Source organism: Polychytrium aggregatum, assembly GCF_025602895.1.
Source record: "Polychytrium aggregatum strain JEL109 chromosome Unknown BJ171scaffold_20, whole genome shotgun sequence".
NCBI lineage: Eukaryota > Fungi > Chytridiomycota > Chytridiomycetes > Polychytriales > Polychytrium > Polychytrium aggregatum.
This window is the reverse complement of record NW_026516222.1, coordinates 210,941-456,623: the sequence shown is the minus strand read 5'-3', so window position 1 is coordinate 456,623 and position 245,683 is coordinate 210,941. Positions and strand designations below refer to the sequence as shown.

General features: G+C 56.6%; 56 protein-coding genes across 56 annotated transcripts; 27 read left to right on the top strand and 29 right to left on the bottom strand.

The window, feature by feature from the left end:
• Positions 1-3,630: 3,630 nt before the first annotated feature.
• Positions 3,631-6,478, top strand: BJ171DRAFT_599408 (uncharacterized protein). The gene is made up of 7 exons (XM_053114931.1): positions 3,631-4,075; positions 4,186-4,287; positions 4,405-4,509; positions 4,677-4,811; positions 4,943-5,154; positions 5,477-5,564; positions 5,724-6,478. Exons 1-7 carry the CDS (start codon positions 3,902-3,904, stop codon positions 6,381-6,383), a joined length of 1,476 nt encoding a protein of 491 aa, XP_052966321.1. The 5' UTR covers positions 3,631-3,901; the 3' UTR covers positions 6,384-6,478.
• Positions 6,479-7,046: 568 nt separating this feature from the next.
• On the top strand, positions 7,047-9,734 carry BJ171DRAFT_506679 (uncharacterized protein). The gene is made up of 5 exons (XM_053111150.1): positions 7,047-7,489; positions 7,527-7,529; positions 7,928-8,068; positions 8,356-8,733; positions 8,908-9,734. The coding sequence occupies exons 1-5, from the start codon at positions 7,252-7,254 to the stop codon at positions 9,444-9,446; spliced, it is 1,299 nt and encodes a 432-aa protein (XP_052966320.1). The 5' UTR covers positions 7,047-7,251; the 3' UTR covers positions 9,447-9,734.
• Positions 9,735-10,520: 786 nt separating this feature from the next.
• BJ171DRAFT_506676 (small nuclear ribonucleoprotein F) lies at positions 10,521-11,492 on the bottom strand. Its single transcript, XM_053111149.1, has 4 exons — positions 11,453-11,492; positions 11,136-11,261; positions 10,868-10,932; positions 10,521-10,637 (listed from the first exon to the last, which is right to left on the bottom strand). Exons 1-4 carry the CDS (start codon positions 11,456-11,458, stop codon positions 10,592-10,594), a joined length of 243 nt encoding a protein of 80 aa, XP_052966319.1. The 5' UTR covers positions 11,459-11,492; the 3' UTR covers positions 10,521-10,591.
• Positions 11,493-11,907: 415 nt separating this feature from the next.
• On the bottom strand, positions 11,908-13,742 carry BJ171DRAFT_506675 (uncharacterized protein). The gene is made up of 2 exons (XM_053111148.1): positions 13,424-13,742; positions 11,908-13,257 (listed from the first exon to the last, which is right to left on the bottom strand). Exons 1-2 carry the CDS (start codon positions 13,653-13,655, stop codon positions 12,023-12,025), a joined length of 1,467 nt encoding a protein of 488 aa, XP_052966318.1. The 5' UTR covers positions 13,656-13,742; the 3' UTR covers positions 11,908-12,022.
• Positions 13,743-14,578: 836 nt separating this feature from the next.
• On the bottom strand, positions 14,579-17,260 carry BJ171DRAFT_506673 (uncharacterized protein). The gene is made up of 5 exons (XM_053111147.1): positions 16,818-17,260; positions 16,778-16,780; positions 16,245-16,385; positions 15,580-15,957; positions 14,579-15,405 (listed from the first exon to the last, which is right to left on the bottom strand). Exons 1-5 carry the CDS (start codon positions 17,053-17,055, stop codon positions 14,867-14,869), a joined length of 1,299 nt encoding a protein of 432 aa, XP_052966317.1. The 5' UTR covers positions 17,056-17,260; the 3' UTR covers positions 14,579-14,866.
• A 3,052-nt stretch (positions 17,261-20,312) lies between these two features.
• Positions 20,313-21,818, bottom strand: BJ171DRAFT_475214 (uncharacterized protein; the record flags this gene model as incomplete). The annotated part of the gene is made up of 6 exons (XM_053108772.1): positions 20,313-20,441; positions 20,537-20,658; positions 20,716-20,762; positions 20,862-21,179; positions 21,216-21,228; positions 21,338-21,818. The coding sequence occupies 6 exons, from the start codon at positions 21,816-21,818 to the stop codon at positions 20,313-20,315; spliced, it is 1,110 nt and encodes a 369-aa protein (XP_052966316.1).
• A 960-nt stretch (positions 21,819-22,778) lies between these two features.
• Positions 22,779-28,735, bottom strand: BJ171DRAFT_442683 (sulfate transporter family-domain-containing protein). Its single transcript, XM_053108100.1, has 16 exons — positions 28,386-28,735; positions 28,184-28,242; positions 27,401-27,979; positions 27,104-27,192; positions 26,513-26,790; positions 25,889-26,254; positions 25,742-25,801; positions 25,600-25,610; positions 25,382-25,485; positions 25,150-25,287; positions 24,903-25,015; positions 24,667-24,746; positions 24,339-24,457; positions 24,144-24,172; positions 23,230-24,023; positions 22,779-23,064 (listed from the first exon to the last, which is right to left on the bottom strand). The coding sequence occupies exons 1-16, from the start codon at positions 28,534-28,536 to the stop codon at positions 22,933-22,935; spliced, it is 3,102 nt and encodes a 1,033-aa protein (XP_052966315.1). The 5' UTR covers positions 28,537-28,735; the 3' UTR covers positions 22,779-22,932.
• An 801-nt stretch (positions 28,736-29,536) lies between these two features.
• On the top strand, positions 29,537-37,007 carry BJ171DRAFT_506662 (uncharacterized protein). The gene is made up of 16 exons (XM_053111146.1): positions 29,537-29,810; positions 30,046-30,221; positions 30,334-30,508; positions 30,644-30,726; positions 30,936-31,010; positions 31,139-31,258; positions 31,455-31,580; positions 31,710-31,844; positions 31,997-32,321; positions 32,482-32,660; positions 32,797-32,959; positions 33,094-33,514; positions 33,755-35,250; positions 35,542-35,717; positions 35,940-36,066; positions 36,260-37,007. Exons 1-16 carry the CDS (start codon positions 29,792-29,794, stop codon positions 36,607-36,609), a joined length of 4,146 nt encoding a protein of 1,381 aa, XP_052966314.1. The 5' UTR covers positions 29,537-29,791; the 3' UTR covers positions 36,610-37,007.
• Positions 37,008-37,357: 350 nt separating this feature from the next.
• BJ171DRAFT_121475 (kinase-like domain-containing protein) lies at positions 37,358-39,926 on the bottom strand. The gene is made up of 8 exons (XM_053105560.1): positions 39,812-39,926; positions 39,649-39,716; positions 39,227-39,463; positions 38,927-39,050; positions 38,791-38,819; positions 38,655-38,695; positions 38,390-38,519; positions 37,358-38,211 (listed from the first exon to the last, which is right to left on the bottom strand). Exons 1-8 carry the CDS (start codon positions 39,852-39,854, stop codon positions 37,492-37,494), a joined length of 1,392 nt encoding a protein of 463 aa, XP_052966313.1. The 5' UTR covers positions 39,855-39,926; the 3' UTR covers positions 37,358-37,491.
• A 3,673-nt stretch (positions 39,927-43,599) lies between these two features.
• BJ171DRAFT_459594 (dynein heavy chain and region D6 of dynein motor-domain-containing protein) lies at positions 43,600-59,830 on the top strand (the record flags this gene model as incomplete). The annotated part of the gene is made up of 15 exons (XM_053108420.1): positions 43,600-43,953; positions 44,131-44,250; positions 44,333-44,591; positions 44,695-45,140; positions 45,341-45,598; positions 45,705-45,926; positions 46,068-46,342; positions 46,503-46,760; positions 46,961-47,156; positions 47,320-47,787; positions 47,902-48,033; positions 48,170-48,358; positions 48,539-48,988; positions 49,230-49,412; positions 49,531-59,830. 15 exons carry the CDS (start codon positions 43,600-43,602, stop codon positions 59,719-59,721), a joined length of 14,001 nt encoding a protein of 4,666 aa, XP_052966312.1. The 3' UTR covers positions 59,722-59,830.
• A 262-nt stretch (positions 59,831-60,092) lies between these two features.
• On the top strand, positions 60,093-65,417 carry BJ171DRAFT_506650 (Vps16, N-terminal region-domain-containing protein). The gene is made up of 21 exons (XM_053111145.1): positions 60,093-60,186; positions 60,349-60,434; positions 60,624-60,727; positions 60,977-61,105; positions 61,204-61,333; positions 61,446-61,573; positions 61,640-61,803; positions 61,909-61,983; positions 62,073-62,167; positions 62,285-62,361; positions 62,560-62,685; positions 62,857-62,984; positions 63,065-63,197; positions 63,308-63,445; positions 63,595-63,703; positions 63,841-64,040; positions 64,198-64,278; positions 64,398-64,567; positions 64,726-64,786; positions 64,927-65,007; positions 65,135-65,417. Exons 1-21 carry the CDS (start codon positions 60,137-60,139, stop codon positions 65,198-65,200), a joined length of 2,331 nt encoding a protein of 776 aa, XP_052966311.1. The 5' UTR covers positions 60,093-60,136; the 3' UTR covers positions 65,201-65,417.
• Positions 65,418-65,564: 147 nt separating this feature from the next.
• Positions 65,565-68,764, top strand: BJ171DRAFT_506648 (putative cop9 signalosome complex subunit). The gene is made up of 8 exons (XM_053111144.1): positions 65,565-65,812; positions 66,145-66,431; positions 66,676-66,810; positions 66,986-67,189; positions 67,293-67,493; positions 67,739-67,957; positions 68,085-68,214; positions 68,408-68,764. Exons 1-8 carry the CDS (start codon positions 65,662-65,664, stop codon positions 68,434-68,436), a joined length of 1,356 nt encoding a protein of 451 aa, XP_052966310.1. The 5' UTR covers positions 65,565-65,661; the 3' UTR covers positions 68,437-68,764.
• Positions 68,765-73,099, bottom strand: BJ171DRAFT_599398 (uncharacterized protein). The gene is made up of 9 exons (XM_053114930.1): positions 72,938-73,099; positions 72,309-72,688; positions 71,834-72,167; positions 71,406-71,657; positions 71,126-71,276; positions 70,823-71,006; positions 70,549-70,677; positions 70,104-70,409; positions 68,765-69,977 (listed from the first exon to the last, which is right to left on the bottom strand). The coding sequence occupies exons 1-9, from the start codon at positions 73,029-73,031 to the stop codon at positions 69,165-69,167; spliced, it is 2,643 nt and encodes an 880-aa protein (XP_052966309.1). The 5' UTR covers positions 73,032-73,099; the 3' UTR covers positions 68,765-69,164.
• Positions 73,100-73,894: 795 nt separating this feature from the next.
• Positions 73,895-76,486, bottom strand: BJ171DRAFT_506645 (uncharacterized protein). Its single transcript, XM_053111143.1, has 8 exons — positions 76,456-76,486; positions 76,118-76,311; positions 75,906-76,076; positions 75,680-75,784; positions 75,378-75,512; positions 75,035-75,246; positions 74,721-74,808; positions 73,895-74,561 (listed from the first exon to the last, which is right to left on the bottom strand). Exons 2-8 carry the CDS (start codon positions 76,289-76,291, stop codon positions 73,902-73,904), a joined length of 1,545 nt encoding a protein of 514 aa, XP_052966308.1. The 5' UTR covers positions 76,292-76,311; positions 76,456-76,486; the 3' UTR covers positions 73,895-73,901.
• Positions 76,487-80,729: 4,243 nt separating this feature from the next.
• On the top strand, positions 80,730-82,138 carry BJ171DRAFT_506615 (uncharacterized protein). Its single transcript, XM_053111142.1, has one exon. The coding sequence runs from the start codon at positions 80,979-80,981 to the stop codon at positions 82,044-82,046; it is 1,068 nt and encodes a 355-aa protein (XP_052966307.1). The 5' UTR covers positions 80,730-80,978; the 3' UTR covers positions 82,047-82,138.
• Positions 82,139-82,509: 371 nt separating this feature from the next.
• BJ171DRAFT_582203 (hTAFII28-like protein conserved region-domain-containing protein) lies at positions 82,510-83,824 on the top strand (the record flags this gene model as incomplete). The annotated part of the gene is made up of 4 exons (XM_053114157.1): positions 82,510-83,048; positions 83,149-83,242; positions 83,341-83,437; positions 83,691-83,824. 4 exons carry the CDS (start codon positions 82,510-82,512, stop codon positions 83,822-83,824), a joined length of 864 nt encoding a protein of 287 aa, XP_052966306.1.
• A 934-nt stretch (positions 83,825-84,758) lies between these two features.
• Positions 84,759-86,012, top strand: BJ171DRAFT_506610 (uncharacterized protein). Its single transcript, XM_053111141.1, has one exon. It carries the CDS (start codon positions 84,914-84,916, stop codon positions 85,871-85,873), a length of 960 nt encoding a protein of 319 aa, XP_052966305.1. The 5' UTR covers positions 84,759-84,913; the 3' UTR covers positions 85,874-86,012.
• BJ171DRAFT_506609 (uncharacterized protein) lies at positions 85,819-87,807 on the bottom strand. Its single transcript, XM_053111140.1, has 2 exons — positions 86,103-87,807; positions 85,819-85,899 (listed from the first exon to the last, which is right to left on the bottom strand). The coding sequence occupies exon 1, from the start codon at positions 87,763-87,765 to the stop codon at positions 86,224-86,226; it is 1,542 nt and encodes a 513-aa protein (XP_052966304.1). The 5' UTR covers positions 87,766-87,807; the 3' UTR covers positions 85,819-85,899; positions 86,103-86,223.
• Positions 87,808-88,507: 700 nt separating this feature from the next.
• Positions 88,508-91,322, bottom strand: BJ171DRAFT_121249 (Septin-domain-containing protein). The gene is made up of 7 exons (XM_053105559.1): positions 91,147-91,322; positions 90,311-90,442; positions 89,891-90,107; positions 89,524-89,728; positions 89,178-89,329; positions 88,844-89,063; positions 88,508-88,733 (listed from the first exon to the last, which is right to left on the bottom strand). Exons 1-7 carry the CDS (start codon positions 91,256-91,258, stop codon positions 88,626-88,628), a joined length of 1,146 nt encoding a protein of 381 aa, XP_052966303.1. The 5' UTR covers positions 91,259-91,322; the 3' UTR covers positions 88,508-88,625.
• A 1,037-nt stretch (positions 91,323-92,359) lies between these two features.
• On the top strand, positions 92,360-94,722 carry BJ171DRAFT_506605 (14-3-3 protein). Its single transcript, XM_053111139.1, has 7 exons — positions 92,360-92,570; positions 92,852-92,911; positions 93,066-93,085; positions 93,215-93,226; positions 93,425-93,699; positions 93,793-94,133; positions 94,269-94,722. The coding sequence occupies exons 1-7, from the start codon at positions 92,555-92,557 to the stop codon at positions 94,325-94,327; spliced, it is 783 nt and encodes a 260-aa protein (XP_052966302.1). The 5' UTR covers positions 92,360-92,554; the 3' UTR covers positions 94,328-94,722.
• Positions 94,723-96,027: 1,305 nt separating this feature from the next.
• On the top strand, positions 96,028-97,828 carry BJ171DRAFT_621218 (vitamin-D-receptor interacting mediator subunit 4-domain-containing protein; the record flags this gene model as incomplete). Its single annotated transcript, XM_053115431.1, has 5 exons — positions 96,028-96,095; positions 96,224-96,399; positions 96,626-96,799; positions 96,945-97,151; positions 97,328-97,828. The coding sequence occupies 5 exons, from the start codon at positions 96,028-96,030 to the stop codon at positions 97,465-97,467; spliced, it is 765 nt and encodes a 254-aa protein (XP_052966301.1). The 3' UTR covers positions 97,468-97,828.
• Positions 97,829-98,391: 563 nt separating this feature from the next.
• BJ171DRAFT_475200 (uncharacterized protein) lies at positions 98,392-99,402 on the bottom strand (the record flags this gene model as incomplete). The annotated part of the gene is made up of 1 exon (XM_053108771.1): positions 98,392-99,402. One exon carries the CDS (start codon positions 99,400-99,402, stop codon positions 98,392-98,394), a length of 1,011 nt encoding a protein of 336 aa, XP_052966300.1.
• A 548-nt stretch (positions 99,403-99,950) lies between these two features.
• Positions 99,951-100,490, bottom strand: BJ171DRAFT_424367 (uncharacterized protein; the record flags this gene model as incomplete). The annotated part of the gene is made up of 1 exon (XM_053107664.1): positions 99,951-100,490. The coding sequence occupies one exon, from the start codon at positions 100,488-100,490 to the stop codon at positions 99,951-99,953; it is 540 nt and encodes a 179-aa protein (XP_052966299.1).
• A 1,309-nt stretch (positions 100,491-101,799) lies between these two features.
• Positions 101,800-111,919, top strand: BJ171DRAFT_582196 (uncharacterized protein; the record flags this gene model as incomplete). Its single annotated transcript, XM_053114156.1, has 21 exons — positions 101,800-102,453; positions 102,922-103,218; positions 104,874-104,967; positions 105,144-105,207; positions 105,325-105,345; positions 105,481-105,527; positions 105,665-105,807; positions 105,993-106,031; positions 106,119-106,530; positions 106,647-107,278; positions 107,474-107,551; positions 107,792-107,831; positions 107,912-108,096; positions 108,299-108,579; positions 108,683-109,071; positions 109,320-109,543; positions 109,666-110,137; positions 110,355-110,752; positions 111,030-111,151; positions 111,348-111,357; positions 111,539-111,919. 21 exons carry the CDS (start codon positions 101,800-101,802, stop codon positions 111,917-111,919), a joined length of 4,983 nt encoding a protein of 1,660 aa, XP_052966298.1.
• A 164-nt stretch (positions 111,920-112,083) lies between these two features.
• On the bottom strand, positions 112,084-113,283 carry BJ171DRAFT_424473 (uncharacterized protein; the record flags this gene model as incomplete). The annotated part of the gene is made up of 6 exons (XM_053107671.1): positions 112,084-112,131; positions 112,281-112,512; positions 112,605-112,674; positions 112,740-112,785; positions 112,883-113,053; positions 113,221-113,283. Coding segments are annotated over 6 exons (630 nt in total), but the record flags the coding sequence as incomplete, so codon positions are not given.
• BJ171DRAFT_121123 (uncharacterized protein) lies at positions 113,262-113,957 on the bottom strand. Its single transcript, XM_053105558.1, has 2 exons — positions 113,585-113,957; positions 113,262-113,514 (listed from the first exon to the last, which is right to left on the bottom strand). The coding sequence occupies exons 1-2, from the start codon at positions 113,814-113,816 to the stop codon at positions 113,342-113,344; spliced, it is 405 nt and encodes a 134-aa protein (XP_052966296.1). The 5' UTR covers positions 113,817-113,957; the 3' UTR covers positions 113,262-113,341.
• Positions 113,958-114,128: 171 nt separating this feature from the next.
• Positions 114,129-115,347, bottom strand: BJ171DRAFT_506592 (uncharacterized protein). Its single transcript, XM_053111138.1, has 4 exons — positions 115,162-115,347; positions 114,867-114,957; positions 114,367-114,488; positions 114,129-114,223 (listed from the first exon to the last, which is right to left on the bottom strand). The coding sequence occupies exons 1-4, from the start codon at positions 115,289-115,291 to the stop codon at positions 114,183-114,185; spliced, it is 384 nt and encodes a 127-aa protein (XP_052966295.1). The 5' UTR covers positions 115,292-115,347; the 3' UTR covers positions 114,129-114,182.
• A 148-nt stretch (positions 115,348-115,495) lies between these two features.
• Positions 115,496-118,618, top strand: BJ171DRAFT_599386 (uncharacterized protein; the record flags this gene model as incomplete). Its single annotated transcript, XM_053114929.1, has 9 exons — positions 115,496-116,398; positions 116,516-116,575; positions 116,697-116,869; positions 116,993-117,005; positions 117,069-117,147; positions 117,322-117,474; positions 117,601-117,777; positions 117,868-118,196; positions 118,285-118,618. Exons 1-9 carry the CDS (start codon positions 115,989-115,991, stop codon positions 118,616-118,618), a joined length of 1,728 nt encoding a protein of 575 aa, XP_052966294.1. The 5' UTR covers positions 115,496-115,988.
• Positions 118,619-119,042: 424 nt separating this feature from the next.
• On the bottom strand, positions 119,043-125,536 carry BJ171DRAFT_582192 (uncharacterized protein; the record flags this gene model as incomplete). The annotated part of the gene is made up of 11 exons (XM_053114155.1): positions 119,043-119,411; positions 119,535-119,683; positions 119,868-119,997; positions 120,244-120,578; positions 120,782-121,273; positions 121,461-122,109; positions 122,242-122,361; positions 122,513-122,659; positions 122,855-123,029; positions 124,963-125,112; positions 125,430-125,536. 11 exons carry the CDS (start codon positions 125,534-125,536, stop codon positions 119,043-119,045), a joined length of 2,823 nt encoding a protein of 940 aa, XP_052966293.1.
• A 2,824-nt stretch (positions 125,537-128,360) lies between these two features.
• On the top strand, positions 128,361-131,579 carry BJ171DRAFT_121004 (uncharacterized protein). Its single transcript, XM_053105556.1, has 10 exons — positions 128,361-128,733; positions 128,851-129,009; positions 129,197-129,315; positions 129,458-129,535; positions 129,735-129,963; positions 130,076-130,177; positions 130,263-130,430; positions 130,565-130,749; positions 130,904-131,014; positions 131,196-131,579. Exons 1-10 carry the CDS (start codon positions 128,427-128,429, stop codon positions 131,391-131,393), a joined length of 1,656 nt encoding a protein of 551 aa, XP_052966292.1. The 5' UTR covers positions 128,361-128,426; the 3' UTR covers positions 131,394-131,579.
• Positions 131,580-131,918: 339 nt separating this feature from the next.
• On the bottom strand, positions 131,919-134,077 carry BJ171DRAFT_121009 (uncharacterized protein). The gene is made up of 3 exons (XM_053105557.1): positions 133,809-134,077; positions 133,594-133,689; positions 131,919-133,390 (listed from the first exon to the last, which is right to left on the bottom strand). Exons 1-3 carry the CDS (start codon positions 133,908-133,910, stop codon positions 132,089-132,091), a joined length of 1,500 nt encoding a protein of 499 aa, XP_052966291.1. The 5' UTR covers positions 133,911-134,077; the 3' UTR covers positions 131,919-132,088.
• Positions 134,078-140,860: 6,783 nt separating this feature from the next.
• On the bottom strand, positions 140,861-143,011 carry BJ171DRAFT_424461 (mitochondrial carrier domain-containing protein; the record flags this gene model as incomplete). Its single annotated transcript, XM_053107669.1, has 6 exons — positions 140,861-141,624; positions 141,867-141,886; positions 141,962-142,064; positions 142,194-142,355; positions 142,539-142,596; positions 142,700-143,011. 6 exons carry the CDS (start codon positions 143,009-143,011, stop codon positions 140,861-140,863), a joined length of 1,419 nt encoding a protein of 472 aa, XP_052966290.1.
• A 1,022-nt stretch (positions 143,012-144,033) lies between these two features.
• Positions 144,034-146,391, bottom strand: BJ171DRAFT_506545 (WD40-repeat-containing domain protein). The gene is made up of 7 exons (XM_053111137.1): positions 146,037-146,391; positions 145,737-145,874; positions 145,228-145,555; positions 145,026-145,063; positions 144,744-144,860; positions 144,440-144,560; positions 144,034-144,254 (listed from the first exon to the last, which is right to left on the bottom strand). Exons 1-7 carry the CDS (start codon positions 146,283-146,285, stop codon positions 144,106-144,108), a joined length of 1,140 nt encoding a protein of 379 aa, XP_052966289.1. The 5' UTR covers positions 146,286-146,391; the 3' UTR covers positions 144,034-144,105.
• Positions 146,392-147,251: 860 nt separating this feature from the next.
• BJ171DRAFT_120919 (uncharacterized protein) lies at positions 147,252-149,704 on the bottom strand. The gene is made up of 3 exons (XM_053105555.1): positions 149,374-149,704; positions 149,081-149,150; positions 147,252-148,860 (listed from the first exon to the last, which is right to left on the bottom strand). The coding sequence occupies exons 1-3, from the start codon at positions 149,614-149,616 to the stop codon at positions 147,263-147,265; spliced, it is 1,911 nt and encodes a 636-aa protein (XP_052966288.1). The 5' UTR covers positions 149,617-149,704; the 3' UTR covers positions 147,252-147,262.
• A 1,099-nt stretch (positions 149,705-150,803) lies between these two features.
• Positions 150,804-153,282, bottom strand: BJ171DRAFT_506537 (ketopantoate hydroxymethyltransferase-domain-containing protein). The gene is made up of 6 exons (XM_053111136.1): positions 153,120-153,282; positions 152,666-152,847; positions 152,322-152,515; positions 151,824-152,117; positions 151,388-151,593; positions 150,804-151,240 (listed from the first exon to the last, which is right to left on the bottom strand). The coding sequence occupies exons 2-6, from the start codon at positions 152,805-152,807 to the stop codon at positions 151,024-151,026; spliced, it is 1,053 nt and encodes a 350-aa protein (XP_052966287.1). The 5' UTR covers positions 152,808-152,847; positions 153,120-153,282; the 3' UTR covers positions 150,804-151,023.
• Positions 153,283-154,867: 1,585 nt separating this feature from the next.
• BJ171DRAFT_424497 (uncharacterized protein) lies at positions 154,868-155,260 on the bottom strand (the record flags this gene model as incomplete). Its single annotated transcript, XM_053107673.1, has 1 exon — positions 154,868-155,260. The coding sequence occupies one exon, from the start codon at positions 155,258-155,260 to the stop codon at positions 154,868-154,870; it is 393 nt and encodes a 130-aa protein (XP_052966286.1).
• A 5,382-nt stretch (positions 155,261-160,642) lies between these two features.
• Positions 160,643-161,965, bottom strand: BJ171DRAFT_582183 (uncharacterized protein; the record flags this gene model as incomplete). Its single annotated transcript, XM_053114154.1, has 4 exons — positions 160,643-160,884; positions 161,278-161,502; positions 161,672-161,683; positions 161,917-161,965. The coding sequence occupies 4 exons, from the start codon at positions 161,963-161,965 to the stop codon at positions 160,643-160,645; spliced, it is 528 nt and encodes a 175-aa protein (XP_052966285.1).
• BJ171DRAFT_120861 (uncharacterized protein) lies at positions 161,906-163,338 on the top strand. The gene is made up of 2 exons (XM_053105554.1): positions 161,906-162,178; positions 162,971-163,338. The coding sequence occupies exons 1-2, from the start codon at positions 162,058-162,060 to the stop codon at positions 163,264-163,266; spliced, it is 417 nt and encodes a 138-aa protein (XP_052966284.1). The 5' UTR covers positions 161,906-162,057; the 3' UTR covers positions 163,267-163,338.
• A 2,409-nt stretch (positions 163,339-165,747) lies between these two features.
• Positions 165,748-168,900, bottom strand: BJ171DRAFT_424417 (chitin synthase; the record flags this gene model as incomplete). Its single annotated transcript, XM_053107667.1, has 4 exons — positions 165,748-166,110; positions 166,382-167,212; positions 167,553-168,680; positions 168,847-168,900. The coding sequence occupies 4 exons, from the start codon at positions 168,898-168,900 to the stop codon at positions 165,748-165,750; spliced, it is 2,376 nt and encodes a 791-aa protein (XP_052966283.1).
• Positions 168,901-169,907: 1,007 nt separating this feature from the next.
• On the bottom strand, positions 169,908-171,521 carry BJ171DRAFT_506524 (vacuolar protein sorting 55). Its single transcript, XM_053111135.1, has 6 exons — positions 171,363-171,521; positions 170,841-170,945; positions 170,692-170,747; positions 170,512-170,543; positions 170,351-170,420; positions 169,908-170,184 (listed from the first exon to the last, which is right to left on the bottom strand). Exons 1-6 carry the CDS (start codon positions 171,446-171,448, stop codon positions 170,150-170,152), a joined length of 384 nt encoding a protein of 127 aa, XP_052966282.1. The 5' UTR covers positions 171,449-171,521; the 3' UTR covers positions 169,908-170,149.
• A 216-nt stretch (positions 171,522-171,737) lies between these two features.
• On the top strand, positions 171,738-175,089 carry BJ171DRAFT_506522 (P-loop containing nucleoside triphosphate hydrolase protein). Its single transcript, XM_053111134.1, has 9 exons — positions 171,738-171,830; positions 171,990-172,103; positions 172,222-172,304; positions 172,477-172,828; positions 172,964-173,131; positions 173,221-173,541; positions 173,798-173,919; positions 174,066-174,379; positions 174,491-175,089. Exons 1-9 carry the CDS (start codon positions 171,818-171,820, stop codon positions 174,939-174,941), a joined length of 1,938 nt encoding a protein of 645 aa, XP_052966281.1. The 5' UTR covers positions 171,738-171,817; the 3' UTR covers positions 174,942-175,089.
• A 175-nt stretch (positions 175,090-175,264) lies between these two features.
• Positions 175,265-177,628, top strand: BJ171DRAFT_506521 (uncharacterized protein). The gene is made up of 6 exons (XM_053111133.1): positions 175,265-175,427; positions 175,770-175,917; positions 176,272-176,371; positions 176,526-176,684; positions 176,919-176,985; positions 177,164-177,628. Exons 1-6 carry the CDS (start codon positions 175,412-175,414, stop codon positions 177,442-177,444), a joined length of 771 nt encoding a protein of 256 aa, XP_052966280.1. The 5' UTR covers positions 175,265-175,411; the 3' UTR covers positions 177,445-177,628.
• Positions 177,629-177,831: 203 nt separating this feature from the next.
• Positions 177,832-182,505, top strand: BJ171DRAFT_582179 (WD40-repeat-containing domain protein; the record flags this gene model as incomplete). The annotated part of the gene is made up of 19 exons (XM_053114153.1): positions 177,832-177,888; positions 178,061-178,238; positions 178,411-178,570; positions 178,659-178,762; positions 178,915-179,044; positions 179,165-179,304; positions 179,398-179,566; positions 179,719-179,810; positions 179,939-179,997; positions 180,095-180,251; positions 180,460-180,606; positions 180,703-180,752; positions 180,970-181,065; positions 181,222-181,315; positions 181,379-181,599; positions 181,787-181,866; positions 181,988-182,057; positions 182,201-182,263; positions 182,368-182,505. The coding sequence occupies 19 exons, from the start codon at positions 177,832-177,834 to the stop codon at positions 182,503-182,505; spliced, it is 2,205 nt and encodes a 734-aa protein (XP_052966279.1).
• A 90-nt stretch (positions 182,506-182,595) lies between these two features.
• BJ171DRAFT_120661 (uncharacterized protein) lies at positions 182,596-183,768 on the bottom strand. The gene is made up of 3 exons (XM_053105553.1): positions 183,541-183,768; positions 183,181-183,420; positions 182,596-183,070 (listed from the first exon to the last, which is right to left on the bottom strand). Exons 1-3 carry the CDS (start codon positions 183,730-183,732, stop codon positions 182,894-182,896), a joined length of 609 nt encoding a protein of 202 aa, XP_052966278.1. The 5' UTR covers positions 183,733-183,768; the 3' UTR covers positions 182,596-182,893.
• BJ171DRAFT_120660 (clasp N terminal-domain-containing protein) lies at positions 183,769-188,838 on the bottom strand. Its single transcript, XM_053105552.1, has 10 exons — positions 188,634-188,838; positions 188,378-188,454; positions 187,773-188,141; positions 187,442-187,584; positions 187,001-187,265; positions 186,728-186,922; positions 186,119-186,579; positions 184,696-185,959; positions 184,176-184,521; positions 183,769-183,959 (listed from the first exon to the last, which is right to left on the bottom strand). The coding sequence occupies exons 1-10, from the start codon at positions 188,680-188,682 to the stop codon at positions 183,862-183,864; spliced, it is 3,267 nt and encodes a 1,088-aa protein (XP_052966277.1). The 5' UTR covers positions 188,683-188,838; the 3' UTR covers positions 183,769-183,861.
• A 198-nt stretch (positions 188,839-189,036) lies between these two features.
• On the top strand, positions 189,037-190,066 carry BJ171DRAFT_506517 (B-cell receptor-associated protein 31-like-domain-containing protein). Its single transcript, XM_053111132.1, has 3 exons — positions 189,037-189,158; positions 189,271-189,452; positions 189,590-190,066. Exons 1-3 carry the CDS (start codon positions 189,061-189,063, stop codon positions 189,886-189,888), a joined length of 579 nt encoding a protein of 192 aa, XP_052966276.1. The 5' UTR covers positions 189,037-189,060; the 3' UTR covers positions 189,889-190,066.
• A 257-nt stretch (positions 190,067-190,323) lies between these two features.
• BJ171DRAFT_459553 (uncharacterized protein) lies at positions 190,324-192,168 on the top strand. Its single transcript, XM_053108419.1, has 2 exons — positions 190,324-190,419; positions 190,562-192,168. The coding sequence occupies exon 2, from the start codon at positions 190,668-190,670 to the stop codon at positions 191,994-191,996; it is 1,329 nt and encodes a 442-aa protein (XP_052966275.1). The 5' UTR covers positions 190,324-190,419; positions 190,562-190,667; the 3' UTR covers positions 191,997-192,168.
• A 643-nt stretch (positions 192,169-192,811) lies between these two features.
• On the top strand, positions 192,812-193,846 carry BJ171DRAFT_120611 (uncharacterized protein). The gene has a single exon (XM_053105551.1). The coding sequence runs from the start codon at positions 192,870-192,872 to the stop codon at positions 193,521-193,523; it is 654 nt and encodes a 217-aa protein (XP_052966274.1). The 5' UTR covers positions 192,812-192,869; the 3' UTR covers positions 193,524-193,846.
• Positions 193,847-195,166: 1,320 nt separating this feature from the next.
• On the top strand, positions 195,167-197,737 carry BJ171DRAFT_120582 (uncharacterized protein). The gene is made up of 5 exons (XM_053105550.1): positions 195,167-195,267; positions 195,515-195,569; positions 195,727-196,175; positions 196,272-196,392; positions 196,618-197,737. The coding sequence occupies exons 1-5, from the start codon at positions 195,258-195,260 to the stop codon at positions 197,621-197,623; spliced, it is 1,641 nt and encodes a 546-aa protein (XP_052966273.1). The 5' UTR covers positions 195,167-195,257; the 3' UTR covers positions 197,624-197,737.
• A 213-nt stretch (positions 197,738-197,950) lies between these two features.
• BJ171DRAFT_599370 (dynein heavy chain and region D6 of dynein motor-domain-containing protein) lies at positions 197,951-211,110 on the bottom strand (the record flags this gene model as incomplete). Its single annotated transcript, XM_053114928.1, has 9 exons — positions 197,951-198,202; positions 198,307-198,512; positions 198,650-203,603; positions 203,748-204,087; positions 204,223-204,350; positions 204,495-208,685; positions 208,894-208,934; positions 209,094-210,360; positions 210,529-211,110. The coding sequence occupies 9 exons, from the start codon at positions 211,108-211,110 to the stop codon at positions 197,951-197,953; spliced, it is 11,961 nt and encodes a 3,986-aa protein (XP_052966272.1).
• Positions 211,111-217,453: 6,343 nt separating this feature from the next.
• Positions 217,454-218,899, top strand: BJ171DRAFT_506451 (uncharacterized protein). Its single transcript, XM_053111131.1, has one exon. It carries the CDS (start codon positions 217,913-217,915, stop codon positions 218,609-218,611), a length of 699 nt encoding a protein of 232 aa, XP_052966271.1. The 5' UTR covers positions 217,454-217,912; the 3' UTR covers positions 218,612-218,899.
• A 198-nt stretch (positions 218,900-219,097) lies between these two features.
• BJ171DRAFT_506448 (uncharacterized protein) lies at positions 219,098-220,725 on the bottom strand. The gene has a single exon (XM_053111130.1). It carries the CDS (start codon positions 220,546-220,548, stop codon positions 219,328-219,330), a length of 1,221 nt encoding a protein of 406 aa, XP_052966270.1. The 5' UTR covers positions 220,549-220,725; the 3' UTR covers positions 219,098-219,327.
• Positions 220,726-220,894: 169 nt separating this feature from the next.
• Positions 220,895-222,736, top strand: BJ171DRAFT_506446 (uncharacterized protein). Its single transcript, XM_053111129.1, has 7 exons — positions 220,895-220,958; positions 221,063-221,182; positions 221,358-221,513; positions 221,629-221,792; positions 221,955-222,060; positions 222,153-222,224; positions 222,443-222,736. Exons 1-7 carry the CDS (start codon positions 220,956-220,958, stop codon positions 222,653-222,655), a joined length of 834 nt encoding a protein of 277 aa, XP_052966269.1. The 5' UTR covers positions 220,895-220,955; the 3' UTR covers positions 222,656-222,736.
• A 414-nt stretch (positions 222,737-223,150) lies between these two features.
• BJ171DRAFT_120458 (uncharacterized protein) lies at positions 223,151-225,979 on the top strand. The gene is made up of 7 exons (XM_053105548.1): positions 223,151-223,306; positions 223,424-223,559; positions 223,740-224,273; positions 224,411-224,576; positions 224,668-224,783; positions 224,925-225,085; positions 225,231-225,979. The coding sequence occupies exons 1-7, from the start codon at positions 223,252-223,254 to the stop codon at positions 225,764-225,766; spliced, it is 1,704 nt and encodes a 567-aa protein (XP_052966268.1). The 5' UTR covers positions 223,151-223,251; the 3' UTR covers positions 225,767-225,979.
• On the top strand, positions 225,966-227,201 carry BJ171DRAFT_120440 (uncharacterized protein). Its single transcript, XM_053105547.1, has 4 exons — positions 225,966-226,602; positions 226,728-226,790; positions 226,898-226,993; positions 227,190-227,201. The coding sequence occupies exons 1-3, from the start codon at positions 226,164-226,166 to the stop codon at positions 226,903-226,905; spliced, it is 510 nt and encodes a 169-aa protein (XP_052966267.1). The 5' UTR covers positions 225,966-226,163; the 3' UTR covers positions 226,906-226,993; positions 227,190-227,201.
• On the top strand, positions 227,013-230,275 carry BJ171DRAFT_120480 (uncharacterized protein). The gene is made up of 2 exons (XM_053105549.1): positions 227,013-228,247; positions 228,452-230,275. Exons 1-2 carry the CDS (start codon positions 227,185-227,187, stop codon positions 230,059-230,061), a joined length of 2,673 nt encoding a protein of 890 aa, XP_052966266.1. The 5' UTR covers positions 227,013-227,184; the 3' UTR covers positions 230,062-230,275.
• Positions 230,276-245,683: the final 15,408 nt, after the last annotated feature.

The window sequence follows — 245,683 nt, the reverse complement described above, 5'->3', positions numbered from 1 at the left end:
CACTGTCCGGCAGCTGGGATTCTTGCAGCTCCTGACAAAGTGGGAATTCGCAACACTGGGCGCATCGAGTCCTTCCAACCGAACTGGCTCCAGGCACTTGGAGCACACTTGCGAGGTGTTGAACTCGTTCGTCGAGGCCACCCTGACGCTTCCATGATGGTGATTGGGACGGCGTCGGTGGTGCTCGAATTGCTCAAAGTACTGAGCAAACCGCTGCCTCCGAGGGCTGGATGCATAGCCCTTGCCTTGTCGCCATGACGCATTGCCAAAGGCGATCACCACATCGGTCCGTATCGGGGCGTGCTTCAGGACGGCCTTGCACATCTTGTCGACCGCCACTTGGCGCCTCTTGTGGCCCGTGAAGCGATGGTGACGGGCCTTCTTGCCAAGGTGGAAATTGAGCTGCACTCGCAGCTCCGGTCGCAGGACATGGGTGAGATGGATCTTGAAGGCCTCCGAGGACGACACCTTGGGCGAGGGGGTGGTCGACATCCAGGTCTCGATGCTGAGTCGATACTTCATGATATTGTGCCACTTGGTGTTGGACGTATGGCCACACATGTGCTGGTAGTGGCCATTGGAGAATGAGACCACCTCGTCTTGGTGGCCCGGTGCTTGGATGACCGCCGTGAAGATGGAGCCGACTCCAGGATCGATGCCAATCCAAGTGGTCTTGTCGGGGTCTGGGTTGCCGATGTGGGCCTGGATGCGCTGCTCGGCAGTCGGAGGAGGCTCGATGGTCTCGGTGTGATCGGTTCGAGGCACAAACTTGACGAGGCCGATGGTGCATCCAATGCCATCGGTGCTGATCTCGTAGTTGAACAGCTTCTTGTCCCTGACCCGCTCTTGGAAGAGGGAACTACGCAGCTTGAAGCAACTGCGCCAGAGACGATCCTGGTTGTTGATACCGTCCTCACCTTCTTCCTTGAGCATGTCCCGGGTGAGGCCGAGACGATGTTCGGAGTCAAGGAGATCCCAGAGAGTGGCCGTGTCGATCTTGACATACTTGGCCTTGGTGGTGCACAGAGGAACCATCGTGCACACGGCCGGAGGAGTGTCAAGAGTGAGCTGCTTGAGGCCCCACTTGAGTCTGGATGCCAGCTTGTTGATCTTGGCCTTGGTGGTGCCGAGCTCAGACTTGGCCGTGGTGAACCTCTTGTCGTCGGAGGGAATGCCTTGGGTAGTGAGGCTGTCCAGCTTGGCCTGGCGCTGCAGCTCGGTGACTCGGAGGGCGGGCATGTCACAGTCGATCCACTTGTGGACATTGTCGACCATCTTGTCTCGGGCGAGGATTCCCACATGGTGTGAGAGGCGATGGAGGGCCCGGAAGCGGTCCTGGTCGTTGCTGTACCGAAACTCGTCCAGGACGTGGCCAAAGTCTGGATAGAGGAACTCGAGATCGGCCTTGGGTGGAGTCTGCCCTGGTTTCTCGAAGAGCTCGAGACAGGCCTCGATGGCTTCGTGCTTGTGCTTGTTGGCTGGGAAGACGGCAGCGCAGAAACGGCGAAGGAGTCGCCAGTAGGCCAGGTCGAGGTGGGTGGTGCAGTTGGTGGCATAGGCATTGACAGCCAGTGTGAGAAGCTGACTGTGAGCACCATCAGGCAGACGAGGGGCCGGAGGCAGGTCTGCGTGCCGAGTGGTCTGGTAGTCGCGAAAAGAAGCGACCAGATGCTCGTTGTACTGCTCGATGTCCCCGGTCGGGGAGAGGGCACCGTCCTGGACGATCTTGAAGCATTGGCGGATGAAAGCAGGGGTGGCCCTGGAGATGACAGGGATGGGAATATCCTGCTCGATGCACCGGAGGATGTGCAGGTTGAGCAGCCTGGATGCCTCGAACTGGATCTGGGTCATGGCCTCGACGGTGGCCTGGATCTTGTCGCGGAGAGCGGGATTGAGACAACAGCCATCCATCGTCTGCTTGAAGCAGCCGAATTGAGGGGCGGATGACCTTCCATCCACGAGTGGGACGACAGAACTCTTGAGGGGCCGGTATTTGGGACACTTGCTAGTGTTGCTTCGCTCGTGATCGGTGCCATCGCACTGGCGACATCGCTTGCCGGTACTCGAGGAAGTAGATGGACCAGGCTCGGTGGGATCGACATCCATTGGATCTGCAGAAGCAGTGGTGGTGAGCGACGGAGCAACAGACGACCAAGCATGCGTGAGATCAGAATACGAACCAGAGACAGGCTCCGACTGTGACTTGGCTTTCTTGGGCCTGGGTGGCCGAGGCTGGCCATCACCGGTACCCTTACGCTTCGGAGGCATGGGGGCAGAGGATGCTGGATGCCTGCCAGTGGTACTGGTCAGAACAGAGACTTCTCTTTATCGTACAATGGCGCAATGATCAGATCAAGGCGAGATGAGGGAAGAAAGCAGCAGGACGAAGGTGTGGCATTTATACCCGAGAGCAGGAACCCGTCTGCGCGGGCTGGTTGGGGAAGTGACCCTGTTCAAAAATCGCCGAGAGGTTCAAGCCAGGGATTTGAGCGTGAAAATGGCGGCTTGATTGGAGGGAACTCAACCCCAGAAGCGCATCGCTCGCTCAATCAGCCGTGGGAAGACATCTGGAAGCACCCTCCGCACGGCGGACTCGAACAGGGTCACCATCCCGACCCTGAATGTCGGGTGAGGCAGGTGGGCGAGGACCACTGACCATCCTCGGCGCTCGATGCAGTCCAGGACAGCCATTGTCTTGTGCATGCTGACATTGTCCATTACAATCACAGAGTCATCTGGGAAGGCCGCTCGCTCAAAGAACTCGACCATCGAGTGTGTCTTGAATGATGTGGGGATGTACATGCGATGCAGCACACCAGAGTGGTTGATGGCAAATGCAGCCGAGACAGACTTGTGTTTCATGTGATTGCGCTGGCGAAGCGGAGCACCCTTCGGTGAGTATCCGTAGAGAGGGAAAATGGATTTCCTGATCCCTGTCTCGTCGACAAAAACGAATCGCCGCGGGTCAATGGAGCGGGCCTGGTCCCTGAACTGTGCCACTCGCTCATCCAGTCGCTTGGACTTGTAGAGGTGTGTTGCCCTCTTGTGTGAGAGACCTGCTCGGTGGATGGCAGTGTGGCAGAGTGAGAGTGATACTTTCCTCTGGAGGATGGACTCGAGCTTGCATCGCAACACAGGACCAGTCTGGAACGGGTCCTGTTCAATCAGGGTGCGAATGACTGGACATGCCTGCTCAAAGAAAGTGGATCTGCGAGCTGGGACCCGGGATGGGTCATCCAGCTTGCATCCTCGGTGCCATCGATGGATGGTGCTCTTGGATACACTGAATATGGAGGCGACCTTACGCAGGCTATGGATGAGGGCGTAGCATCGCAATGCGGCGGTGCGAAAGTCGGATGTGTGGCGAATGGTCATGGCCAGCGCGCGATAACATTGGGTAACAAAATATTCGATGAATGGTCAAAAACTCGGGTGTCCCGTTTTTTATTGGATTGCCTGTAATATTTGTCCCTGGGGATGGTGTTGCTGTTGCTTCGGCGCCAATGCGCCGCAGAGCCCAGAATGCCGATTGCTGCCGGTGTCCCAGCATCTCCACATCAGACGCCCGAGTGCCCACCGAATCACTGGTGCTCTGTCTCGTATCTTTCATGACAGTACTCGGAAGCAGAACAGAGACTGTGACTCGAGATAGCCACGATTGTACCGCAGCATCCAGCTAGCCCTTGCGTATCACCATCGTGGCACAAAGATTCGCACACCGCCCCCACCTGTCCCAGCATCGTGCGGCAATGCCAGCCACCCTCTCCTGTCGAACCGAGTCGCTCCTGCGAGCGAAAACCGTCTCAGCGAGCCAAGCCCGCAGCTGAACCAGGTCGTCCTTCATCACCCTTCACCACCCTTCGCCCTTCACCACCCTTCGCCCCTTCACTGCCAATCAAGCATGTCCACTCCGCTCGTTGTCATCTATGCCTTTGGCTCGGCCGGCGATGTTATGCCGATGCTCGCTCTTGGCCGTGCGCTGCACACCCAGTGCGGTTACCGTGTGCGAATCGTTGCCCCCGCCAAGTGGGAGGAGAAGGTGTGCAAAGAAGGATTGGAGTACTTCGACCTCAAGGTGAGTGCGATTGCCTGCTCGTCTCGTCTGATCGTTGTCAGGCCGAAGGAATCGCGGCAGTCGCAGTTGATTCGCTCCTGATGTCGTTGTTCGACTTCCTCCTCTCCCAGAACGACCCAGTCAAGCTCAACAGTGAAGGGTTCGGTGTCGAGGGGGCCGACCAGCTTCTCAAGCTCCGTGGGACCACTAAGGGAATCATGCCTCTCATCCAGGTAAGAGCCAATGCACTGGCACACGCATAATGGGACATGAGCCTGTGTCTTGCATTTTGCACCTTGCATCAAACTAATCAACACCGCACAATCCCGTCCTCAACGATGGCTGGAAAGATGTGCGTCCCTGTTCTCAAGTTCTTCTTCAAGACCGCCGACGAACATCTCAAAGGAGTCGATCTGGCTATTTTGACAAACGTTGCTCTGCAGCTTCGAGAGGACGTGAGTTTCAGTTTGGCAGCGCCATCTGGCTGTGATCGTTGCTGCCAACACCATTAGAACAGCCACACGCTGCTCTCGTGATGCGAGCGATGGCAATGCACCGGCGTCGCTGCTCCAGCCCTGCCAGCCCTGCCAGCCCTGACCCTGTCCATTGATGTCATATACAGTGCGAAAAGCGAGGTATCCCGACTGTGGCTTGCTACCTCCAGCCTAGCCAGGCCACGAAGGACTACCCACCCCCTGTTCTTGGATTGGAGTATCAGCCAGACAACGACAAGGCGAGACGCAGCAATCTCATGACCGTAAGTCGGTCTGACACCCGAGCCGCGGCATGCTTGTCATCTGCCAGGGACGCCTGTCACAGAGCCGACTGTCACAGAGCCGAATGATGACCCACAAAGTAACGCTTTGTATCTCTGGCTGCCCGCACCAGTGGTTGTCCCTTGGGATCCGCTCCCTCTGGATCTTCAATCCGATCCTTCAAGAGAGACGACGAGCACTGGGACTCCGCCGCGGATTCTTGCCTTCGTACATCACTGCCATCTATGATATCATTCAACTGATGATCAGGGAGGCTCGTGCGCGGGCTGCCATGCCGTTTATTTGCACTTTCAGCCCAGCACTGGTTCCCATCGCCTCCGATTTGTGAGTACCGGGACAGCAGCACGATGTCGATAGTGGTTGTGGTTGTGGTAGTGGTAGTGGTAGTGGTTGTGGTTGTGGTTGTGGTTGTGGTTGTGGTTGTGGTTGTGGTTGTGGTTGTGGTTGTGGTTGTGGTTGTGGTAGTGGTTGTGGTTGTGGTTGTGGTTGTGGTTGTGGTTGTGGTTGTGGTTGTGGTTGTGGTTGTGGTTGTGGTTGTGGTTGTGGTTGTGGTTGTGGTTGTGGTTGTGGTTGTGGTTGTGGTTGTGGTTGTGACGGCACGCCAACGATGATACTCACCCTCGCTGCTGTGTGTTTCGATCAATAGCAAGCCCACCATGGATTTCGTCCAGTCTGGTCCTCTCCAGCTGGAAGCAGATCAGTACGCCGAACCATTCTCCGCTCCCGTTGAGCTGGTAAGCAGTCGCCTCGATCAATCCGTCCTCGGTGTCGCTTGGTGGCTTCGTCCGTCTCGAGCACATTGAGCCTGTCCGTCTTGAGCACACGCGGCCACACATGCCAAGTCGTCTGCCACCACAGCCGGTCACTGATCCAACACACCCCTCGATCTCCAGGACGAGTTCCTTGCCTCCGGAAAGATCGTCTATTTTGGATACGGCTCGCTCCAGAAGCTCGGCCCAACCTCCACCAAGGAGATCGACCACATGACCATCTGGCTCACGGCCATCCAAGAGCTGGAGTCGCAGGGTGTGAAGTTGAGAGCCGTCTTTGCATTCTCATGGGGCCCCGACGATGTATCCGCCGACCCGACCAACACAAAGTACCATGCACTCCGAGAGCAACTGGATACCATGATCCAACAGAAGAAGGTCTACCGCCTCGTCGGATCGTTCCCGCACACCTACCTGTTCCCAAGGTGCCATGTGGCAGTCCACCACGGCGGCGCCGGAACAACTCAGACGGCAGCAAAGTACCGGCTCCCGGCTATCATCGTGCCGCATGTCGTTGACCAACCCTTCATGGCCTCGGTCGCCAAGTACCGAGGCATCGCCAATGTGATCGATCTGGACGACTTTTCGACCTCAACGCTGGTCGGAGCGCTGAAGGACATCCTGGTGGACCGGGCCGAGTATTTCAAGAAGAACTGCGACCGCATCGGCGACGAGATGGCCAAGGAGAACCCCATCGGCGATGCTGTTGCACTGGTCCAGAGAACGCTCCAGAAGGCTCGCTCTGCCACGTCCGACGCAAGTTCTGAGAACACCGCCGTTTGACCAGGATTACTGTTGGGACTATGCTTTGGTTGTGTCGGTGGTCAGGGAGTCAACTGTACCGAGTCGGCAAAATAGAATATAATTGTGCCACGACAGATCGGATAAACGCAAATAGAACGGAGAGGCGAGACGGCCGTGCGACATTTGGGCCGTGCGGCACTCAGGCCTTGGGACACTTGGACCGTGCGACTCTTGGACCGATGCACGCACCCAAACGAGGATGGACAAGGCCGAGTGTCGCTGGGCAGAGCCGAACGGGCCGCTGTTTGCCCGAGGCCCATGGCAGAGCAAGGCCGTCTGCCTTGAGGCCCATGGCAGACCAGACACAGCCGGAAGGTTGTCGCATGCCATCCCAGCACACGAACGAGGAGGTCTTGTCCAAGACAGCAATACTCTGCTAGTGGTGTTGCGCACTGTGCTTTGGTCGATCTCGGGACCGTGGTGGGTTGGAGAGCAACAAGAAACAATCCCGTTGTCGCAATCCACGTCCCACACGGCCCGGCGCCACGGACAGCTCGTATCGCTGCCTTCGAGTCGACACTTGCCTCTGGATGTGCACTTGTCTCTGGGTGTACACTTGCCTGCTTGTCTGTGATCTGGCTGAGGACCCGCTTGTCTGTGATCTGCTTGTCGTTGATCTGCTTGTCTTTGATCTGCTTGCGGCTGTCGGATGTGCCTCCGTCTCGCCCCTCGCCCCGGTCCATACACCCCGACTCACTGTCACACCGTCTCGCCGGCGGCCACAGGAGCCAACGCATGGCCCCTCGGTCTGGGTTGGATATAATCCCGTTGTCCGCGTTTCGCCTTCGCCTTCACACCCGCCTCATCTCCACACCCGCCCCATCTCCACGCCCACCATCTGCTCACCATGCTCGCGGGCTTCTCGACGTCAACGCTGCTGATCCTGGCTGCGACGACCGCTCTCGCGGGAGCCTCCACATGCACCCCGGATATAGCCATGTCTCGGATCTCGCTCCCGCTGCAAGACAACGCTTCTGTGATGATCACGCCGTCGGTCGACAACAGCAACTTCACCGTCGTTGCGATGCCGTTCAACTCCAGCGCCTCCACGCACCCCGGCATGCCGCCCGTGGCCAACTACTGGTATGTGTGCTGTCGTTCGCAGCGACGGCTGGCGACTCGTCTGATCGATCGATCGGCGCGGGGGTTTGCTGCCGACTCGTCTGACCGATCTGTCAACTTGTCAATCTGTCGATTCGATCACTTCGTCCTCCAATCGGTCACATCCCATCGTCCATATCTCATCCTCCATCATCCATATCCATCGCCCATCCCGATCAGGTTCTTTTCGCTGGTAAGTCTGTGGCCCGACCCAGATCGCCCTCCAACGGCGCACCGGGAGTCGTTTCCGTCTCCGTCTCCGTCTCCGTCTCCGTCTCCGTCTCCGTCTCCGTCTCCACTTTCCGCCTGCGCTTGCGCTTGCGTGTCGCATTCCCGGTCTCCTCGGCCGCCGATTGAGCCTGCGAACCGGCATCCTCGTCCGGGACGGGTGCGCGATTGTTGACGCTGCTCTGTCCGCTATGTTTCGCAGGGATGCCGAGACTTGTCCATGTACGACACCTTCCAGTCCGACGTCATCATCGACCCTGGCGTCGACTTTACCATCGTCTTCACTCAAAACTCGGTCGATTGCAAATACCCACAGGGTGTCTCTGCCAGCGCAGGTGCGCAAGCCATGATGTTGTGATGTTGTGATGTTGTGATGGTGGGATGGTGGGATGGTGGGATGGTGGGATGGTGGGATGGTGGGATGGTGTGGTGCCGTTCATGGTGATTCGGCGGAGCTCCATGCCAGCCGCTTGGCCTGCAGTCTTCTGGCTGCGACTCGACAGCTGGTCTCTTGGCGGGCCACCGCCGTGCACTCATCCTTCTCTCGCTGACCCACATCATTCCTCGCGCTTCACCGTTCGTATCTCCCACTCTCCCGCCGCATCCGATGGTCGGCCTTCAGAGTCTCAATACCACTCCCTTTACGACTTTCTGGTCCCAAGCGGCCAGCGCCAAACATTGGTGATCCCTCTCAGCGCATTCTCCACCAACTGGCTCAACGGCAGCTTTGACTTTCAGCACACCGCCGGCATGACCTTCATCAACCAGGCCGTCGGCAGTCACGTCACCATGATCTCACCGACGCTGAAGGGCAAATGCACAAACGACACACCGACGCCGAGTCTTGCGCCTGGACCTGGACCTGGACCTGCACCGCAGCCATCGTCTGGTCCCAACATCCCAGCGATTGTTGGCGGTGTCGTCGGTGCACTGGTCGTGGCTTTTGTGGCAGCGCTGTATGTCATCCATCGACGCCGCGAGGCTGGGAAGAACGCTGCAGGTGAATATTGGCTGCATCGCGGTGGCGGGTCAACAGGCCGCATGCACAAGCCATAAGCTGCTCCATGCCGTGGCGTGCTCTCAGCACCATGCCTTGCATCATATCCTGCATCGCTCCTTGCATCGCTCCTTGTGCTGACCCGACTGTTCATCGTTGCATCGTTGCTGTCGACAGAACGAGAAAGGCTGGCTGTGGCTCGTTCGCCGTCGCCCTCCCGGGACGCAACCGACGGACGCCGCGACCGCAATGGCGGCTTTGACGAAGGAAGACCCAACGTTGCCTCCACCGACAGCATCCTGTCATCAGGCATTGGCGCCGCCACCATTCAATCGACGACCCTGTCCACGACCACAGCCACGACCGCAACCACACTGGCCCTCTCGGCACCGGACTTGGCCGCAGCATCGGGCACATACGTCGGCACCGCCCTGGACACCGGTCTCGCCCCGCCATCGTACGACTCGATTGTCGACTTTAGTCAACCAGCGCCGGTCAGCTCCTCGAGAGTCAGCACGCCAACACAGAAGCAGTACCTCGTCGTGTCCTCGCACAAGTCGCTCGACGACAGCGAGCTGAGTGTCGGCGTGAAAGAAATCGTCGTGGTGCTGGCATCGATCGACAACAACTGGGCTCTGGCCGAGGCACTTGGCGGACGACGAGGCCGCCTTCCATGGTCCTGCGTCCAAGAAATGGACACGGCGGACCTCGTGTGATGGAGCCATCATCGCCGTGGTGCGACTGCATGCTGTGATAGACGGGTTGAGCCATGCACATTGCATTGTGTGGTTGACTGGGCCGAGTCGACCGGGCCATGGCAACTGTGTCATACCGACTGCGTCATGCCAACTGCATGGTGCCATGAACTGACGGCGGCTTGCGGCATGATGGTCTGTGCAGTATTTTGACTCGCCTGATAGAAACAGACATTGACCCAGGACGTGCTGGGCAGGTCGCTCGGCAGGTCGCTCGGCAGGTCGCTCGGCAGGTCGCTCGGCAGGTCGTTCGAATACAGTTCCACTGTCGAACAATCTCTCACTCACTCCTGCTGTCTTTGGCTGCGTGTGAGTGTCTGGTGGCAGGTGGGAGAGTGCGGCATTGCAAGTGCAGGTCCATCGTGGTCGCTGTGTCGGGAGTATCAATCATTGCCATCTTGATACAGCCGTTGTTGCCGATGGCTGTGCTGGTGGCATGCTCATGTTGCATTCCTTGAGGCTGCATTTCATCGATCGCACACTCCATCTTCACGAGCACCCTAACGAGCACTTCACAAGCACCCTAACGAGCGTCTTTCGCACCATAACCATGGCAACGTTGCTGTCATCGGCATCTGGCGTTGTCATGGCTCCATCCGTGTCTGTCGGTAACCCACTTCCCTATCTATCGGGATTCCCATTGCTGCGGGATGGGCTCTGCCTGACCAGAAGTGTGGGGGAGCGTCTCGCCAATACTCCAAATGGTCACCTCACCATTGAGGTATGGCACCCCGATTCCCATGACTCTGCTTGACCTGCCGGCCTGACGCGGTCGTCTCCGAGGTACATACCTCCGTCAGCTCCCTGCTTTCTCCAGTCTCGGGGTGAGCACTTTTGTCTTCCATTTCGTGAGCATCCGCCTGCTGTGCCGACGCTATCGAATCGGAGGACCATGACGAGTTACTCTTGCCTCTGTTAGCTGCTCAGAGGACCCATTCCATGGCTCCCTCGAAGCACTTCCGAACACCCTTCATGCCTAGGCATACCAATATCCGTGACCCGCCCCTCTTCCGACGCCAAGGAGCCACAAGGATGTTGTTGGGATTGCGGTCGTTTATTGGATGGGATTGGTAAGGGCCAAAAAAACGATATCAGGATCAGTGCTTTCATTCCTCTTCGTCTATCGCACGGATGTATAGTACGTTGTTGCATCTGTGCGAACGACGAATAAAAGCAGTCAGGAAGGTGGTCAGTTTGAGGGTTTACCCGAGGTCACGGCGCTGGCATCCCACTGGCACACAGTCATTTTCCAGATCGAGAGTGACAGCGGCGACCCAGGTCATCATTCCGAGCTGCGATGCCCTCGGCTGGGTTTGCCCACTTCATGCCTGTCCGATCCAGCGATCGAGAGCAAGCCCCCCATCGGACCAGCAAACACAAACCTGATCAAAACTTCTCCCAAAACGCCCGTCTGGACTCCGTCGACATATTCCTCAGACTTGGCCAGCTGGCGATGGGTGCAGATACCAGCCAGAGTTAGTACAACACCCCAAGAGAGGCACCCGAGGGATCACCCCTTTCCTGCCAAATGCCCCTATCGTCATCGCTGCTGATTTTATCGCCACCGGTATAAGCAGAGTGAAGCCAGCATAAACTCTTTGGCAGCACCAGCAGCGTCGGGTGCTTCAAAGACTCCCTTGCTTGCCGCACCTGGATGTTCATGTATGAGTCGACGGATACGAGGTATCCCTTGTATTCCTGTCCCCATTTCAGCTTGATCATGACGGGCTTTCCGGTCAGGCCCATCAAAAAGGGCTTGGGGTTGACGGGGACAAACTGCAGAGATCAACGAGCGGGTCGATGCACGGATGTGTGCGTCCAACAGATCGGTCAGTGGCTCGGCTCTGTGACCGAAGCTCGGGGTGCTTGCGGGTGATCAAGGCAGTCTCGAGGCAAGCCTGGGTGGCCACAGGCACAGCTCCGGGAAGACTTCAGCCTCGCTCACGGCGCGAGGATAGGGCACTCACCGACATGCTCGGCGTTGGTTGCGTGAGGGCAGATTGGAGGCGAGGCCGGACGGAAAGCTGGGGATTCTGGCCGCCTGCTTTCACCCAGATCTCGCCTTTTTCGAGCGGAGCGTCACGTGGATTGCCAGCCCGAATCAGCGAGCACCATGCCAACACCTCCATCGTGATATACGACGGATACCGCCCGAATGGCCCGATCGCCCGAGCTGGAGCCAAGGCGGTCATGTATCGAAGATGGGCCTTGTCGGCATCGATAGACTCTCGTTGGGACCCGCACATGCACATGCACACGCACATGCACACGCACCGCAGACCAGGCCAGCGGCAACGAGCAACCATAGTTCCCAGCCAGACCGATGCAGGATCCAGTCTGCTCAAACTATACCAGCCAGAGTGTCGACGGCCTGGATGGAGTCTCTCTCGCAAATCGTCGACCTTGCGCAGGGAGCAGATCGTGGTATGGACGAAGGTGTATATGGGTTCCAGAACCAGACAAGTACCAGCTTCGAGAGCATGATATCCTGCTGCATTTTACGAGCACATTTCTTTCATCAAGGCGCCTGCTGCTCGTCAGCTCGCGATGGGACCCAAGCACTCCCATGGGACTCGGCCTGGAACTTGATCCTTGACGACCATCACCCACCGTTCATCGATCGAGCAAGCTACCCGCACGACGTCGCCTTTCTTGAGTGAGACCTCCGAGTCGTGCGCGGGGTTGTAATCCTTCTTGGCGACGAGTAATTCCTCGTGCACGCCAACCGGCGAGGAGGCTGTGACCCGCTGCGGTGCGGTTGCTTCGGAGATGTTCTGGTGTCCAAGCCACCCATCGATCTGGGCGTCAGCAGGGTAGGGCTCGAAACTGGAGGGTGGGTGCAGGGATGTTGGTGCGAGTGGGTCATGCAAGTCCAGCGGCAGCCAAGCCCGCTCTCGATCCAAGGCAGTAGTGATCTCGGTGAGTGCAGCATGAGCGCTTTCATCGTGCGACTGCTTGCTGTCACTTGGTCGAGGAGATGAAAGTAAGTTGGAGTCGGCCGAATCCCTCGCAAAGCTGAAATTAAAGCGATCAACGCCAGGCTCGCCCACTGACGGGGTTGCTTGTGTGTGGTATGGCAGCGGTGGGGCTCCGGAATTGACTGCGGGTGTAAACCTTGACCCATAGAGGTTGGCAGCGACCGAGGCTGGGACGATATCGGGTCCACTCGGGTGTATCGAGAGCACTGAAAGACCAAGCGGATCCGCCAGAGCTGCTGGGCTCGGAGGAGACTGCGCCGGCATGGGCTCGGCATCGACAACTCTGGAACTCGGGTCGAGCACTTGCGCAAACGCAGCTGGCGGAAAGGTGATGATGGGACATTGATGGAGCGAAGCCATGACGAGCGCTGCAGGGAGGCCAGGCGACGTCGGGTGCCTCATGGACTCCCGCATCCGCGGTCGACCTGACGATATCGCCTCGGCCAGGGAGGTGCCTGCTTGCGGCTCTTTCGATGCAGAGTCAGCCGAGAAGCCGGGTTGAGAAGATGAGGTTAGGCCGGAGTTGGGCTGAATGCCAGAGGAGGGAGCGATGGCTTGGATGGTATGAAGTGGAATGGGCCCGACATCGGTGTTATCATTGCTCGAAGGTATGAGGTGGCTGTAAGGTGCTTTTGGATCGATATATAGGGGGATATCGGCGGGCGCTGCTGCGTTGGCGATGATGGAAGGGCGCGAGGAGCATGATGCGCTTGGGCTGAGCGAGGAGTTGGTGGGGAGAGCATCGAATGGGGCGCTGTTGGCTGGATGAGTCAAGTTGAGTTGCGAACCATGGCCTGGACAGTCAAGGCAGGATGAGCAACGCAAACACCGAGGAGGGCAACGAGTGAGTGACAAGTGAAACATGAAGGCCGCCGATGTGCGGTCGCTGGTGTGGGCTGTGAAGCAAATCGGGATGCGGTGGAGAACAGGGCAAGATGCAAACCGATAGCGAGTGCGTACCTTGAGCATCCGGGAGTTTGTTGGAAGGCTCTCGGAAGAACAGATGCACCGACAGCAGAAAGATGCCCACGCCAAGGACGAGGCCGCCGATAATGACACCAGCCAACGTGAACCAGAAGTCCGCATCGAGCTCATTGGTAGACCGGCGGGCCAGAAAGTGTTCGGCGGTGGCAGCTGCGAACAGAGTGTGTGGGGAGGCGAGCTCTGGGCGATGCGGTAGCCGAGAGGACATCGCAGGATGGATGCGAGGGGCAGATGCCGAGAGGGAGTGTGCAGGAAGGGAACGATTCCGGAAGAAAGGGGGTTGAAGAGATGATGGGGAAAAGCAGTGCATCGACCAGGCAGGGAGCGACCAGAGGATCAGCGGGCCGTGTGTCCCACAGATACAAGTGGTGGGGCGTCGGCGAGGCGCAATGGGAACATGGGGCCGCTGGTCTTTGCTGCAACACGGGTGCGACCGATATCGGCAGCACTGCTGCCAACACTGACAAAGCAGCGGATAGAGATGGATCGATATCGACAAAGTTACGAAGATATGGCCGATCGATCCAGAAGCGATAGTTCCGCCAGTGGCGATCGACCGAGCCCCGTTAGAGCGGGGGAGCTGCCGATCGAGTCCTCCTTGCACGGCATCTATCAATAGAATCCAGATTGGATGAGGGGACTACATGAGCGACAGTCGCTGGTTGATATGTCGCGAGCCGCCCGCTGAGCCATGCAGGAGAGGAACAAAACTGATGTGCCCCCCGGACTGAGGCCCTTGGGGTTTGGAGTGATCCGTCGATGAATAGGTTACCAACAGACACGGATGGAGCCATGACAACGCCAGATGCCGATGACAGCAACGTTGCCATGGTTATGGTGCGAAAGACGCTCGTTAGGGTGCTTGTGAAGTGCTCGTTAGGGTGCTCGTGAAGATGGAGTGTGCGATCGATGAAATGCAGCCTCAAGGAATGCAGCATGAGCATGCCACCAGCACAGCCATCGGCAACAACGGCTGTATCAAGATGGCAATGATTGATACTCCCGACACAGCGACCACGATGGACCTGCACTTGCAATGCCGCACTCTCCCACCTGCCACCAGACACTCACACGCAGCCAAAGACAGCAGGAGTGAGTGAGAGATTGTTCGACAGTGGAACTGTATTCGAACGACCTGCCGAGCGACCTGCCGAGCGACCTGCCGAGCGACCTGCCGAGCGACCTGCCCAGCACGTCCTGGGTCAATGTCTGTTTCTATCAGGCGAGTCAAAATACTGCACAGACCATCATGCCGCAAGCCGCCGTCAGTTCATGGCACCATGCAGTTGGCATGACGCAGTCGGTATGACACAGTTGCCATGGCCCGGTCGACTCGGCCCAGTCAACCACACAATGCAATGTGCATGGCTCAACCCGTCTATCACAGCATGCAGTCGCACCACGGCGATGATGGCTCCATCACACGAGGTCCGCCGTGTCCATTTCTTGGACGCAGGACCATGGAAGGCGGCCTCGTCGTCCGCCAAGTGCCTCGGCCAGAGCCCAGTTGTTGTCGATCGATGCCAGCACCACGACGATTTCTTTCACGCCGACACTCAGCTCGCTGTCGTCGAGCGACTTGTGCGAGGACACGACGAGGTACTGCTTCTGTGTTGGCGTGCTGACTCTCGAGGAGCTGACCGGCGCTGGTTGACTAAAGTCGACAATCGAGTCGTACGATGGCGGGGCGAGACCGGTGTCCAGGGCGGTGCCGACGTATGTGCCCGATGCTGCGGCCAAGTCCGGTGCCGAGAGGGCCAGTGTGGTTGCGGTCGTGGCTGTGGTCGTGGACAGGGTCGTCGATTGAATGGTGGCGGCGCCAATGCCTGATGACAGGATGCTGTCGGTGGAGGCAACGTTGGGTCTTCCTTCGTCAAAGCCGCCATTGCGGTCGCGGCGTCCGTCGGTTGCGTCCCGGGAGGGCGACGGCGAACGAGCCACAGCCAGCCTTTCTCGTTCTGTCGACAGCAACGATGCAACGATGAACAGTCGGGTCAGCACAAGGAGCGATGCAAGGAGCGATGCAGGATATGATGCAAGGCATGGTGCTGAGAGCACGCCACGGCATGGAGCAGCTTATGGCTTGTGCATGCGGCCTGTTGACCCGCCACCGCGATGCAGCCAATATTCACCTGCAGCGTTCTTCCCAGCCTCGCGGCGTCGATGGATGACATACAGCGCTGCCACAAAAGCCACGACCAGTGCACCGACGACACCGCCAACAATCGCTGGGATGTTGGGACCAGACGATGGCTGCGGTGCAGGTCCAGGTCCAGGTCCAGGCGCAAGACTCGGCGTCGGTGTGTCGTTTGTGCATTTGCCCTTCAGCGTCGGTGAGATCATGGTGACGTGACTGCCGACGGCCTGGTTGATGAAGGTCATGCCGGCGGTGTGCTGAAAGTCAAAGCTGCCGTTGAGCCAGTTGGTGGAGAATGCGCTGAGAGGGATCACCAATGTTTGGCGCTGGCCGCTTGGGACCAGAAAGTCGTAAAGGGAGTGGTATTGAGACTCTGAAGGCCGACCATCGGATGCGGCGGGAGAGTGGGAGATACGAACGGTGAAGCGCGAGGAATGATGTGGGTCAGCGAGAGAAGGATGAGTGCACGGCGGTGGCCCGCCAAGAGACCAGCTGTCGAGTCGCAGCCAGAAGACTGCAGGCCAAGCGGCTGGCATGGAGCTCCGCCGAATCACCATGAACGGCACCACACCATCCCACCATCCCACCATCCCACCATCCCACCATCCCACCATCCCACCATCCCACCATCACAACATCACAACATCATGGCTTGCGCACCTGCGCTGGCAGAGACACCCTGTGGGTATTTGCAATCGACCGAGTTTTGAGTGAAGACGATGGTAAAGTCGACGCCAGGGTCGATGATGACGTCGGACTGGAAGGTGTCGTACATGGACAAGTCTCGGCATCCCTGCGAAACATAGCGGACAGAGCAGCGTCAACAATCGCGCACCCATCCCGGACGAGGATGCCGGTTCGCAGGCTCAATCGGCGGCCGAGGAGACCGGGAATGCGACACGCAAGCGCAAGCGCAGGCGGAAAGTGGAGACGGAGACGGAGACGGAGACGGAGACGGAGACGGAGACGGAAACGACTCCCGGTGCGCCGTTGGAGGGCGATCTGGGTCGGGCCACAGACTTACCAGCGAAAAGAACCTGATCGGGATGGGCGATGGATATGGATGATGGAGGATGAGATATGGACGATGGGATGTGACCGATTGGAGGACGAAGTGATCGAATCGACAGATTGACAAGTTGACAGATCGGTCAGACGAGTCGGCAGCAAACCCCCGCGCCGATCGATCGATCAGACGAGTCGCCAGCCGTCGCTGCGAACGACAGCACACATACCAGTAGTTGGCCACGGGCGGCATGCCGGGGTGCGTGGAGGCGCTGGAGTTGAACGGCATCGCAACGACGGTGAAGTTGCTGTTGTCGACCGACGGCGTGATCATCACAGAAGCGTTGTCTTGCAGCGGGAGCGAGATCCGAGACATGGCTATATCCGGGGTGCATGTGGAGGCTCCCGCGAGAGCGGTCGTCGCAGCCAGGATCAGCAGCGTTGACGTCGAGAAGCCCGCGAGCATGGTGAGCAGATGGTGGGCGTGGAGATGGGGCGGGTGTGGAGATGAGGCGGGTGTGAAGGCGAAGGCGAAACGCGGACAACGGGATTATATCCAACCCAGACCGAGGGGCCATGCGTTGGCTCCTGTGGCCGCCGGCGAGACGGTGTGACAGTGAGTCGGGGTGTATGGACCGGGGCGAGGGGCGAGACGGAGGCACATCCGACAGCCGCAAGCAGATCAAAGACAAGCAGATCAACGACAAGCAGATCACAGACAAGCGGGTCCTCAGCCAGATCACAGACAAGCAGGCAAGTGTACACCCAGAGACAAGTGCACATCCAGAGGCAAGTGTCGACTCGAAGGCAGCGATACGAGCTGTCCGTGGCGCCGGGCCGTGTGGGACGTGGATTGCGACAACGGGATTGTTTCTTGTTGCTCTCCAACCCACCACGGTCCCGAGATCGACCAAAGCACAGTGCGCAACACCACTAGCAGAGTATTGCTGTCTTGGACAAGACCTCCTCGTTCGTGTGCTGGGATGGCATGCGACAACCTTCCGGCTGTGTCTGGTCTGCCATGGGCCTCAAGGCAGACGGCCTTGCTCTGCCATGGGCCTCGGGCAAACAGCGGCCCGTTCGGCTCTGCCCAGCGACACTCGGCCTTGTCCATCCTCGTTTGGGTGCGTGCATCGGTCCAAGAGTCGCACGGTCCAAGTGTCCCAAGGCCTGAGTGCCGCACGGCCCAAATGTCGCACGGCCGTCTCGTCTCTCCGTTTATCCAGTTTCCCTGGACAATATGGACCACGATCGTTGATATGGGGTGTTGAGACTGAAATGGGAGATCTCAACACGGGGATGGGTGGTGTCGGTTCGATGGTATTGATAGGGTCTGATTTACAGCGGCTCGCTCGTCATCATCGTGCTCACCGCATCCTCCGAGATCAATAGCCGCATCCAAACGCTGCCCCACGTCGTCATGCACGGCCTCAGCACCAACTTCAGCGCTCTCTTGATGGCTATCCAACATGGTCGGAATGGCTTGGAGGCGGCGTTGCGTTCGCGTTCGACATCGCCGCTTCGATGACCCATTCAACTTTATCGTCGCAGATCAGACGAGGTGCATATGTGGGCCAGCTCCAAGGCCAGCATCCACCTTGACAGCTCATACAAGTTGTCATCATGCAAATGCTTGGCGAACAACACTGAAGACAGCTCGTCGCTTTTCATCACTGAGGAATCCAAGTTCCTCGGCGCCATCTCTGTCATCAACGGCTTACCGATGGATCGGCAGATCCTGTGGTTATGACGCCGCCCGAATGGCAACCTGGCGAATTGCAAACAGGCTCCTCCCTCGCAACACCAACAATGTCACAGCTGCGGATCTGCATGGCCTCCATCGGACCGACGATAGAGTATGCCTTGCCCTTCGACATGCACAACGTCACGGCAGCCGAGAGGCTGGTCGTGGCCATCGTGTCGAGCGAGTTCGATTCCGTATTTGCTTCCGTTTGCGTTGAAAACTCCCTATGATTTATTAGACACTTCGATCGATCATAAGCAATGGACCATAAAGGCCAGCCTTTTCTGATAGCGGCGGGCCGTCAGAGCCAGCGAAGAACGGGCTGTCGAACTCGAGTTGCCGCCTTTGCCCAGCTTCCACAAAACGGATATATCCGGTCAATCTGGCGTTCCTGGGGCGCTGACGTCCAACTCTAGATGAAGGAGATATCGGTTTCAAGTTGGAATGTCCTGTATATTCTTTGAGAATGAGTCAACAGACCCTGCAAATCAAAAGCCTGTGTCGCAGCGATCGTCATCCAGTTCGCCTAGTAGATAAATGGCCTCTGAGCCGGGGTGATCGCAGACTCGCTTTCAAACTGCCAGTCTTCATCATCCAGCGAATGAACAAGCTTCCGCAGCTCGGACATGATCTCCTCATGGCTCTCTGTCAGCGGGCGGATGAACTCTGTGTGAGTAGGAGCTCCGTGTCGGGATAGCGATCGGCACAGCCGAGGGGAGTGGGCGCCAGGGGGAGATCATCGACAATGCAAATCCGTGACGATTTCTACCCAACTGCAAACTCCCGGCTCGGATGCGGTGCTGGCGCTCACTCTTTTTGTCTGTTTCGCTCTGGGCTGGCTGTGCTGCTGGCGCTTCGCCAGGGGCGGTCGTCGCCGACGGGTGATCGCCATGAGAGCCAGGAGACATCGAACTCTCTGTCGGCGTTGCAGAAAGAGATCGGATTAGAGTGCTGAATGCATATTCGGACGGATGGTTGGTCGGAACCCTGTTGCGGGGCATTGGCAGGTTTGTCTTGGCCGGACCGGACGGGCGGCGAGGGCGATGAGACCAACGACGGCAAGCGGCCTGTCAGTCTTTGATACCTGGGCGTTGATCAGCACAACGCGTGATGGAGGATGGGTGTTTGAGACGATCTGCATACCACTGCCTTGCAGCTTGCATCCAAGGAATCCTTCTTGCTCCGAGCCGTCATTATGAATAGTGTCGATTGGCCCCTCATTGCTGTGACGGACTCGTGATGAGACGCCGACCACAGAGATATTGGAATCATGAGTGGAGCCCGTGCGACAGACACCCAGAGAGGATTTGACGTACTTGATCCTATGATACGATTCAATTACTACGAGTTTGATTCACAGATACGGTGTCCCATTGTGCTTTCAGCACGCCGCGCAGCTCAGCGAGTTGATGATAAGCACATTAATCCATCGATCCCCACACCAATGCAGCCAACCGATCATACAATCGGTCCAGAAAGAAACGGGGCCGTCACTTTCTGGCTTCAGATGTCTGAAACCCGCTGACTGGCTGTAGGCCCAGCGGGCAAGCCATGCGATTGTTTCCCGTCCTGGTTGGCAATCTCTTTGTTTTCGTCGGTTTGGAAAGTGGAGTCTTGAATACACTCGGTCGAGCCCCTGTGTCGATGTGGGAGTGTGGTGCATTCACCCGATGCGGGAGTGTCGTGTATTCACTCAACCCTCTTGACAACCCCATGGCTCCTCGATATCAAGGTACTCGGGTGAGCACGCTGTTTGGCCATGGGAGCAGTTGGTGGGTGTGTATTCAGGTTCCAGCAAGCAGCATCGGCCCTGGCTAAGGACAGGGTGTCCCGTTTCATTTTGGGAACGCTATAGGTTCCCACAACCAACAAACTCACAAGATGAACAGGTGAAGCGTCCGCAATTGACAGCAACGGATAAGCAGATGCGCACGGATAGAGATAAGGACATAGAAGCAAGCTGAGCAGCGCATCTTTGATCACATCGAATATCGAGGAGGGCGGCTTTCGCTCGACTGAGTACGTTCGATATTGCCGAGAGTGTCCTCTATGGCTCGAAGCTTGGTCACCGGAGCAAATCCGAAAGCCAGAGTCTCGTTGTTTTGCGACTAGATCATAATGTAGGTTCCGCCAAAGCGTCAGAGGGCCCTGAATGTGCACGCCAAATCGTCGCTGTATCGATAGATCTGCATAGCTCACTCACCATTGCCCATCCACTTGGTAGCACTTGGAACACAGTAACACCTTGTCCAATCGTGAATGAAAGTTCTCCGGCGCCAGGGTAGCCGTCGTGGTTCTGGATCGCGATGAACTGAGTTGTCGGTCCTGTGGTTGGAGTCACTGGTCTTCCGGCAACATGACCTACGCGGGATGAGATTGAACTATTCTGGGCGCTGTAGCCCTTGCCGCTACTGCTGCTACTGCTGTGGCTTTGATGACCTTGGTAGCTTATATAGCTGGCGTGAGGATCACCGCTATACGAGGGCTTGATTTGTTGGGAAGCGCCTGTGCCATCCGGGAGAACATACGGTACTTGCGGGGAATCGGATATGTTCTTCGAATAGTACGATGACAGCATCGCAGCAGGGATAATCGACCCACCATCGGGATACAGCGCATATGAAGGCGAGGCCATGGCCGCGGGCACAACAGGCGACGTATGGATATTGACCGATATGGGTCTTGTCGCGGACGTCTTTGGAGAGCTCGCGGAGGGAGCTTCCACCCGCTCTTCCGGGATTTGAGCAAGAGTCGAGGAGGACAGACGGGTCCTGGGTGGCGGAAGATATTGATCAAGAGGTGGAGACTCTCGATCCACGATTACACGAGTATCGGAGCGTTGCTTCCTGCGCTTGTGGTAGGCCATAGTGCCAACCACACACAAAGCAAAACACACTGAAGGAATATAATCAAGGAGAAAAGACATGGGTCAATCACTCTGACCGGCGCAAGGCAATGCAACGCAATGATCATGAAAGAGCAATACGATGGACTGATGACCTACCTGCGCCAACGGCAGAAACAATTATAAGCGTGATATTAAGGGGAAACCCGGAATTACTGGGAGCTTCTGACGGCAGTGGTGGCAAGGCAGCGGAACTGGGAGTAACGACCTGATTTGGGCCGAAGGGGAGACTGCCGTTCGGGAAGACAGTTGGGACGGAGGTCTTGTTGGCCAGAAAATAGAGCTGGTAGGAGGTCGAGCCGGTATCGGCAAAGCAGTCGGTCGGACTCTTGGCCAAGGCATTGGGCAGAATGCTGGCATCGAGCTCGCACTGGTTGCAGTTGGCATCGAGACAGCCAAAGGGCTGAATGAAGGTGCTATTACCGTTCCGGAGAAGGATCGAGTACGCATAGAAGCCGGGGCCGATCATAGTGCAGGTGGTGAAGACGGGACTGCGACACACCGAGCTGACGGTGGTGCAGGTGGCGTCGAGGTAGTTAGGCTGGTACATGAGGCTGTCGGTGTTGAAGGACGGATCCATGGTGCTGAGAGAGAAAACAACGGCCAGTCCGATTTGTTGCGGTGGCATGGGATGGTGGCATGGGTTGGTGGTATGGGATGGTGGACGAACGACGAAAGAGGGGAAAAAAAGACGGAAAACAAGCATCGCATCGAGTTGGTGAGATTCGAGGCCGAAGGGCTCTGTCACCATCGCATCACTTGCAGCGACGTCCCCGTTTTGCATACCAAATGATCAGCTTACCCCGGCGCCTGGTAGTTGAATCCGGAAGGAGCGAGAGTCAACTGACCACTGGAGCATTTCGATGCTGTGGGTGACAACGTGGATGTTGAGTTCCGGCAGGCGATGGTACAGGCAGGATCGGAACATGCCCGGTTGGTTACGATGGACTGGGAGGAATCGAGGGAATAGTAGTGGAATGTTCGATCCCCATCGACCGAGCCGCATCGCTCAAGAGGCTGGACCAAGTCGCCAAGCTGGGCGACCAGGGTCGAAGGCAAACCGCCAGAGCTCTGGCACACGGGAAGCGTCGAATTGAGCGTCGAATTGTATGAGATGAACCAGTTCGACATGGGGCCAACACCAACGCGGAGAAGGAGAAAGTATAGCACGGAGATGAACCCAATGGGGTATCTTTGGAGATTTGGGAATTCTCCCGGAGAGTTTGGAGAGGTGAGCCGGACACTACAGGCGACCCCCAAATGTCAGCGCGATATACGGCTTGCAGACTTGATGACCCGAGGATTGCTCGGCATCGGTTAAATCACCACCGACGGCAGTCGGCCCGAGAACCCCCGCGCAACATGGTACGAAGCCCGTGGTCACTGCTGAGTGCAACAAGTACTGTCCATACAACGTGAAGCGGAGCGCCCTGTGATGGCCAAAGTGACATCGACGTCACCGGGAGTTGCTGCCACAATGCTCGCTTGGAAACGGCAGTTGTGCCAGTCCAGTTAGCCATCCAACTGTGGCTGGATGGTCTTGCAAAAAGCCAATGGATCCGATCGATTTTATTTCTTGAGCATGCTGGGCTCTGAAGGAGGAGCGGGGAACCGCAACGTCACGTTTCTTCCTCAGCAACTCTAGATGGCCAAGCAAATGTCCAGCCTTCCCTCTCTCCTCTGTCTCTCCAGCTCTAGTCCCGTGCAAAGTGGGCCAGGGTGTTGTGCAGACGGACCGAGTCAAAGGCCAGGGCAATACGAGTGATGAAGATCAGCATCTTGCGGGGGTGCTGGTCACAGAGCTTGTCGAAGGTGTCCTTGTCGAGCTGCATGGAGTGCGGGCAGAGGGATTGCCTGGTCAGTGCGGATCCCGCTGATTCGGGGGCTCGCCAACATCGTGACATTGCAGCATCCCTTGCGTACGTGTACATGCACGGAAGGAATCGCCAGATCCCTCCAATTCCAAGTGTCGCCGAGCCCGCTCGACTCACCTTCCAAATGACCGAGTCATCGTCGGCAACCAGTCTGTACATACGGCGCTGGCCCGAGAACATCTCGAGCTCGCCAACCATCGAGCCGGCCAGGAGCGTCTCGACAACCTTGGAGTGCTCAGCTTCCTCCGAGCCAATGACCATCAGGAGCGTACCAGACTCGATGACATACAGCTCGCGCGCATCTTGGTTTGGATGCCAGAGGACGTGGCCCTTGGGAATCTGGATCTGCTCGAAATACTCGGTGAGCGAGATCAGCTCGTCCACATCGGCTTCCTCAAAAACTTCCGAGAACGCTTGCATCAGGATCGAGATGGGCGAGGTCTTGCCGCCAGCGTACCGGTGCTGCTGCACCTGGTTCTCAAGGGCGAGAGAGGCGGCCAGCTGGGCCTGTCGTCCGCGCACTGAAAGCACAGGCGACAGCGTCTGGTCGCGCTCCTTCTTCTTCTCGGGAATGTCCACCTTGGAGGAGGTGCGCGCGTGGCTCTTGCGGTAAAAGGTTTGCAGAAGCTGGTTTTCGCACCACTCGAGCGACTCGTTGAGGGTCTCAAAGTTATGCACAAACGACTCGCCGTTCTCGTCCGTGTCGAACAGCCCGCTCTTGGAGACCTCGCGCGTACTTTCGGCGCCGAGGCTGGCAAAGACCAGATGCGTGTGGTACTCGCGGAAGATCCTGCGGATCCGCAGGAACGACTCCATGGCGCTGTAGTCCATGCCGTTGATCAGGGAAAAGTCCAAGATGACAAAGCGGATGCGCGTGATCTCGTGGATCAGCTCGCAGATGTAGGCATCCACTGTTGAGGTAAACAGATTGAGTTGGTTGTGCTATCGTTAGTTTGACATCCATCAACGGACGGCGGTAGCGCGGGCAGATGCTGCGTGGTGACATGTGGCTCTGGCTTTCTTGCACTTACGCTGGTTGACCGTGCCGAAAAACATGAATCTAGATGTGGTCGATGTATGGTGATATGTCGATGTCAGTTGCTTAGACGACCGCTGGGTTTGGGGCAAACAAAACAGCCACACGCTCGATACTGTCATATCACTGCATCTGATCACAAGCAAATAGAACACTGTTCGGCTGGCGCAACAAATGGATTTGAACATACCCTTGCAGCTTGATGATGTGGATCTGATCGCCAACATTGTCCAGGAACTGGCGCTGCCGATAGAGTCTGTGAACGGTCGAACGTAGTTCCATGCCGGTGTAGTTTGCTCGGATGACCGACTGACACAACGAGGGCAGCCGAGGTCAGTATTGTATCGGCGGGAACGAGAACGGAGCGCAGCTATCGCAGAGCTTGAAGATGGTCGGGCAGTCCGTCCTTGGGTACCGCACGATACAATGCACGACACACGATTCACGATATACAATTGCGATGGGAGTTCGAAGAGCACTGGCGAAAGGCTGTGAATGAGTTCGCGGTCGCGCCTTACCTTTCTGCTGTACATGACCACAAAGAAGACACAGGCAAGAATGATGCCGACAATGATACCCTCGGTGAAGCCAAAGACACCTGGTGTCCCGAACGGAATTAGTGTGTTGTTTCAATGTCGGTCGAGGACGTGGGTACCTCGACGCAGGATGATGGCACCCCCCCCTCTCTCCGTCATCGCGGCTTTGACTGTTGTGCACGCAGACGCATGGCCGATGGATTTGCACGGTCGCTCACCCATGGTCACGACGATGGTGATAATTGTGAAGTATTCGAGCGGATGGATACCGACGTTCCAGGTGTCGATGATGCTCTCTTTCATCAGATCGATTCCCAGATGGAAGATGAGACTGACAAGACGACGTCGCGATGCCAGAGCAAAACGGATCAATATGTGATGCAGTGCGGTGTTTGTGCAAAATCGCAGTCACAATGCCCAAGCTCGAGGATGGTGCATGAGCAAAGCTGCTCGAGATTCACTTACGCTCCAACGACCAAGGTGGGGACTATGCTGATGACGGCACTGCCTGCAAACCACACAATGGACGTGCCAACTGCGAGCAAGAATCCGCCAATGACGGAACCGCCACCGGAGCGGATATAGAGGACCGAGTTGGAGTAGCTGTTGTTGTTTCGGAACAAGGGAATTGCGGGTCGTTAGCGAGGCAAGGCAAGGCAGGGCCAGTGCAGCGAACGCTGTGGACAACGACACCTACACGAGATAGTTTTGAATGGTTCCAAAGAAACTCGACACAATGTTGCTGATACCATGCCCGACAATCTCATGATTGATATCGAATTCTTGGTGAGTCGAGACGGCCTGAACGCGCAGCGAGGGGGAGACGTAAGCGATCCGACAGAGAACAACAGATTGCTTTCGTTTCAATCACCGACAATGCACCATGCAACTGTGCGCAGCAAGCCATGGACTCACCAGGGCCGGAACTGATATCGATGTGTTGCCCGAGTAGCAGAGATGCGTGGTAAGGAGTTAAATAGGCTCGAGGTCGTTTCGGGTGTGTAAGCAGCGGACACAAGCAAGCGATCGCGTTATCCAACGCACACACAGTCCATACCATTGATCGGCACGTGGAGGATGCCAAAGAACGTGAGCGCGAGCATGGTCGGGAAGGTTCCTGTGAGGAGGGAGACGACCACGGTCAACACAGGCCCGCCTACATCTCAGAGCTGGCATGTCCTGCACCTTTCGGTTTATCCCTTACCTGGAATGGCACTCCAATGCACAGCACCCAGGTCAAAGTAGGTCCAAAAGGTGTAGAAAGGAACCTGCTTGCCCTCTGGTAGATCAAAGAGCCATCGCGCCTTGCGCAGATCGTCGAGCTTGAGGCCAAAAATCCACACAAAGATGTAAAACACAATCGGAACGACCACATAGAACGTAGGGACAAAGAGCGGGTGGTGGATGAAGCGCTGCAGGAACTTGAGGAAGAGCGCCAGGCCCAAGCTCGAGGCCCACAGCACCAGGAGGTGGGGCTGAAAGATCGCATGGAGGTACTCCAAGACGTGCTCCGATGTCACGCCAGTGGTGACTTCAATTCCGGTCTTGATCAAGAAAAAGCCGATTCCGCCTGGGAAGAGTTACCCGATTCAATAATCGCGTGGTTCACATCCGGCAAATGTCAATTGCAATCCGTGGAGCAGCCAGCCTCACTCATCGGACAATAGGCGTAGTGGATCAAACAATAGGCATCATCCATCGACCGGAGGACATTGTCCATCAACTGGGGGCCCGATGGATCAAACGGCGATGTGCCTCCACGAAAATAACATGATATCTCATACACGAGGACGTGCACCAGCGAGCGAGGCTTGCGCTTGGCACCTACCAATGCATCCGACCAGAATGTGTCGCGGGAAGAACTGGATGATGTTTCCCAGCTTGAGGACACCGATCAACAAGAAGATCAGCCCGGTCAGCAGCGTGCTGATCGAGTAGGTGATCATGATGGTTGCCAGGATCGAGTGGTCATCCATGCCCCTCATCTCTCCTTCGATGATCTTGCATATGATGTGGAGGAAGGGCATGACTTCGATCATCATGCTGCCGTTGACGCCCTTGAATGCCGAGCCACCAAAGGTGTAGACCAGCTGGGCAATCACAGTGCTGAGGTTGATGCGCCGGGTTGTCGGCAAGAGAGACGAAGCGAGAGTGATGGGCCGACCGGCGGGCTGTCAGCCATGCAGTTGTAGTCGCGGCAGACGGCAATGCGGGCAGTCGAGGGGCGCTGCCAGGTCTGCGCGACATTTTGCACGAGCAGTCGCTGACAATTGCTTCGGTGGATCCTTCGTGGATCGTAGATTCCTGCCATGATCTCACGCTGTGACCCCGGTGTCGACACTGACGACCGAACATGTGCAGCCATCGCTTGTTCGGTCAGGTCCCGACAGGGCACGCCACCGGTGCGGCCCGAGCTTACCTGGCGAAATACATGGATATACCGCTTTGAGGGGCCGACTCGGGGATGTGCTTATCGCCTGATGGGAAGATGATAATGCCGTAGGACATCTGGGAAGCAGCGCAGCCAATAGGGGGGGTATGACTTTAGAATCGCCGGTGCGTAAAGACAGTGTGGGGCGGAGCTCGTCCTCGCCCACCCCACCTGTGGTCTGGGAGGCAGTTGCTCGGCGCCGAAACGGACAAAGCCCAGAGGAATAGCCAAAAGCAAGAGGGGCTGGGAAGGTGGCAGGGCTGGCGACCGAGGGACACAACTTACTGCATCCAGAAGGTTGAGAATGACACCAAGGACAACAGCAGGGAGGGCCTGGCCAATGCTGGAGACCAGCATCCAAAAGTCCTCACGACGCGGTGGGTTTCGTTTCAGGTGTTTCCAATACTCGACGAGGGGCCAGCGCGAGGGCTCGCCGTAGTCCTCGTCAAAGGATCGTCGTCGTCTAAAGTCGCCGCTCTGGTGGCTTGGGGTCAGCAGCGGGCGGCGCTCAAACTCGAACGAGTGGTCCTCGCTCTGGATGATGGAGTCGTCGTCGTCTTCCAGCTCCTGGCACGGGCTGCTTCTGGATTTGACGCCAAGCGACGAGCTCGAGGTCTCGATGGTCAAGTCCGGCCGATGGCGGACGCTTTCATCGATCTCGTCCTTGAACAGCACCGTCCTTGCCATGGCCGAGAGCTGCGAGGGACGCTGGCTCTCGCCCTCAAACGACTGCTTGCTGAGACGGAGGGGGCTGTATATTGCCGACGAGGGACGGTCGGAAGTCGTGGCGACAGCGGGCTCGCTGGGCTCGTTGTCTTCGGGGAGCACCATGCTCAACTCCCTCAGGGTCCATCCGACGGTTTGCTGTCCGGCGCGAGATGCGGGAGATGCAATGCGTCACAGGAGCGTGAGGCTGGTGTCGAGGGCGAACATGGGAGCGTCACAGTAAAGCTGGACGAGCGCACATGCCAAGCCAAGGCCGGGGTCGCTTCCAGCGGCCAAGCAACAAGAAATGTGTGGGGCAAGGCTGCTCCCCTCCCCCTGGTATGCGTTGCTGGCACGACTTACCTCTCGCACTTCCTTGGCCGAGGCCGTAACAAACGACTCGGTGTGCTGGAACTCAGCGGCTGTGAAGTCCGCCGATGCGACGAGGGCATGGTGAGACGGCGGTAGATGGGACAGAGCACAAAAAATGAGCCGTTGGCTTGGACAGCCGGAGCTCCCCCGGACAACCACCCACCCAGCAACGAGACCGCAGACCAATACGTACGCAGCACGTTCTCTGTTATGGAGAGCGAGGAGTAGTGTGACCGTGACTTTGGTCGATGAACGGAGGTCACACGCTTCAGGGACTTTGCCGGCGAGCTGGAGGTGGCATCGTCGATTTCGATGGAGGTTGTTGGGGCGGGGCCGTCATCCATGGCGGTGGAGCGGGAGAAGGGGAGCCGGCGAGGAATATATGGACGGTGAGTGGACAGACGATGGCTCGGGACGATGCTGGGTGTGCTGGGTGTCGCCGATGGGGCCGATGTAGTCGATGGTGTTGTCTGCGCCGACGCCGCGGATGTCTTCCTTGGATGTCGCGGGTGTCGTCAGTGTTGTCGGCGACGGGGAAGCGCTTGGGAGACGCCCTTTCTCGCGGCCGATGGCGCGAGCGGGACTGTTTGTGTGGCGAGGCGTCACGTGTGCTTATCGTGGCTGCGCAGTACCGGGGCGGATGCCCTCGATCCGGCTCGATCCGCTCGATCCGCTCGATCCGCAAGCCGCGCCATGCCAGCCGCACTCGTGCCAGCCACGCCCGTGCCAGCCACAGCCCTGAGATGCGTCCTTCCCAAGACTCGGTGCTCGCCCCAGCACACCGGCCGGTGCTGGCTCTCTTCCACCGACCTGCCCGGCATGTCTGGAGCAGCCGCTCGGCAGTGGCAGCCGAATAGCCATCGGCGTCGGGAGTGCTGCCCGGACAGCCTCAAGCGCAGACCTGCCGGTCCTGCCCTGGCGATACGAGACCTCAGTTCCAGCCTGCTCGCGGCGCCGGCGGATTACCCCTCATCCAGGGGGCGACGTTGCCAGAGACAGATTTCGGTGAGGGGGTGCTCGGCGTGTCTTGCGTCTGGGGCACCACACGGCGAGTGTCGGTGTCGTCTGTGCAGCTACAGCCTGTGGGCAGGCTGGGCACGGCTCGACGCAAACCCGACGGCGCCGCTGTGCCAACGACGAAGGGGGAGGTGCTGCAACCTTCGACGGGCTGGCGACCTGAGCGGGAACATCGGTAGCAGCAGGAGGGTGTGCAGGTTGCCTGGAAGCCGTCGCGGCCTGCGAACACCTGGGCGGTGGTGGGCCGATCACCAACGAGACCGGCGGGGCCACAATGCCGCTCCGTTTTGGGCTGTCGGGCTCTGCCTCCCGCACGCTGTCGCTGTTGTGCTGCACCGCTTCGGCATCTGCATCTGCATCTGCATTTGCGTCTGCATTTGCGTCTGCGTCTGCGTCCGTCCCCAGAGCCGGCAACACTACACAACACCACCACCGACGCAGTGCCCAGGCCCATCTCGCAGCAGCGCTTCGTGGCCACCTGCCCTCTGCCGATCACTGCCGATCGATCCTGCTTGCTCTCGCCGCGGCCCTGGCTTCACCTTGGCCCTCGATAGCGCCTGCTCGCCCCCAGCGCTTTCCCCGATGGACGGTGCCGCTTTAGGTAAATCGGCCACCGGGCTGCTTGGAGAGTGCAGTCGGCAGTGCTTCACCCTGGGCCGGTTCCGACTGTCCCTCTGTCGGTGGCAGGCCCGGCGTCCAGGGTCTCTCTTAACACTTGTGTGCTCGCTCGCATTCCACATCCACCACCACCACACCGCATCGACACCAACGTTGCCGGGATTCCGATGCCGATTCCGATGCCCACGCCCACGCCGACTCGTCTGTCCGCCGCACAGAGCTCCGAGCCGAGATTCTCTTTCTGATAGGCACATATCTCAGCTCGGGGCCGCTCCAGGCGACCTTTCGGTCCTTTGTCGACGAGGTTGACCGGCTGCAGACCCCGGACTCTCCTCTGCTCCCGACCCGGACAGACTGGACCGGCGAGCACCATCTGCAGACCTTTGACGAGTTGGTATGCCTGCTTATTCGGTGCGCCCGGTCTGGCTTGGCCGCCGAACAACCATCCGGCTGTTCCTGGGCTGCGTGCTCCATCCGGCGCTGACCATTCGCTCCGTCCGATCCAGCGCGAGAAATATGCACATCTCGGCAGCATCCATCTCGAGGCCCTGCTCGCCAAGTTCCTCGATAACAATGCGGCAATCCCGTCTCGCTCGCTGCTCGGCGTTGGATCGCATGTTTTTGCCAGCTCGAAACCGAGCGTTGCGTCGAGGGATGGTGCCCTGACACGATCCTCCAACGGTATGGAATCGGCTTAGTGGAGCCCAGCCCGGATTACCCCTCGTCGGACTCCACATCCAGTTCTGCTCGGTGGTCTTCGCAGATGGCAACTGGCGCTGATTTCGGTTCTCTTGTTCAATTTGCGCTGGCTGGCAGTGCTGCGCTGGGTCAACTGTCGCCAACACCGTCCGTCGATCAGCACGGGCTCGTGTCCGATCCATGTCCATCGTCTGCATCGGGTATGCAAGGTCTACTGCATGACTGATGCCGGGTGGAATGGCTCGCTCCTGCTCGAGCAAATCCAGATCAGCCGCTGACTCTACATTCGTCGTCCGGTCGCCTCTGGATCTCGACATGAACCTGGATCGCCGCTCCTCATCAATTCACTGGGCCACTGTGCTGCTTTCGTCTGGCTGCTGCTTGGGCTCTGTTTTGCCGATCCGAACAGCTCCGTTCGATTTGCGGCCACACGGGGGCTATATTCTGCCTCGCCTTTGACCAAACTGGAACCCGGTTCGTGACGGTAGGCAGTTCTCGATCGCGGATGGCTTCCGTCCGCCATCGGTTGCTCTCGGTGTATCAAGCATCTTAAGCAATCGCGCTGTTCGTAACAACCCTGTCGATATTTGTCCATCCTTCGGCGATTCACAGGGCGGCGATGATAACTTGGTCAAGATCTGGTGCTCCAAATCAGGCTGGCTGATCCGCTCGCTCCGGGGCCATCTTCCCATCGGCTTTACCATCACAGCAACTAATCCCAACGAACCTAGTGTCAGTGTGGTGCTGCTGGGTATCTGAGTCGCACGCCTTTCTGGGCCAAAGAGCGAGTCTCACCAAGTCCGAGCAGAACAGAGCAGAACAGAGCAGAACAGAGCAGAACAGAGCAGAACAGAGCAGAACAGAGCAGAACAGAGCAGAGTTGTCACTAATGCGCATCTCGCCTCGCGCGCCGCTCGCTTCACCACAGGTCGAGATCGGTGTCATCATCGACGTAGCCATCAGCAACGACAACAAGCTACTATTATCGGCTGGATCCGATAAGTACATTCGCATCTGGGATTTCTACACTTTCCAGCCCATGGGCTGCTTCAAGGTGCGTTAGCACCAGCTGCTCGGACGGATCTGGCGTTTGCGGACATGGAGCCTGCAATGGCTCTGATTTTAGCCAAATCATCGTGCCGCTGATCGTGGCTAACAACGGAGGATTGACTGTTCTTGCCAGGTTGAAAAGGGCATCACAACCATAGCAATATCACCAAGCCCAGTTCGGTCCAACTATTGCATCGCCGCCACTTGTGAGGACGGCAAGTCGCGGGTCTGGCGCTGGGATGCCGCACGCAAGTCATTCGTCACAAAGGTATGTCCGCCATCAAGTAATGCGCTTTTGCCCAACAGCAGTTTTTGCAGTTCTGTGAAGTATCCCATGGCCCCACCGTCATCCATCATGTCACGATCCTGACTTTCGTCGTGTGCGCTTCATTGTCTTGTTGGTTCGCCTCGTCGACCAAGCCCGAGGTCCTTGACTGCGGCTCGACTCTTCGAGATGTCGTCAAAGCATCGGCCTTCAACGCCACTGGAACGCTCTTCGTGACTGGCGGGGATGACGGTTTCATCTACTCGTTTGCGCTCACCCCACCCGAGTGGCATTCAGCTTTGTCAGATGCCCGGACTGAAATGACGCCCAAGCTTATCAGCCAGCTGGATGATCACCAAGGAAAAATCACCGACCTGCGGTCCAGTCCAGACGGCAGATATTTTCTGTCGACAAGCCGAGACGGGACGTTGCGCAAGTGGAGCTTTGACCCCTCGCGCAAGACATGGAAGAATCTCTGCTGTAGGTCTACCCTCATCCTCATCCTCATCCTCATCCTCATCCTCATCCTCACCCTCACCCTCACCCTCACCCTCACCCTCATCCTCATCCTCATCTCCATTCGACTGTGGCTCCATTTCCTTTGTCTCATTTGCTCATCTGATCCCTTGCCTGTATTTAGTCAGCGTAAAGGACTTTCGGATCGATCTGAGCCGATTGCCGGGCCACAACCCAAACTTCCGGACCCCTTCGTCCGCCGACGACGATCCAGAGCCTATGCATTCGCCAACCATCGACACATGTGTTTGGACGGCCGATAACAGACTCATCGCCGCTTCGGTCACCAAGGGTGTTATCCTGGTAAGTTCGTTCAGAGAGCGACGCATGGTATCTAGTGCTAATCATCCGGGCCAGCAAACCGCATGCAAATACATTCATCCCTCCAGCCTCTCTGCCGAGCTGACCTCTGCACTCATCCAAACTGCTTCTTGTTTAGATATGGGACTCCGTTACGGCCCGGCAAATTCGGTGCCTCTATGGCCACTCGGACCAGGTGTATGCCCTCGAAGCCCATCCGCGGCACCCTGACTTGCTTCTGAGCGGAGGATACGACGGTCGCGTCATTCTTTGGGATATCCGAACCGGCAGCGCAATCAGTGGTGAGTCGGCCCATCCCGTTCGTGCTCCTGCCTCCATTTTCATCGGCGCAGCGCATAGTTTAGAGCACGATTCACGGCCGTGTTCCTCTGTAAATGACCAACGGCCTTCATCGATGGTCTGTGATATAATTCAGTGTTTGAAGAGAAGCACAAGATCCTGGCGGCGCAGTTCTCACCCGATGGAACCAAGATCATAGCCAGCGACGACAACGGCGTGGTATATATCTATGGGGCCAGCACCGACTCCAAGGCCATGTCCAATGCCCCGTTCTACCAGTTTTTCTCGAATGAATCGAACGGCGTCACGATCGACGAGAGCGGCACCATCATGGATGTCGAAAACCTTCGCCCCGCACACCATTTCGATGAAAATGTGGTGGTCAGCAGTGACATGATGGTCCCCTATCCTCAGTACGAGCGGTATCGCATGCTACTGCAACAGCGGTCCCGCTATGCCGACGACGAGCTGATGGAGTCGCACCGACAGGAGCTCTTGCTGCTACTACAGCAGGAGCAGGCCCTGTGGGTCCAAGCAGACGTGGCTGCGTCGCCCATGTAAGTTCCAGCAAGTCTCAGACAACGGCGTTCATGGATCTGCCGTCTATCTCTATCTCTCTCCCTCTTGCGCATATGAACTCGTTGCCCAAGAGTCTAGCAATATTGCTCTCGCATTGCCTCCAGAATTGATCTTTTGGATTAGCGGTGTTATTGCACTTTGATCTGTGTTAACATTAACACCTGTGCCTTTTCATTGTTTTCCCTCCCTCCGGGACACGATTCTCTCATTCTCTCCAGCCCAACGGTTGTCAACAAAAAGAAGCGATACAAGCACAGAAAGATATTCGACTCGGACGACGACGTTGATGTTCTCAACGAAGTCATCACGCCCTGGGGTCGGGCGCACTCGAGCGGTGACGAGTACAGCATGCAGGAGGACGAGGTCGAGGAAGAAAGCGACGATGACGAGATCGCCGTTGAGGAGCGCGCCCAAGTGTCATCGGATGACATGCAGTCATTTGTCGTCAGCGATGACGATGTGGAGGGCGAGGCGCCACCTCCAAGGCCAGTCACCACCAAGCGACAGCGCAAGCGTAAGTACCGCCAAAGAGCAAAGTCAAGCGCATCCGGGGAGAGCGATTTCAGCATGACCGAGGATCGGCACGTCGGGGGTTCGTCCCAAGACAGTGGAAGACATCGCAAGAAGCGTCAGGCGGTCAAGCGACGTGAAAAGAAGGTCATTCGCGACGATACCTCGGAGGAGGATGAGGAGGAGGAAGAAGATTTGCAGTCAAGTCTGCAATCGGCCGACGAGGTAGAGACCAAGCCTGATCCTGGCGAATGGGATGGTACCTTTACCGATGCAAACGATGCTCCAGCCAAACCCAAGGGCCGACTGAAGCGTCGGCCGCGCAAGCGGCGCAAGGATCACAGCGCCAGTTACAACGAGGATCTAAGCGACGACCTGTTTGAATCATCGGACGACGACCCCGGAGCGGGCCCATCAAAGCTCCCTTCCACTGTGGCGCCATCATGGCCGTTGTCGTCAGCCGCAGCGTCGTCAGCAGGAGCAGCGATTGAATCTCAAGCCGATTTGACGGAAGAATCAAAGGTGATCGTCGCCAAGAGCTCGTCAAACAGCCCGTCGCCATGGGTCTCAACGACCGAGCGCACGTTCACGTATCTTCCGCAGATGGGTGATCTGGTCGTTTATTTCAAGGAGGGGCACAAGGCCTTCCTGGACTCGCTTCAGGAGAGCTATCCCGAATCGCATATCAAGCGATACCGATCATGCTATCGAAAGGATGGCGACGATGTCATATTCGGCCGCATCTGTGCTTTGCGCTTCGTCAAGGACGGCCAGATCACCTCATGCGATTTGAACCTCCAGGTCCATCGCCTGGAGACCGGCTCTGATGCAGGTCCTTCCGGACCACACCGCGGTGCTCCCAGGCTCGTGCCTGCATCCGCAAAGCCCTTCAAGATCAAATATTTCGAGTACGATACGCCAAGTTTTCTGATTCTCTACGAAGAGTTCGCCTTTGCCATGAGCCGGCCGCCGTTCACGGTCCGGACCACCGTCTATGCTACCTATCCCGACCGCGACTACGAGGGCACTGTCACCAAGATTGCATCTCGACCAAGCCCCTGGCAAAAGTACAGCGTCAAGTACAGCGACTCGGACTCAGCTGCGGCCTCCTCCGCCGCCGGAAACGTCGAGGAGCTGAGCCCGTGGGAGCTAAGACGGCCGGGCGAAAGCCGCTACGAGATTCAGGAGTGTCTTCCGGTCCAATGTAAGTAGCATCCGGAATCACGGGCAAGATGTCCAACCGAATGGCTCCCGTCGGCTGTTTGAGGAGACCTTGGTACTATGGAGCTTCTTGCCTGCCCGATTAATGTCAGGCATAGCCAAGCGTCTGGATGCGCGAGTGGGGTGAGGGGAGGTGCAGCATCTCGGTCTGTCACAGCGAGCGATCCAAAACAGAACTGTTGCTGTTGGGCTGCTTGATATCGATTTGTCAGATATCGCATTTGGATTGTGATCCCATAGCCGCAACTGACCGACATACCCTGTGCCTCCCCAGGCGTCTCGCAACTGGCTCAAGCTGTGGACGAGTTCATGCAGGAAGACCGAATCGAGCCCTTTGCGCAGCGAGTTGACTATGACGCCTATCCCAACTACCTGCAGGAGATTCCCTATCCCGTCTATCTCGAAATGGTGCACGAGCGGCTCTGCAATAACTACTATCGTCGGATAGAGGTGCGTTTGTTTGAGTCCTGGCTGAAGCAGAGCGAGAACAAGAGGTGGCAGAAGGAAGGGCAAGCCATTTGCCAGTCCCGAGATGCCATGCTTCGATCCAGAAGGGGCGATAGCACTCGAACCTAGTCGATACCATGGCCGATAATTGCGTGCTTTAGGGATCCTGCATGGAAACGACCCGCCTGACCGAGCCTGACATGGCTTTCGCCTTCACTGCTCCAGGCTTTGGAGTGGGATTTGAATGTGATGCTTGCCAACGCGCTCCATTTCAACTTGCCTGGGAGCGACATCTACAATGACGCCAAGGAGCTTATTCCCTTTATGATTGATAAGCTGCGAGAAGTTTATGGTAATGCTTGCCTTGCTTGGGATCAACCTCCGCCTGGAACGGTGGAGGAAGGGCCTAGATCTGCCAATGTCGTTTGCTTCCAGCACTGTGGAGTTGGCCTTGGCGGTCCACATCTCGATACTGCTCCCTGCGGTAGGCTGCCGCGGACACATCATTCCCTTCTCTGGATTTACCTCCCCTCTTCCATGCACAGACGTCGCCACCGATGGCGGCCAAGGGCTCGCTCAGCTGTCGCCGGATTCGACAGTTGACGACGGAAGGCATTTGAAGATCGTGCACAAGCCACCGGCGCGCACAAGTGGTTCCTCGAGCTCTGGCTCGATGTCAGTGCCTCCACGCTCCTTGTCGAAGACGTCATTGCGACAGTCCACTCGCAGCAAGACTTTTGACGACGACGAATACGAAAACCCAGGCTCGGAGAGTTCCGACGGAGACGAAGATGGGGCAGGCAACGACAACTACGACGATGACGATGGCGATAATGGGATAGATGATGGCAGCGACTTGGATGCGGAGGGCATCACCGATGAGGAGCTTTACTGAGGCCCGGGGTGGGTGGATGCTGGTACCGTCGATATCTGCGCCTCCCGAAATTGCCATCACTGCCGGCCTATTCGTGAATGTATGACGACCTGGATGCCCAAGGAGCAGTTTTGTAGTCGCTCCTCCCCCCCCCCTCGTTGGAATGGATATGCCCGTTCATCAGTCTGTTGCTCGGTGAGCTTGTTTCCTAGCCCTTTAACCTCAGGAAAGCTCTGGATACGGCAGGCTGGTGGACAGCACAAATCGTGTCCTGTAGGATCTGGCTTGTGGCGCACTCCATCGGTTCCTGAAGCACTGTTGGGCCATGAATCAACCCGACTCATGAATGTCCGAGTGGATAGCCCTGCCGCCTCGTGTATGTCCTCGGGCTGCTGTTGAAGACAATAATAAACGGCCCATGTGTGTGTTTCTTTGCGTGTTCTTTTCGTTCATGGGCATGACCAAAGTTGAGGGCGAATGATAAAACCAAGCAAAATGACAAAAACTGGACGAGGAGACAACAATCAAACCGTGAATAAGAGGAAAGGGAGGAGCATATTGCGACACGACTCTGCTCCGACCCAACGACAGCGAGGCAAATTTCATAGCAGAAAGTGAGAACATTTGATAGAGCATCGAATTAATGGATGGCGAGAGACTCGGGCGATCGGAGACTGGAAGGGGCCCAGTGGCATCCGAACATGAGCGATGGGTGGTCAAAACGACAATGTGCAACGAAGATGATAAGCCGCATCGACCGAGACGACAGAGCAAACGAGAGAAGCTTTGCCAGGTAGACTCTGTCTCAAGAGCGTGTCAAAGAGCCTGGGCGAGGCGAGGTATGGTGTGGTTGGAGCGGGAGGAGGAGTGCGCCTCCACAGCTTTGCACCGCTCACCATCGCCTCACAGGTTTGGAGGTGGATTGTTCAAATAGCCACTCCAGTTTCGTCCGCCCATATTGACGATGATCGAGGACGGGCTGCTGAGCGTCTCGTTTCGGTAGTTTGAGCCGGATCCGAGCCTTCCCGAACTGACGGGTGTCATAAGCGGGGAGTCAGTCTGTCCCATCGAAGGGCGTTCGATCGGCGACGACAGCCCTGCATACTGGACATGGACCTGTTGCTTCATCCGAACGAGCTCCCTCAGCTCGCGCTCGATTTCGTCCTCGAGGGCTTCTCGATATGGGCTTGGGGACATGCTCTGCCCGCTCGAAGGATCACGCTGGATGCCGGTCATCATATCCAAAGGCTGCTCCGGAGGCGGGCTCAAGGGCGACCTCGGCTTGGACTGCCGCAGAAGCTCTTCATAGCGGCGCGTGGCAGCACTCTTTTGAACATCGGGCCGGGGCGACGGTACATATTTGGGGAACGACTGGATGGAGGCAGCAAAGGACAGCCTGTTGTCCACTCCGGACGAGAAGCTGGACACTGGCCTGGGAAAGTTGATCATCGAGTTGGCGCGGTAGAAGGGCGAGAGGGGCTCTTCGCTCCGGTGAGAGGCGGCTGAGCTGCGGCGACTGAGGGGCTTTCGGCTCACGATCCAGGCATGGTTGATCAACATGGCTGCGGTTGGGCGCCGTTGTGGGTTGTACTGCAAACAGAGCGAGAGAAAGTTGGAGAGATCCTGCAGATTGTGCGAGAGTAAGGCCGAAGCGGATGAGTCAGAGCCACATTTAAAGCAAGCATATCAAAATAGCAACAACAGCAGAAACAGCAGGAGCAGAGCCACCAGCTGCTGAAGTGGCGATAGCGACAAGTGTCTGTGGGCGGTCGATATGACAAACGTCGAATTGGCCATTTACCCCTGAGATATCCTCTGGGATTGGAATGCTGAGGTCGTTGGTCATGGCGCGATACAAGACGGAACAGATCGGCATCTCGTGGTTGGGCGGCTTGCCGGTCAGCAGCTCGATGATTGTGCATCCAAGACTCCTACAGAGCACCACGGAGTTCCAATGTCAGAGCAAGAACGCGCGCCTCGACTCTCAGCGCCAAAAGCGCCACAAGATCAGTGCAACTGCAAGTGCGCAACAGCAGTGGCATTCAGCAGCGTCTTTGAACCAGTACCAGATGTCCGACGACTTGGTCACGCCTTGTTGCAGGATGACCTGGGTATGAAGCGGCAGGGCGGCAGTCGCGTGGGTCAACGACAGATGCACAGCGAGCAAGCTTGGTTGGTGAGAGAACAACGTCGAATACATACCTCGGGTGCCATCCAATGAGGGGTTCCAACTATATGGCAGCACAGAAAGCAATGTCAACATGCTGAATCTAGTGCAGCTACATGCCGGGGATGTAAATCAAAGAGGGACATTGCGTACGGATGGGAATCCACATACCGATTTCGTTCTTGGGCACCGATGCATCCGTGCTGATGGCTTCCGGGATCGGCGCAAGTTGCTTGGAGACGCCAAAGTCTGTAAGCTTGACGACACCGTCCTTGGTGATGAGGATGTTGGCAGCCTGTGAACCCAGTCCGCAAGTCAGTATCGGTGATAATGAAGCACACGGTTCGGACTGAGCGCGCATGGTAGACACAAGGCAAAGATCGCTGGGAAAGATGCGAAACAAGCACAACGCCGACGGGGGAGGCGGAAGCACTTTCTCACTGCCCTGCCCGACCCAGTGGAGATACCAACCTTCAGATCGCAGTGGACGACGTTCTTTTCATGGAGGTAGATGAGTCCCTGCAGGATCTGCATGGTATAGATGCAGACGAGATTCTCCTTGAACTTGCCGTGTGTCTTGAGCAGCTTCAAGAGCGAGCCATTATCAACGAGCTCGAGAGCAATGTTGATGTGGTCTTCGGTATTGAGATAGCCATAGTATGTGACGATGTTGGTGTGCATCAAGTGGCTCAGAAGCGTGACTTCCTCCTGCGTGGCGGAAGGCAGACAGAATCAGACACATGAGAATGCACGAGCGCCGAGTTGCTCCAATCTGTAGGATATCTCTGAATCAATCGTCGCTGACACGGCCACGGGATATCCCCGAGTGCCTCAGGCAGGGCCGGACACAAGGTGCCAGTGTACGGCCCTCTCGGGTGGTCTGGTGGGCCTACCATCAGCATCGTAATGCGATCCTGGGGCAGGTTTCGCATCGAAATGCGCTTGATGGCCACGGCGCAGCCTGGAAACGATGTTCAACAGACGGCAAGTGATTAGACGAACATACACAAGCACGGCTCGCGTCGTTGCACCGAAGATGACGGCCCATGTCCTTACCGTCGGTCGTATTCAGAGCCCTGTGTATGGTCGGCAGCACCATCGAGATCGACGGCCGTGAGAATCAGCACTGCACGGACAACTGGCACCAACAAACTCCAACCGGGAGTCTAACAACTCCTTTAAAGCTGAATCAAGTGCAGCGAAAGCTATCTCGGGATCACCGCGCATGCGGAACCCACCTGTAAACTTCACCAAACCGACCCTTTCCGATACGCTCTCCAAGGCTCTGTAGATGAACGACACAGTGAGCATTCAGCTACAGCGTGGACCATGATGTGATGCGGTACTGGACAAACAGAGCAGCAGCAGTCGAGTCCTACAATTGCGCCAATCTTGGTATCGAGGACTGTGTTTGATACCGAGGGCTCGTCAAGGAGCAGCTCGGCGCCTTGGTGGATGGAGCCGGATGCTCTGGACTCGGCGGGCAATGAGGCAGAGCCGCTGGAGGGCTCCTTTCCCTTGCTGGAGGCTCCGCTGCGAGCTGATGATGGTTCCGGATCGTGGAGCGAATCGACTTTGGCAGGCTGGTCGTCGGACTCGATCGCCATGGGGTAGTCTGTCGCTCGAATGTTGCTCATGGCGACTCGTTTCTTGAGCCGCTCCAGTCCACGACTCTTGGTCTTTAGCTTGGATGATGAAGCAGGTCCGTTTGGACGGTCGGGGTCTCTGGCAGAGCCGGAGCCGGAGCCGGAGCCAGAGCCAGAGCCGGAGCCAGAACCAGAGACCCTGCTGTTGGCTTCGGGCCGAGTCTGTTCAGGACGGACGGCATCGAGGTGACTTTGCTGCGAGCCCTTGCGTTTCTCGGCCTCATAGCTCTTGATCATGGCCATAAGATCCTCGGCATCGGGAAGGCGAGGCTCGAGGTGCTCCGCCTCGGGTGAGGGCACCCCCTCGACACTACAGGTCTTTTGGGGATCGAGCAGACCCATCGGGCCAGGGTCGCGAGTGGAGGGCCTATCACTATCCAGTAGTGGCTCGGCCGGGCGAGCATCCTCGGCGTAGAGATTGCGGAAGGAGGGCGGTACGACAACTTCCTCGTCGGTGTCGTCAGCGGCATCTCGGCCGCTGAGGGGCATGTCCGACTGGTGAGAGAGCTCAAGGCTGGTGGATGAGATGTAGTCAGACTCGACGTATCGGGTGCGCGGGGGCTTAATGCCTTCGAGCTGGATGTCAGAGAAGAAATTAGAACGGACAGGGTTGACTCTTGATGGCGGTTGGGAGACTGGGATAGGTTCTGGGGCCGCTTGTTCGTCCCTGCGGACAGGAAGAGCGTCTTCAGCACGGCGGGAACTCACTTGGGAGATGCTAAACAGGGCGCTTTGATCGACGATGCGTGCGCTTGCGGAGGAAAGTGGTGGATCGACGCCGATGGCATCGAATGAGGTGATGGCTGGTTTCCGCATAGCAGGCGCGTCTTTAGCAACGGCCTCGGCCTTCATTAGAAGCGGAGGCAGCTTGCGTGCCGGCTTTGAGCGGATAGGAGGTAGAGCGCCCTTGCCTTTGGTTGAGGTGCAGCGCTGGAGGGCAAGCAAGGTCAGGACGACCTAGGGGAGACAGAACAGGGAGCCGGACTCGTCAGGAGCATGTCCGAAATGATGGGGCACGCATCGCCTGCCGCCGAATCCTCAACAGCGCATCATGAGATGGCAGGATATGCACGTCATGAAGGAAAGCGACAAAGCTGGCCTGTGATGCCGGAGCGATAATGTACATTGTGGATAGTTCTGCTGCTGTGTAGGTCTCTGGGATCAAACAGCTCCGAGTCCGGAACACCGAGAGCCCTGGCGCCCTGCAGGAACAGTGCAACGTTGTCGGTCTGCTCGGGAAGATTGGGAGACGCCGGGTTAGATGGATGCGAAGGAAGCGACAAGCTGATTCGGAAGCGGCACTTGCCTTGGGCTGCGATGGACCGGCTTGGGACACATTGCTGGCAATGAGCGAGAATATCCCAGGCGAGAGAATGCTAAGCAGCCTGGCGATTACATCCGCCGATCAACGACAACGAGTGATGTGGGTTGCAGACAGGATCAGCGGGTGGTGTAAGTTGCAGAAAGGATAGCAGGAATGCAGTGGCGATATTGCGAAGGCCGGAGCTGCCGAGGACGACGGCGGCGGCGATGTCACAGCGAGCGAGGGATGTATTGCGAGCAGCGACAGCGGCGGTCGATGTCGTCAATGCGGGTGAGCCCGGAGTCTCCGATCGATGTTTGCGGTTGGCGCAGGAACAAAAGACTTTACGCACCGACACAGAATAGAGCCATCCTGAAGCAGCTGGCGAAGCTCGTAGGGATCTCGCGGCAGAGTCTGGCGATCATTCAGGGCCATCTCCAGGAAGGTTGTGGCAGCATCCAGGTCGCTATCGATCTGATTTGTGACCGAATGAGTCGGGTGGCGAAACAGCAGCAGCAGCAGTCATAGCGACAGTGGTGGCGATGATAAGCAAGGAAATAGCAGTAAGTGGCGGATGATCACAGCAGACAGGATCATGGATTCGACGCTGGGATGATAGCCGAGCCAGGAGACAGATCCTGCGGAGATCGGCCAGGAGCCCTGCGGAGATGCGGAGGAGACGAATACAATGCAGTCCGCACCTGATCGGCGCCCATGGGATCGCTGAGGGCAAATGCGGAGCTGTGGGGTGCGGAGGACATGTCTAGAACGGCGGGTCTATGAGATCGAGGGAGATCGTAGATCGGTGCTGGGCTTGGATTAACTTGGCAAAGGTCAGACGGGCTGCGAAGGAGGGAGGGAGCCCAAGAGCCAGCGGGCAGCTTTTTGGTCTGTCCATGAGCGGGGGGGGGAGTCCTGGACGCTGCTTGGAGTGTGGGAGCGGTCTCGGACAGGCGGACGAGGCTGGTTCAGATGGGACGCCACTCCGACGGTGTCCGGCCGGTGGTAGTTGCTGTGGCCAATGCGGCAGCCGCGATAGCTGCGAGTGTTGATATTGCGATTTCAGTTGTTCTGATTGTAGTTGTTTTGATTGTGGTTGCGATGGATGCCCTGTCATGTTTCATGTTTCATGTTTTATGTTTCATGTTTCATATTTCATGTTTCATGTTTCGTGGATCGCCATTCCCCATCACACTGGCAATCTGATGCACCCACCCTCCTGTCGCAATCCACACCCACTTCCGTTTCTATCTCGCATCCTCTCTGGGTCCGCATTTGCGACGCATATGCATCGCAGATGCTGTCCTCCGGCCTCCCATATGCTGCCTTCCGCCCCGTGCGCCGCTCTCCGGACATGCTCAAGCCGCCACCGACCGCGGCCAATCAGCATGATGTGTCCACGTGGTCTCGGCGTGGCGCTGCTGGACATGCGGCCGTGGGAATGCAGCCGTTTCCCACACTCGCGCGGGCATTCCCGTCCGCTTGCCATCAGGGCGCTCTCCCATCTGCTCCCGTTGAAGCTGCCCGTAGAGCACCAGCTGCCACACCCGTTCTTGTGACCCCTCAGCAACTACCGCGCCGCAGTATTCGCTTCGTGCCCCTTCGTGCTGCTTCAGCTTTCAGCCCGGCGACCACTCCACGCAGCAATCCAGCCTCGTTCTGCTCCAGGGCAGCAACCTGCGACTGCTGGATCTGAGCAGAGTCCACACCTGCGTATCACATATATTCACGCGTCGTCATACGCACGCGCACATTCTCCCATCTCTCTCAAAGCTCTTCCAATTGCCGAGTGCATCTCCGAGCCAGAGAGCCCCCCTCCAGGACCATTTGTGCCTCTTCGTGCACATTGAACACGCCTTGTTCCTGGCCAGCCCAGCCCCTCGCGTCTGCCGTGCATGTCGCGTCCCCGAACCGCTGGCGCCGCGACAGGCGCTCCTGCTGAGCCCGCCTATGTCCCGGCACCCATGCCAGCAGATCCGCTGCACGATGATCGAATCGTGTGGATCAGGAAGCAGGTCGAATCCGGCCTCATGGCCGAGTCGACATCCGCCGGCTTGCAGTCTCCGTCCGAATGGTTCCTCGATTGCCTGGAGCGCGACAACCGCGTTCACCTCCAAGCACTCATGGACTATCTCGAGTCCCACACGAACCAGTCCGCGCTCGTGTTCTGGAACGAAGTCTCACAAATCCGGATCGAAGTCAAGCCTGTCGAGTTGCCCGTCGAGAGTACCACAAATGCCGACGAGGTGGTCGACTTGACCACCGAGCCCACTCCCGCCGAAGTCACCGAGTTGTCTGCAGCCAGCGCGCCAGCAGGTGATCAGCCAGGCGAGAGCCCGAAGCCTGCCGAGGAGAAGACCGCCGGCGATGGCCCAGGTAGGTGCCACGGTGTTTCATCACACGGGGCTTGAACTTATATTCCAAAGCTGCCCGAAACGTTCTCGCCCACTCAGCTTGTTTCGCCCCGCTTCGCAGCTACCGACCAGACACCAAAGGAAGCTGCAGCCGAGGCTCTGGCTCCAGACGCTCCACAACTTTCTGTCGCTGTACGTTGATCATCAAAGCTACAGATGACCTTGCATTCTGTACGTCGCGCATTTCCCGCTGCTGACACGTCGCTCGGTGTAGGAGGCCCAGCCCGAGGAGGCTTCTGGTCCAGCAAACGCTGAAGGAGCCGAAGCAGAAGGCGGTACGGCCCAGCCCGGGCCAGAGGCTCCACCAGCCGCCGCTGCCCCAGCCGCCCCACCTCAGCCCTGCTTCGTGATGAAGGACGTCCACAAACTTCACATGTATGTGCAGAGCGTCCCAGAAAAAGTCTCTGAGGTCAACCTGATCTTCTTTCTCCGCAACAAAGCCGGGCCGATCCCCATGCCCAAAAGCGCCGAAGGTAGGTTGCCGAAGCCTGGCCAGCGCTTCCCGCTTTGCGGAACCACATCTTGTGGAGCAGAGCGGTACCTTGACGTGCATTCACACACTCCACCGCTTTCCAGATGCCGCGATCCATCTGCCTCAGTGGCTAGACGTCGGTTACTTCTCTGGCCATACCCTCATCATGCTCGAGCAGCTACTCTCAGAGGTTTACTTGCCGATCCTGAGTGTCCCCGACTTTGATGACGAAATTTACGATAGCCAAGCAGCCGTCACGGAGACGACCGAAGGCGCTTTCTCTACTGCCAAGGCTCCAACCAACATGACCTCCGAGTTTGTCGTGGCCATGCAGAAGTTCACCAGCCAAATCACCCACACCGCCCAGCAGGTCGCCGGTGAGACCCGCCTTAACATTCCAGACGACCTGAATTTGGTTGCCATCGCCGACATCGACACTTCAGCCAAAGACGTGCTGGTCGTGCGGAAGCTCGAGATGCTGGCCGAAGAGTGGATTGAGACCATCATCGGCGCGCTTGCCAAGGAAACTAAGAAAGTCCCGAACGGAAATGTGGGTGCTGCGATATGCCTGTACATCGACAGCTATGTGTCTGGCTTGGGTCCTCGTCACTTGCAGATCCGAAAATTCATTGCAGATGACACTTCTGGATCCTTGTGCATTGCCATATCCAACCGATTCTACGAGCGACGTGGTGTTTGTTGACAAAAGTGTTGATGTCCAGCTCAATCTGACTCTCTATCCTACGCCAGGGTCCATTGTCCGAGATTGAGTTTTGGCGCGACCGCAATGCATCTCTGTCGACCCTCTACGAACAGCTCAATCTGCCAATCGTCCACTCGATGGTCAAGATCCTGCACAAAGCACAGGTTCCATGCTGCTCGTCGCTCGAGTTTCAACTCGGGGAGTTGAACAAGTTCTATACTGAGGCCAAGGACAATGTCAAGTTCCTCAGCACCCTGGAGCGGCATTTCAAGAACATCATCACAGGCAGTCTCATCAGCGTTCAGGTAAGATGTTTGGTGTCGGTCGGCGCAAGTGCGGCGTTTGGTTCCCTCACTCGCTTGCGAGTATTTTCAGTAACAACAAGCGCTATCCTCCGTTTACGATCCACAGGACTCGCTCCCATCGCTCATGAACGCCATTCGGATGGTTTGGATCATCTCTCGGCACTACAACAGGGACGAACGCATGGTTCCGCTCATGAGCCGCATTGCGTGGGAGCTCGCCAACAAGGTCGAGAACATTGTCAACATCAAAACTATCCTCCGTGAACCTCCTGTCAGCGCAAAGAAGAAGATCATGGACGCAAAGAACCTTCTCGAGAGCTGGAGCAAGGTAATCTCCAATATGATGCTTGGGGGTGGAAGGGGGGGAGCGACGAGGGAGGCCCCAGTCTTGTCGCTCCTTCGAATCTGAGCGTGAGATTGATCGTCTCTTTGGTCACGTACACGCAACACTCTGCTTCGCTGCGCCCAGACCTACTTCCAAGTCCGCGAGCGAATCGAGCAGTCCGGCCGTGATCAACGCTGGGAGTTTGACCGCAAGAAGCTCTTTGAGCAGACCAACTATATTGCCCTCAAGTGCTCGGATCTGTTCGAGATTGCCGAGGTCATGGAGCAGTTTTACAGCATCTTTGGGCCTGAACTGAAGGCCGTCACGGGCGATCCCCAACAGATCGACGAAGTGATCAAGCGCGTCGAAGCCTTGATCGTGCCCTTTGAGCAGATTCCGTTTGATCAGTTTTCCAAAAAGTAAGGGGGCAAGGACCACGGGCTGGCGATCGCATCAGCACCACGAATCAGCCTAGACTGTATAAAACCGCAGTAGCTCGTTGCGGCAGCCACATTCTGCCTTATTTTCCATGGCCAGTGTCCTATTACTCATCCACTCGCTGTGTCTGGGCCCACCCAGATATCAAAGCTCCTGGGACTCTCTCATGTCGCGATTCCGTGAACAGATTGTGCAGATCGAGGACATGGCCAAGCAGTTTATCGACGCCTCATTCAAGAAGCTTCGCTCTGCGGAGGGTGCGTTTGATTTGCTGCAAAACATCAAGAACATCAAATCCCGCGAGTCTATCAATAACCAGCTTATGGGCAAGTGGTATGAGATTCTGGACCAGTACGCCCGCGAGGTCGATATCATCGAGGAGATCTTTACAAACAACAAGTGAGTACCTTGAGCATGTGCACGCCGAATTTCACAGAATCAAACGACGCAAAGATACAAGTATCTGTGGTCTGTTGGTGATGCAGAAGAGTGTTGCCGGAACGTGCTCTTGAGTTGTATGGAAGGAGAGCAGGACAGCCAAATCTGTCACTAATCACATCTGCACACTGAATATCTCCACGGCGAATCAACCCACAAAGAAACAATCCACCGTGTACAAAGAACCAACCAAAAATTGCAGGTGCCATCGCGTGGTCGCGCTCGCTATTCTACAGGATCAAAAAGACTATCGTGCGATTCCAATCGCTACAGGAGATGCTGGCGAGCGAGCAGGGACGAGCAGTCACCCGAAAGTATCTCACGGCTGCAAAAGCCATGCGCGAGTACGAGCAAACGGTATGACAGCGAGTTTTCTCACGTCCTTGGTCTGCGATGTGCTGCATATGCAATGGACGTTAGGCAGTGACAGCAATCCTGTATGCAGCATCAGGGTCGAGCGGATCTTTGCGGGGTACAACGCCAGATACTGTTTGAGCTCATCGACGCTTTTACATCACAGCTCTACTACCAGTGGTGCTCCTCCGTCGATGCTAGCTCCATCATGTACCTCAAGTCGCATATCCTGACCAAGGACGGAGCAGCGCAGCCAGCCACTGTTGTCGTCACCACGACTACTCCCGGAACACCGGACGCCTCAGCCGACAAGCCATTCGAGAAAGTCCTCGTAAACTTCCGGCCGGAACTAAAGGAGATCATCAAGGAAACCAAGTATCTTGAACTGATGGGGTTCTCCATCCCCGAGTCCGCACTGAACGTGGCGCTGCAAGAGGAAAAGTACTACACCTATGTCGAAAACCTCAACGCCATGCTCAATAGCTACAACGGCGTCGTCGTTCTACTGGACGAAGCCGAGAGAAAGCTGCTGCAGGTGCAGATGGTCGAGTTGAAGCGCGTCATGAAACCGGGCTTTACACGCCTCAACTGGAACTCCCTCGGAATCCCAGATTTTATCCAGAGGTGTAACCAGGTGGGCTGAATCTGCGTGGCTGTGTAGCACGGCTGGTGCCATTGTCTGGCTCAACGGTCATCCCATACACTCAGGCACTAACATCTGGTGGCTACACCCATCCTGAATTCCCAGGAAATCAACAAGTTCTCATCCATGGTGAACCAGATCCGCAAAAACTCGGCCAATATCGCACGCTCGGTCGACCAGATCGCACAGTCAATGTTGGTCGAATTGCCCACATCGAGCGACATTGTTGATGCCCATGTTAGTTGACATTCTCGGATCACGCCGCTTGAGCGAGTTGGTTTTGCTTGCGCTGCTTTATCCAAGACACGAGGCCACCGATGTGCGCTGGCACACTTGACCGTTCTGACATCGCCGCGAATGGCCACTCTATCAGGAGTTCTTTGACTACATCAACAAGCATCGAGTGAACACTCTGGAGGGCATGACCATGAAATATCGCAGCATCGGTCCGCTTCTCATCAAGATGGAGTCGCTCGTCGCTGGCACCAACACAGGCAAGAGCAAGGTGCTCAAGGACTACTACTACTATTGGGAAAAGCGGGTGTTCTCCGCGCTCAACTTTGTAAGTCGCTGAGCCCGTATTGTACTATACTCACTGGCCGCCACATCAGGAAGTTGATGGCACATCCCGACTTGAGCGCTGGAATCCGTCTCGTCATCGTGGCTGGGCCGGGCTGTGTCTTTGACGTTGATGGCAACAATAGCAACGATAGCATCACTAACTTCTCCGATTGGTCCTCAGATGGTCGTGAACAATCTACAGTATCTGGAAAGCCTCATGGGCCAAGTGACCAGCCGAAAGACCAAGCCTGGTCCGACGCCGTTCCGAATCCCGCCACAGCGGTCCGCTCCGCTCTTCAAGGTCTTTGCATCGCTCTCGGCTCCCGAGATTGTGATCGCACCGCTCGCTGCTGAGATTTACAAGATGATTATAAAGTTTGCGCGATCAGTAATCGACTCGACCAAGCAGTTTCATCGCTGGCAGAACGGCACCTGCCACATCACGCCGCCTCAGAAAATCAGCGAAGACGAAGAGCCGATGGTCTTTAGCTTCCATTCCGACGTGGTTTGCAACCAAAAAATCATAGCCTTGGTCTCGCAGCTCAACACCACCGTCACAAGGACCTTTGGAGAGCTTTCCGGCTACCTCGACACATGGCGCAAGTACCGCCCGCTGTGGAAAGTGGACAAGGTGCGTGCCGATGTAGCAGAGGCATTGGCAGTTCGACGACTTGTTTGGGGGCCCTGATACCCGATCAAGATCGTCCCTGTTGTATCGTCGGCGCCGGCGGAGCTCTGTGATCCTGTGCTCGCGGCTCCACGTGCGTTTTGTGAGCGGAGGTCTGAGCGGACCATTGTAGCCTCTGGTCAAGGGAAGGGACCGGTTGTCTTGGGTGAATATGGGCTCACCACTTGGCTTCGGAACCTCCTAGGTTATCACGCTGGAAAAGTTTGCCCAGAAAAAGCCCACAATCATCAACTATGACGAAAAGTTGGCGTTCTACTCCAAACTCGCTGTCGATGTCGAGAATCAGGTCACCGTCAAAGACATTGGATTTATTCGGGTCATTTCACTGCCACTTCAAGCGGCGATTCATAGCGAGGCCACCAGCTGGGTAGTATCTATAGGTGAGTGTGTCTCGGTTGCTGCCGCGCATTTGCCCGGGCACTCCAGCACGCTGATCATCAGACTGACAGCGTTGGTGTGCGGTGGCGACATTGCCCAAAGGCAAGCATCTCAATATCAAAACAAAGGAAGGACTCACCGAGCTCACCGAGAGGATGCAAAAGTACCACGAAGATCTCCAGCGAACACCCACCACCCTCGACGACCTGACCTTTGTCCTCAACGTGATCGCCGAGATCCGCGGCGCAACAGAGGAAGTCGAAGTCAAATACCAGGACGTCATTGAAGGCTATCGGATCTTCCGAATGTACAACATTGAGATTTCGGAGGACGAGATTGCGATGGCCAACGAGCTGCCGGTCAAGTGGGCCGAGATGCTTGAGACCGCGCGCCGCGTTGACGACTCGCTGATCCCGGTCAAGGCAAAGTTCACCGACACGACCCAGAACCAGGTCAAAGAGTTCAAGGCCGAGCTCAAGCGTGCGCGCGAGGAGTTCACCGTCAACGGCCCCGGCGCCATGGACCTCGACATGGATCACGGTCTCGAGTTGCTGAAGCAGTCCAAGGAAATGGTCGCTGGCTTTCTAGCCAAGCGCGAGCACCTGGTCAAGGCCGAGAAGCTGTTCAACCTGATCATCACCTCGTACCCAGAGCTGTTTGAGATCGAGAGCGAAATCAAGGAGCTCGACAAGATCTACGAGCTCTACACCGAGGTCAAGGACGCCATCAACGGATGGTCGACGACGCTGTGGTCGAACCTCGACATCAACGTCCTCAACAAGGGTGTCGAGACGTTCTCGTCGAGGCTCAAGAAGATGCCCAAGGAGCTCAAGCAACTACCGCCTTACAACGTCGTTGCCGAAAAGATCGTCACCTTCAAGGACTCGATCCCACTCTTTGCCGACCTCAAAAACGAGGCCCTTCGCGACCGCCACTGGAAGCGTTTGATGGAGATCACCGGCAAAAGCTTTGACATGAACCCCGAGATCTTTACCCTCGAGAAGCTCTTCTCAATGAACTTGCACGAACACTCCGAGGCCATCGGCGAGATTGTGTCCGGGGCTATGAAGGAGCTCAGTATCGAAAACGGCATCCGTGACATTGAAAACACCTGGCGCAACACAAAATTTGTTGTCGTCAAGTACACCAAGGGCACCGAGGATCGCGGCTTCATCCTTGGCGCCGTCGATGAAATCACGACTGCCCTGGACGACAACGCCATGTCGCTCCAGTCGATGGGAGCCTCTCGCTTCGTAACGGCCTTCTTGCCTTCGGTGCAGCAGTGGGAGAAGATCCTGTCGCACATTGGCGAAGTCATCGACGTCTGGATGATTGTCCAGCGCAAATGGATGTATCTCGAGTCGATCTTTATAGGCTCGGGCGATATTCGCCAGCAGCTTCCGGAGGAGGCAGCCAGGTTCGACCGCATCGACAAGACCTTTAAGAAGCTCATGAGCGACACGGCCAAGCACACCTCCGTCATGGAGGCATGTAACGCCGAGGGTCGCCTTCAGCTCCTGCAAAACCTGTCGAACGAGCTCGAATCGTGCCAAAAGTCTCTCTCGGACTATCTCGAGTCAAAGCGAAACGCCTTCCCGCGGTTCTTCTTCATCTCGGACGAAGAGCTGCTGTCGATCCTGGGAAGTCACGACCCCAAAAACGTGCAGGAGCACATCATCAAGATGTTCGACAACATCCTGCGCCTGACCTTTGGAACGGGCAAGAACGAAAAGGCAGTCATCGGCATGTCGTCGTCCGAGGGCGAGTGCCTCGAGTTCAGGCGCGTCGTGCCCATCGAGGGCCGCGTCGAGGAGTGGATGCTTGCCGTCGAGTCTGAGATGAAAAAAACCAATCGCACGCTGCACAAGGAAGCCATCTTCCACTACGTCGACATGGAGCGCCTTCCCTGGATCCTGGCTTACCAGGGCATGGTGGCCCTTGCTGGCTCGCAAGTGTGGTGGACATGGGAAGTCGAGGATGTCTTCCGCAAGATCCGACTCGGCAACAAGCTGGCGATGAAGAAGTATTCAAAGTCACTCGCTGAGCAAATGGAGGAACTTGTTGTCAAAGTGCGTTCCGACCTGAGCTCGAACGATCGAAAGAAACTCAACTCCCAGATCATTATCGATGTTCACGCTCGCGACATTGTCGACCGCTTTGTGCGCGACTCGATCACAGACGAGGGAGAGTTCGAGTGGGAGTCGCAGCTGCGGTTCTATTGGGACAGACAGACAGACGAATTGATCGTGCGCCAGTGTAACGGCGTCTTTGACTATGGATACGAGTACATGGGGCTCAACGGCCGACTGGTGATCACTCCGTTGACAGACCGATGCTATCTAACGCTCACACAAGCACTTTCGATGAAGCTCGGAGGGGCCCCAGCTGGCCCGGCTGGAACCGGCAAGACAGAGACCGTCAAGGATCTGGCCAAGGCAATGGGGCTGCTGTGCATGGTCACCAACTGCGGTGACGGCATGGACTACCGCGCCATGGGGCAGAATTTTGCTGGGCTCGTGCAAACAGGCGCCTGGGGATGTTTTGACGAGTTCAACCGAATCGAGCTGGCTGTGCTCTCTGTGATCTCGGCACAGATCAAGACCATCCAGAACGCCCTCGTCGCTGGCCTGAAGCGTTTTCAGTTCGAGGGCAACGAGATCTCGCTCGACAAAAAAACAGGCATCTTCATCACCATGAATCCTGGCTATGCCGGCCGCACCGAGCTTCCCGACAACCTCAAAGCGCTCTTCAGGCCCGTTGTCATGGCCGTTCCAGATCTCGAGCTCATCTGTGAGATCATGCTCTTTTCGGAAGGCTTCACCTTGGCCAAGAGTCTGGCCAAGAAAATGGTGGTTCTGTACAAGCTTGCAAAGGGGCAGCTTTCCAAGCAGCACCACTACGACTTTGGACTACGAGCGCTCAAGTCCGTGCTTGTCATGGCGGGCTCGCTCAAGCGCGGGTCCCCGGACCTCAATGAAGACGTTGTGCTCATGCGGGCCCTGCGCGATATGAATCTCCCAAAGTTTGTCTTTGAAGACGTGCCACTCTTCCTCGGTCTCATCACTGACCTGTTTCCAGGTCTCGATTGCCCACGTGTCCGCTATCCGAGCTTCAACGATGCCGTCGAGGAAATCCTTCGCGACTCTGGATACATCCTGGTCCCTGAGCAGGTCGACAAGGTCGTGCAGCTGTACGAAACCATGCTCACCCGCCACACCTCGATGGTGGTCGGCCCGGCCGGCGGCGGAAAGACCGTGGTGATCGACACACTTGCCAAGGCCCAGACCAAGCTGGGACTCCCCACCAAGCTGTACATCCTCAACCCCAAAGCCGTTACCGTCGCAGAGCTGTACGGTGTGTTGGACCAGACCACGCGCGACTGGACCGACGGTCTGCTCTCCAACATCTTCAGAGAGACCAACAAACCCACCGATCGCAAGGAACGCAAGTACATTGTCTTTGATGGCGACGTTGATGCCGTCTGGGTCGAAAACATGAACTCGGTCATGGACGACAACAAGCTGCTGACACTGCCCAACGGCGAGCGCATCCGCTTGCAGAAGCATGTAGCACTGCTTTTTGAGGTTGGTGACCTTCAATACGCCAGCCCGGCCACGGTCTCGAGATGCGGCATGGTTTACATGGACCCAAAGAACCTGGGCTACCGACCGTATTACCAAAAGTGGCTGGCCAGCCGTCCAACCAAGGTCGAATGCCTCATGAAGTTCTTCAATAAGTATGTGCCATCGCTGGTTGAGTATGTGCTGGAGGGCACCTTCCAGGGCTTCATGGGCGATCCTCTCAAGCGCGTGATACCCGTCACCGGCCTCAACACCGTGATGCAGCTGTGCTCCATCCTCGAGATGCAGCTGACAGACCCAAAGCAGCTCGCTCAGGAAGCCATTGTCGAGGGTGTCTTTATCCAGTCCCTCATATGGTCGGTTGGCGCCAGCTTGCTCGAAGACGACCGCATCAAGTTCTCGGATGCCGTCAAGAAGCTCTCGGAGCTCCCGCTGGTGCACACGGCCGCGGCGGTGGTACTCGGACAGCTGCCCGGTAACGACAAATCTTTGTACGACTACCACTTTGATGCCTCTGAGCTGCAGTGGGTGCCCTGGAACAACTACGTGCCTGCATACGAGCACAGCCGATCATGCTCATTCCACGAGATTCTGGTGCCCACGCTCGACACCGTGCGCCACACCTGGCTGCTGGAGAAGCTCATTGGCATCAAGAAGCCAGTATTGCTTGTTGGTGAGGTGGGCACCTCCAAGACAGTGACGGTCCAGAACTATCTGCGAGTTCTGCCCTCGGACAAGAACCTGATTCTCAACATAAGCTTCTCGTCGCGCACAACCTCGCTTGATGTGCAGCGTAACTTGGAGGTCAATGTCGAGAAGCGCACCAAGGACACGTACGGCCCAGCGGCGGGCAAGAGACTGATTGTGTTCATAGACGATCTCAACATGCCCGCCAAGGACACCTACGGCACACAGCAGCCCATTGCGCTGCTCAAGCTGCTGATCGAGCGCGGCGGACTCTATGACCGCGGAAAGGAGCTGAACTGGAAGTATCTCAAAGACGTGCAGTGTCTCGGATCCATGGGCACCCCAGGTGGCGGCCGCAACGACATCGACCCCCGCTTTGCCTCGCTGTTCTCGGTCTTCAACATCACATTCCCCAAGGACGCATCGCTCATCCGCATCTACTCGGGCATCATCCAGGGGCATACAGCGCCGTTCTCGGACGACGTGCGTCGCGCTGCGGACAAGCTGACGGCACTCACCCTGAAGATCTTTGCCGAGATATCCAAGACACTGATGCCAACGCCATCAAAGTTCCACTATATCTTCAACCTGCGCGACATCTCGCGTGTGTACGAAGGGCTGTGTCAGTCGACTCCGGACCACTTTCAAACCTCCAAGCAATTTGTCCGCCTTTGGCGCAACGAGTCCCTTAGAGTCTTCCACGACCGCCTCGTAACCGATGCAGACAAGGACTACGTCAACAAGCTGCTCAATCGCCAGATCCTCGACAACTTTGAAGCAGACGAGGAATACGTCACCCGCAATCCGTCTCTCTTTGGAGACTTTCGCTATGCGCTGCAGGAAGAGTCCGTCCGGCTGTACGAAGATCTCCTCGACTTTGCCGCCATCCGATCGATCTTCCAGGAGATCCTGGAGGAGTACAACGACAAGTTCAACAAGATGAACCTGGTGCTCTTCGACGATGCGCTCGATCATTTGACGCGAATCCACCGTGTGATTCGCATGAAGCGCGGTCACTGTCTACTCGTTGGCGTAGGCGGTTCGGGTAAGCAATCGCTGACCCGCCTGGCCGCCTTTGCAGCTGGATATGGCGTCTACGAGATCACCCTGACTCGGGGGTACAGCGAAGTCGAGTTCCGGGAGAGCCTCAAAATCCTCTATTCGATGCTTGGCTCGGGAAAAAAGACCGTGTTCATGTTTACCGATGCCCACGTCGTCCAAGAGGGCTTTCTGGAACTCATCAACAACATGCTCACCAGTGGAATGGTGCCGGCCCTCTATGAAGACGAGGAGAAAGACGCTATTCTGGGCGGAATCCGTGATGAGGTTGCTCGCCTTGGGATGGTGCAGAACCGCGAAAACATGTGGCAGTACTTTGTCGGAAAGTGCTGGGACAACCTACATGTGGTTTTGTGCATGTCGCCGCAAGGCGACAAGCTGCGCGAGCGATGTCGCTCGTTCCCGGGTCTCGTCAACAACACCGTCATCGATTGGTTTCCTCCATGGCCCGAGCAAGCGCTGTTCTCTGTAGCCGACGCCTTCCTGAAGGAAGGTCTGATCCCCAGCGAGCAGCGCCCGCAAATCGTTGCCCACATGGTTGGCGTCCATCTCTCCGTGGGCGACATTAGCATCGAGTTTCTTCAAAAGTACAGGCGGGCCAACTATGTCACACCAAAGAACTATCTTGACTACATCAGCACTTACAACCGTTTGCTGGAAGAAAACCGTGAGCTCAACGGCAAGCTGTGCGCCCGCCTGGAGTCTGGACTGGGCAAGCTGGAGGAATCCTCGCGGCAGCTCGATGTCCTGAACGAGCAGCTGGCTGAACAGAACATTGCCGTCAAGAACAAGACTGAGGCATGCAACCAGCTACTCGAAGTCATCACAACCAACACGCGCCAGGCTGAGGAGAAGAAGGGGCTTGCCCAGAAGAAGGAGAGCGAGCTCGATGCCCAGAACATCCAGATTGCCAAGGACAAGGAAGAAGCCGAGGCGGCGCTTTCCGAGGCGCTGCCGGCGCTTGAGCAGGCTCGATTGGCCTTGGCCAACCTGTCGTCGTCGGAAATCACAGAGATTCGGTCGTTTGCCAAGCCACCCAAAGAGGTGCAGAAGGTGTGCGAGTGCATTTGCGTCATCAAGGGAATCAAGGATGTCTCGTGGAAGAGTGCCAAGACAATGATGTCGCAAACCGACTTCAAATCGTCGCTCAGCTCGCTCGACGTAGATAACATCTCCAGCGGGCAGATCAAGGCCGTCAAAAGCATCTTGCGCGAGCTGGATGTGACCATAACTCGCATGCAGGAGATTTCTTCCGCCGGTGCGGGTCTCCTGACATTTGTGCTCGCCGTGGTCGGATACTGCAACGTCGCCAAGCAAATCCAGCCCAAGCGCGCGGCGGTAGCGACGCTGGAGCGCAACCTACAGCTCTCCAAGAATGAGTTCGACAAGATCACAAAGGAACTCAAGCGGCTCAACGACGAGCTGTCGACTCTGCAGCAGCAGTTCCACAAGGCAAAGTCGGAGCAGCTGGAACTGAAGGAGATGGCGGAGGTCATGGAGCGACGCCTGCTCGCAGCTGACAAACTCATATCCGGCCTGGGCTCGGAGCGAGTGCGCTGGGGCAACGACCTGGCCGTTCTCAAAGACCAGCGGATCCAGCTGCTGGGCGACTGTCTGCTGATCTCGGGGTTTGTCAGCTACACAGGAGCCTTCAATTGGGAGCTTCGCAACGAGCTCGTTTACAAACGATGGGTCAGCGACCTCACCAACCGAGCTGTGCCGCTCAGTGCGACCTTTCGAGTGGAGCGGCTTCTGGTCACGGAGGTGGAAATGTCGAAATGGGCATCGGAGGGCCTGCCGGCGGACGAGCTGTCGATCCAGAATGGCATCTTGACAACCAAGGCGTCGCGCTTCCCCCTCTGCATTGACCCCCAGCAGCAAGCCGTGACTTGGATCAAGAAACGAGAGGCCACCAACAATCTCAAGGTGTCATCCTTCAACGACCCGGACTTTTTGAAGCACCTGGAGATGGCCATAACCTACGGCTTCCCGTTCTTGTTTGAAGACGTGGACGAATACATCGATCCCGTTATCGACAACATTCTCGAGAAAAACATCAAGGTGGCGGGCTCGCGGCGCTTCATTGTCCTGGGCGACAAGGAAGTCGACTTTGACCCAGGATTCAGGCTCTATCTCACCTCGCGCCTTGCCAATCCCACGTACACGCCCAAGGTCTTTGGGTCGGCGATTGTGATCAACTACAGCGTCACTTTCAAGGGCCTGAGCGACCAGTTGCTCAACGTCGTCGTTGGTCATGAACGCAAGGAGCTCGAAGAGCAGCGTGAGCGCCTCATTATCGAGATGAGTCAGAACAAGAGTCTGCTGAAGGACCTCGAGGACACGTTGCTTCGAGAGCTCGCTTCGTCGACTGGCCTCATGCTTGACAATGTCGAATTGATCCGCACCTTGGAAGAGACCAAGTCCAAGGCAACCGAAATCGGACAGAAGCTTGTGCTTGCCAACCAGACCTCTGCAGAGGTCGAAGCTTCCCGCGATGCCTATCGACCAGCCGCAAAGTGCGGTGCGGTGCTCTTCTTTGTTCTTGCAGAGCTGTCGACCATCAATCCCATGTACCAGTACTCGCTCTCAGCGTTCCTCGAGGTCTTTGTGGGCTCGCTTCACAAGAGCAAGCCCGACGCACTGCTCTCTAAGCGACTCAACAAGATCATGGACACGCTCAAGTACGCGGTATACAACTACGCATGCACGGGTTTGTTTGAAAAGCACAAGCTCATGTTTTCCTTTCAGATGACCATCAAGCTCATGGAGCACGAGGGCCAGGTCGATCTTACGGAGCTCAACTTCTTCCTCAAGGGAGATATATCCCTTGAGCAGCCGTCGATTCCCAAGCCTTTCATCTGGATCACCGACCAGGGCTGGAAGGACCTGCTAAAGCTCTCGGTCATCCATCCAAACTTTGGCTCCCTCGTGACGCATGTGCAGGGCAACGAAGCGGAGTGGCACACTTGGGCCAAGCTCGAGGCGCCCGAAGTTGCGTCGTTCCCGATGGGATACTCGGAGCGCCTGACCTCGTTCCAGCAGCTCTGTCTCCTGCGCTGCTTCCGGATTGACCGGGTCTACAATGCCGTCACCAGCTTTGTGATCAAAAACATTGGCGAAAAGTACGTGATGCCGCCCGTGGTCAACTTCCAGAACATCTTTGACCAGTCATCGCCCACCAGCCCCGTGGTGTTCATCCTCAGTCCGGGCGCCGACCCGCAGAGTGACCTTCAGAAACTGGCAGAGAATCTCGGATTTGGCGGCAACAGGCTCAAGTTCTTGTCGCTTGGACAGGGACAAGCCCCGATAGCGCTGCAGCTGCTGGAGACTGCCGTCGCCAGAGGACAGTGGCTGATGCTGCAGAACTGCCACCTGCTCGTTGGTTGGCTTCGCCATCTGGAGAAAGTTCTCGAGAAGATCGAAAAGCCACACAAGGATTTCCGGCTGTGGCTCACCACCGAGCCCACCCCGCAGTTCCCGATCGGCATCCTCCAAAAGTCGCTCAAGGTCGTGACGGAGCCACCAAACGGCCTCAAACTCAACATCCGCAGCAACTACTTCAAGCTGACCGACGAGGTGATGGAGGACTGCTCGCACGAAATGTTCAAGCCGCTGATCTACGTGCAGGCATTCTTCCATGCCGTCGTGCAGGAGCGAGGCAAATACGGAAAGATTGGCTGGAACGTCAAGTACGACTTTAACGAATCCGATTTCCGTGTCAGCCTGACGATCCTCCGGACCTACCTTGACAAAACTGCGGGACAAAAGGACGGCAAAATCCCTTGGACAACACTGCGGTATTTGATTGGCGAGACCATCTACGGTGGGCGAGTCACGGACGACTACGACCGCCGCGTGTTGATGACCTATCTGGACGAGTACATGGGCGATTTTTTGTTCGACTCGTTCCAGCCGTTCTACTTTTTCAAGAGCCCGAGCGTCGAGTACAAAATCCCCGAGATCGGCACGCGCGAACAGTACATTGCATACATCGAGAGCTTGCCCCTCAACAATGCCCCAGATGTGTTCGGGCTCCACCCCGACGCTGAGATCGGCTACTTGACGACGGCCGTGAAGGACATGTGGAGCCAGCTCATCTCGCTGCAGCCCCGGTCCTCGGACGGAGTCGGGGGCATCAGTCGCGAAGAGTTCATATCAAACATTGCCTCGGATATCCAGAGTAGGCTGCCCACGACATACGACGTCCCGAGAATTTACAAGTCCATCGGCGTCCCTTCACCGACGCAGATTGTGCTGCTGCAGGAATTGGAGCGCTGGAACATCCTCGTCGAATGCATGGCAAGCACGCTAAAGGACCTGAGACGAGCGCTGAAAGGCGAGATTGGAATGAGCGCCAAGCTGGATGATCTGGCCAATGCCCTCTACAACGGTGCCCTGCCGAGCGCCTGGCGCAAACTGGCTCCCCAGACCGAGAAAGGTCTGGGCGGATGGATGCAATTCTTCGAGAGGCGCTTTCAGCAATACTCGTCGTGGATCAAGAACGGCGAGCCTGCCGTTGTATGGCTTTCGGGGCTCCATGTCCCTGAGGCGTTCATCACGGCCCTCGTTCAGGCAACCTGTCGCAAGAACGGCTGGCCACTGGATCGTTCGACGCTCTACACACAGGTGACAGCGTTTGTGAATCCTTCGGAGGTGAATGAGCGGCCATCATCGGGTTGCTATGTGACCGGACTGTACCTCGAAGGCGCCGGATGGGACCTCAAGTCCGGCTCGCTCGTTCGGCTCGAATCTGGCGGCCGCTTGCTCCAGGAACTTCCGATTCTGCGGATTATCCCAATCGAGATGCATCGACTCAAGCTTGTCAACACCTTCCGGACGCCCGTTTACACCACTCAGCAGCGACGCAATGCCAGCGGCATCGGCTGGGTTTTCGACGCCGATTTGAGCACCAACGAGCACATTAGCCACTGGGTGCTGCAGGGAGTGTGCCTGGTGCTGAATACAGATTAGCTGGTCTTTGGTTGGTGTGTCAGGACGGCTAGAGAGTGCTTCGACTGTCTGGTGGCAGCACAATTCTTTGAAGAAACATGAACATGCGATTTGATAAGCACTCAATGCCGGCGGGCACTTGCCTTCGTATCATTCGGTGCACCACCATTTCTGTCATCGCTCTTTATTTTCCAGCAGCACCTGGCCATCTGCGATCCAGAAATCGTGGACGTCGCAGACAGCCATGTCGCAGGAATCCGCTTATGGGCGGTGCGGATGGGAAATCGACAGTCGATGTTCCTACATTGTCCACGTGATCGGACAGGGAGGGCGCGTGACCGCAGGGCCGACACCTTTGCCGACCAGCGCCAACACCAGCAGCACCAGGCTCTCCCTCCTCGGCCCTGGTCATCCGATAAACGAGCACACCGGCACGATGGCAACTCCAACCACAGACTGGACGCTGCTGCACGGCTGCTTTTACCTGTACGGAGCGTCCATATTCATGCTCGACCTCACAGTAATCCCCTCGCTTGTCGCCGCCGCCGCCACCGCCATTGACGGTGGCTTGGATCAGCCTGCTCATCCCGGATGGCTCGCACGCAATATTTACACTCGCCGCCTCCATCGGCATGTCCAACTCTCCAGGAAGCAGGAAATATACACACTATTCTGGAGCGAAGTCGATATCGAAAACAGCATCATCGCCGCCGCTCCGTTCGGAGGCCCCCTCGGTACGGATTTTGCTGCCCGAGCCGACCCATGTCCTTTGCGACGGGCTCCTTGGGGCTCGTCCAATCCCTCGTTGCTTGCCGGCCAAGAACGAGCATGCAGAATCGATCTATCCATTGAATTGAGCACAGAACAGCGTCGATACAAGAGGCTGAATGTTTCCATCCCTTTCTGATCGTCCCTTCCCGCAGCTGTGATACGAAACGATACCAAGTTGCATGAGCTCAGGACGAAATCAACCAAGCCAACTCTGTCGATTTACACCTCCTCGGGAGAGCTCTTGTCCCGCATTGAGGTCAGCAGCAATCGAGCATTGAGCAGGCACATCGCCGGAAACCGTCCTGCCCCGTCTCGCTGAGGCGCCTTGGTTACCGCCCTTGCGGTAGCAGATTTGAACCCACCTCTACTGGATGCCGCATGCTGGATGTCGCATGCTGGACGCTGAGCTCTCGCATATCAAGCTCGTCAGCAACCCGTTCAATGCCGGTGAGACTCCTGGCTTCTGTGTCTCCAACTCATCCACCCGCACCATCATCATCTCTAGTGGGAAAACAGGAACCGGATTGTGGGCATGGGATGGACAGCACAGGAGCGCCTCGTATGCGTCCTGGAGAACGGATTCGTCCGGATCTACGATCTCTTTGGCGAAGTCACTCAGCTCTCGCTGGGACAGGTACGGAGCTGCACCCGCAGAGTCGTATAGTCGAAGACGTGGCTGTAGAGAAGGCACGACCATGGATCCCATTGCTAACGACCTATCTTTGACCACAGGACTCCAAGGAATACGGGGTACTGGAATGCCAGGTCTGGGACAGTGGCTTGATGGCGCTGACCGGAAACCTCAAGTTTGTCTTTATCGCGGATCTGGCAGACTCCCATCCAAAGGAACTAGCGGATGCAGGTTGGTGCATGTGCCGAGCAGCACCGGCTCTGTCTCTGGTCGGTTTTTGGTCTGACTCTTCTCGCTCTCTTGACGACTGCACCCAATGACGCCTCCTGCCGGTTTGCCCCAGGCCTGACCCAGGTACCGCACGCTTGGATTGTGCTCGACCCCAAGTTGACCCTCAGCGGGCACCCCGAAGTCATCATGGCCGTTGGCTCCAGCATCGTGACGCTCGACGGAATCAAGTCGCAGCAACAGGTGGGACCATGACTCTGCCGATCTATATCATGACACCTCTCTGACTCGGCCGGTCGACTTGCTCAGCTCCTCCAGCAGGGCCCATTCAACAGAATCGCAGCGGCACCAAACGGCAAATTCCTTGCTCTCTTTTCAAGCACCGGATCGCTGTTGGTGCTTACATCCGACTTTGAAAAGAAGCTGGCCGAGTTCTCCACTGGAACCGAAGACGCTCCGCTCCAAATGGCCTGGTAAGAACGAAGATTCGCACCCTGACAGTGAACCAAGACACGAACTATCTGCCGAGCAATCCCCCCCCCCAGAGCTGATCTGTGTAATCTTCTCTGGCATATCAGGTGTGGCACAGATACGGTCGTTGTACATTGGAAAGACACCCTGCTGATGTTGGGTCCATTCGCAGACTGGATCAAGTAAGTGCTCAGTACCTGCGTCGGCTTGCGCTCTGGCTGTTCTGCCGCTAGCCCCTCAACTAGTCCATCGGATGCTCTGATACTCACAGATACAACTACGAGGGAGTGATCCACGTTGTCACGGAAATTGACGGAGTTCGAATCCTGAGCCATGACAAGTGTGAAATGCTGATGAAAGTTCCCGGTAAGTTGGGATACTCCTGCGCTGCGGCCAGTAGCATCGGCGTTAGTCGATCCGGTCTATTCTGCTCTACGACGCGGAGTATTCAATTCATTGACTCCACCGCCCTTGGGTCTCTAGTCGATTTGGAGAATGTCTTCAAAATCGGCTCGGTGGCGCCGAGCGCGATTCTCTACGATGCCTATGACCACTTCCAGGTGAGTCCGCACGCATGCAAGCACCCTCATCTATCGAAGCATACCATCGGCGAGTCCGATTCACCACTCGAGCCTTCACTTTGCATCGGTGTGCTGGATCCGTTACTTTGTTGGTGTTGTGCATCTGGCTCGGCCTGAGAGACTTTGCCCTGGTCCTAATCTGACTGTCCCGGCATTTCCCCGCATGCTTGCGTGTAGCGCAAAAGCTCCAAGGCAGATGAAAACATTCGGAATATCAAGGGTGAACTGGACGAGGCCGTCACCGGTTGCATCAAGGCTGCCGGTCACGAATGGAACACAGAGCGACAGAAGCAGCTGATGAAGGTCCAAAGTGCCCCTGTTTTTGAGACAATGCACGGTTGATGCGTGTCGCCATGCCACCATATTCGAGGGCAAGAACTGGCGTTGCTGCGGCCATATTTCTATTGAGATGCGCTCGTTTGGTCGACATTGCCTCGCCGCGCTTACGAACATCGGCTTCAATGGTATTCACAGGCCGCGTCCTTCGGCAAGGCCTTCCTCGATACGTATGACCCTGAGCCGTTTGTGACAATGGCCAAAACCCTCCGGCTTCTCAACGAACTTCGTCATCCGGACAAGGGTATTCCCATCACCTTTGCCCAGTAAGTTTCGCCTGGGACTGCAGCAGCCAAGGTCATTATCTGACTTACCTGCCGCTTGGCACATCGATTCGACCTGTTAGGCTCTCTGCGATTGGCCTGGACGGTATTCTGGATCGCCTCGTCAATCGCAGGCTTTACTTGCTGGCTATCAAGATCAGTGAGATCTTTGAGATCAGCGCCGATCGCGTTCTGATCCACTGGGCCTGTGCCAAGGTAAAGCCCTATATTTACTCCATCGAGGCCATGAAGCACGCGCGCCACGCTGGGCGAAGGGCGATCGTCCCAAACTTATCGCTATCGTTACATCGCACCATGATATGCAGATCAAAGACTCAAACGAGGGCGATGACTACCTGGCCCGAGTGATTGTCGAAAAGCTGTCGATTCAGAGCCCGAACATCTCGTTCACTGAGATTGCGCAGACAGCGTTTGACGCCGGCCGATCCTCGCTTGCCACTCGCGTGAGTTTCTCTACAAGACTGCAGAGCTCCCCCACTCACTCGCTCGATTTGCAGCCCGGGATGCAAAGATGACACTGGTCTTGAAATGGAGCTGACGCTGCGTCGCTACGGGTCACCTGTATGCATTATCGATCCTATGAATTGGAAAGCTCCTGGAACATGAGCCACATGCCAGCTCCCAGATCCCATTGCTGATAAGCATGAACGTCGACGACGTAGCACTCGACAAAGCTGTCGCAAGCGGGGATAGCAACCTCGGTAGGTAGATCAGTGTGGACGAGGGCCGTGCATCGCAAAGGTCGGCAATGTACAGTAGCTGGCAAGCCCCGTTGGGCAGTGGTGCCACTTGCGATGTCAGCTTTACTCATGGGTTTACCCTATCCTCATGCTGGCAGTGTACAATGTCATGCTCCACCTAAAACGGACGCTGCCGACAGCCGAGTTTTTCCGCCTGATTGGAACGCATCCACTCAGTGCGAATCTATTTGAAAAGTATGCCAAAGTCACTAGTCCCGAGCTTCTGAAGGACTATTACTACCAGGCCGACAATCTCGGCGGAAGTGTCAACTTGATGATCGCCGAGTCCCAGGCACTGGTGAGGCTGGCGCTCGCAGTCCATCGCACATCCTGCATTGAAGGCGGGTTCCTCGTGCTCGATGCATGCGATATGCTCTCGGGTATTGCTATGACACCCGTGACGACACACACCAAGACGGGAAGGCTAATGCTGCTCTGGTGCACTGGCACACCAGGACTCTACCCAACGTCTGGCGGTTCTAAGCTCTGCTGCTGAAATTAGCAATGGAAACAAGAGCCTCCATTTCGCCAACCAGGTCCGGAGTGCTCGAGATTGAGTGCATCGATTGTCGGAAGTCCCGGAAGGGACCAAGGTTTCATCAGCCCTTACAGCGAGCCGGGTACTGACTTTTGAGATTTATGTTGCGTTTGACAGTCCATCCACGATGAAATCACCCTCGCCAATCTGCAAAAGAAGCTCGAAGCCGAGACGCGCCAGAACTTTTTGAATCTCACCGTCAGTGAAACGATTTTCAAGTGTCTCCTTCTCGAGCTGGGCTCCGCTGCAACCTCGATCAAGTCTGAGCTCAAGGTCCCGGAGAAACGGTGGGTTCTTGATCCATGATTGCCACCAACCTGTACGGGGGGTTATGAACCTGGGCACGAAAGCTGAACTACCAGAGTTGAACAGCCGCGATATTGACCTACCACCTCTACCGCTACCACTATCACCGATTCCCCCCCCCACGATGCCATGATTCCAGATTCCAGTGGCTCAGTATCAAGGCACTGATCCAGACTCAGCGCTGGGATCAGCTAGGAAAGGTAGACATGTGTGCCAACTGGCAAGAACCAGAAACTACCCCGAGTCTGGGTCTGAGCTTGAGCTCGGATAGATCTTTCCGCCGACCTGGAAGGCTCCACTAACACACAATGCCCATGGTGTCTGACCCTACTCGCAACAGTATCTCATGACATGCCCGAAGAACGTGGCCATGTCGGCAATCACCTACGCACTAAACAACGGCTTCCGTGAGCCCGCCCAGGCAAGTAATCGTCATTCGCCAGAGCACTCTGCGCCGCATTTGACTCAGCGCGAGCTCGGTCTTCTCTTTGAAATCTCGAGTGGCTGCATGTTGGGGTACTGACTTCATTTTGCTGCCCACCCTGCAGAGGCTCGTGGCGAATCTCGTAGCCAGCGGAAGCATTTCCGAGAAAGATGCAAGAATGTTTGCATAGCTCTGTTGCCGAGCCACTGCAAGCCAGCGTCAATCGCGTGCCCCACGATGCTTGGCTTCGTACGCCGATTCCACAGTTGCTACCGTAGCCTTCAATGGCCAGTCGGCCGGGAAAGCAGTTCCAAATACAGGCCGTCGATCTCTGTCGGTGGCGGTCGACTTGTGTGCTTTCGTCATGGCGGTCCATGTTCGGCGCTGTGGTGTTCATGTGCCCACCCAAATTGGTCGAGCGAGTCACGGGACAGGCAGTTGTCGTCACGTGCCATCCTCTCTGCGAGAGCGTTCTCTCCCGGTCTCGCTTGCTCGCTGCGTCGCTGGCTTCGTTGAGACCCTGGACATTGCAGGCTCTGCGCCGCTGGACAACCAGGCCATCTTTCCGCCAGAGAGCGCACCCCGTCTCCTGTGCTCCTCGCCCACAGCAGCCACACAGCCGAGGCCACCTGCATCTCCGCTCCAGCACCGATGGACATTGACGTCAACCCTGAAAGCGAGCTCGTCATCCTTGGCGGCCCCTCGCAATCTTCCAACGATGCAAACAAGAAAAAAAAGATCCACAAGGTCATGGTCGACAACCCATCGTTGGACCTGGAGACCTACATCTCCAACTACGCCGGTAAGGGGCATCTGGGATTTGCTTCTGCTTCTGCCTCTGTCTCTGTTTTCACCGTCTTCACTCTGCTTTTGGTGACGCTGGGTCCCGTACATGTCCGACTGGGTACACTGGGCACACTCTGGCGCTTGAGCTCGATGGACATACTCTGGGCCTCCAGTCGTGCTTGGGGCGAAAGTGGATTCTGTGCCAAGCGAGAGTGAGAGAGGGGCCCAATCGACGCCTCGAGCTGTCGATTTTCTATATCGCTCGACAAGCTGGTAGGCCTCCCCGCGGCCACGATCGCCGGCACGTTCCTGACTGCTCGACCCCTGGCCCTCCGCGCTTGCCTGCAGGACATGCCAAGATCAACCGGCTTCTGTATATCGCCGAGCGATGCCCTTCTCTCCAACTGGACGCATACCGATATGCGCTGGATGAACTGAAGACATCATTGAATACCGCCCGATATTACAACGTCTGTCTGAGCCTGAACGAAGCGCTGGTCCTCCGCGGCGAGGCTATCGCAGCCATCGACTCTGACTGGATCGCCGCAACTGCCCAAGCGGTCAAGGAAAAGACCGAGCGACTCGATGCGGAGCTGCGTGGATACAAGATCAACTTGATCAAAGAGAGCATTAGGGTAAGCATGTTGTCTGGTCGGCTAATGAATTCGTTGGCTGCCCTGAATCAAACCCCCACCGGCGATGCGGCGCCGGGTAGGCTTGAGCAGAGCATTTGTGGACCGAGCAGGCCGCACGATCCGCATGCCGATGCGTCGTTTTTATGGTCGTGACTTCGCAATGTTGGGTATCCGATGTTATGGTAGCCTTCCCACGGTGCGGCGATCATCGAAATTAACCATCCTCGTTGTCGATCCGTCCCAGATGGGCTACAGCGACCTTGGAAGCCATCTGTATGAATGTGGCGACCTTGTCGGGGCTCTACGCAACTACAACAAGACCCGAGACTACTGCACCACGGCCAAGCACATCATCGAGATGTGCATGAACGTCATCAAGGTGGGAGATCGCTGCTGAGTATCAGCCGCTCATGCATGCAGCGCTATCGTGTTTCGCGCCATGAGCTGTGGTTGCCAAACAGTTGGATGCTGGAGCCAAAGATTCTGTCATCCCCAAGCTTCCAGACGACCAGCAGCCCCCCCCCCCGACTCTAATCCGGCTTGACTTGACCTAGGTGTGCATTGAATTAGGAAGCTATAGCCACATCCCGTCGTATATTGCCAAGGCAGAGGCTGTGCCGGACATTCCCGAGAAAACAGCTGCTGCCGGTCTGTTCAAGTGCGCCTCTGGACTAGTTAGCCTCGATCTTGGAAACTTCAAGCGCGCGGCCAAGAGCTTCCTCGAGATCACCTTTGATCCCAGCGGAAGCTATACCACAGTATGTCGCCTCTCCCCAGCATCCATGCCCCGTGGCTGGTACGTCGTATAGCTAGCGTCCCGGCAGTTCCCCTATGAGCTCTGATCCAGTCCATTACCTCCAGCTACTTTCGCCCAACGACGTTGCAATTTATGGCGGTCTCTGCGCGCTGGCTTCGTTTGATCGAACCGAGCTCCGGGTGCATGTGTTCGAAAACACAAGCTTCAAGCATTTCCTGGAGCTCGAGCCTCAAGTGCAGGAACTGCTGACGAGCTTCTTCAATTCCAAGTACACCTCCTGCCTGGAGCTGCTTGGAAAGATGAAGGTGAGCAATGAGCTTGTGGGTCTGGCGACCCGGCCGGCTGCAGTAGCGGTGCAAAGTAGCTGCAGAGCCACCCACGCCGCCCCCAAATCGATGGATCCCAAATCGGTGGATCTCGCCTCCATTCGCCTGCGGCAAATATCCAGTGTCTGGGCCAATTCCTTGGCACGGCATTTGATCTGGCACAGGTCATAGCTATCCAGGGTTACTGATATTCGTGTGTCAACGACGACTCCCAACCCATGCAGAACGATTTTCTCCTCGACATCAACCTGTCGATTCATGTAGACACCCTCTACAGCAACATCCGCAAGAAGGCCCTTGCCCAGTACTTCACCCCCTTCTCGTCCGTGGACATGAAAAAGATGGCGACAGCGTTCAACACTTCTGTGGCCGAACTCGAGCGCGAGATTGTTGGGCTTATCACCGAGAAGCAAATCCAGGCCAGAGTCGACAGCCACAACAAGGTCAGCGCTCGGTTTTGTCGTGTGGCTGGGAAGCAGCTACTTTCGCGACGCAGACCTAAGAACAATCAGGATGGGAGCACATAGTTCTAATCGATGCAGGGCACATCTAACGGGGGCGGGGTAATAGGTCCTCCGACTCAAGTCGAACAACCAGCGCTCGGCCATTTTTTCCAAATCACTCAAAATGGGCGAGAGCTACAAGCGCGAGGTTTCACTTGCAATCGCGCGACTGAAGCTCATTCGTGCCGATATGATTGGTGAGCATCTGTTACGACACACCAGAGCGACTGCGTGCTATGACCCACAAGAATGCATCGATCCTGGCAGTGCTCGATAGAGGAGGATCCGTCATCGGTGGCGGTGGGCGGTTCGCTAACCACGATCATGTACTTTCCTCTATGGCTCGCAACTTGCACCCTGTCATCGATGAATTTGCGACACCGGTCTCAGTGAGGCCCGAGGAAGAAATTCCGATTTGATACGATATCAGCCAGAGAGATGGGCCTCTCCAAGTGGCACGGCAAGGGTTAGCAGCCAACTGCTGACCGTTTGATGGCTGCTCAACGGCCGTTTGTTCTGCAGAGAGCGTGTTGGGACTGCGTCCGCTCACAAATGTTGATAGGGAAACGGCTCCGACTAAAGTGCCAGCGGACACGGCCCATCCAGGAACATCGATAATATCAAATCAATTGCTGCCTCGGCATAAGCGAGCGATGGGGAGCACCCCATTCCATGGGCGTTTGTGCTGATAGTGACATTGAACTTGCGCACCCGGAAGGGACGCGACACCAACCCGGAACAGCGACCCAGGCATCACAGACGGGACGAATAGGTTTATTCAACGACCAGGGCGATTGGTTGTCACTGGCTTCAATTGAGAGTCCCCTTCACTCTTTTTTGCACGCAATAGATCGCAAAACAAACAAGGCAAGCAAGTGGCAGTCCCCCGCTCTTGTACTCGACCGTAAACCCGAAGAAATAACAACCGAGAAAGAGGGATGCGATGGAAAGCCCAAGGCGGTGGCTGGGAAAGTATACGTAGCAGATGGATGGCAGCCCGCGGGCGTGGGCGTGAATGCCACACGTCCCCCAGAACAAGTGTGCTGCGAAAGCTCCTGGTCAGAGACGCTCCGGCCTCTCGGCCGGCTAAAGCAACGGCTTCGAGATCTGAAGACCCGGGGCTGCCAGGAGAAAGCGTCTCCGTGGCTTAGTTGTCGCTGTCATCGTTATCACCATCATCATCGCCGTCGTCGCCGTCGGCGTCACCATCCTCGCTGTCGGCAATCTCGGCAGCCTTGGCAGCAATCTTTTCTTCCTTCAGCTTCTCTTGGTCAAGGAACTTCTTGTATTGCGCCTCGCGCTCCTTCATGAGCTTGCCGAATCTGGAGTTCTCCTTGAACCACTCCTTCACGAAATCTTCGGCGCGGTCGTAGACGCTCTGCCAGTAAGCCTGCTCCTGTTTGTCCAGGGTTCCGCGGCTGTATTTATAGCCTTGAACAGCCAGAAAGACGGTGTTTTCGATACCCGTGCCGACATCGGTGATGATGTTCCTGCCGCGTCGAATCTGGCTTCGAACGAATTGACTCTGCATCCACTTGCGCACATGTGGGGCGAGATTACGGCGGTAATTCTTGCGGAGACTTCGGAGGTAGGGCTTCGAAAGCTTATCAACCTGTGTCTGGAGCGGTTGCAACGCGCGGCTGGAAAGGCCAAGCCCGGAAGCGGCGTTGACGACGGGCTCGAGGTACATTTCGTAGGCTTCTTCGCAATAAGGCTCCCAAACATGGACATGGAAGTCCTGGAGGGCTTTGGAGACCTCGGGCTCTTTGGTGACGACCACGTAGGGACAGTACAGGGTTTCGGAGAGCGTGGGATCGGCGCCACGTTGGTAGGGGCAACCGTTCAAGGCAGCGTAAACAACGGATATGGAGTAAAGGATAAAAAGCCAGCTGAAAAGCTTGTGAATGATTCTAGAGAGCGTCCATGGCTGAGGAGGGCTCGGAAGCGCAGATCGAAGTCTCTAAATGTCGGCAACAAGAGTAATCAAAGTCCAGATGTTAGCAATTGAACTCAAGGATGGATAGGGATCGGTGGATGGAGATTCCAGGACAGGCAAGCCGAAAACAGCACCGCTGCGACAACCCACCTTGGCTGAACGAATGAGCTCGCTCGAGTCTTTCGAAGGGGAAGCCTGGGCTGCACGGATCAGCTTTCCCAGGAAGGACTTTGTGTCGGTCTTCTTTATGAGGCTCCAGAGCGGCTTCTTGGAGAGTGGAGACCATCCACCCTTTTGCTCATAGATAAAGTTGAGTAGACGAGTTGACGCAATAGGATGCTTGGCCACCAGCTCCTCAAAGACTTGGAATACCTTGGGGAAGCCATCGCTCTTGCGACCACCCCGAACAAAGTCGTTGTTGGCTTTAACGAGCATGAGGGTCAAGGTTCGTGCGAACTGATATGACGACGAGTGGCTGAATTAGTATCGCAGCTTGGCAGTGTCAGCGAGTTGAGACGATACAAGGTATGTCGGCAGCGTGGAAGGAAAGGGAAGGAAAGGCACTCTGACGCAGTGACATGAGTGGCTGACTCACATAATTTTGCGCATCTTGATCAACGGACGAGTCCAACTTGACCAAGGTCTCTGTGAACCACACGGACGGCGAGACGTCGACCCGGATGTTGGGCTCCTTGAGTCGAGGATTCGTCACAAACAAGGCCATCTGCAAACATGCGATGGATTACAATAATCAGCACTCTGGCAATCACCGCGCATCATCTGACGCCGTTATCAGCTCGACTTTTGTCGCGGCACGTTTACGCAGCTTGTGTCTGCAGAAGCGTCATTCTGGCGGATTGAAATCATACCTGGATATAGGCAGAGAATTTACCAAGAGCGTTGACCAGGAACTCGGCACGTTCCTCAGGCAATGAGCCATAGGCCGGAACACTTTTGGTGATCTCGATCAAACCCAGAGACTCAAAGACCTCACGCGGAAGCACAAGCGGTCCTCCAGGGAGAGGTATTCCCCAATCGTCCAAGATGTCGATGCTGGAGCGGGGGTTGGGAGCACTGGTTAATCAGCAAAATCACAACCGCCAGGTGCACATCGGCTTTGCGAGGTGCCGCTAGATAAGGCGCAGATCATGGCATCGAGGCCGACAACACACCCTTTCTGATAAACGAGGCTGAGAAAGTCGATGGAGCCCTCGAGCACAGTCTTGGCAAGGCTGTTTGTCTCGGCAACGGACACACAATAGTCCTTGTCCTCGGGGTAGACGCTTTCGCCCGTGAGCTGGGGATAGATATACTTGAAGAAGCCTGGGAAGGGGCAAGAAGGGGAGGAAGCTGATCAGTCGCAGAAGTAGTCGGGAACGCTGCATGCGAATATGTGGATCGCACACAGTCACCGACAGCTGCAAAGGCAGTGCATCAACACGGCAGACTCACATTCGATCGATCTGGGATTGAGGGCACGCTTGTTCTGAACCCAGACATTCTGGGCCGCCAAGATCCACAAGAGCGTGTTGCCAATAGGCGGGTAGGACGCGAACTTGTTTCGGTAGTCGTGGAACAGAGTCTCCACGACGCTTCGTCCGTCCGCAAAGGGAGCAAACATGACGTTGTGATGGAGTAGGATCAAGTTCTGCATGACGATTTGGTAGCCAAGACCGGCGCTGTTCAAGGCCGATACACGAGCAGCTGTCCGGACAGAGGGATAGGGCATATGGATTGCTCAGTGTCGCAAACAAGAAAGTGGCGATGCTGGCGGAGAACAGAAGGCGAGGCGAAGGCCGAGCCAAAGGTGGGTTGGTACCCGTAAAGCCCCACCAACGATGGCCACATTATCGGGCAACTGCAAAGTCCCAGTTGCTCACCTTGGATCTGGAACTCGACAATCTGCTTAGCGATCAGATAGACTGTTTTGACAAGTCCAGGATCGTTCTCCGTGGGGAAGCACTTGAGAAGCTCCTCATCAGTGATCTTCTTGAGCGAGAACGGATAGAAGTTGTATGGATACTGCCAGAAGCCTGTTTTTTCGCTGTTGATCAGGCTGAAGGACTTGTGGCCCATGATGCCGACCTTGATGTTCTTGTCGGCAATCTGGGCATCGAGGAACTTGCAGTACTCAAGCAACAGCTCGGGTTTCTTTTTGCTGCGAATCTCTGCGGTCACGGCGCAGAGCTTTTCAGTAGTCCTGGGCACATCGATCTGAGCCGGGTCACGATGGGAGATATTAGTCTGGATACACAACACACACATGCGGTTCGATTGTTGTGGGGGGGGGCATCAATCGCAGCGTCTCACAGCGGTGTGGCCATGACCAAAAGATCGAGAATGCCCTCCACATACATATACAATGTCGGTAAGCTTGTTAAACTTCTTTTTGACACCAGCAGCAGCCGGACCGGGAGCGGGAGTAGGGCCAGGAGCAGGGCCAGGCGCAGGGCCAGGGGCTACAGCGGGGCCAACGAGGGGCTGTGGGTCTTCCTGATCGGAGCCGGTGGACGACTGTTTGGCAGGAGGCTCGGCAGATGGCTTGGACTTTGGCTTTGGTGGTGCTTCCGTCTTTTGCTTGGATGGCGACTTGGTTTGCTTTTGGACAGCAGGTTTGTTTGTGTTGGACGACGCCAGCACCGACTGGGCTGGCTTGGGCTCCTTCGGGTCCTTGGGGAACGGCGCATCATTCTCGAGGGCGTCGAACATCGATGTGGTCTTTAGAGACGACACCGCTGCATCGAGTCGCAAGGGAGTGAGAAGAAAAGGCCGGAGAAAGGCCGGTAAGTCCTGGAGTCGGAGAGGAGTCCAAGTGCACTGAGTGGCCAGAGCCAGCAAGCGAGAGAGAGTACAGAAAATATGGAGTATAGAGGACCGTCATCGACGGTAGGCTGGCTGAACAAATCCTTTGGACAATGACGCCGGGCAGGTCGATCGCCAGGGCGGGGCGCTGACAATAGAGTACAGCTGCACATGAAACCCACCAGACGAGTCCGAATCGTGGGCGGGCTTCTGGGGAGAGCGCTTGGACTGCGACTTTTTCGGAGATTTTGTGACGGTTTCCCACTTTTCAGACATGGCATGTGGCGGGTGGCAGACGGAAGGGGAGGGGGGAGGTGCGATCAGCCCGTTGGCACGATGGCAGAGGAGATCGCGGGCAAAGAACGGACGCCGACCGCCGAGCAGAAAAACAGGGGTGCGGCAGCCAGGGTGTGGCTGGATCCGACGTGGCTGCCCGGGGTTGTGGCGGTTACACGGGCCTTTGAGCCGCACCCACAGGAACAGTGGGCGAGGACAGCTGGGCGGCACCAACACAGGCAGGCGCTGGCCAATGGCTGCAAAGCAGGATTCGCAACTGGATTCGCAGCCGGGCCTGCTGGTGTGGAAGCGTCTCTGTGGACCGGCGGCTTGAGCACAGACACACCAGCCCTCTCCTTGCTCCTGTGGCACCCGCCTGCCTGTTTTGGCAGGGCCTGTGCGCGCCTCGGCTCTGGGAGCTTGTGGCGCGGGAGGCCTGGCATCGTCACGGGTCAGCAAACGAAACGGGGCGCCCTGTGTTTGGAGCTGTCTGGAGGTGGAACAAATGATGTGAAATGGCCATCATCACGAAAGGAGAATGTGGAGATCGGAGAGCGACCCGTGGCCTCTACTTGGAAGCAGCCAAAGTGATCTGTTTATATCTTATGGCTGAGCTTGACGCAAGCTTATCACATACTACACGCTCATGGAAGCGGATGTGGTGTCCCGTTTTTCTGAATACAGTGTAGGCACAGGCATCAAAACTACATGTTCAATTGAAATGAGGCAATGTTCTCTTCGTTTCTGAGAACGGAGTAGAGTAGATTCGATTCTGCCACGATGTCGCTGGCTAGGAACTTGGGGTGATATCCCCTGGTCGAAAATTTGTGGGGGCTGGAGAAAAAAAACGGCCCGAGTCGATGATCCTGGTCAAACGGCGGTGTTCTCAGAACTTGCGTCGGACGTGGCAGAGCGAGCCTTCTGGAGCGTTCTCTGGACCAGTGCAACAGCATCGCCGATGGGATTCTCCTTGGCCATCTCGTCGCCGATGCGGTCGCAGTTCTTCTTGAAATACTCGGCCCGGTCCACCAGGATGTCCTTCAGCGCTCCGACCAGCGTTGAGGTCGAAAAGTCGTCCAGATCGATCACATTGGCGATGCCTCGGTACTTGGCGACCGAGGCCATGAAGGGTTGGTCAACGACATGCGGCACGATGATAGCCGGGAGCCGGTACTTTGCTGCCGTCTGAGTTGTTCCGGCGCCGCCGTGGTGGACTGCCACATGGCACCTTGGGAACAGGTAGGTGTGCGGGAACGATCCGACGAGGCGGTAGACCTTCTTCTGTTGGATCATGGCATCCAGTTGCTCTCGGAGTGCATGGTACTTTGTGTTGGTCGGGTCGGCGGATACATCGTCGGGGCCCCACGAGAATGCAAAGACGGCTCTCAACTTCACACCCTGCGACTCCAGCTCTTGGATGGCCGTGAGCCAGATGGTCATGTGGTCGATCTCCTTGGTGGAGGTTGGGCCGAGCTTCTGGAGCGAGCCGTATCCAAAATAGACGATCTTTCCGGAGGCAAGGAACTCGTCCTGGAGATCGAGGGGTGTGTTGGATCAGTGACCGGCTGTGGTGGCAGACGACTTGGCATGTGTGGCCGCGTGTGCTCAAGACGGACAGGCTCAATGTGCTCGAGACGGACGAAGCCACCAAGCGACACCGAGGACGGATTGATCGAGGCGACTGCTTACCAGCTCAACGGGAGCGGAGAATGGTTCGGCGTACTGATCTGCTTCCAGCTGGAGAGGACCAGACTGGACGAAATCCATGGTGGGCTTGCTATTGATCGAAACACACAGCAGCGAGGGTGAGTATCATCGTTGGCGTGCCGTCACAACCACAACCACAACCACAACCACAACCACTACCACAACCACAACCACAACCACAACCACAACCACAACCACAACCACAACCACAACCACAACCACAACCACAACCACAACCACTACCACAACCACAACCACAACCACTATCGACATCGTGCTGCTGTCCCGGTACTCACAAATCGGAGGCGATGGGAACCAGTGCTGGGCTGAAAGTGCAAATAAACGGCATGGCAGCCCGCGCACGAGCCTCCCTGATCATCAGTTGAATGATATCATAGATGGCAGTGATGTACGAAGGCAAGAATCCGCGGCGGAGTCCCAGTGCTCGTCGTCTCTCTTGAAGGATCGGATTGAAGATCCAGAGGGAGCGGATCCCAAGGGACAACCACTGGTGCGGGCAGCCAGAGATACAAAGCGTTACTCTGTGGGTCATCATTCGGCTCTGTGACAGTCGGCTCTGTGACAGGCGTCCCTGGCAGATGACAAGCATGCCGCGGCTCGGGTGTCAGACCGACTTACGGTCATGAGATTGCTGCGTCTCGCCTTGTCGTTGTCTGGCTGATACTCCAATCCAAGAACAGGGGGTGGGTAGTCCTTCGTGGCCTGGCTAGGCTGGAGATAGCAAGCCACAGTCGGGATACCTCGCTTTTCGCACTGTATATGACATCAATGGACAGGGTCAGGGCTGGCAGGGCTGGCAGGGCTGGAGCAGCGACTCCGGTGCATTGCCATCGCTCGCATCACGAGAGCAGCGTGTGGCTGTTCTGATGGTGTTGGCAGCAACGATCACAGCCAGATGGCGCTGCCAAACTGAAACTCACGTCCTCTCGAAGCTGCAGAGCAGCGTTTGTCAAAATAGCCAGATCGACTCCTTTGAGATGTTCGTCGGCGGTCTTGAAGAGGAATTTGAGAACAGGGATCAGCGCCTGTCGCACCAGCCATCGTTGAGGACGGGATTGTGCGGTGTTGATTAGTTTGATGCAAGGTGCAAAATGCAAGACACAGGCTCATGTCCCATTATGCGTGTGCCAGTGCATTGGCTCTTACCCGCATGAGAGGCATGATTCCCTGAATGGTTTTACGGTGCGTGACGAACCGGCCAACTTCTTTTGGATCAAACGTGGTGGTGCTTTTCGATATGGGATCGTTCTGGGAGAGGAGGAAGTCGAACAACGACATCAGGAACGAATCAACTGCGACTGCCGCGATTCCTTCGGCCTGACAACGATCAGACGAGACGAGCAGGCAATCGCACTCACCTTGAGGTCGAAGTACTCCAATCCTTCTTTGCACACCTTCTCCTCCCACTTGGCGGGGGCAACGATTCGCACACGGTAACCGCACTGGGTGTGCAGCGCACGGCCAAGAGCGAGCATCGGCATAACATCGCCGGCCGAGCCAAAGGCATAGATGGCAACGAGCGGAGTGGGCATGCTTGGTTGTCGATGAAGGGTGGTGAAGGGCTACTCGGTTCAATTGCGGGCTTGGCTCGCTGAGATGGTAATTGAGGAGAGAGGCAAGTGCTGCCGGTTGATATACCCAGCGACAGCTCTCGGCTTGCCTCGGAAGTGTGGGTGGTGGCGAAAATGACCTGGGTGGTGGATGGCATTGCCGCACGATACTGGGACTGGGTGGGGGGAGCAACCTGGCTGTCGAGATCGAATCCGAACCCCCATCCAGAAGGCACAAATCGATCGGATGGGCATTCGCGCCAGAATCAATCACTGCACAAGCCGCCACCCATGTGACTCAGACCCTTGTGTCATGAACTGGCACGGTCCCTCACCGCCGCTGCCTTGGGTGGATCGGCATTGCTTCTGCTGGATCGGCATCATTTGTTATTATTATTATTCTCCGTCGCTTCAGCGCCTCAAATCGCAACTTTGCTTCTCAAAGGACATCGCCCCTGCTCCCCGAAGCGCCATATCGAATGCTTTCCCCAATTCTGGAGCCTGCGCATCCGATATATCCAACATGCCGCCCCAGCAACAGCGATATACAAACCATGACCGTCGGGTGGAGGCTGATTGTGGAGACGACCGAGCAGCCCAATGTGGACAACGGCTGGCATGTTGGCGGCGTACTCAACCAGGGCGAAATGCCCGTTTCCAGGGCACCCAAAACGAAGCGAGTGTCGTTGTTCCGACCATGTCCAAACAGCGTGTCCAAGGAGATCAACCAGATGCACTACACTTTATTCAGAAAAAAACGGGACAATATAGCCGTTTCCATGAACATGTAGTATGTGCTGTGCTTGCGTCAAGCAAAGCCACAAGAAATAAAACAGATCACTTTGGCAGCCTCCGAGTGAAGACCGCCGGTCGCTCTCCGATCTCCACAATCGACCTGCATACTGTGATCATGTTGCGCGCCGCATTGACGTCGCGATTCCACACTGTCCGGCAGCTGGGATTCTTGCAGCTCCTGACAAAGTGGGAATTCGCAACACTGGGCGCTTTCAGATCCCCCAGCCGAACTGGCTCCAGGCACTTGGAGCACACCTGTGAGGTGTTGAACTCGTTCGTCGAGACTACCTTGACGCTTCCATGATGGTGATTGGGACGGCGTCGGTGGTGCTCGAACTGCTCAAAGTACTGAGCAAATCGCTGCCTCCGAGGGCTGGATGCATAGCCCTTGCCTTGACGCCATGACGCATTGCCAAAGGCGATCACCACATCGGTCCGTTTCGGGGCGTGCTTCAGGACGGCCTTGCACATCCTGTCGACGGCCACTTGGCGCCTCTTGTGGCCCGTGAAGCGATGGTGACGAGCCTTCTTGCCAAGGTGGAAGTCGAGCTGCACTCGCAGCTCCGGTCGCAGGACATGGGCGAGATGGACCTTGAAGGCCTTCGAGGACTGCACCTTGGGCGAGGGGGTGGTCGACATCCAGGTCTCGATGCTGAGTCGATACTTCATGGTGTTGTGCCACTTGGTGTTGGACGTATGGCCACACATGTGCTGATAGTGACCATTGGAGAACGAGACCACCTCGTCTTGGTGGCCCGGTGCTTGGATGACCGCCGTGAAGATGGAGCCGACTCCAGGATCGATGCCAATCCAAGTGGTGCGTTCGGGGTCTGAGCTGCCGATGTGGGCCTGGATGCGCTGCTCGGCAGTCGGAGGAGGCTCGGAGGTCTCGGTGCGATCGGTTCGAGGCACAAACTTGACGAGGCCGATGGTGCATCCAATGCCATCGGTGCTGATCTCGTAGTTGAACAGCTTCTTGTTCACGTCCCGCTCTTGGAAGAGGGAACTACGCAGCTTGAAGCAGCTGCGCCAGAGACGATCCTAGTTGTTGACACCGTCCTCACCTTCTTCCTTGAGCTTGTCCCTGGTGAGGCCAAGGCGCTTCTTTGGACCCAGGAGATTCCAAAGAGTGACCGTGTCGATCTTGACATACTTGGCCTTGGTGGTGCACAGAGGAACCATCGTGCACACGGCCGGAGGAGTGTCGACGGCGAGTTGCTTGAGTGCCCACTTGAGTCTGGATGCCAGCTTGTTGATCTTGGCCTTGGTGGTGCCGAGCTCCGACTTGGCCTTGGTGAACCTCTTGTTGTCGGAGGGAATGCCTTGGGTAGTGAGCTCGTCCAGCTTGGCCTGGCGCTGCAGCTCGGTGACTCGGAGGGCGGGCATGTCACAGTCGATCCACTTGTGGACATTGTCGACCATCTTGTCCCGGGCGAGGATTCCCACATGGTGTGAGAGGCGATGGAGGGCCCGGAAGCGGTCCTGGTCGTTGCTGTACCGAAACTCGTCCAGGACGTGGCCAAAGTCTGGATAGAGGAACTCGAGATCGGCCTTGGGTGGAGTCTGCCCTGGTTTCTCGAAGAGCTCGAGACAGGCCTCGATGGCGTCGTGCTTGTGCTTGTTGGCTGGGAAGACGGCAGCGCAGAAGCGGCGAAGGAGTCGCCAGTAGGCCAGGTCGAGGTGGGTGGTGCAGTTGGTGGCATAGGCATTGACAGCCAGGGTGAGAAGCTGACTGTGAGCACCATCAGGCAGACGAGGGGCCGGAGGCAGGTCTGCGTGCCGAGTGGTCTGGTAGTCGCGAAAGGAAGCGACCAGATGCTCGTTGTATTTCTCATTGTCCCCGGTCGGCGAGAGGGCACCGTCCTGGACGATCTTGAAGCATTGGCGGATGAAAGCAGGGGTGGACTTGGAGATGACGGGGACGGGAAGATCCTGCTCGATGCACCGGAGGATGTGCAGGTTGAGCAGCCTGGATGCCTCGAACTGGATCTGGGTCATGGCCTCGACGGTGGCCTGGATCTTGTCGCGGAGAGCGGGATTGAGACAACAGCCATCCATCGTCTGCTTGAAGCAGCTGAACTGAGGGGCGGATGACCTTCCATCCACGAGTGGGACGACAGAACTCTTGAGGGGCCGGTATTTGGGACACTTGCTAGTGTTGCAGCGTTCGTGATCGGTGCCATCGCACTTGGGACATCGCTTGCCGGTACTCGAGGAAGTAGATGGACCAGGCTCGGTGGGATCGACATCCATTGGATCTGCAGAAGCAGTGGTGGTGAGCGACGGAGCAACAGACGACCAAGCATGCGTGGGATCAGAATACGAACCAGAGACAGGCTCCGACTGTGACTTGGCTTTCTTGGGCCTGGGTGGCCGAGGCTGGCCATCACCGGTACCCTTACGCTTCGGAGGCATGGGGGCAGAGGATGCTGGATGCCTGCCAGTGGTACTGGTCAGAGCAGAGACTTTTTTTTATCGTACAATAGCGCGATGATCAGATCAAGGCGAGATGAGGGAAGAAAGCAGCAGGACGAAGGTGTGGCATTTATACCCGAGAGCAGGAGCCCGTCTTGCGGGCTGGTTGGGGAAGTGACCCTGTTCAAAAATCGCCGAGAGGTTCAAGCCAGGGATGTGAACGCGAAAATGGCGGCTTGATTGGGGGACTAAACCCCAAATCGGTGGGGACTCAACCCCAAAGAAGTTCTCGATGGGATTGAAGTCGGGCGAGGCAGGTGGGGTGAAGATCACTGACCATCCTCGGCGATCGATGCAGCACACCAGAGTGGTTGATGGCAAATGCAGCCGAGACGGACTTGTGTTTCATGTGATTGCGCTGGCGAAGCGGAGCACCCTTCGGTGAGTATCCGTAAAGAGGAAAAATGGATTTCCTGATCCCTGTCTCGTCGACAAAAACGAATCGTCGTGGGTCGATGGAGCGGGCCTGGTCCCTGAACTGTGCCACTCGCTCATCCAGTCGCTTGGACTTGTAGAGGTGTGTTGCCCTCTTGTGTGAGAGACCTGCTCGGTGGATGGCAGTGTGGCAGAGTGAGAGTGATACTTTCCTCTGGAGGATGGACTCGAGCTTGCATCGCAACACAGGACCAGTCTGGAACGGGTCCTGTTCAATCAGGGTGCGAATGACTGGACATGCCTGCTCGAAGAAAGTGGATCTGCGAGCTGTGACTCGGTTGGCTTGTGTCCTCGGTGCCATCGATGGATGGTGCTCTTGGATACACTGAATATGGAGGCAACCTTACGCAGGCTATGGATGAGGGCGTAGCATCGCAATGCGGCGGTGCGAAAGTCGGATGTGTGGCGAATGGTCATGGCCAGCGCGCGATAACATTGGGTAACAAAATATTCGACGAATGGTCAAAAACCCGGGTGTCCCGTTTTTTATTGGATTGCCTGTAAAGACTGCCCCCGAACAAACAAAGCCACTCGATCTCCAACCGAGACCGGAAACGATCGTATGGCTTTGACCATGCGGCCTGCAGATCGCTGCGCTGAAGGCAGTGGCTGATGCGAAGGGCACCCAGGGACACTACTGTCCCGTTTTGTTCTCGCAAGCCGTTCGCACGGACAGCGCGGAACGAGGATTGGCCAGAATTCGTCTTGGGCGACCTCTGGGTTCTTGGACTGTCGATGCTTTCACTTTCGGCGTCGCACCCACACCAGCTCGATTCGCAGCGACGACTAGCTGTGCGAATGCTTCCTGCCCTCATGACTTTGCTCTGGCCACATTCAAACCCCGGCCCCTGGACTACTCCAGCCAAACGAGCGGCATCGGCAGCATCATCCGACTCGTACATCTATTGTGTCATACCTGAATCAAGCAACGCTTATTGACGCAGCCTTGCCTCGCCATCCCGTCATGGCCCAGCCAGTGCCCCCTTTCCTCCAAGCATACATGGCCATCGTCTCTGCCCTAAATGCGCTTGGCAACGTCCCGGCCATCCAAGAACAGCAGCGCGGTATTCTCCAGGGCATCCGCGACCAAGTCCGGTCGGGTCAAGTTGCCCTCTCTCGGCTCGACTCGGCTGTTTCGGATGAGTCTCGTCTCCTCCGTCGCTTGCAGCGCCTTTCCTTCACCAAACTCCAGACCCTTTTGGCCGGCACTCGGGGCAGCCTCATCGAGGAGTCGCAAAAGTCGAAATTCAGGCTCGAGCAGCAATACCAACAACGCCAAGAGCAGCTCGAGGTTCTGCGGGCGATGCTCCAGTCGGCGACAGTCGAGGCTGCCGAACTTGATGCCGAACGGGCTCGCTTCGATTCGCTCGTTATGGATCTACTGGCTCTGCTGGACAGCCATTTTGCGCCGCCCACGCCCGATCATCCCGAAAACCAAGCCATTCTCCAAGAGCTGGACCTGATTGAATCCGAGATGGCAAAGACGCGGGACCACTTGCCACAGATCCGCAACTCTGCCCATATGATGAGTGAAGCGACTCGTAACTTGCGCCAAGCCCTGCGGTCGCTCAAGGTCGCTCTGCACCCCGAAGAAATCGATCGTTACTTCCGAAACCAGATCCTGGTGCTTAACAGGATCGAGTTCTCCAACCGGAGCCGGGACCACATCGATGTCGCCAACGCCCTTCTCGGGAGCCTTGCCGAGACACTTCCGGCAGAAGCTGGGGTCGAGGCCGGGGAGCTCATCCTCTTTGGGCCCCTCGACGTGAATCTCTCCAGCTTCAAGGCGTCCAAGCTTCAGGCACTCGAGGCCCAGCAGGTGGCACTGGCAGACATGGCCGAAAACCTCGCCAGGCTTGAGTCCCAACTGTGGTGTCGGGTAGACCGGCTGCAGAACCAGCTGGCGGCTCTGAGCTCACAAGAGAGAAGCGCCAGAGCTCGGCTCGTGCGCTATCGCCTCTCGAATCTGTCCTACGAATATGAGAGTCTGGCTGGGAGATTGGTGATTCTCGAGGTGCCGATAGAACCCTGAGCTCGACACTCTACACATGAGCTAACGGGAGGTCTTCGCTATACCTCATGAGAGCGTAGTATGCGTCAAACAAAGCCATATGCAGCGAAAAACGATCACCTCGGCAGCTTCCGAGCGAGCAAAGGTCGCTCTCTGGCCTCCACAATCGGGCTGCGCGATGAGATCATGTTGTGCGTCGCATTGGCATCGCGATTCCACACTCTCCAGCAGCTGGGTCTCAAGTGCCGCAGTGCAGCGATAGATGGGTGTATTCAGCGCCTAGAAACAAACGGACAATCGCTGGCACGGCGCATCACCTCAAGTGGACCGCCTGGAGTGCTGCAAGCGAGTCCGTGAGAACCAGCAGCCGCCGGTCAGATCCTCGATGCGCGGGCGATCCAGGCGCTTGACTTGCTCAAGCTCGCGTTTCCCGTCAGCATCAACCTTCGGCTCTGCCGTCCCCTCCTATCCAGCCGCACTCGCCATGGATCTCCCGGTGTCGACGCCTCCGACCAAAAAGCCCCGGAAATCTACATCCTCGAAGGACCCTTCGGGCACGCCGAAGCCACCCACAAAGCTGGGTCGGCCCCGCAAATCTGATCTGGCGGCCGCTTCTTCGTCGACAACCTCCGGTCCGTCGCTGGCCGTCCCCGGCAGCGGATCGGCCGCCTCTGCCTCGTCGCTGCCCTCGACTCCCTTCACACCCAAGGGTATCCAAAAGCCCAAGACAACCAAGCCCAAGCGCCAGTCGAGTGTTTTGTCGGCACAGGAGGAGCAGGACAACAAGTCCGAGCCCCCGGATGATCTCCAGCCTCCGCCAGCATCCTCTCATCTCGATTCACAGCCGCCGGCCGCATCGACATCGGGGCTTGCACTACCAAACGCAGACGGATCGACCCCTCAGCCCCTCGCTCCTGGGGCTTCTCAGGAAGATGAGAAGAAGGACGATGTTATTGATGATGAGGAAGACTATGAAGATATTTTGGTTCTGCCATCTGTCGCCAAGAACGCCGATGCGATGAAGTATGGCCCCCATCATCATCGTCCTCCTCCTGTGATCTCTTTGCGAATTGCTCTGCTCCTGCAAGCTTATTGGATCACTGCTCACTTCTGGGAACCACAGGTCGCTCCTCGATAGCTTTGCTCTCAATCCCGAGGAGCTCGACCGATACGAGGTCTATAGACGATCGGTCATCAACAAATCAACGTGCAGAAAGGTAGGCATATTTATCCAGATCACCCTTCTACGTAGCCACACCCAATAGGTCCAAAGAACGATCCCCGTCCTGACGGGCTCTGCTTTTGCCCTTCACAGTTCATCCAGAACATCATCGGCCACCCCCCACAACAAAGCGTCTTGACAATTGTGCAAGGAGCCGGAAAGCTCTTTGTCGGCGAGCTGGTCGAGCTAGGTAAGAAGGCTTTATCTGTGGCAACACCGGTGGAAACGATGGTGCAGCGATCGCTGTCGCTCAGGCTGCATGTCCAGCTCTGGCTTGTCGAGGGCGGTCGCTGTTTTGCTTCCAGCGCTTCCAGCGCTGCCAGCACAAAAAACGCTTCACTCCAAAGAGGCACCCTGGCGACGACAAATCGTTTGATCCATGGTGTTCTCTATCGACCTGTTCTGTTGGCCAACATTCACAATTGCTGGTTTCTCAATCACAGCAAAGGACGTCATGGAAGAGTGGGGCGAAGAAGGCGCCATCACCCCTGCCCAGCTGCGAGAGGCATTTCGCCGATACCGACAGCAGGGCGATCGAATGAAGGCCGTGGGGTATCAGGAAAAGCTGCTGCTGTAACGGCCAGGCTCAGAAGGAAGCGCAGGACTCGTTGATCGCACTGACTCCAGATCCCCAACAGCATCCACAATGAAGCGAGGTCGTAGATATCGCGCGAGCGAACTCCTGCTTTGGCTCACTCAGCAACGTGTCGGCGTTCAAGTTTGGGGTTTCAACGGCGTTCTCGTTGATGTCTAGTCTATATTCTACTAGGCTTCAGAGGAATCATCAAAGGAATAGTATTCAGGCTGGAGCTGCGGTAGCATCCGGTTTGCGATCAGGCAGTTTTGGGCCGCCCTACCGCTTGAACGCTCTCACAATGCGGATCAAAGTGTTTGCATGGTTCTGCTATCTCCTTCCAAACACTTGGTCACAGGGGTTTGCGGGGAGCACCTCACTTTGGATCATTACGTTTGTAACGCCGAGGGATCCGTGCGCAAAAGTCGATTTCGTCGTTGATGAGACCCAGCGGGTGATGGAGACACAATGGCATTGTTGCTCTAGCTATTGCGCTGCCTTGGTCATGCGACAGAGTTTCTGGGCTCAGTCCCGGCATCATAAACTTTTCTTTGCTTGATTCTGTTCCAGCCGACCCTGGATTCGCATGGGAACATTGCACTTCAGGGCGCATATGGGTAGTCTGCACAACATCCGCTTACAGAACGACTAGATGGCGTCGGGTTGATCGAGCGAGTGTTGGTGTCGATATTGAAGGAGCCAGCAGAGCAAGCGGAGGCGCTTGATATGAACAGACACTTGAGCTCTGGCAGCAGGCTGGTCGATAGCAGTGCGCACATCGTCAAATCGACCACTCTGTTCTCGCCCGGCATCGATCGACTGATGGTCCGAGGAGTGCAGACCTGGCTTGAATCTCGTGATCAACAGGCCCCATGAACCCATGAGCCCATGAGCCTGGGTGGCGCTGTGGTGCGAGGTGCGAGGTTTCGATGGGCCCATTTGGCGTGGCTCTCCGATGGGTGTGTTTGGATCCACACACAATCCCCCGCTCGCTGCTGGCATCTTCTGTCCAAATCTCTGTTCAGTCGGCGGTCGCCCATCATTCCTCTCCTCCGTCTTGGCCCCCGAGCCGATCTCGCCCTTCTTGCGGACATGCTCCTCACGACACTTTCCAAAACCCTTGCAGTTCTGGCCACCGGCGCTGCCGGTCTGGCGCTCTCGGTCTACCTGATGCCCAGCGCATGGAAACGCAACCTCTTGGTTCGGGTCCTCAAGCTCGGCCCGCTGCCCGACCGAAAACTGCCCTGGTCCCGCAAAATCTTCCCCCACGGCGAGCTCGAGCAGCTTGCAGACAACCTCTGGGGACTCTCGGGCAGCCTGCCGCCCGACGGCCCACGCCTGCCTCGACGAATGATTATCTACCGCCTGCCCAAGACGGATCGGCTCTGGATCCACTCCCCGATCTGCTGCACCGACAAGGTCCTTGGGCAGATCACGGCTCTCGGCAAGGTGACCTTCATCGTGGTTCCCAATCCAATGCACCGGCTGGATGCGTTTGTCTATGCAGAGCGCTTCCCTGAAGCCAGGGTGATCTGTCCGCGCGAATTCAAGGTTGCTGCCGAGCAAGCTGTTCGAGTGGATGCCTTTGTCGAGGATCTGTTCCCGCCGGCTGTCAGCGGGGGCTCGTCCGAGCCGAACGGACTGTCGGAATCAGATCCGCCTATCCGCTACGTCGCCCCCAAGGGCTTCTACCAAGATATCAGCGAGCTTGGATATCTCCTTCGCCTGGAGAACGAGCAGCACCACGCCCTTGTGTACTGCGACACTTTCTTCAACATCGATCCAGAGGAGGAGCCGTGCCTGGTCTGGATCGGCACTGCGTGCGGTTTCGGCTGCACTGCCATCGGTCGATTCATTGCCGTTGAGTCTGGCCCGCAAGCCCGCGACTGGGTTGCCAAAGATCTGGTCTCTATCGTCCAACAGTACCGAGTTCGCAGCATCTCGATGGCGCACGGCAAGGAGCTGAAAGGCTCGGTCGAGGATGTGGTCAGGGCGCTGATCGATGCTGCCGAGACGTTCGTCAAGGCTAGAGAAGTCAAGAAGCAAGTCTGAGCCACAGCCCACTGCACCGGCATCTGGTCCGTATGATGCTCGTAAATCCACACGGCACTGTGCCGATTGCTGCGAGCGGTCATGAGATCCACGTTTGCTCTTGCGACACCCATTCAATACACAGTTCTTGTCGGCATCACTCATCGCTGGAGCCACGGCCGTCAGTGTTGTGGCAGAGGTGTTGGAGTATTCAACTGACTCTATGAAACCGACAAACCCAACGAGACAGATGGACTCTATAAGATAGACTCCATGGGAGATGATTGACCCACTTGGCCAAGTGTATGATATGATCCGACGACGGCGTGCTTGTGAAGCATGTATTCAGGATGCACATGTGCCAAATAGGATCATGCTCGGGTTAATTCGCCGAGACGCTCGAGACTGGAGGTGGCTGCAGGGTGTCCCTGTTCGGCAGCTTTACGAAGCCAAAAGATCGCAGTGTCCTTGTGTTTGGGGACGCCCAAGCCATATTGCAAGCATCGACCGAGTTCGTACTGTCCATACCGATTGCCTTGACAGGCAGATTTGATATACCACTCGACTCTTTTGGCCTCGTCGTTCCTGCCATCGTCATTTTCGTTTTCACCTTCGTCTTCGTCTTGATCTCTGCCTTCACCATCGTAGCAGCAACCCGACATCCACTGAGCATACGAGTTGCCGTTCTCGGCGGATTCGTTGAACCATTCAATGGCCTCCGTCAATTCTCGCCTTCTCCCCAACCCGGTCACGTAGCAGTGTCCTATCCAAAACTGGCTCTCGCTATGGCCTTTTTGGGCGAGCTGCTCAAAGATAGCCGCTCCCGATGACGGGTCCTCTGTGGTTCCGAATCCATGGAAGTGACATAGGGCCATGAGATGTTCGCAAAGGCAGTCCCTATCGGATCCCATTTCACATAGCTGATAGAACTTCAAGGCAGCGGGCGAGTCAGAGGAGCTACGATTCCAGATAGGGCCAGCGTCTCCAGCCAGGCACCCTTCTTCTCCCAGGGGGAATGCATTCGATCGATTATCTTGGATGATCCTGACGCCTTTCTGTTTGTCTCGCACGGTACCACGGCCAAGATAGTGCATCCACCCGACCATGAGGGTTGCGATGGGCTTGAGGACCGGGTCGGTGGATTGGTTGCTGACCTCCCGCCATCGGCGGAAGGCATCTACGTCGCTCTTTTCGACGCCGTGGCCGATGAACGAGAACCAGGCTTGCAGGAACACGATGTGGAGTCGGCCGTCTTCACTGCCTTGATCTGCGGCCTTGGAATACCACTCGATGGCTGTGTCAAAGTTTCGACCGACGCCTTCCCTGTTCTCGTAGCAGCGACCAAAGGCAATTTGGGCCCGAGGCATTCCACGGGTTGCAAGACCTCGATACAGTTCCAGGGCCTTGGCGTAGTTCGCACGGACTCCGAAGCCGTTGCGATAGGACTCGGCCAGGTGGAACTGGGCCATTGGATGGCAAGCATTGCTGGCCTGCTCCAGGCGTCGAAAAGCTTGCTGGAGGGCGTTTTCTCGCTCCAGCTCATCCATAAAACGCCGTCGATCGGTTTCAGTTTGGATGATCCGAGCAAGGAAATACGAGGCGACAGCGTTCCCTCGGTCCGCAAGAGCAACAAGCCAGGCTCGATCGGCTGAGCCTGACTCCTCGTAGCGCAGCGAGAGTGCGATCTTTTCACTGGGTGTGAGGTCGACCTTCAGCTGTCCGTCTGGATCGCACAGATTTGCCCGCTGGCACCAGCGGAGGAAGCGGGGCACCTTGGGGCTCAAAAGATGCCAGGCGCAATCGTGGGCTTTGAGCAGGGTGTCGATGGTGTCATGGTCGAGTGCAAACTGGAAGGCGTCGTTGAAACAGACGATGGTGAATATGTCCTGAAGAGGGGAGATGACAGAGGCCATGGCGAACGATTGCAGTCGCTGGAGAAGGGAAGGGGACGGCGTCCCGCTTCGTTTTCGCCGGTGAAAACTCGGGCGCCTCGAATCGGCGTTTGAGTGGCTGGCCCGACACACACTGTATTCAGGGGGAAATGGGACACATAGAGCAGATCGCTTTGGCAGCCTCCGAGTGAAGACCACCGGTCGCAGTGCAGCGATGCGGAAATCGAGGGTGCTTTGTTTGGCCATGAATGCAATGAGTGGGTGGGTGTATTCAGGCCACAGAAAAAACCCTGTCACGACTCAACGGGGTGTCCCATTTCATTTTGGAAACGCTGTAAGCAAATGGGACATATGTGCTTGACTCGATTTCGGTGATACCATGGCTTATTCTGAATCTATTGGCTCATACATCCATGCAGCGAAAACCGACAAAAGAACCTCCTTGCCGCTCCATCCGGTTTCTCATCCGCCCCTCAATGCTTTTGAATCACTGGCGATGGCGGAGGCGATGATGCTCAGAAAAACCAAAACGAAGCGCACAAAGGGGGATCGAAGGTCTGTTCTACACGGATTAGTATTTGATTTGCGTTCTGCCTTTCCTCCCCAGAAGTATGAAATCGAGAAAGGTGTGGCGAGTAACGTGTAAGTAAGATGGACGAGAAAGAGAGGAAAAGAAAAAAGAAGCGAAGAGGAGCAAAAGGAAGGTGCGAAGAGGACGAGAAATAACCAAGTAACAAAAAACGCAGTATGGAAGGTCGAAAGGCGTGAGGAGGAAGGGGAGGCGGCGACAAACAGAGGCGGAGAGGAATGGAGGAGTTTGGTGTGTCGGGACACGGCGCGGTTGGAGCGTGCTTGCGGATCCACGGTCTTCAGTACGGCTTTTATTTCTTGCGCAGGGCAAGGACCTCCTCGTACTCGTCCTCCAGCTGTTTTACAGCACGGTGCTGCTGTTCGAGGTCCTGGTTGAGGCGATCGCGCTCGGCAATGAGCTGGGAGAGAAAACGAGGCCACGTGTGAGTGCAAAGACAGAATCGTTGGCTGGCAGAGGATGCAGTCGGTCCGTGCCTGGCTAGCAAGACGGCGTGGCGGTGAAACGTACCCTCTGCTCCCACTGTCTGAAGCGAGCCTCCTCCAGACGGACTTGCTCGGTGAATCGCTTGCGGAGGGCATCTTCCTCCTCCTTCATCTTGGTGTCCATCACCTTTCGGGCGCGGGCGCTGGGGTCGTCGTCGGATCGTCCCTCGGCGGTGAGCTTGGTCGATCGGAAGTTCTCAAAGTGAGTCTCCTCGGTGGAAGAGATCAGATCGTGCATGTGGGTGCTGATGGTTGGCAGGATAACAATGGCGTCAGTTGGGCGGAAGCAGGTCGCCGATGAATCGTCCGTTGGGGGAAACGCGGGTACCGTCGAGATGCACCAGATTGACGATGCTTACCGGATCAGAAGGTTGCGGAGCTTCTTGAAATCGCAGTGGCTCTCGTTCTCAACCTCGGCGGCACCCCACAGGTACTGGCGACCGGGACCAACGCTTCCATCGGCGTAGGTAACCTCAGTCTCGGAACCAATAACCGAGAAGGGCGAGGCAGCCTGCACAACGGGGATGGTGGGCAAGGAAGCAATGATACGGGATCAGCTTTGGCCATAGCTGTCTTGGGTCGAAGCTTGCGTGTGCGGCTGGTGAGTGCGACCGAGGCAGCAAATACATCGCCAGAATGCCAAGCCAGCGTCTGGGTGGATGACTGCTGCAGCTGGTCCATGGATCGGACTTCAGGCGGACTTACCATGATGGCCTTGGTGGCAGCGTCATCGTCATCATGAGGAGTGGCCTGGAAGATCTGGATGCCATGGTGGCTGATGCAGTCGCGAATGCGATCCTTGAAGGCCTGCATGTCCGAAGGGGTGAGGGTGTCGGCCTTGGCAATGACGGGGATGAGGTTGACACGGGTGCTGAGCTGCTTCATGACCTCAATATCGAGGGGCTTGAGGCTGTTGGTGAATCAGAGAGGTCAGCTCCAAATGATGGATGGTTCGGTTGAGAAATCCTCGACGAGCCAGATTGTCAGAGTCGGCTCTCCCAAGGTCCAGCAACAATCGGATCTCGTATCCCACACATTGAGGATTCGAGGAAGCGGCGAAAAAGCGACGTACGTGTGGCCGGTGGGCTGGATAAAGTACAAGCAGGCGTGGACACGGAGATCGTCCGAGTTCTTGCGCTCGGGACGAGACTCGTGCTTCATGTAGCCGTGGTGCTGGTCGTCGATGAAGTTGACAATGGGAGCCCAGCAGTCGCGGTTGTTGACGTAGTCGCCAAAGCCAGGGGTGTCGATGACAGTCAGCTGGACGTTGAAGCCCTTCTCCTCGATTTCTGATGACATGTACAGTGTCGGATGAGTAGGCAAGAACGAAGCCAAGGCACAACCAAGAGGTGCTGAAGCCTTGGGGGAGGACGGCCGAAAATCACAGCATCCACAAAGTCATGGTGTGATTTGCAGTACACGACGACCGAGACGCCCTGGTTGGTAGCGAGGCTTTGGATGCAGCTGCGATCCATGAGATGCAGGAGCTTACCGGCGCGAGTGATTTCAATCTCGACGGTGTTGTTGATCTGCTTGGCAAAGCGATGCTCAGGCTTCTTGTAGTCCTTCAGGATGGTGGTGAAGAGAGTGTTGATGAAGGTGGTCTTACCGAGACCAGACTCGCCTGTCGACCAAGAGAAGAGGATCGGGTGAGTTCTCTGGAAGATCAAATCCACCAAAGCGGGAGTGTGGAAGCAGTGGGCAGATTGAGAGGAGGAAGGGGTTGACCAAGGAGCAACAAAGGAAAGACGCCCAAAGTAGTAGAGATGCCCGCTCCAGAACATTGACTGGTTGGCTCGACGGGTCGATGGGTCGATGGGTCTCTGGATGATGCCACTTTGCCGGGGGGTATCCGGGTGAGAGGTAAGGGGTCAAACACCACCCGTCGACAGTGTTCGTGTCTGTCTTGAAGGTGGAATGATGGCTATAGCGATGCACCGATGATGTGTCTGAATGTCACTCCTATCGGACAAATGGTCGAAAGCCCACAATGCAACTTTGGCCCGACGATGCATTGGGTAGGTCGATGGCAGGAGCATAGTGCTGAGCGGGGTCTTCCCAGCACGAGGGCTCAGGCGTCCCTGTCCAGAAACGGTGCGAGGAGTCGATGTGATGCCACAATCGTTGACTTTGGGGATCGGGTTGCCTCCATCGGGTCGGCGTCATCGAGGGCTCGGAAACCACAGGAAGGGAGAACGCTCGAGTAGAGGGGCCTCATCATCTCTTCGAGGGAGTATCCGAGGACCGGCACTGCTCGGCGAGCTGTGGAAGATGAAGCCCGCAGGACAGAGGGACAAAAGTCGGTGCAGGCAGGAGGCCGAGCATTACCCAAAACCATGATGGTGAAGCGGGCACCCTTTCTCGACACAATCTTGTGTCGCTGGTTGGGCAGGTTGGCAATGCCGATGTGGCTGGGGGCGGCGACAGCAGGGGCAGGCATGTTTGGAGCAGACAGACTGAGAGGCAGAGACAAGTCGACCCGATGCAGATGGGCAGATGTGGGGGCAAAGACGAGGCGGGGAAGCAGCGGCAATGGCAAGACGAGCCCGGGAAGGCGAGCCCGCGAAGGCGAGAGAGAACACGGGGGCGAGCGAGAGGGCGTGCCGAGGACGGCGCCGCAGCACAGAAAACCACACAGACTGTGCGCAAGCGAGGACGGCGTGCGGGCGAGATGCAGGCGAGGAGGTACTCGGCAGCCGGCTGTGGCGACTCACAGGGACAGTGCGGTGCGCGCGGCAGCCAAAACAGGACGGCGCGGGCAAAGGCCGTGTCCCGGTCGTGCGACAGGCCCGCCGGATTTGGAACGACGCCGTCGCACGGCGCCGTGGGCGCGCCGTCTGCGCTTGGCTCGAGCCGCCGGCTGGATCCGCGGGGTGGATCGACGGCGAATGCACGCGCCGCGCTGACGTCAGCACCACAGCGCCGCCAAGCCACACGGCCTCGCCGAGGGGCGAGAGCAGGCGAGGGCAGGCGAGGGCAGGCGAGGCCAACAATGGGCGAAACCCCGCTGCCCGACTCATATTTCCATATTGGGGGGGACGGGGCGACAAGGCGGTGGCGGCCGCCTCGGTTGCTCTCGCTGGCGCGCATTGTCGGTGGGAGAGGCGTGGGCCGCGTGTCCGCCCGGAGGGATGTGTATGGGCTCAGCCTCAATGGGGGGGTGAGAGAGCAGGCGCTCCATCCGATTGTGTGCTGCCGGCCTCGCCTGCATCAGAGGCATGCGGCCGGATGTCGCTGGGCTGCTGCCGGATGTCGCTGGGTGTCGCTGGCCCGCCTCTCGCCCGGCGGCTCTTCGCGGCTCGCCCTGCCTCGGACGGTCACGGGGGCGCAGTGTGTGTGTGTGTCGATGCTACGCCGTCGCCTGAGTGGTCGGTCCTGTGTCGCCCGATAATGGCCGCCGCCGCCACAGACGGCGCAACAGCGACAACTCACCGACAGCTCACCGACAGCTCACCGACAGCTCACGCCCACACACACACGCCCGTCGCCCTGATTGCGCCGCCCTCGTTCTCTTCGCTTCTGCGGGCGGCCTCGCCCTCGGCCTCGCTCTCGCTCTCGCTCCTCGCCGCCCTGTCTCTTCAACCCCCTCGTTTGGCCCTGGCCGACCCTGGCCAAAAGGCCAGAGATTCTGCGTTTTTGTCCTCTTTTCCCTGCACCCGAGGCATCTCGACTCTTCGCCCCACTCCCACACACCGCTCTGCTCACCCGTCCCCCTATCCATCCCCACCTCTGAACAATGGCCGCTGAGAAAGGTACTTTCGATCCGCCGTGTTCTTGCCGCCTGGCTCTGGCCGTTGCGTGTCTGTCAGCTCCCGAGCCGCCTCCGGCCGGTTGCTGGCGACGATGGAGGGAGACGACCGGGTCTCTACGCGCTTTTCTCGGGTGGCCCTTGGCCAGGCCATCGTCGTCCCAGCCAAACCTCCCGTACACACCGAGGCTCAATTGGCGCCGCTGCTCCCCAAGTCACAGACCATGTCGTCGCAAACCCTGCGCTAACCACCGCTGCCCTGCTCCCCGTATCTCGCACCTCCAGGAGCACGCGAAGACCAGGTCTACATGGCCAAGCTCGCTGAACAGGCCGAGCGCTACGATGGTTTGTCTCAGCCTCTCCAGCACGCCCCTCCTGCATCCGCGATCTCGCTGCTGCTTCGCACCGGACTTGCTGCATACGCCAGCCACTGACACTGATCGTCTCTCTTTGCTCTCTCCGCGACCTGCTCTGTGCTTCCTCTGCTTTCTCCGTGCAGAAATGGTCTCTTACATGAAGGCAAGTATCGACGTAGTGACCCTTCCTCCGCCTCGGCTCGTCGGGAGGTCGCGCATCTCTCGCTCTGGGCGCAGCATTTGAATTTGGCTTGGAGCTAACGTAGCCTCGTTCGTCCATTTGTCTCAATAGGAAGTCGCCAAGGTAGTGTAGCGACAGGGGGGTTTTTTTTCTCTCGGCTGGCGTGTTGCGCCTTGTGCTGCTCGGCGTCTCTGTGGTCGAGCCCGCACCGACTCGGCCGCGGTGCCGGGGCCTCGATCCGCTTCCCCAGCTCCAACAGACACCCACATGCCCCGCCCAGCTGACACCCCTCGCCGTGTTTGCCTGTCTCGATGCGTCCAGCTCGGCGTCGAGCTCACTGTTGAGGAGCGAAACCTGCTCTCTGTCGCCTACAAGAACGTTATCGGTGCCCGCCGTGCCTCCTGGCGAATTGTTTCCTCCATTGAGCAGAAGGAGGAGAGCAAGGGCAACGAGTACCAGGTCAAGAAGATCAAGGAGTACCGCAACAAGATTGAGGCTGAGCTCAACAATGTCTGCACCGACATCCTTGACGTCCTCGACCAGCACCTCATCCCCTCTGCCGAGGCCGGCGAGTCCAAGGTCTTCTACTACAAGATGTAGGTGTTTGTTTGCCGCATCTATCGATCACGTCTGCTGCCGAGAGGGAACTGTCCGATACTAACCCGCCCCCCCGTCTCTGACGCCTGCAGGAAGGGTGACTACCACCGCTACCTCGCCGAGTTCGCCACCGGTGACAAGCGCAAGGAGGCCGCCAACTGCGCCCACGATGCCTACAAGTCCGCCACCGACATTGCCCAGACCGAGCTGGCCCCCACCCACCCCATCCGCCTCGGCCTTGCCCTCAACTTCTCGGTCTTCTACTACGAGATCCTGAACTCACCCGACCGTGCCTGCCATCTTGCCAAGCTCGCCTTCGACGACGCCATTGCCGAGCTTGACACTCTCAGCGAAGAGTCATACAAGGACTCGACTCTCATCATGCAGCTCCTGCGTGATAACCTCACTCTCTGGACCTCGGATCTCCAGGATGGTAATTGATGCACCCTCTGCCCCCCCCCCGATCCGCAGTGCGCGCCAGACATGCTGCCGCGCTCGATTTATCTGCGAGGCGGCCCTCTCGCTGACGCCTCTCCCATTTCCCCCCCCCTCGATTCTCTCCCCTCAGGTGATGGTGCCGACAAGGCCGACGAGGCCAAAGAAGGCGATGCCGATGAGGCGAAGTAAGGCAAGCAATCAACACAAAAGGATCATAAAATAAAAGAAAAGATGGAGTTCCAATAAAACGGATTGTATAAACTTTTAGCCCATTTTTTTCTCGCATCACTTTCCCTCTATCCTTTGATGTTTTCTCTCACCCCTTGCCTCACCTCAACCATCTTGCGCTTTCTGGATTGCTTCAACCTCTTTGATATTCCCTCCTCCTCTCCCCATCTTCCTTTCCTTGCTTTTCGACACAACTTCAGTCTCTTGATGGCCTTCGCACCCTTCCTCAAGCTCTTCAGCACTTTTCTCCCGCTACCAAACCCTCCCGAAGGCCGTCTCAGCTCTGTTTGAATCTTGTACTTGCTCTTGTGGTTTCGTGAAGAGTTTGCAATACACCGATTTTGAGCTCTCATGAACGACATTGCCCCCCTCACGCTTTGCACTGCTGCTCCTCCGACCCAGCGCCAAAGTCGCTCCAGAAACCTGCCGTCATTCAGTCTCTTGTCCCCATCACCTCGACTCATCGGGCGATCGTCTTCGGCTCGGGTGCCATTGTTGGATCACCGCCCTGGTCGCTGCATGCGCTGGCGATGATCGGCCGTCATGGTGACGCTCTTGGGCTGGTTGGATCCTTCACGGCGCTTTGCTTTCTGCCTTGCCCTGCTTCCAAGGCGGCGACGCGGTTGGTGGTGGCGGCGGCCCAGCACCAGCGAGGCGAGACACCCTCCCTCGCCCATCTCTCTCCTCTCTCTCTCTCGGGAGTGAAAAAAACACAAGCCACACCCTGGCCACGCACATGACGACAGGGGGTCCTGCGCAGCACTTGCCATGCCACCCCTGCCCCACCCAGGCTCCGAAACGGCCAGGTCCCAGATTGCGTCCGGGGCCGGCCATATCTCCGGGCAGCGACGTTTGCGGATGGTTTCGGCGGACAGACATGGTGGTCGGCTGGCACTCTGCGACCGGCATAGCAGGGCTCCAGTGGCATCGCCATATTCGTCGTGCAGCGGCAGCGGGGGGGGGAGAAGGAGAGATGCAAGGGGGGGGGGACTCCCTCTGGGATGGCGGGTTTCTTGCATATCCCTCTCCAATTGCGCGAGGACATACCTGGGATGCCACAGAACAGAACAGAATCAGCGTATCAGCAGAGTCCATCCCATTAGCACGAGCACCGATCAAAGCCGTTCAGCCTGATCGGTCAGCACCACTGAAATCCACACAACCCATCCGTGTGAAGGCATCCCATTTCACTGAGTTTGCTGTATCTGCACAGGGGGCAGCCTGCCGTATCGGATCGGAGTGGACGCTGCCGGCTGGTTCTGGTTTCGATTGGTTGCGTGGTCCTGTGCAATCAGAGGGAGTTGGCCGTCATTTCCAAAGCTCAAGTACCACAAGCACGATGTAGCAGCGAGCTCGATAGCATCTAGAGTCGATATTCTTTCGACCGGATACCATCGATCGACCAGGATCGGCACTTATAAGCATCATGGCTCTGTGCGGTCCCGATAAGCGCCCCTCCACACCAACAATATGCAGCAGATACACTTCCCAGCACGGGAGCATGTCGGGGAAGCAGCGGCCGCAGTGCAACCCAAATCCAACCCCAACCCGCGCCAGGCCGCCATCTGGTCTGCTCCTGACCTGGATCTGCAATCTCAGCGGCATCCTGCACACTCATCCAATACACGCAATCCGTTTCCACACACACTCGCCGCCATACCATGTCTGCGGACCAGCCGCTGGCCGACCAAGCATGGGAGAGCATATCTCCCCGGATCAAGGCAAACAGGTATCATTGGCGCTCTCTCGAGCCGTCCTGAACAATCTTGAATCGCCTCGATTCTTCTCTCCCATCTTCCTCACTTCATCTCTCCCCCCCCCTTGAATCCACCCCCCCCCATCTCGATCCGGGAACAGCTACTTTCCCGAGTATACCCGGCTGATCCGGCAGCTCTTCGAGTCGCTACAGACTTTGCAGCAGTCCAAGGCCACCGGCGCATTGGTCCAGGGCTCTGACCCAGCCGCCGAGGCCAAGCGGCTCATCGCCAAGATTATCGACCTTGATCGGAAAATCCAAAAGTTTGCTGATGAACGTAAGAGGGACTTGCCACTCCTTCCTTCCTCTGTGGTGATCAGCCCGTTGGCCGTATCGATGCGATGGATCGACCTGTTAGCCGGATCGATGCGATGGATCAACCTGTTGGTTGGCCGGCTTGGTGGACTTTCACCCCCTTCCTGAGGGCAGTCCTCTCCGTGTCAAGCGCAGTTGAAGCCGATATTGGTACTATCTTACACTCTGTCGCTCGTTCCCATATCCAGTGGAGCAGCATCAGTCCAACCAGAGAAAGATTGACGATCTGCAGGCCCGAATCAAGCAGCATACCCATGGCATCCTGAATCTCGTCCAAAGCCTGCGCAAGGCTGAAGCCTCGATTGAGCTGACCCTCAGTCAATCCAGGGAACGCATCGAATCGTTGAAGCAGTCGCAGACCAGTGCGTTTTATCCAGCTCTTCAGAGGCATTCACACCATTGCGGACGGCATCATTGTCGTTATCTCTTTCTTGCTCCGCGACATTGCTTTCCACTCACTGCTTTCCGCTCATCGCTTCCCACTCATTGCTTCATCTCAACTGCCAGACAATGTCGACTACCGCGATGTGATCGCCTATGCTCGGCGGGTAGCGCCGTACACTGCAGCCCCGCACAAGTTCAACCCGCAGAATCCAGATCCAACCATTCCGTTTAGTGCGCCTGTCCCGCAAGAGACTCTGATACGAGCGAGCCTGCTCTTCCCAAAGAACCTGGAGGCTTACCTTGCCGAGACCATGGCCGTGACCCAACATCGTGAGTCAGGACGTCTTGGGAGTCGACAGGCCCGCATGTCCACAAGGACCATCATGAGGAGGATAGAATCGAGATGGATAGCCTCTCGTAGCTCGTCCATTCCGTTTCGTTCTGCTCTCCTCCTCCCCCCCCTCCTGCACCTAACTAACTGCCGTTCCAATCGACCCAACCAACAGAGCGGGAAGAAATCCAGCACGAAGTCGATGCCATGGAGACCGACATTCTCGACCATATCCGCACTCGCGAGCAGGTCACCCAAGGCGACTCGTCGGAGGTCCAAGCGGCCGATGTTGATGTCCTCGATCTTGATCTGTAGCATATCCCCGAATCCGGAAAGAAGAGCTTCCTCCGTTGCTGTCTTTTTCTTGCTTCTTCCGTTCATCCCGCTCTCTGCGTTCATAATCGAATGGTCTCCATTGGATTCCAGGACAGCAAACCGATCCTCGCTCGTAGCCATTGGCCGTGCGCCTGGGATGCCATGTCCTCGATGGGGGATCGAGTGCTGGCGGGGTCAACGCCAATGCCCTTCGGTGATGGGCATCTCTCGAAGAGAAACTCGGAAAATCCAAGAAAAAGATGGAGTTTTATTGAATTTTTGTTGTTGTTGTTGTTTCGCTCTTTGGAAGAGCCGTATGAGGCGCAGGGACAACCAAACGGGAGCAGGAGATGGTGAAGAGACGACACAAGAGCAGGGATGAGCAACAAAGCAGGGACAACAGCAAAACATAGGGCAATTCAACGGAGGTGGCGGCGACGAGGGAGAGGATGCTGTTTGATAAAGAAAAGCCAGGACCACAAATACAGAACCGTTGTGGTAGTAGAAATCCAAGAAATAAGCAAGTGTCCAGATGGAGATAAGTGTGCATCAGGGAAAAGCGGAACGGGCCTGTGGTATCCATGCGTATCTGGGCATCATCGGGAACGGGCTATGATACGTCGGCTGGAGCGGCAGGAATGAGGTGCTTGGCAGACCATATAAAAGTCTATCCCGGAAAGGATATTGGAGCCGCTAGTCGAGGGGGGGGGGCCAGATCGCGAGAGGGCTTTGGGTATGGGGTCGTCGAGGTTCATCGATTAATGGGTTGGTACTTGCGCTCATCGGTGTGCGCGTGGATCTGCCTCTTGGGAGGGACTTTTCAGCGAGAGCCCTCCGCTCGGTCCAGGCTGAGAGAGGGAGAGAGAGAGGGAGAAAGGGAGAGAGGGAGATAGTAATTGCATCCGTTTGCAATAGGTGGGTCTACTATACCCTCCAGAGATTCCGCCGATATCGTCCTTGGCAGATGTACCGTGCCTCGAGAACTCGCATGGCGCTCTGAAGCGCCAGTTCGCTCGGAGCCTCAGTGTCGACCGGGTCGCTGGGTGCTGCCTCTGTGCTCGTCTCCAGCCCGTCCGTCTTGAGGCCCCACCCAAACGAGTGCGAATATTCGCTGTTCCAGCCGCGGATGAGAGTGCCGCCGCACCAAAAGACGAGCAGCACGAGCAGCATGAGGTCGTAGAATTGCTCGGACTGCGACTGCGAGATCCACAGGCGCCATCGACGCAGGTCCGTGATGAAGCGGTGCAGATGAAGGCCTGTGATGGAGGGAGGTGTTCGAGCGGGTGCTCCGTATGAGGGGTCGGTTGAGTTGGGCGGGACAGGAATGCTGGCCGTGCTGGCCGTGCTGACTGCAGCTGCAGGCATATCGTGGCGATGGCTGCATCGATTTTCATGGCTGTTGAGGGTGCAGTCCCCAGAGTCGTCGCAGTCGTCGCAGTCGTCGCAGCTGTTGCAGTTGTTGGAGCCGTAGCAGTCGCGGCTGTCGTGGATCGATTGGGTGTTGTCGCTGTCTCGAAGCGCACGGGCGCTGTCGCTTTGAGGGAGGCGAGGCCAAGGCGCCTGGAGGGGGCGATGCGATGGAGACGGATATTGTGCAGGGAATCCCGAAGGTGACTGTTGGAGATGACGATGGGAAGCCAGCGAGATGGGCTGTGGCCACAGTTGGCTGCTGTTGAAGGCCAGGGGACACGATTCGAACAGTTCGAGAGGATCGGCGGCCTGTATTGAGGCTGATGGGAGCCGATGCTCAACCGCTGGTAACGCTGCGAGGAGAGTTGGGCCTTTCCATTTTGACGGCAAAGGCATCGACGGGGCGGAAGGGCTGGATGCAAGTGGCGGATGGGATAGACTCGGAGCTGGACAAGTGGTTGTGCTGGCTGCGAGTGGGATTCGGGAGCCCATGCTCAGCAGGATGATGAGGCCGCTGGGTTTCATAACGGGCCAGTGGACATGCGGAGGCAACAGCGGGTTGTTTGTGGTCTGGGCGAGCGCAGATACGATGAGGAAGAAAGACAACGAGCAGGAGCGCAGGAATCAAGGGTCTGACGAAGCGGAGCCAAGCCAGGGACAGACGGTTGTATTCAGCAAGTGGGCAATGAGGGTCGACTGCAGGCAGACAGGTGTCTGGCGAGGGTACGGAGAGAGATGCCGATGGAGGTGCGGATGTGGATGCTGGTGGAAGTGCTGATGGAGGGAGAGTTGTGCTGCTGACCCGCTTCGACTCATCTGCGCGGACGAGGCCAATCGCGGGCAAGGGGACGTGGAGGCAGCACCAAGGGCCTTGGCGGCGGGGAGAGCGAGGACGGCTCTGGACAGCAGGGTCGATGGAAACAGAAATGCGGCGATCGACATAGTCCGAACGCTGGCGGTGGACCGCAGCCTGCAGTGCCCAGGGCGATCGATCAACGCATTGACGATCACGGCATTGATCATCGCATTGACGATTACGGCATCGATTATTGCATCGCCTATTGCATCGACATTCACTGCTGCGACCCGGACTCGGCGTATCGCTTCAGATCGTTTGCACAGTCCTGGAAGCGGGCCTGGAGCCGATCCCCATGCACGTATTGAACGAGGTAGGCAAGCGGGCCTTGATAGGTCTCCCAGGTGAGGTATCGACATCCGCCGGCGCCGTCGTCCTCGACGAGCTGGACCCGCTCGGCAGTCTGGAGCAGCGACGAGCCGAAATGGCTTCGCCAACAGACCCGGTGCGAGTCCAGGCAGGTCACCTCGAGCCCAGCGATGCGCATCTTGTTCCAGAAGCTCGACGGGATAGACGGCTCCATGTTGACGAGGAAATCCAGCCGTGCGCCAACGGCCAAGACCAAGCCGGAGCCGTCCGAGACAGGCGACTGGACAATAGTGACCTCTGGAACAAACGAGTTCCAGCAGACGTAGTTGGCAGTGTCGAGCAGGATGGCAAAGACGGTCTGAGCCGGACAGGCGATGCGTGCTTCGGCCTGGACGGTGAAGAGGCCGCCCTTGGGGATCGAAGGTGTCGGCACGACAGGAGACGACATGGGATGAGGGCGGCGAAGACGATATGGATTGGCGAGACCGGGGGAGAGATTGGTGCGGTGTCTGTGGGGCGTCTTCATGGACAGCCCAGACAGCGGCAAGGCAGGGCCGCTGTGTCGGTCGAGTGCATCCACATCCTACGACGGGACACCCTGGTTATCGACCATTGATGATATATTTTGCTACTCAATAACCATCGCGCGCTGGCCATGGTCATTCGCCGGTGTGTCCAAGAGCACCATTCGCCGGTGTGTCCAAGAGCACCATTCACCGCTGACACTCCGAGACCAGTGTGCATGCCGATTGTGGAGACCGGAGAGCGACCGGTGGTGTTCACTCGGAGGTGATCTGATTGTTGCATATAGATTATCTGGATGCATGCCATCACAGACTCCGCTGACATATGGGTTATGGGCAAGTATTCCATTTCCCCCTGTACAATCAGCATGCGAGATGGGTGCTCGGCACAATCGCCCTGCATCGGCAGCAGCAAGGGGCTGTGGACTTTGCCATCCTGCAGTCCCTCTTCTCTATGCCGATATACTTTCAATACTGCAATGTCGTACCTACAATAAGCCGATGAAATTATCAGGGGAGGCTGTGTGGGAGGAGAGGCAACCACAATTTCTCCAGCATCAGTTTGGCCCCGCATGCGAGATGGGGTCCTTCCACCGTTGCTGCCCTCGATCATCACACCACCCCCAATCACAACCAGACCTCGGCCATGAAGCGTTTGTCGAGCCGGCTCTCTTCTGGCGCCAACCCGAGTCGCTGCATGGTATTCCTTTGGCTTCTAGTCCATCAGCCATCCTCGCCCACCTCGCCTCCCCTGTGTTGTCCTCTTTGCTCAGCGTCAACCACTGCCTCCCTGTTGCTCCCTCCGCCGCGAACGATGGGATGTGCTTCGTCGGTTGCTCGGGCTGCTCCAGCGCCGGCTTCGTCCCTCCTGTTGACCCAGAACGGCAGCTCACTCACCCTCACATCCGGACTCTGCCGTCCCGATCGACAATTCGCGTCTCGCTGCATCAAGGAGGGCCGTCGCTGGCGATCATCGTGGGAAAAACTTGCCGCGACATTCGAGGAATTGGTTTCGACGGCGCTGACATGGGCTTATGTAGGCAGCCGCAGTATCGGAGCGAGACGGGAAGGCCTGCATGTTCCTTCGCAAACTCTCTGCCACTGCGTGTCCTGTTCGCCCATTGATGTGTCTTGCGTCGTCGTTTCTGGCAGGAGGAACGTGATCAAGGGCTCATTGACGCATTCAAGTCCATGTCCCTGTTATCCACCAACGTCCAGACGGCCTCTGCTCCCATGCTCAAGGTCTTTGACATCTACCTTGACGAACTGGCCGTATTCCGCCTCGCATTTTTGGAAGTTTGCACACGAGCCAGGAACGAAGCCCGAGCAAAGAAGGCATACAAGAAAGCCCTGAGCGGCCGCAATGCTTCGCAAGTGGTCCCGGCCGAGACCAATACAAAACTCGATGACGGCGAGGACGAGCGCGAGAGCCTGATTCCATTGCTGGATCACTCGACCTCGAGAATCTCTGGCCTCAAGAAGGCATGGGATGACGCATGTCTGCTGGCCGGCCTCGAAGCCGAAAAATCCATCCATCAGAAACAGGGACCGGCGCTGCTGCTCCTGACGACGCTCTGCGAAAGTCGCACCGAGATGTGGGAAAAGCTCGCCCATATCTTTTCCAAGACCGCAGCAGTGCTCGAGGACTACACCTCCGCGCAGCTGCCGCCGGATTACGTCTCGACCTTGGGCGAAAATTCACTCGAGCTGCTATCGTCCGAAGGAGCGGCCGAGGTCTCGTTGTCGGGACCAAGCCAGCCCCGATTCAAGGCCCTGAGCAAGCTCCCACCCGTCGTGAGCCGACTCCTGGAGCTGTGGAATGAGTGCCTCGAATCAGAATTCCGCCATACCGAGCATCTGCTTGGGTGGTGGGGCTCGGAGTGGGAGGTGGGTTGTGTGTCTCGTTTGCTGAATATGCTTGGCCGGGCTTGCATGGCCAACTGCTCTGCATTCTTCCCGCATCGCATGGCCGTCTATATCCCACGACACCGGCCTGGGAACCTTGGCTCACAACATCGCCCTTGCTGTGTCCTCAATCTTTCACACACCGATCCCGCACTGAATCCCACGCAGCTCTTCCAAGCATCAAAGCGACCTTCATGTTCCTCACCAACTTCGAGTACTGCCCTTGCTAGCGCAGGCCTGGCGCTTCCACCCGCGAGCCCAGCTCTAAATCCGGACATCCTCCCACTATACCTTCGGATCTTGCTGAGCTGGCACGGCCATTCAAAGCAGCTTGCGCACCAGTTCGGGATAGAGGAGTCGCCAACATCACCCCACCCCATCACTCAGCTCTGCCAGTCAAAGTCTCGGATTCACTCCTGCCTTGGTCGGATCGCCATGACGCTCCTTCAGGTCCACACCCGAGAGCTCTCGGTCACTCATCATTTCCGGGCACTTTCGGTCGTCGGTGCCTCTGCAACAAAGGCGTCTCGCCGCATCCACCCGTCGACAAATGCTCCAGCAACGGCCCCAGTCGTCACCAGCAAGCGACAGCTCGCACTGGCCAAGAAGCTTCACGACCTCGACCGTGCCCGCTACCGGCTTCAGCGCACTGTCAACGACAACCGCATCTTCCGAAGAAATGCGCTGCCCCAGGCCATACTTGCATATTTGAGGGAGATGGGGGACTACTCTCGCCGGCTCGCAAAAGTATACACCGAGATGAAACAGCAGATACTCGAGTGCACCACTTCAGGCACACGGCATGGCGAAATTCCTGGGCGACCCAACAACGCTGAGTGCCCGGGCCACACTCCAACAACGAGTGGAAGCGGACAACCCAATACCCAGTTCGCTCAACCCAGCAACAACCAGGGTCGTGTGGAAAACAGTGCGACACTTCCGTACCGCTCGGACAGCCCTATCTTCGGGTCGGTCGCATCGCCGTTGGCCGGTGTCGGTCATCTGCTGTCCTTCCGCACCGGGTTCACACAGCCCCCTGCAGCCTGTTCCATGCCGTCGCCACAAAGCCCTGCGAACCAGAGCCATCGAGCAACACAGGTGGCCTCTGGTCGATCACCAATGGAAGCCCGACCTGTTCGCCCTGTGCAAAGTTGCTCGCCTCTGCTCGTGCCGAGCCCGACGGTACCGTCGCCACCACCACCTCCTCCTCCTCCAGTGAATCCTCACTACCGAAACGAGGATATCCTCCTTCCCTTTGCCAACTCCCCGCCCCGCATTCCTGCAGACCCATGCGCAGATACAGCGAGCCAAGGCGAGCAGACGGGCTTGGTGCCATCATCCCCGGCCTCTCTGGCACCGAGCCCACCACCAACGGCGCCCCCGCTGCCGCCATACGCTCGAAAGATCAAACCGCCGCCACCACCGCCGCCATTACCCCTGCTGCCCCGAATCGGTCGAGGAGCCGTGCCGGACGAACTCCCTTGTCCCGCTTATCTCACACACAGCTCTCCTAGTTTACTTGCCATCAAATCTTCCTCGGACCAGCTCCTGCCACGGCCTCCGGTCTCGCCAATGATCCACTCTCCTCGCTCCTACAGGTCGCGGGATCAGTTTATCAGCGCACAAGACTATGGCGTATCTCGCTGAACAAATGCGACTCGAGAGAAGGAGTCTGCCTTCCTTTGTCGCGAATCAGATCCGAGCATTGCTCCATATTGGATACTGGGTTGTTTCAGCATTCGAAAAGTCAAGCAGAGCAGACCGCTCTCACTTTCGAATGTTACTGTTTTTTGGCGGTGGGGTTGGGTGGGAATACATACACAGATACAACGGATATCCATCTCATGGCGACAGGGCAAGGGATAGATACCCAAGACAGGAAGCGGTCTCATGGCTGGGATCATGCGGCCTGCAGACCATCGGGCTTCAGGCTCGTGATTTGCAGCAGAGGGAACTGACACTGTCCCACGACTATGCTGCGCCTGAGGCAGTAACCAATGTATCATTCTTGTCCACAGTCGATCCTCGAGAGTATACCTGTTCCGAAGAGGTGGTGCACAAAGTCGAGGAGTGCTGCAAACAGTGTTGTTTGAAAAGTATGACGCAAGCTCGCTGGCGAATCAGAGGGACTCGACACACCGCTGGAGGCTGTCCCTCTCTGATCCGCACAAACTACTCGCTCCTGGTGTAGTCTTGCTTGGGGTGATGTCATGCCCACTCAATCAGTCCGGAAGGCCACCCCCTATCGGCTTCTCAGAGGCAGTGTGAGTGGAATCGAAGGCGGCCGGTCTGATAGCAGCTCGAGTATCTGGCAATCGGCTCCAGAGCCGTCATCGGGATCGTTTTCCCTCCTTCGCGGAGAATTATTCCGTTGCTGTCGTCCCCTCCTTTCGTCTTCTCAGAAAGCGACATCTACCAGCGCTCCCACACCCAGCACCCGTATCAGCGCCGAGGGCTACTCTGTTCGATATGCGAAAGCGCTCGTCGTTTCGCAACGTGACCTTTGATTTGGTCTATCTTCTCACAACAGGTGCAACGATGGCGAGTCGATTCAGTTGCCAGACAAACGGAGAATAATCGCAGGGTGTCGAGAGAGGAGCGAGACCAAATCTCAGAGCCGCCTTGCTGATGCCATCGTTTGGGGTCATTCTTCCTCTCCCGCCCGTGCTCAGATAATCGCATCATCGAAAATCTACTGGGATGCGGCTTTCTCTTTGACGCGATCCAGAATCTGGGGTGAGTCTGGCAGTACTAGCCACGGCGGCTCGGTGACGATGCATCTCGAATTCATTCTCACCGCTTGGATATCCGAGCCTTCGCACAAAGTTGACCGGAAATTATCTCTATCGTCAGATTTATCTTTCATCCGTCAATGTAGGGACATTAGATTGTGCTGCACTCATGCAATGCGCAAGCCATGCGCCCGCTGCGTTGGTCATCTACTTTTGCTTCGCCGTGTGTCTCGCACCAGGGCTTGGCCAGTGCTCTGATGTCTTTACCGATATGTAGTCCATGGAACCAACCTGCGTTGCAAACAGTCCTGCATTACTTTTTGAGTAAGCAAATCGGGTTTGTCCAGAGTGGGATGGTTTGGGATGGTTTGAAGCTCAGGAGAGCGCAACATCAAAGGACGAGCAAACATCGTTGCTGACTCGGCCCATCCCACCGACATTTCATCGCACCACGCACGCAGTTCCATTCGACTTGGAGGCTCTCTATTGGACATGCGTGGCTATATCCGTTTGGTTTGCCATCAACATTTTTGTGTTGATGTACCAGATTCGCAGCCCAACAGGCATCTCTTCTCACTTGGTCCTGGCTATCACCCGATATCAGGTACGTTGATATCTCTGCGCAACGAAGCGCAATGCTGTTTTGGGTACTCTGCACAGGATGTGGCTCGTTATCAAGCATATTGAGCGCGCGCCGGCACGAGGCGGTGATCTCGAGTGCATGTCAATCTGGTATAGAGCGCACAGCGATCGCTCATCCTGGCTGTCCTGTCGCCACGTCTTCTCCAGCTCGGCTTCCTCGCAACCGTTTTGTTCTTTCCCGTGGCGGTACGTTCAGAGCCACTCGATCGGACTGCAGCTGCTTGACCTGCACATAAAACGAGGCTGATGTGTCCATAAATCGCTTGGCTTCAGGAGCATCTGTTCGAGCCGTACTATCGCATCATATCGGCCTTTGTCAGCTACTCGGCTGCAAATAACAACGCTACTTTGCCCGAGCACACTGTGATCGACCCCTACCTCATTGTGCAGGTCGCTACCTCGACCGTGTGCTTGATTCTCTTCTTGACACCCATCTTCGTGACGCTCTCCGTGCTGTTCTCGGCGCGTGAGAATCCCTCGCTGAGCTTCTGTGCTCGAAATGCGCCTCGAGTCGACTTCTCCGAGGTCATCATTCGAACATTCATCTCGCTGGCGTTCTCCATCGTCCCCACCTGGGCCGCGACATGTGTCCTTCTCTTGGGCAATCTCTCGATCCTGTTCATGATCATTATCTATCCGCCATACTCATCGCTTGTCAGCAACATCGGAAAGACGATAGTCACCGGTAGGCCGGTCTGGGCTTTGGCAGATGCCAGAGTGCGAGGGAATAGGCGCGAGGATGACACAGGTCTCGGTCGCACTGAAAATGAACATGAATGCCCAACTCGTACTTGTGCACAGGCTCCCACGTCTATGGATCCCTGGCGTCGGCCATCGTTGCCTGGTCAAACACATCGGCTCCTTCCACGGCCATCTTCTGGATCATAGCGACAATGCCTTTTGCTGGGCTTCTTAGCGCGCAGTTGTTGCGTGTGCGCCTGCTCTATCTAGTTCCAGACAACCTCGACACGCTGACTGCGCTACTCAAAAACAAGGATACCGAAGATGAAGTTTGCGACGAAGTCGGATGTACCAAGCGTCTGAGACAAACTCTCAGGGCCGCGGTTGCGAGCTACTGGACCCCACTGGGCCTGGAGCTCGCCACCAGGATTCTTCTCATTGTCACGGCAAAGGAGAGAGAGCCGAGCAAGAACGACAGTCTCGAGTCACTCTCTGGAACGTTTGAGAGCCGAGGCTCAAAGTACCTCCGTCGAATCCTGCGCGAGCACAGCCTCCGCTTCTTCAAATTCCAGGGCATCGAGCTCCTTGGATCGGATGAAGCTAAAGTGCTTGCAGCACACATGCTGTTGATGGGAATAAAGCGGTTTCCAAAGAGCGCGTGGCTGATGTCGAGGCTCTCGCTGCTACTCACGTTCGAGACAGAGGCTCTGTCGGGCCACTTTACCATGCCTACAGCGCACATGGCCAAGGATGTAAGTATTTCTGGCTCTTGGCGCAATCGACCCCGACCAACACAAGGCCGTCCACCATGTCGTTCGCATGTCGCCCCGGTCACTCTAACCAAACTACACCCGTTCCATCAATTGTGCTGCTCAAACCACTGTGTCCACCACAATATCTATGCACGCTCCAAACTTTGTGAACTTTCTACGACTCAAATGCTCCAGTTGGTTCAGCAGGCGCTGCTCATGGAGCCAACGGCTGACACTGAGTTTTGCCTGTTCTTTCTCTTCAAAAAATGGTATGTAGCGTCGGCGATCATGATGGATTGTCCTCGCGCTTGATAGCGCACTGTTCCCGCACTTGACCATGCACATGACTCCGCGTTGTCCTCGAGATGGCTGACAACTCATTTCACATGGGCCGACACTGTGTAGGGAGGTGAGAGGACGATTCAGCCACAATCCAGCGCCCTGTTTCGGCTCATCTATTGGCAGGGATGCGCAACTCTAAACTGATCCGCTATACTTATAAACCACGCCCAGTACGACCAAGCCACGCTCTCCGAGTCCGAGGGTGTCAAAGGTTGGTGGACTCGAGCCTCAGATGGTCGCATTTGCAACGATTACTCACCATCCACGTGGCTGTACATATGCGCTCCATAGATATCATCCAGGCTGTTCAGTTCCGACACGACATGTCCTCCGCCAAGCACCACGAAGAGAAAGCTGTGAAGAATGCTCTAATGTTCTGGCAGCAGGTCCAGCGACAAAACTACGACCTACGAATGCTTATGAGTATCCTGGACAATGTGGAGACACACGAAGAGGCAGCTCGAGGATACTACAAGGTGGGAGCGAAACCATAAGCCATAAGCCATGAACCATAAGCCATAAGCCATAAGCCATGAACCATAAGCCATACGCCATAAGCCAGGAGCCATGAGTCATACGCCATAAGCCAGGAGCCATGAGTCGTATCTAGCGTAGCTATCGTACAAAGCGTTCGCCCGCTTGTCAACGCGGCTGCTCATACCCTATCTCCCCATCCAGCGCCTCACGCAGGCATTTCCACAGTCCATCAAGGTGCTGAAGGCATTTTCAAACTTCTTGCGCCACGTGAGCTTCGAGCCAGCGCTCGCTGCCAAGGTCGAAAGCCATGCAGAGTTCCTCGAGGCCTCACAGCAAAGGAAGCGCCGTATGAAGCATGAGTCGATTCAGTCCAAATCTTTCAACGCTCAGCAGTCGGTCGCGTCCCCGGCCAGCACCGTGAACAGCACATTCAGCCTGACCGAGAGCAAAGCCGACGTGGACTTTGACTACCTTAGCCACATGTGGGTGGAATCGATTGACGCTAGTGCGACGCCATGCATCCATCGACCGCAGCCCCCCATACGGCGATACGATAGCGGCTTACCGGTGCTGGTGCTTTTGCAGGTTTTCGATTGGCCAAGGCAGTGGAAATACAAACCAGGCGGCAGCTCGCATTATCAACGGCCTCCGTATCTCGGTGTACAGCTCGCTGGTTTTTCTGTTCATGTGCAGCATTGCCATGTTTGCGGTGGCATTTCCGATCTTTGTCAACACCGTCGTCAACCAAAAGGTGGCGTTTATGGAGAGCCTTGGACTGCGCTCGCTTGCCCAAGAAGCGGTGTACTGGGCCAGGGGTCTCGAGTGGATCCAACAGTACCCCGCCATGTTTCCACACAGCATATCGTTCACCAGGAGTCAGTTGATTGAGATATCCTCAAACATATCCTCGTCGGCGACTGCATTCCTCAAGGATACGTCGCTCAGCTCTGCAGCGATCGATGCTGCCTGGAACAGTAAGTAGCGTGTGTGACCTGCTGCCCCAAAGGATGGTCGATTCCTGGCAGGAGCCAGTGATATGCTCCGTAACGTGGACTGTGCTATTGCAAACTTGAAAACGGCTATCAAAAAACGCCGTGCCAATGACCTTGATGAATAGTCTTTGCCCTGCCCGTGGCGGAATAGCCGCGTGCACCGCAATGGCATTCTCTTGCAAGATCCCTGACCCAAACAACCCACATTCTCAACGTTTTTCCGCGATCAGCACCCAATCTCGGCATCGTCAACTACTCCCCGGGACTGGGCTTTACAGGCCAGGTCGTCAATTCGAACCTCCGCGAAGCCATCTTTCTGTATTCAGAATCGCTATACAACATTGCCACGTACAATCAAACTCCCGTCAATGTCCTTCCGTACTGGAAGTTTGTGATCCAGAATGGACCAATGACTGTGTTTTATGGACTGCTAAACGTCGCGAACGCCTACCAGGTAGCCGATTGAACCGTGTGCTGCATGACGACACGGCTTGATGCGCTCATTCAGGATTACGGCTGCACAATCGGCGAAAACCCACCGCACCCTCTCACCATTGATGTGCTTCACATATGTAGTCGGAAATGCAGAGCGATAGCAACAACAAGCGCTTCTACCTTGCCATCATCAGCGCCATCGCTTGCGGAGCCGTGCCGCTGCTTCTCTGTCTCTTCATCTTTGTGCCGTTCTTCTACAAAGTGAGCCGCGACTTTCGCATCTCGAGCGAGCTGTTCTTCAGAGTGCCCGACTCAGTCATCGACCACATTATACAAAAGCTCAAGAACAAGGAGATTTCCAAAAAAGGTCGGTTTTCCACAGCGATCGTCAAGCGAGAGTCCAAGACCGCGGTAAATTACCAGACGAGAGAGAGCCTCAAGGCCTTCGAAAAGCAGATGCCTCTTCGCCTGAAGGCCGTCGGGATCTCCTATGTCGCGTCGCTCTTGACTTTTGCAATCATCACGGGGATCTCGCTGTATCTGTTGTCGCTGGCAAACAGCACTCTGGTCCAGCTTGCTGTGGAAGAGCGATATGCGACCATCCGTTCTGGCTGTAAGTCATGTTGTGTGTAACTTTCCACCGCCTTACCCATTCCGCTCATCGAGTCGATGTCAGTGTCGGTGCCGAGTACTTGAGGCACCTTTGTCAAGCACTCGTTTGGTCATTATACAAGCCAAGGGAGCGAGTGACAGAGCGATGAACTAACCTGCCTCGGCCCAATGACTAATCCGATCATAACGCTGGGTTCATTTGACTTCGTCTGTCTTAGACGCATGGCTTTTGCTCTCGCAGTCGCAGGAGCTAATGAGAAACGACACCAACTCCCTCAACTACCCAAGCACTGTTCAGCTCATGAAAATGGTTGCCGAGGAGCTTTTCTTCATCAATGAGGGTCTCCAGACTGGAAACGCCTCGTTAGGACTGAGCGGCTTCAAGGGACGGATCCCTGCGCTGGATGATCTGGAGTACAACAGCAAATGCCTGGGTCCGATCGAGGCGTGCGGATCCCTGGACTACTTGCTGCAGTTCGCATCAACTTTGGCAATCTTGATCACGCAAGAGCCGCCGCGAGTGAATGGGATCAACACGACATTGTCGCCCGTATATATCCAGCTGCAGGCCCTCATGGACAGTCCAGACGGCATCCTGCTTTCGGATCTGGATCAGGTATACAAGGCCTTGGGGCAGTCTGTTCGCAGAGGTTGTGGACATGCACTTTCTCATGGTGTCTGCATGGCGGCCGAGTTGCTCGGCTTTGATCTGCGTGGCTGGATGGCTGCACGCTCCGCGATATCAATCGCTGTCTCTATGGATATATCGCCGCAGCGACGGCTGTTTGTCCTCATCTAATTTGACAGATGTTACATTCATGGAGTGTCTTTGCGATGAACGTGCTTATTGAATCCTGCCTTGATGGTCCGTCTCTGGCCACCCATCCGAACAGGCGGCCACCATTCTGAGCGACAACATCACGCCGGTCATAGAATTCGCATACGCCTTCTGCAACGCCTCATTCGGCATTTCAACGGTATTTTTCTTATTCATGACGTTTTACCTCATGCCCAAGTATCTGAGAAATCTCGAGGCCAGTGCCAAGCGAGCCAGGCAAGTGGCTGCGAGTCGGAAATGCGCTGTACATGAGCTAAGCAGCTGTTGGGACCGAGAGCACTGATCATCGGGTCTTTGACCCCAATTTCTTGGAACGCTTGGGGTCCGCACTGATCCATTTTATAATGCACCGATTTATTTCGCGCACCCGCAGGCGAATGCTGGTAGGTCGCTGGGATATGGCCAAAAGCATATGTGCCAGCAGCGCTTTCGTTGTTCCATCGGCATCCATGCTTGTGTTTCTTCTGTGCCTGCACAGGCTGCTGTGACTGTTGGCGTTGACAGCATGCTGCCACTGCGATTATTTCGTATGAGTAACTGCTTTGGCCTGGCTGCATCCACCAGTTCATGATTCCGCCCAAGGCACTTATCAGCATCCCGGAGATAGCAGACTATCTCGAAGCAGGCCGTGCCGACAAAGGCGATGAGAACGCACAGGAGCTTGCAAACCTCGACCTGGCCGAGGAGCAAAGCGAGCAAAAGGCCGATGATGCCGAGTCGCCGGAGAAGGAACGGCAAGGGTCCAACGAGGCAATCAATGCTCCCAGCATTACCCCAGTAGCGAGACGGGCCGTGTTCCACGATATCGGCGCCATCGATGCCTTCAGCGATAGCATCGAGAAGCAATCGGATAGCGCGGACAACAGATCGGGCGATTTGGTTCCAAGTCGACTCCGAATCAACGAGAGTCCCAGCCCTGCACGCTCAGGGCTGAGCAACCCGTAGCCAGCGTCACCTCAGCGAAGGTGAAGTGCAGTGCAATACTGGACCATCTTGTCTCGAGATTGACTCTATTGACTCGGCCCACTTTGCATCCAGATGGGAATCCGGCCATGAACATGCCTCAAGGAGAGAAATCTGTCTAACATGGAGCAAAGCTTGTTCGGCAGCTATCTCTGTTTGCGGTGCTGCTTCATGTTTTCGTTTGCCCCCAGAAGCTGGCATCGAGGCGATTGGATAGACAGCACATATGAGTGCTTAGCGTTAGCATGTGTGGGTGCGTGGTGTCGACAGCGGGTGCTTTGACGATGCGACATGTGGATGGAATAAGCACGGCGATGGCCAAGTGAATCAGAGCTGGGCTCACCGTTGTGGCCAGATCAGTGATTTCGATCGGAAACGCTCGCATGAGCGGCATAAAGTTGAAGATGAAGGGCAAGACGACATCCTGGCTGCGGTTCGACTCCAGGACGGACACGATTGTGCGGGCGACATCTTGGGACTCCAGAACTGGAAAGAGCTGGGAGAGTCGGTACTGAACGCCGCTGAAGAGGGCTGTGTTGACCAGTCCGGGGTAGATGCATGATGTCCGAACGTTGCTGAGACGAGAGAGCCGTGTGTGCTGTCAGAGAGAGTGCGAGCCCAACAGCATCCGATACTGGCATGGCCGAGCAGGCAACTGGAGACTCACGTTTTGGATAGCTCTTGTCGAAGCGACTCGTGCATTCCGATGAGTCCAAACTTGGTCGCTGTGTAGTCAGCTGCAGCAAATGGATGGCATGAGGTCGCAATCCAGTGTATCGCAGCAGGCGAGGTCGTATCTTACTCAGTTGACTGACACCTTTCATGCCCAAGGTCGAGGAGATCGTGATCTGGGATTGGAGTCGGATGGGTGGAATGTGAGCACCGAGGCCAAGAGACTCGATACAGCAACTTGCGGGGTGTGTCGAGAACGGGGCGGCAGATTACCAAGTGGCCTCGGTTGCGAGCAAGCATCTCGGGCAGGAAGCATTTGGCGATCCAGAAGTGTCCCGCTAGATTGCAGTTGATGGATCGTTGAACTTCCTCTGGCGTCAAGTCGATGAGCGTCTTGCCATTGACGATGCCCACACAATTGATTACCATCGTCGGGGAGCCCACCTGCAGGCCCGAGAGCGGTCAGGGCGGATCCACTATCGACTCGTTTGTCGCCGTGCATATCACGCTCGGCGGGCAAGATTCAAACGGCGAGTGGAGAACTGCGTTCGAGCTCGGAGCTGGATCCTTCTGTCGGGATTGCAGTCCAGAATCTCAATCGAGATCCGTACCTCGCTCGCGATCGTTGCTGCCACTCTCGAGACGGCGTCGAAGGTTGAGACATCGCACTGGTACAGCTTCAGACGGCCGTTTTCCACAGCGCCTGTACCGCAATGGATCGATCGGCCAGAGTCAGCAGCGACTGAAATGAACCCACAACGATGGTGCGCAACGATAGCCTATGGAGCATCGCAGACCTTGGTGCTCGGGGAGAATGGTGCTCAGATCGATATCGATAACGACGATGGACCGAGGCGAAAGAGTTTTGAGTGATTGCAGCAGCGAGCGACCAATCCCGCTATTGCCTGCAACATGAGATGGTTCATGTCAGCAGCCGCGACCCAGCAATGCGATGCGATGCGATGCGATGCGTGCCTCCTACGATCAGGACAATCTCTTCGTTCCAGTTGATCGGGGCGCCCTGGTGCAGTCGTCGCCAGAGGCCAAGGCCAGAATAGAGCAGACCAAAGCAGCAGCCGACGACAGCGAGCAACGCCGTGGCAAACGGAGCAAGCAGCCAGACGGCTGCGAGCCAGAAGAGCGGGCTCATAACGGGATGCGTAGCCGCTGACCCAATCAGCTCGATCGCATCGTGAACAAAAGGCATCCTGGGCCTGGTCGACAGGGTATTCTCGGTCGAGCTGCAACAGCAGCTTGGTGGATGGAGGGCAAAGCCGCGAAAGCAGCCCCGAGAAGACCGGCTGTCGGTTTGCCTCCAGCCCTCGATCGGCTCTCTGCAAGAGTACGGTGCGGTCGGCCCGTTCATCGAGCACACACGGATACTCGTGGACCATGCAGTCCCACTGAGCATAGGGTGCTCCTCGTCAGCGTCTGCTTTCTTACTGATCCAGACTCCGGTGCAGCTGCATTGAACGGAAATCTATCGTGAACGTGACAATGCCGACACTTTGTACCATGAGTGCTATTCAAGCGGCAGATCGCCTTTAGTTTGCCCTTTATTGTCGATGCATATTTAGTTGGGGTAGTTGAGGAACATCCACGCCAGCGAAACGGCTGGTGGAGAGCGACGCAGAACCCGGGGAGCAATCGAATTAGAACGTCATCTTGCCCTTGGCATTGCGCATTCGGCAACTGTGCTGTGCCTCACATGCCAAAGGGTAGCAGAACAACGCATGGCTTCGCCGGGCGATACTTACGGGTGATGATCAGAGTGGGGAAGACGCCGGGCGAGGAGATGGGGGCGGTGCCGTACACAAAGATCTCGGAAGCGAAGCTGCCCAGAGCGACGACGAACGTCAACATGCAGATTTCGTAGAGGCTGGAGCGACCAGAAACAACAATTAGTTGCACGAGAACAACATGCCAGACGGCCCCGGTCGCATCCGGTTCGGTCCGAGAGGGGCAGGACAAACATCCGATTGCAGATCGTTGGATGGGAGATCGGGAAGGCGAGGGCCCATTCGGGTCGTTTGGTATCATATCAACGGAGTTATCGATCGGAGAGTCGGACCAATGTTGAGTTTGGGGTCGAGCGGGTGTTGCAACGAGGGTGATGGTCAGTGTTTGCCGATGAGCACGTTGGAGCACAGCTCCTTCGGTGCTGAACGCAACACGCAATTGCGGCTCGGCCGCGGGAGCTCATCCAAAGCACGATAGCAGGTGCTGTCTGCCGCAACTGGCACACGATCGGGCTTACGGGCGGTTGTCGAGGTTGTAGGCGGTGTAGATGCGGACGATGGCCGAAACCAGAGTCCAGAGCCCCATCATTCGGGACATGAGTGGGGTAACTGGCGATGTGAGAACGCACACAGCATCGGCATTAGGGGCTGTTAACGGACTGGATCATAATCATGCAAAGCGCACTGCTATTCCATGCAAGCACCCGCCGGACTCCAGATAGGCGAGCAGCAGATGTCCCTGTCGGTCGCTGCAGCGAGGCAGGCCAAGAAACAACCAGCAAGACAGCCAGGGGAAATCAGCGAGCCGCCCACCTTCGTTCGCCTTGCGAGCGTAGATCTTGGGGGTCAGTCTCATGGATGGGACAAAGCATTGGACGGCATTGTAGGCGGCCATCACTCCGATGAACAGGAGCCATCGGCCAAGTCCGAGCTGCGGAATCATGATTTCTGGGGGCTGCAGGCCGAGGGACGGTGGTGGATTTGGGGGCTGGATGGCGGTCGAAGCGGAAACCCAGTGGCTGGTGGCGATGTGCCGCCAAAAGACCGGTGTGCCCGTGGCAGCAGGCCGCCTGCTTCCGGCACAGAACACAGTCACGTGTGTGTGGCATGGGTCCTGGTACCGCGCCACAGCACGTGTCAGCGATGGACGCGTTGCCAGCAGCGCCGGTTCTGCCAAGCCAGGTACGACGATGCGCCGGTTCTGGTGCAGGCCGATGCCGATGTGTCCGGAAGTGTCAGCCAAGCTTCGCCAAGACCAGGCCAGGCCAGACCAGACAAGCGGTGCCGGGCCGAGCTGAGCCGAAGATAGCCTGCCACTTCCGGGCATGCCGGTCTGGAGCTGGCTGGTGCACATGGAGCCAACCGGTCCCGTGGGCCTGTGGGGCGAATTTGCTTTTGTCGGGCATGCCCGGCGCCGCCCCCGATTCCCACCAGCCTCCGCCCCATTTCGGCCTGCTCTTCGCATGGACGGGGAAAGAAAAAGGACGGCAGTACAAAGCGCCATGGTGCAGAAGCGCAGGGCAGCGAGCGTGGCTGTGGCCCGGGGATGACTACCCATTACGAATGGGGACGCCACGCAGCACATTATAAAGTCTCGATCGGCCCTGGCGAGACCTTGGCATTCCGCAATCCCCGAAAAAATGACCCTCAGAAGCCTTGCTTGCTGTCTCGCGGAGCCGGTCGAGCCCCAGCGCACCTTCAGCATCGACCGGCTGGCTCCTGCGTCCTTGAACAGGGCCAGGACGGCAGTCGAGTTGGTCCAGCCGAAATTTGCACCGCCAATGGACCCATTTGGGGCCTGGCTGCATCCGCTCGAGGTCTTGGTGAAGACTGCGCGAGAAGAGCCCGATACCCTTGCCCTCCTGACCAACGAGAACAGCATCACAGAACGATACAGCTACCTGCAAGTGTGGCAGAAGGCGTATTCTATAGCCCAAGGTCTCAAGGCACTCCCAGGCTGGGGCGATGAGGGCCACGAAGTCGTTGGGACATTTTGCGAGACAGAAGCGCACTGGGCATTGTACATGTTTGCTCTCTGGATCCTCGGCAAGTAAGTGGGCATGGGCGCGGAACCTGCACGGCACCGAGATCGGTGGACAGCCCAAATGGTGCGAGCCCGCCAGCATTCCTTCGAGCCTGTCCCTGCTCACCGTCTCCTATTCTCCAGGAAGGTCTTCAATTTCGGGCTCAACACGCCCGCGTCGGTTCGACGGGACATCAGCCAGCGGTATGTCGATCGGATGCACTGCTATGTCGTCATGGTTGAACTCAGCCGCTTGCACCCCCACGATCCAAGATGGGGGCTGTCGACAGGCCATGCTCACGAGACTCGCCATTACCACTCATAGGCTTGGTATTAGGTATATCCTCTACCACTACACCCGACCCGGCCACACTGAGGGCGTCAAGGCTATCGACGCCGGGGTTTACCCGTTGTTGGGCGAGGTTCCAGATCCATCGCTCGAGTTGTGCGAGCCATTGAACGAGTTTGTCGCATATCTGTGCACTCTGGACATCAGTGGTGAGTCTCAATGCACTTGAGCCGAGCTTGTCAAGCAACCAGTGGAATGGCGCCGGGTGGACCTGGTACACACTGTGCTGGGTCTATGACAAAGTATCTAATCGCTCAAATGGCACCATGCAGATACTCCCAAGATGTAAGTCAAGAGCACTGGAGCTCTATCGGCCTTGCCAGCACACTCACCTGTCGTGACCTGCAGGTTCAAATATTCGCACTTGCACTCGCATCTCATTCGAACAAAGCTGGGACTGAAGTACGTCAAGATGGGAATGACCATGGTGAGTTGCTGGAAGCCAGGCAGCGGCGAGTTATCAGTCAGGTTCCGTCGGGCACTCGGTCGGGCGCTCAGTCAGCTGGTACCTTTGCAAGGCAATGCTCGAATGCAATCAACCAAACGGCAGAATGGGCGTTGCACGCTGACATTGGATGCGATCCACTGTTGCTTCGCACAGCCGCCATCCTTTCCATCAGCAACCGCATTGATGTTCATGGTGGCCTTCGGCACCAAAGGATCGCTGTGGTTCCCAAAGCCAGCATCCAGTCCGATGCAGAGGGCGATGAACACGATTCGTCTCCTCGAGGAAGGTCTCGAGTTTTACTTTGCGGTGCGTTTTGCTTCTCGTGGCTGTCAAACGGCAGCTTGCGGATGGATGATTATCCGAGCGACGGCCACTATATGACCAAAAACTCATGTTCGTTGACCATTCATGTGCTGCTCGCCGCCGCTGCAGACATCGTCGTCCGCCATGACTGTCTTCAAGAAAACACTCTCCATCAATCCTGCTACCAAGTGGGGAACAGCTCGCCGGATCGTCATCGGCCTTGAAATAGTGCCTCCGTCGCTTGTCTACCAGGCCCGACAGCTGTGTCCCAATGCTGAGATCCGCTGCATCTATGCTTCGATTGAGGTATGTGAGACTGCACGGGCTGTGCAGTGTGCCTATGTGCTGCCGACGTGGCCTGAATTAACGATTTGCCCGTCGTGCCATTATCCCAAGACGCTCTTAATCGATGCCGTCGCCTACTTTGCCTTGATTCCCTCCAATACCACCCCCGGCAAGTTGGTCTATACCCTCAACAGGCCCAACATTCGCTGTCTTCTCTGTGACGAGGAGGGCAATGTCCTCGAACCATCCAAGACCAGGGTGGGCATCCTAATGCTGGCCGTCGACAAGGACCATCCCATCAAGAACCACCCCGATTTCATCAACGCCGATCCCGACAACAAGCTGGCCTCGTTTGGCTTCCTCCCCGATGGCTCGCCTCGAGTCTGCACCATGGACTGGGTCGAGCTGGTGGGCGAGAGGGAGTTTACTGTCGTTGGAAGGTGAGCTTGTGAGCCGAGCAGCGGATGTCTGATCGATGGCAGATTCGCTTCCACCCTCCGGATACTCATCACTTCACCTGCCCGCCAGATTCGACCAGAGGGTCAGGATCAACGACGCCTATGTCGATTTTAACGCTCTCGAGGAGCTCGTGAACCAGCACCTCGGTGACTTTGTTGCCGACTGTGCGTTTGTCCAGACCTCCGAGAAGATCGTGATGCTGTACATTCCCAGAGCCGGAACCGACCTCTATGCCATCCCTGCCGAGATCCAGCAGATGGCCGAGAACCTGATCACTCTCAAGAACGCCGTCAAGCTGTCGATTCACGACTGTCTCGAGCTCGACTGCATTCCAATCAACGACTCGGGCAAGCGGGATCTCAAAAAGCTCAGGCGCATCGCCGAGCGTGCGGACCGACTGTAACATGTTCGTCAAGCACCCGCTTCTTGGCACCACGACAGTCCTGTCTTCCGCATTGCCAAGAAGATCTCTCGCTTTGGCAGCCGGATCCTTGACACGAAGCATCCGGTTTCTCGACCTCCGAGTCTGTGCGAAGCAGCATCTGCGTCTGCTGGCCATCAATAATATGATACGATGCCATGTGTAGGTATGCTGTGATGCATCAGATAATAGGGGGAGAACACGAATCGGTACAGTCCCGCTTCGTTTCGAACGGGCTGTATTGCAGAGCAGTATTTGACAGGATCCAAAAATCGAATAAAAGAAACATAATGCAGTATCAAGTATGTATGTGCACAGGCAGGAACAGCATGCGACCGAGACAAGCTTTCAGCGAAGCCGGCTCGAGCGGGAGGAAGGGTATGGCTCGATCATGTAGGTATGCCTCTCATTTCTGACCCAGCGGAGATGGCCCTGCGGAACCCATGCCGACGCCCGGGTCTCCCTCGATGAGTCCGGAGAGAACTGCGGGGGCTGGTCGCGGTGAGTTTCGGGGTGAGGAGCCCGAAGGGTTCAACAGCGGCGCCGGAGAGGCGCGTGCTTGTGGGTTTGGGTGAGGAAGTGGAATTGACGATGGCACAGGCACTCCCAGGACCGACGACATGCTGGCCTGGGACTGGATTCCTTCTTGAAGAGCCTGCTGCTGTTGCTGCTGCTGTTGAAGTTGAAGCTGCTGGAGCTGTTGCATCTGCAGTTGGGGATGCTGGGAGATAAAGTGCTGAGAAAAGTTCTGCTGTGGGCGCAGTAGCATCGGGTGCTACAATGATGGTGTATGCAGCGTCAGCAGCGTAGGCATGTGAGACAACACAGCTTCACTATGCAGGCGAGCTCATCACCCGAGCGCGCTGTCTTATGGACAGTCCTCGGCAACACAACATACCACGGGCTGCTTGGCTTGTTGCAGCGCAAAATGGGCGGCAGCATTCATGGCAGTCTCGCCAGGGCGCGAGATGGGCTGCTGGAGATGTGCCTGGACCATCGGGTTCATGGACGGAATCAAGTTGGCGTACTGCATCATCATCCCGGCACCTAGGTGGCAGAAAACACGTCGATTTGTACCAAGGATGAGGCGTGGTGAGAAATCACACGAATATGGCCAGCAGATACAGCTCGAAGCTCACCGCTCCCATCCAATAGACTCTCTTGCTCATGTCCGTGCAAGCTATCGCAGCGCGCTGGCCGGGGGCGACCCACAACCCGCGCCGTGGCCTACCTTGCATGGGATTTGCGGAGTAGGACATGTGCGGGCGCATGGCCATTGTACGCAGCATTTGCTGTGACAAGATCGAGTTGGCTGTAACCGCTGTCGGGATTTGTGGCGACTGCGGCTGAGAAGTGACCAGCTGGGCAGCAGCAACAATTGGGGTCGATAAGCGGGCTTGGACAGCGGCATCCTCGCCGGTCGGAAGACCGGGGGAATGGTTTGTCTGTTGCAGGGTCGCTACTGCAGCGGCAGCTGAAGGGACGCCTATTGGTAGAGGAACAGGCTGCGGCTGTGGTGAGGACTGCGCCGCATCCAGCATCTGGGTTGTGGCTGCAACACCGCTGGCTCCAGGGGCGGGTCCGTTGCTTCCAGGGGGTGGCCGTACCACCCCGGCATTGGGAATCGGCCCTTGGGCTGCAGGCGACCTTGGAGGCATATGCGCAGGAATCATCGGTCGCACTGCATATCCGTACGGCGAGTGTGGAAGGGTCGCGGGGACCCCGGGAGGGGGTCGGGCAATGGCGTGGTGGGGCGGACGAACATTCTGGAGCGAGTGCGCTTGAGCCGCGGCGGCAGCAGCGGCGGCAGCATGCCTCTCCATCTTGAGCTCACGGTCGCGCTTATCCTTCATCTCGCTCAGTGTTTTGGGGCTGAGCGGCCGGCATCCATGGTCCATCACGGCCTGCGTATGGGTCTCATGAACAGTCTTGCGGATGTTGACTGAGAGGGAGGGGAGGTGAGGGTGTTTGGGAGAAGGTGTCAGCGGAGTGCCACGACAGCAGTAGCAGAAATCAACGACATGGCTTTCGGTTGCAATCTATTTGGCAGGGTGCAGAGGACATGCCAAATCACCACGCACTCATCAGCACCTCACTCGAAACATGCGCCAGGCGAAACACAGATGCACAGACAACAGGCCGTACCATTGGTTGACTTTGAGGCCAGCTCCTTGCGCTTCTTCTCCGCACTCAACTCGTGGATGTGCTCAAAGATCAATATATGCTTCTTCATCCTCCTCCGGGCTTCAGCGCGCTTCTTGGAGGTCATCAAGGCCATAGACTTGACGATGGCCGAGTACCCGGACGACGAGCCGAGACCGGGAGGCTCCAGCGCGCCTTTGGACGATGACGCTGTCACAGATGACGCTGAAGTGTGGTCGCTAGCCAGAGCAAGCGACTTGTATCGCTGGTAGCAGTCCCACGGCGTTCTGGGCTCCTTCATGCATGCCGGCCCGTTCTGCAGGACGTCGCTCATGATCAGCCAATTGAACTGGAAGATTGGTGCATACAGAAGGAGCTGCTCGTCCTCGACGGCGTTCCAGTTGAGAGGCCGTCGACTGTTTTCGCTGGCGGGTGCCGGCGAAGATGGAGGTGGCACATCTCGAGCATCCGTCCGTTTCGGCGAGCCAAAGAGCGCTGAATGAAGAGCCGAACATTAGTATCAATCCTTAACAGCGCACTGCCCTCTCCTGGCATCATTTCCGGAACAATGCGGAAAAGCAACAGTCCAGGCCATGGGCTACGGCTGTGTGGCTCAGCGAGGGCAGTTCACGATCAACGTATAGCGTTGAACAGGGGGGAGGATCGGGACCAGGCGACTTACGAGATTCCAAGATTGATTCGTGTGTATGGATATCTTGAGGCAAAAGCAAGGAAGGGGGTGCGGTCTCTGCCGAAGATGCAAAGGAACCCGCAACGCTCTTCTCATTTTTGTGATACTGATCGATCGCTGAGACAGCCAGGCTTTGTGTGAAGAGCGCCGATACAGGAACGATGCGATCTTCGTAGTAGCCGTCGGGACGGTATTCCCTGTCGCTTTGGCCATCCTTCGACGAACTAAAGCCCCAGAGCGGCATCGGAACGACTTTGGGTTTCGAGGAGCCGGCTTTGCTTTCGATATAGAGATCCAGGGCCTCGGACGAGAACTCGGGTCCGAGGGGATAGATGAGCGACTCAGGGTCCAGCAAAACGCTTGGAACAACCGAGTTTTCCCCGTTTTCATCCGCGTGGAGGATACCGGTGCCGCGATTGGCAGAGGTCGTTGTGGCGACCACTTTATCGTCATCCGGCCGGTACAACGGCTGCTCAGAGGAAGCACCGTAATCGCGAGATGCATATGCAGAAGACTCCTCGGTCTCGCTCTTGACTGCTGATAGCATATTCGATGGACCAACGGCGTCGGCCGATACGAATTGATCAAATACCGAGCTTTCTTCGAGTCTTGTTTCAGTTATAGCGGGCGGAGGGCGAGCCTGGCAGTCCAGAATATCGTCGCAAAAGGAAAGTTGGTCAGGGAGAGCCGCGGTGCGTACATGGCCCATGTCATCGCAAGCCTGATTCGATAGTCAGCGGAGGTGCGACAGCCAGCCCATCATAAAGCTTACTTTGATGCACAGGGCCGATCGGTCGCTTGACCCATGCCACTCCATGATCCACAGAGACAACTGGCGGGCAGCGGCGATCTTCCATTTGCGTTCTTGTCGAAAGTCTTCCCGAAGCCATTTCTGCCAAGCAACAGCCACAAACCAGAAGCCGAGGTGAGAATCACTGCTTGCAAGAGTGCAGTACCCCAGCCAACAGAAAAGCACCTCCATATCTTCAGAGGCATCGGGATCAGGAAACTCTTTCGATTTCAGAATACGCAGCAACACTTACGGCCTCGTCCAGGAGGTGGTCCCATTGGACCTTAGCACGTGGTGGCGGAGCCTGGGGCTTGAGCTGCTTGAAGCTCCACTCGTTTGTACTCTTGAGCTGCTCTATCCGCTGAAGCGTCTTGAGCTGCTTGGCCTCATCGCGTGCAAACTAGTTGACCGAGAGAAGAGACAGCACGGTAAGTATAAGAGTACCCGCGGGTGCCGCGGTCGGATGCAGTATAAGGGATGGGCCAAACCAATCGAATTCATAGGCAGAGGGGCTGAAAAATGATCAGGCCAAATGCAATGCCATGCCGACTCATCCGTGCACACTACGAGCACCCCGCTGGCGGAATACACCCACCATCCAATCGTTCGTCGTCAGAGCCACTGGCGCATTTTGCAGCAGCGGCGTAAGTTGGGTTGCAGCGACCTTCAGCTGCCATGCATAAAAGTCGTATCCTTTCGTTTCGGAGTCGGCGGACTTGGAAGCAGTTTGACGATCGTCCGGCACAGACCGCCTGGCATCAGCAGTGGCTCTAGGGACGAACCGGATTGATGTGACCCGGGGCTCGGGAGCTGCGGGGTAAGACGGTAGTGGCGATGATGTGCTTGGTGGAGCGGCCGCTGGTCCCACAGGTTTGTTTGTCGGAGTGGGCTGAGGAGATGCAAGTTTAGCATCTGCAGCCGCTGGGAGAGTATGGATTGGCGGCTTGGCTGCTTCACTGACGGACGACACATCCTTCGCCAAAGTTGGTGCCAACTGCGTCGGCTGTACCGCAACGGGTGCTGGCCTTGTGGATGTAGACACTGATGCCGATCCAACGGAGCCCCCCGGCGCAGGCTCGGGAGCAACGGCTACTGCCGCTTCTCTCCTTTCGGACGCAACCGCAGGCGCAGAGGCAATATGGATATGCGTGGTCTGTTCGCCTGTGACTGTCGCGGAAACAGTGGTCAAAGTCGTCGCTGAAGCGCTTGGTGTCGAAGGGGCATCGGAAGGTATAGCAGGCACCTGTGCAATGGTGGCTGCTGGCGTGACTGCTGCTCGGCTGGGAATGCCACCGTGCGAGGGAGTCGGCGCGCTGGCCTTTGAAGGGCTTTGAGGAAGCGCTGCCAGTGGTGAAGCAGCAGGCTCGGAGACTGTTTTGGTCCGCTCGGCTTGGAGCTATGGACGCATCGACAGAGCAACCGGTGCGTAATCAGTGGGCCGAGAAAAGGCAGCAACACAGCTGTGCCAACACCGTGAGTGAGCCCGAGGGACGATGCGGACACTTACGCTCGCTGCCGGGGGTCCGCTGGATATCGAGAGACGCCGACGCTTCTCATCCGTGGCGCTGGGCTCCGCTGTCGGTCGTTTTTGCGGAACAATCCCAGCGGTGCTGGGCGTCTCTGCAGAGTCCGCCGCTTGGTGTGGATGGTGCGAGGCTGGCTCCATCGCAGCTAAGGTTGGAGGTGCCTCTGTATCCGGTCTTGGAATGGGGGCTGCCGACCTTGGCTCCGAGACTGACGACAGCCCCTGGGATTGCGCAGCAGTCTCGATGGAATGAGGGGCTGATGCCATGTCTGCAACATGGTTTTGTGGCTTGGTCGTTTCTTCATGTATTGTCGCCGCAGTTCCATCCGATTCCAGTAGATTTGTGGGCTTCTCTGAACGTGCCGTAGCCGAGTCCGGGCCAGGTGTCGGTGCCTTGGTCTGCGATTCAGCAACATGGCTCTTTGATCGAGCGAGGGAGGATACCGCGGCCATGATGATCTGCGAGGAATCAGACTGGAGCGACTGGGGACGCTTGGGAGCCTGTGCTAGCTGTTGTCCGGACACCAGAGTCGGTGTTTGTGTCGGTCGCGGGTGTGAGAGCGGAGACTGGGCTGATGCAGTTGTCTGGATGGGAGGTTGCTGTGGAAGTGCAATGGACGGGGATAGCTGAGGCTGAGGTGCGGAAATTATTCCCGGGGCAGTTGCCGATGTGGGGATCGACGACACTGGTGAAGGGGTCGCTGATGTCATTGGAACAGGGTGAGAGGATGACGCTGATAGCCCGGTCATGGCTACAGACAGAGCGGGTCTCTGCGAACCAGATGATGGTATCTTGTGTTGACGATCCCCAAAGGCGCTCTTCGAGTGGGTGGTGGAGTCGTGCGATGAACCCGAGATAGTGTGGCTGGGTTGTTGGTGGTCCTGGGATACGGGTGGTTTGGATGCAACACGACATTTGTCAATGGGATACTCGGGCAGTAACAGTATCCCAGCAGAGCAACTGGTGCGAGATACCAAGCTGAGTGGAGGGAGAGAACCAACCTGCGCTTTTCTGGCGATCCGTAAGACGAGGGATACAGGTGCGAACCATCTGAGTTAGAGCAGGTTATTGGCGAGTAGCAGGCACATGCCCGATCCTCGGTTTGCGCAGATTCACAGCCTTGGCACAAATCACATCCGAGCCAAGGCCCTCCACAAGCTCCGAAACCGACACCAACCTCTCGCTGTCGAGCGACATCTTGAAGTCGTTGAATAGCCTCTCATCTATCGAGAAGTTGAGGGTGAAGGGACTCATCTCGCGGTTTCTCACGATGGCATCGCGAACAAACAGCTCGCGAAGGAGATCCTCGCGTCGTGTTGCACTCATCCTACGTGCAAGGCCGGTGTGGACAATATGGTTTGAAGGCAGCCCATGCAGCCATGATTCGGGAGTGGACGGACATGGCCATGTATGTGGATCGATGGACGGGCGGAGTTCGCAAGACGCGAGTTGAAGCGAGGGCAAAGGGGAAAGCGAGACCGGCGGATTCGCGATGAATCGTTGGGTTGAAAGCAGAATCAGCACCCGTGGTGGATCGCAAGCGGCACCAAGGCGAGCGTTGCGATGCCAAACGAGTTAGCAAGCGCTTCTAAGAAAGCGAGCCTCTGTCGGGGAGAGGTTGCTACAGCGCGACAGGGAACATACATGAACTTCTCTTCCTCAAGTTTCAGAGCTTGGTTGCGCAGGTGGAGAATGAGCTGGGGCGGTACAGCAGGCGAGGATGCGGGGGCCGAGTGAGTCACCGAGGTCATGCCAGGATCACCCATGGTCCCATTGTTGTTGGCCACCATCAAGCGCTGCCGGTCCGGAACAGCGGAGGGATGTTGGCGGATCGAGGAAGCCAGCAAGTTCCTCAGATGGAGCGAATTTGAATCGAGAGTCGAGGATGGGGTACGCAACGAGCCGTCGATGTGGGCGGGAGCAGGCGCCTGGGATCTGTCGACAAAGGAAAGGTGGCGAGAGGACATGAATCAGCGAGCTGCTGGGACGTTGCGATCGCGCTTTCGGACTCTGGCATCCAGGAAATGCATGGATCGGCAGCGATGCCGGCAGATTGGGCGAGTGGCCAGGAGGAGCCAGGATAGAGCCAGCGGAGACAGGACGAAGAGGAGGGTGGTGGGAAGGAGCGACGATGATGCAGACAAAGACGGAGACAGAAGCCGAGAATGGTCTCAAGTCGAAACAGACGCGGAGCGAGAGAGATGTTGCTGGATCGAAGCAGGCGGACAGCAGCGGCAATCGGACCGGACACGATGCCCACGCAAAGGAAGCCACGACGAGGAGAAACAGATGCGAGACAGCTGCGCTGGTGTGAATAGTGATGGGGGTCGCTGGTGGTTGGAGGGGGTTTGGCGAGGCCAGAGGGAGTGGGAGAGGCGGTCGAGGCGACAAGACAGGATCTCGAAAGGGTGTGCCGGACGAGATTCCGGGACATTTGCAAGACAAGACGAGCAGCAGCAGCAGCGGGAGTTGTCGGCCAGAGGCGTACTTTGCAGAGCCAGACGGAAGCAACAGACTCGTGGACGCAGATTGCAGGCCAGAGCGCAAAGGGTCGCCGGGATCGACAGGCCGATCGATCGATCAATTGACAAAACGAAGGACGAGGGCGGTCCGGCGAGGAAGTGCCATTGCCGAGGGCGTGTGCTGTGCTGTTGTGCTGTTGTGCTGTTGTGCTGTTGTGGTGTTGTGCTGTTGTGCTGTTGTGCTGTTGTGCTGTTGTGCTGTTGTGCTGTTGTGCTGTTGTGCTGTTGTGGTGTTGTTGTGTGTACTCACAGACTAAATCGCACCGCCGCGTCGCACCGTTGTCGCACTAACGTCGCACGCCCCTCCGCACCGCTGCACGCGCTTCACAGAAACTGTTGCTCCAATGTCGCAGAGTGTGTCGTGCGCAGTCGTGCTCAATGAAGCGATTTCATTGTTGCCGCGCGCAGCCCAGCGATTTCGCACCATCAAATTTTTCCGGCCCCTCGCGGCTGCTCATCTCGGTCACCCGAAAGTCACGTTGTATGTAGCGCAGCAAAAGTTGGAATCCAGCCATGGTCGGTTGACGGCATTTGGTATCGTCTTGAGCCAATTGACGGTGGTGGTGGGCGATTGATGTGGAGGAATGACCAATTGTATCATTGTTGGAAGCTCCACTCCGATTGCGGACAAGAGCCACCACCATCTGAATCTCTCTGGTTGGAAACCTAGTCAAGCGTGGCTGTGTGTCAGCGAGATGACATGATCGTTTGGCTATCGGGCAAGACTCACCTTGACAAGATGTCTTCCCACGACTGATTGAGCGAGCGATGCGTTTCTGGATCTGAATCAAGGACGCCACTGCGCAGTATCTCTGCCAGCCCAAAATGCGCTGGTTTTGAGGAGATTCTTTCTTCCCCAAGGGCAGAACCAGCCATCGTCGCTATTTTCTCGCCAGATGGCTCCCAAGCGAAGGACATCACCCAGGCGACCAAGTGGATCCAGAGCACCCACAAGATCCTTGGTCTGCAGAAATGGATGAGCACCACACCGAGCCCCAAGATCCCTGGGTTGGCTCCCTTCCTGCAATACATTCGCCATGTGTTCGATGGAGACATGCTGGACAAACAGCTGTACTTCAGCCTGACCCGGCGACGGCGATTCAAGCGACTCGATCTCCACAGCAAGCGACAGCGCACCGTCCACGAGATGTGCAAGCAAGTCATCGACCAGGCACCAAAGGAGACCGAAGTGGTGATTGCCTTTGGGGATGCATCCTGGAAACAGGGGAAGGGATATGCATCCAGTCCCAGGAGACTCAGGTTTGCCAAGTACTTTGAGCAGTTCCACCACCACCAGAGACGACCACCAGACCGATCCGTCTCCAAGATCCATGTGTGCTCGGTGAACGAGTTCAACACATCCCAGGTGTGCTCACATTTTCGGGAAGCCAAGCGACTCGAGTCACCCGAGTATCTTGATGTCGAGAAGCCACATTTTGTACGGAGCTGTACAAGCTGCCATACGCTGTGGGATCGAGACATCAATGCAGCCAGGAATATGATCTCGGTATGCCAGTCGATCATCGCCACAGGAGATCGACCGGGTGTATTCAAGACTGTGCTTCCCAAACCAACCAAAACAAAGAGATTGCCAACGAAGACAGGAGTGCAATGCCATGGCCTACCCGCTGGGCCTACAAGTCAGTCAGCGGGCTTCAAACATCTGAAGCCAGAAATGGGATCTGTCCCGTTTATTTCTGGATAGACTGTAAGTATCTCGCACTGTTCCTTGAGTATTTCGACAGTGGATGCCGGGTCGCCCATATTCTGGGCAGTCCACTTCGGGGTTGCCATCCCTCTTGGGATGGTCGATGAGAGGTGTTTGACTCCCTTGTGCAAAGTGTGTGTGTGCGGATGTGTGTGTGTGTGCAAAGTGTGTGTGTGTGACGGCGAGAGGCTTCTCGCCTTCCCTCGGGGGTCTCTCCCCAGAGACTGCTCTTCTCGCCGACCGAGGTGGCTCCGAGAGCGCGTTTTTTCGTTCTCGCTCATTTTAACAAGGAATTTTTTTCATAGTGTCGCCTCGCGTTGTGGTCATCGATCTCGCCGGTCCTGGCTCGCCTCGATCGACACCACACCATAACCATACCGGCACGGCAGCATCGGCATTCCATTTGCAACAATGCTGCCAGCACGGCTCCTGAGTCCAGTTCGCCCGTATCGCTGTCTGCTGGCCCCTCTCCGCCGGTATGCTTCGCAGCCTACACAAGCAGGGCTTCGACAGCCGCCCCAACCAAACCCGCCCCACGACGATACCCGCGACGTTGCCAAGCTCGAGGCTCTTCGGGAGCTGGGATACGCCGCATACCCCGACTTTAGCACAAAGTCGGCCATCGCCGGACACTCCTGCATCTCATCCATCATTCAATCGCAGTCAACGCGGCTGGAGAATGGCCAATGGGACAAGTCGGTGCTGCTGAGGACAACAGGTCAGCCCGGTCACTCCGCCCTGCCCTGAGATCGTCACCGGACAAGGATACAGTGCCTCAGTCGGCAGCCCTCCCAAGTGCTGATCCCTTGGCTACCTGCATAATGCATGTACATAGGTCGAGTCGTTGCAAAGCGCAGTGCCAGCAAAAAGCTTCAGTTTCTCGATATTGCCCACGCCGACAGCCAGCTGCAGCTGGTGGCAAAGCTCAGCGAGTATCAGTCCTCAAAGGAATTCCAAGATCTGATGCCCCTCATCAATCCCGGCGATGTCGTTGGTATGCACGGACGCAGCAATGACTTGGCTCTGCCCAAGTGTATGTGCACCCGGTGATGCGAGCGTAGTCAGACAGTTCCCCATGGCTACGCCCAAATCCTCCCAAAAGCATGCAAGCGATGGAGACCGGCGAGCGTCTGTATCCAGCTAATGCTCCTCCGGCTGGCTTGGCTCATTGGTCTGTGCAGAGGCCATCGGTTATCCCGGAAGGACGCCCTCTGGAGAGCTCAGTATCGAGCTGAAGCAGATCCGCATTCTTGCGCCTGCCCTGCGGCTTGTGCCATACAAGCTCGGCTTCGACGACCCCGTAAGTCATCCTGTCACTTTCCCACTATTGCCAGGATAAGGTTGCCCCGCTCGAACTGGCACACTGCCCTGGTCGCTGCTTTCGGCTTTGGCTGAGTCGTTGCATTATCCCTACAACTCACCGGCACGCCTGCGGCTCCCAGGAATCTCGATTTCGAAAGCGGTATCTGGATATGCTTGTCAACAAAGACTCGGTTGATCGCATTCGAACTCGCTCCAAGGTCAGACGCGCTCGACTCGCTTTGCACTTGCCTTGGCCCCAACCTTGATTTCAATTTCAATTTCAATTTCGATTGCCGCAATGATTTGGGCCGAATGTGGCCCTCTGACTATCTGAGAGCCCAGGTCGGGTGAGGTCGCTGGTCGACCATCGACACCCACAGGAATACCAATACTGAGACATCGCCTACCCATCATCAGATCATTCGTCGGCTGCGTGAGTTCCTCGATAGCCGCGGATTCGTAGAGGTTGAGACACCCATCCTTTCCAGCCAAGTTGGCGGCGCAAATGCCAAACCCTTCTCGACACACATGAACGATCTTCATCTGGACCTGCAGCTGCGGATCGCGCCAGAGCTCTATCTGAAACAGCTGGTCATTGGCGGCCTCGATCGCGTCTACGAGATTGGAAAGCAATTCCGCAACGAAGGTGCGCTCGATTGTGCGGTGGCGGCGTTGCTGGCAAGACCAGGCTCGCCCTCGAGCGCATGGGTTCGTTGACGTGCTCACCCGCTGAACCACGCATCCACCCTCGGCAACAGGCGTTGATGCTACGCACAATCCAGAATTCACGACCTGCGAGTTCTACCAGGCGTACTCGGATCTCGAGTCGATGATGGACATGACCGAGGAGCTTTTGCGAGGTGAGCAGTCGGGCACTGTCTCTGTGGCAATTTCCGATCGAGAGCCGGTATAAGCTCACCCAGAAGGACGTGGCTCCCTTGGCAGACATTTGCATCTCCGTCACTGGCACAGCCACGGCGGAGACAAAGATCGGCAGTAGTGAGGCACCCGAGCAAGTCGTTCTGGACTTTGGAAAGCCGTTCCAACGCATCGACATTGTGCCGTTCCTGGAGGAGCAGCTTGGCCAAAGCCTCCCCCCGCTGAACGAGCAAGGTTTGTGCCTGTTGTCATTTATTTCGCAACTTGAAATTCGGCAATTGTCCTCATGAGAAAGGGAGGGAGAGGGAGAGTGTGACACAGATCTCTCGCAGCTGACATCTCGCGACTTGTCCTGTTCATTGGTCCAGCCTCTCTACCCGAGCTGCTGGGCATCTGTGACAAGCACGGTATTCCCTGCTCGCCTCCACACACCCTTTCCCGAGTTATCGACAAACTGATATCCCATTTCATCGAGCCGATCTGCGTTCAGCCCACGTTCTTGTGCGGCCACCCGCTCGTCATGTCGCCACTCTCGAAGGAGCGCCTGCACACGGTAATCGCCATACCGCAATCGCACTCCTCTCCCCGGAGGAGAGGAGGGAGGCAACTCATTCGCTGATTTGTGCATCCTCGTAACTCCGGCTGTGCTTCCCAGCCCAAATCGCGCTCAAGCCCATCCCTGATCCCTGCCGTTATTTTGCATCCAGGGAACCGCCAGCCGGTTTGAGCTCATCATTGGTCGCAAGGAAGTCATCAACGCCTACAGTGAGCTGAACGACCCAGACGAACAACGGCGGCGATTTGAGAGCCAAATGAAGGTACATTGCTCTTCTCTCGTGTTGGCCGAGGCATCGCCTGCCCTGTCTATCGGACTCCGATGGACTAGTGAGTCGATGCCGGCTATGCTCACACCGACACATGCTCGACTTGGTTCTCCTCCTCGTCATCCTCCCTTCCTGTTCCTTCACATTTTGCCTGTGGCGCGACTCTCCGGAATAGGATCGCAGTGCCGGCGATGCCGAAGCCCAGATTCTGGACGAAGACTTTGTCACTGCTCTGGACTACGGCCTGCCTCCGACGGTTGGCTGGGGCCTCGGCATCGATCGCCTTTGCATGCTGCTGACGGGCTCGACTCGTATCAGAGACGTTCTCGCTTTCCCGATCCTGAAGCCCGTCGCCAACCCACAGACTCAGTGAGTCCGAGAAGATCGCGTCGCTGGCAAGCCCAAGCAGCACTGGATCAAGTAGCGACACGACCATCGTTCTTGAATACACCCTTGTCTATCTATATACTAGCGCGGCCACGCCCGTCCACAGAAACACCGCGCCGACCCCAGGCGATCCTCAGCCCGATCGACTCTCACACACTGTTGGCAATCTGGGAGTGCGATCATCAATCTTGTCGAGACATGACCACAGGAAGTACGTCGACCGTCGTCAGTGGGAACCAACCCGATGTATTCAGGAATGTGTCTATCCCAGGACAGGTCGTGCCGTCCGTGAATCCGGTGGCAACAGCGATGGAAATATCGTCAATAGGCCTCCGTGGATAAGGACCTCTTAGTGACGATGGCAGGAGTTTTGGAAGCTATGGGTACTGCTTGGTGTACTGTAGGGAGGGCGTGCGCTTACAGCGGATCACACCGCATCGCACATGCATGCAAGGTCGTCGGTCGCTCACGTCAGCGCGTGTATAAGGTGTACGAATGGATGAATGGATGGATGAAGGGATGGATGGATGAATAGATGGATGGATGAATGGAGCAATAAACTGAATGGGCAAGTGAAGCAGACGCAGAGGGCAGGAGGTGGGGGAACCAAAGATACGGCCATATTCCGTTTTAGTTGGAGGGAGGGAGGGAAGGAGGAAGCAAGCGATCTGTGCGCCTCGCTTATCGCAAAAAGTTGAGCGGGATCAAGCCAATATGGCCTTGGCTATTCTGGCCCAGCCCCCAGCCATCTCTGAATCGCTTGAGCACTCGGATGCGTTCTCCGAGGCCGAGTGACAGCTCGTCGGCACGAGTGGCGGTGTACTGGAAAGCAGCGTTGAGGTACTCCGGAACCGGGGCCACGGTGATGTCCAGGTCACCTCCTTGGCTTGCGGATGACTCTTGATCCGAATCTCCGTCTCGTGGTGCTTCGCTGGCCTTGATTAGGTTTGCGGCCGAGTTGGAGGATCGAGGCGAGCCCCATGTGTCTACGGCAGTTGACACGACCGAGGAACTCGACGAGCCGGGGATGTTGGAGGAACGTGCTGGGGAGACTGTTTTGCCGCTGAGATACGTCATTGGGACAAGACCACGCTCGCCGGCCTGGGTCTGGATAAAGGCCCAGTTGTCGCTGAAGACCTTGAGAACAAATACCTTCTGGCTCGGGACGACAGCGAGCTCGTCCAGCTGCTCAGATTCACGCGAGAAAAGGACCGTGCGAGCATCGGTGAGAACAGGCGGCAGCGAGAGCTCAAGGTCAGCCTTGGTGGATGATGTGCGTGCCGGAGACATTCCAGGAGCGGGCCCGGCCTGGAAAGCGTCCTGGCTGGGGCGAGACAGGCCAGCATCATGGCTTGGTCGGTCGCAGTCATTGAAGGTCACCGTGGCCGTGCTCTGGGATTGGGACGAATGACTGTTGGACTGGTCCGAGACCATGGTGGTGTATGGGAACTGGAGGTCCTCTTGTGTGGCCCGCTTCGAGAAAAAGAGCCTGGAGGATCTCTGGCAAGCCCAGCCCGAGTGGTCTTTGGAATGGAAGCCCTTCTCGAGCTCGTTGTGGGAAAAGCTCATGCTTGTACGGGAAGGTTTGGGCCGAGAGTACCAACACCCGATGACGACAAGGGCAAGGAAGGCAGCCGCACCGCCGGCGATGCCAGCGATCACTGGGGTGCTGAGGCCGCCAAAGTCATTCGATCCAGTTGACGGAGCCGAGCCGAGCGTGGACAGAGCAGCGGGTGCGGCCGAGCCGGAAGCTCGACCGGTGGCAGATTGATGCTTGAGGGTCGTCGAGGCGGCAGCGGCAGTTGTACCGGAGCTAGCAGCACCGATCGTGAGGGGAGTACTTTCGACGCAAGTGGTGGTGCCGATGGCGCACAGACGGAGGGTGCTTGCACCAGGCTCAAGCGTTTTCGGAAGGGTGGCTGCGTAGGCCTTGGTTTCAGCGACACTCGGGATGGATTTGTTGACCAGCAAGATCCCTGCGGGCTATTCAAAGTAAGGACCAGACCACAATGTTAGCGAGCGAGAAGAAGCAACGAAAGTGACCAGCACGAGGGAACAGGTTGACAGCTTGAGTGACCAGCTTGACAGCTTGAATGACAAGTTTGGCAGTTCCAGTGACAAGGCCGGCAGCAAAGCTGAGCGTCAAAGCACGGGGCGCTTCAAACAGCAGGACCAGCAATGCATACCTCGAGCAGGATCTCGAGCCTTCCTTTGGCTGGGAAGGTGCTCCCGGCCGCCCAGACGACAGAGATGGAGACGCTGGAGCCCGCAGCCCAGACGGTCTAGAGCAGTGTTTGGAACGCATCATGACACTGTAAGAGTAGTATTTACGGCCTTTGGCAGTATCGACAGGCATACTCTGGCGAGCGCCACTCTCTGCACGACGAGTGCGATATCCTACATTTGCAGCCAGACTGAGGCTGGGAGTCAGCGCCGAGACACTGGTGATCCAGAGCATGGCCAGGACAGTGCGCAAGAGATGCCGAAGCAATAGGGCCGACATGGTAACGTCGAGGGGATGTGTCTTGTCACGAGGAAGGAGCGGTAGCAGAGCAGAGCAAAGCCGTGGAAGTGGACCAGGATCTCGGACGGAGCGGGAGGTTGTTAGAAAAGACCGATGCGGCTTGGCGAGAAGGGAGACCGGTGTGGGAGCAGCCCAATTCACCAGCGATTGAGGAGGCGGGTGCGAGACCAAGAAAGTAACCGGTGCTCTGGAGTGCTATCGTAAGCGCAGATCGGCCAAAGATACCACACGACGGCCACACGGCCGACGGGCGCTGCTCTGGAGGGCTTATATGCCATCGGCCATCGGAGGATAGCAGGAGCGGAGCGAGACCATGGCCCAAGGCAGGTCGGGGCGAGGAGCGAGCGGAGGGAACGGAGAAGCCGGCGCTGCTGTCGGAGGATCGGCGGATGGCGGGGTGGTGGTGGCGTGTTGTTACGAGCGGCATCGGTGTTGTTACAGGCGGCGATGGTGGTGGCGCTGTTTATATCAAGTTGCTGCGAGTGATGCAACCGCGCTTGAGGGTGATGTTAATTGTTGTTGTTACATGGGGAGCGACTGGGAGATATCTCTGTTGTTACTTGCCGATGTCGTTACGAGCAATATTACCCATCGTCCCAACATCGCCGCTTTGGATGCCGTCGGTGCTGAGCGCATTCGCCACGGCTGTGTTCCGCCGAAACGGAGTGAACGACTTGCCGATGGCGAGCACTGGACACCCGATCCGCCCAACGGCCGAACATGCATCCGTCCGCCCGCTGGTCGTACGGCGCTTGGATATGTCCCCGGCGCAGCGACTCTGCCGACCCACCGTCTGCTGATGGGTGATGATGCAGCCGAGAGAAAGGAGCAACCTCTCCCCCCCCCCGCCGGGGTGTGGACCACCTCTGCCGAGACCATCGCTGTTGAAACTATCGCTGTCGAGACAACCTCTGTCGTCCGTCTCCGGTCGTGCACCCTGCTCTGCGGGTCTCGCAACATATCCGCCTCCGCCCGGGCTGCCCCGCATCGCAGGCTCGTGCATGGAGCAGCAGGATCCCCTGCCGTATCAGCAAGTCTGGTTTCAGCCCGCTGGTTGCCACCCGCCCGATCGGCACGCCGGACGACAGATGTCGGAACTGCTGATGCATGCAGAACGAGTGTCATTGAGGGTGCAGGATGGCCTGCTTGGTCGGTCTGGACAACTGGGACAGCCGGGACAACTGGGACAATCGGGACAACTGGGACAATCGGGACAACTGGGACAACCGAAACAGTCAAGACACCGTCACGATGAAAAAATAGGACGTGACCCCTGTGCAGTGGCTGTGTTCGGCTCGGGACCTGGTCAGCAGGACAATTTCGACACAGAATGAGTCACGTGTGTGCCGACAGTCTGGTGCAGCCTCGTCTGAACGATGCCATTTTGGGACTGCTCGCTAGCCAATCAACAGCGTTGCTTCCCACACGTGCTCTGGCCCGATTTGGCATTCGCTTGCCGTCCCGCTCCGTCCCGCTCCGTTCAGGGACCCCTCCGCCCCGGTTTCTCCCGGCCCCGAACCTCTCATATCCTCATTCTCCCTCACCATGACCCGTTCTGAGAACTGCCTTTCGGACACCCCAGTTCCGACCGCCGTTGGGCGGCACCGTGAACTCCTGGGGCAATCCTCGGCCGTTCTAACTAGTCCAGGATTAGGTCAAACCCGCGGTGGTCACTGCTCCACCAGCCAGTTTAACCTCAGAGTCGCAAACAGAATGCGGTATGATATGCCGTGTTCAGTAAAAACGCAAGTGATAACAAACCCGAAATGATAATAATCAAGATAATGTCCCATGGGGGCGAGGATATCTGGAGGGAATGAGCGATGCGGTTAGTTGAAGCGTCGCCTTCGAGCTCTCTCAGATGATGCTCAATCGTCATGAAGGAGCTTACTTGGATTTGGATGGCTTCCTGCATTCGAGATATATTCAAGATAGTGAAAGAGGAAGCGTTAAAGTTAATAACATTAGAGGCATATTCATGATGCGGCTCATCCTCAATATGCATGCGTTTAACGGCACCTATGTCATCGATCGGCTCACGGGCCCGTCGAGGAAGTTAGGATAGAGAGGGCCTGAGGGGAGTATTGACTTGAGCCTGACGACGGAAGCGGGCAGGAAGCGGTGGTCGGGGGGATATTTATATTCCAAACCTTCCGACTTGACCTGTCATTACACTGATATGGTCACTATGGGTCAAGTTCGGACAAACTCCCTTCGTCATCAAGCAGCCTCAAGCACTTTTTGGCCCAACTACCTGCGACATTTGCATCGACTTGTCAAATCGGAGGATCTTGCTCGATAATATAAAAGCCACCTGGAATAGTTGGTATGAGTATCAGCCTGACTTTGCCTCTCCATCCACTCTCCAATTGCAGCAAAGCTGTACCCACCGCCTTCCATCTCGAAGTATCCGACAGTAGAAACGATGGCATCGGCTGGAACAAAGATATGATTCGTTGACTCCATGCTGTCGAGGTGGAAGGTAGCGCACTCGTTGCATGGGCGGTATCCTGAACTGTCATCTCCATATCTGATGTTGATCTTTGGAATCACACAGTATGCCCAGTTTGTTGTTTCTCCATCAAAGGAGTGGCTGATGAAATATTGGACTTGATAGAAGCGGACAGAAGAATATGGGTGATTGCTTGCTGATGCATCGGGCATATTGGTCCAAACCTGTAGATTCAGAATGCATTAGCTCATATGAGGCTTCGCTATCGCGCGCTGCCGAATGCCTTACCTTCACAACAGAGTTCATCCGATGATGTGCCGTGCTCATCCGATGTGATTGAGATATGACATGTAGTTCCCCCGCGTCCATCTTGGTGTGTTTGGAGCAAGTGTCCGAATTCTGATCCCAAAGTGAATGGACATATTGCAAGGCTTCACGATAGCCGTATGAGGAATTGGCAGAAATCGTCCTGGCATAAGCGCTCTTTAGCTTCGCGACTTGTTCAGAGGGTAGCTTCAGCTTTTGCTGCTGGCCAGACAAGGTTCCGCGGCTATCTTGATTCGAGGTCCGTCCATTGTTTGCAAAGGAAGATGGCCATATCCCGGGATCTCCGCCCAACCTGGATGTTCCTCTCAAAGTCAAGTTCGGAGCAATGCTTGGACCGCTCAAAGAGCTTTGGAGGACGAGCCGATTGGCCATATTGTCCACTGGATGGACCTTTGATCGCCCGATGAGCTTCAGCCAACCACAGGTTCTTTCCATTTCAAACTGCCACTGATATACTAGGGGTCCAAACAATCGGATGCACCTGGGTAAGTGTTGGAGCTGATGCACGTAGGTTTTCATCAAACGAAGTCCAGACAGGTCTGGAGCTCTGTCTGGAGGAGGTTCAAGTGACTCTGGGAGATTTGCGATTGATCTGGTGAATACATTCCGAGTATACGTGGTTAGATATTGAGAATCAATGAGCTGCCCAACATCCTCAAGTGAAGGGACTGCTGTCTCGTGCTACTTGCTCTGTGTAGTACTCCTGGAACCTCTGAAGATTTGTTTCGATCTGATTGCATTGAGCAACATTCAACTGGGGAAGCAGCATCAATCGAAGGGCATAGACAAAGCGCCTCCATCCCAATCTAGGCACAATAGCATCACTGTTAGGATCAATTCGAATCAAGTATCTCATCGACCGTAGGACGGGCCCCGGTTCGAGCAGGGTACAATATCAAGAGCTTACAAGTGCTCTGGTGGAAAGCCTGCCGCACTGAGCAGAGGGAGGGAGTACATGATAATCCAATTCTTCCATTCTTCGGTTTTGAAGGTTTTGTATGAGACAGGGTCCCGACAAGAGGCGCCAAAGCCTGTTGGAATCTGAATTCTGCCTTCGCTGATCCACCTTCCGATCTTTTTCAGGCACTTGGACGTGATCTTTTGGTCCAAACTTGAGGATGAGGGAGCCTTCCGCGTTCCATTCCAAATCTCCATCATGAGTGGACCGATGTTCGAGATCACATGCATCAGATCGAGAGGAAGACAGAAGCTGAGCTCGATGGACTCAAGTTGAGTTACACCTGGTCGCCCCACGATCCCTGATCAACATAGTTGATGTTAACATCGGAGTCGAAAACATCACCTGACTGGTCTCATTAACGTACCGTTTCGGGGCATGCCGTCTTGATCGATGGCCTCCCATATTCTGTTCAGACTCGCTTCGGTGCGGTATGGACTGGGAGTGTCACGTTCATAGAAGCACATGGCACCCCCTGCCCTCGTGGCCGTTATTTCGCAGAGTCGACAGCCCTTCGTAGCGGTGTGCCTAGAAAATTTACCGAATTTGTTGGATCCAGGCATGTCACTCTGACAGTACAGCAAGTGACCTCGGAGAGTGAAAGAACGTTCCACGCCATTTTGGTCGACCCTTATCGCCTCAACACCTGGGAGAGTGGCATTGCTTCGTCAGACAGAGTACTCTCGCGAGGATTATGTGGAGTGACCAAGTGATCCACACCAGAGGAGGCGTACGCACCGGTCTCAAGTCTCTTCATATCTTCGAAAAACGGCTTCAAAAATGTATCAAAGTCTCGAGGCGATCGTGGACCTGGCGTAAGCAAGACCGTAATGAGATTTTCCTTTTTGTAGCGCAGAGCAGGTGGAAGATTGAAGTTGATCAAGATGAAGCCCCACGATTGATGGCTTTGCCTACACCAGATACAAAGGTCAGCTGTGGTTATAATCTGATTTTGAAACAGAGAGCGGGCGTACCTCTGATTGATATTGAAGCCATCAAAATGCAGCCCGAGAGCAACGTCGGTGGGCTGCTGGAACATTGAGCGACTACGAAGGTGCTGGTAATATTCGGCATCGAAAATGTCGCTCATGACGCCTGAAGATTCAGATTTGGTGAGTTCAGAGCACCATATAGCAATATAGTATTGGGAAAGAATACGGGTGGAAAGTACCTGGTTCGCTCGCTCTGTTTGCTCTGTACATCATCAACTCTGCCATAGTTGGATTTCGGTAGAGTGTCTGAAGTATCTGAACAAAATCGAAATACTTGTAGGTCTGAATCGGCCTCAGTTGTGGTTGAATGCCGCCATTCAGAAGTTTTTCGTTCACCGTCGCATAAGCATCCTCTCCACAAAACGTGCATATTCGACTCTGGTTATCATTGATGTCGAATCCCATGCAGCTGTTTGGGCAGCAGGGAAGCCTCTGAAGATACTCGTTCCACTCGCAACAAATGATCTTTTGGATCTTGTACAGACTGGGTGCAGCTGGTAATGACAATCCTTGGAATTTGTTGCAATGATTAAGGACAGATTTGATGGCTTTGTCGGTAACATTGCACTCGGTCAACACCTTGACCAGCTGCGAATAGAAGGGCGGGATATCTGGGGGAAAGCCGCGGGTGAATACATCAATTCGGATGCTACATCGGATTGCTATCTGTCCTTTGAATTTGACTCACCATCTGATATGCGGGGCTCTTCGTCACCAGTTTCTTCATCATCTTCATTCATTTCAAGCAGTCGAAAGTGGCCGAGGAAGCTATCCGGATACTGTCCTGGAAGGTGAACCGTGGCATTTATATGAGTCAACCGGACTCTGAAGCAAGACCAGGAAGATTCGACGATACGATCAGGCCGGGTGACGTTGATATCTCACCCGAAATGTCATCGAATTCTCTCGGTGAGCTTGAAGTGGTGTCTTCTGAGTCTATCGAAGAGTCTTCAGAGTCTTCGTAGTACATGGACGCTTCTTCAGAGTCCCGCGATGCCCACATGCTTGGCGACCACGAAGGGCAGCGTTCAAATTGAGCTGGAGCAGGGCCTTCGTTGTCTTGGGTGCATTGCTGAATAGATGCTCCTGTTTGGATATCCATGCTCTCGTGCTCAAATGCGCGGGGTGAGCCTTTGGGCCAGGCCAAGGATGAAGAAACAAAGTCGGACAAATCGAGAGTGTATTGGTCATTTCGTAGTGAGCTCTGGCAGCGTCCAAGCACAGATCACTGATTATTGCTCAAGACTGAAACCGTGACGCACACAAAAATTTAGCGAGAATGTGATATCAGGTGCTCAGTCTTACCCAATGAAGGTCGCTGCGATGTTATCCCATGTGGTCGCAGTTCATCTACCACCAACACTGGGGGATGAAATGTCGGCGAAGTTCGCAAATTGGGGTTATTTTCGCATATGCTTGTAATAGGACGGTGAGGGAACGAAGAAAGATGGCCAGCTGTGTTTTCTTGAGGATCTTTGAGCGAGTACATGTGAACAGGGGGGACTCCAGGTGGAAAGCCATAGCGATAGAAGTGGTCGTAGTAGGTCGTTCTGGAGACAATCCTGAAGCCTTGCGAATCGGTGCTACACTTGCGACAACGACAGATGGATCTGTTCTTGGGAAGCCCATCGTGAGCCCTATTTATCGAGGATGGTACCCTGGTCGATGATATTGGATATGGAGTATGCCTTGGGTGATCGTGCCCAGATGGTTGAGCGGCTGAACTCATGATTAGAGTCGGATGAGAAGGTCGAGGGGAGAAAGGATCAAGAGGAGATTGACGAAGCAACTGGGGGCGGAAATGCCCGGTTTTTGTCCAAGTCCGAAGGCTCTGATGACCCATGAACACAGATGAGTCAGGAAAGCAGCCGGGGGTCATGGACAGTGAACGAGTCGCGGAAGACAGTGAAAAGCCGGGATGACTCGGATGCCATGTCACGTGAACGGACGCATTCCATTGGCCGAGGGCTCCACGGGATGTGGCAGTGCGGGTTCGGGGACACCCAGGGAGCCAGCAACCTGGACGAACAAGGAGAAATGCGGGTGACCTGAGCCAGTCGCGGTCGCTTCAGTGGCCAGACGCGACCCCCAAAGCGAAACAAAACGCGAGAAGACGTGTTTTTCCTTGTTCGGCTGAGTCCGGTGGGGGATTTGCGAGGGAAGCATTGGCTAACGCGTAATTTACACGTCAGCTTTTTTTTCATAGTGCGTGGCAGCTGGGACATCCCAAAGCACCAAGAGAAAAGCAGCTGTGTCGGCATCCTCCGGCAGGGCTCAGACAGACCACGATTTGATCTGTTCGTAGCCGCTCATCGTTACCATCGCTCCCGGGACAGTGACCATCAGGCGGACTCGCAGTCCCCGATAGAAGGCTGTGAGCAAGAGGCAAAAGGGTCAGACCGGGGCTCGCCGCAACGTTCCCTTCCTCCTCCTCCCCTCCACCAGCGCTGATCGGTCGCCGTCGCCGTTTGGATCCACATCTGCATGTCCGGTGCATTCGCGCACTGGGCACATCTGCGAATGCCGAGCTGCATCCGCATATCCCACTAGGCTCCGTTCCTCTCCCCCGTCGATGCACCATACCTCTCCATCCGTCGTGTCTCCAGATCTGGAGCCCCAGCTGCAGGAATCCCTTGCGCAGACTCTCGGCGTCCTTCTTGTTCCGCTTCTCGAGCAGCTGGGTGCGAATGCGGATGACCTCGAGCGGGTTGTTCGCCGTGACGGCGCAAAGGGAGGCCATCCCGCCGCTGATGCCGTTGACGACATTGTCCTTGTGCGGCAGAGCATGTCCCGTCGGCAGGATGTAGTGCTCGCAGAGAGTCAGCCCCTTGTGGATGAAGGGTTTGCCAAACTCATAGGCACCCCACTGCACGGCCGATCCGGGCGCATACGCTGCCACATAGGCAAAGTATCCTCGGTAGAATCCGCGGAGGCCCTCTGTTCGCAGCACCTTGCGAATGACATCTGTTGAGAACGGCCGCAGATTATCGTAAGCAAGCGTCCGGAGCGCATGCGCATGATCTGCTCTTTGACTGGGCCGCGGGCATTGCATCCCCAAGCTCGGTCCTCTTGCTTCGATGTCCAAATGCGAAGGAGGATGGCCCTTGCAGCTGAGTCGGTAGTTCTCTCGCAAGAGCGGCGCCTCCTCGACTGCGATCGACAAAGCTTCTCATCCACAGGCAACAGCCATATGCATATCCGCCTACCTGAGGGCCCATTGAACAACCTGAGGTTGCAATTACCGCATCAGTTAGTCACAGGCTCGTCGTCCTCGTCCATATCGTTGTTGCATAACACCTACCGCGAGTTGTGGTGGAATCCGGCCAGGTTTTGAATCTGAAGCCGCTGCGACACAACATCGGCAGGCACATAGAACAGCCCACCGGCCACTTCGGCCCAGGCGCCTGTCCAGAGCAAGGGCAGGCAGTGAGCAGGAGTCTCGTGAGGGTGCACATTCAAATCGCTGTCGAACGCTCCCAGGCTCTCATTGCCCCTCAGCTGCCATCGGCATCGCCTGGCCATTCCATTCGTACCTGATATGAATCCACGCCAGAACGACGAGTCCCCCTGATAGGCAGCAGGCAGGATGTGCTTGGACACCTCCTGTGCCGTTTCGTATGCAAGATAATAAGAAGCCTGCCCTGGGAATGAGCCTGCCACGGACGGCCCGAGCCCCCGCCAGAACCGAGTGATTCCTAGCCCCCCCCCGGATCGATTCGCAATAGACGATTGTCCGTGATCCGTCACCAAGAGTGAAACGATAAGAATAGCTTCAGTCCATGTCTCGTGAGCGCTGGAGGAGTCAGAACGAGGGTGCTTCTCGCCCGGCGATTGGGGGGGAGAGCGACTTCCATGCGCCGTTGGGCTCCGCGGCTTACCTTCATGCTTGATCACCCGGGCGATGGTTCGGAATGTCCCGCTCGATTTGTGGCTGCCCTGAAGGAACAATCGGAGCGCAGATCAGAGATTGCAGCCGAGTGTCAGTCCATGCTGTGGCTCGTGTGGCAGCTCATATGGTAGCTCATATAGCACCACCTACCCTCTCGCTCATGATGATGGTCTTGATGGTATCGAGCGGGAAGAGAAAGCTGTCGACCATCAGAATGAAGAGCGACCCAAAACCCAGGTATCGCGAGCCGTCCATGTCCTCGAGACCGATTCGCTTCGGAGGTTCGTCTTCGGAGTGGACGGCCAAAGTCCCCGGCTCGGCCGGGGGGCTGACCGATGCTGTGGAGTGGGGAATCAATCTCCAAGAACGATGTTGATCCTCGCTGTCGGCTAGCGTTGTGGGTGCCCAAGGGTACCAAGTCGCTGTCTTGACCGAGGGCGACGATATCGGTTCCGGATACATGTCTGCATGCATCGGCGAGATGGCTGAATGTGTTGGCATGGGTATTTGCGATGCCGGGATCGGCATGGATGTGGCAGATGCATGTGCGTGTGCATCTGCGAGATGAGACGGCCACAGCTGGCTCCAGAGGCTTTGCATATTCGCTTCTTTGTGGTTTCCTGGTTGGGAAGTGCTGTTACTGCCAGCACGCTGAAACGGCAGGAGCAAACAACGAGCAAGAGCCAAGGCTAATTGCGCCAAGGGAGAGCCGTCTGTCCCCTCGAATCGCAGGCAGAACATGCCATCCAGCCGCAACTGATGGAACAGGCGATACCTAGGTCGGCAGATATTGCGAAATGTCCAAGCGAGTGTTTGATGCCTAAGATTGGTCAGTGTCGGATGGATTTGGGTATTCGCTCGAGTGACAGGATGAGACGACAGTCATATCAGGGTCTACCGACATATTGCCCTCCCAAGAAACCGCCAGCAGCAGAGGTGGCAAGCAAGGCAGTGCGGGGCAGCGACAAGCCGCATCAAGGACGGTCCTCACGATGCTGTCTCTGGCGGCGCCTCGCCTCTCCCGCAAACGGACTGCGCTGCCCCCTCATCCGGCGGGCATGCCTCGCTCCTAGTATTCAAGGCATTGACTGCAGTCGGTCGAGTCCGATCGGGGGTGTTTGTTGTTGTTGGTGGAGGTGGTGGAGGTGCGATGCCTCCGCCTCGACCAGCGCAAACAAATCGCAGCGTCCGCCTTCTCACCAGCGCAGCGGGGGCGAGGAAGGCAGGGCCAGCAACAACGCACCTGGCCGAGCGGCTCCGTGACGATGCTGCTGCTGCATGGGGCGAATGCCGCATGCGATCGCCGAGGGCCAGCAACAGCACCCAGTCTTTGGCGACGGGGGTGGGGCGGGCATGATCACCGCGTCCTGGATCGGCTGGCGAGGCTGGCAAGGCTGCTTCCATCGCTCATGCTCCCGACTGCAGCAGCAGCGGGCCATCGACCAGCCAACGAGGGCGATTCACTCAAGAGACTGTCTCTCTGTGTGGATGAGGTGAGCAGGTCTATTTCGGCATTCAGGCTTGCATGCTGCGGGCACACCCATGGCTCCCAGCACTCAGTCGTCGCCCATAAGCTCCTCCAACTCGCGCTCTTCATCCTCGGTCATCATCTTGGGAGCCGCAACGGGAGGCTCTAGCTCCGACTCGTCAACGACGGGCTCAATGATGGACTCGGTGACATCCGGCAGAGCACGGATGTCTTCCTCTGTTTCCGGTTCACCGGCCCAGACGAAGCAGTTGGTGGAGAGAAGGTGAGGCAGGAGGCAGGGTCAGTTGTGCTTGGAGGTAGACGAGGGCAATGGTTTGCACTTTTGCACGCGCGAGGGGATGGGTGCATGGGCGGCGATTCAGAAGCGATAGCGATAAAGTGGCAAGCGGCTATGGCCCTACCGAGAATGCTCCAGCTGCGAATGGTTCCATCGAGCGATGCCGTCCAGATCTTGGTGCCCAGCAGCCGGATCGCCGAGATCTCTCCGTAGTGTCCTTGGATGATCTTGACGCACTTTTCCGTCTGGGCCGAACAGCGTTTCCCAGGCGACACAGAATCACAGAAACGTCAGTGGGCTCGCATCTCAACGAGACGACAGCGCTATGGCCGCGCGGGCGGGTCATGCGAGGAAATCGGTTCATGTCTGAAACACAGCCCGTTCACCAGACCGCATGCGAGGCTGGGCTGGGCCGAGTCGGCACCTACCCCAATATCCCAGACGCGGATGTTCTCGTCTCGGGATCCTGTGAAGATGTAGCGATCTCCAATGTCGATGGATTTGACAAAGTCGCTATGCAGAAAAGTCGAATCGGCTTGCATCGTCTGGGAGATGAATGAGGGAAAGTGTCACGAGACGACGACAGGATGAGGTAGGTTCGGTTGGTGCTCGTCAACTTCCTTGGCCTCGTCGGCGCTGGTGATTGCACCACTATTCGCTCGACCAAGATCGATGCGTGGGGCGGGAAAGTGAATGCTATTGGTCGCTACCTCAAGGTCCCAGCGTCGGGCTGTCTTGTCGGCCGAGACTGGTCATCCAAAGCGTCCACAGATCCACACGTAGAGCAGCATCAGTACGAGAATCTAGTGCTCCACCGATGCATCCCGAGGGCCGCATAGACAGCCATCAAAAGTACCAGATGCTGAGGGGTAGCCAGGCAACCCCCGCCCTCTCCGTACACCGTCTGCCTACCAGACCAGAGCGAGCCGTCCCGAACGATGAGCCGGTAAATCGAGGTCAGGTGTCCGGTGAGAGTGGCTTCGAGCTTGCCCGAGATCAGGCTCCATTTCTTGATGGTGTTGTCGGACGATCCAGAGAAGAGATACTCGCCATCGTCGTCGATCGTAAGAGACTCGACGGAGCGGCTGTGCTCCTTGAGGGTCAGCACGTTCTGGCCCGTGGCGAGATCCCACTTGCGGATGGTCGAGTCGCTCGAGCCCGAGTAAAAGTGGGCGCCCGCCACGACGATGGACTTGACAAAGTCCGAGTGGCCCTTGTAGATATGGACGCAGGTCTCTGTCTGGCAACGACGGAGGTGTCGACGGGCGCAGATTCGGACCAGCCGGAAGATAGGAATGAGAGGCATGGGGGGAGTGAGAGGAATGAGAGGCATGGGGGGAGTGAGAGGAATGAGATGAATCGATATATGGAGCGAGCAAAGCTGTCGGCCACACCAGGGTGGTTGTGGAGACTGCACAAACCTCAATATCCCATTTGCGAACTGTCTTGTCCCAAGAGCCGGTCAGAACGAACGCCTCGACGCCTGTCGAGTCGTAGACGACAGCGATCGATGTGACGGGGCCCGAGTGACCACGGAATGTCTTGAGAACCTTGCCAGTCTGTGTGAATGCGGAGGCCGGTCGATCAGCGAGAGCAAGAGAGCGGAAGAACAGGAGTCGCCGGGCATTTGAATGCGGCGATACGGAACCAACAGAGAAGGCAATCGCAAGCAGCTTCGTCCACCCGCAGAAGCGGCGACAGCAACACTGCTCATCCCCGACCTTGAGGTCGACCTTCCGGGCCACATGTCCCGATTCGGCCACAAAGGCTTCGATCCTCGAGACCCCGTCGGACTGGCTGCTAAAGCAGAAATCCAGGATCTTGGATGGGAGCTGCACAGGGTTGCCCGCAGTGGATCCGATGGCGCTTTTCTTCTCGTCCCGCTGTCGGGCGAGCTCGATGTCCCGGTCAGACTGGAAAAAGTTCTCGGCATCGTTCGAGACGTTGGGGCCGTACTCGCTGTTGAGCATGTCTGGAGCGGGAGGCTGTGAATGGGATACAGGCAGGGGGTAGATGCAAGAGGCAACGACGGCTGTGGGAGGAGGCAGATCAAAGCAGGAGGAAGCAGACCAGAGCAGAGCGGAACGAAGCGGGGCAGATGCGATTTCGTTGCCACGCCACACACCATGCCCTGGCCCAAACGAAGCGGATCATACCCGATCACACCCGATCCCGATACATGATCAGCAAGGCCCGCCAAGGCCTCTGCGCTCGCCACCCGACTATCTTGATATCGAGAACTCACGGAGCTGTCCAGCTCGTCGAATGCATGCACCGCACTCTCGCATCGCGACGGCAATGCCAACCAATGTCAGCCAATCGCTGCCACGGGAGATCAACCAGATATATTCGAGACTGTGCTCCCGAAACCAGCCCGACCACTGGATTGCAAACAAGGACACAAGAATGTAATCCACGGTCAAGCTGGGGTTTACGTTGGAGGCAATGATTGATGCGAAAGAACGCATATGGGACACTGTCCCATTCTGTTATTTTCTGAGCATGTTGTAGAGCAAAACGGATAGTAAAATGGATCTATAGCTGCAAAGGGCAATGAGCTAGCGAGGAAGAAGGAGACAGCCGGTATTAGCTTGGCGGCGTGGCTCGGCCAAGGGATCGGGGAGTGTCGAATGAGAGGGGGGGGAACAAGCAATGATCTTGATGTCTGAAGGGAGCCTACAAACGGGCCATATCAGGCTGTTTTGTACGGTTCGGAGAGATCATGCCCCGGGTTTGATTTTGATGGGTTTGGAAGGAATAAATATGGAAGAAGGAAGAAGAAGAAAAACTGATTGGCCCAGCATCAGGCAGTCCGGTCAAACTCAAGTCGGACACACATGTGCGTGGGAGGGTGCTTGTGCTTTTACGAGCATTTTGTCTCGGAGCGTCGCTGGCGCTCGGCGGTGTACAGGCCAACCAAGCTGATGACTTGACAGGAGCAGCTTGCTTACTGCCCAGGGCGAGTCTTGAAGCCGGCGCTCTCAGCAACGCTGAGCCGATGCTCAGAAATGTCGGAAGGGAGGGGCTTGGTGCGAGGGCTGCTGTGTCCGGCATAGTTGACGCTGACGGACGAGCCCGAGGCGACCGAGGATGGATACGGCGACGGATACGAGCCGTAAGGAAGCGGGTTCGGGACAAAGTACAGCTGGCGGGTCGCCGGATCAAGATAGTATGTGCCGGGCGTATCGGTGGGCAGGCCGAGCGGGTTGGCATCGGAGGGGACGTAGCTGTGGCGGGAACCAGGGCGCGAGTTGTCCAGGAGACTGTGGGTGCTGTCGGAGTGCTTCAGGGACTGACCCAGGGGCGACTCGCCAAAGGTGCGCGAGAATCGCTGGGTCGACTGGGTGGTTTGCTGCTGCTGCTGCTGCATTTGGCGATATTGGTGCGCCATTTCAAAGAAGCGCATGTGTGTGCCGGACACCTCGCCGCTAGCGGGGGAGTCTTCTGGGCGAGGAGAGTCAATGTAGTCGCTATCCAGAACGTGGCTGTGGCTGCCAGTGCTCATGTAGGATTCGCGGCGCTGGGGGGCATTGATCATGTGTCGGGGAGGCAATCCGGCAGGGAGGTATGGTTCGGGGTTGATGGGCTGGTACGGGGACGGGAGGTTCGGCTGGTAGGGCGAGCCTTGCTGGAGCTGTCCCTGGGGATACTGTCCTTGGGGATACTGGTACTGGGGGTACTGGTACTGGGGGTACTGTCCCTGGGGGTACTGGGCTTGATAGTACTGGGAGCGCGGGCTATAGGTCTGTGCAGAGATGGGAGTGCCCTCGCCAGAGAAGGGCTGCGGCTCCTCCAAAGCCGCATTGGCCTGAGGATCAACAGTGATCTGATCATGGGCTCTGGGAGCGGCGGCCGGCTGCGAGGCGATGGGCTGGATGGGCTGGATCTCTGGCACGGAAACACTTTGCGGGGCAGGCTCACGGGATTGGACTTGGTGCTGATCCAGCTGAGGGGCGATGGCAGGGGACTGTGTTGCCGTGACTGGGACGCGGGCAGTAGAAGCGGAAGCCGCAGCGACAGCTACGGACGGTTGGACAGGGGATTCGACCAGTGGAGCAACGGCAGGAACACGCGAAGGTGAAGTCGAGATGGCATGCTCTGGAGCAGGCGAGGTCGGAGCGACGGGCCTGGGTGCTTCCGGCAGATACGAGGGAGGTTCTGGGACGCGCGGGGTACTGCTGGCGCTGCTCGGGTTTGGACGGCCAGAGCCGGCAAGGGGGCTGCGTTGGTCCTTGGAATGATCATGAGAAGGCGAGTTCGCTGCAAGCTGGGGGGAAGTTGCACCCGGTTCCGAATCGGCAAAGCGGACACTTCTCTTGGTCGAGGCCGAGTCGGAGCGGGCAATGGTCTTTGCGCTCGAGTCGTTGATCTTGCGGATGGCGAGCGGGACAGGCTCGTTGTGAGGCGGCAGATCAAACTTTAAATCCAGGTCGATTTCCAGGTCCTTGAAGGACACGGGCGGCGGAAGGTCGCGGGTGCCGGAGCCGCCCTCGGCAGTGAGATCGGTGACCTTCTGAGCAGACTTGGACTTTGATCTTCGCCGGCCTGTGGGCGAGGCCACGATCAAGGATGTTCGTGTGGCGGCAGCGGGATCATGTTCAAGCATGATTGTGAACCAGAGCAAGTGTGCCCGGACCGAGAAGCACAGACAGCAGCGTCAGTCAGGGAAACAGCACAAAGTGGAAGAAGGATAAGATCGCACCACCGGCGGTATCGGCAACAGCGACATGTCGCCAGTCCGACGACAGCGACGACGATCACTTACGACGAAGGCAGACCAACACAATGACAATGACGGCGATCAGGACCACGCAGCCGCCGGCGATGCCGCCATACTAGAGAGTTGAGAGAAGAGTAAAGGTCAAGGGCGTGGACGAGGCGGCAAGAGGCGAAGACCGCAGGGCAGTCGTAGCAAACGGATGACAGCGCTGAAAGGCAGGGGGCGGCAGATGCGACCGGATCCAGGCGGAGGGCCGGTGTGAGGTTCCACGGCGAGCGGATCCTTGGGATACGCCCACGATGGCGAGCGGCGGTGGGAGTCGAGATGAGGGGTCTTACCAGTGGCCAGTTGATGGCGGCATCAGAGCCGTCGGTTGAGGTGCTGGTGCTCGATGTTGCCGAGGTCGTTGCGGTGGGAAGGGACTGGCCTGCGGCAACACACTTTCCAGTATAGCCCGGAATGGGGTTGGCATTATCGGCGACACAGTTCCATACAGGTTGGTTGGCGGTGACGAGCGAGCCACAATCGGCGCTGTTTCTGCAAGGCAGAAGAGGGACCGCCGGAGAGACAGGAGTGGCCATGGCTCGGTTTCAAGGGCTGATTAAGGAGGACGGCTTGCAGGAGAGCTTGGGTAATTATGCGGGGGATGCAATCGGCACTAGGAGGTTTCGGAAGCAGAGGAGTGAGTTTGGCGAACGATGGGCTGGGTCAGGATAAGGGCCACTCTGGTGAACGAGTCGATGGGGGGTGCCGGGTTTTAGCAACAATCTGGAAGTGCAAGAGCAAGCAGGACCAACACAGGCCGTCGTCGATGTGGATGGCGGTGGCAAAAGTGATGATGCGGCGAGTGGTTGTGGTGTGGTTGAGGAGAGGCAGAGGCGATCCCACCGGGAAAGAACAAGACCACAGGTAAGGGAATGAATGAGCCAAGGAAGTGGGTTGCTTGAACAAAAAGGCAGCGACGGCAGCGAGCAAGCCGGAATGTCGCCCAGCCGGAATACTGCTCAGCCAGAAAGCCGTCCAGCCAGAGGGCCGGTCCCAGCAGACCAAGGCAGACCAAGGCAGACCAAGGCAGGGCCCCGGGGCACTCGCTGGTCCAAGTCGGCGGCAAGAGCTCGACCAGACCAACGGTATGTCCGCCGGAGCGAACGGCAGAGAAAGGGCGAACCAGCGGCGTACTTACAAGAGGTTCTGGACATGCAGGGTTGGGGGGGGGAGAAGGCGGCAACGGCCGAGCGGGACGAGGAAGAAGACGAAGCAGCGACGGCAGAGGGACGAAGAAGAGCAAGACGATCAAAATGCCAAGTGTGGCGGGTGGCGGCAACAAAACGGGACGCGGCCTTATTGTTGAAGAGCGATGCCAGTGCAAGCGCCGATAGCGATGCTAATGGTGGTGTCGATAGCAGTGCCGACAGCGATGCTAATGGTGGTGCCGATGACAATGCCGCCAGTGATGCCAGCGGGCGGCCGCGAATAAATCCAGATGCTCCGATCGATGCTCCGTTCGATATGCTCGGGGGGCTGAACAGGCGGAAGGGTCCGAACAGCAGGCCAGAGCCTAATTTGGGGCGGTGCAGGGCGTGGCCGGGTGGCGGTGCGTGCGGCCCAGCACGGCGGCCCAAACGCGTGTGTGTGTGTGCGCAGCCGCACAGAGAGTGTGCCGATGCGTGCTGCCGAGCGGGGTCAAGGGTGCGGCCCGGTGGGACAAGCGGTGGTGCACAGCCGGACAAGCACAGCACTGGCGGCCATGGAGAAGCGAAAAGAAAGCTGCGTGGCGCGGCTGGCGTGGGTGTGAACGGGATGCAGTGGCATTCCGCCGCAAACCTCGACTTGCACATGTGTATTCCGGTCCACAGCGGTTTCGTCTGCGGCTTGCCTTTCCCATCCACCCAACATCCACCCAGTATCCCATCACATCCACCCAGTATCCACCCAGTATCCAGCACCCAAGCCACCATGGCCGGGCAGGCTTGTGCCTCTCGAGCGGATCACTTCCTTCGTGGCGGCGGGGTCTGGCTGGCCGGTGGTGGTGGTGGGGGAGGAGACTCCAGGCTGAGCCAGTCCTCAAATTTCTGTCGTTCCGTCTCATCCATGTCGTAACAGTGCTGCTGAAGATCCGGGAAGGTGCGGCTGCGAACGTCCTCTCGATACGCCTCCAAGGCCTTGGTCATCGCGGGTCCGAGACTGGCATACTGCTTGCAGAACCTGAAGTGGTGCGCAAGGCCGTGAGGAGCCGAGGCAGACATCAGCAAGGATATGGGCACCCCACCACCACCACCACCACCACCACCATGTTCATGCCACCACAAAACCGCACCCGCCACAACATCGTAATACCGCCGCGCGACTCACTTGGGCTGGAAGGCATCAAAGACACCCATTATGTCCTGGAACACCAGGACTTGTCCGGAGCAGAATGGCCCTGCGCCGATTCCAATCGTGGGAATCGAGAGGCGCTTCGTGATCTCCTGGGCGACATATGCCGGAACAGCCTCGAGCACCATCGCAAAGCAGCCGGCCTCTTGGACTGTCAGGGCGTCTTCGAGCAGCCGCTTTGCCTGGACCAAGCCCGAGTTGGAGAAACATCTCGTCAGCGTCGTTGGTTGCCCCCTGGGCGGCGACAGCCCCATGCGACAGCCTTCATGCAACCAGAGCACCTTCATAGATCGGGCTTTGCAAGATTCTTCAACCCAATGTCGCTCAGATCTGCCTCCCACCCTGCGCGGCACAACCCATTCGCACTCGCACTCGCACTCGCCACAGCCGGCCTGCCCCGAAATTCACCCACCGAGTCGGCCGTTTTGCCCTGGACTTTGAATCCACTCAGCGACACCGAGCGTTGCGGGGTCAGTCCAATGTGTCCCAGGACCGGAATTCCGACCGAGACCAGCTTGTTGATGGTCGGCGTCATTTCCTTGCCGCCTTCGAGCTTGACGGCTTCGACGTTGCCCTCGCGGACAAACCGGATTGCACTATCGAGGGCTTGCTCGGGGTTGCGCTCGTAGGTGCCAAAGGGCAGATCCCCAATGATAAAGGGTGCCTTGCATCCGCGAGCCACAGCCTGGGCATGGTGGATCATTTCCTAATCCACCACGAGGAGATCATGTTGCCGTTGGCGTTAGAAGAGAGAGGGCGAACGACAAACAGATCAAAGGTCAATAGCCGCTCCCAATCACCACATCGATAGAGAGACTGCCCTTCATCGCCAAACACTTGAGCTTTGGCACCCATAACCAAATGAAAGGGGGAGGAGCAAGACAGGCCCGTGGCCGTTGCGACGACTCACGTCCAGCGCGATCCTGTTGGTCGAATCGTGCCCGAGGGCAACCATGGCGAGCGAATCTCCGACCAGCACAGTGTCCAGTCCGGCCCGGTCGCAGATCAAGCCGCTAGGATAGTCGTGGGCGGTCATCATGGTGATGGGTTTTCCGGACTCGTACAGCTTTCGAATCCCTTGCAGCGTCACCTTTTTCCGAGCGCCTGTTCAGATAGCATAAAGTCCAGCAAAGCAACATCCACGGCGTCCTCAGGCTTGTGAGTGAACCAGTGAGAATGGTGGCTGTAGTTGCGGCGGAGGAGAGTGAACGAGCAAGCGAGCAAGCGAGCAAGCGAACAACCAGATGAACGGACCTTGCGCCGACTCTTTGGGTGTTGCATGAGAGCTGTAGGCACATGCCAAGGGCGGTAGCATGGACCTCCTGGGACGAACGAGCGCGGCGGAATGAGCCGGGCCGGAGCCCCGCGAAGCCAGGGCGAAACACTTTGAGATCATTTGCTCTTGACGAAGTTGGGTTGGGCACCAGAACGTGCGGCTGTGTTGATCGCAGAAGCGGCGGCGGCGGGGGGGGGCAGGCGGAGCAAATGTCAGCGATATCCAAACGAAGAACAGCTTCGCATATGCTGAGATCGACGCGGACGCATCGAACGAGGGCCATGCGGCGGAGACGAGGAGAACATGGGGTGGGGCTGGGACCAGACAAGACAGATGTGGAGCGCCGTTGGGTGCGGGAAGAGGCTGCAAAGACACAAGACCCAAGATGGCGGAGCCAAGAGATGGAGGGGAGAAAAGCGAAGCAAAGCCCACATATTTCGGTCCGGTTCTTCTTTCGCGCCTGATCAGCACCCACCAAGTCTGTCGATCGATGGTATTTGGGGGAGGATGGCACACTCGGTCGGTCCGATCGGCACGTCGACAGGCAGCGCGCTGGAGAACAGAGATCTGCGATGGTTTTCTTCAACTCCGCGCGGCTTTCCGAGAGCCGGAATCAGAAGCGCCACATTGATCGGGCTGGACAAAGACAGGGGACCCTGGCCGGATGACCGGCGTTCATTGGAAAGGAGGAGAGGAGGAACGACGCCATTCAAGACCGGGTGCATTTACTGCGCCGGTTTTGGGGGGTGATCAGTTCTGATAATCGGTCTGACAGTCGGTCTGACAATCGATCTGACAATCGGCCTGGCGATCCACGAACCAGGACACACGAGGTTTTGGGGGTATGCGGTCTGGGCACGCCGACTCGACCCGACGGCCATCTGCCGATATCGCCCATCTTTGGGGGGGAGAGAGGGCGGATGGGGCCTCTGGGGGGGGGGCATTGACCCAACGCTGGCGTTCTGCCTATTCTTGCCGCCTTGCCAAGGCCGGCGAAAGATCGTCTGCTCGGCCAATTGGAAAATCAGGGTCGAGAGGCAACGGCGCTGCGATTTCCAACTGGGTGAATGGGCGATCTCGTGTCAAAGTCCCCCAATGTATTCCAGACCGGGACGGGACGGGACGGGTATCGCAGATAGGGGCGGTAGAAACATGTCGCTTCATGGACCCGGCCACGAACATCACAGCCGTGCCATCTGCAGCGATGTGTCCAAGTTCCGTAATATCCAGAAACAAACAGGTCACTTTCCATTCCCATTTGTGCTTTGCGAAGATGGGAGAGCCTGCATCAAGCGGGCCATGTTTTCAGCAAGAGCTGATGGCCAGCGCGCAATGTTACGAGGCAGCAGATCGTTGGTCGTGGACACTCAGCAGTCCTGTTTCGCTGCATTCGGCCAAGCGTAAGCGAGCAGAGCACAATATAAATATAAGTATGTATATATATTCGCAGTTCAGGCAATTGGAGAGCAAGGAAACACAGACAGATCAGTTCTATATACGGAGGAGTAGGAAAGAGAGGGAAGAGAAAGGAAATGGTGGGAAGGAAGACGGCAGGCAGAGCAGCAGAGCAATGACCGTCTCTGCCAGAGATATCAAAAGGCCAAAAACAGATCGAGAGACCGGGGGAGGAGGGTGAGCAGCTGTAGATGTGGGGCGCGTATCCTGTCCACACAATCGGGCAGCGCCGAATTGGTGGTGATGTGGCACTTTCAGGATAGCAAGTCGGATGGATCAACTCAAGGCGAGTCGAGAACTGCATACATCCAACCCGTCTCGAGTTGTTAGAGCGTGTGCGCCGCTGTGGGTTGCTACAAACTCGATGCCGCGACGGCCAGGCGGCAAGCTGCCAGAGGAAGCGGGGGGGGGAAAGATAATCGGACAGCGACTGGGACAAGACGGGAGACAGGAACGCTGCTGGTGGAGGTCGTGGCCATTGAGAGAGTTCGGCATCTTGGAGCGGGCTCGCATGCGAAACACCGGCCACCTGGGAGCCTGTGGGCAAACAGCCTGCCGTCCCAGCAACCAGGCTGGTCTGATACGGCGGTGGGATCTGTCTGGCGCAGGACGGGTGGGATCCGAACAAGCTTGGTTGGCAGCAGATTTGTCCGAGCAAACCCGGCTGCGGCAGCTTGTAAGAGAGCGAGGATGAGGAGGAGGAGCCGAGGGCAGGGCTGTCTCGTTTAGTTGTCAGAGGTCGCAGGGACGGAGACGGGGACGGTGATAGGGCTGGTGGCGATTGTGGAGTCGAGCGCGGCAGTTTCGTCGTCGGTGGCAGAGGCAAGGGCCAACGCAGCGCTGGTGCCGCCGCTGCCAGCCTTTCGCTTGCTGTGCTTGTGGGTTTGGTGGTGTTGCTGCAGGTTGTCTCTTCGCGAAAAGTAGCGTCCGCAGATATCGCAGCGATAGGGCCGCTCGCCCGTGTGGATGAGCTGGTGTCGCTGCAGATGCTCGGCACGCGCAAAACTGCTCGGGCAGCCCGGGAACTGGCATCGGTATCGCTTGATCCGGGGTTGCCCTTGCGAGTCTGTGGCGGCAGCAGCAGAGGCGGCTCTTTTGCCGGGCTTGGAGGGGATCATCTCGGGCACGTCCAGACTTTGGCTCGACATCGACGGATCCTCATATCGCTTCAGGTTCGACAGCACCGCCGCGGCCGACAGTGGGCTCTCGAGGGTGTTCAAGTACTCGCCGCTCGGCGACAGCTTCGGGAGCGGCTGGATCAGGACATACTCTTGATGGGGCTGGCCATGGCGGTACCTGGAGTGCCGCGGCGAGGACGGGCCATCTGAGCCGACGAGCGACCGCGGCGAGCCCTGTCGTGCGTCGGGATTGAAGCCATCCTCGTGCTCGTCGTCGCGGCTGTAGTACTCAAAGCTTGGGCGGTGGTGGGAGCCGTAGGACCGCGGCCTCTCGCGGTACTCCAGCTTGATGTCTTCGTTCGGGTAGTCGTCGTCATACTCGCGCCCACCGGGATAGCGGCGCTTGGGAGGATAGGGATAAGGCATCGGCGACTGAGGCCGTGAGTAGGGCGGCGACGCGCGGCTCACCCGGTGGTAGGTTGGGCCGTCTTCGGTTTTGATCCATTCCCGGATCGGCAGCTGGGCGCTTTGGAGGGCCGCCTTGGAGAGGGCATCGAGGCGACTGTGCGGCGACGAGATTCGGTCGTCGTTGGGGATTAGGTCGTGGGACAACCATGCTCGGTGAGCATGGCCCTCATGAGACCGCGGATCGATCGGGATTGAGGACGACACCGACGCGGGTGCGCGATGCTGGGGCGAGGGCGAGCGTCTCTGATATGCCGGATGGGACACAGCGTTGTTTGGGTTTGACGGTGGTCGAGCAGCGTGAGGCCATCCACCAGGCACAGACTGGGAGGGAACAGTGACGTGAGGAGGAAGGTAGTGCGGATGCGACGACTGGGCCGGAGCCGTGTGCGGATACGGCGGCTGGCTGAAATGGTGTCCATGCGAGTGCATCGAAGGCGACGACGGATATGCAGCTGTGCCGGGCGCAGCGGCATCAAAGCTGGACGGCACGGTGAAGTGAGGCTGGAGGTACGGGGAGGCAGGAGGAACAGTCGATGGCCGCGACATGGCCGGGTGGCCAGGATGGCTCCATGGCTCTTGCTTCACGGCAGGCAGCCCGCGGTTCTGGTGAGCAACGTATCGCCACTCGCTCCGGCTGGGCGGCACGGGCAATCGGGGGTCCGAGGTCGAAGCTGCGATGTTGCTGTGCTCGGCGAGTCCGGAGGGATCCAAGAGTGGCTGATTGCCAGCATCAGCCTGGGGGTACTCTGCAGAGACGGGAACAGGAGCAGCACCGGCAGCAACACCGGCAGCAACACCGGCAGCAACACCGGCAGCAACACCGGGATGCAATGGACCTGTGCTTGGCCTGCCCGGGCTTGACGCAGTCGAGATAGCAGCTTCGGCGGTGGGCAAGGTGGCTGGAGCTGGATAGCCAGAGACTGAGCACGAAGCGGTCGAGAGCGGCGGTGAGGACGGTGATTCTATAGCGAGGCTGGTGGATGTGGAGGAAACGGTGGTCGACGGGGTTGCGAGTAGCGACTTGACTGGAAGCAGCCTGGCTTGTTCTGGCGACAGATCGGAGACTGGAGGACTTGAGCTTGAGTGCTCCCACGGAGTGAATGCGGCGCTCTGGGAGAACTTGGAGTGGTCGGGAGTCCATGTTGGGTCGCAGACCGAGCGGTATTCGGGGGCCGGGACGACAGGCTCGAGATCGTCGGGTTTGCGCAAGGGAGCTTCAGAGACGTCTGAACGAGTGGGTGACGGAACGGCAGTGACCATGATGGAGAGACAGACTCGGATACGATTGAGATTCAAAGTAATGGCGAGCGGTTCGGGGTTGCGGCGAGCAGCTGGCTGGCTGGAAGTGGTGGACAAGAACACGAGGTTGGTTAGCAGGGGCGAGCCGGTGCGCGAGAAGATACTGGACAGAGATGGATACTGGACACTGATGGGTATAGATGGATGCTGGACAGAGATGCTGGACACAGATGGTGTGCCAGGCTGATGATTGGCAGGTGGAGACAGCGGAGCATGGCACATGTCCAGAGTGACTGGGGGGGGGGCTGTCAAAACAGCGACGAGGACAGGACATGGCACTTGGCGATCCGAACGGAACAGACCAGCAACGAAAGCGAAAGCAGAGCAAGTGAGGAGAGAGCGTGGGTGCCTACCGATGGAGATGTGTTTACGATGGCGGACGATGAGAAAGCCCTGAACGAGAGTTGGGCTCGCCGGGACAAGAAGAATCCGCTGGGCAGGTTCGGGGCAGCCGACGGGGCACGAGCGAGCGAGCAAGCAGAGGAGCCTCGGATGCAGGCCACGGCGTATGGGAAGGTGGGTAAGTTGGGTCCAAGACGGGCGCCGATATAAATAGCAGAGAGCCGAAGAGCCAGAGGCCAACAGGGCAAACAGGGCAAACAGGACAAACAGGACAAACAGGGCAAACAGGGCAAACAGAGGCAAACAGGGCAAACAGAGGCAAGCGGAGGCAAGCGGAGGGAAATAGAACCAAAGGGCCAAACAGAAGGCGTGGCCAGGAGCAGGGGGATAGAGAGGGAGGGAGAGGAGCTGGACGGCAGGGCGACAGGGCCGGGCCAAGGGGAGGGGAGCCAGCAAGGACAACAGATGCAGACGGAGGAGGACCGGCGGACGAAGACCCAGAAAAGCAAGCGGCCGGGGCGAGGCCGGGAGGGGCGAGAGGGGGAAGCGAGGGGGCCAGGGCGAGAGCGGGGCGACGGAGGACACTCCTGGCACACACACACGGCGCGGTCGGACGGCGAACGTGCGCGGGTGAAGGGGCGGGCAGAGTAACGGTGGTGGTGCGGGTGCGATGTGTTAACTGGTTAAGTGTTGGTTGGACGGTGGATAAGTGTTGGTGGGATGGTGGATAAGTGTTGGTTGGATGGTGGATTGGTGTTAGTCGAGTGTTAGTTAAGTATTAGTTAAGTATTAGCTAAGTATTAGTTAAGTGGTAGTTGAGTGTTGGTTAAGTATCGAGCAGTTACGCAGTGTCGAGCAGTTACGCAGTGTTGAGCAGTCGCAGTGTTGAATAGGCGCTCAGAACCAAGCATCCAATGCTCCCCCGCAGGTAGGACGATGCAGGAGGCCCGTGCGCGTGGACATGCCGACAAGGAGACCGCGGCCGGCCCGGGCAGCCGCCGAGACCCACACCGCAGCGAAACAGTGCAACCCACGGCGCGGCCACACCAAGGAGGGTGCGCTTGTCCGCGCGGCGCAAAGGGCCGTGGTCATGCTGTCTGTCTTTGATTGATTGGCAGCACTGCCGATGTGTGAGCTACTCTGGAGTGTTAGCTGCTCTGAAGTGTTAGCTGCTCTGGGATACTACCATGATTTTAATTGTTAAAACAGCGCCGTTCGATGTCTTCCTCTGTCCCCTGTCTATTCTCGCTGTCCCCCTCTTGTTTTCTGTCTGTCCCCTGCTCGTCCTCCTCGCACACCCATCGCTTGTGCTGCGTGCCACTGGCTGCCCCCCGAAGGATTCTGCATCCGCCCATGGCCTGTGGCTGCCGCCGCCCCCATGGGCCGCGCTCGTCCCTTTCTTCCGGGGACTGCCCCTTTGCCCTCGATCCATGCTTTGAAATGCCGTCCCTTGCCCTCTTGCTGCATGAGGATTGCCTCTTGCTGCATGGGGATTGCCTGCTCGCTGGGGAGGGATTGCCTCTTGCTGGGGAGGGATTGCCTGCTTGTTGGGGAGGGATTGCTTGGCCTCGCTGGCTCGAGCATAGCACCACCCGGAGCAGCAACGACAACCGCTCGGCAGCAGCGTATCCACCGGCGGCAGCGGCTCTCGCTCGCAGCTCGCCCCTGCTGACCTGCCCCTGCTTGCCGGCACTCTCCCCCCATGCCCACTGTCGGTGGGGCCGCCCCTCCTGTCGGCGCTGTCGTGGGAGGGGTGAGCACAGACACCCATCACAGACAAGGGCCTCTAACAGCCCCCACCCAAATTGGAAACCAAACACACCATAGCCGTCGGTTGGGTGATGCTGGTCAACCGCCTGGCTGGAGGGGGGACAAGCGACTGTGCTCCTTGCCCTGCAGCACCCGCACCGCGCAGCCACGCGCAGGAGGCCAGAGCCACCGATGCAGGAGAACGCGGCTGTTGCGGTGAGGGGACAGCTTGTGGTGGATGTGGATGTGGATGTGGATGTGGATGTGGATGTGGATGTGGATGTGGATGTGGATGTGGGGGGATATATTCAGTCCCAAGCAGATCCCCGAGCCATCACAGCTCCACCAAACCAAACCAAACACCCCCCAGCATGAGCGCCGCTCGTCGGACAGGCTGACCGCCGCACGAACGACGACACCAGCCACGGGCTCTCGTTGGTGTCTGCCGGCTCGAAGCGTCGTTGGTGCAGGCCCTGCGGCAAACGCTGCAAATACGGGTGTGGTCGGCTGCGGCCATCGGGTTGCATCTGCTGACTGAGTCGAGTCTCCATCGTATCGACTCGGCTCGACTTGGACTGCACATCCGAAACAGCACCACCCAACAGCACCACCTCCCTCCACTCAACCAGCCCGCTCCACCCCGTTCCATCCACGGACCGCACTACCCCTCTGGCATTATAACTCAACTCCCCCCGCCCACCTGCCCCTCTCCTGCATCCGTCGAGGACCCCCCTGTTCTGCAAAACGCGTCCCCTCCCGCGCCCTGGCCGCCGAGAGCCACCCGCTTGGCTGCGTTGCGTCTTGCCGGCTGTCGCTGGCTGTCCCTGGCTGTCCCTGGCTGTCCTGAGCAGATCGAGCAGATCGAGCAGTCTCCCGTCCATCCACTGGCAGATCCAGTGGCGCCAGCCAAACGTTCTCCCTGGGTTGATTGCACCACGCCACAGCGCATCTGTCTCGGGGTGTGTGTGTGTGGTGCTCTTCTTGGGGGGGGGGGATGCTGTTCTCTGCGAATACAATATGACACGCCGATGGCTGCTCGCTCTCCCAGGCAAAGCCCTGTGGTGCGGCTCCAATGCCATCGGCCCGTATCTCCAATGCTATCGGCCTGTGTCGAAATTACGCCTCCGTGCGTCTATGGTGTGCGGGCCTGTATCGGTGGGACCCTTTCGTTTGTCAGCCCATCGTCGATGCCATCCGTCACCCATCCACCACCCGCGGTTGTGTGGACTGCCAAACGAGCCGCGATATATGCACGCACCGAGGACAGAGCGGACAAGAGACATAAAAAACAACAGCGAACCACAACAGTAGCAACCAACCATCATGAACAAACAGCATATCGAGAAGAGCCATGCGCCGTCGGCGGCCGGGCTTCGGACCGGTCGCTGCCGAGCGACCAACAGTGCCGACCAGACCCAGCGTATCCCACATCGGTCATAGTCGTTGGCTCTCCCTCTGCCCCATTCAGTGATCTTCCAGCAACTGCCCGCCTTTTAACGCGATTCCACCGGCTCCATTCTCCGCTTAGAATCTCTCGCTGTCCAGCGTCATTTGTCGGGCCACGTCGGTGGTCTCGACCATCTTGATGAACTCTTCAAACGATACTCGTCCGTCCCCGTCCGTGTCGGCCTGCATGATCGTCTTGTCTACGATTTGCTGCAGCTGCTGCTCCTTGAGGTTATTGCCAACCATCATCTTGAGTACCAGGTAAAGCTCGCCGTTGGAGATGTATCCGTCGCGATCCATGTCGTACACCCTGAAGGCAACTGCTCCGTTTGATCCGACCGACCAGCGTTGGTTCCAATCCGGGTCGCAGTGCCGACGCAAAACAAGATAGCAGAGCGACCATGTCAGTATCAGCACCAGCACCAGTATCAGCACCAGCACCAGTGTCAGCATCAGCATCAGCATCGACAGGCAGGAGTCGAGGCCCAGCCGTTGGTTGGGACCAGTTCACTGCGGCTTGGAAATATCATCCGGCGCCATTCGTTTCACCTCTTTGGTCATCCACCATTCCACCTCTTTGGTCATCCACCATTCCACCTCTTTCGCCTTCCACTGTTCCAACCCTATGCCCTTGCGCCGTCTCCCCTCCCCAACCACTTGCAGTAGCCCCACCCTCTTTCGGCCATTCATCTCGAGCACTTTGCCATACGTACACTTCAGCTTCTCTTCTTTGTTGCCCTTGGCGGAAAAGACACTCAGGCCCGTGATGAACTCTTTGAAGTCAATGTCGCCGGAGCCGTCCACGTCAAACACAGCCAGGAGACGCTGTGCCAGGGGATTGCTTGAAATCTGGGGGATGGCCAAAAACTCTTCCTTGTCGATGCTGCCGCTGCGATCCCTGTCCATCTTCAAAAACCTCTTGTACAGCCGCTGAATCTCTGTCAAAGCGGGAAGGGAGGCGGAGGAAGAACGGCCCATCATGATCAGAATGGGGCAAGGTGTGCACGAGAAGAGAAGATGTTTTCTTGCTTCTGCCATCGCATTCATGGGGGCCAAGAGTCCAAGCCAGCGCCACGATGATCCAGGACGTGCCGTGAGGAGCCTCACCTTCGGCCGAGACTAGAGCCGTGGCCAGTTGGGGATACGGGGACATATGAAGAGAATAGTCAGTCACATAGAAGTTGGGCGTTCGGGTGGGACAGCACCACCTCATCAACCGTTCGTGGTTGGTCCTGTACCATTTTCTCCAACTCATTTACATTTCCATCATCACGTCGGCCTGTTTCGTCCTCTCCTTCCCCTTCCATTTCCCTCCACTTGATTGTCCACCGCTGTGGGAAGAGTACACTTACAGTTCGAAGAGTTGACCATGTCGTCCAAAGCGCTGGCGTTGTTGCCCATTTTTTGTTATGCAGTCGAATCGCTGAGAATGTGTCGGATAGTTGATTGAGGCTGACGCGAGTATGTCTTGATCAGCACCAGAGAAAAGAACAATGGTTGTCCGAGGTCCTGAGTATCCGCGTTGCTGCTGCTGCTGCTTTGGTTCTAGTAAACCCCCCGGCATAGTTCAACGAAAACAGCCACACAGACACACAACCACAATTAAAACACCAAATAGGAGATACGACGCGCAAGCAGGGCCGATATGGATTGCACAACCGCCGTCGATTTCATTGCCGGGAGGTATCAGTATCGTGGTTGTAGTTGCAGATGCGGTCGTCGTTGCGGTTGCGGTTGGTAAGGGGTTCGTGTCAGCCGGCGACACATCGGCAAGGTGCACATTAGAAGTCAAAGAGCACGAAACATGGTGAGATATTGATGAGTTTCCAATACGATCGAGCCACCGTCAGACCCACCAAGCTCCGAAGAATGGTGGGCGGAAGCCAAGGGGCCTCATTACCGACGCACAGTGAACGGGAACGCATTTAGCGTCCGGAGCCAAAAACAAACGCCTCGAGTGGCAGAGGAAGGCGCACCAGAGAGAGGGGTGGTTGCAGCGCCTCGGCAAGTGGGGAGAGGCGGATGGGAAACGGGACAGCTCCTCGCTGTGAAGAAATCACCGCAAGCAACGCTCTATGGCTCTACACCAAAGAGCTTCAAGGGCAGAAGGGGGGGGAGGCTAGAGTGACCGGGTGCTTGGGTAATGGGTGCGATGCGTCGGCGGCGGGATGCTGCCACCGTTGGGGAGCCAGAGGGTGTCTCCTCGACTCTGGCACTGTCGCCGTCCCTCTCGCACCTCCGGGGGTGGGGTGGGGTGGGGTGGATTGAAACCAAGGATGGAGGTAATAGTGGTGGAATCCGAGGGCCCGCCAAGCGTGTTGGCAAGATGGATGGAGCAGGGAGGTGTGCCTCGAGAGCAACGGCCAAGAAAGCGGATCGGCAGGCCAATATACGTGTTGCTTACACAAGAGGATCGACGATGTGCTTTGCGGTGCGTTCCGTCGACGTGGTATGCGGTGTGGGCTGGGGTGGTCTGGATGGGCTGGTCTGGATGGGCAAGCAAATGGATGGATGGATGGATGGATGGATGGATTCCAAGAACGAAAAACGACCAGGGGCGGGCTTTTTCGCGGGTCCGCTCGGTCTCGGCGGTCGGTCTCGCTTTTTTTGCTCTCGCGGGATGGATATGTAGATGGATGGACGAACGAAGCCGGGCTAGCAGGCACAAATGGCGGTCCCGAGGCGCTGTTTTGGTCGCTTGATGCTGCTGGAGAGAGGGGGGCCGAGAGAGGGGCTCGAGTCGTTGGTTGAGCAGGTGTAAGCTTTATGGTGTGGGGATCGAGATCCAAAGACCCAGGTGGAATAGAGCCGGGGGCGGAGCACCGAGCAGCGACGAGCATTATCATTATCCCGGCTGGCTCGCCCTTCGGCCGCTGGTGTCGTCACCGCCAAGGCCATTGCCGTTTCCCCTGCCATTGCCGCTGCCATGATCGAGGGCGGCCGGGCGGCGCCGTCAAGCGCTGCTATTGTTGGCTCGGCCCGGTCTCGCCAGAGATTCACTATGGCGGTGTGATTCGTATCGGTGTCTCAATCGAGCCCGCAGTCCAATGTGTGCTGCGGCGGTTGCAACGAACTCATTCTGAAGCGAGGACACCTGCTTTGAGCGAGGGCCGCCGAGGTGATCGATTCCATTGCATATGGTAGGCCTCTGGCGATCGGACACACTCTCCGATGATGGTGACAAGCCGACCAAAGTGTATTCATCAGTATATCCAGAAAGAAACGAGACAGGCTCCAGTGAGCAAGCCATGCGACTGTTTCTCATCCTGGTTGGCAATCTCTTTGTCTTCGTTGGCTTGGTCTTGAATGCACTCGGTCGATCTCCTGTGTCGATGTGGGAGTGTGGTGCCTTTCGCTTGCGGGGAGCCATCTGTGCGAGAAAACGTCCTTGATTCAGATCCAGAATCGGATCGCTAAATGGTCATGGTCAGCACGCGATGTTTTGAGGCAATAACATATTTTATTGGATTGGCTGTAATCCTGGAGAGAGTGGCCCGACGGCCTTCGAAACAAAGTGACTCGTTTTCGGTTTGTGAATATGCGGCTTTGGATATGGCATGGGGTGCGGGCATTGATTCATATACCCGAGATGAACAGCACATCCTCGCACGACAGATTCCCACGCATCCCAATATCTGTGTGGACAGGGCTGGATCGGCCCATTCGAGTTTCTGGATCCCGTGCAGCGATCCTTGGGTTGCAGCGGTCAGTTCCCAAGTGCCGAGCGAGGATTTGCTTTCTTGGCCCGGACGGTCTGTTCGCCGTCCCATTCCTGCGCTAGCTCGATTGCCGATGGACCACGGCCGCGGCCCCGTCGTGGATTATGGGCCTTGGGCTTCACTGTCTCGGCACCGTCCTCGTTTTGCTTTCCTCCAGGAGCAGTGGGCGCGGACTCCCGACCACCAAAATGACCAAAATGACTACCGCCTGGACGGGTGTCGTTGTTTTCGAGGTCCTGCACAGGGACAGCGGGCAGAGGTCCTTTCTTGACGGGACGGCCAGGGGTGGTCGAGAACAGTGACGACACTGGCCTGCTGATCGCGGCGGCCGTATCCCATAGCGACCACACCGGGGGGTTACTGGGCTGGGAGAGACGGAGATCTAGGAATCAAGCATCAATGAGTTGGGAATAAGAGTCGGTCAGCACCAGGTTTAGATACCGGTATGCACACCAGTATGCATACCGATGGAGCTCCTGTCCATAACAACTCTTCCCGGCCAATGACAACCGCTATGCGCGGAGCCTGGTCTGTACCTGCGTGTTGAGTATAGCTCGTCGGAGGGATGACGTTGGCTGGGATGGCAGGCGGTGCCGCCCCAGTTCCGGGTGTGCCGCCGTGGTATCCACTAAAGGTGGCATATCCTCCCTGATGACCCTGGGCGTGCGCATATTCCAGGGCCTGAGTCGGGTACAAGGCAAAAGTTTGATCCAAGGTCGTTGCCGGTCGGAGCCATGCAGGCTCGGCAGCACGATCGGCCGGGACTGTGTGTTGGTCCGCGAGATTGGTTGAGTATCGCGGCGAGGGTGTTGTCTGCCTTGCTCTGGGAGGACGCAGGGGCAAAGTTGAGGGGTACTGGGGCTCGAACAATGGTTTTGACTGTTGCTGGTTTTGTTGCTGGTACGGCTGCTGCGGAAACGTCAGATGCTGCGGGCTTGGTTGATGACTTTCGGTGTACGGCACAGGTGAAGCAGAAACAGGACCAGGCTCTCTCAGGTCCGAAAGCTGTGCCGATGACGGGAACGATAGACGAGGCTGCGTGCCGGAGCGGCGTTGCGAGTATGAGTTTCGTGACTGCCGAGAAAGCTGGGGCTGTGTATTGCCGACTGGAATCTGCGTGTGCGAGTTGGAGTTTGGCCGCTGCGGTGCAAGGATCGGCGACGGGTTGATACTGGACATCTCGCGGAGGAACGAGCTGTTTCGCTGATTTCCCATAGAGGATAGGAGGACCGAAGGCGTATGGTATCCGTCATTGAACTTGCCATCGAGCGTCAGCCATTCTTTCAGCCTGAAATCGACAAGTGCAGGGCCATATCGGTGAGAAGCAACTCTCCGGTCAAAGAATCGGTGCAATGCGGCCCCCTATTGATGCCGACGATTGCCGACGATTGTCGCAAGCTCTGTACCCATTCCACAGAGTCGCCGGGCAAAATCTGCACTCGCCACAATCGCTGTTCACCAGACTTACGTGCGCGACGGAATATTGGTTGGGTCATGCATCCCAGAGCCGCTGTTGGAGTGGTCGCCGCCGGTTGTGTCGCCGTTGACCTTGCGGGTTTCACCCCACGAAAAGTCGTCAAAATGCCAGAAGGCATACATTGGCAGGACAAAGTTCCAGATCGGGAGTGCAAGAATGTAGATTCCGAGCCACATGAGATACTCAAACTGCCGCACCGTAACGATGATAACCACTCCGGGCAGAATCAGGGTCACGGCCAGCAGAATCAGCGGCGTCGGATCGGCCTTGCCAGAAAACATCGCCGATAGAATCAAGAAGATTGCAAAGCATATCGCTGCCGGCAGAATCAGTGTTCCCACTAACTCAAGCTAAAGAGCACCATGCAGGGGGGGAGGTGGACAGCGAAGAGTGAAGAGCGAGGAGGTGAGTTGAACGACGCTTGACACAGCGGACGCCGAGTCGATTGGCTCCGCCGGTGCATCAAACACTCTCGCTTTAACGAGTCGCATCGGGTGTCTCGGCTATGTCACAGAGCGTACTAACACATCCATCGAAAGATCCAAAAACCGGGCAGTATTTGCCCGGTATTTACTCCTCTGTGCTGTCTCGGGGAGCGGTTTCCATACCACGAACACTTACCGCTATCACAAACTGCATGCTGAAGCAAAAGATGCCGCACAGATCCTTGACGCCCATCAGCACAAAGAGATTGTGAATTGTCGAGTTGATCCACCGCCGACGCTGCGACAACAGCGTCTTGAAGTTGTCTGGCACTTCGGTAGAGCACGTCGCCTCCGGAACAAAAATCATCTTCTTCTTCGGAAACATCCGGAGGAGCAGCGTGGTCAAGAAGCGGTCTTCGCCCAGCAGGAGCAGATTCTTGCGGTGAAGCGTGTCGACGTCGTCGGCAGCATATTCGCTCACAATGTGGTTGTTGATGATCAGCGGAACCGGCTGGGCTTCACCTCGGTATCGGATACGGTACATGCAAAAGCACCCCGGGAGACAGGTGACCACACCAAAGACCGATTCAAAGGCCTTGCCAAGGTGATGGGAGATGTAGTACTCAAAGACTTGAATGGAAGTGACCCAGCTCGCGGACTTGTTCGAAATCTGTGTCTCGCCGCAGAGCCCCATCACATGCGGATCGGCATTCATGGCGTCGATCATGTGCCCAAGACACGCAGAATCAACCACTGTGTCGGCATCCACCATCAAGATGATTTCATATTTGAACGGACTGGTCGCAACAGCTTGGATCTTGGAGTACATGTCGTAGTCCAACTCTGTCAGGCGGTCTTTGAACTCGAGCCTCGACAGAAACTTCATCAGGATCAGTTGCGAGTCCCGCTTGCCACGGTTGCCGGGCTTGACTTTGCCAATATCAGATTGCCTGGCTTGTTCGCATTCGTCCTTGTTTCCGCACTTGACAACGAGAATTGTGGGCACGTCTTTGTACTTGCCGGCATACTGCGATACAGCATCGATGTGCAGCGGAAGTACAGCGGAGACAGCAGAAGAGAGGAACACGATCGGTGTGATCGATGTGATCGGTGTGATCGGTGTGATCGGTGTGATCGGTGTGATCGGTGTGATCGGTGTGATCGGTGTGATCGGTGTGATCGGTGTGATCGGTTTGATGGATGAACGATGCCAAGAGCGTCAAGGTAAAGCCTAATGTATGCAACAGCGGTCCCGCCCCCTGGAGACCATGGTCGCAAAGCCACAGCCTCGGCAAAGCTATGGGCTGCAACGTCCCATCCAAATCAGCCCCTGCGCGCCAAACAATAGCAACAAACAACAAGCATACCACTTGCGCCATATTGTGCTTCTTCTTGCCCACGGCATTGGATTCGTAGCTCTTGGGCTCCACGGTGAGCTCTGGGTCGATAGTGAAGAGCTCCTTGCAGATCTCGGACGTGGGCTTTTCGTTTCCTTGTCCACAAATGATTCCGTCCGCGATCAAGAAGAACAGCTTCTTGGCATTGGGATACTTTGCATTGCAGAGCGACTCAAGAGTCCCGCCAATGCCCTCTCGGCCCTCCGAGTAGCATGGAATCATGCATATCACGTAGGGCTCTTTGTCTTGGTCTGGGATTTGGCTGCGCCCTCGCTTCGAGGTGGCATATTTGGATGTCATCTTCTTGGACAGAAAGCAGTGGAACATGAGCGCGATTACCAGACGGGCCATGACCGTTCCCACCACAATGATCGATACGATGGTCACGATTGCAAAGGAGGCGGCGCAGCCGGCCGTTGGTTGCTGCACATAGCCGACCATGTACAGCTGCTGGAGGCACATGACGGCTTTGAGTCTGTCGCGGCTCTGAGCCATGCCGTAGGTTCCGTCCTTTCCGACAATGTACTCGAGCTCGGTTTCGATGGAGGTGTAGTTGCTCAGAAACTTGTTTCGGGCAAAGTACTGCGTGAGGTTCAAGACATGCCCATTGAAGGCCGTCAGTATGTGTGGCGGTGCAGTATGGGAGATCACCTCGGATAGATCAAAGGCAAGCCTTCCTTTGGGCCGAAGAGCAGACAAGATGCTGATGCTGGGACAGGGCATCCCCTTGGCTGGCTGGAGAGGCAGCGACAGCGGAAACGGGTTTGGGACGCTGCATAGAGCGGGATCGATCTTGATGTAGTCCGAACACAGATCCGTGGCGGGTTTGAACAGCTGCGTGAGGTCCTGGCCGTGCCAGTCCGCCGTTAGATTGACCAAAATAGTTGAAGCCAGCAGAGTGGACATGTCGCTGAAGGAGTAGATGTTCCCAAAGACCACCACGTCGTCGTTGTAGAGGACCGATGTGTGATCCTTTGGGTCAAAGAACGTGTGCGTATACACGTCCTGGCCATCGTCGGGACAGAGTGCGGGCTTGAGACCAAAGGTCATAAAGCCCATGCAACACATCATGCCGGCAATGATGATGCACAACGTCACCTGAGTAGAGAGTTTCAGACGATGGTCAGTGGCCAGAGATGCATGTAGCTTGTGCGAATAAGGCGACATGCCGGCCAGGCGATTCCCTCCCAGTCGTTCAAGTCCAGAGTCGCCGCTGATCGCTATGACCGGTGCCTTTCTCAGTATGTGCAAAGGCCGTGCCAACCTTTTCCCGCCAGGCCTGCTGAGACGGAAGCTCCGTCATCTTGCCATGGTTCATTTTGGCCAGCATCGCCGACGAGAACGGGAGGGTGGCATATCGGGCTGCCCACGTCCAAGTCGAGTTTGGGATCTTGTCGCTTGAGCCAAAGTACTGGTCCGCCATCTGGGCTGCATTTTGGATTGTGCAGCGAGCAGTACAGCAAGGAATCTGACGTCAGTCTCGGCGGGAAGAAACTCACATCCGTGCTAGAGAACCACCTACCCTGCCAACTGGGGTCCTCTGTTCCCACGGCCTGGGCCCGGGCTTCGTCGCGCACCAGGCTCTTGATCGGCCCTGGTGCTCGCTCGGGACGGATGAATGGGCTTTTGGCCGACGGGCGACGCATGTATGCATAGGGCTGGTCAGCGGGTGCCGAGTAATAGCTGTGGTTCCCGGCCTCGAGGCCATTCTCTGTTGGGCTGAAAGATGGGTTGCGAGCAGACATTGGCTGCAGATGTTCGGTCGAGCTTTGACGTATGCTCCGCAAAAGTGTCTTTGGAGGGGGCCTCGGCCAACTGACGTTGTGGGTCTATCGAGACAGACAGGCGTGTCGGAAAGCTCGTCGGCAGAGCGAATCGAGGACGTCGCTGTTCGTCTTGGTCTGGGAGCGGGAGGTCTGAGCTCACGGCCAGGCTTATATTGTTGCGGAGGTCCGGGCGCACGGACGAGTCGCCTCCGGGTCGGAGCAAGTCTGGTTTCCATCGCTCGGAGGGACGGACCACCGCCAGAACAGTACGGGGATCAAGACCAGATGCAAGCGCCGGCTATATCCTGGGTGGCCGGCGTCCTCCACGGATGCGCAATCCACTCGGGCTGTGGGAGATCGGCCGTCCGGGCTGGCGCTGGTCCGTCAGCGATCTTGTCCACACTGGTTGTCTGAGCCAGGCCTGTTCCACAATCGCTGGTGGACTGGCGCAGACTCGATGGGCATGGGCAGACCAGTCTCCCTTTGCTCGTCCACTCTCGGTGCGCAACTGCGGGCTATGGCTCGTTGTCCAGCGGGATGCGATGGACGCCGACCAGGGAGGTGGGTGAGTGGGCTGGTCTGATCCACCACGATGTTTGTTATTGGCCAGGCACTTAGCCCAGAGGACATTCTGGCTACAAAATCGGATTGATAAGAGGTCTGATCCCATCTCGCTGCGTACAGACAACAATCCTGGAGGAGTTGCAGGACATATGCTTTTCGCTTGTCGCTGAAAGAGGTGCATGTGCAGTCGAATGACCAAAACATGCAGCGCGCCGGCTGTATCGATGCCACACGGGCCTAGAAGGGCTCGTCTACGGTCACGAAGAAGTGGACTGAGGATCGATTTCGTCGGTTAGCGGCCGTCACTCACGGTGTTGCTGTTGCCGACCGGTCGGACGGGGACCGACAAGCGGACATGGCGTCCACCGCCGTTTCCGGCCGTTCAAGCCGAGCGGATCCCGCTCGGATCGACTCCGTGGATAAGCCATGCAATCTCACCGTATCCAAGAATGGTGGCATACACTATCAATCCACCCGAGAATGACAGGATCATGGCCGGGACCGTGATCTGGCAACATGGGACAGCATGTGTCAGTCCGAGTGTGCTGCAGTGATCGGGCAATGCGGCGCGCAGAGGCGTTGCCGAGACGGTTACTTACTTTTCCGGCATGGGCCAACACAAACGGAATGCCTACGGGAGGGGGTAGCCCATGTGGATATGCGATTGCTGGTCAGAACTACAACTGTATATCGGCCATGCATGGATTCCTCATGGGATGGCAAAGGCTCGTCGGTCTGGCTCAATATTCGTCGTCCACTAGTATAGAGAGACATCATACCGAATCCAGAAACGATCAAGAAGCTGGTGATGAAGTATCCGGTTTCAAGAACTCCTCTGCGGCCAGTTCCCACAGAGGCGGATGGGTGTTAGCGGCGGGGCAGATGGAGAGGCGTTTGTGGGCTTGGGGTCGTTGGACCGTCGGCATACCTGTTCTCCCCCGTCATGAAATCGCCTCCGCCAATGCGCTTGCAGATCATGTTCGGTATAGGCGCCAGCGCATAGGTCAGCACGACCAGCAACGGGAGCCAGTTGCTGGAGCACCGGCGGCGAGCGGTATCGAATCAGCGCAGCCACACAGTGCCCGCGACGACCGTGGTGGCGCCAAGCAAGATGGGACGCATCGTCCAAGGGCCCAATTTGTGGTGGATTTGATCGGTATTGCCGAGCCGGCAGGTGGACAGGGCCGAGGGCAGAGCAGCCATGGGTGGCGGTCGTTGAGTAGCATGGCCAGGACAGAGCAAACATCGCGGTATTTTAGACCTCGCGATAAAGGGCGATCCTTGGGCAAAGCGGTATCCACACGAAACGCATGCGACTGCCTTCAGTCGATGGCACTCCTGGACAGGAGGCTTTAGCCAGAGATTGCTCGATGCCCAGGACGGCGACTCGCCGGACGAGGCAACCAGGACAGTGCCCGTCGGCGCGCTCGACCCCAATGGCCACTCGTACCTGTAGAGGGCGCATGACAGAATGACGAGCAGCGTTCCGCAGGCCAGCAGGAACGCCAGGCCGATGATGGTTTTCATTCCGGCCATGGTGGATGCGGCGGATTGTGGTGGTGGATTGTGGTGGTTGCGATGGCGGAAGATGGACGACGAGGGAGGAGATTGCCCAGGCGCCCGAGCCAGGCAGCCGCCAGGGAGAGCGCCGCAGTGTGGCCAGCCACGGGCCGGGGGTGCTGTGGCAGCGCCAGCCCTTCCCCCCAAAACCCTAGCCAGCCCTAGTCTGCCTCGGCCCCAATTAATTAACCCTGATTTTTTTTGTTGCTCGCCAGGGCCTCTGTCGCATCTCCGCACGCCAAAGGCTCTGGCTGCCCCGCTCCCAGCAACCGCAATCGCAACCGTAACCGCAACCGCAATCGCAACCGTAACCGCAACCGCATCTGCAGCAAACCTCCCTCGACAATGGTGCCAAAGAGTAAGCATGCTGCCGGGCCGGACGCACCATATGCTCCGACGACTGGCTCCTTGATATGGCGAAGCATGGTGCGAGCCCGCCTGCCCAGCGAGCACAGATATGCGTATTCTCTAACATGTCGCTTCCTGGCTTGGGCCGCCGCGGCTCGTCGTTGACCAGAGGGCAAGAGCAAGCGAGTCTCGTCGTCTCAGCGCAACAAAATCCAAAAAAAGGTGTCCGAGCACCGGAGAAAGGTCCGCAAAGATGCCAAGAAGAACCCTGTGCCTATGAAGAGTATGCATCCAAAGAATGCTGTGTTGGCTCCAGATGGTCGACTTTGAGACGAACGATAGTCGATGGTGTCTGCCGGACAGAGATGGGTCCCTAATGCTTCCTCGCCCGTTCTTGACAGAGTCCAAGAAGGACCCCGGAATTCCCAACCTATTCCCCCTCAAGGACAAACTCCTGGCTCAGATCGAGGAGCAAAAGCGCAAGGTGGCTATCTCAGTCCAGTCTGTTCCATTTCGACCCTCGGTGTATCGCTGCCTTGCTGCCTCGGTGCCCCTCCCTCCCCAGGCTCTTGTGGCGCTTTCCGCCCGCACATGGCATGCTGGCAACGATTGCTATCTGAAACCGAGATCGCTCTCTGACATTCGTTCTTTTCAAGTCGGAGGAAGCCAAGCTACTGCAAAAGGAAGCTCGCAAGGCAGGGCGCACCTCCGACCAGGTTGCTCTTGCCAACCTCGCTCGTGATGCAGCTCGCCGCAGCAAGGCCTTTGGTGACGAGGGCTCGACAGGCCTTGACGCAGTGCACACCCTCGACGAGGCCGCTGTCACCTCGAAAGACAACTCGCGAAAGGCGTACTACAAGGAGTTCAGAAAGGTTGTCGAGAGCGCCGATGTTATTCTGGAGGTGCTTGATGCTCGAGATCCACTTGGCTGCCGAACGAAAGAGATTGAGGAGATGATCATCAACTCGGGCATCAGCAAGAGAATCATCCTCATCTTGAACAAGATTGGTATGTCCTACGGGCTGGGAAACATGCAGGGCATTTGGTTCCCGTATGGTCGCGTGCTGGGGTGTGCTGGGGTGTGCTGGACGTACCTATGCATATATGCCATTGCTCTGACACCAATATTTGCAATCCGGCCAGATCTGGTTCCGCGTGAGGTCGTTGAGCAGTGGCTCAAATACCTTCGCAACGAGTTCCCGACAGTGGCATTCAAGGCCTCGACACAGGCCCAGCGTAGCAATCTCGGTCATTCTAGTGTCGGTGTTGATGTGGCCTCGCAGAATCTGCTCAATAGCAGCGAGTGTTTGGGTAAGACTGCGCTCTGCTATCGAGGCTGGCAGGATATTGTCGGGTGCTGTGACCCCAGTCCTCAACGCGAGACCTTTGCTTGCTGTCAGGTGCGGACAACCTTATCAAGCTTTTGAAAAATTATTGCCGAAATGCCAACATCAAGACCTCGATCTCGGTTGGCGTCGTCGGTTTCCCCAACGTTGGCAAGTCGAGTGTCATCAACTCGTTGAAGCGATCCCGAGTCTGCGGTGTCGGATCGACTCCTGGCGTGACCAAATCCATGCAGGAGATCTCCCTCGATAAGAATATCAAGCTTCTGGACTGTCCGGGAATCGTTTTCAGCCGCAGCACCGGCGAGAACGATCGAGCCGAAGTCTTGCTCCGTAACTGTGTCAAGGTCGAATTGCTGGAGGATCCGATCGCCCCTGGTGAGTGAAGTGACACCAAGTCCCGTTCGCTCTCTTGGTGTGGCTCTGGCTTCTGCACAGCGACTCTCATCTAGAGTCCTCCGATGGGACCTTCCCCTCCGATGAGACCTTGTCCCGCCCTGGAGCCATCGCAAGCCCATCTCTCTCTCATCCGAAATGGACTGCGCCGCCGCTTTCGATATGCCCTCAGCACGCCATTGTGCCCATGCTCACATGACCCACCTCATCTCTGCCTCCGTTTGTGACATCTTTCCAGTGGAGCTTATTGTTTCGCGATGTAAGAAGGAGCAGCTGATGCTCATGTATCAGATTCCGTCTTTCCAGTCAACACAAGAGTTCCTGCTCTTCGTCGCCAAGCAGCGCGGCAAACTGAAGAGGGTAAGTTATCCTGTCCAATTCAATCCAAAGGCATATGCGTCGACAGTCAGGCTTGCAGGTTTCATGTGGTGCTTTGGAGAGCAGCTTGGGAGGGAAGCTTTGCAAGGCCAAAGTTGTTGAAGGTATATGATATGGCTTCATTGCAGGGAGGTATCCCCAACATCGACGGAGCCGCCCGCTCGATCCTGCAGGACTGGAATTCGGGCCGTATTCCGTTCTATACTGTGCCCCCAGCCACAGGCCCAGCGGTTGATACACATGTCTCGAGTGCCGTTGTTCAGTCCTGGAGTGCCGAGTTCCAGCTGCCGGAGATCATTGAGGTGGAGGGCAAGGATGTACTCTCGAGTGTCAAGGCCAAGGGCGATCATCAGCAGCGGTTCTTGACCATGCAGCCCAGCAATCCCACTGCAATTGAGCTGGAAGACGAAGCCGGAGAGTACCTGGACGGGGACGACGAAGAGTAAGGACTCCCTCCCTCCTTTCCTCGCACTTGCTCTGCTGCTGCTGCTGCTCTGCTTCTACCGCAGACCACGATCTCATGCTCACTGATATCATCGTGTTGTCATTGTAGGATGGATGAGGACGAAGATGACGATGGTGACGATGAAGACTTTGACGACGAGGACGGAGGAGAGGATGATGATGATGATGATGATGCTGATGACGATGATGGCGATGATGATGATGAGATGGATGATGAGGATATGGATGATGACACCGCCGCCAAACCGGCTGCCGGCCAATCCCAGATCCTCCTACGCAACATCTCAGTGCCTAAGAAGGTACAAGAGACTGCCGCCAACTCAGTCTCGGCCATGCTCTCGGCATCCGAGAAAGAAATCAACCTGCAGTCCAACCGCGACCAAAAGAAGTTGCTCAAGAATAGGCGCAAACGTGAGCGACGCGGCATCGGCCACATCCCTACCGATGATCCGGGAGAAGAGGGCTCGGCGAACGACTCGTATGATTTCGGACGCTATTTCCCCACCCTGCCTGGCCACGAGGACATGGATATGGAGTGAGCCTGCGCTCGTCTGCACTTGTGGGCTTGGACAGCGTTGTCGCTCTCGGCAATACATTGTGAATTGCACATCGTTAGCTCCGAGACCCGACGCTGATGCCGTGCGTTGCCGTGCGTTGCTGTGCGCTGCCATGCCGTGCCATGTCCTGTGTTGCATCCCCGACGCAGACGAGTCTCGGAGGGCGAATCTCGCCTGGCTGGACGGGGCTGTGGCGCGGGCCTGATCGAGGCGTGGCTGGCCGCAAGCCACACCTGGCCAGAGGGCGTCACGGGATCCGTCCAGGCGAGATCTCGCAATTGTCACCGCTGTCGCCGGTTCGCATCGGCCCTGCCCGCATCTGCCCCGCTCGCATCCGCAGATCATATCCGTGTCGGCGCGACCAGATCTCTCTCTGTTCTGTCGCAGCTCAGTCGGTTGCCTCAGTTCCGCATCTCCACCTCTCCCGAACGTTGCTTCAACTTCCAAGAGCCATGTCAGAGGCCAACTGTAAGAAGTCGATCAGCCGACCACTTGCCGCCTTCGTCCGCTCATCCACAGCCCTGTGGCCATCGCCATCGCCATCGCCGTCACCGTCGCCGTCACTATCGCCGCCATCGTCATCGTCATCGTCGTCTGCATTGTCGTCCACACCACAATCGCTATCGCCGTCGCCATCGCCGTCGCCATCGTCATCGCCATCGCCACCACTATCCATCTCTACACATACATTCGCATCCGTCTGCGCACTGCCGCTCACTCCCACCATCGCCGCGGCTTGATTTCAAGTCACTACCTGTGCCCTGAAGTAGCGAATAACCCCCAGCTGCTTGTTCTATCGACACTCTTCAGACTCTAGCGAGGAGCAGCCCCAGCTCGATGTCTCGGCAAACGCCTACCCTCACTCGACCTCTCCGGACAACCAAAATGAACATGGCGGGTTTTCTGAGCGAGGACGCTCCAAATCACCCACACACCGCCAATCTGAAAGGGCAAGCAGGTATATCGCGTTTTATCTTCCCACAAAGTGCTGCCCCATTCTGCCAACAATGTCGGGGTTTCTGTCCAGCGGGAGAAATGAATCCGTTCAATGTTACGGGGGGACCTCAACATCCAAACCAGCTTCGACCACTCGTCCTTGTGCGGACGATCGAGTGCTGCCTATACCACGCTCTCTGCTATCTCACTGCACGCGATGAAAGCCGAGGCCCACGTTGCCCGACAGCGCCTCGCGCTGCAAGCGGACAGATCACTCACCCAATGCGACTACGCTGCCATGCCATTTCGCGATCACTGGTTGCTCTCCAAACTGCCTTTCTCGGGCCTGCCAACGACTCCTCTGTCTCGCCATAAGCCCCGACACCCAGAACCCTGGAAACAACCTGTTTATCAGCGGTCTTTCGCAGCGCACCCGCGAGGAAGACCTAGAGGGCATATTCCATAAGTTTGGTCCGGTGAGTGCCCGTGCGATGGCCTGCCCTGGTGCGCCTTTATGCTCGCATTTATGCAGAGGGCCCTCATACCCCACTGGTCCCTTGGCGTTCCGCCACCGCCAGAATCCTGCTTGCACAGTGGCATACTCCCGATTGACCAGCCATTGCTTTGCAGATCAAAAAATGCAACATTGTTTACGATCCCCACAGCCGCGTTTCCAGAGGCTTTGCCTTTATTACCTTTGAGGAGGTTTCATCCGCCGATAAGGTCGTCACAGCGAGCACATCTGGCGAAGTATTCGAGATTCACGGCAAGATCCTTTCCGTCCAAAAGGTATGACCGTGGTGTATTGTAGGGCCAGAGTATCAAAGGTGCTCTCGAGGTGTTCCATTGCACGCCCGTTCGGGACCTGGAGCGGATGTTTCTCGTTGACAGATCTGCCACAGGCGCCCTGGCACTTGGCTGTTGATCATTTCTTCCAACCCACGCTGGGTCCTTTGATGCTTGTACGATGTTCATCGTCTCACCGACCCGTTTCTTCTGCTGGCTCCGCTTTTCTTCTGCCAGGCTCGTCGCAACCGCCCTCGTACCCCTACTCCTGGGCAGTATCAAGGCTCGGAGCGCAACAGATCGAGTAAGCTGGCTGATACACTTCTTTGATAGGGGTGCTGTTTCTCGGCGGGAGCAGCTCGTTTCACTGCAGCGGTGCACATCCACATGGGCTTTACCTGGGCCCACTGTTGCGACGCACAACGGAGTGGTTATTGTGTCTGAACGATTGCGCTCATTCCGAACACCTCTGCTACGTGCAGCCCATCATCCCTACCGCCGACCCGGCGATCGTTTCGATGAGCGACGCGATTTCCCTGCTCGCCTTGACCGTCGCGAGCCCTATCCTCGAAACGATCGCTACGACGATCGACGCTACGATGAGCGACGCTACGATGACCGCCGCTTTGATGATAGACGATACGATCGCGACGCCTATGATCGATATGGCCCCGCTGATCGCGGGTTTGACCGAGTGGATCGAAGAAGGGAAGAGCCCGATCGCTACCGCGGCTATGATGACCGCGATAGACGGATGCGATAAATGCATTTGTGGCGATACCGGCGAGGGGGGGGGTGCTGAGATCGATGTCCGGCATTTCTGGATCCTGAATGAATACAGATACACTTAATTCAGGGGGAAATGGGCCACCGCCCTTTCCATAAACATGTATGCGATGGCATGCGTCAAGCAATGCCATAAGAAATATAACAGATCACTTTGGCAGCCTCCGAGTGAAGACCACCGGTCGGTCCGGGATATCGGCTGCGTCCTCGCTGCCGCAGCATCGGTGTCGGTCGCTCTCGTGGGGCTCCAGGGTGGCCCTGGCGCTCTGGCCCTGGCACTCCACACAGCCAGCCCTTGTCCGCTGCTTGGCCCGGCCAGCCATCGCTCGCCCTTTGCCCCGATCAACTCCCGTCCTTCGCAAACATGGCTGCCCCCGCTCCCTTCCAACTCTCTGCAAGTCTCCTTGGGCATGCGATGGATGTAAGCAAAGCAGCGTCGCCCGGATCATGCCCCATCACATCTGCGCCTCGCTCTCGGCTATTTCATTCGGTCTCGTTCGCCGGCCAGCCAGCATGCAACCCACCGACGCTTTGGCCGTCATCGCAGTCAGGCTTTGCACCATTAACTCTTTCTCGCCTTTGCATGGTCCAAGGTCAAGTCTGTTGTGGCTCCGACGGACGATCTAATACTGAGTGCATCAAGAGATACGTCGGTCTTGCTCTGGTCCCGAGTTGCCCCGAACCACTTCACCGAGTCCGCCAAGTTCACGGAGCACTCGCACTTTGTCAATTCGCTCGCAATCTTGCCCCCCTCAGAGCTCTTTCCAAATGGTAACATCGGCTTCTCGGGCTTGGCTTGCTTGGCTGGCCCTCTTCTTTCATTGTCCCACTCTGCGGTTGGCATTTGCTGATCACCAAGGACAGTTGTGTCTGTATGGGCTGGCGCAGCGGTTGCTAACCTGGCTTCACAAAACATCTTTCAATCAAATAAACCCCTGGGCAGGTCTGATCGCCAGCGGCGGCTCCGACAAGATCATTCATCTGTTTGATCCGTACCACTCGCCATTGGAGCCGGTGTACACCCTAACTGGTCATGAAGACAACGTTTGCTGCCTCTATGCCTCTCGCGAAAGTGGCAGGCTCATCTCGGGCTCCTGGGACAAGTAGGGGCTCTGTCGGATCTGCACCGACCTGAGCGTCGCCGAGCAGTTGATCTTGTTGCTTATCTCCTAAACATGCTCTGTTCGTCAGGACCGCCAAGGTGTGGCAAGATGGCATCTGCGTTGCAACGCTCCGAGGCCACACACAAGCAATCTGGAGCGTGCTTGAGATTGAGCCAGGTGTTGTCCTGACAGGTATGCTGTCCCCGATCCGTTGCTGTGCGCTCGATTGGATGTTTATGGCATTCGTGCCCAGTTCGCTCGGGATCGATCAGCGTTCGCATAAGTAATGGGTATGTGTGGCATATACGATTGGATACTGATTGTGGTTGGTCACTTTGATGTAGCTTCTGCCGACAGAACGATCCGGCTTTGGCATGGCGAGACTTGCACCAACACCTTCCGTGGCCACAACGACGCCGTGCGATCGCTTGTCCATTTGCCTGGGATTGGCTTTGCGTCGGGCTCCAACGATAGGTAAGCCGGCAAGCAGCCCGATCCACCAAGCACGAGGAGTTGTGCGTGGTGTCGCCGCATTCATACATCCAGACCACTTACCCACATCGAATGAATCGGCTCGCCATCTGGCTCCACCAGCACGATCTTTATATGGGGCTTTGATGGCACGGTGATTCGCCAGCTCCATGGACACACATCATTCATCTACTCTCTGGCAGTAACCCCCTCCGGCGAACTTCTTTCCACCGGCGAAGACCGCACCCTGAAGGTTTGGAGAGGTACGACCTGTCGCCCAAGTTGTCTCCTCGCATAACGACATACGAGCGATTCTTGCGGACGGTGCCTTATCTGATCCTTCTTCCCGGCTCCAGACTTTGAGTGCATCCAGACGATTGCACATCCGTGCGGATCGGTTTGGTGCGCCACGGCTCTTCCCAACGGTGATATCGTTTCTGGTGGAAGCGACGGCTTTGTTCGAGTCTTTACTCGCGACCCTGCAAGGCTTGCCGATTCAGAGGCCCTCAAGGCGAGTGGCAATATGTGATTGTACTTTGGACACGTTGGTGTTGAGATAATCGTGCGTAGCTAACCTGTATGTGTTTGTGCAGGCCTACGATGACCATGTTTCCAAGCAGCAGATTCCGTCGTGAGTATTGGAGCAATTTGATATCCCCTGCCCGATCACTCACCAGACCAAGGCTAAACGTGTTTGAATCGGCCAGCAATCAGGTCGGGGATATCGATAAGAATAAGCTCCCCGGCGCGGAGGCTCTTGAGCGCCAAGGTAGCTTCCTGTCCTCCCGGCGGCGTGGGCATCGGTTTCTGTTTTTCTCGCCTGCTACGCACCGCGGAATATGGTCGGGGTGGATTCTTGCGAGAATGCAGATTAACCAGTGCAATCGCTCTGCTTAGGCACCAAGGAGGGCGAGGTCTTGATGGTCAAGAACGGCAACGTCGTCGAGGCTCACCAGGTACGCTTTGTACGGATTCGCAGATCTGGCGATGCGACGGAATCGCCCTCGCGCATGGTGGCTTATTATATCTATGCCGACTTTTCTAATACAATAGTGGAGCATGGCCGAGGCGACTTGGATCAAAATCGGCGAGGTGGTCGATGCCGTTGGCTCTCAGCGAAAGCAGCTCTTTGGTGGAAAAGAGTACGATTACGTCTTTGATGTCGACATCGGCAGTGACCCTCCACTCAAGCTGCCGTACAACGCCTCAGGTAGGACCTGGCGCCCCACTGTCGGCGGCATCGGCTCTGAAGGCTGCTTTCGCATACTGGTCTCCAAGCCCGCCAGAACAGCGCCACTCTCCGGTGTTTCTTGAATGCAGGTCTGGCTGCCCCAGCGCCACGATGTCGGCGGTTATAGCTGATGGGTGCCCTGTTTATCCTTGCAATTCACCCCCCAAACCCCTGCGTATGTCTCTAGACAACCCCTACGCCGCTGCCCAAGAGTTCATCCACGCCAACGATCTCGATCAGGACTTTCTTGAGCAGGTTGCAAACTTTATCATTCAAAACACCAGCCCTGCCTCGATTGGACAAACGAGCACATCCTATTCAGATCCATTCACTGGTACGTCGAGGACGCCCAGTGTGTGCGAAGCTCGCAAAAGCGCAGCCATGAATCTGAGGAGATCTTGCCTGACTCTCATGCTGTTCTTGGTACCAGGTGGCTCCCGGTACATTCCCCAAGCGACCCAAGCCGCTCCTCCGGTTGCTGTCAGTCCTGCCCGATCTGTCCCTCCTTCAATCCCCGCAGTATCTGGAGCTGGCCAGGGACAAATCCCAAAGGTCTGGGCCGCTGCGATAACAGTTCTAGACAGGCCATGCGTGCCTATTTGTTGACTGGTTGCAGTTGCTAAGCGATTAGGCTGGGACATTGGTTGTGCATGGAGTCGATTATGGCTGACAGGTTCCTTGCGCCTGGCACCTCCAGAGAGCCTACCTCCTCTTCCGACAGGCAAACTACAGCGCCATGACATCCAAGATTCTCGAGCACAATGCCAAGATCGGCCAGGACCCTAGCACAGCGGTAGGCTGTTGATTGTCTCGGATGCAGAATAGTGGACATGGTCATCGACTCTGCCCCACCTATGTGATCCAACTGTCCCAACTTTGATTGATAATGTTTGGAGCAGTTGACCTGACACTAACGGGTTGACTTTGTCCCAACGGCCGTTACCATCAGAGCTACGCACTTGATGCCGGCCAGGAGGCCTCGATCAAGGCAATCTCTGCCATCTTGCAGGACCGTCTCCAGGATGCATCGGACCGACTCTCGAGTGAGCAGCTTTTGGCCATCTCTCAAGCACTGACGACTTGGCCTGCTCGCTTCCGATTCCCAGTCTTGGATATGGCACGCCTCTTGGTCCTTGATATCGCCGTGGACAAGCTGTTTGGGAGCCATAAAATCGTATCGAGCTTGCGGCAGATTTGTTCGGTTGACTCGCTGGGGGCGCGGCTCCAGAAGGACGAAGAGACCAACTTGATGCTGGCTCTGCGATTGCTCGCCAATGCGTGTGGCACCCCGCAGAACAAAGGCGTCATGGCATCCAATCTCGAGCAGGTGCGTTTGCTGCCTGGACAACGGCTGTTGGTTCCGGACGGGATACCACTAGCGTAAAGGCGCTAATGATGTGATTGATGTGATTGATGTGATTGATGTGATTGATGTGATGTGATTGATGTGATTGACGCAACTGGCGTTCTCATTGAATTTTGGGCATTGTTACCTCCACCTTGACCGCTCGTAGGTTTGCAAACTCCTGACCGACACTTGGCGTGACACGGCCAACAAAAACCTCCGTTCTACCACGGCCTCGCTGATTCTCAAGTGAGTGTCGCGTGTCGTGCTCGCACTGGCAATTTTGGATATACTCAATGCAGCATGATTCCTATCGGCGAGCCTGTATGGCTTGCGCTATGCAAATTGCTCACACTAGCGTCGTTTCTAGCCTGGCGGTGTTGCTATCGGAGGTTGCCGACGATTCGCTGTCGGTTGATCTCATCTCGCTACTGTTGGAGGTACTTGGAGTTTGTCTGTCGCCTGCACTGGTTTATCACCAAAGTATCGATCGCCGGTACCGGTGGCTCTCTATCAACCCACCTGGTCGTTCATTACAAATGTTGACGCCTGTCTAAACTGTGTCCATGCATTTCGCTGTCAGATTATCAAATCCGAAACGGCCATCGACACCCTGCAAAACTGCTTGCTTGCTTTGGGCACATTGGTTCGTACTCAGGACTGAATGCACAAATCCGCACGGTCGATGGTCGCCCCCCCCCCATGCAGTCACGCTAACAGCTGAATACGTGCTTTCACACTCGATGCCAGATATATGCAAGCGGCTCCGGAAAGGAGGCCGCTGGTCTCCTTGAAGCACGCCAGATCGTCAGCTCGCATCCGCTGATTGTGGTTGGGGACAGCAGCGAGTTGAACGCCGTGTCGCGGGAGCTGCTTGCGCTCCTCTAAATGTCGTATCCTGCGAGACGGCGATCGTTGTGGACCATATCAGTGCGTGTATTGCCACCTTCCGCCAGCGGCTCGAATCAAATCAGTTTCCTGGTTGTCGCTCTGCTTGAAGCGCAGAGCTTGCGGAGACTGCTGTTCAATACGCCTTTGTTTGAATACAGCCCCCGCCCCGTGGGCTTGCCGACCCCGGATGTTCGAACGCCCTGATGGCTGTGGCCAGAGACGAGTCGTTGTCGATGGTGTGCCAGTCGACGCACGATACATCGACATGATCACTGGACTCGGGGGGGGGGAGGGGTTGCTGATCGTGGTGTGTATTGGAGAGACGGCGAGTGAACCAGTAGCACCACCGGCACTGAGCGAAATCGAGGCAAGTCCTTCCCGCCAATCACACAGGCATGACCCTTTCTCGCTCAATGTATACCGAGAGGAGCTTGCGCTGAGCATCGGTCAGATCTTGGGTGTAGCTCCACAACGAGTTGCCAATCAGCCTCTCCAGCTCAACGAGGCAGATGATGGATGACTTTCGGATGAGCGAGTTTTGGCTTCCGGGGACATTCAAGCCCTGTTTGAAACGGTTACTGTAAGCGCTGGAATGTGTCCTCCCTATTCCACCACTAATCCCGGTTGCTTACTCGTGCGACTGTGCATCAAATCGCACGGTTCGTCACCAACCTTGATAGCCGAGATGGCGATTCGTCCGGTGAAGCCCTTCTCAGACAGCTCCTTGGCTGTATACTGTCTTAGCAGCGGACCCAAGAACTGCAGACACGAGCCGTTTGGAGACCCGTCGGGGCCCTCAGAGTTGATAGACGGCGCCCACTCTTCGAGGGCTTCGAGATATGCCGACATACACTCTCCCCTCTCCATCATCTTGCTCAGGGTTTCCATCGCGAGGTCGGCGCTTCCGGAGACCTGGAGACCACATCGATATCTCAGTCATGCACTCCTGAATCCGGACGATCAATAATGGGCCCCATCCTTTGATGCGACACACGCCCTGGGTGTGCAGCAGCCAGTTTGACATTATCCTACCTCGTCACTTTCGTCTTTTCTGCAAACCAGCAACTGGGTGAACAGCTGCTTCTTGTGGCCCGTAAAGCACTCGGGCTGGTTTATAAGGAGCTCATTGATAACCAACAGGCAGTTTTCTCGCTGCGCCTTGGGCTGAGATTCGGAACGAGCATCGGCGATCAGAATGGCGATATGACATTTGCTCTCTGTCATGATGTTGAGTTCCCCGAAGCAGTCTCGCTTGGTCTTACCAGTTTGAACATGCTCAGGGTTGACATAAGAATCGCCAGCGTTTCGGGGAACCATCTGGTCCAGAAAGCTGCCGAGGACTCCTGCTCGACATCATCGTCTCGGGTCCTCGTGGGATCCCTGATTCTGGTATCTCGTGATAGTTGGAAAAATCGCTTTGCAGTCTTCGAGTCGAGTTCGCCTTTGGTGATCTTTTGAAGCAGTCGACGAATGAGCACATGGCGGTCTTCGTATTCAGCGGATCGACGCATGATGGCTGGCAAGTTCGGTAGAGTCAGCCAAGTAAATATCGTTGCTCGCAGACGAGGAGGGGGAGTCGTGATACAGAGATGATCATAGGTGATGGTGATGGTAGTATTCCTCACGCATGCATTCATGACTCGAAACCGGGTGACATATGAGCTTACCTGCGCTGAAGAGGTCTCGCGGTGTTCGGATGGGGAGTGGTGGAGGCACAGACTCGATTCGAACAGCCGGTGTCAGATACTTTTCGACCGGTCCAACGCTCCCTAGCCGATTGGATACCAATCGTGCCCCCGATTCATCTTCACCAACGAGTCCGGCCGCCTCTGCCCTTCCCAAGTAAGATTCGTGGTCAGTCCTGGCAGGTGGGAGAAGCTTTGCTGCAGCAGGACGGGGTTCTGGCTGCCGATGTTTGGATGGCGCTGCCTGCACCACCAGGGCTTCGCTGATCTCGCTCATGGTCATATTTGTAGGCAAGGTTGTGTCCAGGAAGCCGTCTGGGAAGCTTTCCTGTGGGTTCACGGCCATCGAGTAGTGAGTGCGTGCGGTGGGCTTGCGGCTGGTGGGGGGATTCTAAAGCTCTAGCGCTGACAAGTATGATCATGCGATACGCAGAGGTACATTTCGCATCCTAATCTGATTGCACAAGAGAACCGGCAACTGTCTCTGGCGCGGAGAACTTGCCTCGCTGACTCCGTCGAGATCCCCTTCCAGTAGATTCAGGGCATCATCGGTAGTTGGGTGATTGATTGTCAGGTTCATATCTACATCGACATTCTCTGAGTGAAGACGTGAGGATATTTGGCCGCCCACAGTGACAACCAAGTTGGTTTGGCTGGTGTCTACTGCTTCGATAGCATATTGTATCGGCTGGACGTCATCGCTGTCTAAATCAAGCAACATTGGCTGATCCTTGGGGACCTGGATGGTTTGGGGCGCTGGCATCGGGCTTGGCGTTGGAAGGAGATCATAAGCTTCTACGAGCACCGAATCAAATGTTGTGATGGCCTTTGAGAATCCATCGGGGTTGCTGGACGCAATCTGCTTCAGCATCCTCGCAATTTGTCCCCTAACCAAGCTGTCAAGAGATCCGCCGGGCTGCTCGGAGGAAAACATGGGCACCAGCTTATTCAAGAACGTGCGGAGTGTTGCCGGCTTCTCAAAGGCACACCGGTGGGCCTCGGCGGGGAGGGACAGAAAATGGCCCGCCAACCAGGATATAACTTGCTCCTCGATCTTGGTGTATTCTCTAAAGCCCATCTTACGTCGATTGAGTCCCTCGATCGAGGGGCTCGAAAATAGGCGGCTGATGGATTCCAGGAATGCGGATGGGTCCAGTGCCTGGGCAATCCTTGACAAAGCCTGCTCGGCCTGTTCGCCGGTGCCTTCATTCGTCGCTGCCTTCGAGCGAACGTAGATTAGCGGGCCGACCAGCTGCTCGAGCGTTAGGACCTTGAGAGATATCAGTGTTTGGGACCACTGGGCCGAAAGGAAATGATTTTGGAAGCTGGCGTCGTTCTGTAGCGCTTCCAGAATCGCATCTGAGATCTTCCGCGCGAATGCAGGCTTTAGAGGCCGACTGCCAAGCAGCGTTTGTAAGTCCTGCAGTGCGTCGATTCTGGATGTCGCGCCGGCTTTAAGGAGCTCGTAGATCTGCGCTTCTTCAGCCATCTGGGGGGCTTTGGATCTTGAGGGTGTTTTGAGCTCGCTTTTGAGGCTCAGACTTGATGTTTTGCGCGCAAGACTCATTGGAAGAACAGATGTGCTCTGACTGCGTCGTGGCGTTGGGGCGACATCTCGTGGCTTGATTGAATCGCCGCTTTCGGAGACTACTGGAAGGGCCAGAGGCGTGGGCACACTGGCAGTTCGCAGAGATTCGAAAACACTGCCACCAGGCTTGTGCTTCTCAATGTTTTTCTTGATTTGTGCATCAAATGAATCCATCATGCTATAACAGAGCGGATTATGTCAAACGATCGCAGTAGTCGGGTTGCAGGCGATGTGAGGAGGGCGAGTCAAGATTTGGTGCTGTCGGGCACAGTATGGAAGAGAAAGCTGGAGGGTCACCGTAGGGATGCATCATAAGGTCAAGGTAGCTGCAACTCACCTTTCGGCTTTTTTCGGCCAAAAAGTCTTCAAAAGCAGCACACAGTCTCGTCCCAGCTCTCGGTTTGCTGCGGTTGGATCCTCGAGTCCTTTGCGAACACACTTTTCGACAATCTCAAGCCCGGACTTTTCCAAGATGAGACGATGCCCTTCTGACTGCGACATGAGCTCCAGCGAGGCTTTGATCAGCATCAACGCGCAGTTGCGCACGTTCATATTCTTGTCGGCCACAACGGCGCTACAGAGCTGCAGATTACGCGAATTGTAGCTGGTGTGCTGGAACAGAGCAGTCAGGGCCTTTGTGGATGCAGTGATGACAAGTTTCTTGGTCGTTGAGGTTACTTTGAAGGTAGCGGCGATGAGATCCTCGGCGATGGGATCGATAGCGGGGCCCAGACAGTTGGCCATATCCGATACCAGCACCAGGGTCGTCAGCTGCAAAGCCGTGCGGAGACTGACCAACTATAGATGCCAAAGCATCAGCAGCGGTCGCGTTGTCCTGTTAGCGTCATGCAAAGCTGGCGTTGTATCGGTGCTAACGTGGCATACGAGCAGGCTGGCTGAATCGCGATCATTATCGCCATGTCTAGTCAGACCGCCGGTGTCGTACCGTTCGGAGTATGGGCTCCAGTAGTAGCTTCATTTGCGGGAGAAACCCCTCCATGCGGACTGCATTTCCGCGACAAATGCTGCGCAGTCTTTGGAAGGCGTTGTCTCTGTTATTCCAATTGTGTTCCGTTTCGGCGCCTTGGAATGTCGATATTATTCCTGCAACTTCCGCTTCGAACTCGCGGAAGGTAGAGAACTGAATATGGACACAAGGCCTGTGGTTAGTCCAAGTTCCATGAGCTGGCCGCTAGTGGAGGCATACGGAGACACCCACATCGATGGCCTTGGGCTCGGGCGCACGTGTACCGCCTTTGATGCTCTTTTTAGCTTCGTTCGGATCCGAACCTGTCCCAACTGGCAGGCGGGAGGTCGGTCGTGGCGGAGCCAAGGTCGGCCGGGGTGTCGAGTCACGCCCGATACTCTCGGCTGTCGGCGGCGGCGAATCGACAAGCTCTGCCACGACCGTGTCGGCGATGCTTGCCCGTATCGATTTGAGCTCCTTCTTGATCCCAGCCTTGACGGCAGGATTTTGAGTTGATCTGCTCGGGTGGTTGGTTACAAGCGGTGTTACGCCTCGCAAATATAGCCGCGCTGCTCTTCGGTCTCTGGTCTCTTGCGGCCAGACATATTCTTGGAAGAACATCACTATTCGCGGATTTCAGGACAATGTCTGTCGATGCGAGTCAGTATGAGACCGAGCCTCAAGGTACTATACCTGTAGATCTTGAGGACAGTCTCCTTCGACACAGCTCGAACAGTCTCGCTTGAGTCCTCGAGCAACTTGATAAGTATGGGCAAATACTGCTTGAGTGGAAATTCCGGCAGTGTCTCGAATGACTGAGCAAGCCACAGAGCACTCTATCCAAAAGATCGCCCACAGTAATGAAAGTAGTCAGTATGGGTCCTTTGCTGGACCGGCGGCCGAGCTCCATGCCCATCTCACAGCACTGTCTGCATAGCATTGTCTGCATAGCATTGTCTGCATAGCATTGTCTGCATAGCATTGTCTGCACGAGTTGGACAAGATTCATCGATAGGCGTCGTACCGATTCTCGGACTCGAGGGATATCGGATCCTAGGCCGTTGGTTTTGATCTCCCGCTCAAAAGCCAGGGTTATTCCTGGGACCGACCCTCCCTCGACAGCAGAGAGGGAAAGAAGTGCGCCGTAATAGTCGACCAGACTCTGTATCAGCACATCTCGCATCTGCTGCTTGGCATCGGTCAGCTTCTTGATTAGGACTTGAAGAAGTGCTCCGGAAAACAGTCGCAGGTGCGCGCCCAAGCTTGGAGAAGCTCGCGATAGGCATCGAAGGAGTGGCGAAATGCACGCCAGCGCGGATCCCGAGAGCCGAGGCTGCAATGATCGGGAAGCCTTTGCAACAACGTCCAGAAGATCCTCATATCTCACAAAGAGCTGGCCCAAGGCGATCGGTTGTTTGGTTCACAATGCATTCAGGGTCGGATATTGATGATCCAAAGGATGAGTGCAAAGCGGTATGCGTGAGTGCAAGCGGCGGAAGCTTGGAGCAGGCGTTCATATGTTCAACCAAGGCACCGGTATCACGGGCCCTCAAGTGTGAGACAAGAGTGGGAGTCAAGGAACTCTGCAACAGCGATCCGTTCCCTTGCAGCGCATGCGAGATACTATACCTCTGTATCGCGAGTTTCGATATCCAACTGACTCCTGAGCTGCTCAAAGGCTTGAATCCTTGACTCTGAGGAGCCCTCTGATGTCGGGCCACAGACGACGCCAGAATGAGTAAATGGCGGTGACACCCAGGAAGAACGGATCGGAATGGACCCCAGTTTCCGGTTCGCCTGGGCGTTTATGCAAGCGATGCTGCTTCAGCAAAAGTCTTGCCAGGAACATTGTCACTCTAAATATAGAGGCAGATATGCGATCTACCGTTGTCAGCCGCAGCCAGGATGGCGGCTTCGATCGGATTGGAAGTCATTGCTGGCCCCGGATAGGGATATTGTTTGAGGTGTTGACGGGGCGCGGGCTGAGTCTGGCGCTGGGGCTTTGCTGATGGGAACCGAGCAGGACGAGCAGGACGAGCAGGGCGGGCAGGACGAGCAGGGCGAGCAGGGCGAACGGAATAGGCTGGACGGCCGGCTGCGGTGTGCGTTCCGCTCGTGCGCCCGCCTTCCAAAGATGGACATAGTGATGCCCACGTGGATTTCTACCACGTGGAAGACACGCGGAGCCGCGCCACCGGCCTTGGCGGTCGTGGCGGGGCCTTGGCGGGCGGGAGCCAGGGCTTGAAAAGGAGCAGCGAAAGCGACGGCGCCTCTCCCGCATCCTCGCTCGTGCCTCTTTGCAACTGCCAACCATGTCGCTCTTCAACCATCTGATATACTATGCTCTGATCTCAGAGATCGTTATTTTCATACTGCTGCTCGTGCCGCTCAACTTTGTGCCTCTTAAGACGTAAGTCTCGCACCTTCACCCGCATTCTGGTCCTTGTGGGTCGACTGCCAGCAGCAGATATCGACGGCGGTTTTGAAGCGCTGAGATGGATGCTGAATCTCTGCACCCACAGTCGCAAGTACATCTTCGAGACCGTCAGCCAGATCGTCCAACACGAATACATCGTTTGGGCAGGCCGCCTATTCCTCGTCATCGTCGGTGGTGTCTTTGTCGATACCATCAACCGCCTCTACCGGCTCGAGCACGATCACGCTCACAACCACGATCATTCTGCCCACGAACACAACGCTCTCGGTAGGGTTGTGTGCCAGAGCCGTGTGATCACGCAGAGCTGCCCAAGTGCTGCTGGTCCCTTGGCTCCTCGCTCGGACGGGTAACGTGCCTGGTGACTTCGGCTGACCCATGTTCCCTTTGGTGCTTCTCCAATGCAGCCCGCGAGGCCTATTACGATGAAAAAATCAAAAAGCTCTACAACCAGCGGAATATGTACATGAGCCTCTTCTCTCTCTTTATGGTTTTGGTTCTCTATCGCCGACTCAAGGATATCTACGAGCATATCCTCAACCAGCAGCGCATTCGAGCCCTCACCGACGCCGCCAAAGCCGCAGAATCGACTCAAGGCTCCAGCGCCACCACCTCCTCCAATTTGAAAGACATTCCGTTGACCGAGCGCGTCGAGTCATCCACCGCGGCCGAGTCCAGTGGCCTGCGAAAGCGGACGGCCAGCTAACGGTTGCAACTTGCTCACAAGCACAATGGACTTGCCTATCGCTCCGCACTCGTGAGGCAGCGATATGGGATGACGGTGGAGTCTCTCGTGGCTCATCTTATCCCTGTGCTGCCTTGGCTCTGAGCTGGGTGTCTCCGATGCATTGTGCATCGTGTCAATAAACAGTTTACGATTTCGATATGAGATATGGGAGGGTCGGTTGACTCTGGTTCGCCGTTTGGAGCATCGGTCGTCGACTCGACACGAGCTGCGGCCGATATCCCATCGGCCAGGCCTATCGCAGCAGTGCGGGCGCCGACCGCCATCGTTCAGCCAGGCACTCGATCAATTTCTTCCCACCCGCACGGATGCTGTGTCCCGTTTCTGGGCGTGAAGGGGGCTGGGTCTTGGGCGTGGTGCCGACCCTAGCAGGCGCGGTCTCCAAACGTGACTTTCATATGACCGAAGAGCTTCGGGTTGGGCTGGCCTCACCTCCCTGAGCTCGAGCGCCTGCCTGTCGTCCACCATCTGTCCGCTGCTCCTGGTCGTTTGGTGAGTCCCCTCCCCCTTGCTCTTGCGATAGCGTTCTATCATGACACAGCGCGATCGCAGTTGCGTGTGGTACCGAGCATCATTTGGTTGACCGCCGCTGAGTGTTGCTGACTGTCTGACCGCCCCGTCGTTTGGCCCTCAGGCCTGCGGTCGTTTGCCTTCCGCGAGCTGTTTCATCGCCGTGCCCCAAAGCCACCCTCCAAGAGCGAACCTCTTTTGAACCTTACGGGACCCTTTGCACCGAAGCCATGTCCATCAGCAGCATTGATGATCTTTTGGCCCATCTGCAGTCGTTCCAAGGCTGGCAGGACACCCCGACCATTATCCAGACGATGAAGGCAGCCCCCCACTCGATCCTTTTGCAGCAGCTATCAAATCGCTCTGACCCGCTCAGTGTCCTCGACCCAGCCACGCAGTCGATCGTCTACTACTTTATATTGATGGCAAGACTGACCCATGGCACGCCGCAGCGTCCCCCGAACTTGATCCCCTTCGTGATCAAGTTTCTGTCCTCGGCCAGCCCCAGCATCATCAACCAAATCTCCGGGGACTTGCCGCGCTTTACGCAGATACTGACCCAGTATCTGGGCCAAATCCCGCTCCCTATAGTCGCGGTGGAGGTCCTGAGCAAAGCCATCGGGCTATGGGGGCGACCCGGCTCTCTGACTCCGCTCCACCCGCACTTTGCAAAGTTCTGCCTCCTGGCCAAGACCTACCACCGAGCTCTGCCGATCCTCAACACCGAGATCACCGAGGTCGATCCCAAGGTCTATGGAGCCAGTATCCAAGACTACCTGCTCTACCACTACTACGGCGGTATCTTGCTCATAGGGTGCGAGGACTATGAGCGCGCTGCACGCTTCTTTGAGATGGTTGTCTCTGCACCGGCCTTGGCGGTATCGGCCATCCAGCTGGAGGCTTACCAGAAATGGGTGTTTGCAGCGCTATTGCGCTCGGGCCGCCTGCCTACTCTGCCAAAGTACACCTCCATCGCTGTCAGCCGGGCCATCCGAAATATGTGCACAGGCTACATCGAGTTCGGCACGGCTTACGAAAGCCTAAATGCTGCACGGATCGAGATCGAGTTTTCCAAGGCCCAAGACATCTTCGCCAAGCACAACAACCTGGGTCTGGCTAAGCTCTGTGTCGCTGCTCTGACCGGCAAGGCAATCCAGCAGCTGACCGATACGTACCTGACGCTGTCGCTCGAAGATATCTCCAAGTCTGTTGGACTCGGGTGGAGCGACAGCTCCTCGGATCCAGGTGCAGCCGAGCACTTCCTCCTGCGTATGATCGAAGACGGCGAGATCTTTGCGGCAATCAGTCACGCCGACGGCGGGATGGTATCGTTCCAGGACTCGCCCGAGACATACGATACAGCCGAAACGATGGACAATCTACACCGCAACATCTCGGAGATCGATGTTCTGAACCAGGTTCTCTCACGGCTGGAGCGTGACATTGTCTTGTCTCGGGAGTATGTCAACAAGACCATCCAAGGAGAGCGGGCGGGCAGCGTCTCTGTGCCTGCCGATGACGACTTTGACGGGCGCGAAGATTCCGTGCGCTCGTTTTGATCGACCCTCGGGACGGCCTGGACTGATGAACCTTCAGCGTCCGCACGATACAGTGGGTGGGGAGGGGTGTGGAGCCGTTCGGGCCCCGACACCCGGGCTCTGGATCTTGAATATACTCGATAAGCCCCCGAACGGGACACTGTCGCTGACCGGTTGGGCACAGGCTCCATGACGCCCGAGCATTGCAGAGCGAATCTGGGTCTGGTCTGGTCCGGGCAACTGGATCCGCGCGGCCGATTGGGACACAATGCCCTCACGGGCCACACGATCAACATCCCAGCAAGCACCGTGCTTGCTTGCTTTCTCCTGGCGGATGTGTGATGCACAACCTTCTGCAGCATGTTCCTGTTGCCGGATCACCACCCCCCACAGCACGACTCATTGCTGCTCACTGTTTGTCCCTCGCCGGCCCCGCCAACGCGGCGCGGTTTCGAGCACATTCCCCCGCGCCCGGCGGAAAAATGCTGCCGTGGCGTCCGTCTCGGGGAAACACCCCGCCCTCGTAAATACCGCCTCGCCGCCGCGGTTCGTCCGCGGTCGCTGTTGTTGCTCTCTCTTGGTCGAGCTTTTTCCACTTCCTTGATGGCTCGGCGGCTCTGGCTCTTTGGCTCCCAGCGAGCTTTCCCTCCAATCCGCCGATATAGCGCTGCTTGCGGCATTCCCGCTATCATTTCCGGTTACCACAGCTTCCCCGCAAATTTTTCAACCCATAACATATTGCCCCCGCACCCAACCCCTCCCACGATTCTGACCCCGCTCCTTCCCACTATTTATTCCACCCTGACATATCCCTTCGGCCTGGCCGCCAGGTAGGCTCCTCGGACGCTACTTTATGATCTCGTTGCAGGGAAGGAGGGGGGGGACCGAGGCGGTATGCCCCGCTTTGCGTTTTTCCTGCTGGTGCAGCACCCAGGCTCTGTTGCTGCTGCGGCGGCGGATCAGCCAGCTGTTGGCAGGCGCGAGGATATGTTCACCGTTTCTCCAAGGGTCTGGATTGGCTTTGCCTGTCCCGAGAGCGGCTCGGATGCACCCCGGCAGGGAGCTCCTTGCGCCGAGTGCCTCCTGGCCTGGGTTCTCTCCTGCCGGAGTTTCCTCATGCCTGTTTGGCTCGGCTGTCCTTCTGGGAATCACATCTTTTTTTTTCCGCTTTCTCACTCCTCCCGGGCGGTATTGCGTTGGTGCTGGTGCTGGTGCTGGTGCTGGCGCCGGGCGAGACGCTGCACCATCCACCTCCACTGCCGTTGGTCGCTGAGTTGCCTCTCGCTCTTGCCCTCCAGTGCCGTCTGTTCTATGCACTCCGACCACCAGCGACCGAGCCTGGGGTTACTCGGCTCGCTTGCTCGGCTTTGTCGGGCTCGCCAGCTCGTCTTGCTCGGCGCGGTACTCACGGATCTCCCTCTCGTCCCTCTCGCCGCCTTCCGCCGGGCTTCTGCACAATTTGCCGCGGCCGCTCGGATCTGCAACGTCGTATACGGAAGATTTAATAATCGTTTCATTACTCCGAGTCTCTCGAAATTAAATCAATAAGATCCGCCGCCGCCATGTCAAGCCCTCTGTCGTCTGTGGCCCTTCCCTCGTCGCCCTCGGCTCGCCCTGTTGCTGCCGAGCTCACCGCATCTCCGGCCGCACCAGCGGCGGCTCCGGCCTCTCTGCCAACATCATCAGCAGCTACACCGTCGTCACCACTGCTACCACCGCCAGCTCCCGTGGCAGTATCGCTCGATAATCCCGCCTTTACTGCATCGTCCGTGTCGTCTGCATCCAGCCCCATGCCTCCGACCGATCGGTCAACCGGCATATCGCCACAGCACCTCGCCCCACCATCAGCGACCTCCTCGCAGTCCAGGGCCGAGGCGGGCACCTCCGAGATGTCCGAGCCCACCAAGGTGAGCCCTTCCATCGAAGAGTTGGCAATTCGGTTTGATCCCGCAACATTGCCGGCCGACCGGGATGGCTGCTGCCGGGGCCGTGTGCTGGTGATGGCCCACCGGTCCACCGGTCCACCGGCCTCCAAGAAGAGCACAGCACCGCTCCCCGCTGGCTTAATTTGGAGCCTTGTGGGTGGTGCTTGGCCGCACGCGACGGAGCCCAGCATCTGGTTGCGGTGGCTGGCCATTGGGTGCCGTGTGGACGAATGGGCCGGCTCCGATCGGATCCAGGCTCAGGGTTTGCGGGGTCGTCTCCACCCTCACCCAACGATCTCTGACTGGTTCTATCTTGTGGCGGGTTTCTGTTTCGGCCGTCCACTATCATCTCCGTCTTTATTTCGCATCGGCGTCTGCGCTGTGTACGGCGCCCCCACAATAACGCAACAATACAACAACCCGACAATACAACAACGCAACAATACGCCAATGCCGATACAACTCGACGGCGGACATTTTCTCAGGTGCGCAAGCGCCAAACTCAGTCGTGCGACCGATGCAAGCTCAAGAAGAGACGATGTGATGGCAACCACCCTTGCAACAACTGCCTCAACGCCGGAGCTAACTGCACCATGGACATCGAGCCCAAGAAGCGTGGCCCCAAAGCTTTCCACGACTCTTTTTTGTGGCCGAAGCGCAAGCGTCAGGCCAAAGGCCCAGCGTCATCCGGCAGCCTTTCCGCACACTCGCAGCATCCGTCCGACTCAGTCGAGGACAATCTTTCGCCTCGCGGGCTTGTAGCCCAGCCTCATGGTGGCGCCACCACCCGCCAGAGGTCTGCAACATACGAGCAAGAGCCAAGCAGCGTCATGCAAATATCCTCTCTGTTCAACCCGTCTTTGTCTGTCAACTCATTCCCTTATGGAAACGCTGACGCCCAACTCGACGCAGTGTCGGTCGACGACATGCGTGCAGAACGACTCGGAGGCGCTCTTTCGGCTGGGGCGAGCGCCGCCCGACCTCCTCGCGGCTACTCCGCCTCTGCCAAACCCGTTGGACCTGATCCGCGATATTACGCCCTTTCTGCCCAAAGGTCAGCATCGATTGACGGAACTGGAGACCACAGGTACTTGCACGCTCCACCAATGCATCAAATGGGAAGGGGTGTTGCAACGCCTGAAGGGGGTTCCTATCGCCTGTTAGGGTCTGTTTTGTTGAGGACGATAGCCGATTTGCTGTGAGCACGTCGATATCCCTTACTGCATCAGCGCCTCCGTCACCTCCATCGGCTTCACGATGATCGCTCTTCCTCACTCTGTGCGAATAACCTTGTCTCAGGGGGCCCAGTGCGCTCCTTGATCCATCAACTCGACTGAGGAGAGACCTATCGCGGGACATGGTTTCAGGTATGGACGCTCTTTAAGCAGAGCAGCGACGGGTGACTGCCCCCCCCAATCCACTTCCTACCGATGCAACCGACAGATCCCACCTCCTCGCCTTTCCATATTTGCTCTCTGGACGACAGCTCCTCCTGGGTCCGCTTTGCCGCGAGCAGATCAAAACATCATTCTGACTCATTCTCACTGTCCTTTGTCTTCCTCCTTGTTTCCATTGCGACCCACGATGCTGACATAAACGAATGGTTGCTCCAAGACCATCGCTCGACCCACAATGGTACTGCTGGAAACGGCGCCGATCAACGATCAATGTAGGTCGCCTATCGCGTAGCCGACTTGCATAAAAATACAATCTCGTCGAGGGATTGGTGATGCATCGTCGGGGCGAAGGGTTTTGTGGCGACTGTTACCAAGACATCGGTGACTGCACTTTCTAACCCGTTGTCGCTTGTCATTATGCGTTGCAAGGCTGTTTCCGCCCACCGTCGAGGACATGATCCAACTTCCATCGCAGAAGCACAAACACAGCAGCGCAATCGATCTGCCAAAGCTGCCCTGCGAGTTCTTTTTGCACCTAATCAACTGTTTTTTCACCTATTTCCACCCGACACTTCCTATCATCGAGGAAACATCCTTTTTCGCTGACCTGATCCCGGTGAACGTCCACCACCCAGTTTTGCTCAATGCCATTTATTCGATCGGATGTCTTTTTTCGCGCCATCCTCTATTGTTCCAGCCGCCTCTGAGTTCTCCCGAGGATGCCAGCCACTTGTTTGCCCTGCGAGCGTACGACCAGATTCACCAATCTGAAGCTAAAAGTCTGCGCAGCTTCCACATCGCCGTCTGCACCGGATCGATACTCCTGTCCATAGTCAGCTACGGAAACGGCAACGTCGCCCGCATGGGGGCGATCGTCGGTAAGGGCGCATGTGATCCCCTCTTTCCTGGCCTTCATCCGGCGTTCGCTGAGGAACATCAAATTTACCGAGCTTGGTCCTGGTTGTATATTCCAGGCTCGGCCTGTCAAATCATTCAGCGCTTCGGCTACCCTGACAAAGGCGTATTTGAAGATTTGCCTTCCGTGATGGGCCATACGCTTCCGTCCGTGTTTGCATCCAAAAGAGCACTGAAAAGGTATGCTGGGTAGATGGATGCATAGTAGACTACATACGGCCGCTGCCTTTGATGTTGCATCCATAAGCCCTTTCACCGTCTGTGCAGCGTTTGGCGCTCAAAGCCACTAGATGATAGGATCTAAGCGTACCGCCATGGTCTGGTCGGGACCTCTCCACCGTAACTTGCAAACCCATCGGTTTGCAACGATTTTGCTGACCTTTCGTTCGGCTGTGGTTGCTTTAGGACCTGGTGGGGCTGTCTGCTTTCAGACTCGTTCTCGAGCATCGGTGGCGGAACATCACTGTTGCTGAACGAGGCCGAGTGCATCGATATTATTCGCAACGCAGATCATATCCAGAGTGGCCGTGACGAACGTACCGATCATTTCCAAATGGAGGAAGCCTGGCTGCTTTTGCGAGATTATCCCGCCAACACCGTCTTCAACGATACCACGCCTCGAGCCATGGAAGGTAGTCAGGCAGATCATTTGTACACCCCGGTCGACGGGGCCCTCCATCTGGTCCAGCTCAACGCCATCTTGCGCCTGATCATCAGGCATAACACCAATCGGACTCCCGAAGAAATCACTCCGCAAACCGCAAATCCCACGATCTTCAACCTGCACCAGATTATATCGCAGAAACCAAGCCTCGACGCGCTGCACAAGCTGCTGGTTTCATGGTGTGAGAATTTGCCGGCCGATTTCCAGTTTTTTGAAAGCCTGGACTACTTCACGCCTGCCCAGAAGCCCCTCTCAAGCCTTTGTGTCAACGCCCACATTACTTTTTTTGCTGCGCTCGTCCTGCTGCACCACGGCGAAAGGGCCAAGCGTGAGCGCGGAAACACTGGAGCAGAGAGGCTCTTTGCTCTCTCGTCAGCCAAGACAATGACGTCGGGCGAAATATGCCTGCATGCTTACCGTGCGCACTGCCACATCCTTCAACGAGTCTTTCAAGGGCAGCCCCCCTCGTTCCTGACGATTGCTCCAATCGAGTTGTGCTCATCCCCAACGAGTGCTCTGTTCCTGGCCCTGACGCCGATCGTGCTCCTCCAAGACCAACAGTTTTCCCGGATCCTGCTCAGCCCAGATGCGAAAAAGACCGGGATCGACGACATTGGCAAGTGGATTCTTCCGGCCCTCGACAGCATCGGCCACGTGTGGAAATGCGCTTCGAGCTACGCGGCCAATCTCCGCAGACGGATTGTATTTATGAAAGCACAAATGGCAAGCTCCGGAGCGAATGCCTAGTCGCTCGGCGGAGGTGCACTCTCCCTGGTAATCGGCACGGGTTACATTGACCAGGTCGTGGCTTCTGGCGGAGAGTATGTTGTTTTCGATCAGTATCGGTATTCTCCTGCTCTTTCGCATGCTTGCCCTACGTTATCCTGCCTATGTTTGATCTTCTCGCGTGTACATACGCTGCATTCAGTGCAATAAAACAATCGAGACACCCAGATCTCCGATCACAGCGACCAAATGATCTGTGGTCTCAAAGTATCTCGCGCGGGCCATGAACCGTGTTGGGGGGGTGTGTGTGTGTTCTCTTTCAAAATGGGTATGCTGTCGGGCGTCCACTCATATCCGAGTGGGCGGCTCGCAGACCATGCACGGATTCCGCTTCATCCACGCCTTGACCGCGCCTTCGATGGGAATGTCGATAAACTCCATCAAGAGTGCGTCTGCCGTGGATTCCAGGCAATCCACCTCCTCCGTAGGTGGCTTATATATGTAAAGCGGGCACGGGTACTTCTTAAACGGTCGCGGCTGCATGACGCTCCTCTCGCTCCCGAATATGCTGTTGGGCTTGGAGACAGGTTGCAACCACACCTGTTGGCACGGCAAGGAGGCGTCAGAATGATGCTTGCCCCGTCGAGCTTCCCCGAGCGTTCCCTTGGTTCGACTGACCCCACGCTGTCTCCAGCAACACTTACGCACGGGACCGAGGTGTACTGCTCGCCCCCCTTGGTTTCTCGCATGACGCCTTGAGCAAAGTCCCACGATGCGCCAATGAGGTAGAGTCCCGTGATATAGCAGCCTACGGCCGGGGGTTTGGCTTGTCTCCCCGACAGAATCATCGACTCCAATTCCATGTTTTCGAGGCGCTCGTTATTGTTCAGGGCGTGGTCATTCATTATTGCTGCAGTGATCAATGTGTGGGTTAGTTTCAATCGACCCAGCCTCGAGATGTCGGCACTGCGCTCCCGTCTCGCGGTGCGGTAGCGACATAACAGCGGCTTAGCATAGGGTCTCGGGACAAGCACGGCGGGGACCTACCCATGAGAAGACGCTTTGGTTGGAAGAGCCGACTGATATCGTATGCAATCATGTTGTGGACCGACAGCGTCTCCGACCCCTTTTCGACTGTGCTCCAGCGTTGCATGTAATCGATTCGGCTGATGAGATCGTCGATCCATTTAGATAGGGGGAGCTGCGAGCGATACGCAATTCGTCTCCACGGTATTGGCACGCAGTTTCCCTGAAATCCCTCGAGAATTGCAGCGAACAAAGTTGACGACAAGAACTCGGTTGAGGGCTCCACCAGCTCCATCAGGTTTTGCACGATCGTGCGGACCAATTTCGCATATGCTCGAATGTTTTCCGCCAGGAGAAGCATCATGTACTTGCGATTTTGTCGTGTTTGTAAATCAACTTCAAGATTGCTGTCCTCCGACATCCACTCGCTAGCACTTTTGATTCTCTCGATCATCAGCTTTGCAGTGCTTCTGATTCGCTCAAAATCTGGTTCCTGGGCCTGGTCGATTCCATCATCATTCAAGCTTCTTGCGGAGGAAAGGAACGTCTTTGAGACACATTCGTTGTATCCTCGGATCATAGAGTCCGAAAGACCAAAAGATCCAGGCGAGTCCCGAACAGCAGCGTCCTGGATGTAGCGCCAGCATGCATCGAGTTCATTCTTGTGCATGTGCTCAAAGACGGGCTTGAGTGTCGCAAGCTGAGGGATGGGGCCTTGCTCGATATTGGACCAGTCTGCCATCATGTGCTCAAGAAAGAGGGTCGATATGACGTGATAGTCCTTGATATGGATTATTGCTGCTCCGTAGCTGCCATCTCCAAAGAGGTTCCATGCCTGCCCCATGATTTTCCTCTCTGCAATTTGCGGATCCAAGGTCGAAAACAGCTCGCGGAGACTGCGAATCGCCATTTGGAAATCCTGAGCTCCAAACCTATACGAAACAACAAGGTCGCTAAGAAGATACCGCGATCGACTCTGCACGACGGCATGGAAAGCCGCCATCCGGAACAGAAAGTTGCGGTACATGACTGAGGGAGCAAATTCGGTTGGTGTTAAATGGTCCAGTGCGGCCGAAAAGGATTCAAAAAATCGGCTCTTGAGGCCAAGCATGTGGTCTATGTGGATTATGACCCCCTGGTGCGAGCAGTGGGATGGAATCTCGAGTCTCGGGCGAGTCAGGACCCAGAGTCGGAATTGGCTGTGCACTGCCCACTTGGTCCTGTGGCCACCGACGGTGCTCACTGTTGGTTTCGTGGCTGTCTCCACCCTTTTGCAGATCGTCTCGAGGATTTGCTTGACGACCGTTTGGCCATCATAGACGACAGCAAGCCATTGTCCCCGTTTCATGGCGTCGGAGAGGAGCTGCTCGGACTTGCTTCGGATGTCTTTCTCTGCTGCAGAAAGAAAGACACATGCACCCGCTTTTTTCTTCTTGGCGGCGAAGCGCTTCACGAAAGGAACCAGGTCCAAGTTGTCCGAAACCACAACCATAGGTACTCCCGAACCTGAGTGCGGGAACTGCTCTGATATCGGATCCCAGTGGTCTTCAAGGTACTCCTGTCCGATCGTCTGGCGTATGTAGTCCTCCAGACATTCGCTCAGGGCATCCGGACGAATGCACTGGACAATTAAGAGCTTCTGGAACTTGGTGAGGCTTGCCTCCCACTTGGCAGGGAGTTTGGTCAGGCTCGGGCTCAGGGCTCGAAAGATATCTTCCCAGCTTTGATCAGTAAGGGGGGTGGTTGCCTTGTTGCCGTGTTGGACAAACTCTTCAGGCAGCCTCGCAAAAGGCACCATTTTGGAGAGTTCCAGGATTCGTTTCCATTTGGACTCTGCGAGCCATGTGGGTGACGGATTGGGAATCTGTATCAAGCCAGGGACTTCCTTGTGCCCTTGGCGCTGAACGGCCCCATTGAGCATGAACTGCCACTCGGCATCATTGATCTGCAGATGAGGATCGTCTGTCGGAGCCAGCCACCGCATGATCAAAAATGCAGCGACGATTCGATCTCCGTGACTCAGTGCCGATGCACAGCGTCGATGAAGTGCCAGGGCGAGTTTGGCCTTCATTTCACTCCACTCCGGCTCGCGGCCATTGCCGATTCCCTTGATCGATGGGAGGACCACTCGCAAAAAGGAACCTAAGGAGAGTGCATAGAGCGGCGAGAGGACCTCGATCTTGCGGATACTCTGAAACAAGTCGCAAAGCCAGGTCGACACCTTGGCGAGCCACTCGGTTTTTTGTCGAAAAACCAGATTAAATTCAGGAGCAACCCGGACCCCGCTTGTAGTCAAGGTCAGACGGGTGTGCTCTTCGTTCTCAAGGACACCGCGGTAGAGCTCTCCGCCAGTGACGTCGTCGATGCACATTTTTTCAACCAGATCCACATTTCGTTTCTCCATCATCTGGACCTTGTTGCGTCGATTGGATTCGTCGAGACGAAGCAGATATATATGCTCGCCTAGCTTGGGTTCCTCCTGTTGGAGCAGCTGCTGATAGATTTCACGTTGGATAGAGGAGTGATCCAGCTCGGTTTGTACCGGAACGGTGTGCTGGGTCCAAGTCTCGACCATGGATGCAGTTTGCGCTGCACTCAGGACAATGAATATTCGAAAGTCCGATGGGATATCGACGCTGTTGGATAGCAGTCTCAGACGTTGGCGTCCGAGGTTGGGAATGCACCGATGCTTGGTGAGCAGGTGAACATACTGGTTGCAAAAGCGCGAAAGGGTCTTGATGATCACTGCGGAATTGTCGCTGATAAGCAACGAGATCTCCCTGATCGACAGACTATCGGGATCATTCAGTACTACAGGCTTCCTCTCGCGTTCAAGTGCTTTGATCCATTCCTCCATACGATTTTCGACGTCAATCAGAACTGGGTAGCGGTCATGATACTTGGCGACCAGGTAATTTTCGAGCATGGCAGGGTCCTCTGGAAGTCCCAGCGTCAAAAACATATCTGCGGGCTTGCCGTCTGTGATGAATTCCGAAAGGGACAGGATGGCCTCGCTTTTAACTGCGCCTGCATCTATCAGGAGCTGCGCCCAGTCCGACCAGATTGCTCGGCGGTCACTCGGACGCATCGGGCCGAGATACGCAATGTAATGAGAGGCCAGCAATGCGTTTGCTATCAAGGAGTCCACCATCGATTTTACCCGTTCTCGCTGCTTCTCGTGACGCTCCAGTGACGTGGCGATGGCATCTTTGATCCTCGAGGCCAGTATTCGTTTGTTCTCAGCATCTTTGTAGCGGCGATGTGCACTGTCCTTTTCGCGGATCACCGAATCAAACTCGGATTTCATGATCTTCAGCCGACTCTCCAGCTCGCCGATGCTCTTTGTCTTGCCCCCCATCTCCTCCTCGATCGCGACGAGCCTGTGTTTCATCGTGGCCGCGGCCTCGCGCGAGGGCAGCAGCGAAAGCATTGCATAGTGGTACTTTGTGAGCGCATGGATCCATGCTACGATCGATGAAATGGACTTTGAGACTTTGGATAGATCTTTGGAGGTCAGGTCTGCTGAGGAGAGATATGCTTCGGCTTTCAGTACCGTTGGAGTTGTCAGACTATCCTTGTCGAAGGAGGTGAGGCTCTGGATGAAGCGCGCATCCGATAGGAAGCGCTTGCCGCTTTCCCAAAGAGACTCTGAGCCTCTCGGCTCAATCTTGAAGATAACGCACAGCGTTTCCACGATCACTTGGATGGCCCTTGGTGGGTTCATCATTGTTTTAATCTCATAGAGCTCGCCCTTCTGAATAGCTTCGACGGACTTTACAGAGGCCGAAAGGATAGGTCCAACTTTGGCCTCTTCAACCGCCAGGGTGGCCATCAACCGCTCGTAGTCGGTGCCGAGCCGTGCCTCCTCATCTGTCATCTTCCGTTGCTGAACCTTTACTCTGTCAAGGTCTTCCCGCAGATTTTCCATCCGCTTCAAGAACAGCTGGGTCTTCTCCGAAACTCGAACAAACTCGGATTGGGAGAAGGTGTACTCCTCTTCGACTCTGTCTATCAGCTTCACAACCCTATCGATTCCTTCGATCGCGTGGGTCGTGGCTGCGTACTGCTGGTTAAGGAGTTCGTGTTTGGAGCAAAAGAACAGCACAAATAGCCGGATAGCTGTTCGAACATACACCGGCTTGATGCTTGGGATTCGTTTCAGTGTCAGTTGCCTATACGCACTGGTAAAAAACTCGAGCACGAGCTCACGCACCGTATCGATGACGGAGCAATGTGGCGACTGTTGAATCGCAGTTTCTGTCATGCATGCTATCGTGGCTGAGGACCAACTTGGAATCATATGTCTTGTGGATAAGAGTCCTATGGCACTTAGAAGGCTGGAGCTTGTGCCAGCTCTGGTATCGTGAAATGAAATGATGATATGAATGTATCGTCGCATCAGTCGAGCAAACTCTGGTAGAAGCTCTTCTTCCTCATCTTTCGATGTCCGGCGGCTACTGTGGCGCTGGAGGTGCCGCTTTAAGGAGCCGATGTTTTTCTGGGTCATTGACATTGCGTAGTACTCCTGCGTATAGCCAAGCTTCATGATCGATATCAAATCACTCCATTGATATCCTTCCTTTATATCGGCACTGTCGATGAAAAAGTAGATGTGCTTCCAAGTTTCGAGAACAGCCTCAAACAGCGACGCTATTGTTGCTCTCCACTGGATAGACTGATCCAGGATCTGGTCGTCCCAGATTGCCTCATAGCATTTGAATCGTGCGCCGTTCAAATGAGCAACAAACTCGATGATGTTGCTTCTATCATCATGCTCTTCTCCCACAAGAAAGACGTGGACAGGGTGTGCCTTCAATTTGTGGGCCAGACGCAAGGCTTGGTCGACTCCATCTGGGTGAAGGATGCATCCAACACGTTGCTTGAGCTCACTTGTTGGCATTTCGCAGCCTGAAAATGCACAAACAGACTCGATCGAAGTCGGCTCGAACGTATACGCAAAGTTACTCTGACAGCTCTGCCGCCGACTGTGAATGCGGTGTCGTGAGCCGTGGACGGACAGTCGAGCGCCATCGTCCGCTCGATTTTGCAGACGGCGGTGGTGTGCATGATCAATTGTAAGCATTTCGCTGTATATCCCTGGAGGACATGCTCGCTGTACAATTTCTCCAAGGGCATCTTCAAATACTTGTCGCCCAGCGGGATCGAGCTTGTCTGCCATTCTGATCCGACATTCATAAGACCACACGGCCACAATCTTGTTGAGATCGTCAGATATGTCCAAGAATCGGTGAAGCTGCCTGATTATTTGGTGGATGTCTGCTACCGAGAAGATCAGACCGCGAGTCAGTGGTGAAGGCTTCAGGGTATCGCGTGCCCATCGGAGAAGCATCGAGGACATCACAAATATGACTTCAGCAAGTTCTTCGGTTGCGAATTGGGGCCGAAGGGCTCGGAGCTCAAGCTTGACGATTTCCGACAGCGTTGGCTCAAACTTGTCGCTAAGAGGGAGCGGAAAGACGTAGCGTCTGATGGCCTCTGACAGCTGCTGAAAGTCGCCCACGTCTGTATTTGCACACCCGAGCCAACTAATATCTTCGATGCGGATATTCTCTGGCTTTACGGTTGCAGCATACCATTCGCCGGTCTCACACCACATCCGCAAGACTTCAAACAGGGCCTGGTCCGGGATATACTCGAGGTCATCGACAAAGAGCCGCAGCGGCACCACGCTTCCAAAGGCTCGCCTGCGCTTCTTGAAGAGCTGTTGCTCAATTGTGCGGCGAAAGTCTGTGTGGGAAAGATTCCCACTCCACGATGCCACGATGCATTTTTCGCCTCTCTGCTTCTGGCGAAAGTTAAGAAACGACATCATCGTCTTCGTTTTTCCGACACCATCGCATCCTACCATGATGGGTCGGAGGCCACTATCCAACAAAGCGTTCGCGAAAAAGACGCTTTTGAGGAGCTCGTCCGTCGGAGCCATTTCAGGGCAGCCGGCGTCGATGACGGAAAAATATTGCCCCCCGTGGAGCTGCTTCCATGGCTTCCAAAGCATCAGCGTCTCGTCAAAGTAGTAGTCGTATGCTGTGTGTTCGGCGGGGAGGCCGATTGCTTCTCGAAATTGTCCACGTGGGACACCGAGCTCATCCTCGATCTTGGCCAACTCGCTACCTTCAATCATAGCCTTGAGAGCGCGATCGAATTCAATTCTCTGTTCGTCGCGTACAAACGCACCGACAGTCCATACAGTGCAGAAGATCATCGAGGCAAGACACCAGACTGATTGTTCTGTAAGGGTCATGCGCTCATGACCATCGTCGGTCACAAGCTTGCTCATGGCGACAAAGAGCTGCATCACTTGTTGCGTCAAGATGACCCTGTTTGCGCTCCAAAATCCAACTTTCGCCTGCTGTGCCCGATCACAGAGCGGCATAAAGATGATCTTGTGGAAGACCATCAACAGAGGTTTGTGGATATCAAAGTTTGGGGCTAAAACGGCCAGACGAGCCTCCATTTCACAGGCTGGGTCAACAACATGGCCAGTGGCGACCGAGAGGATGGCATACCGACCAGCGATCGATGGAGAGACTCCCTCCATGCTTCGGGTCTCTAGGATGATTTTTGTATCGTTTCCATGCCTCATTATCTCATCGTGTCCGTTGACAGGATAGCGGCTATTCTCGGCAACGAGCATGAGATTGAGATCTCTCATGTTTGATATTGTTCCATCCCAGACGATCCAGTGTGCTTCGTCGATATCGGCAGTATCGCCGGTATTGTCGCATTCATTTTCTTGCGTGACTTCACGGGTCATGCCAGCCGATTGTCCTTCCGCCGGAACCTCGCGCGAGGCTTCGAATACGCTCCAATCTACATTGCCCGCAGCATTGGGAAAGTGATGCGAGGCAGATATATGAAGCCGCCTTTCGCGCTCGATGAGCTGGGCGTTGCTGATCTCCAAATAGGTCTTCCACAGTGTTGTTTTGCCGGTGCATACTCGTCCTAGGATGATGACTGAATTGAATGACTCGAGCGTCTGATGAAACTCGCCAAGAAGGTGTCGGAAGGTGTCGGTAATCACGATGTTTCCGACAGTCTTGGAGGCTGCTATCCAGGACTCTTCTGAGAGCAGTGTTTCACCGTTGTGTTTGTGATCCTCAAACAGATCATTGATGATTTCAAGCAGGACGTTTCGATCTGGAACATCAAATTGGCCCAGATAATAATGGTGCAAAGCCCGTACGATAACCTTGAGTTCGTTCGTGGCCGTGCGAGTCTCTTCATAATAGCCGGTTGCGGCATCCAAGATGACCTTGATTCGTCGTAGCTGCAGTTCCATCTCGATGCGGGAGCCGCAAATTATCCTCGAAACCGATTGAAAATAGGCCATCTTTTTCCCAATCTGCCTGGCCATTCTAAACCCGCGTGCATTCAAGACACCCTCAACTATAACATGTGTGTGTGGCTGGGTTAGTGCAATAGGGCGAAAGAGGGCTTTGACATCCGGGGATACGAGCGTCCAGTTCTTCAAATTCGTTGTCGTCATGGTGGAGAAGAAGCACGGCGTGGAGTTGTACGGAAAAGCCGAATCCCCGAACATAATGCTTGTTTGCTTAGATTTTATCGCGGCTTGCAGCGATTTTTGAAAGCTGCCAGCGATTTGGCTGAAGATCGACAGCTGCTCACACTGATAGCTTTCCAGGTTCTCAACACACATCCAGCAATTTGTCGCCAGCATGCCGTAGAAATGCCGCAGAATGTCGCACTCGGTGAGCATTGGTGCGTAGCTGAGGGTTGCACATCGCAGTCCAACAAAGCTTGCCAGTTCCATGATGAGCTCGGTCTTTCCGACCCCTGATCGTCCCAGCAATAGCGGGCTGGCCGAGAGACCAATCATCTGAACTAGATTGCGGAAGCAGCGGACTGCTGTCGGGGTCATAATAATTCGCGGATGACCACCGACGTACTCCAATCCGTAATAGATCTGGGTGCCCATCATCCGTACCAGCAACCTTGTTTCATCGTGATCAACGTGGTACCGCAGCTTGGAGGTCCATTCGTATTGCGTGGTGCTTGTGACGTTGGCAGCGATGACTCCATCAATGGAGTCGATCAAATATCCCACCATGGTCACGAGTATCTCAAGAGTCACCCGGCTCGACATGGGCTTACGGGTTCGTGTTGCTTGGACCAGCACCTCGAGGTCCTTTTGCAGCTTTTTGCGATAGTTTGACAGTCCAGATTCGATGCTTTTGGTAATGACGCTACTGATATTCCGGGTCCAACGAACCATCAGCACCGCCAAAATGCTCTGGATGGGGTGGAGATGGTACAGCCGTGTAAGGGGCTCGTCTTCGTTTTCACCGAGCAACTCCTTGATGGATGTCCAAATTCTGCTCTGGATTTCGCGCTCGAGTATGCAAATAAAGTCCTCGAGGGCGATTGAGCGTGGGACTTCGAATTGAAAGCCCAACAATAGTCCTTCGTGGCTCTCCACCCCAAGAACAGTCGCTCTTTTGTCGTCGCCTGCTTCAGATGATGTGTCGTTCGTGCTTTTGGACATGTACGTCGTCTCTGTCCAATGCGAGAGCACGGACTTTCGCTCCTCGGCAGGGTCGAGACCGCCAGTCTCTTTTTGATCGGCTGACTTGAAGACGACGGCAGCAACGTTGGAGAACACCGATGTGATGTGAGACCCAATGTGCTCAGGTGAATTGCAGCGCAGTACCTCCATCAACTCAAGATCTGATAGAAAATAGAAGCGGGGGCATGACTTGCGCTTGATGTCCAAGATCTCGCGGACGTTGGCGAGGACAGACTCGCATCTGGTCAAAGCTCCGTTGATCATATCGAGGAGCTCTGTCCGCAACAGCACGGCCAAGAGTTTTTTGTTTTTGGATGCAAAGTCCGAGAGTAGCTGCATTGTTTTGGTGACGCCCAGAAAGTTGTCTACATTGGCTCTGCGGAGTGCATCCTGGATTCCGCCAGCAGCCAGCGCCGCCTGCAAGCGTTGATACTCATGCTGAAACTGCGCCCACGCTGCTATGGTTTCCTGCGTACGGAGGACTTTTTTCGCCCAGCTTTCGACCCGAGTACGAAGTTGCTGGATAAGAGTTCGCTTGAATATTTGCTCCAGGCGTATTAGATGGTCATCGCATATCGACAGAGTCACTTGACTGCTTCCGACAACGGTAAACTTCTCATCAGCGGTCATTGCCGCAGTCAACTCGATGGTCGAGAACTCGGCCATAATCATGTCGAACGATTTCTCGAGCATATGCTCAACGCTCGCATTTTTGCTGACATCGGATAATATGTCGCTGATCAATTCAATATCCAACTTGATAACAGCACGCAGTGTAACAGTCTGCAGATCCTCTAATGATATCCCGACCACCTTTTCGATCGCTTCCCAGTGACTCGGCTTCAGTGCTGGGTTTCTCAGCGACATAATAACGTCCATGTAGCGCCGGAAGTCTTTGACAGATTGCTCCAGCCCGGCGATGGTCTGAGTCGAGCGCGGATCGTTGGAAAACAGAGATTGGAGGGTTTGCGTTCCCTGAAGCCATGTCGAAAACCTTTCAGAAATCAACTTGGAGTCTAGATCCATAAAAAGCGAGTCCATCCATTTGTCCAACAACGTTCTAATATCTCCGGCAAGACTCCAGAGGTACTCATACGCCTTGAAGCCTTCAATCAGCTCGGCAAAGGCCTTGAACGACATATCTTGATTGAGCCCAATGAGCTTTCCACGCTCTTGTACACTGAGCACAAGAGCCCCAATCTTGTCGATTTTGTGTCGGAGACTTTGGACTCGAGCGTACATGATTTCGATTGAATCAACCGCGTTCTCTCGCAAATGCTGATCAATTTCCAACGTATACGCTGCGACGCTCGAGTTGATAAACTCTGTATCGACCTCTATTTGCTGCCCAATGTGCCGTTTTGATTCCTCCAGTCGATGATTGGCCTCTTCGACCTCCGAGAACAAGCGCTTTGGCCATGCCCATGTTTCCCAAAATTGAGTGTTGATCTCATCCGAAAACGAGACACTGTACTCCTCAAGCAAATCCCAGACTTGCTTCAGGTATTTCAGCTGTTGGTTTGTGTTTGTCGCGTCGAGTCATGCAGAGCGCAAGATGGCCAAGGAGTGGCGTTTCAAGTTTGCCGGCGAAGCACGATTCAATCAATCAGGGACACTATCGATAGGCAGAAGCGCATCCAGGATCTATCGAAGCCCCAGATACCCCCATCGCTCCAGACATACATCAAAACTCGCGCAGAGTATATATATCGTATCATACCTTTTTGTGATATCTATTTCCTTCCTCCATCGACTTGGCCACTGAGTTTTGAAAAGTTTTCCATTTCTCTGCGTCTTGTGCCGGATCCACAGAAATGGCGTCGTAGAGTCGCTGGAAGGCTTTGCATATCGCTCGACAGCTTGTCTGGATATGTGTGCTCATGAAAATTCCTATTTTTCCATATATCTCCCGCAGCTTACTGCCAAGTGTCTTCTTGATTTCCGCACAGTCGACCACAAGAGGGGGATAACGCACATAGTCCAGTGAAACGTGGCCCACGGTGGTTGTTGCCTCATGGTATTTCGACAAAAGCTCGCGAAGTAAGTCGATATGGCGGATGGCGTTCTGAAACGTTTCATCGGACAACTCCTCCTGCACAAGGAACTCGTAAGCCGTGTACTGATTGACCAGGGAGTTTATGTTGGTGTAGGTTTCTCGGATGAGGCTCAGCAAGATCCGACTTCCATCCAATATGAGGGGCTCATCGTAGTCAAGTGTGATGGTATTTGGCTCGAGGACTTCCAGAAACGGAAGCACAAGAGACTCGATTGTCGGAATGCTGTTACTGGTCGAGATTCTTGGCAAAGTGAAGAGCTCTAGTATGGCACTCTCGAGTAACTCGAGGGGCGGATCAAGACCGATGGCGTTGTCTCTTTCGGTTGGAACGTCGGAGGTGCAATAGTAGATTCCAGAGATATCTCTGACAGAAATTTTGATGATAACAACGCAGGGTAGTGGCAGAGGCGCTTCGGGCACGGCTGTTGGCACTTGAATATCGTAGCAGATATTGAAGAGAGATGTGCTTTGGATATCTCCATGGGTAGAGCTACGTCTCTCCGGGCCTGCATACAGATCATCCCGGACAATCACGTTGAACATCTTCAGGAACAACTTGAGCCCATCGTAAGCGCAGGCGCTCGCTTGCTGTTTCATCACCAGGTTTACCATCCTCAGAAAATCTTTGCAGCGACTTGTTTGGTGGGCGACATCACGAGATTCCTTCAAGTTGAAGTACTCCCCGAGCTGTGATTTGATCCGGCTTGCAATAGCGTGGGGCCACTCATGGGTGAGCTTCACTTGGACACAGCTTACGTGACTCTTTAGCTTATCACAGAATGCATAAAAGGAAAGCGGCAGCTCAAAGCGTTTTTGGAAGTATCTATCCGAGTCGCTGAATACATTTCGGAGCGATCCCAATATGTCGATGATAGTGCGCTGCACTTCGGCGTTGGCGAGAAACATGTATGTTGACATTTCTCGGGTTGAAAGGGCCACGGATTTATAGAGCTTATCTTGGATGTCATCTTGGTTCGCGCCAGATTTCTCAAGAGCCAGTTTTGCAAACTTTTCGGAAGTGGCAGTTGCTATCTGCTGGAGCGTGGCTTCATACGGTCCGTTCACATGGTCGTACTCTGCCCTCCTCATGCTCAGGGTGTAGTCCGTCTCAATTTCTAAAACGCAGTGTTCCTTATACACATACAGAGCACAAATCGCGTTTGTGAGCGGCTATACTCAGACTCAGGCTCGGGCTCAATCGACCGATGGCGATGGCGCTGGCTATAGGTAGCGTTCGGTGTGAATCCAAGCGATCCACAGCCACGGCCGCGACGAGGACGAGAGTGCAATCGAACTCACCAGCGTTGCCAGGTTGCGCATGCTCACATGGTCTTTGACAGCATCGAGAAGCCGTATTTTGAGCCGTTTTGGCATTTTGTGGCGATATTTGCTCTTCATCTCTTCGATGTTACGGAGATAGCACACCTGCTGATGGGCGGCATTTCGCAGCCGAAACGCGGTCTCGATCCGCGAGTAGAATTTATCCATTCGCTCGGCTCTGAAGCAAATGTTGAGGCGTTTTGCCAACTTGACTTGGTCTGAATTTTCCCATTTGATCGAGAAAAGTCCTAGGGTGTCGTCGTATCCAATGACGCGACATGAGAGCCACTGCCAGTCGACATCAGATTCAGGGTAAAAGAAGAAGCGACTCACGGCGGGAGTGCCGCCATCATCTCCACCGAGACCGACCCATTCCTGCGGCGTGTATGGGTCCATTTCGATATCATCAAACCACTCGAGAGGCAGATATTTTGCTGATTGTAGATTCATCGGACTTCGATATGGATCATTTCTATGAAGCGCTTCCGATAAGCCCTCACGCATGGCCTTTTTGCTCCGCTTTTTAAGGTGTTGCTCAAGCTTGAGAATGATTTGGTTCATTTGCGGACTGCTCTGTGGATTCGCATCTTCTCTGGCGTGAGCTGGCTGTGCGGGTAGAGAAACTCGTTCATGGGCAATGCGTTCCTGACCGGGCTTGAGAGGTAATCTGGAGTTGCGCCAGGATGTCTTTGCTTTCTTTTCGGAGATCTGGCTCATCTCGCAAGAATAGTTTCCATCCCCGTATACTGAAAAGCACTCCTCCGTGCGAGGGGCAAGTACACGATCCAACGAGGAACAATCAAAGTTCTGTACAATATCGTCCCGAACAAAAACTACCGCCGAGGGGTGACCGTCAAGTCTGAATTTTCCGGAAGGTCGTGGCTTTGGTCGCTTCTGTGTATGGGCAGGTCTGCGTCGGCCCGAAGCAGTGCGTGCTGCGTCTGTGGACAAGTCGAATCGTTTGATCAGTCATGGTGACAATCCCGCCCTCGAACAGCCAGAGACGCAATACGCGCCGGTTCACAATAAATGCAGAAACCCACAACGCAGGTCACCTGTTGCAGCATTCATCATCGCTCGAATGACGCGGAGCGTCTATCTGAGTGAAATACGTTCGGTAGACTCGGAAGGGGGACTCTAGTCAAAGAAACGTCGCGCGAGCGCCGGCACTCGAAGCAGAGTGAGAGCGCGGTATGGGGGAACCGGCTTTCCCGCGCAAAATGACAGTACACTTTATTCAGAAAAAAACGGGACAATATAGCCGTTTCCATGAACATGTAGTATGTGCTGTGCTTGCGTCAAGCAAAGCCACAAGAAATAAAACAGATCACTTTGGCAGCCTCCGAGTGAAAACCGCCGGTCGCTCTCCGATCTCCACAATCGACTTGCACACTGTGATCATGTTGCGCGCCGCATTGACGTCGCGATTCCACACTGTCTGGCAGCTGGGATTCTTGCAGCTCCTGACAAAGTGGGAATTCGCAACACTGGGCGCATCGAGTCCTTCCAACCGAACTGGCTCCAGGCACTTGGAGCACACTTGCGAGGTGTTGAACTCGTTCGTCGAGGCCACCTTGATGCCTCCATGATGGTGATTGGGCCGGCAACGGTGGTGCTCGAACTGCTCAAAGTACCGAGCAAACCGCTGCCTCCGAGGGCTGGATGCATAGCCCTTGCCCTGTCGCCATGACGCATTGCCAAAGGCGATCACCACATCGGTCCGTATCGGGGCGTGCCTCAGGACGGCCTTGCACATCTTGTCGACGGCCACTTTGCGCCTCTTGTGGCCCGTGAATCGATGGTGACGGGCCTTCTTGCCAAGGTGGAAGTCGAGCTGCACTCGCAGCTCCGGTCGCAGGACATGGGTGAGATGGACCTTGAAAGCCTCCGAGGACGACACCTTGGGCGAGGGGGTGGTCGACATCCAGGTCTCGATGCTGAGTCGATACTTCATGGTGTTGTGCCACCTGGTGTCGGACGTATGGCCACACATATGCTGGTAGTGGCCATTGGAGAATGAGACCACCTCGTCTTGGTGGCCCGGTGCTTGGATGACCGCCGTGAAGATGGAGCCGACTCCAGGATCGATGCCAATCCAAGTGGTGCGATCGGGGTCTGGGTTGCCGATGTGGGCCTGGATACGCTGCTCGGCAGTCGGAGGAGGCTCGATGGTCTCGGTGTGATCGGTTCGAGGCAAAAACTTGACGAGGCCGATGGTGCACCCAATGCCATCGGTGCTGATCTCGTAGTTGAACAGCTTCTTGTCCCTGACCCGCTCTTGGAAGAGGGAACTACGCAGCTTGAAGCAACTGCGCCAGAGACGATCCTGGTTGTTGATGCCGTCATCACCTTCTTCCTTGAGCTTGTCCCTGGTGAGTCCAAGGCGCTTCTTTGGACCCAGGAGATCCCAGAGAGTGGCCGTGTCAATCTTGATGTACTTGGCCTTCGCAGTGCACAGAGGGACCATCGTGCACACGGCCGGAGGAGTGTCGAGAGCGAGCTGCTTGAGGGCCCACTTGAGTCTGGATGCCAGCTTGTTGATCTTGGACTTGGTGGTGCCGAGCTCAGACTTGGCCTTGGTGAACCTCTTGTCGTCGGAGGGAATGCCTCTGGTAGTGAGCTCGTCCAGCTTGGCCTGGCGCTGCAGCTCGGTGACTCGGAGGGCGGGCATGTCACAGTCGATCCACTTGTGGACATCGTCCTGCATCTTGTCTCGGGCGAGGATTCTCACATGGTGTGAGAGGCGATGGAGGGCCCGGAAGCGGTCCTGGTCGTTGCTGTACCGAAACTCGTCCAGGACGTGGCCAAAGTCCGGGTAGAGGAACTCGAGATCGGCCTTGGGTGGTGTCTGCCCTGGTTTCTCGAAGAGCTCGAGACAGGCCTCGATGGCTTCGTGCTTGTGCTTGTTGGCTGGGAAGACGGCAGCACAAAAGCGGCGAAGGAGTCGCCAGTAGGCCAGGTTGAGGTGGGTGGTGCAGTTGGTGGCATAGGCATTGACAGCCAGTGTGAGAAGCTGACTGTGAGCGCCATCAGGCAGACGAGGGGCCGGAGGCAGGTCTGCGTGCCGAGTGGTCTGGTAGTCGCGAAAGGAAGCGACCAGATGCTCGTTGTATTTCTCATTGTCCCCGGTCGGCGAGAGGGCACCGGCCTCGACAATCGTGAAGCATTGGCGAACGAAAGCAGGGGTGGACTTGGAGATGACAGGGACGGGAAGATCCTGCTCGATGCACCGGAGGATGTGCAGGTTGAGCAGCCTGGATGCCTCGAACTGGATCTGGGTCATGGCCTCGACGGTGGCCTGGATCTTGTCGCGGAGAGCGGGATTGAGACAACAGCCATCCATCGTCTGCTTGAAGCAGCTGAACTGAGGGGCGGATGACCTTCCATCCACGAGTGGGACGACAGAACTCTTGAGGGGGTGATATTTGGGACACTTGCTAGTGTTGCAGCGTTCGTGATCGGTGCCATCGCACTTGGGACATCGCTTGCCAGTACTCGAGGAAGTAGATGGACCAGGCTCGGTGGGATCGACATCCATTGGATCTGCAGAAGCAGTGGTGGTGAGCGACGGAGCAACAGACGACCAAGCATGCGTGGGGTCAGAATACGAACCAGAGACAGGCTCCGACTGTGACTTGGCTTTCTTGGGCCTGGGTGGCCGAGGCTAGCCATCACCGGTACCCTTGCGCTTCGGAGGCATGGGGGCAGAGGATGCTGGATGCCTGCCAGTGGTACTGGTCAGAGCAGAGACTTTTTTTATCGCACAATGGCGCGATGATCAGATCAAGGCGAGATGAGGGAAGAAAGTAGCAGGACGAAGGTGCGGCATTTATACCCGAGAGCAGGAGCCCGTCTTTGCGGGCTGGTTGGGGAAGTGACCTGTTCAAAAATCGCCGAGAGGTTCAAGCCAGGGATGTGAACGTGAGAATGGCGGCTTGATTGGAGGGAACTCAACCCCAGAAGCGCATCGCTCGCTCAATCAGCCGTGGGAAGACATCTGGAAGCACCCTCCGCACGGCAGACTCAAACAGGGTCACCATCCCGACTCTGAACCCCTCGGACGCATTCAGCGCTGCTGCCTTCCTGTACTGGTGCTTCACAATCCCAAAGAAGTTCTCGATGGGATTGAAGTCGGGCGAGGCAGGTGGGGTGAAGATCACTGACCATCCTCGGCGCTCGATGCAGTCCAGGACAGCCATTGTCTTGTGCATGCTGACATTGTCCATCACAATCACAGAGTCGTCTGGGAAGCTCGCTCGCTCAAAGAACTCGACCATCGAGTGTGTCTTGAATGATGTGGGGATGTACATGCGATGCAGCACACCAGAGTGGTTGATGGCAAATGCAGCCGAGACAGACTTGTGTTTCATGTGATTGCGCTGGCGAAGCGGAGCACCCTTCGGCGAGTATCCGTAAAGAGGAAAAATGGATCTCCTGATCCCTGTCTCATCGACAAAAACGAATCGTCGTGGGTCGATGGAGCGGACCTGGTCCCTGAACTGTGCCACTCGCTCATCCAGTCGCTTGGACTTGTAGAGGTGTGTTGCCCTCTTGTGTGAGAGACCTGCTCGGTGGATGGCAGTGTGGCAGAGTGAGAGTGATACTTTCCTCTGGAGGATGGACTCGAGCTTGCATAGCAACACAGGACCAGTCTGGAACGGGTCCTGTTCAATCAGGGTGCGAATGACTGGACATGCCTGCTCGAAGAAAGTGGATCTGCGAGCTGGGACCCGGGATGGGTCATCCAGCTTGCATCCTCGGTGCCATCGATGGATGGTGCTCTTGGATACACTGAATATGGAGGCGACCTTACGCAGGCTATGGATGAAGGCGTAGCATCGCAATGCGGCGGTGCGAAAGTCGGATGTGTGGCGAATGGTCATGGCCAGCGCGCGATAACATTGGGTAACAAAATATTCGATGAATGGTCAAAAACCCGGGTGTCCCGTTTTTTATTGGATTGCCTGTAACACTCCCAAGGCGAAATGGGACACGGTCGATTGTGGAGACGGAGAGCATCCCGAAGTCTTCACTCGGAGGTGATCCGTGTTATTGCACATGGCTCTGTTGGACGCAAGCCATCAGATACCACACCAACATATGGGTCATGGGCTAGTGTCCCATTTCCCCTGAAGAAAGTGTACGGCTTGTTCCGAACGAAATGGGACGGTGCCCCTCTTTCGCTGGCATCGGAGGCCCGAGGACTGCTGAACTTTTGTTGGCCCCAGTGGACGAGCCATGAGATTGTTTCGGGTCTTCGTTGGCAATCACTTGGCTTTCATTGGCTTCGGGAGCATCATCTTGAATACACCCAGTCGATATCCCGTGGCAGCAATCGATTGTCATTGATGTTGTGATGCTGGAGTGTGATTGTATGCACTGGATGTGGAATGTGATTGTATGCACTCGATGCACTCGATGCACCAGATGCACCAGCTGCACTAGATGCACTCGATGCACCCAACCATCTGGATGCACCCAACCATCTGGATGCACCCAACCATCTGGATGCACCCAACCATCTGGACAGCCCCATGGTTACTCGGTATCAAGATAGTCGACCTTCTGGAGTCGCTCGGCTTCCAGGCATCGCGAACATGCTCTTTGGTCGTGGTGGGTGATGAATGGTGTGTATTCAGGACCAGAAAACAACGACAACCCTGACTCACAGCAGGGTGTCCCGTTTCATTTGGGAAGCTGTTATTTTCTCACACAATGCGTAGCAATTCAGGCTCGTCTCTGGCCCGCCGGAATCGGTTGCAATCGACTCGCACCACAACCGGCCAACCGAATCGATCGTCGCCTGTGATCCAGATTCGATCTCAATTGGGCTTATAGCGTAGACAATGGGACATATCGTCATTTTTGGACTCAAGCACGCCGACCCTACCGTATAGGAAGGTTACTTTCTGGGACTTGGTCCCGAAGAATCCGCACCAGACTTTAATATTCTCTGCGGTCGATATATCACAATAGTGTGAGGACCGATCGACATCCTTTAGCCCGGTGATCGATCGACATCATTGACTTGGGAGATATACGTTGTCCCGTTTCAATTTGGGCGGTTTAATCCCAGACGCTTGCCGGACAGAATCTATCTATCGGACCAGGGGTGCTCGATTGCTATCTGCACGGCTCTTCACAAGACACAGGTACGGCTGAAAAACACCGAGTATTTCAGCCTCCTTTCCCACCGCTTCACCGGGTGAATTCACTCTGGAATAGAGGAGGAATCTTATATAGACCATTGGGCTCTTTTTTTTTTTCCAGCCATCAACGCCGCATATTGACGCACTCAGTTGACATTCACTCTGCAACTCAACCCATCGCCAGCATGAGTGTTGAGGCTCTCAATTCACAGAGCGACTCCTTTCAGCGCTTGCCTGATGCCGTTCTGGTCCGAATTCTTGGCCGGCTCTTGCCTAAGGATCTTCAGAAAATGTGCCGAGTATCGGGCTTTTTTTACGACAAGATTGAAGAGCTCGATGAGGTGCTCTGGCGACCGCATGTGATCAAAGCTCGATTTTTCCACGACTCCATCAAACTGAGCACCGAAACTTGGGCCACCTTGGCCAAATGCAGAGTGATTTGGGAAGAGGGCCGCCTCTGGAAAGGCAGGAAGCTACAGCGAGCCCCCATAATCTCCGGAATCGCCAAGCTCAACTCGATGCCATGCGCCAATCGACGTTTCATCGTCGGATGCTATGCCGCCAAACCTGTTTGCTCCATGCTCCCAGATGCCGAGGCACCGTCGTCCTGGCTGGCTTGCACTTGGTTTTCTCACGAAAATGCCGCAGCGACCCCAACCGTCACAGGCGTCGCGACGACGCCGGCAGCAGCCCAGCCCATTTCTTCGGGCTCCACCCACAAAATTTGCTATTTTCGTGGAATGGAGGGGCGGAGCAAGCGAAAGCAGTCTTCGACCAGCCTCCATCCGCCTCTAGTGTGTCTGAATCTACTCCAAGACGACGGGCAGGATTATGCTTCATCCCTCGAGCTGCAGCAGTGTGACTCATTTGTTCCGTCGATCCGCTCGCCCATCATCGGGTTCCGTGACAGCTTCGGAGACAGGCTCTACTTTTGGGATTCGAAAACACAAAAGCGCACCCTTGGTTCTATTGGATTCAAAGGCTCGCAGGAACGTTACATCGCCGGTCGGATTTGTGGTAGTTACGGCCTCGTGGTGACTGCTCCAGCCGCGGCCAGCCCAAGCGACTCGCCAGAGGTCGGGCTCAGTTTGTACCATTTGCACTCCGATTCAGTCGACTTGGCCCATGTGGAGACTGCCCCTGCACTCAGCAAGACAGGCCCAGCAACACAAAGCAAAACAGCGTCGGGTATACAGAGGAAAGTCGTCTCTGAGATGCGGCCGAAACACCCTCCTAATGTGCACGATCCAAAGTCGCCAGAGCTGACTCCAAGGATGCTCTGGAAGCACAAAAGTGTGGCTCACTCTGTGGACCTGAATGAGTCGGCCGTGGTTGTGCTTACTCTCAACCATGTTGCCCGAGAAGGCACTCGAGCACCAGTTTCGTATCTCATCACGCTCCGAAACGCCAGCGATGGCTCGCAGCTCGGCGTCTGTAGCGACGTTGCCAACGGATGCGCTCTCGTCGTTCGAGTTCATCTTCTACGCTTCGCCATCATGGTAGAAATCCAGAGTACCATCAGCAATACTAGCTTTTTGGAGCTTCGCGGTTATAGCTTGCGCAAGCTTGAGCGCATCTGGACTCACACCATCTCTGGCAACGACATTCACTCGATCCGCGGGATCTCTTGGGATGAATCCAGAATTGTTCTCAACAAGGCATCGTCGGCCGGGCCAACAACTGTGATGGCCTCAACCTTGGCGCCAACGATGGAGGATGACGATGAGCAAAGACGCAAGATTGCCGTACTTAACACCTTCTCTGGGGAGCCGACACTCTATGACGTCCAGTCAGTTTCCAACGGAGTTGATGACGCCCAGAAAGAGGGCATCTGGCTGCTCTATGAAGATTTGTTTGTGGATCAATCTGGCTGCCAAACTCTCCATGACGTCATGGTGTGGAAGAGGGTCTAGGGGCGCTGTATTACCCCCACTACTAAGATGTAATGGTTTGTAGTCAAGGCAACGGGAAGCCCGGCAAACCAGGAACAAGTAGCTAGCAGAGCAATGGTGTTGCTGGCAAGATGGCAGCAATGGGCGGCAACGGCAACTTTCTCATTGAGGGGGGTTGTTTTGCACACCTCGTTCAAAATAACACAGAATCGTGCTTTACAGCATATCCGAAATGAAACGGGTCACCCCCGTTTTAACCAGGACAGTGTTTTTTTCTGGAACCTGAATACACCCACCCACTCATTGCATTCATGGCCAAGCACAGCACCATCTTTATATCGATAAACCATGGAGTTGTCCAGAGGGTCGAGTGAATGCACCACACTCACACATCGAGACATCAATGCCTCAAGGAACATGATCTCGGTATGCCAGTCGATCATCGCCACAGGAGATCGACCGGGTGTATTCAAGACCATGCTTCCCAAACCAACCAAAACCACTCGATTGCCAACCAGGACGGGAAACAATCTCACGGCTTGCCCGCTGGGCCTACAGTCAGTCAGCGGGGTTCAGACATCCGAAGCCAGAAAGGGGAAGTGTCCCGTTTTTTTTCTGGACCGACTGTAGATCCACGCCTCCTTCATGATAGGGATACACCACCTTCGTGAATCGACCAGGGCTCTCGAGACCCCGCTGGTTCCACAGCAGAATCTCCGCCGTTCTGCTGTGGAGATTCATGCGTTCGTCGGAATCGCCGCTCCCTTGACCAGCAGTGGCAGGCTGGGCGAATAGAGCTCCAAACATATCAACACAAATCCCCAGAGATTTCTGAAGAGCGGGAAAGGCATACTGCCAGACTGGTCGGCCGGGTATTGTAGCTCGTAGAGCTGCATGAGGACCCCAAAGAGTTCGGCTAATTTCTTGTTTGAGCTGACGGAGGCTTCGGCCCAATAGCGGGCATGCTGGGACCATTCCTCGAGCATGATCTGCTTCTCGCCCTCCAGACAGCCCTTGGCCCACGAGAGCTGCTGTCCCATCATGGCACAGTTCTTGTAGATCAGGTACATATCCACAATGTGGTCCGAGAGATCGAATAAAGCAACCACAAGCCAAGAGACCATGAGCCACTTTTGCAGTGCCCGATAGGTATGGATCCGCTGTGGCAGCCGGATGATGCGTGCACGATAGAGGAGATTGGCCAGGTCCAATGAGGTTCTTATGGACAGGAAAATCGATCGCCAGACTGCAATTTGCTGTTGGTATCGGCGCCAGCTCAGATCACCGGGCCGGGTGTCAGAAGGCGGCAGCGCGTGCGGCGAGACGAGAGCGTGGAGAGCAGAATCTTGTCTAGAGAGCGATGTCGAAAGGAATCGCCACAGATAGTGGAGGGTTTCAAGCGACCGAACGACCACAGCCGAGTCTGCGAGGATTCGAAGAAGCGAGATCTGTTTTGCGATAAGGTCGAGGGGAGGCGTCAGCCACGGTTGCCTCGGGTGCGATGAAATGGCAAGGTTGAGCTTCAAGACGCAGATCAAGAGCCGTAACAGCCGCTCAAATTTTGGGGTCTTGGCGAGCGGAGAGCTCGGACTGGGGCCAGTTCCAGTTGGGCGAATCTTGGCCGATGGTGCCCGGCCGAGATCCTGCTCGGCAAAAGGAGGTGTGGTGGAGCGACGCAAGCCTGGGGGCGTTGGTCTCAGGCCTCTGCCATCGCGTGCAGATCCAGAGAGCGAAGGTGAATCCGGGGTCGGCTGTGGAGGGGTTCGCGGATTGAGTGTCGCCGATGCTGACAGCAGACGCAGAATGGATGGCACAAAGCTTGCAGGCACCAAAATGTTCACCAGACCGCGGTTCTGGGCACCTTGGAGTGAGTCAAGACCGGAAGACCCAGCAAGATTATCGAGGACGATCCGGGCTGGCGGACTGTCGGACTGGGCTCCAAGGGCCGCTCGGGACATGACCTTGGGATGCTGGCTTCACTCGAGGGCGATAGACACCACTGCGAGACACACTTGTCTGCTGCTTGCTCCTGGCTTCTGGTGAGATTTGTGGCGCCGATGCGCGGAACGGTGCCGTCTGGGATGCCGCAGAGCCAGATGGAGGGCTGATGCTGGGGAGGGAGGAGTTGGATGACTACCAGCTGGGTGGTGCGGGCGGCTGCCTGGGAATGAAGCTGGAGGAGGCATGAGGGCGTTCACGTGTCAGCAGCACGAGCCAGCCAATCCGGCTCCTTCCGGCTCCCTCCGGCTCGAGCCGGATGACCAGGGTCGCATGGCCAGGGCCGACCAAGACCACGGCCTGAAAACCGCCAGACCCGATCTGCAGAGCGGCCCTGCAGCATCTGCGCCAGCGCATCTCTCAAAAAATGGTATGGTGGCTTTGGCGTCTGTCGATAGCCCGGATTGCGCTGATGCTGGGCAGCAAACGCACATGCATCCGAGCTGATTATGTCTGTCTCTTGGCAATCAACAGGATATCTGGCCCTACTCCGTCGACCTCGGTCGGGACTATGAGGTTGAGGAGAGTGATGTTGCACTCGACACATTCGAGACGGCACAGAAGGAGCGTCTCTGGACCCGGCCCATGATCCAGGTAGAAACCGTGCCGTCGATCCGACAGCTTGATGGCACGGTCTTTGGCCTCGAACCCTGGGGCAAGCTGGTTTCATGATTCTCCAAAACGATCCTGCCCTCCGTGCAACGCCGGCTTGGTAAAACAGGCGAGTGATTACTGATTCCGAGGTATTTCTTTTCGTATCTCCATCCAGTGGTCCCCAGATATTGTCACAAACGACAAGGATCCCCGCAAACTCAAGATATCTCGAGCTCTGATTGGAACATATGGCGCTGGACAGCTGTATCTTCGCTCCAGATATCCTAACGTTCGGGTCGTGGGCCACATTTTGGCTCCGTTTGCTGATACAGTACGTCGACGAAGTTGCGCTTGAGCTCCAATCTCGCCAGAGTGAGGCCAACTCGGTCACCGAAGCAATCGGACGGAGCTAGAAGCTCTAACCTCTCCGATGTCGTACTTCACAGACTGGGGGCTCTTTCGACCGAAGTAGGATTTCAAACCGGAGCTGCCCAATACTTGTGCCTGAAGACGAGATTGGCACTCTTGTTGTGGCAATTGGATACGAGGTCCCACCAGAGCACGCCTTTGAATGGACCAAGGTTTTCTTTGAGCACATCGAAGCAGAGAGGTGTGTGTCTTTGCTCATCTTGTGGTCGCTGCAATTCATGCTGGGAGTGAATCGCCATGCGCTCGGTGTTGGTATTGTTGGCGAAACTATCGAGGGCACCCGACAGAGCATTTGGGCAGTGCTTCGTGGCGTACTGATCGCCCTCTTCTCTCCCTTGCGCAGATACGTGCTTTTGGGATCCTTTGGAATCACCGAGTATCAGTCCGCTGATGCCGATATGGAGAACGTGAGCCCACCTCTGCTCAGGGGGTTGGATACCTTGCATCAGGTGAGCCAAAGCTGCGACCGGACAATGCAATCGAGTCTATCAAGCACTGGCGCGGTGCTGACGAGCAATTCGGTTCCCGATCGAATGAGCAGTTGCCGAACGAGATCCAGCACCTAGAATCACCAAACATTGCATCAGGAGTCATTGCCGCTGCGCTGGCTCATGTGAGTAGAGCGATATTATCGATGCAGTTATGGACATGGGAAGCGAGCATGGTCGCAGTTGGACGTGAGGCTGTAAATGAGGCGACCGGATTCGGGGTGGGTGGGGATGGAGCCAAGGTTTATGGATGGCGAAGACAATGCAGCACTGGCCACCAAATCATTGCTGGGCTCTGAGGCTCGATGAGCCCAAGAGCGATCTAACAGTGAATCTGCTTCAGTGCATCGCACGCCGACAGCACGCAACGGCTCTGCTGAGCCTCGAAGAAAGCAGCATGGGAAGCAGCGTTGCGACCATTGAAACCCTCACAGCGCTTCATGAGGGTCTCAATCGCATCGCGGGTCAAGCTGCAAAGCTTGGGGTTGATGTATTGGCGCAGCAACTGCGAGAGCATTTGCGTCTGGGGCATGGAAAGACTCTGTTGTATATTTGAACCTGGCGGCGTCGGAAGATGCCGGCGCGTTCGCCTGCGGCAGTTGGCATATCGAATATCGAACAGCGAGCATTTGCATCATTTTGCACGATCCGTGTCGGACTGGTTGCCGAAGCGCGAATCAGCAGCAGCGTGGCGATACGTGGCGATGCGTGGCGATGCCTTGGCGCGTCACACCCCGCGATTTGGTTGGCCGACTCAGCCGCGCCAAGGCCGCGTTTCGAGCGCGCCGGAAACGTGCCGCACACGTCGCGCGACTCGTTGGTTTGAGTTGCGGCAAGAGGGGAAGTGCGTCTTTTTTGCGAACGGACAGCGGCACAAGGGGAGGGAGGGCGCCGACAGCAACAGCAGCTTGTGCTCGCGCTGTGCGAACGCGCTCCCTGGCCCTAGTGTCACATCCCGTCGTGCAAGGGAGGGTGTGTGTGACCCGACGCTGGCTTGGGTCGGGCTCTCGTGTCCCGCCCTCGCCACGTCTTTGCCTCCTGGCTTCCTTGGCCGTCAGCCATCTCGAGGACCGGCGACTTCTCTCACCTCCCGCTTGCAAACCAGCGCATCGCCGAGCACCGCTGCTTGTGCTGTGTATCTGTCGCCCCCCGATGCTCTCGTCAATCTTCTGGCTGAGCGCCTTACTGGCGTTCTCTGCCATCGACGGTAGGTCGTCGCTCGTGCGACTCCCATTATCAGTCCCGATCCTCGGTTGCCGAAACCGATCCTCCCCCAACTCAACGTACCCGGGCTGACTCCTCGTTCCGCTCTCTACCATCGCAGTCCATGCCCAGACATGCGTCAACAACCCCGATGGGCTCTGTGGATATACCGAGCCCACCACCAACTCATGGCTCGTTGGGCAGCTGGATACTTCGAAAGAGAACATGATCCTGACGCTCTGCGCCAACTTTGCCGGGTAGGCGGAACTCCCACTGGTCCAAGACAACACGGCAGTTTGTCTGGATCTTGTGGACCGTGCGGACCGTGCGGACCGTGCGGACCGTGCGGACCGTGCGGACCGTGTGGACCGTGTAGATCATGCGGACCTTACAAGGCATCGGCATCTCATTGATTTCATTTGGATCCATGGTCCCAGGTGGGCTGCCTTTGGTGTTGGCACCATGATGCAGGGCTCCGACATCTACATCGGCTGGAAGAACAGCACCGGCGGTATCAATGTCCAAGAGTTCACTTCCGCCAGCCACGCCATCAACAGCGCCAATCCAGTCAGCTTCAGCGTCGTGCCGAAGCCTGCGTCGTGCCCCTCCTCAGGGTCTTACTCGGTCGTCTTTGCCATCTCTCGGCCTCTCCGTGCACCCACAGGCGCCTCCAGCGGCGCCCTTTCCAGCACTGCCGGTACAACTTTTATTTTTGCGGGAAACACCGGAACTCCACCCGAGGACTCTGGCAGCAACATTGGCCGCCATACGGTTCACGGCGGCGTGGGCATCTCGATGAATTTTATCAGCAACCCGTCCTATGCGGGAACCGTCGCTCAACCTCCTCCCAGTTCCAACAGTACCAACGGCCCCGCCCCAGCACCGCCTGCCCCCATGAGCTCGGAGCTGCTATTCCCGCTGTTGCACGGCATCATGATGTTTGCTGCCTGGGGAGTTGTTCCATTCGTCGGGTAGGTCTGGTTGTGGGCGACTCAGCTTACTACTACTGTCATTGTAGTCCACGATACAAAGCCATTGATTGCTGGCGAGTCAAGCCAGACAAACTCACCATCCATTTTTGATTTCGTGTGTCTGCTTGTCCAAAAAGCATTTTCATCGCTCGCTTCATGAAGGACAAGCTGGGCCATTGGTGGTACCGCCTCCATCTGGGTCTTATGATCGGTGTGACCGGCGGATTCACTCTCCTGGCTGCTGGCTTGATGTTGTCACTCGATGGATTCCAAGTCGATTTCACCAGCAATACCCTCCATAAGGTGAGCTATAGACTCTGGCGGAACGCAGCACTTTGCTCGCACACGCGTGGCCGTACCGGACTGACGACCTTATGTCTTCACTGTGGTTCAGGGCGCCGGTGTCTCCATGATTGGATTGATGCTTCTGCAATTCGTCCTTGGCTTTGTTTCTAACCACCTATGGAGCGCGGACCGACCGTCGGTACCGTGGTGGGACAAACTGCACTGGTGAGTGATTCTCTGATATTGTTGGCAATGCCACGGGGAGTTGAGGCTTGTCGAGCGAATATTCGACGGAGCCATGGTACTTCTGTGTCGATGCTGGCGCTCTCTGTGGGTGCTAATTCGTGGAATCGTGCTTTGTTATAGGTGGCTGGGTCGCACCCTCGTCTTGATGGGCGTTATTACCATGTTCCTGGGGCTCCAGGCCTATGGCGGCGTCCCGATGACATACATATTTGGATTCTGGTTCATTCTCGGCTTCCTCGCTCTCGTGCTCGTCATCGGCGAGTTTACGATTGGTCAAATCAGTGAGTTGTCTCGATTGACGAGTTGTGCTGCGGGTCGCTGTTCTTGGATCATCCCCAAAGATCCAATCTGGGAGCCCGGAGGAGGTGCGTGACCGCCACACGGAGCTATCTATCGACCATTGCTGACACCTTTAATCTCCGCTAGATCATGTTGCTGGACACGGTGGCTCTCCTGGCTCCTCCGAGAAGGCCTTTGGCACCGCTTCCCGCTCCGACACGTCTGACAAGCACAGCACATCGACGGCATCGCGGGATCGCAAGAATGATTACTACAGCATGACTTTCTCCATGTATCAAAAGCCCTCGTCAAGCCCTAGCACCAGCACCTCAAGTCCTGGTCCGAAATATGCCACTCGACAGTCGTCCGCCCCACGTAAAGTGCCGACCAACGAGCGTGGACCGCCTCCTAAGATGGCAACCCGGAGCGAGTCAACCCGCTCCGTCGTGCGTCCCACCCCTCAACGTCAGGACTCTGGCCCTCGCCGCAATAACCACGAAAGTGTGGCGCCTCGGCCTCGGGGACGAGACGAAGGACGGCGGGATGAAGGACGGCGGGACGAAGGACGTCGGGAAAATGATGGCGGCGGTCGCAGCAACGCATCTGGCCGCCAACCATCCAGGCCACGGCAAGCTGAGCAGGCTCGAAACTTCAATTCAATCTACTCGACGTACCAGAAGTGAGAGCGTGAGCGCCGCAAACGCACTTGCTCCTCAACTCCCCTGCCTATTTCGGAAGCTGTCATGGGTTGTTCTTCATGATGGTTACTCAGCCGGAGCTTCACTCCAAGGCATACCCCTCCCACTTATACATGTTCGCCTGAGCAGCGATGAGTTTCCCACCGCAAAACAATTTGGCATCAGTGCCACGTGCCTGACGACCTGTATCTGGATAATCACGATGTGGAGACGCATCCTACTTCTGCTGGACCGGGACGGCGAGGATCCAAAACGGTGCTCCCGGAGGTCTTGAGCCGCTTCGTACATCACTGTGTTATAAGTTTTGGCTGTCGCTCCTGCAGAAAGTAGCCGAGCAAATATCATCTCGTCTTCCGTTTGAGCGTCGGACTGGCCCCTGCCTATGCTGCAGCGGAGAGCCTCAGCTCACAGATGCCGCTCCTGCCATTGGGCTCGAGGTTGCCGACTCGACATCCTGATGGGTTGGAACTTGGGATGGGTTGGAACCGCATGTCACGGACCTCCTCGGCGGCGTCGGCGAGAACGCTCTCGGTCGCCTCGTCGGCTTTGGTCTCACCAAGCCCAGCCTGCCTCCCACCCGGACCAGGTTGTCTCCCTCATCGCCGTTGTCTCCCTCATCGCAGTCGCAGCCGCCATGTCTTTCAGCGGGGCATACACATGCCGGGGTCACAACAGCCCCACTCACGACTACTTCATATCCTACCGAGTCGCTTCGGAGCAGTCCCTCTCGATTGCTCTCTGTGAGGCTCTCGAACAGGTCGGACGCCGTCGGCTGGGCAGAACAGTGCGTGTGTACCTCGACCGCAAATGTCTTAATCCAGGTGAAAATTTCCACCAAGACTTCATGAATGGGCTCAAAAGCAGCAGCGTTATCGTGTACTTGCTGAGCCAAGCATCGCTGGATATCATGGCCAAGGATAAACTCGCTAACCAGGTTGGTCACAAGCGTGCCACTCGGCTGTGGTTGTAGGAGAGTCCCCGACAACTCGGCATACCCATCGGGCGAAATGTCGGTGTTTGGCTGGACGAGTAGCCCGGCCTATTCATAGCCAAAGTTAAGTCGGTAGCGTCGTGCCCTAACCTACGGCCCTTGCTTGCGGCTGGTGGTTGCTCCAGGCCGTTGACTCAGTGCTAGACGAAATCGAGGCCGGCATCACCCTGGCAGACGAGACCCCATCGATCAAACTCCACCCCCTAGCTGTGGTTGCAAAGGTATCCGTTGAGGTCTAGTCGTGGGAGATCAGCGTTTTGCTTGGCTTCCGACCCTTTCTTATGAGCTCACCATGTGATATGATCGTGATTTGTTCAATGGGAACCATGTGTGGCTCTCCTAGACCGGAGACTCAAAGTTGCCGTTTCGGCCATACGCCTACCCCGTCCCTGATGGCCCGCTCTACAACAAAATGAGAGATGCTTTGGGTCGACTGTGTCAGCGACAGATTGCCGATATCGACCCGGAGAATATCTTTTCGATCGTATACAACCTCCTCGATGCCATCGATCCCGCCGCCGGCGCTAGTATGGATCCAATCAAGCTGAGCATGGGCCGACTGTACATCCCTTCAGACCTACTTCTTCAGTCCGAAACGCTGCTCAAGATCGAGTCCAGTATTGTCAACCAAGGCGTCACAATAATCAGCGCCATGGGCGGTATGGGCAAATCGGTTTTGGCCCGACAATTCGTCCACAATGCCGTCAAAACACAATGCGCATATAGCAACGTATTTTGGGTGACGTGCTCCTCTGTCGAAGCAGCGACCGATGACCTTCTCTCGATTGAGGAGTTTGAGGGCGTCGCTCACAAGGATATACTGGGCCATGCCTCCAAGTTTTTCGAAGCCCAGAAGCGCTATCTCCTGGTGATTGACAATGTCGACGATATCGAGGTGACCAACCAGGTCTTTGCCAAGCTCAAGCGATTCGGAGGAGATGTGTTGATCACCACTCGCTATGAAACCCTCCCGCCGGGCAAACTCCAGCGAGCGCTGGAGATGACAAGCGGCTCCCGAAAGCAAAGTATCCTCTCACTCGAAGTCTGGGACACCTCGAAGACAAAAGGCTACATACTCTCTCGATGCGACTCCTTGCACACTGCGGTCTCTACTCCTGCAGACAAGGTACACTTCGAGTCGCTCCTCTCTATCATCAATGGCTATCCTATTGTGGTCGAGCAGTTCATCTCTTACTACGAGGCGCGTCAGCCACCGCTCTCGGTAGTTGTAACGGACTTTAGCAAGATTCTCTCGCATCAAGGCTCCAATGAAAGCGACGACGACGACCCTTCGAAGACGTGCTTGCGGGCCCTGGTCGAATGGGCGCTCAGATGGCTGAACGAGAAGCACACTTCTTTTGCAAGCACTGCAGTGAAGCTTTGTGGAGCTGTGGGGTATTTGGATTCCAGTTGGATTCAGTTCCGGCTGCTTGAAAGTCTTATCAAGCGATTTGATCCCACTTGCGAGCGACCGCGTAAGTAAATCAAAGAGTAGAGGGATACGGATGGTTGACTGTAACCACCATTAAGTCAGGAAGTAGGGAGCGTCCTATGGGCTGAAGGCTCTGGAATTTATCGGGCCCACAAATGCTCCAACATCGGCAGTGGAATCGATATGTGTGCTCGCGCCCGCGACCGTCGGTCGATCTATCGCACTAATTCCGATTTATTTTTATCAGCTGATGTGATATACGCTATGCAGCAGGTTGGGCTGCTTCGGCGTCGATCGGGCGATTCATATTACACGCACGGACTTGTCCAACAAGTCTCTCGAGATCTGTGTACAAGTGGAAATAGCATGCAGGAATATGGGCTCGCAGATGTCGTTCGGTCTACTGCGGAAGTACTGTGTGAAGTCGTCGGCAGTTTTCCGTTCAGCAAAAGCGCCCTTGAGATTGGAATCCATCTACAGGCATTTGCATCCGTGACCTCTCCTAAGCAATACGATCAAGAGTATCAAGTCAAAATCGACTTGATCAATGCTGACTTGGCATATTCTCGAGGATTGCTCCGAGTCTCCAATCAAATCTTGGTTCAAGCGATCGAAAAAATGGAGATTTTCTACGGAACTAGAACACAGCCCTTGGTGGCCCAGGCATATCACCAACTGGGAATCGTGGTCGAAGCGCAGGCCAAGTATACGGACGCTATACAGCACTTTCAGACTGCGCTGGCAATCCGAGTCGAGTATTACGGAACACGTGAACATTCCTCGATTGCCGATAATCTGAATCAGCTTGGAATGGTCACCCGAAAGGTTGCAAGCATCCAGCAAGCCAAGGTCTACCACCAGGAAGCAATCGAAATTGCTGCAAAGTTGCCGGAAGCTGAGGGCCGCGAAGTTGAAAGCGGTGCACACTATGCCATGGGGGGAATCGACATGGCAGAAGGTCGATACAACGACGCCTTCAGCCATTATTCCAAAGTTTTGGAGGCCGAAGTGCTGAAATACGGTACGAGAAGTCATCCTTATGTCGCAGGAACGCTTCATGCCCTTGGTGGCGTAAGTTTGGCTATGGAGAAATACAGCGATGCCCGGGCATACCACCAAGAGGCTCTCGAAATCAAGATTGCAAGCTACAACACGCGGAAGCATACCTACGTAGCCACGTCATTGCATGCTTTGGGTGACGTGGCAATCGCCGAAGGCAAGCTTGACGAAGCGCTCACTTACTACCGAGAAGCACTGGATATTCGTGTAGCTGGATTCGGTACGCGTGAGCACTCGGGTGTCGCAGCAACGATCCTTCAAATCGGTCGAGTAGCCGAGGCCAAGGGTGATTATGAAGTTGCGGCGGCCAAATTTCGCGAAGCTCTCGAATTGCAGCGAACCATCCATGCTGGCCGGCCGCATAATTCGATACTTCATTCGCTGCTGCAACTGGGGAGCGCAACCCGTTCCATGGGCAAGTACGAAGATGCGCGTGCACACTACGAAAATGCCCTTGATATGCGCATGGGCATGATGCCCAACTCGTCTCCCGAATCTGTCCTGGGCCTGCTATACGAACTGGGATGCACCTGCATCTTGTGCGGAGACAATCAGTCAGCAAAGAAGTATTTGGAGGAGTATGTTGCGCGAATCGTCCAATGCGCCGAGATCGATGTAGCAAGGACTTCTCTCAAAGAGGTATATTTGAAGCTCGCGAGAATCGAGACCAACGACAAAAACTACACGAAAGCCAAGGTGTATGCACAGAATGCGATCAACATACAGTCGAAAAACGGCAGGGTCCACAGGGAGGCTACGGAACTTCTCGCCGAGCTCAAAGTAACTGAACAGGAGTAAATGTGTCTGGCCGTTCATTGATCCATGGCAGCCCCTGCGCATACAGTGAGTTTGATGGTAATTCGGGCGAGAATAGACGCTATAAATCAGAATGTGACATCGAGTTTATGAGATACATTGGTGACCAACAACGCATACACGGTTCAGGGGTGTGCTCCATCACAATGATCCTGCTTTACTGATATTGTGACGAATACGTGAACGAAGCAGAGGGCCTTGAGAGACTGGCTCTGACAAGAAGTGGGTGGAAGGAGAGTGAGAGGGGAGAGGAGGGCACCACGGATATGCGAAAAGAATGGCGATTAAATAGGAACGAACAATGAATCGGCACTAAGAACAGAGCAATGTTCTCGACAGACCGGCATGGTGATCGAAATCGCCGTTGAAGAAAAAAACTGATTTATACACGAGATACCTTAATACATGGATGACTTGCGTGGGCTGCATGGGATATGTGGACCGTCTGGGCTGTAAGAATCAGACAGGAGGCGAACTCTATGAAATCTGTTTGCCGAGTCCTGAAAATAATAAAGCTCATTTCTCCGCGACAATCTCACATTTCGAAGGGACGCGTTCTTCTCTGGTCCGCAGTTGTAAAGTACAGGACACGGAAATAAGGCGGGGCAAGGACAGGAGGCGTGGGAACTGGGAGTGGTCAGAGTTCAGAAGAGTGATGATCTTATATTGAAGTAGTGAGAAGATCATTCACTTGGTGAGCTTTCTCCTCTCGTCCCCGAGAGCGTCTAATTATACCTCAGCTGTCTATCTATCGCACCATAGAGCTCAGTCGGGGATAAGCCACGCCGTGATCAATGAAAGGATGAATGAACTAACTAATCTAACAAATGACGCAATTGGGTTCCGGTGGTCGCCAATCTCAGCTGCCCCCGAGTGCCATGACCACGACTGTAGGAGATGGTATCTCCGACGCTGTGCTGCGCGTACTGCGCGTACTGCGCGGCGCAGTGGGTCGTGACCTGTGCTGCGCTTTGCGTTTTCACGCACCGCAGGCAGGCCACCGCAGGGTATACCTGCGGGTTGCCCCCGTTCCCCCCGTTTGTCTGGAGTTCGGTTTTATCGTGAATAAACGTAAGTGCTCCCCGAGCTCACCCGTCCGCTAGAGTAGCCTAGCACCGCCCTGTTCTGCCCCGTCCTGTCTTGTCTTGTACCCCCTCCCTCCCCGTCTTGCCCCAACGTCCCAGTAGTGGACGTTACATGGTAGCATCGGAAATCCTCGTCTTGTTTTCGTCCTGTTTGTCCTCTTTCTAGATCCTCAAGCTGGATCCCGCCTCTCTTGCCGACCGACTCTCCTCTCTGTCCCTGGAGCCTGCCCCTGCCATGAGCAACCCCCGCCCACTTCCGGAAGCCTTCCTCAAGACCTTCCGTGCCCCAGTGTTTACTGGGAAGAGCCGCTCCTCCTCGGTGGAGGACTGGCTGCAGCAACTCGAGGACTACCTCGATGCTGCCCAAGTCGCCCCCACCCACCACATCGTCGCCGCCAAGCTCTGCTTAAAGGACCAGGCGTACCGTTGGTACCGCCGCCAAGGGTTCGACGAGCAGAGCGAAGGTGTGTTTGACGACTTCAAGGACCGCCTCCGTCGCCGCTTCGGCAGCCCCAATGCTGAACTCATTGCCCGTGACAAGCTATACTCTCTCGTGCAGCGTGGTTCTGTGACCCGCTACATCGAGGAGTTTGAAGACCTCTCCTCCCAGATTGAGGAGCTGGGCTCTGCTGATGCGATGTACCTCTTCCAGAAGGGCCTCAAGCCCAAGATCAGAGAGTACATCGCCAGCAACCCTGATGCCCGCAAGTCCCTGGACGTGATGATGGACGTTGCCGAGAACCTCGACAACGTCCAGTACCATGGCCGCCAGTTCTACCCGCAGCTGGCAGGCGGCCATCGGTCTCATCACGTCCCAGCCCGTCCGCCTCGCCCGGCCCCGCCCGCAAGACCCATGCCTGAGCCCATGGACGTTGACGTCAACGCCATGGAGGCTCGTGGCCCTCCCCGCTCCCGGTTCCAGCAAGCTGCCACTGTCTCCCCCAAGGACAGACAGAAGCAGGAGGACCTCCGCCATGGTTCCTGCTTCTTCTGTCACCGACCGGGACACCAGGCCAAGGAGTGCCCCATGAAGTCGGGAAACGGCCGACCCTACTAGGTGGCTCTGGAGCCCTAGTAGGAGACCAACGCCGTGGATTGCTCAATGCAGTCCACGCGTCTCCAGAGGAAGTTCACCTCGCCCCCTCCCCCGAAGGAGAAACAAACCAAGTGTTGTGCGTCGTGCGAGAGGTGCATGGTGGCGCAAGCCGCCTGCCTCTCCACGAACGTGAAGAGAAAACCAAAATTGAAAACCAAAACAAAAAAGAAAATCAAGAACCCTTGAGGGACAGGACCGCCTGTGCCCTCACCCCTGTCAAGTCGTGTGTGTCGGATGCTTCCGACATGTGTCCGCAAGCCGTGGACGTCGTGTGCAATGGCGTGCTGACGCCGCAGGCCCCCGCAATGGCCGAACCCTATCCAAAATGTCCGAGTGGCCGTGATGAAGCCAACCAAGACCAAGTGTCGCCCGTTCCCCCAAGTCAAGTCATGGTGCAGGAGGCTGTGCAGGAGGACCATGAAGAGTCCCTGCTGTACCTCCCTGCCACCGTCCAAGGTCACACCGTCCGAATGATGGTGGACTCTGGAGCAAGCTGCAACTTTGTCAGCAGACGCTTGCTCCAGGAGCTCAACATACATGCAACCAAGAAGAAGTCGCCGATGAGTGTGGCGCTTGCAGACGATCGTGTGCAGCAGTGCACACACCAAGTGGTCCTGCGAGTGGCCCTCCATCCCAAGTACCATCCTGTCCTGTTGTTCCAAGTGATCGACACCAAGTTCGATGCCATCCTCGGCATGAGCTGGCTTGCTCGTGCCGAGCCGACTCCAGTCGTCGACTGGAAAGGCCGCACTGTCCGTGTTGGCCCTGACATTGTCCTGCAGGGCATGGCCTCACCCAACATGCCACCTCTCCTCTCAGCCATGCAATTCAAGAGGCTGATCAAGAAGGACACGTCGTTCCTCTGTGTCGTGCGTGAGGTCGACGACACCGACCAAGCCGGTCCCGGTCCCCCGCCTGTGGTGACCAAGCTGCTCGACGAGTACAAGGACGTATTCCCCGACCAGTTGCCACAATGCCTGCCACCCCAACGCACCGTCGATCATCGCATCGACATCGAACCAGGCTCGTCGCCTCCGTCAAGACCGACGTACCAACTGTCGCTGACGGAGATGGACGAACTCAAGCGCCAGTTGGATGACCTCCTCGCCCATGGGTTCATCCGCCCGAGCCAGTCACCGTATGGTGCACCAGTGCTCTTTGTCAAGAAGAAAGAAGGTGATCTCAGGATGTGCGTCGACTATCGCGCACTAAACAAACAGACCATCAAGAACACCTACCCGTTGCCCAGGATCGACGAGTTGATGGATCGTCTGAGTGGAGCAAAGGTCTTTAGCAAGATAGACCTCCGCTCAGGCTACCATCAGATCCGCATCCACGAGGATGATGTCCACAAGACCGCCTTCAGGACTCGCTACGGACTGTACGAGTTCCTAGTGCTGCCGTTCGGATTGACGAACGCACCTGCCACGTTCATGCAGCTGATGAACGATGTGTTCCGCCAAGAGCTCGACAACTCTGTCATCGTGTACCTGGATGATATCCTTGTGTACAGCAAGGATGAAGCGACCCATGAAGGTCATGTCGCCCGCGTGCTGGCCAAGCTACGCGAGCACAAGTTGTATGCCAAACTGTCCAAGTGTGAGTTCTTCAAGAATCAAGTCCCGTTCCTGGGACACGTTGTCTCAGGAAGAGGAATCGAAGTCGACCCCGCCAAGGTCAAGTCTGTGGTCGAGTGGCCGCCGCTCGCATGCGTCTCTGACGTGCAGTCGTTTCTCGGTCTCGTCAACTACTACCGCCGATTCATCCCCGATCTGGCGCGCACTGCCGGTCCACTCACAGACCTACTCCGCAAAGAGTGCCCCTTCGTGTGGGACCACCCACAACGCCAAGCGTTCGAGACCCTCAAGCACGCCTTGACGAACGCTCCTGTCCTCGCTGTGTTCGACCCGAACACGGATGTCTCCGTGCACACCGACGCCTCCGACCTTGCGGTGGGAGCTGTTTTGATGCAGGAGGGAAGGCCCGTTGCCTTCGAGTCGCGCAAACTGTCCCAACACGAGATCAACTATCCCGTGCACGAGAAGGAGCAGCTTGCGATCATCTACGCGCTGCAGAAGTTCCGAGTGTACCTCCACGGTACCGCCAAGCCCTTCAAGATTGTGACGGACCACCAGTCACTGCGTTACCTCGACACCAAGAAGAACCTGAGCCGACGCCAAGCGCGATGGATGGAGTTCCTCGCCGAGTACAACTACGAGGTTGTATACCAGAAAGGCAAACTCAATGTGGTGCCTGACGCACTGTCCCGACGCCCCGACTACCAATTGGCGTCACTGTACGAGTCGACTGTCAGTGTCGACAACACGATGCTGGATGTTGTCCGAGACAACATCGCCAACGACAAACAGTTCGGAGAACTGTTCCGAAAGGTGTCTAAGCTCCCCAAGGACGACGAATCATCCGAGTACACAGTGCGTGATGGCCTGCTCCTCCTGAAGAAGGACAGCCGTGTCTGTGTGCCGGACATTCCGTCGTTGAAGACCAAGTTGCTCCAAGAGGTCCACGACTCGCCCCTCGCTGGACACTTTGGAGTCGAGAAGACATACGACCGACTGGCCAAAGTCGCATACTGGCCTGGAATGAAGCGCACCGTCGAGAAGTACATCGAGTCCTGCCATACCTGCAAGATGGTCAAGTCACGCACGACCCGAGAGCAAGGATTGCTGCAACCCCTGCCTGTTCCCGACCGCCCCTGGACCAGCATGTCCATGGATCTCATCACGCATCTACCGACGACCAAGTTGGACCACGATGCAATCGCTGTCTTTGTCGACAGGTTCAGCAAGATGGCACACTTTGTGCCGTGCCAGACGACATGCTCCGCGCCTGACCTTGCACTGCTGTTCTTCAAGCATGTGTTCAAGCACCACGGCCTCCCAAAGTCCATCGTCAGTGATCGAGACCCCCGATTCACCTCCTTGTTTTGGACAAGTCTGTTCGACCATCTCGGCACCAAGCTGAACATGTCAACCTCGCACCACCAACAAACGGATGGACAGTCCGAGCGGACGATCCGCACCCTCGAGCAATACCTGAGGACATACGCCTCGACCAGCCAAGACGACTGGGACATACAGCTGAGTCATGCAGAGTTTGCATACAACACCGCCAAGTCGAGCACAACTGGCTTGAGCCCCTTTGAGGCGCTCTACGGATTCCAGCCTGATGTTCCCACCTCCTTGACACTGACCGAGTCCACGGCTGGATTGCCTCCCAAACCAAGTGCCTTTGTCAAAGATCATCAAGTCCGACACAAGATGATCGCCGACGCGCTCACGGATGCGCAACAAGTGATGGCGAAGTACTACGACCGCCGACACCAGGATGTCTCCTTTGAAGTTGGAGACCTTGTCTACCTGGACGCCGACAACATCAAGGTCCCCGAAGCCCAGTCAAAGAAGTTGTTGCCCAAGTACCGAGGACCGTTCAAGATAGCGGCCCGACCCAGTCCCCTCAACTACCTGTTGGACTTGCCACCTGGAAGCAAGCTCCATCCTGTCTTCCATGTGTCCAAGCTGCGTCGCCACACGACCCGCAGTCCAGCACAGTTCCCCGACGCCGACGAAGGTGTCCCGGACGACGCACCACTGGAAGACGACCTCGGACAATACTATACTCAAGAATATGAAGTCGAAAGGATCGTGAGGCACAAGAAAGTGGCTGATGGGTCACTTCGGTTTTATGTCAAGTGGGTTGGTTACCCACACTCGGGCAACACATGGCAAACACTGGAGGACTTGTCCCATGCACCCGAGGAGCTGAGTAAATACGGTAAACACCTCGAGGAGCCCCAAATAAAGAGCACACGCAGGGCTCCTCGCAGGAAGCCTTCTTAAGTGTGGGAGTGTAGGAGATGGTATCTCCGACGCTGTGCTGCGCGTACTGCGCGTACTGCGCGGCGCAGTGGGTCGTGACCTGTGCTGCGCTTTGCGTTTTCACGCACCGCAGGCAGGCCACCGCAGGGTATACCTGCGGGTTGCCCCCGTTCCCCCCGTTTGTCTGGAGTTCGGTTTTATCGTGAATAAACGTAAGTGCTCCCCGAGCTCACCCGTCCGCTAGAGTAGCCTAGCACCGCCCTGTTCTGCCCCGTCCTGTCTTGTCTTGTACCCCCTCCCTCCCCGTCTTGCCCCAACGTCCCAGTAGTGGACGTTACAACGACCCTCAATCAAGGTGCGTGTCCATAACAGCAGTGACATCATCTGCAGCAGTTCGCTGGTCCCCATCATGCCCACTCACCCATGCACCTCCTTCACACAAGTATACTATCGGATCACGGGATCAAGAGGAAGTCAAAAGAAGAAGATAGAGAAGGGTTTTATCGATCTTAGCGAGGCTAGGATCTAGAGTCAAGTGTGTCTGGGGTCGAAGGTGATGACCAGAAACATGAGCGGGCGAAGGCGGGCTATTTATCTGTCTGGCGGTCCCGGAGGCGAAGCCTGCCGCAGCGGGGGCGAAGCAGCGGAGGCGGCGGGACAGCAGCCAGGCAGCAACGGCTAACCGGAGAAACATGTGAAAGTCTGACAAATGCTTGGTGGCTGGCAAATGCGGGAAACACAGCGTCTGACTAATGCATGGTCAATGACAAATGCAGGGAACACAGAGCGGCGTGTGCAACATGAGAGGAAGGAGAAAGGAAAGGCATCGCAGGACAAAGGAAAAAGAAAATGTGCGACGCAAACAGTGACACAAGTGCGACGGTGCAGTCTGACGGGCAGAGGGATCTGTGACACCTCGCTAAGATCAATAAAGCACCTTCTCTATCTTCTTCTTTTGACTTCCTCTTGATCCCGTGATCTGACATGGTAGCATCGGACGATCCCGCCGTCAATGCCTGCCTCCAGGCCCTCGAGCAACTCTCGCTCGAGGACCGCGCCTTGGTCCTCTCCGCCCTGACCGCCCAGCCGAATCTCCCCACGGTCCCTCCCGGTTTCAAGCGTCCCAAGATCCCGCTCCCCGACGCCTTCACTGGCGAGCGTAAGGCTGCTGTCGTTGACGAGTTTGTCTTCTCAATGACCGAGTACATTGCCTTCCACAGTCTCGATGACGCCACCGCCGTCGCCACCGTCGCCATGAACCTCAAGGGCAAGGCCAAGACCTGGTGGCGCCTCTGGTCCCAGGGCAAGCAACTCGACAACCTGACCCCGGCCGCCGTCCTGTCCCTCGTCCGCGACACCTTCCTTCCGGCCACCTCGCTGCGCACCACCGAGGATGAGTTCGAAGCACTGCGCCACACCGGCTCCGTCGAGCAGTTCAACTCTCGCTTCCGCGATCTCCTCCTCGAGCTGCCCCACTTCAGCAACAACCGCCAGAACCTGCAGCGCTACCTCACCAAGCTCAAGCACAGGGTGCGCATCGAAGTCGAATGGAAGCTTGACTCCAACACAGCCACCCTCGAAGATGCCATGGCCCTCGCCGAGCGATACGAGGCCATCATGGGTCAATCGCAACCCCTGATGCAGCAGCCCTCTCGCACTCAGTTCCGCGATCAACCCTTCCGCGAGCTCCAGTTCCAGCGACCTCCTCTCTTCCGCGCTCCACCTGGTCAGCCGCAGTTCCGCCCAATGGTCCGTCCTCCTCGTCCCGCCTTCCAGCCGACCCAGCCTCCCGCACGTGACCCCAACGCCATGGACCTTGACAACGTCGACATGCGCCCGATCAAGAAGCTCACCGACCGCGAGAAGGAGTACCTCCGCCGTAACGGAGGCTGCTTCCGCTGCCGCAAATTCGGCCACATTGCCTCGCAGTGTCCCTTGAACCAGCCCCGCATCAACGCCATCGTCGAGACCGCCGACCAGGCCACCTTCTACGAAGATCAGGGAAACGACGAGGCGGCAACCCCTGGATCCTACGACCTCTGAAGGACCCGGCGAGTTGCCGCCATCCGACTCCAACCCCCGACGCTGAACTATCGACTCTCGCCACCGGACCTCACCTGATCAACTCTCTCATCGACGAACCCCACCGCATTGCCGCCAACCACGGCAAGGGACTGCTTGTGATCGACGCCACCCTCAACGGCTCCCCGATCACCGTCCTCATCGACCCTGGTGCGACCAACTCGCACATCTCCGAGACCCTCGCCTCGACCCTCGATGTCACAGATCGCTCTGCCCGCCTAGCTGCACCGTCGCACTTGTGTCACTGTTTGCGTCGCACACTTTCCTTTTCCTTTGTCCTGTGACGCCTTTCCTTTTTCCTTGCTCTCATGTTGCACACGCCGCTCTGTTTTCCCTGCATTTGTCATCGACCATGCATTAGTCAGACGCTGTGTCACCCGCATTTGTCAGCCACCGAGCATTTGTCAGACTTTCACATGTTTCTCCGGTTAGCCGTTGCTGCCTGGCTGCTGTCCCGCCGCCTCCGCTGCTTCGCCCCCGCTGCGGCAGGCTTCGCCTCCGGGACCGCCAGACAGATAAATAGCCCGCCTTCACCCGCTCATGTTTCTGGTCATCACCTTCGACCCCAGACACACTTGACTCTAGATCCTAGCCTCGCTAAGATCAATAAAACCCTTCTCTATCTTTTTCTTTTGATCTCCTCTTGATCCCGTGATCTGACATGGTAGCATCGGTCGATCCCGCCGTCAATGCCTGTCTCCAGGCCCTTGAACAACTATCGCTCGAGGACCGCGCCCTGGTCCTCTCCGCCCTGACTGCCCAGCCGAATCTCCCCACGGTCCCTCCCGGTTTCAAGCGTCCCAAGATCCCGCTCCCCGACGCCTTCACTGGCGAGCGTAAGGCTGCTGTCGTTGACGAGTTTGTCTTCTCAATGACCGAGTACATTGCCTTCCACAGTCTCGATGACGCCACCGCTGTCGCCACCGTCGCCATGAACCTCAAGGGCAAGGCCAAGACCTGGTGGCGCCTCTGGTCCCAGGGCAAGCAACTCGACAACCTGACCCCGGCCGCCGTCCTGTCCCTCGTCCGCGACACCTTCCTTCCGTCCACCTCGCTGCGCACCACCGAGGATGAGTTCGAAGCACTGCGCCACACCGGCTCCGTCGAGCAGTTCAACTCTCGCTTCCGCGATCTCCTCCTCGAGCTGCCCCACTTCAGCAACAACCGCCAGAACCTGCAGCGCTACCTCACCAAGCTCAAGCACAGGGTGCGCATCGAAGTCGAATGGAAGCTTGACTCCAACACAGCCACCCTCGAAGATGCCATGGCCCTCGCCGAGCGATACGAGTCCATTATGGGTCAATCGCAACCCCTGATGCAGCAGCCCGCTCGCACTCAGTTCCGCGATCAACCCTTCCGCGAGCTCCAGTTCCAGCGACCTCCTCTCTTCCGCGCTCCACCTGGTCAGCCGCAGTTCCGCCCAATGGTCCGTCCTCCTCGTCCCGCCTTCCAGCCGACCCAGCCTCCCGCACGTGACCCCAACGCCATGGACCTCGACAACGTCGACATGCGCCCGATCAAGAAGCTCACCGACCGCGAGAAGGAGTACCTCCGCCGTAACGGAGGCTGCTTCCGCTGCCGCAAGTTCGGCCACATCGCCTCGCAGTGTCCCTTGAACCAGCCCCGCATCAACGCCATCGTCGAGACCGCCGACCAGGCCACCTTCTACGAAGATCAGGGAAACGACGAGGCGGCAACCCCTGGATACTACGACCTCTGAAGGACCCGGCGAGTTGCCGCCATCCGACTCCGACCCCCGACGCTGAACTATTGACTCTCGCCACCGGACCTCACCTGATCAACTCTCTCATCGACGAACCCCACCGCATTGCCGCCAACCACGGCAAGGGACTGCTTGTGATCGACGCCACCCTCAACGGCTCCCCGATCACCGTCCTCATCGACCCTGGTGCGACCAACTCGCACATCTCCGAGACCCTCGCCTCGACCCTCGACCTTCGAACCAAGACCACCGCCAACGCCGTCACGATGCCCAACGGCAAGTCCTTCCCGTCCTCCGTCACCGATCCCGTCGACCTCACCATCCACGACTACCACGCCCGCATCAACCTCTTCACCGCGCCACTCACCTGGGACGTTATCCTCGGCAAGAACTGGCTCGACCAGACCAACCCCGAGATCGACTGGCCCTCCAACCGAATCAAGTTCTCGATCGACGGGAAGCACCACACTTGGACGGCATCGCGACCCGACACCGGAATGCCACTCACGACCCTCGAACTCCGATCCCAGTACCACATGTCGACCCAGCAGATCAACGCACTGGCTTCGACTCCCGGCGCCGTGTATGTTTGTACTCTGAGCAGTGACTTGAATACAGTTGCTGTTGAACCCTACGACCCCGTTGCCCAACTTGCCCGTGTCCTCGAACCACTGACCCCCGAACACCGATCCATCATCGCAAAGTACCGCGATGCCTTCAACGAACTCAAGGAACTCCCGCCTCACCGACCCGGCATCGACATGAACATCCAACTCGACGACTCTGCCAAGCCAACCTGGTCGTCGCTCTACCAAATGTCGGCCGAAGAACTCGCTCGTCTCAAAGACGAACTCGACCGATTGCTCCGGATCGGCCACATCCGCAAGTCCGTCTCGCCCTTCGGCGCACCGATCTTCTGGGTCAAGCAGGGCGACAAGTTCCGACTCGTCTTTGACTTCCGCGCCCTCAACAAGATCACCGTCAAGGACCGCACCGCGCTGCCCAACATGCGCGAGATCATCGACCGCCTGTCCAAGTGCCGTGTCTTCTCCAAGCTCGACTTGCAACGCGGATTCCACCAGATCCGCATTGCCGACGCCGACACCCCCAAGACGGCCTTCAGGACCAAGTACGGCCACTTTGAGTGGCTTGTGATGCCCTTCGGCCTCGCCAACAGTCCCTCCGTGTTCCAAGCCGCGATGAACGACATCTTCCGCGAGTTCATCGACGACTTTGTGTTCGTCTACATCGACGACATCCTGATCGCATCCGAGGACGAGGACCAGCACATCCGCCACATCGAACTGGTCCTCGACAAGATCCACCGACACGGCTTCAAGATCCGACCCGAGAAGTGTTCGTTCTTCAACTCGACCGTCACCTATCTCGGCTTCATCATCGGCGAAGGACGCATCCAAGTGCATCCCTCGCGCATCGACGCCATCAAGAACTACCCGCGACCAACGACCGAACACGAACTCCGCAGCTTCCTCGGCTTGACCAACACCATCATGAGCTTTGTCCCTGGCTACGCTGCCCTCGCCGGTCCACTCTCGACTCTGATCACCACCCGCTCCGCCAACTCGACCAAGTCCGTCGTCTGGGACGACAACGCCATCGCCGCCTTCGAGCAGCTCAAGTTGCTCTCGCCTCAGTCGCTGCACATGGTCAACCCGGACAAGGACATTCACCTCTTCACCGACTGGTCCGAGTCAAGCGCATCGATTGGTGGATGGATCGGGCAGGACATGGACGGATCCGGCACGGTGCGCCCCATCGCTTTCAACTCGCAGAAACTGCACGGATCCGAACTCAACTACTCGCCCTACAACGGCGAGCTGCTGTCGATCACCCGCCACCTCGACAAGTTCAAGAACTACCTCGTCGGCCGCAAAGTCTTCCTCCACACCGACCAGAAGGCGCTCAAGCACATCCTCGACTCCAAGACCCTCAACAAGCGCCAACAGCGAGCCATCGACACGATGCTGGACTTTGACCTCGAGATCCAGTGGATCCCCGGCTCGTGGAACAAGGTCGCCGACGTGCTCTCGCGCACACCGACAGCCATCTCCAAGGCCGTCCAAGTCTCGATCATCAACGCGATTGTCAACCTCGGACCCTCGCCCGACGATCTCTTGGACACCATCCGCACTCAGTACAGCTCCGACCCGATCCTGTCAGCACTGATCTCGGTCCTCCGCGACAACTCGACCGACGGACTCAAGCCGTGGATGAAGGCACAGCTGCACCGCTTCTCACTTCGACACGGGATTCTCTACTTCGACTCGACCCGCATCTGCATCCCCGGCAAGGACCTCCGCATCTCGATCATCAAGGACCACCACGACTCTGTCTGTGCAGCTCACCCCGGCACCAACACGCTCTACAAAGCCATCTCGACACACTACTACTGGCCCGCCATGTCCAAGGACATTGCCGAGTGGGTCTCGCACTGCGACATCTGCCAGCGAGCCAAGATCCGACGACAACAAGCATACGGTCACTTCTCCCGGATCCCTGTGGCCACCCGCAAGATGGACACTGTCGCCCTCGACTTCATCCTCGGACTCCCGCCTGTCACGGACTCACTCTCGGGACGCACCTTCAACTCGATCACGATCTTTGTCGACTCCCTCACCAAGTACGTCGTCCTGGTTCCTGGCAACAAGACCGACTCGGCCGAAGACGTCGCCCGCCAGTACTTCCGCGATGTCTTTGTGCACTTTGGACTCGCCGGCACTTTCATCTCGGATCACGACACACGCTTCCGGTCGGCCTTCTGGACAGGACTTAACACTCTGCTCAAGACCGAACTCCGGATCGCCTTTGCCCACCACCACGAGGCCGCCGGACAAGTCGAACGCTTTGTGGCAACCGTCGCCGAGGCCATCCGCTGTTCGACTCTGGCCCTCGGCTCCCGCTGGATCGATCAAGTGCCATACATCCAGTTCGCGCTCAACTCACACAGCTCAGCTTCGACTGGACATTCGCCCTTCTTCCTGATGCACGGTCAGCATCCTCGCACTCCTGCCAACACCGACATCATCGCCGAGTCCAACCCTGCAGCACAGTCGATCGAGGAGATGCAAGCGACTCTGGACTTGGTCTCGGACAACATCGGCAAGGCCCAGGACCGGGCCCTGTACTACGCCAACCGACATCGACGCGATATCAGCTACGACATTGGCGACCAAGTCCTGATCGACACGACCGCGTATCACTTCAGCACGGACGACGTCACACCCTCCAAGATGCGGATGCCGTACTTGGGACCCTTCAAGATCATCGAGAAGATCGGAACGACTGGATATCGACTTCGACTCCCGAGGACCCTCCGATTTACAACCGAACTCCCCGCTTCCGCCCTCGTCCCCTACAACACACCATCGACCGACCAACTTGTGTTTGATGAACCCGGACCCAACCACAACGACGAATCAGTGTTCGAAGCGATCATTGGACACAGGATCAACCGACGACGTCGACTTCCTGGATATCGACACGAGTTCTTGCTCCGCTGGCAGGGATACGACCCATCTTACGACTCGTGGGCACCACTGGCCGAACTCTTGGATGGAGGACTCGCAGATATCCACGACTTCCTCAGCCGCAACCGCAACCTTCCGGAAATGGACACACTGATCGACCTTTGCCAAGCACAAGTGCAACGCAACTCGGGATCGAAAAATTGATGGTTTGACTTGAGCACAATTTTTCTGGGGGGGATGTCACAGATCGCTCTGCCCGCCTAGCTGCACCGTCGCACTTGTGTCACTGTTTGCGTCGCACACTTTCCTTTTCCTTTGTCCTGTGACGCCTTTCCTTTTTCCTTGCTCTCATGTTGCACACGCCGCTCTGTTTTCCCTGCATTTGTCATCGACCATGCATTAGTCAGACGCTGTGTCACCCGCATTTGTCAGCCACCGAGCATTTGTCAGACTTTCACATGTTTCTCCGGTTAGCCGTTGCTGCCTGGCTGCTGTCCCGCCGCCTCCGCTGCTTCGCCCCCGCTGCGGCAGGCTTCGCCTCCGGGACCGCCAGACAGATAAATAGCCCGCCTTCACCCGCTCATGTTTCTGGTCATCACCTTCGACCCCAGACACACTTGACTCTAGATCCTAGCCTCGCTAAGATCAATAAAACCCTTCTCTATCTTTTTCTTTTGATCTCCTCTTGATCCCGTGATCTGACACTCGACCTTCGAACCAAGACCACCGCCAACGCCGTCACGATGCCCAACGGCAAGTCCTTCCCGTCCTCCGTCACCGATCCCGTCGACCTCACCATCCACGACTACCACGCCCGCATCAACCTCTTCACCGCGCCACTCACCTGGGACGTCATCCTCGGCAAGAACTGGCTCGACCAGACCAACCCCGAGATCGACTGGCCCTCCAACCGAATCAAGTTCTCGATCGACGGGAAGCACCACACTTGGACGGCATCGCGACCCGACTCCGGAATGCCACTCACGACCCTCGAACTCCGATCCCAGTACCACATGTCGACCCAGCAGATCAACGCACTCGCTTCGACTCCCGGCGCCGTGTATGTTTGTACTCTGAGCAGTGACTTGAATACAGTTGCTGTTGAACCCTACGACCCTGTTGCCCAACTCGCCCGTGTCCTCGAACCACTGACCCCCGAACACCGATCCATCATCGCAAAGTACCGCGATGCCTTCAACGAACTCAAGGAACTCCCGCCTCACCGACCCGGCATCGACATGAACATCCGACTCGACGACTCTGCCAAGCCAACTTGGTCGTCGCTCTACCAGATGTCGGCCGAAGAACTCGCTCGACTCAAAGACGAACTCGACCGATTGCTCCGAATCGGCCACGTCCGCAAGTCTGTCTCGCCCTTCGGCGCACCGATCTTCTGGGTCAAGCAGGGCGACAAGTTCCGACTCGTCTTTGACTTCCGCGCCCTCAACAAGATCACCGTCAAGGACCGCACCGCGCTGCCCAACATGCGCGAGATCATCGACCGCCTGTCCAAGTGCCGTGTCTTCTCCAAGCTCGACTTGCAACGCGGATTCCACCAGATCCGCATCGCCGACGCCGACACCCCCAAGACGGCCTTCAGGACCAAGTACGGCCACTTTGAGTGGCTTGTGATGCCCTTCGGCCTCGCCAACAGTCCCTCGGTTTTCCAAGCCGCGATGAACGACATCTTCCGCGAATACATCGACGACTTTGTCTTTGTCTACATCGACGACATCCTGATCGCATCCGAGGACGAGGACCAGCACATCCGCCACATCGAACTGGTCCTCGACAAGATCCACCGACACGGCTTCAAGATCCGACCCGAGAAGTGTTCGTTCTTCAACTCGACCGTCACCTATCTCGGCTTCATCATCGGCGAAGGACGCATCCAAGTGCATCCCTCGCGCATCGACGCCATCAAGAACTACCCGCGACCAACAACCGAACACGAACTCCGCAGCTTCCTCGGCTTGACCAACACCATCATGAGCTTTGTCCCCGGCTACGCTGCCCTCGCCGGTCCGCTCTCGACGCTGATCACCACCCGCTCTGCCAACTCGACCAAGTCCGTCGTCTGGGACGACAACGCCATCGCCGCCTTCGAGCAGCTCAAGTTGCTCTCGCCTCAGTCGCTGCACATGGTCAACCCGGACAAAGACATTCACCTCTTCACCGACTGGTCCGAGTCAAGCGCATCGATTGGTGGATGGATCGGCCAGGACATGGACGGATCCGGCACAGTGCGCCCCATCGCCTTCAACTCGCAGAAACTGCACGGATCCGAGCTCAAC

What these genes read in the sequence shown, in the direction of transcription:
- BJ171DRAFT_599408 (XM_053114931.1), top strand. Translation starts at nt 3,902, where the DNA reads ATGTCCACTCCGCTCGTTGTCATCTATGCCTTTGGCTCGGCCGGCGAT. An exon ending in CTCTGCAGCTTCGAGAGGAC is followed by an intron (nt 4,510 to 4,676) that starts GTGAGTTTCAGT and finishes TGTCATATACAG; the next exon opens with TGCGAAAAGCGAGGTATCCC. An exon ending in TCTCCGCTCCCGTTGAGCTG is followed by an intron (nt 5,565 to 5,723) that starts GTAAGCAGTCGC and finishes CTCGATCTCCAG; the next exon opens with GACGAGTTCCTTGCCTCCGG.
- BJ171DRAFT_506679 (XM_053111150.1), top strand. Translation starts at nt 7,252, where the DNA reads ATGCTCGCGGGCTTCTCGACGTCAACGCTGCTGATCCTGGCTGCGACG. An exon ending in GGGTGTCTCTGCCAGCGCAG is followed by an intron (nt 8,069 to 8,355) that starts GTGCGCAAGCCA and finishes GTCGGCCTTCAG; the next exon opens with AGTCTCAATACCACTCCCTT. An exon ending in GGCTGGGAAGAACGCTGCAG is followed by an intron (nt 8,734 to 8,907) that starts GTGAATATTGGC and finishes TGCTGTCGACAG; the next exon opens with AACGAGAAAGGCTGGCTGTG.
- BJ171DRAFT_506676 (XM_053111149.1), bottom strand. An exon ending in ACTCATACATGAACATCCAG is followed by an intron (nt 10,933 to 11,135) that starts GTGCGGCAAGCA and finishes ACCCATCGCCAG; the next exon opens with CTGGCCAAGTCTGAGGAATA. An exon ending in TTGGGAGAAGTTTTGATCAG is followed by an intron (nt 10,638 to 10,867) that starts GTTTGTGTTTGC and finishes TCGTTCGCACAG; the next exon opens with ATGCAACAACGTACTATACA.
- BJ171DRAFT_506675 (XM_053111148.1), bottom strand. Translation starts at nt 13,655, where the DNA reads ATGTCCTCTCGGCTACCGCATCGCCCAGAGCTCGCCTCCCCACACACT. An exon ending in CAAACTCCCGGATGCTCAAG is followed by an intron (nt 13,258 to 13,423) that starts GTACGCACTCGC and finishes TTGACTGTCCAG; the next exon opens with GCCATGGTTCGCAACTCAAC.
- BJ171DRAFT_506673 (XM_053111147.1), bottom strand. Translation starts at nt 17,055, where the DNA reads ATGCTCGCGGGCTTCTCGACGTCAACGCTGCTGATCCTGGCTGCGACG. An exon ending in GGGTGTCTCTGCCAGCGCAG is followed by an intron (nt 15,958 to 16,244) that starts GTGCGCAAGCCA and finishes GTCGGCCTTCAG; the next exon opens with AGTCTCAATACCACTCCCTT. An exon ending in GGCTGGGAAGAACGCTGCAG is followed by an intron (nt 15,406 to 15,579) that starts GTGAATATTGGC and finishes TGCTGTCGACAG; the next exon opens with AACGAGAAAGGCTGGCTGTG.
- BJ171DRAFT_442683 (XM_053108100.1), bottom strand. Translation starts at nt 28,536, where the DNA reads ATGGATGACGGCCCCGCCCCAACAACCTCCATCGAAATCGACGATGCC. An exon ending in GCATTGGAGTGCCATTCCAG is followed by an intron (nt 25,802 to 25,888) that starts GTAAGGGATAAA and finishes CCCTCCTCACAG; the next exon opens with GAACCTTCCCGACCATGCTC. An exon ending in ATGACTCGGTCATTTGGAAG is followed by an intron (nt 23,065 to 23,229) that starts GTGAGTCGAGCG and finishes CACTCCATGCAG; the next exon opens with CTCGACAAGGACACCTTCGA.
- BJ171DRAFT_506662 (XM_053111146.1), top strand. An exon ending in ATGTCCATCGTCTGCATCGG is followed by an intron (nt 30,727 to 30,935) that starts GTATGCAAGGTC and finishes CGATCCGAACAG; the next exon opens with CTCCGTTCGATTTGCGGCCA. An exon ending in CTAATCCCAACGAACCTAGT is followed by an intron (nt 31,259 to 31,454) that starts GTCAGTGTGGTG and finishes GCTTCACCACAG; the next exon opens with GTCGAGATCGGTGTCATCAT.
- BJ171DRAFT_121475 (XM_053105560.1), bottom strand. Translation starts at nt 39,854, where the DNA reads ATGGTGCTGCCGACCATACACAGGGCTCTGAATACGACCGACG. An exon ending in GGCTCTGAATACGACCGACG is followed by an intron (nt 39,717 to 39,811) that starts GTAAGGACATGG and finishes CATCGTTTCCAG; the next exon opens with GCTGCGCCGTGGCCATCAAG. An exon ending in TCGTCCACTGCGATCTGAAG is followed by an intron (nt 39,051 to 39,226) that starts GTTGGTATCTCC and finishes CTGGGTTCACAG; the next exon opens with GCTGCCAACATCCTCATCAC.
- BJ171DRAFT_506650 (XM_053111145.1), top strand. Translation starts at nt 60,137, where the DNA reads ATGGCAACTCCAACCACAGACTGGACGCTGCTGCACGGCTGCTTTTAC. An exon ending in AAAGGAACTAGCGGATGCAG is followed by an intron (nt 61,334 to 61,445) that starts GTTGGTGCATGT and finishes GGTTTGCCCCAG; the next exon opens with GCCTGACCCAGGTACCGCAC. An exon ending in GCTCCGCTCCAAATGGCCTG is followed by an intron (nt 61,804 to 61,908) that starts GTAAGAACGAAG and finishes CTGGCATATCAG; the next exon opens with GTGTGGCACAGATACGGTCG.
- BJ171DRAFT_506648 (XM_053111144.1), top strand. Translation starts at nt 65,662, where the DNA reads ATGGACATTGACGTCAACCCTGAAAGCGAGCTCGTCATCCTTGGCGGC. An exon ending in CTACATCTCCAACTACGCCG is followed by an intron (nt 65,813 to 66,144) that starts GTAAGGGGCATC and finishes GCTTGCCTGCAG; the next exon opens with GACATGCCAAGATCAACCGG. An exon ending in TGTGCATGAACGTCATCAAG is followed by an intron (nt 66,811 to 66,985) that starts GTGGGAGATCGC and finishes GACTTGACCTAG; the next exon opens with GTGTGCATTGAATTAGGAAG.
- BJ171DRAFT_599398 (XM_053114930.1), bottom strand. Translation starts at nt 73,031, where the DNA reads ATGTCTGAAAAGTGGGAAACCGTCACAAAATCTCCGAAAAAGTCGCAG. An exon ending in TGTCGAGTTCCAGATCCAAG is followed by an intron (nt 71,658 to 71,833) that starts GTGAGCAACTGG and finishes CTGTCCGGACAG; the next exon opens with CTGCTCGTGTATCGGCCTTG. An exon ending in AGCTCATTCGTTCAGCCAAG is followed by an intron (nt 69,978 to 70,103) that starts GTGGGTTGTCGC and finishes GCCGACATTTAG; the next exon opens with AGACTTCGATCTGCGCTTCC.
- BJ171DRAFT_506645 (XM_053111143.1), bottom strand. Translation starts at nt 76,291, where the DNA reads ATGCCCACTCCGCTCGTTGCCATCTATGCCTTTGGCTCGGCCGGCGAT. An exon ending in CTCTGCAGCTTCGAGAGGAC is followed by an intron (nt 75,513 to 75,679) that starts GTGAGTTTCAGT and finishes TGTCATATACAG; the next exon opens with TGCGAAAAGCGAGGTATCCC. An exon ending in GTTCCCATCGCCTCCGATTT is followed by an intron (nt 74,809 to 75,034) that starts GTGAGTACCGGG and finishes TTCGATCAATAG; the next exon opens with CAAGCCCACCATGGATTTCG.
- BJ171DRAFT_506615 (XM_053111142.1), top strand. Translation starts at nt 80,979, where the DNA reads ATGGCCCAGCCAGTGCCCCCTTTCCTCCAAGCATACATGGCCATCGTC.
- BJ171DRAFT_506610 (XM_053111141.1), top strand. Translation starts at nt 84,914, where the DNA reads ATGCTCCTCACGACACTTTCCAAAACCCTTGCAGTTCTGGCCACCGGC.
- BJ171DRAFT_506609 (XM_053111140.1), bottom strand. Translation starts at nt 87,765, where the DNA reads ATGGCCTCTGTCATCTCCCCTCTTCAGGACATATTCACCATCGTCTGT.
- BJ171DRAFT_121249 (XM_053105559.1), bottom strand. Translation starts at nt 91,258, where the DNA reads ATGCCTGCCCCTGCTGTCGCCGCCCCCAGCCACATCGGCATTGCCAAC. An exon ending in GATTGAAATCACTCGCGCCG is followed by an intron (nt 90,108 to 90,310) that starts GTAAGCTCCTGC and finishes ACATGTCATCAG; the next exon opens with AAATCGAGGAGAAGGGCTTC. An exon ending in TCAGACAGTGGGAGCAGAGG is followed by an intron (nt 88,734 to 88,843) that starts GTACGTTTCACC and finishes TTTCTCTCCCAG; the next exon opens with CTCATTGCCGAGCGCGATCG.
- BJ171DRAFT_506605 (XM_053111139.1), top strand. An exon ending in ACAGGCCGAGCGCTACGATG is followed by an intron (nt 92,912 to 93,065) that starts GTTTGTCTCAGC and finishes TTCTCCGTGCAG; the next exon opens with AAATGGTCTCTTACATGAAG. An exon ending in GACCTCGGATCTCCAGGATG is followed by an intron (nt 94,134 to 94,268) that starts GTAATTGATGCA and finishes CTCTCCCCTCAG; the next exon opens with GTGATGGTGCCGACAAGGCC.
- BJ171DRAFT_121123 (XM_053105558.1), bottom strand. Translation starts at nt 113,816, where the DNA reads ATGCCTTTTGTTCACGATGCGATCGAGCTGATTGGGTCAGCGGCTACG. An exon ending in GATTGTCCTGATCGTAGGAG is followed by an intron (nt 113,515 to 113,584) that starts GCACGCATCGCA and finishes CTCATGTTGCAG; the next exon opens with GCAATAGCGGGATTGGTCGC.
- BJ171DRAFT_506592 (XM_053111138.1), bottom strand. Translation starts at nt 115,291, where the DNA reads ATGATTCCGCAGCTCGGACTTGGCCGATGGCTCCTGTTCATCGGAGTG. An exon ending in CGCTCGCAAGGCGAACGAAG is followed by an intron (nt 114,958 to 115,161) that starts GTGGGCGGCTCG and finishes TCACATCGCCAG; the next exon opens with TTACCCCACTCATGTCCCGA. An exon ending in CCCCACTCTGATCATCACCC is followed by an intron (nt 114,224 to 114,366) that starts GTAAGTATCGCC and finishes GCTCTCCACCAG; the next exon opens with CCGTTTCGCTGGCGTGGATG.
- BJ171DRAFT_121004 (XM_053105556.1), top strand. Translation starts at nt 128,427, where the DNA reads ATGCTGCCAGCACGGCTCCTGAGTCCAGTTCGCCCGTATCGCTGTCTG. An exon ending in GGTGCTGCTGAGGACAACAG is followed by an intron (nt 128,734 to 128,850) that starts GTCAGCCCGGTC and finishes GCATGTACATAG; the next exon opens with GTCGAGTCGTTGCAAAGCGC. An exon ending in GCATTCGAACTCGCTCCAAG is followed by an intron (nt 129,536 to 129,734) that starts GTCAGACGCGCT and finishes ACCCATCATCAG; the next exon opens with ATCATTCGTCGGCTGCGTGA.
- BJ171DRAFT_121009 (XM_053105557.1), bottom strand. Translation starts at nt 133,910, where the DNA reads ATGTCGGCCCTATTGCTTCGGCATCTCTTGCGCACTGTCCTGGCCATG. An exon ending in GCCTCAGTCTGGCTGCAAAT is followed by an intron (nt 133,690 to 133,808) that starts GTAGGATATCGC and finishes ACACTGCTCTAG; the next exon opens with ACCGTCTGGGCTGCGGGCTC. An exon ending in GGCTCGAGATCCTGCTCGAG is followed by an intron (nt 133,391 to 133,593) that starts GTATGCATTGCT and finishes TACTTTGAATAG; the next exon opens with CCCGCAGGGATCTTGCTGGT.
- BJ171DRAFT_506545 (XM_053111137.1), bottom strand. Translation starts at nt 146,285, where the DNA reads ATGCTCAACAGCGAGTACGGCCCCAACGTCTCGAACGATGCCGAGAAC. An exon ending in TTCGCAAATGGGATATTGAG is followed by an intron (nt 145,556 to 145,736) that starts GTTTGTGCAGTC and finishes CGTCGTTGCCAG; the next exon opens with ACAGAGACCTGCGTCCATAT. An exon ending in CCCGACGCTGGGACCTTGAG is followed by an intron (nt 144,861 to 145,025) that starts GTAGCGACCAAT and finishes TTCATCTCCCAG; the next exon opens with ACGATGCAAGCCGATTCGAC.
- BJ171DRAFT_120919 (XM_053105555.1), bottom strand. Translation starts at nt 149,616, where the DNA reads ATGGCCACTCCTGTCTCTCCGGCGGTCCCTCTTCTGCCTTGCAGAAAC. An exon ending in CCGCCATCAACTGGCCACTG is followed by an intron (nt 149,151 to 149,373) that starts GTAAGACCCCTC and finishes TCAACTCTCTAG; the next exon opens with TATGGCGGCATCGCCGGCGG. An exon ending in TGTGTTGGTCTGCCTTCGTC is followed by an intron (nt 148,861 to 149,080) that starts GTAAGTGATCGT and finishes CCTCGCCCACAG; the next exon opens with GCCGGCGAAGATCAAAGTCC.
- BJ171DRAFT_506537 (XM_053111136.1), bottom strand. Translation starts at nt 152,807, where the DNA reads ATGATCTCAAAGTGTTTCGCCCTGGCTTCGCGGGGCTCCGGCCCGGCT. An exon ending in ACCCAAAGAGTCGGCGCAAG is followed by an intron (nt 152,516 to 152,665) that starts GTCCGTTCATCT and finishes CTATCTGAACAG; the next exon opens with GCGCTCGGAAAAAGGTGACG. An exon ending in AGGGCAAAACGGCCGACTCG is followed by an intron (nt 151,594 to 151,823) that starts GTGGGTGAATTT and finishes GGCTTGGTCCAG; the next exon opens with GCAAAGCGGCTGCTCGAAGA.
- BJ171DRAFT_120861 (XM_053105554.1), top strand. Translation starts at nt 162,058, where the DNA reads ATGGTTGTCCGAGGTCCTGAGTATCCGCGTTGCTGCTGCTGCTGCTTT. An exon ending in AACCACAATTAAAACACCAA is followed by an intron (nt 162,179 to 162,970) that starts ATAGGAGATACG and finishes TGTTGCTTACAC; the next exon opens with AAGAGGATCGACGATGTGCT.
- BJ171DRAFT_506524 (XM_053111135.1), bottom strand. Translation starts at nt 171,448, where the DNA reads ATGGCCGGAATGAAAACCATCATCGGCCTGGCGTTCCTGCTGGCCTGC. An exon ending in TGTTGGCCCATGCCGGAAAA is followed by an intron (nt 170,421 to 170,511) that starts GTAAGTAACCGT and finishes CCATGTTGCCAG; the next exon opens with ATCACGGTCCCGGCCATGAT. An exon ending in TGCCACCATTCTTGGATACG is followed by an intron (nt 170,185 to 170,350) that starts GTGAGATTGCAT and finishes ATCGATCCTCAG; the next exon opens with TCCACTTCTTCGTGACCGTA.
- BJ171DRAFT_506522 (XM_053111134.1), top strand. An exon ending in GGAGGATCCGATCGCCCCTG is followed by an intron (nt 173,542 to 173,797) that starts GTGAGTGAAGTG and finishes ACATCTTTCCAG; the next exon opens with TGGAGCTTATTGTTTCGCGA. An exon ending in AGCGCGGCAAACTGAAGAGG is followed by an intron (nt 173,920 to 174,065) that starts GTAAGTTATCCT and finishes GCTTCATTGCAG; the next exon opens with GGAGGTATCCCCAACATCGA.
- BJ171DRAFT_506521 (XM_053111133.1), top strand. An exon ending in CAATCTGAAAGGGCAAGCAG is followed by an intron (nt 175,918 to 176,271) that starts GTATATCGCGTT and finishes TCTCGCCATAAG; the next exon opens with CCCCGACACCCAGAACCCTG. An exon ending in AGATCCTTTCCGTCCAAAAG is followed by an intron (nt 176,685 to 176,918) that starts GTATGACCGTGG and finishes TTCTTCTGCCAG; the next exon opens with GCTCGTCGCAACCGCCCTCG.
- BJ171DRAFT_120661 (XM_053105553.1), bottom strand. Translation starts at nt 183,732, where the DNA reads ATGACAGAGAGCAAATGTCATATCGCCATTCTGATCGCCGATGCTCGT. An exon ending in GAAAAGACGAAAGTGACGAG is followed by an intron (nt 183,421 to 183,540) that starts GTAGGATAATGT and finishes TGTGGTCTCCAG; the next exon opens with GTCTCCGGAAGCGCCGACCT. An exon ending in TCGCCATCTCGGCTATCAAG is followed by an intron (nt 183,071 to 183,180) that starts GTTGGTGACGAA and finishes CGTTTCAAACAG; the next exon opens with GGCTTGAATGTCCCCGGAAG.
- BJ171DRAFT_120660 (XM_053105552.1), bottom strand. Translation starts at nt 188,682, where the DNA reads ATGACTTCCAATCCGATCGAAGCCGCCATCCTGGCTGCGGCTGACAAC. An exon ending in CCTGGCTGCGGCTGACAACG is followed by an intron (nt 188,455 to 188,633) that starts GTAGATCGCATA and finishes GCCCGACATCAG; the next exon opens with AGGGCTCCTCAGAGTCAAGG. An exon ending in ACTGTCCTCAAGATCTACAG is followed by an intron (nt 187,266 to 187,441) that starts GTATAGTACCTT and finishes CCACCCGAGCAG; the next exon opens with ATCAACTCAAAATCCTGCCG.
- BJ171DRAFT_506517 (XM_053111132.1), top strand. Translation starts at nt 189,061, where the DNA reads ATGTCGCTCTTCAACCATCTGATATACTATGCTCTGATCTCAGAGATC. An exon ending in AACTTTGTGCCTCTTAAGAC is followed by an intron (nt 189,159 to 189,270) that starts GTAAGTCTCGCA and finishes CTGCACCCACAG; the next exon opens with TCGCAAGTACATCTTCGAGA. An exon ending in CCACGAACACAACGCTCTCG is followed by an intron (nt 189,453 to 189,589) that starts GTAGGGTTGTGT and finishes TCTCCAATGCAG; the next exon opens with CCCGCGAGGCCTATTACGAT.
- BJ171DRAFT_459553 (XM_053108419.1), top strand. Translation starts at nt 190,668, where the DNA reads ATGTCCATCAGCAGCATTGATGATCTTTTGGCCCATCTGCAGTCGTTC.
- BJ171DRAFT_120611 (XM_053105551.1), top strand. Translation starts at nt 192,870, where the DNA reads ATGCCCCGCTTTGCGTTTTTCCTGCTGGTGCAGCACCCAGGCTCTGTT.
- BJ171DRAFT_120582 (XM_053105550.1), top strand. An exon ending in GGCGCCGATCAACGATCAAT is followed by an intron (nt 195,570 to 195,726) that starts GTAGGTCGCCTA and finishes ATGCGTTGCAAG; the next exon opens with GCTGTTTCCGCCCACCGTCG. An exon ending in CCGCATGGGGGCGATCGTCG is followed by an intron (nt 196,176 to 196,271) that starts GTAAGGGCGCAT and finishes TGTATATTCCAG; the next exon opens with GCTCGGCCTGTCAAATCATT.
- BJ171DRAFT_506451 (XM_053111131.1), top strand. Translation starts at nt 217,913, where the DNA reads ATGCGGCCGAAACACCCTCCTAATGTGCACGATCCAAAGTCGCCAGAG.
- BJ171DRAFT_506448 (XM_053111130.1), bottom strand. Translation starts at nt 220,548, where the DNA reads ATGTCCCGAGCGGCCCTTGGAGCCCAGTCCGACAGTCCGCCAGCCCGG.
- BJ171DRAFT_506446 (XM_053111129.1), top strand. An exon ending in GGTTGGATACCTTGCATCAG is followed by an intron (nt 222,061 to 222,152) that starts GTGAGCCAAAGC and finishes TCGAATGAGCAG; the next exon opens with TTGCCGAACGAGATCCAGCA. An exon ending in TTGCCGCTGCGCTGGCTCAT is followed by an intron (nt 222,225 to 222,442) that starts GTGAGTAGAGCG and finishes AATCTGCTTCAG; the next exon opens with TGCATCGCACGCCGACAGCA.
- BJ171DRAFT_120458 (XM_053105548.1), top strand. Translation starts at nt 223,252, where the DNA reads ATGCTCTCGTCAATCTTCTGGCTGAGCGCCTTACTGGCGTTCTCTGCC. An exon ending in GGAGTTGTTCCATTCGTCGG is followed by an intron (nt 224,274 to 224,410) that starts GTAGGTCTGGTT and finishes TTGTCCAAAAAG; the next exon opens with CATTTTCATCGCTCGCTTCA. An exon ending in CCAGCAATACCCTCCATAAG is followed by an intron (nt 224,577 to 224,667) that starts GTGAGCTATAGA and finishes ACTGTGGTTCAG; the next exon opens with GGCGCCGGTGTCTCCATGAT.
- BJ171DRAFT_120440 (XM_053105547.1), top strand. Translation starts at nt 226,164, where the DNA reads ATGCTGCAGCGGAGAGCCTCAGCTCACAGATGCCGCTCCTGCCATTGG. An exon ending in CCGCAAATGTCTTAATCCAG is followed by an intron (nt 226,603 to 226,727) that starts GTGAAAATTTCC and finishes GTTGGTCACAAG; the next exon opens with CGTGCCACTCGGCTGTGGTT.
- BJ171DRAFT_120480 (XM_053105549.1), top strand. Translation starts at nt 227,185, where the DNA reads ATGAGAGATGCTTTGGGTCGACTGTGTCAGCGACAGATTGCCGATATC. An exon ending in TCCCACTTGCGAGCGACCGC is followed by an intron (nt 228,248 to 228,451) that starts GTAAGTAAATCA and finishes TATTTTTATCAG; the next exon opens with CTGATGTGATATACGCTATG.